At 41.0% G+C, this 288,358-nt stretch overlaps 6 protein-coding genes across 9 annotated transcripts in view; 3 read left to right on the forward strand and 3 right to left on the reverse strand.

Annotated features, from left to right (window-relative positions):
- Positions 1 to 3,772: 3,772 nt before the first annotated feature.
- Positions 3,773 to 18,314, reverse strand: si:ch73-252i11.1 (uncharacterized protein LOC553517 homolog). The gene is made up of 12 exons (XM_061030258.1): positions 17,954 to 18,314; positions 16,715 to 16,850; positions 15,175 to 15,856; positions 15,026 to 15,079; positions 14,807 to 14,933; positions 14,204 to 14,372; positions 11,209 to 11,329; positions 11,013 to 11,109; positions 10,810 to 10,888; positions 8,964 to 9,094; positions 8,687 to 8,832; positions 3,773 to 7,094 (listed from the first exon to the last, which is right to left on the reverse strand). The coding sequence occupies exons 1-12, from the start codon at positions 18,226 to 18,228 to the stop codon at positions 6,547 to 6,549; spliced, it is 2,565 nt and encodes an 854-aa protein (XP_060886241.1). The 5' UTR covers positions 18,229 to 18,314; the 3' UTR covers positions 3,773 to 6,546.
- Positions 18,315 to 19,319: 1,005 nt separating this feature from the next.
- On the reverse strand, positions 19,320 to 25,179 carry LOC132956684 (protein mono-ADP-ribosyltransferase PARP12). The gene is made up of 4 exons (XM_061030257.1): positions 24,786 to 25,179; positions 24,063 to 24,198; positions 21,236 to 22,852; positions 19,320 to 20,085 (listed from the first exon to the last, which is right to left on the reverse strand). Exons 1-3 carry the CDS (start codon positions 25,055 to 25,057, stop codon positions 22,352 to 22,354), a joined length of 909 nt encoding a protein of 302 aa, XP_060886240.1. The 5' UTR covers positions 25,058 to 25,179; the 3' UTR covers positions 19,320 to 20,085; positions 21,236 to 22,351.
- A 3,312-nt stretch (positions 25,180 to 28,491) lies between these two features.
- On the forward strand, positions 28,492 to 61,130 carry etv6 (ETS variant transcription factor 6). Of its 3 annotated transcripts, none has more exons than XM_061030508.1 (8): positions 28,492 to 28,886; positions 33,508 to 33,637; positions 50,669 to 50,833; positions 54,783 to 54,917; positions 58,074 to 58,679; positions 58,773 to 58,915; positions 60,406 to 60,506; positions 60,597 to 61,130. In XM_061030508.1, the coding sequence occupies exons 1-8, from the start codon at positions 28,854 to 28,856 to the stop codon at positions 60,838 to 60,840; spliced, it is 1,557 nt and encodes a 518-aa protein (XP_060886491.1). In that variant the 5' UTR covers positions 28,492 to 28,853; the 3' UTR covers positions 60,841 to 61,130. The 3 variants fall into 3 exon arrangements, with proteins under 3 accessions (XP_060886491.1, XP_060886492.1, XP_060886493.1); XM_061030509.1 differs by having other exon boundaries at positions 33,511 to 33,637; XM_061030510.1 differs by lacking the exon at positions 33,508 to 33,637 and having other exon boundaries at positions 28,493 to 28,886.
- Positions 61,131 to 63,610: 2,480 nt separating this feature from the next.
- Positions 63,611 to 140,636, forward strand: LOC132956590 (chemokine-like protein TAFA-2). Its single transcript, XM_061030115.1, has 6 exons — positions 63,611 to 64,149; positions 114,260 to 114,363; positions 127,656 to 127,811; positions 132,771 to 132,895; positions 133,489 to 133,545; positions 139,035 to 140,636. Exons 2-5 carry the CDS (start codon positions 114,261 to 114,263, stop codon positions 133,516 to 133,518), a joined length of 414 nt encoding a protein of 137 aa, XP_060886098.1. The 5' UTR covers positions 63,611 to 64,149; position 114,260; the 3' UTR covers positions 133,519 to 133,545; positions 139,035 to 140,636.
- Positions 140,637 to 220,989: 80,353 nt separating this feature from the next.
- On the reverse strand, positions 220,990 to 252,484 carry LOC132956132 (monocarboxylate transporter 2-like). Of its 2 annotated transcripts, XM_061029349.1 has the most exons (5): positions 252,054 to 252,484; positions 238,152 to 238,397; positions 228,998 to 229,141; positions 227,566 to 228,366; positions 220,990 to 226,909 (listed from the first exon to the last, which is right to left on the reverse strand). In XM_061029349.1, exons 2-5 carry the CDS (start codon positions 238,366 to 238,368, stop codon positions 226,629 to 226,631), a joined length of 1,443 nt encoding a protein of 480 aa, XP_060885332.1. In that variant the 5' UTR covers positions 238,369 to 238,397; positions 252,054 to 252,484; the 3' UTR covers positions 220,990 to 226,628. The 2 variants fall into 2 exon arrangements, with proteins under 2 accessions (XP_060885332.1, XP_060885333.1); XM_061029350.1 differs by lacking the exon at positions 252,054 to 252,484 and having other exon boundaries at positions 238,152 to 238,778.
- Positions 252,485 to 273,642: 21,158 nt separating this feature from the next.
- lrig3 (leucine-rich repeats and immunoglobulin-like domains 3) overlaps positions 273,643 to 288,358 on the forward strand; it is a 22,088-nt gene continuing 7,372 nt past the window's right edge. Inside the window, exons 1-7 of the mRNA XM_061029635.1 lie at positions 273,643 to 274,126; positions 278,446 to 278,517; positions 278,616 to 278,690; positions 285,918 to 286,052; positions 286,240 to 286,383; positions 286,889 to 287,032; positions 287,142 to 287,285. Coding sequence (XP_060885618.1) covers positions 273,930 to 274,126; positions 278,446 to 278,517; positions 278,616 to 278,690; positions 285,918 to 286,052; positions 286,240 to 286,383; positions 286,889 to 287,032; positions 287,142 to 287,285 — 911 coding nt within the window. The 5' untranslated portion in view covers positions 273,643 to 273,929. The remainder of the gene's footprint in view (positions 274,127 to 278,445; positions 278,518 to 278,615; positions 278,691 to 285,917; positions 286,053 to 286,239; positions 286,384 to 286,888; positions 287,033 to 287,141; positions 287,286 to 288,358) is intronic.

A 288,358-nucleotide genomic window follows, 5' to 3' on the forward strand; every position in this document is an offset into this window, starting at 1 on the left:
AAATAGGACATTTAAATGCAAAAGGAAACAATAGGAGGAGTTTTGGAACAACCAAAAAGACGATTGCTGTGAACAGTGATTCTGCATCGTAAACTGCAGGAGTTGTTCCCCTCTAGGGATCAATGAAGTATTATCTGATCTTACAGCCATGTAGCTGCTCTGTCTGGCTCCTCATAAAGGGCATGTCCAAAACATTTTGTTGGGGTTGGCCAAACTGCAGCACTGATTTATGCACGAAGGTACGTAAAAAAAGGAAAAGCTAATTCGTATTAATCCACTGCTAAAAATAGTCCCAGACAAATGACTGATTTTCTCCACTTCGGGAGGGATGGTACAGTGTGTTCCAGTGATGACTAATCAGACCTATTTCATTTATTGTACCAGGCTGTAAACATGTTAATTTATGCTTTTTGCCAGTTATTTGTATGTAATTCCGTTGTTCCTAGAGCCAGTCTCAATTGGACACTCGACAAACTGCAGGATTTTGCACTTCCATATTGGCGTCATTTTTCAAGACTGGAGGTTGCCGCTTGATACGACCCCTCTATTTCAGCCCTGCTCAGAACAGGCTGTTTCTGTGTCTGTACCTTTAAATATGTAAATGAGCTGTGTCTGACCACGCCCCCTCTCTGGAAGGTCTTGGGTGTCTCGGGCTTTCTCGCTCCATGTCCTATTGTTTCAGTGAGAAGGCAGACTCAGAGGGCAGAACAAACACCTAGCTGTGGGAGTGTCACCCACCTGGGGGAGGGGTTACTGCCCTTTGTGATGTCATGAAGGGAAAATCTCCAAATGACCTGTTTGAGCACACATTTTATGAAAAGTGGAGCAGGCGAAAGACAGAGAGGATGGACTTAATCTCATAATTTGGGGGTTTGTAGACAGACTAGGGACACATATTAATGCTTGAAAACAACAGTAAAGTGTATTTGGCATAATATGTGACCTTTAAAGTCATAATATTCTAGTTTTCTAGATACCATGAATGTCCATAGAAAAACATTGAGGCACCTTTAAGGATTGTAAATGTATGTATTGTAATGTATATATGTATTAAAAGGATACAGACTGCTAAAAACACACACCATAGACCTTGATGATTTGCAGATCGACAGGTGCTGTGTTGATCTCCAAAGCTCCAAACTGTTTATCTGCTGACTGCAGCTGTTTCTGAAATCACCTAAAAACATTTCAGAAACTCCATTTAAACTTCTCCCGCTATCAGCCAAATAAAGATCTGACTCACTTCCAGTCACCCTGGGGTTCTGCCACCAAAGCATTCTTTCCATCAGCTGGAACAAAACCACCATGACTCAGCAGAAGCATAAACACCTCAACACCAGTAGGGGATGCATGCAAACGAAACGAAGAAGAGTCATATTTAATTCATAAGCTCTTGCTATGCAGGAGAACCAGATTTTTTTCCCCGATGTGCTGCAGGCCTGGAAGCTCTTCGCAGGCTGCTCTGGTGGATCTGCAGGAAGCTAAAAACCAGGGCATGGCACAGCAGCCACCACGGGCACGCATCAGGAAGTAGCTGTTCAGGCTGGTTAATGTCAGTGGATATTTACTGTCACTGGGTGGGCTGTTGCATCCTGCAGTGCACAGCTGCATTTCCCATAGGACTGCTCCATCTTAATGGGCAGCAAGCGCATAATGAAGCTCAGATGGTGGAGAAATGGGTACAGCTGTAATGACCATTTTCCTCCCTGGGAATAGTCTCTTCCTGATCTGCTGTAGTATCTGAGCTGATGGTCTCCTCTACACATAAAAACAGGTATTTCTTTTGAGCCTAGGGGGAATCAAAGATTTCTATTAGTGCTCTTATCAAACATATGTACTTCCCATGGAGAAAACTTACATCATGGACTCTAGTGTAACGTCTATGAATCATCTCATAGTAGTTTGGCTACCATAATTACAGTTTATTCAAAGATATAATATTACAATTTTACCTCAGGATTATACAAATAAAGCAGCTGGAGTATGTTATTTTAAGGGTTGTAAAACTATAAAATGAAATAATGTTTAATCGCGATTAATCCCTGAATTTCAATAGTTAATAGCAATTAATTGCATTTCTTTATTGCAATTTAAGTATTTTGCATTAAAACTGTTTTTGTTAGGCTTTTATTTTGAAATGTTGTACTGTCTTAGACTACAGGTACTTTACTTCCTGCTTGACTTAATCATTGAAAAAAAGGAACTTGTTATGGATTGAAAACTAAATGGAAACAGGTAAATGTTTGAAGTCACTGTATCTACAGGGAGATGCTGCGGTGCTGCTTACCTACGGTGTTCCTCAAGGGACAAAATAGCATGAAATTAATGCAAATTATTATAGAAGGATGCATTCATTTCGGACATTAATCGCGATTACATTGTTTGATTTATTTATTTACTTTTTTCACCTCAGTGAATATCTAAATTCCATAGCCATGATTAATTTAAGTTTCTGGTAAAGATCAAATCAGTCAAATGATCTGTTGTCATGCCTACTTCATGTTTCCTGTATCTCAACACTTGACTGTGACACTGTCTGTAGACTCTCTATTCATGTTTGGAAAGGCTTTGTAGTGATGGGGACTGCTGTGTCTCTTTTATGTTTCGCTGTCCGTTAGTGATGGTGCTGAAATCTCAATCTATACATGTGAAGTGACAAGCGCTGTCCGTGGTGCTGAAACTTTTCAAAGTGATTGGCGAACTATTTCCTTTTTTCGTTGCCTTGAGTGATTGTTTAACACACAAGTTGCATCAAGATGGCTACACACTAACTTAGCTCCAGATAAAAACCCTAAAACTTTGTTAATTAGAACATTTTGATCCCACCTTCTCTCGGTTCTAATTGTGCATGCAGTTACTGTATAAGCTCTTATTCTCTAGACTGAAAGTGTCACAACTTTGTACTATGTCGAAGTCTTTTAAAAGTGCAACGAGTAGCCGTGCTGCTATACAACTCAGCTCACAGCCTGAGGGTAGCCTCACACTACCGGATCAGAGATATCAGGAACCTTTCATGGAGAATCTACCCACTGAGGTCAGCCGTACAACAACAACAACAATAAAAGACACGTCAACGGAGCTGAGAAACTGTGTTAAGTCTGACTGAAGCCGAGGGCAGCACCTCAAATGTAGAAGACGCGACCGAGCAGCTAGCAGATCCTAATGAGCAGAATGAAGAAATGGGCTGCTTCTAGGTCTGACAAGTGTTTGAAAACAGAGTCTCCTTTGATAAAAAAAAAAAAAAAGGAGCCAACTCCCTGGGTCGACGACTTTTATTGAGTTATGCCTCCAGTGAGAGAAACAAACCTTCCAGATAAAATATATCAAATTCAGATGTAGTGGAACTCCTGGGAGATGTTTGAGTGTAAATCAATGCATACTGTAGTATGTGAAAAGATTCAGTGAAAGTTAGTATATGTTACTTTAGTGAAAGGTCATTGAACATGGAAACATCCTCAAATTCAAGAAGAGGTTTTGTAAGGGAACACCACAGCAGGCGTCTGCTTGTGTGTTTGTGTGTGTGTGTGTGTTTTGAGGGAAGCGGGGGATGATTTGCAGGCCTAATGTCTGATGTCAAAGGAAAGCACCGGCAGCCATATTGATCATTTTTCATGCTCTGCCTCATTTCACTAAGAAACCCAACCCAACCGCTGGTGGCATTTTCAATTCACAGACGAGACAGACGGAGAAAAAGAGAGAGAAACACTTCTCCAGCAGGAACACAACGAGGCCATGTAATGCAATGGAAGAAAAACACTAAAACAAACAGTGCTCAACATGAACTTTTATTTATTTATTTTAATGAACAGAAATCAAGAGTTTGACAACAAAACAACCATTTTATGACAGCCTTTTTTTTTTAGTCACAATAAATGTGTAATGTTAAGAAAATTAAGTCCCCAAAGTATCACAGTTTTGTTATGATAAATGATTTGGAAGGAAAAAAATCATAATAAAAGCTTTGATTTATATATCGCCTTTCAAGAAACCAAAGGACGCTTTACACTAGTAAAAAAAAAAAAAAAAAAGGGGGGAGGCAGCATGGGAGACAACAAAAAAGAAATAAAACAGACAAAGAAAACCTCACTATTTGTTTTGTAATCGAAGCTGTCAATTTTATGGCCTTCATGGATTTTGTCTCCCCCTAGAGGTGCAGTAGTGCAAATGTAATATAACAAAGGCCTAGTCCACACTTAGGCGTGTATTTTTTTCTCGCCTTTATTGGATAGGAGAGCCGAAGAGAGACAGGAAACGATGGAAGGAGAGAGTGAGGGGACGACACGCAAGCAAAGGGCTGCGGCCGCTGCGGCGAGCACCACAGCATCAGCACGCGACAGTCGAGCCATCGGCGCCCCATGGAGGTTATTTTTGAAAACATCGCTTTTTCTGTGCGTTTTGGGTCACTGAAAACACACCTTTTGGAAAACTTGTTCAAGGTTTGAGATTTTTAGAAACTGGGGTACAGGTGGCACAGTGGTTAGCGGGTGGCCCAGGTTCAAATCCGACCTGTGGCTCCTTTCCCACATGTCACTCCCCACTCTCTCTCTCTCTCCCTGATTTCAGACTCTATCCACTGTCCTATCTCTACTATAAAGGCACAAAAAGCACAAAAATAAATCTTAAAAAAAAAATGTTTTAAAAACTCTGTTTCAGGAGTTTGTGTGTAAACGGGAAAACAGAGTTTTTGGGCTTGTTTCGTCACACTGTGCGCCGGTTTCTCCTCCGTTTAGAGTCATCGTGCGACGTTGTCACTTTTGTTTATACATGAGATTAGTGCTATGTGTTTTTTTTGTACGTGATCCGAGGAGCCCATCTTGCTCCACAATCGATGAATTGCACCTGAAGTAGCTCCTCCTACTCTTCATTTTCATGAATCGACTCCTAAGTTACAGATTTTCACAGAAGCGGTTCATAATTTGTTACAAATTGAAATTGAAATGTGGCTCTGTCTTTCTAGATCACTATTCAAAGTAGATCCATTTCTGCTTCATCTGTGGAACTCATTATTTGAGTGTTATTTGCGCTTGGCTTTAATGACTTCTTTCATTTACTTCTGTAAATTATATTGATCTTAGTCACTATCCTATGCCAGTTGAGCTCACACACTGGCTTTAGAGCTGATGTTTCACCAGTGAAAGCCTGTGTGTTCACTTTTTTTACCAAAAATGGTTCATGGTCCGGCCAGCAACGGCCATCCACCTCTGCTATGGTTACTTTGTGGTTTAACAACCTACCAGTACACACACTTAAATAGCCCTCATGTAATATTGCTACGTCCTGAAGTTTGAAAATTAACCTGACAAAGTTGATTTCCTCAGAACAATGCGTTAAAGCAAGGTCAAAGGTCTGAAGGCGTGTTGTGGGACACCCAAGTGCTCTAAGGCCTAAAGTTTACCTGCTTCATCTAACCATTTGTGTGCATCTGATGGCTGCCACACGTGCCCTGCAAACTGCTCTCAGCATCTGCTGTGCACATCCTCAAAAATGTGCGTCGCAAGATGCAGTATGCATATGACCAGTAGGGGCAGTGTAGAGGCAGAGGGATGTTGCAGGGACAACAATGGCAGAGTTTTCTGGGGAGAGAAGCTGATAGGCCGAGTCAGCGAGCACCCACATCTCTACGGTTTGTCATTGTCTCTGCACGGAGACAAACATGTCTGTCACAATATCTAGGACAAATAAGTTCCATAAACCTGCGAAACTAAATGCAGGCGAGTACGTTGTTTCAGTTTATCAGGTGAGCCTGTAAACTGGTGACTTTCAGCTGCATTTGTATTTAATTATTATTATTTTTTTAATCAAATACATCCACATCTGTGCCATGTCTGTTACAAACGCACAGTAACAAACAAACTGATCAAACAACTCCGTTTTAAAAAGTCGACGCGGAAACCTGCAAAACTAAAAAACGAAGTAGGTCTGGGCCGTTATCCAAGCACGGTGGCACCACTGTCGCTTAAGTCAGAATTGACACAACATTGACCTCCTCCGAGTGCTACATCTTTGCTTTGTAACTCACTGCACATCAGCCTGAGCCGTCTGGTGTGCCCTCTACAGGTCTCCTCCAGTAACACACGTTAGTGTTGAGAGAAGTACGGGAACATTTACGTTCCTCACACAGCAATCTGTGTACGCGCATGCAAGGTGAAGAAGCAAGTCAATCTCCGGCTTCACTCTGTTCACCCAACGATGTGGAAGCAAAAGGTAAGACGTAGCTCGTTTAGCCAGATCATCTTACACATCCTCGCTATATATTTTAGTCTTTGTCTGAAACTTTGCCTCACAGTTTGGATCTCCGTTGAAGAAAGGTCCGCCTGCAATGACTTCTTATCGCCACAGGTGTCGCCAGTGAGAACAAACAAGAGCTTCAGATTAGCTTCTGAAGCTGACACTCTCATGTGAGCCACTTCACTCTTCTTGAATTGCTTTTTACTATATTTATAAAACGATATCACTATATTTCATCTACTGCAACAAACAACAGCACACAGCATTACCTCCATCATGCTCCTTCAAACAGATACGATGCATAACTTTTATCTGTTTCTAAGCGATGACACAGGTATCCTTCTTTGGCGTTGGGGTTGGGGAGGCAGGCTGAGAATATCGTGGGGATGGGGGCGACGCTGTTCTGAACTGGTAGGTGTCTGTGCTGGGTCGGTATGACAATGTGGGTTGGCGTGTAGGAGCCGCTACTGGTTGTGGTGCAATAACTGGTCTTGGTGCAGGCACTGGTCTAGGTCTGTAAACTGGTGTCGGTGCAGCGACTGGTGTCGGTGCAGGGACTGGTTTTGGCGCTGGTGTCAACGCAGCACCATACAATGAAACGAGCGGGTGCGTGGTCCTGTACTGCAGCAGGTACTCGGGGTAGATCTGGTGCTTCTCAAACACGACAAAGATGGAGGGGGTCATGAGGTCGTTTACGCAGCTGTCATAGAAGTTAATGTCCCCGCCGTCCTTAGAAGGAGGTCTGACGTAGTCGGAGGACCCTTTGGTGTAGTCTCCGACCAGAACCCGAGCCACAAACATGGACCTGATATCAGAGTTACCCGTGTAGCTGTGGGAGTATTTGGCGTCCCGGGCAAAGTAACTACCTGGGTTTGGACACAGAGAGATGATCATTGTATTTGACATTTCACCGCATCTGTTACAACTGAAGAATTGTTCACATCATACACTTACCTGCTCATCCTTTTCTCAAATAAATAAAGCTTTTCAAACATTTCAAACAACAGTTGTAAGCAATTCACATCCCCTAACTTACATCCAAGAAATGCAGCATATCCTACAACTTAGGGGAGAGGGGGACAACAACAGCATGAAACAATATACCAACAATAAAGAAGATCTCCAGCTAAAGAAAACCTAAAAGACTCCTTTTGACATTTGATGCATCAGAGAGCAAAATGAGAGCCTTTGTCCATGGAGGGGGTTTCACTCTGAAGTCAGAACCAGAGTACTGTAGACCAGCAGTACAAGCCAAGCCTCTCAATGTCACATTTATTATTTTATTTCCAACAATAGCTTGAAGTTTAAAAAACAAAACAAAAATCTAGTCCTACCTATAGACTTTTAATAATAATGAACAAAGCCTGAGTGACGTCACCCATCAGTTACCGCAGGGGGGCCGCCATGCTGGAAATCTCAGGCTAACTTTCAGTCTACCTAACGACAGGCTGAGAGCTGGATCAGAGGCGGGTTTTAAGCCTCTTGACAAACCGTTACATTGCGCCTACCGGTCAATCAGGTAAAAAAAAAATCACCCCCCGCACAGTGTGTGCCCAGGAGGACAATAACTAATCAGACCAATATGTTTTTTTGTACCAGGCTGTAAACATGTTAATTTCTGCTGTCAGAAGGATGTTTTAAAATGTGGTGTGTATGTGACTTCTGGGAATCTTGGAGAGCCTCAAGTGGACACTCAATGAACTGCAGGATTTTGCACTTCTACATTGGCTTCATTTTTCAACACTGGAGGTTTCCGCTTGGTCCTACCCCTTTTACTGCAAAAATATTTATCAACTTAGCCCAGGTTGAAGCTTTCAAAACATCACCAAAGAATACAAATAACTAGAAGTGAAGCAAAATTGCAACATGAGATTTTTCGGTCCGATACAGATATCAATATTAGGGAGAGAAAAAATCTGATACAGATATATTTGCTGATATATTTCTTAGATCTATGTTATCAAACACTTGTGGAAAAGATGTAAAACGGAGAAAACATGGTCGCTCAACTGGAGAGTAACTGTGCATGTACGTGCATCACTGCTTGACACTCTGGAGAGTGATGATGCTCGTTGTAATCCATATAGCGCCCTCTGCTGGTGAAAGAGAACTGCTAGTGTAAAACAATGAAACTCAAATGAAACACTTTTTGATTGGTGAATAAATCTCGTAATATTGGCGCATATCTGTGATAAAAGTAGCCGAAACCGATAGTCACTAGTTCCTGCATATGCTAATATTGGCCGATATTATCGGCTGGCCGATAAATCGGTCGGGCTTTAGTAGATGGTTCACTTATTATTCCAGTTTAGCTCTCTGTCTCACCTTTCTGTATAACTATTTAAGGATTTAATAAATAGAATAATAAACTTGCGTAATAAATCAATTTATCCCAAATTTTCCTTTAAATTTTAGTTGGATTGTCAGATTCTCTCTCTTGGATTTTTATGAAACTCACCTTTGCCATACGCAGTGCCATTAACTCCACAGATCCTCCAGTCAAAGTTGGTGTGGCTGATGACGTCCACAAATTTGGAGTCGGTGCCATGAAAAAGCTTCTTTTCTCTCAGAGTACTTCCATTGTTCGTCATCTGATTTTTCTGCCTTCATTAAGGAAATATAATTCAAATCAAGATGTTAAAATTGAGGAAACGGCCAAACGTAAAATGAGACTTGAATTGGTGAATACTGGAAAATGATAAATTCTGTGTGAACACACAAAGAAACATACGTACCACTGAAAGACTTCCCAAAGAGCTTTGTTCTGAATTCTCTCGATTTTGACGATATCGAAACCTCGCAGTGTTTGACAGAAAAGAGCTTCAATCTCCTTAAATTCATCTGAGGTTCTGAGGAGGGAGACTCGCTGTAAAAAAAAAAAACACACAAAATAGAGAGGGAATAATTACATTTCCCAGGCAAACAAGTTTAAATCCTTGAAAAAGTAGATTTAGTGGTATTACATCACAAACAATAGCCTCTGAAGATTCATTGCAAAGTGAACACAACACCGACATACTGTATAGTAGGGCTGTCATGTTTTAATTGGAAGTTGGAACATTCACTCGAACCTGGGGGAGAAAAAGTTCACATTCGAACTGTAATGAGCCCCTCAAATTCAAAATATACAGTCTATCAGCGCACCAGGCCGTCTGAGGTAGTGTGCAGTTTGATCCAGCAGAGGGCACCCTCAGTGTAACTTGACCATGGACTCTTGACCTCAGTAAATGAAGACAGTGATGTGGCAAAAGCAAGATGTCGGGGAGCGATTCAGGGGATGCACACTTACATGAGGGAGACTCGTCTCTCTGCAGACAGCAGCACAGAAGGTGATATTGTGAATAAATGGAGAGAGAGCTGCACTCGATCCTGATCAAGTTAATATACTCGTGTTTCTGGTGAATAATATTAGAAAATAAATCAGTCCTTTTGGATTGTCAACAGGCTGTTGGTTTTAGGCTCATTGTTGAAACGGTTCAGTTAAGTTAAAGTGTTTTGTGGGTTTCGAATGTGATAAAATGTTTGAAGTTCTTTATTTTTTTAAAGTGACAGCACTACTTCATAGTCAAGTGACTTTGTAAGCAAACAGTTTATTAAACATCCAGCTGTCTAAGAGAAACAAGACAGAATAGTGTTGTGTCAGTAGAACTCTCTTTTAGCTTTGTTTTTGGTCACTACCAACTCCTCAGTTAAATATCTTACTCTTTACTGTGGATGCAAATGTTTTGGTTTGTTTACCAGTGAGCTCATTTGGCTTTCTGGCTGTATGGGTTCTTTTTGCGATTAGGTTGTTTGTTGTTATTTTGCATAGTCTATATTCTTGCTCATGTTTTTGCTCTTCTGTGTTTGGGATATTTTGCTGTATGTCAAAGCACTCTGTAAACCTGTGTTTTTAAAGGTGCTTAATAAATAAAGTTACCATTATGTAGTACGTAATGTTTTTTAAGAGCTATTGCTGCTAACTGAGCATTCTGGGAGATTTTGTGGTTTTGAAGATATTGATTACAGCAATCAACTCAAAGAAGCAAACTTTCCGTATTTTTTTAAGCTACTTTTGTAACATTGGTTTTCATTCCTTCTTGCTTGTAGGGACCAGATATAAGCATGTCTATATGTAAGATCCAATCAGGAACCTCCTGGGTTGAAAAATAAAGTGAAATGATTTCCAATACGGCGACTGCCATCGATGGGCTTCAGAAGTCCTCTTCAGTGACATCACTTTCACTACGTCCATTTTGATACATTCTATGGGGAGAACCGCTGCACTACACTGTTTTCAAGGACTGATTTCAGGTGCTTCACAACTTCCACATAATTACACTGTACATCTCCATTTCAACATAAAGTTCTGCATTTGGTCAAAAATCACAAGACAAACAATAAGTTGATGTGATTTTTATGACTAAGGCGCTGATTTGAGAACTTCCAGCAGTCACACAGGTTAGTCTGTAAACTATGATTAAGTTGCTTTTCTAAAATATTTAAAAAGCACTGAACTCTAAAGTCTGGGAGTGAATGTAAGTACGTAAGTTGAAATGAACAAATATCTCTTATTTTAAAGGCGTGGTGCTTTCACAGTACCTTGTATCCTGTTAGTGGGATCTGGCTCTTGTCCCAGTTGACTGGAACAGCAGTGAAACTTGGTTGACCAATAGGCTTTCTGTAGTCCGCAAAACAAACAAGGCATAGTATCATTTTATTCACCTTTTTTGCATTAAAACACTATTTTTTGAATCATGAATCATGAACAGCTGGATCCGCATAGAACACTTTGGTTGTCTTACCTCACTCTCTTTGATAGGACATCAGCCCCAGAGATGAACCGCGGCCGTCTTTTCACCAGCCTCTTGGTGGAATAACGCTTGTTAGTTTGTATCATGTCTGACAGGAGGAAAAAAAGAAGACGATGATTATCTGTTTACATCAAGGTCAAAATGTTCCATATTGTTAAAACAGAGGCAAATCTTTTTTTTTTTTGACCTTCAAAACTGAGTGAATACGAATGTGAACCGGCAGTGAACTCCACCACATCTTTTTCATTAAGCAGATACTTTTGCTCCAGTTTAAGGCTGTCCATGTCTGCAGCTGTGTGTCCACCATTCTGAAATAAAGACAGATATTGGCTGATTTTAATAATGGTCACATATTATGCATAATACACTTTACCATGTTTTCCTAACACTAATATGTCTCTAGTCTGTCTACAAACCCCCCAAGTATGAGAAAAGTCCATCCTCTCCATCTTTTGCCTGCTCCACTTTTCAGAAAATGAGAAAATGTGTTTGGAGATTTTCCCTTTGTGACATCACAAAGGTAACCCCTCCCCATCCGGTTGACACTCCCACAGCTAGGTGTTTGTTCTGCCCTCTGAGTCTGCCTTCTCACCGTAAACAATAGGACATGGAGCGAGAAAGCCAGAGACACCCAAGCCCTTCCAGAGAGGGGGCGTGGTCAGACACAGCTCATTTACATTTAAAGGTACAGACACAGAAACAGCCTGTTCTGAGCAGGGCTGAAATAGAGGGGTTTATAGGCATGATCAAATACAGGATTTGAGGTAACGTTTATGTCTACTTCAAATAAAGCTGACTTCAGCAGAAAGTTTAATTAGTAATTGTGATTGAATTTTTCCAATATGGACTTCCTAACTCTCTAACAAAAACTAAGTTGTGACATTTTACCCAATTCTTGTGTCTGTTGGCAACAAGGTCTAAAAGCGCTACTGGGACAGGTTAATGGTAATTTAATGACATCTCCCTGTCATAATCTCTATCCTCAAAGACGCTGCCACACAGCCTGAGTACACAGCTCTGCCTCTCATAATGTTTTTTTGTGTGAGTAGAGCAGCACAAAGATAAAAATAAATTAAATTATGTCCATGGGTATCAGCTTAAAGGATAGCAAGGGGAAGAAATGTCCAATGTAGACTTAGACTGAGTTACAGAGTTTTATAAACAGAACCTGTCAGCAAATGTTTAGTAGTTTATTAGTGGGATGGATGAATAGAGAAGTTAAATCATGGTGTGATTTTATATTTCTATCACTTTAAAAAAGCAGAAGCTGACAATGCTCTCCCAACCGTCAGAGTCCACAGGGACCTCACCTGGTGTGGTTTATAACAGAGTATTACATAAGAAGGCTAATATCACATAGTAAATTCCACTTGAGAGCAGAGGTTGGACTACCTCATTTCTTTTTCATCATGTACAAATACCATTAGAGCGAGTTTAGAGAGAGTTTGAACCCTTGCAAAATGTCACTGAAAGAAATAAAGGTACTGTCACCATATTTAGCCCAAATCAACTCCACTAGCTTTGCTTGCTGAGGCAGGTTGTCACTGTGTATATCTTCAATGAAAACTGTGTGCTGCTTCTGTTTTTCTTCTTCCTTTATGCTGCACCAATGTTTGCAACTCATAGTGTCTTAATGGAGCAGATTCAGTTTTTCAACATGCAATATTCAAGATTTAATACTGTTACTGAAGAGTAATGGCTTCACATTTTAATTAACCTTCAACTGTCTTTTGATCTTTGTATGTTTACGTTACTTACATCATTGTGTCTTTACATTACATTATTGTGTGTTTTTTTTTCTAACTTAGATCATGGTATGCAAGGGCGTAGGTTTGGATTCCACATTGGGGGAGACACATTTTCAGTGTGGGGTCTGGGGGATCCCCCCCCAGAGAATTTTGAGCCTCAAACACTTCATTTCCTGCATTCTGGTTAATTTTTATGCAATTTTGTGCCTTTTCTGAATTAATTCATGGTGGAAATTTCTTTACTATGTATAGGAAATTATAATTATTTTTGAATTACTATTAATTATTCAACTGTATTGTTCATAACTTTCTGCATATTCAAAACATTACAGGTGTTTTGGGATGTTTCTTTAGGAATCATGTACATCTCAAATCAAATATTTTAGAGAATGACACCTTGTTATAGCCTTAGTATCCAAAATTTAAAACGACATAAAAGCCGTTGTTATGGCTGACTAATCTTTCACTCACTATTTGGAAAAAATGCGGTCGGATATTGTCCGTGTTTATTGCATTTAAAATCAATTGATAGTTTTTATTTTTTTTATTAAAATGTTGGCAGGCAGAGGACAGAACAATTACACAATGAATAAAGCAATAACGTAACACTGCCAAACATCACAATGACAGCGGACATTAGGGACTTCTGTTCTGTGTTGTTTAACACTTAACTCTTAATCAACAGCCTAAATCATGGTTAAAAGTTAAATGAGTGATAACTTAAACGATGTTATTTAGTTATGCTGGTTCAGAAGCTCTTCTCTCCTCCACGTCGTCCATTCATTACTGATAATTGGACACCTCGTCGGGCATTAACTCGTATACTTTGTGGTGTCACCTCTATAGAGTTAATAGGACACTAATGCAAACACCAACCTGTTGCTCTTGCTTTGTCTTGTCACTGTCTGCGCCCGTGACCATAGACTGTATAAAGACCACGACTCCTAACCTGAGCGGACCTGATCCATTGACCAAGCGTGAGCGAGACTAACGTGCCTGCGCACGCGCGTGTGACTGTGCGGCAAGGTTAAAATGGTATGGTCCACTATAGGGGTGTCTGAAATGATTGGGAAACGTTACAGGTCAGAAGGATATATAAATGTTTTGAGCCCCCCGAAATGTTTTTCATCATTCGACCTTTTAAAAAATATATATATATTTTGAGGGGGACAAATTTACCTTTTCTAAATATTTGGGGGGGGACACATCCCCTGCGTCCCCCCCGAAATCTACGCCTATGATGGTATGTAGTGGTTCGTTTAAAAAAAAAAAAAAAATGGTAAGGTGGGCATGTCACTGCACAAAGCACAGAGCAACAGCTGTTCAGCGAAAGTCCCAAAAGTAGCCCTCATGAACCCATATCTGCAGTATCCCCAGTAAACCCAATTTTAAAAAAAGACTCTGAGTGTGTCTTCTTGCAGTGCAGTTACTCACAGCTGAAGCGTATATGTTCCACTTTCCAAACTCGTCCTCCCAGTACCAAAGCCACTCAGTGGTGTGGATGAAGTCCGGCTCAAGCAAAGAGTTGATGGTGGAGAGTCGTCGTACTTTGTTCTGTCCTTGGGTCATCGTGTCGAAGTGCACAGGTGGGCTGCTGCTGCTGCTAAAAACAGAAAAATTAGCAACTGTTAGTAGATATATTTATTCTAAAGCAAAGTAACCTTTTTGGTTATTCATTGTTTAATTTGTTTGATGAAACACAAGAACATATAAGTTGATACAATTAGTCAGTTAATTTCTGTTCAAGATTTTTGGCATAGTTAGTGATTTTAGTTATTTCTGGACAGAGGAGTGACAGTTGATAGCCAAGCTTCTTGTTGTTTTTATGCTAAGCTAATGCTAACGAGCTGCTAAATGTAGCTCTTTGTTAACCACATCCAGGCATTACGCCAACAACTGTGTATCTTGAGTTTAAAAAAACAGACAGATAGATGTAGATACATATTTCTGTATTTAAATACGGATCAGCGAAATAGATCTCCTTTAAGAGTGTCATCTTCCCACAAGTACATAAACAACAATTCCAGTAGAGAGCACCTGTTTCCGTTGTTTGGGTCACAGTAGTCCTTCTCAATCGCCTCATTACTGGGCATGACGGTCCATTTGTCATCCTTGTTGACCTCCCATCTGTACGGCATCTTGCTATGAGCTTTGTAACACCGCTCTGAGAACACGTCGGTCATTAAACACTCAACTACATCAAAACAAAGGTAGTTACAGCTGCTAAGTGTTGATGATCTATCACTGATTACTCACCGTCACCATGTTTGCAGTTTCCTTTGATGAAGTACATGCATATCTCAGTTTTATCTACAGGAAAGCAAAAATAGTGCAAGTTAATATTTCACACATATCTGACTTAAAACCCCTTTAATAAAAGAACCTTTGCAGCCGGCTGGGTTTACCTCTGACAGGTCTTCTGTTCGCTCCGTCATCCCCGTCTGCATTGGCTCTCACCGCAGCGAAGATGTCACTTGTTGAACGGGTCCGTTGCAGCTCCTGCCGGCTGTTCAAGGTGCTGCGGAAGCCACCTCTCCCTCTGTCAGCTGTTGAAGTTTTATTTAGATATTCTGTTCCGTTGTCATCTTCAGTTGATCCACCATCACCGTACAGATCTAACGCATCGAGGTCAGCGAGGGAGTCAGTACTGGAATGGGTACTTTGCTGCAGTGGACGGCTGTCCTGGTTCCTGCTGTTGCCCCTGTTGCCCCTGTTGCCTCTGTTGCCTCTATTTCCCCGGAAACCTCCTCTCCCCCTCCCTCTTCCTCTCCCTCTGTGACCATCACTGTTACACTCACCAGGGTAGTTTGTAGCCGCACGGTTACCCTTGTTGCTCCCATTCCCATTTCTGTCAGCATACCTTATGGCCTCTTTGTTTGCATAAGCAGACTTCAAGCTGGGAATAAGGCTGTCTGGAACACCTTTACTCCGCAGGATTTGTAATGGCTGTGGATCGTTGAAATCATGAGTCTTCTGGCAATTGCAGTCTATGTTCAGGTACCTCTCACAGATATGCAGTCTCTCGCAGCCATCACCACGCTCACATTTTCCATACTCTCCGGGACCATTGTTGTAATCATAACATATCTGTTATAGGGGATAAAACAGCAAGGGAGAGGGGGAAAAGGTTTTTGTTGTTACAAAAAACTGAAAATGGAACACCTTCTTTAAGATAATAAAAAAGGGGTTTATTCAGCTTAATTTGTAAAATCAACACAACAAAACTTTAGGTACTCTAGGGTCTCCTGCAATCTGTTAAACCCCCCTAGAGGAGTAAGCATTGTGACACTGGCAGACATTGGGTAATCAGTTGAGGGGCCCCAAATGAATGATAGGGTAAACCCATAAAATGAAGCAGTTTTATTATGTGCACAGAAATCACAACTTTACGCACTGGCCACAAACCACCTAAGACACCCCCCCCCCCCCCCCCCCCCCCCCCCCCCCCCCCCAAACTTGATCGCACTGACTTTTCCTGAATATTTTTATGCTGTTTTCACACATCAGGTCACTTCATGTGTAAAGATTTACAAGGGGGCTGATGGGAAAAATTCCAGGTAAAGTCAGAGTGCTGTTTGCGTTCATGTGTGCAGCTCATCGCAAGATTTTCAGGAAGTTTACAGGAGTTTTGTGCAAAGCAGAATCAGCCTTACTGGCCAGGTATGTTGACTTCAGGGAACTGGGCTCTCCATGTACAAAAGTACAGCATTAAATATTTTACAATAAACAAAGACTAATATGTACAAGACTAAAGAAGCCAACAGTGCAGTGACTAATAGTGCAAACGATGCTGAAATGAACATGATAATAAATGATGTAAATATATAACAGACGGATTGATTTGCATGAGCTAACATCACGGCAGTCTGCATACGGGGATGTCTAGCGAGGAGAATAACAATATTTGTGTGCATATTTGAAAATACCAGTGTGGTCAAAACTCACAGCAGGCAGGAGCAAGTTGTCGTTCTGCAGCAGCAGTGTACACAGCTCCGCCCTGCTCAGACTCTCCAGGTCATGCTCCTTCAGTATCACCTGATTGTGAAAAGAGTCCAGTGCATGAGAGAAGGTGCAGCCTCTCCTGTCATCAAAAAACAAAACACACAAAGTTCAATCACAATATATAGCCGAAAGACAAATATCCAGCACAATATTACTATAAAACACCAATAAGAATATGTGCGTTCATGCTATTACGTAATGGTTGGACAGTCTCATAACCACACATTATGTTGCTGGTTTAAAAAGGTAAAGATACCCAGTGGCACATTTCAACAAATAGCCAATAATTTATAGTAGCATCTTGAGAAATATTGAACATGTTTTTTTATTTTACACTGGACTTATCAGAGTTAAATACTGTAACTTGTTAGTGGGGCTAAATGCCACTATTACATCAGAACTGAAAACAACTAAAATTATAACCAATTTGCTTTTACAGCATGACAGGGGTAGAATTTCTTCTGAAAACTTTAAGCTTCTGTGTTGTATCAGAAATATGATTATTTTCTCCCTTAAGACAAACGAATACTGTCATAGTAAAACTAGAACAAGCAGCTATCAAGTTAGCTTAGCTTAGCACAGAGACTGAAAACTTAAGCCTTTTGAAATTATGCACCTGGCCAAGACATTGTCCAGCTTTAAACCAAACTTGTATTCGTTTTCAAAAGATGGTTTTACTTGGTTACTTTCAGACATGTTTCCTGTCTGTGTTATTATTATCCAAGCTGAACCTGCTAAACTGGTTGCTGGAGCTGCTTCACAAAACGCTAACAGAGGCTGGCATGAGTAACTTATTCAAGATGTTAAACGACAAAGCATTTTCCCAAGATGTCAGACTTTTCCATAACAGGAAATAGTTCATATTTCAGCTGTTAAATGAGCTCAATTAGCCTGAAGTACTTTGTTTTTGTGAGACAACCATAGAAAATCGTCAACTAGAAATTGAACGGTGGGCCTTGAACGCAACACTTGTGTCAAGGCCTTTACAATAAGTTGTTGACAATTTAACCCCATTAAATACCAGTGTGCCGACACCCGCCTGCTGTGAGTGTCGTTTTTCTCCATATAGATTTCATGACACACAGAAATGACGACAGCTTGAAATGTAACCTTTATCAGCAGACAGGCCAGTTTAAGGCTTTGACTCACCATAGGAACAAATGTCAATGTAAACATATTTACCTTGACTGAGTGAAATGACATGCCCCGCGGAAGAGGAAGTTTTTACACAGGTGCAGCCCCTTACATGATCCAGTACAGCCTCTGGCTCTGCACAGTTTCAGGCTGGTCCGAGCCACCACCTTAGGCTGGCCAAAAGGAGAACACCAAGTAAATTTCTCTCGGTTAGTGATGATCGCATTCGTGGAATCGCCGTAGCCGATGTTAGATATCAAATAATCGGTGTTGACAGCTCCTTGACTGGCCAGGATGATCTTTAAAACTTCGGTTTCCATCATTTTAACGCTCTTAGTCCTGTCTGTCCTTCCACCTCAAAGCAAAGCAAGACAGCGACTGGAGAGCAGCTGATGAGTTCACGGGAATAGGACAGTTCAGGATCATATACAGTGTTTCATTTCTGAAGAATGGAAAACGAAACTTAACTATTGCTGTTATGCTGCTCTCCTCCACTTGAGGGCGTCCTCGCATCATTTGACTTCATACAGCCCTGTACTGATAAAAGTACAGTAGAGCTGAACTCAGTGGGGTTATTTATAAAAGGCCAATAAACTACTGAAGCTTTTCCCATTACTTAAACTATACGCAGTCACATTAATTATGAGATAGCCTTTTTCTCATGAGCTACAGAGACATTGTTAGTACATGAAATAAAAACACCAGGTACTTTATCATCAGGTTTTATTTCTAAAATGTTACCTTTAAAGTTTTCCTTCAAGATGACAACTCCAGCTGACTTTTTGGAGCCGTGAGTCAACCATAAATCTTTGCCCCATTGGTTTTTCCAGACACGCTTGTGTTTACAGATAATATTAACTCCAAGATAACCTTTAAAAACATTACGTAAGAATGACAGATTCAATGAAAAACATGACTCATGTATCACATCAAAGTCTTATGAGCTAGTATAGGATTACACATGGTAGCCTAGACCGTCTGAGAATTCACCAAATTACATGACGTGCAGTGAGATTGCCTTGTGTGAGTGTGCCAAGCTTTGTTTTGGTGAAGATTTCAGCAAAGAGGCAAGAGCTCCTGTGGCTCATCACTTAAAAGGCTCATAAGGATGGAATCAAAACATAACTGCACTAAAGCTTATGTAAATGGAAAAGAAATCTACAGCTGAGTAGAGATCATATTTGAAGATCTAATCTATGTAACAAGTTAACTCAGTGTATGAGTGAATTAAAGATTTTAATTTTCTTCACTCAGTGAAGAGAATTAAAATCTAAGGGTGGGATTCTGTCAGTAAAAAAACATTTAAGTCCATCGTCCTGTCAATGAAGTTCAAATAAGGCTGATTGGGTTTGATCATTGTCTTATGATTTCAATATTTTATTGAAATTCAAAAACGAATCAAATAATTCAGAGATGGCTTCATATTTAATACTTATTTATAAGGCACCTTCATTTATATTGCACACTTCATGCAGAGGCAACTCAATGTGCTTCACACAGGGAAGACATAAGAAACAAATACAAGGCTAAAATGTTCAAATGAAGATATAATGCAGAGTACATAAAATCATAACATCATTGTTAAAAGTGCCATTAAAACAATTCAAAGTAATGAAATAATGTAATATTTATGTGAAATGCAATTAGAGCAAATGAAAACATGAAAAATAAAAGTGTAAAGCTCATTCAAAGAAAAGGAAAAAAGTAAATAATTTTTAACCTTCTTTTAAAAATGTTAATCTTTGGACCACGTAAAATCTCTGATTGCACTTTGTTTTAGTGACTCAAAGCTTCTCAACCATGTTTAGTCAGGACTCTGGACTGAACAAGGGGACCAGGGTCCACAGGTCTAAGGTTCCTGTTATGTCAGATGTATGTATTCTGAGTCTATACTGTTCAGTAAGATGTGAACTAGTAAAAACACTGAAAAAGAATTAACTGGGAGGCAGTGCAGAGATTTTAAAACGAGAGTAATGTGCTCCATTTATTTGGTCCTGGTCAGAATTCTAGTTGGTGTGTTTTGAATGAGCTGTAGCTGTTTCATCGTCATTTTCAGAAGTCCAGTTAAAAGCCCCGTTTTAACCAAAGGTCCCCAGAACTAAAAGGTTCAGGGACTTCTCTTCAAGGAACTAAATGGTTCCTGTGGCCCATAGTTGTCAGCATTTCCACCGCTGCATGCCCTATTGTCAAAAGTCCCTGGACCTTTAGAAACTACATAACCCCTAGCAGGGTGTTTTTTTAGGGGTAGATCTTCTACCCTAGAACTACATTTCTACCCTGGTGGATTTGGTGGTAACGCAAGTAGTTCTTCAAAAAGACCATAGTTCTGGGAGATAGTTCCTCCGGTGGAAACGGGGGTTCTTGAAGCCCATAACTAGAGTCAACCCTAATTAAAATAAAAGAATGGACGGGCCTCTTTTTGTTACCCAAACCCCCTGATTCTGGCTATATTTTTAAAATGATCAAATATTGTTATGAAGATTGCACTGATATGGCTAACAAAGGTGATCTGAGTCTATAAGTACTCATTGACTACAGACTTGGTCATAGGTCTTTAGAGTCCGAGACTCAATATGTTTACTGATAATGACCAAACAAAATGATCTTGGTTTTGTCTTATTTAACTAGAGGAAGTTTTGGCTCTTCCATTTGTTGATTTGCTCTAGACATTGACTTAGTGAGTCCATAGGACTGCAGTCATGAAGTGAGATAGCCACATATATATCTTTATGAGTATCGTCTGCATAACTGTGGTAACCAATATTGCTTCTCTGCAGGATTTGACGCAGAAGGAGCCTATAGAGTTTAAAGAGAAGGGGCATAAGAAATTATCCCTGGGGGATGCCGCATGTGATTGACATTCAGATTCATAATTACCAAGAGTAACAAAAAAATTACATTCTTCTAAATATGACTAGAACCAATTAAGAACTGTTCCTTTAAGTCCCATTCAGTTTCCCAACCTGTCACACTGTTCTATGATCTGCAGTGTCAAATGCAGCACTGAGATCCAATAAAACAAAAAACTGATACTTTCTCTTGTTGTAAGTCTGAGGACTTTCTGTTGACATGAGCAAGAAAAGCAATTAGCAACAATAATTAACTGAATCTATTTAATCAAGAAACTAGCCTTGCAGTCTCATAGGCTTCTCCTACGCAAAAGGCATCCACCTGTCATGGGGCCTGAGATTGAAACTTCAAATATACATACAGGGAAAGAGAATTGTGGAAGAAAAGAAAAACATGGACACAGAGACTTGCAAAGATACTGTGTACCATCTCGTAATGAACTTTGTGAACCCACTTTTTGCTCACACGTCTCATAGCCACACATAGCTTGTACATGTTCTCCGTTTCTTTTGTGTTTCAAGAATACACTTTCCTTTGAGACTACTGGGGAGGGGAGGGGGCGTTTACTGACCCCCTTCTTGTCTTCTCAAAGTTTAAATATCATCTTTTTCAAAAAACATCTTTTTGGGTCAATCGGGTGACCCTGATGAAGGCCACGAGCCGAAACGCGTTGGTCTAAATTGTTAAGAAAGTTGATCTTCTTACGACAAGTGTTGCTGGAGCATTTTGACCCCAAAAACATCTTGGAAATAAGTTATCATATATTCCTACAATGTAGTAAATCAAAATAGACAAACACACAAACACTCATTAGTATACCAATTCACTAAATGAAGGAGAAATAAACATCTGTCTTTCTAACCTTATTTCTCTGTGTTTGGTATATCACGGCTTGAAATTATTAAAAATAGGAGGTCTCCAGTACTAAAACAGTCGGAAGCCTGTTTGAAAATAGTCAAGATGGCAACTACAACTTAAGAAAGTGTTAAGTTAAAAACCATCAAGATGCTGAGGTCTTATTGCTGATTGGGCACTGCTAATGATTAATCTAAAATTTTCGATTTAAAAATAAAAAACAGGGCAAATGTTTTTCATTTCTGTATCTGCTGAAGAGTTGTTGTCAGCTTATCATCCACTGCAAATAGAGTGTGCCTATTGTTGATATCCGTGTTAATAAAATCAGAAGAATGTCAGCTTTGTGCCGTCGAGATGGTCTGTATTGTTTTTAGCAGAACACAGTTCACAGAATAAAGAGAATGCAGGTTGATCGCCATGTGCAGATGTCTGTTATTAGGTGACAGACAGAGACACATAGCACTGCTACTGTGTGTATTTTACAGTTTAAATGAAATTAAAACAGTCTTTGCTTTCCATTTTTTTAAATATTTTCTCTGATGTCACTTGTTGAACGAGTTGCAGCTCTTGCCGGCTGCTCCAGTTGCTGCGGTTGCCACCTCTCCCTCTGTCAGCTGTTGGAAGTTTGATTGCATTTATGTTAGTCTTGCATCGGTGTCATTTGCTCTCTGCGGTTCTAAGTTAGTTTCTGTTGATCCACCATCAGCGGACAAATCTAATGTATCACTGTCAGCGAGGGAGTCACCAATGGTATAGGTACATCGGCTGCGCTGGATAGTAGTCCTGGTTCCCGCTGACGCTCCAATGGCCCCTGATGCCTCTATTTCCCCGGAAACCTACTCTCCCTCTCCCTCTCCATCTCCCTCTGTGCCAATCGTGAGGTTGTACATGCAGATCATAGCTGGGAACCACACCAGGGTAGTTTGTAGCCGCAGAGAAGCCACTACCTGTAGAGTTAAGTTGCGGTCTTTGACGGTTACCCTTGTTGCTCTCATCCCTTTTTCTGTCAGCATACCTTATGGCCCCTTTGTTTGCATAAGTAGACTTCAAGCTGGGAATAAGGCTGTCTGGAACACCTTTACTCCGCAGGATTTGTAATGGCTGTGGAGCGCTGAAATCATGAATCTTGTGGCAATTGCAGTCTCGGTTCAGGTACCTCTCACAGATATGCAGTCTCTCGCAGCCATCACCACGCTGACATATTCCGTACTCTCCGGGACCATTGTTGTAATCATGACATATCTGTTATAGGGGATAAAACAGGAAGGGAGAGGGGGAAAAGGTTGTTACAGTCAAGCAAAGCAAAAACCTTCTTTAAGATAATAATCTAGGGCAGTGGTTCTTAGCTGGTCCAACCTCAGGACCTACCAAATACTCCTTCATGAAAAATCCTGACCCAAGTTTATTATATTTTTTAAACAATCCGATTAATTTAAAGAAAAATTGTGCAGTTTTTACCTCAGACGGTACAAAACATGATAGAACAAAGACACAGAAACAAACAAACTTGTAAAAATAAAAAAAAAGTGCTTAATAGATTTTTTAACAGCATTTTCCTTCCAGGCACACATTCACAACCCACTGAGACGGCTCCGTGACCCACTTTTGGGTCCCGACCCACCAGTTGAGAACCACTGCTCTAATTTCCAGTGGGTCGCGATTGTGTGCTTTGCAAAACAAATGGTGTCAAAAAAGTCTATGAGGCACTCTCTAAACGTGCTTGTTTTGCTAAGTCTCTTTGTTCTGTCAGATGTTTTGTACCATCTGAGGTCCAAGCTGCAAAACTTGTTATTAAATAAATCTGATTGGTTGAGAAATATCAGAAAATTGAGTCATGATTTCTCTTTAAGGAGTTGGTGATGCGGTCCTGAGGATAGACCAGCAGGGGCGATTCTAGAGTCTGTTGGGGCCCTAGGCAAAAGGTCACAGGGGGCCCCTCCAACCGGTGTTCATCACCATTATGTTAAATTGTGAAATGTGAAGTTTTTACAGATTTTATACATTAACATTATTTTTAAAACATAGATATTAAAGACAGTGAAGCCCTTCATTGTCCTCCGTCGACTTTCATAACACACTTCGGTTTTCACAGCAATAATGCATGCACTGCTTGACAGTATAACAAGAGTGAGGGCTGACAGATGGGACCACCTGAGGGGGTTTCCTACTGTCAATGAAAACTTTACACATTTGGAGCCACTGCAGTGGTTTACACTCTGTTAGACCTGCCCCCCCCCCCTCCCCCTCCCCGACTCTATCCACTGTCCTATCTCTCAATTAAAGGCTCAAAATGTTTTAAATCTTTAAAGAAAACTCCCACTGTATAAATTGTTAACTTGAGCTGTTTTCACATGCTCACACCTGAACATTTCTAGAAAACTTCAGGAAGGGTGCCCCTGAAAGCCTCTTGAATTTCATGTCAAACCAACAAACCAACTCTTATCAGACTCACAGCAGGCAGGAGCAAGTTGTCGCTCTGCAGCAGCAGTGTACACAGCTCCGCCCTGCTCAGACTCTCCAGCTCATGCTCCTTCAGTATCATCTGATTGTAATCAGAGTTCAGCTCATGAGAGGAGCTGCACCCTCTCCTGTCAGAGAACAAAACACACAAATATATATATATATATATATATATATATAACAATATATAGCCAACAGTTGGTCAGGAAAGGAAGAAAAAAAATCCAGCACAATACAATGTTACTATAAGACATTTCGCTATAGGACATATTATTCAAAGAACAAGTGAGTTCATGCTATTACGTAATGGTTGGACAGTCTCATAACCACACATACAGTCTATGAACCACACATTATGTTGCTGTTTGAAAAGGTAAAGATACCCAGTGGCACATTTCAACAAATATGAGTTATTGTAGCATCTTGAACCATAGACTGTAAATACTGAACATGTTTAAGTGTTTTAAACTGGACTTATCCAAGTACTGCAACTAAAAGTCACTATTACGTCAGAACTAGGAAACATAACGGTAGCCTATAACTAATTTGCTTTACTCCATACTTGCGTACAGATTTCCACTAGGCCTATCTCTATCCACCTCTGCTGAGATATTTCTGAAGGAGCCTGCCCAGAACCAGTACCCTCTTCCAGATAGGCCTGTTTAAAGCTTTGACTGATCACCATAGGAACAAATGTCAATGTTAACATATTTACCTTGACAGGAATTGACAAGATCCGCTGAAGAGGAAGTTTTTACACAGGTGCAGCCCCTTACATGATCCAGTACAGCCTCTGACTCTGCACAGTTTCAGGCTGGTCCGAGCCACCACCTTAGGCTGGCCAAAAGGAGAACACAAAGCAAATTTCTCTCGGTTAGTGATGATCGCATTCGTGGAATCGCCGTAGCCGATGTTAGACATCAAATAATCGGTGTCGACAGCTCCTTGACTGGCCAGGATGATCTTTAAAACTTCTGTCTCCATCATTTTAACGCTGTTGATCCTATTTGTCCTAACACTTCCGCGAAAGCAAGCAAGGCGTGTGGAGAGCAGCTGGTGAGTTCACGGGTATAGGAAAGTTCAGTATCATATAAAGTGTTTTCCCTTACGCAGAATGGAAAACGAAACTTAACTATTTATCAGGCGCATGCTGTTATGCTGCTCTCCTCCACTTGAGGGCGTCCTCGCGTCATTTGACTTCATACAGCCCTGTACTGATAAAAGTACAGTAGAGCTGAACTCAGTGGGGTTATTTATAAAAGGCCAATAAACTACTGAAGCTTTTCCCATTACTTAAACTATACGCAGTCACATTCATTATGAGATGCAATAAAGGCAGTTTTAATACATGAAATAAAAACAGGCTTTTCTCTCCTTTAAAAAAATGATACATTTTGCCACTAAAGAAGGATTTTTTGTTTATTCACCTGGTATCAATTGTTGACAGATGTTGTGTGTATGTGATAAATCCATTCGGTATCAGGGAAATATACATTTTACACAATTAAAGGATTACCATGTAATTCATGCAGCAGCAACTATAAACATGTCAGACGGTGTGTCGGGTTACATTTGCTACTTTTTGATCTCATCAACAGATTATTAATGTAATCTGTAGAAAGAAAAAACCCTCAGGCACATGTCTCGCCTGCAGTGACTTCAATTGTGAGAACACAACTTCCATACAACACCTTCAGGCTTGTTATATTCTCTAAATTGCCAAAATATGTACTCTTTTAGAAATCGTCTAATTTCAAATGACCCGCACTGGACAGAGGGAACATATTAAAGCTTACTTTATTTCCTTTATTTCCCAATTTCCAGCTTCAACATTCAACTGGGTATGAATTCTTTAGCATGTTTAATATAATAGGGTCTATAAAACAGGTGCTATTGTGATGTGTTCTTGAACTGATCATTTTCACACTGTTCTACATGTTAAGTAGCATTTGGACATTTAAAAAAAAAAGAATAAAGAGGGGACCTTACTGGTGAACTCCAAAACAGCTGTTCCGATTATTGATTTGCAAAATGTATTTATCAATTGGAAAGAACAAATTCCACTTGGGAGCTGATGCAGTCTGTCATTTCTTCTTCTTCTTCTGTTTTGGGAACACACTCAGTTTACATTTATCACGGAATAAATTAAATCAAACAACATAAAACATCCGAGTCAGTTTTTTTTTCTTCAGATCTCATTCTGCAGTATCAGGACTAATGTGCATCAGCTTTTGCATTGGTGGCTTGCAGCAGATTTCCCATCAGCCTCTTTGCTTCCTGCTCTCCTCCCACTCTGTGAAGGGAATATATACAGTGCATGTTGGAAGTGATTTTTCCATGATTTTTTTCCCCCCTTGTCTTTTCTTACACCATCTGCCGCCACCAGAAACTTTGCTTCACAAGAACAGAGCTTCCATTCTTCTCACCATATCTCATCTGAGCTTGAAACCTGTGCTGTTGTTTCACTCCTCCATCATCAAACAACCAAATGAGGAAATAGTCTTTAGAAGAGTACAGTTTCATAGAGCTGCAGAAACCAAAGAGCAGTGAAGCTGATCTGGAGGCTTCACACCTTTAGACATTTTAGGTGTTTTTCCCCTTAATCTGCAAGAAATGTGTTTGTTTTTTAAATTAGCTCTGTGCACCATCTGTGAAAAAATCCTTTAGCAAAAATCTGTTTCTAAGGAAAATACTTTGTCGTAAAGACCTGATTGTGCAGCGTGTACATCAATTAAAGGGGGATTCTCATATATTTGGCCACATGGGGGCAGCAGAACAAGCTGTAAATACAACATTTACATTAATCAAGTAAATTATTTTAAGTACATTTCGATGCGAGGCACGGACCAAGTCGGGAAATTGGCCTGGTGGATGGAGAGGTGCCAGTCCACCTGCTGAGCACTGCCGAGGTGCCCTTGAGCAAGGCACCCAACCCCCCACCTGGAGCACCCCACTGAGGGCAGCCCCCTCACTCTGAGACCTCTCCATTAGTGCATGTCCACAGGATCCTGTTTGTGCATGTGTGTGTATTTCGGCCTACGTTTGTGTAGCATGTTCATTAGACAGATTGTAAAAAACTAATTTCCCCTCGCAGGACAAATAAAGTATATCAATTATTATAATTATATAAGTGCTTAAAAAAGTTTTAAATCTGGTCCTTTAATTCTATTTCTTTTTTTGGGGGGGGGGGGGGCATATTGCAGGGTCACTATTCACAACACCACACATAGTTCAGGCAGTTATGTTAGCATGGTTAGCATTAGGTGACAGCCGGCCACAGGTAAGGCATTTCCTTCACTCTTTCACTAAGCTATCTGCCGTGCTACAACTATTCAAAAGAACATTGTAACAGTGGCCCACCAAATACAGCAACTCTCATTATGTAGTCCTGAGATTAGCTAGAAACAGACATTCACACATACATAAAAAAAAAGAATAGTGTGGAAGAGAGCAGTTAGAAGTCCCTTTCACGATGCACTGGTGGGGTGCATGTGTGAACACAAAAGGCTGAACATGTTTAAACAACTGTATGCTGCCTTTCTTCTGCCAGCCTGGACAGTCTGCATGGAGTCAGGGTAATGCCTGATTTTACTCATCAGCATCAAATCAATGCCATAGGTTTGTGTACTAACTATGCCCACTAACTATACATATGTACCGAGCCTATCTTGTCATCCAAAACCATCATTTGGATGAAGCCACATTTGAACTTATTACCCTTCTAGAAAACTCGACTTGTAACCTTCTGAGGGTGGTTTTATGAAGCCGATCAGTCCACTGGAAGAAAAGTCTTGACTGAAAAACATTCTGCAGATATAAATACATTTCTACAACTTGATGTAAACATGACAACGAATAGTTTCCCTTTGCCTTATATGCTTACCATACAACAAGTGATGTTCACTTCCTGCTCTTGTCATTTAGTCACCTATTGTTTTGTTTGTATTATGGTGTGTTTGTATCACATCTATGACTGACTTTAAAATGACTTTATCCGTATTTGATTTGAAATCGGCTCCAGTATGCGCAGGGTTAATTGGGCTTTATTACAGCACATGATGTTTTTAACTTCATGAAATAATTCGTTGAAGTTCCTTCACCTTAAAGGTTTATAAAGTGTTAATTGTCCTTACAGTTGTGTGATTGCTTTCTGCACGCTGTCTAATTAAATCACGGCGATTTAGCCTGTTGTGTAACCGCATTTGCATTAAGCTTTGATTAAAAAAAGGAATAAAGAAAGAATAAAAGAAAGAATAAGCAGTGTTTCAGACTGTTAAAGACGGTGGCTGTATCTCTGCCTCGCGATTTCCTGCTACGGGGTTCCCTTTAAAAGGGGGCAAGGCTCAATGCTGGGAATTCACGTCATTTCGCCGTTTTACACACATCCAGATCAATGAGAGAGAGAGAGAGAGAGAGAGAGAGAGAGAGAGAGAGAGAGAGTGAGTGAGTGAGTGAGTCTGACGGTCTCTCTCTCTCTCTTCAGTCTTGCTCTTCCAGGAAGGGATTATTAACCAGCACGCTGCCGACATATGAAGGGAAAACACTGGCAGACAAAGAAGTTTTCACTCCGTCAGCCGCGCCGTGAACCCGACCAGCAGCTGAAGAAGAGAAAGCTAACGCGGCTACATGAAAAAAATAACTTCTTCAACAACAAGCCGAGCAGTCGGACTGCCGCGTCTGCCGCTGCTGCGTGGGTTTCTATAGGGGGGAGAAAAAGCAGATAAAGAAGAAGAGGGGCACAGCGGAAAAGTGGAAGGACAAGGAGAGAAGTTGACGGGAGATAATGTCTGAATCCTCCTCCTCCGCTGCGAAAAAGGTAACAACAGTCTCCACAATTTCTCCTTTTTATTCCTCTCGGTAGACACTTTCCAGGGAATGGTTTGAGTCCCTCATAGTGATTATTCCTGCAGGGACTCGCAGTGCTGCATATCACCTCGCACAGACATTCAGTTTGTTTTGCTCGTCATCTGTTGCTCGCGGCTCCACGCTTTTTTAGTTCGCCTCTGATGGGAAGGAGTCGTGACTGTCTGTGACACGCAAAACGTTTGATTCACCGCCCACCCCCCCAAAAAAGTGTTATAGCCAGTGGGCGAACCTGTTGTTATTTACACATAAACACAGCAATACACGTGAGCAGTTTAAGGAGCATAGGGGGAAAAACATATAACATTCAAAGAGGGTCTCATTCATTCAGAAATCACTATTAAACTCACATCATGTTTGCAATTCAACAATTATTTTTTTAATGATAATTTGTAATATTTTACGCCTAAAAAAATCACTAAATAATATAAATAAATATCACCTTAGACTTTCAAATGCCATTTTAAGAAATATCTTTAGACATGATTTAGCCTTGAGCAACAACTTAATTATGGAGAAAGATGGAGAAAAAGAATCTCTTGATCAACGGATGAGGAAACATTTTTAACCTAAGTTTCAACTATTGGCTTTAACTTGAAATTGGGAAAGTCTTTTGCCTTTTTGGCTGACTCCGTCATAAAGACACTGTTTTGAAGACACATGTTGTAATCTTGAATGAACATTGAATATATTGAGTTTTCCCTCATTCCCCCAGACATGTCTCGGTTTATTTATCTGCTACATTGGGAGGTGTGGTTGTGTTCAGTCTGTAGCCAAATTCAACCCTGACAGGATATTCATTTTGTCTTATTTTATGAAGACAGCCTGACACTTAGGGGAGTGTTGATAACAATACATCTCTTGACAAAGTCACTGTTTCATGGGACTAAATCTGCTCGCTGTAGGTCAAATGAGGTGTATGAACATTACTGAAATTTCACCAGTTATTAGATGATGCTTCACACCATCTGCACTTATGAAATTTCCATGAATTTTCTAGAAAATTTCAGGAGGACTGCCCCTGAAATCCTCCTGACTTGCTTGTTCACACATGCACCTCTCAGCGGGAGACTGTCCTAAACGGATGGGAAGGGTGAGGGGGGGGTCTCAGGAGGCAAGGCATGGCGTTAAAAAGAGCGATGCGTAAGTAGTGGACTGGACGCAGATACAGAGTCCGCAATACGAGATTAGAACGAGATTGTTTGCCTTTAAATCAATGCTACTTGTAGTTCCACCAAAAGCAGAGAAGAACATACTGCCCAACAGAAAACAAAATGAAGCAGTGTCGTTACAGGCAAAGAGATGGCACTGGTTGCGTGCATACAGTCTGGTCGTGCACCGTTCACAGGAAAGTCATCACCCCCCTCAGGCAGTTTCCAGGAGTTTTGTGCAAGTGTGAAAGCGCTATGACACACACACAACTCCTGAACGTTTCCTGAATTTTATTCACACCGACTTTACCCAGAATTTCTCCGACCAGCAACCATTAAAATGTAAAATCATCTTGTGCGAGCATGCAGTGGAGATGACGTTTACATCACGCTACCGGTGAGCGACTGGTGTGAGCGTCCTGCATGTTGTGAAGCTGCTTCCTATTCTTTTCTGCTTGGAGGTACATTTCTGTACCACTTGTTTGTTGATGTGAATACATCAGATCACAGGTATAGCACCAAAGGGAGAAACTGTCAGTAAAGTTTAGGCCTCGGTTACTCTTCCGTCATCATTTTTACATCATGCGCTGCCTCCTGAGACCCCTTCCCCTCGCCCGCTGGGAGGTGCATATGTGAACAGGAAAGTCCGGAAGATTTCAAGCAGCCTGTCCGGAAATTTTCAGGAGATCATATGTGGGAAAAGGCTTTTGAAATATGAGACGGACACAAAAAAGATACATGCACATTGAAAACAGAAAATTAGAATCCTCAAATATTGAAACGTCTATTAGTAAGAAGATCTTCACAACACTTTGGCATATAGCTTCTCTCCACAGGGGGCGCCACAATTGGCACAAAATGAAAATTCCTCATAGCTGCTATGAAGTGAGAATGAATGTGCGGGGCTGCTCTGCTCTGATTAAAATACTAAAGTGTTAATAATCAGACATATCAGCAAACAATCACCGTTTCTAAAATGCGAGAATTCTTACCTTTTGCATGTTTTCTGTTTTTCTTTTGGATTAATCTTTGAGTTTGGGAGCTTTGGTCGGACAAAACAAGAATTTTGAAGACACCACTGTTGGGAAAAGATATTGTGACATTCTTTCTGTTGAAAAAAAATCTTGTTAAACATATTGTATTTGGCAGGTTTATCACTGATTTAGTCATTGGTTTTGCATATGTCGAGAAAGTTAGAGACATATGATATCAGATGTTGTGGTCGGTCATAAATAACTGAAAACAATGCCAGCTGCTCAGAGCCAGAAGGGGAAATATGGTGTTTTGTTTGTGAGGGATGTCTAGTCATCACTGAGTCTGATGTCACTGCTCGTTGCAGTCTGAAGAGCGAGCCGCTCTTCACTCTGAGAAGTTTCCCATCACAGCTGTCGGTGGACAGCACCGCAGCCGTGTGCTGTTTCAAATCACTCTGCGGTTTTCTGCAGCGTTCTTTTCACAAGCTTTGTCCCTTTAGCCCTTGATTGCACATTACCTTAAGTTTTCTCTGGACAGAGGCAATTCTAAAAAAAAGTGGATGTTAAGCAGTGGAAAGAGAGGCTTCTGCATTTGAGAAGAGGAAATAAAAGACTTAGAGATTATGGCTTGGCTTCCACGGGAAATTCCTGGTGCATACAGTTGGTGTGCAGGTCTCTAAGAGGCTGGGTGGTGACAGAACGCCAAAACTGGGGGGGGGGGGACAGCAAAAACGAAGCTTCATTTCCTCAAGAAACTGTAGTGGCTTCATGCTCTGCCCACATTTACAGGAAAGGAAACCAGTCGACAGAAAACGGCCACAATATGGAAAGCCTCTTACGTTCACCTAAACTCAATACGTGTGCTGCAGAGCTGAAAATCTTACCACTCAGGATCTCGGCACAGCTGCATCTAAAACTGTTTACACATTACAAACATTTTATGTATTCTTTTTCGGAATAACGGATCACTTTTTACGGCTCAGTGCAGTAAGAAATGCTCGTGTGATGTGTTTAAAATGCTTGTTTTTGTCCGACCAATAATCAAAAACCCAAAGATATCTAACTCAGAATTATACCACATGCATGAAATCTTCATAGGAAGGTTGAAACCAGTGAACGATTTTTTCTTTTTCTTATGAATGACAAAGTGAATGATCAGATTTAATGCAGAAAACATTTAGAAAGTGTGTTCTTGTTCCTCAATAACATCAAAATCCTCACTAACATCTTATGTAACAAATGTTTCTGTGCAAAAGAAAACTGGATTTAGCCTCTGGCCTGATCTGATTTATTACACAATAAATACACAGTTACAGTGCAAACGTACACATGATCAAGGTTGAAGGCTGACCTTACAGTAACTGTTATAATTTTCTAATACAGATCACAAACCTATGTTTTTAATTTTAGCGCTGCATCTTAAAATTATAAATCTTTTTGTATATAAAAATGCTTACCAGTAGAGCAAAGAGAGATATCTTGCAAAAACTTTTTTTTTCGTCTGAGAAACAATCTAGACACAAAAGATTTTCATATTTTTATAAAGTGTGGGGGAAGTGGTATGCATCAAGTGCTGAGATCTGATTCAAAACAAGTGGCTGCTGCGACGAGGACAACTGCCTACGTTCATTAGGCGCGCAACATAACCACTAGGCCGTCCTACGCCCCAGATGTAATTCTGAAAGAATAGTCTGGTTAATTCAGAAAAACTGAGCAGATTTTCATTGTCTCATGAGAATGCAGTGCCCTTCAGTACATTACAAACTAAATGCACATTATTATTAAGAAACGTAATCATTTTATTTCAAACTAATGGTTATGCTTCAGAGTAATGTGTCGTAGTTTGCCAAGTCTGTGTGGTAACCAAATGTTTTTCCTGCAGAGATAATGCCAGTCAATGCGGAAACAAATTCTGTTTTTTTTTCCATCAGTTCATTGCCAAGTCTTTAAAAAAAAATTATTTACATTTCTTCATTTGCTCGTTCAAGCTAAGAAAATGTTTTTTTTACTGTGTTTTGTTTTGTAGCTTGTCAATTTAAATGATATCTATTGAGCTGTTGGTCGTACAATTTTTAAAGGTGCCGTCTCAGATGGTTGGCATTGATTTATGTTGTGATGTCTTTGAGCCACTAATGCATCTTTATGGCTGAATTCCACCTTTGCAAACACAGTGTCGGTTAGTGACGAGGTTACCATTGCAAAGAAACACAAGCGCCAAAAGCATGCACGGCATTCTGGGTATTTGCATCTCCACAATGTGTCTTCCCTGCATGTCGGGCCTCTTTATTTGAGGCGCATACTGCTCTGTGTGCAAAGATGAGACCAAGGCTAGCTGATGCTGTGGGTGCACGGCGAGGTGAGGCGAGTTGGCGTGGGGCTGTTTGGGTTCAGGGCCGGTGCGTCGTGGAGCTTTGTGAGCCATGCTTTGTGTCTCTGTGTCTATTCATAGCAGGAGAGGAGCTCTTTCAGTCCTTCCGCGAACCCGCTGCCAAACTCTACTTCCTCCCCCGTCCATGCTCCCGCCGCGAGGCCAGCCAGTCGAATGGAGGACGAGCCTGCCAGGCTGCCTGCGCACCTGCGTGAGTCACACACACTCACACACAAACACACACACACACACCCAGATGAGCAGTGACTCTTACACACACTGAGAAGTCGGCCATTTGAGTTGGACGGCTTAATGTTTGGCTGTTTTTCTTAATGTCTAGCCTTCTACATGTTTTTATTTGGTTGAATTGGTAATCTGGGAAGTCAGATTTAATTAAAGTCTTCCCCAGAAATCACCTGTCAATCAAACAGAGTAGGCGGGACTGACATCTTCTGTGGATCTTCTGTAGATCCAGTTTAAGCTTCTGCAGGTGTCGATATCCGACAGATTGGAGCAGCAAACAAAAACTATAGAAAGTGTTTTCAGAAGAGCCAACATGAGTAAATAAAAAAAGTGTTCAGATATATCTTTAATACTTAAAACCCTTCACGTCCAGTTATGACGAGACACACAACATTATCACCGCATGAGTGCCGGCCCACTCATGCTGCACCTCTCAGCTGTGAGGCGTTGAGGCAGAGCCGGGGGTCAAGACACCTGAACCGTACACGCTTCCACTGGACCAGAACTGACAGACCTACTGCACTGGAATAACCAACAGTTGCACTGCAGGCAGGTACAGATGATATGCAGTTTGGAGAACACACAGGGGGCTGGAAATCATAGAGGAGGAGGACGAGGAGGAAGTGAAAACAAAACTCATGGGGATGTAATTTCAACCACTCTGTAGAACAAAAACCAGTCAAAGTTTAACAGCTCTTGTCACATTTTCAATCAGCTCAGTTCACAACATGTTTACTTACATGTCTTCTGACTATTCAGCGGAATTCTTGAAAGATTGAACTGATTGAATTCATGAGCTACATCCCTGCATTCAACTGCATCAGGAGTGATTGAATAGTATAAATAGGGTCGAAATTCTTTCCAAATCTCAGATTTTGCCATCGGTCTCTCAATGACTGCCAGTCTCCGGATGACAGACAGTTGAGCCAATCAGAGCATTGTAATCTGGATTAGGAATGGAGTCGTCTTCTGTCACCAAGTGTCGTATTCAGAGGCAGAGCTTTGAAACTTAACAAAGTGCAAAGTGATGACTTACGCTGCGTTCCATTTGACTTGGAAGTCGGAAATTCCGAGTTGCTGGTCTGATACGTCATCAGGAACGCCCCCTGAAGTCGGAATCCCAACTCGGGAACTTAGAGCATCTACAGTAGTATGAGATAAAATCCAACATGGCTGCTACATGCGTCAACAGTAACATTTAAGCTGCAACTATTGTGTTTATTAGCAGCATAGTCGTCTTTTAGTGTAATTAAATCAATTACACAGAAAGTGTTGTGCAAGTTCCGAGAACCGAGTTTCAAGGTAAATGAAACACACCCTTGTCCTTTCTCTTACTAAGGAAACGATCTAATTCATAACCAATGAATTGCATCCCTGCTCAAAATGATTTAGTGTGGGGTTTTTGCCCTTTATTGTATTTTATCACCATAAGCTAATGGTGGCTAATATGAGCTAGCGCTGGCAAACTTGAGATATTTGTTGCTTGCATACTGCCAATTCAACGCGGGATATTTATGCATGCAGAGTATTACACAAAATGAGAAAGGTGGGGCGAAGTCATCCTGCCCTTGATCTGCCTTTGGAGGTAGTGACAGAGGCAGAATGAGGGGGAGACAGGGACAATGTGTAACATCAAAACCTGAATGATGGAATGGCATTTTGTGTGTGTGTGTGTGTGTGTGTGTGTGTGTGTGTGTGTGTGTGTGTGTGTGTGTGTGTGTGTGTGTGTGTGTGTGTGTGTGTGTGTGTGTGTGTGTGTGTGTGTGTGTGTGTGCATGTCTAAGTGTATGTATGTGAAGCTCCCGCTGTGTGCTCACACACTGTGTCTCTTGTGCTTCTGTAACGGCGTAATGCAGTGTGAATTCACGCACTGGGACACGAGTGCCGCTCCTCGAGTGTCTATTGAGTCTGGCTGCAAAAGCCCAGGAATCCCCAAAAGGTCACCTCTTGAGAACCTAATACTATAATGTCCATGTTTTATACAGTCCATGCATGTAATTCTTTCAGCTTCTTTTTACACCCCAAAGACTGACAACGTGCATTTCTGTGAGTAGTCTGGAAGGTAAACACAACTCAGTGCACCTTTTATTATATGGCTTACACACTGGTAGGGTTAGCTGGTATAAACTGAAGAGAATAAAAAAAAAAACCAGACTGTTATGTTGTGATTAGCTGACTGGAGAAGTTGGATTCAGACTGTTTTTGTTTTTAAGTACACAAGCTAATGAGTAGTCATGTGGCTTTTGTTTATAAGAATTACGTTTCTATTAATTGGCTAATCAAAACAAACCACACAAATATCAGTTTTCCTCCTTTGTGCAGACCAGAGAAAACCAACTGCAGGTTCTATTTTCTACCTCGATTGGACGACCTGGAAGTGCAGGTGTTTGTTAAACCTGAGAGGGAAAGCAAAGTGGGAATCAAACAGTCTGCAGGTGAGGGGTGAAGGAGATACTTTTTGAAAAGGTGGAAGTCGGTGGAATGAAGCAACACTGTGACATTTACGGCCCCTCAGGGCTTTGGTTCGGTTGCATCGGCTCATAGTTGCTTAACCAATCACTGAACAGGCGGGGTTGGAGCGGTGCCAAACAGATATGCTTGATGTTCAAAGAGTAACCCTCGGCTGCTTTGTCCATGTGCGCGTCAATATTTAACCCGTTTATTTATTTTTCTAGCAAGTGTGAAGTTCAGGGCTTTTGTCTGGGCACTGGGCTGGGTGGCTGCGCAGGCCATGGCTGTTTGAGACGCACAGGAAACTCCTTCGGCCCACTTCCTCTTTTGCATTGTTGCAGAAAAAGGAAGAACGCTCAACAGGTCCGTGTGGAGTTTCCTGTCGAGTTAACTGATGGGTCAGTTCACATCCGTAGACATGTGGAAGTCCTTCTTTGTTTTAATCAGATTTCAAACACAGTTCCTCACACTGTCACACACCTGCAGGCCCCCACCTCTTTAGTTTATGGCTGCTGCAGCTCGGGATCCTCTCCTCCCTCCGACAGACAGCCACATGTCTTTGTCACATGCAGTCTAAACACCTCCACTCGTCCTTTCTCTTCTGCCTATATAAACACACGTGCTGGAAAACAAGACGTCCATTAACCCCCACACTCAGAGGGAGTTCTGGCCTGAGGGGGGGGGGAAGAGGGAAGGAAGAGAGCAGGAGGAGGGGGAGGAGGGAGGAGGAGAGGAGAGGAGAGGAGAGGGGGAAAAATAGACAGAAAGAAAAAGAATGAGGGAGGAAATTGCAGTGTGGGCAGAAATCCGCCTTCTCCATTTCCTGGAGAGGAAGTGGATTAGATCGGGGAGAGTTGCAGCCTGCTCCTCACACTAAAGAATGCTACCAGGCTGGATTTTAACCCTTTCAGACAGACTTCACTGTAACACACCAATAGCACAACCTGGAGAACAAAAATATTTGGAAATGTTTTTCCTAAAATGAAGAGAGACTCACTTCTTCCTCTTGCCACATCCTACCTGTGTGAGATATGTACAGTACCTACCTGTATGAGGACTAAATACAGATCAAAGCTGTCATTGAAAATGAACAAAGACAAGATCAGCAGCTCACACTAGTCATTGAAATGTTTGCAGGACTGAGAGTCTAAATCTTACAAGAAGATTTGCATCTTTTTCTTTTTCTTTTTATGTGTTTGTTGTCACGCTTAAGTTTCTATTCTGTCGATTTGTCAGATAATGTTTGACATAAATTCTTAAAATATAGGAATTTGTGAGCAAAGAGCGTAACTAACCGTGTGAATGCTGTATATAGATATATGTTGCCAAATGGAGGGCCGAGACAGAGAACATTTGGGAACCACTGGGTTAATGTAGGAGGAACAGCATGGGATGTCAAATTTTTTTTTTTTTACAAAACAGATCCTTGAATGACCCATCATGGTCATGCTTTATGATATTTCTATGGAAGACAAATCACCCATAGAGGTCTCATCCTCTCCAAAAATAAACCATGACGTTTTTAACAGTACATTCCCTGTTTAAAGCACTTTTACGTCAAAACCAAAAATGTCTCTTCTATGGGGCTTTTGAGGCTGCTGGACGACCTCTCACTTCCTAGCTGATTGAACCCCTTCATGGTTGAACCATTCAGGCTAGCAATGACAATAACGATGTGACCTGAAGCACTCAACACTAACAATCCCAACTTCCAGGAACATTGTTTTTCAAACGAGCATGAAAGCTAAGTGCTCTTTAATCAATTTAGTAAGTTGGGCTTTTTAAGAAGGAGATACCCTGATTAGTGTCTGACCATTTGAATCCTTCTTGATTTATTGATGGATTTGCAAAAAAACTGTTCAAACCCAGAGCACACAGTTATACTGAAACATCCCTTACAACCTGCACAGTATAGTTCAACCTTTTACACCATTATCACCCTCTTATTTAAGGTTATTATGTAATTTTCAGTTAGCTTAGCTTAGCACAAAGTCAGGAAGAAGGCCAAAACTGCTGGCTTGGCTCCATGCATCGATAGAAGAAAAAAAAAACCCTACTAGTGCTTTTAAAGCTTACAGATCTACATAAAATATCTTGATGTTTAAGCAACTTCCTGGCAGTAACATCACTGTGACCACAAGCCTCCAGGAAGTCCCTGCACCCAGCCAAGAAATGGTCCAGGTCATAAACCCATTTCAAACCGTAACTCTGTAAGATTGGCTGTCATCAAAGTAAGACAAAGAAGATTATTACCGAGCCATGCCTGCTGCTTTCTGCTAGTTTTATTCAGTATGCTAAGCTAAGATAAGCTAACTGACCTTTGCTTTATATTCCCCATACAGCTATGAGAAACACAATGAGCCTCTCTTCAACCCATTAAAAAACAGAAGGAATATATTTAATAGTTTTTTACATTTATGTTGGTGCTTTTATGCCTTTGTTTGATACGACAGTGGATAGAGTATATATCAGGAAGAGAGAGTGGGGAATGTCATGTGGGAAAGGAGCCGCAGGTTGGACTTCAACATGGGTCGCCCACTTGGCGGACTACAGCCCCTGTACTTGGGGCGTGAACTAACAGCCAGGCCATCGTCGCCCTTGGCAGTGTTGGTGTTTGAGCAAAGAAATGTACAGCTTTAAACCGTTAGCAGAGCAGTGTTGTCACACTATCATGTTTCTGTGTCCTCAAAGACCTCGGAGGTTTTGCGCGGGAACTGTCAGAATAATGCAGCTCTGCAGCCAGCCGCTGAACTGGATTTGTTAGGGGTTTGAATTCAGTCAAAATCCAGGCAACATTGCTCGACATGGAGCCCACGTACTAAAAAAGCATGACGCAACTGAGAGCTAGTCAGTAGGACGAAGACACTGAATTATTTAAAGGCCGAAAAAAAAAGACAAGACGTCCCAGGATTATTTTACAGTAAACAGACAGGAAATACAAAGGACAGTAGAAATATCTTAGCGGATGATTAAAAAAAAAAAAAAAAAATCTATGTCCATGGAAACAAGACTGGCTGGTTTCCTTGGTGCATGTGAGTGTGTTTGTGTGTGCGCGCTCACAGCTGGGTTTGCACTATGCATGCTTGTATGAGTGGGTGGATGAGTGAATCTTGAGTCTTTGTGCTAAGCTTGCCAGAGGTATCGTAGGTGTGTGTGTGTGTGTGTGTGTGTGTGTGAGAGAGAGTGTTTTAATGTACATGAATGCAACCCCCTTCACCACCTTCCTTTAGTCCCTCTTTCTTTCTTTGTTGTCTACAACCCTTTTTTATTATAGGGGGAATTGTTGTCAGAAGGTATGTGTGTCTGTGTGTGTGTGTGTGTGTGTGGTTTGGTGTGATGAGTGTGTGTGTGTGTGTGTGTGTGGTTTGGTATGACCAGTGTGTGTGTGTGTGTGTGTGTGTGTGTGTGTCTGTGTGTTTGGTCTTTCTGAGGGGAAATTTCCTGCCCCTGGAAGCAGCTCTTGTCCTCAGGAATTTCCTGAGTGGGCAGACGGCGCTTCCTGAATAAATGTTGTTGTTGTTATGTGTGTAACTGTGTGTGTGTGTAACTGTGTGTTTGTGTGTGTGTTGAAACTGGCCCTCTTTTCTATTCTGAAAGGGAAACTGTTCTCACATGCCAAGTGAGCTGAGCGCAGCCCCCTTCTCTTCCTGCTCGCGACACACTCCACATGGCGTTGCTAACAGAGGCGGGGGTGGGGGGGGTGCGCTACACTTAAAGTCACAATGAACACACACTCGTTTAGCTGACTTATAGTGTGTTTAATTGGTAGAGTCAAGAAAGCTAAAATCCTCTTTCTTTTGATAAAGGTCTGGTTTGGTTTGGGCTTTTTCCTGCCCCTCAGGAGGTGTTTTATATCTGTGGTATGTATGGAATGACAAAAAGAAGAAGGCATGCTGGGTATTTACCCAAAAGGATCTCATAAACATAAGCACAGGGACATGCATGAGACACACAAGGAAAAGAACTCTGCAAAATGTAACCAACCTTGATGATACAAATCTTTTAAAGTTAAGGTCTGACAGATTTCCATTTCGTCCTTAAAGTAAACTCATTAAGCCAGATATAGACTTGCTGCTTTCCTTGCGTACACATACGCAATTGGCTGTTTCTTTAACGTAATTGTACATGACAATAGGCTACACTTGTTATTAGGGGTGTCAAGGGGTCACATTTCGGCTTGTACCTCGGGTTCGGGGTCTCGGTTCGGTACACATTTAGTTCAACAGAGAAAAAAAGCAACAAAAAGTCCTGAGTGCATACTTCTAGGTTTCTCTAATTTACAAGAAAGTTACAACTTGTGTTGTTAAGAACTACCTGTGATAGTAGGTACATTAAACAAAAACAATGTTGAAAAAAAAACATATCTATGAAATTAATTACAACACAAAGCCTGATTTGATTTGCCTGATATGCAGCAAAATAAATTATTTAAAATTTTTATTTACATTCCCAGTATATAGTTGTGACCACAGTAACAACTAAACTTCCATACAAAGAACACAAGACAGAGAAAGACACATAAACAACGTCAATCAGATTCACAATATTTATGAAGTGTGCAGTCACATAGTCGTTATCGACACTTGTGTATGACAGTATGTGCTCACAGGCCGGGACATCATGACGAGGCTTGAACACCTTTAATACACACTTGAGACGGGGGGGGTCCTCTACTGAATAAACGCACATAGCCTCGAAAAAAAGTAGAAGCTTCGATAGTCCATGACCCTCTCTGATCGGCTCCTCCGGGTGATGCCGTCTTATATTTATTAAAACATTCAACATTTTTGTCCCTACTGCAAACTAACTAGAACTTCCCCCACATAACTATATGAAAGAAGCAAGCGGGTCTTGGAGCTCCACCGTCTTATGTTACTACTGTTTGTGGCTCGGTGGTAGAGTCGGTCGTCTCTCAACCCTCTGGGTTCAATCCCCGGCTCCTGCAGCCACATATTGATATGTCCTTTGGTAAGACATTTAACCCCAAGTTGCTCCCGCTGCTCGGCTGTGGTGTATGAATGTGTATGTATGGTGAATGTGTAGGTGTTACCTGTGGTGTAAAAGTGCTTTGAAAAGTCAGGATACTAGAAAAGCGCTTTACAAGCTCAAGTCCATTTACCATTCTTCTTTGTGTGTTGTTTAATAGCGTTATCAAACAGTTACGAGCAGATTACTGTCACCTGGATTGGGGTGTGAATACTGCTATGTTTGATTGCCTTTTTATCTCCACTTTGACATATTTGCTGTGTGACTGCATGCTCCTAACCCTTCGTCTGTAAAACGCTTTGCCATTTTTACCCCTGCTGCTGTCTTGACTCTGTCACATCCCCTTTGCCTCTATACTGCCCCTACTGGTCATGTGCATACTGGATCTTGTGTCCCCGCTGCTTTTACTTTTGAGGATTTTAAAATCAAGTTAATCTCCAGCCTTAAAGCTCCTGTGAGGAACTTGTGGTTTCTGCTGATGATTGCGCCCCCCTGTGGACAAATCTGTCCCGCTCATCTTTAATGCTGAGTTTGCGTTCATCCAGCTGTTTTTTAACAGAAGAATGTATCACTCAGTGAATCTTTGCCTGGGAAAATGTAAACGAAGGAAATTTCTGCAGCCTGCTGTTCCCTTCGACTGACACCTACCCCGCAGCAACAGTCTCAGACATCAAAATCATCCTTGAAGGAAAAATCCATCTTCATGCTGATGGTCTTGTTTGCTTTTGTAGTTCATAAAGAAGCATCCATATGAATTTCAGTGTGTTTCATAAACTGATACAAATTCCTCACAGGAGCTTTAAGTTCTGGAAAAATGTTGATCTAAACATGATACGGCAAATAACGATAACAAATTAGTTGATGGGCATGGAATCTAAATGAAACCAATTCAGCTACATGCTTCGATATACTCAAGATAACTATTCCGATGAAAATCGTTCTATGGTTGAACTTGCAGGTTGTCAAATTATGCAATCTGGGATGAGACTTCCCAAGTAGATGATCAAAACAAAACGGTTGTGAAACACTGCAAGAGGAGCTTTTCATCAGAAATTGATCACTCAAGTGTTACGCTGCACAAAATGCTGACGTCACTTTGTTCAAATGTAAAGAAAACAAAGGGTGCTCATAGGGTGTGTGTGTGTGTGTGTGTGTGTGTGTGTGTGTGTGTGTGTGTGTGTGTGTGTGTGTGTGTGTGTGTGTGTGTGTGTGTGTGTGTGTGTGTGTGTGTGTGTGTGTGTGTGTGTGTGTGTGTGTGTGTGTGTGTGTGTGTGTGTGTGTGTGTGTGTGTGTTAGCTAAATCAGAATGCCCCTGCTTGTCTGAAACACACAAATGTCTTTGAAGCTTCACCATTTCCAGAAAAAGAGAAGAAAAAAAAAGTTGGCTCCCAAACAAAAGGAAGAGTGGCAGTTGACGCTGGTTTCAGGAACTAACCTACAAGAGCCGGCTTGCTCCCGCACTCAACAACAAGCTATCAAAAACAGGTCGTGCTACTTCCTGGCCATAAAAGTTCCGTGTGATTGATGATCTGTCTGTGATGATGTTTGTTTTGACTGGATGGAGTCCAGATTTGCTGGACGGGGGACAGGCACATGCATGCCGGTGGAGGAAGCAGAGGATGAATATGAGAGAAGGGCGGGTGTGGGGGTTTGTTCTTTAGAAAAAAAAAAAAAAAGTAAAAGTTTGCATGCGCGGAGGTGGATTTTCCCCTGCCGCACCCACCTGACCATGTACAGAGACACACACAAAGCGAGGGGAGTGAATAGTGTGCGAGGATTAGCTGTGGAAATGTGTTGCTCTCATACCCACATGTCCCTGAGTCAGGGTGTCAGAAGGTCACAGTCAGCCCTCCTCCTCCTTCTCCACCTCCTTCCTCCTTCCTTCTTCCTCCTCCTCCGCCTCCTCTGTCTGGAGAAAGAAAAAACGTTTTCTTTATTGAGATAGCAAGTCCAATATCCGCCTACTTCTGCGTCGAGAGAAAAGACAAACATTTACTGAAGAACTGAGTGACTAAGGAGCTTTGAGTTTTGAGAGCAAAGTCCCATGCACACTAATGCAGCAATGCTTTTTTTTTGTTTACTTAGTTATAGTAAAGTCAGATCAGGCTAGGCTGAAATCAACAGTCTGAGATTTGAATGTGCATCGCTTGTGTCTTTGTGTAATTTTAGACTCCTGAGAGTCAGGAGTTTCTGACAGAAGACAATATCGAAGACTTTCAGATCCCACTATGACTCAAAATACAGTTTTGTTCCAGTCTTACGAAAGAAAATGTTCGTTAATGTTTGACGCACTTGAAAAGCTGAGCACATAAAAATCACATTACGTAAGGCTTAATAATGATTATCACCCATTCTTGAGAATTTGGACAAATACTTTTCCAGGCAAACAAGCTTGACAGTATCACTTAAGAACACACGTATTCCTCTTGTGTTTTAATGAGAATATCTTCTTCAAATAGTTTTATATATGAAACAAATTTGAAAAAACAAATTTTTGATTCTGGTTTCTACTTTTTAAATGTCTAAACCTGCCCTATGCTAGAAAACACCCTTGTCCCAGACAACAACATTAAACTTTAAACTATTTAAAAATGTGTCAAAAGCTTTTAAAATCTTCAAACTACAAAACCTATTTTAGTCATCTACATTTTAAAATGTATTTTTTATTTAGGTTTTGACAGGTTAAAGTTGTGTCCCAGATTTTTGTCAACTCCGTCAGACTTTTACAAAAACATGAAATAATCATGCTGTTCAAGCATTTGGTAAGATTTCTATTTTTTGAGAAATTCATTAAATGATATTGCCATCTAAATAAGGTTTATAAATCTGTGTTTTGGTCAGCATTGAGGGAACTCTAAGCAACTTTGAAAGCTGAAATGGCAACTTACCACAGATATGGCAGAAAAATGGCTAAAATTGAATAGCTAAATTGGCTGAATAATAACCTGTTGTGGGGTTGTGGGCCAATACAAATAGCTGCTAGTAAACCGAAATATGAATATGAAATACTGAAACATGTTGCGATGCTTCACTACATACCAATATTTTAAGTTAATTTTAACCGTTATATTACAGCTAACTGTGACGATAACGAGTGGAAACACTCATGTTGATGTTGCAATGTGATTTATGAAAGTGCATCTTCTAAGCCATAAGATTGTAACTGTAGCGTATCACACCCAACTAATGCCAATGTGACAATTCCACAGAAGCAAAACAGGTTTCATGTTTTTATCACTAACCTTTTTGGATGCTTACTGGAGCTGGCACGAGTGCAGAAATGACTAATCGGTTCAAATGTTTCCAACAAAGACAAATAACCTCAAACAGCAGCGATCAGCGACAAAACTATCAGATCCCAATCATATACAGACAGATGGAATTAACCCTGTCTGTTCACCTGTTGAAATCTGACACAGCTGTTAGCACAATGTTTGCTCTAAAACTGTGAGATAGGGTTTACAGTCCAACCCAGTTTTTAATCATGCTTCACGGGGCAGCCGTTTTCTGTTGTGTGAACGGCACATTTACATTGACAGTGGTGTGAGTGTTAGTCAGACATGAAGAGAGAAACTGCGAAACCGGACCGGACCTTTCAGCTTCCCAGCAGGACGGACCTCATTAACTCGTCTGGCTGCGAGGGGAAGTTGAGGGCTTCTGTACCGCAACAAGGAAACAAGATACCAGTGATCTCATCCTCCTCTTCTCTTCATTCATCCCAAGCGCTTATGAGTTGCCTTGGCAACTCGTGCGCTGTGTGTTGCATTTGTGTGTTGTCGTGCAGGAGCGGGGGCCTGAGAATCCACAGAGTGAAAATTATGTGTCATCAGAGCGGATTAGGAGCCCACGGTTTAGTTAAGGGCTCGGGATCCTGCTGCTGTCGTTCGTGAGGGTTTAAGTCAATGTAAATACTACTCAGAAAACACACACAAACACACACTCATGCAGATGGTGTGAACCAGATATGATTCAAGAAAGGCAGGGACTTATAAACTTACATTTCTTCCTGTAACCTGCTGGAATCTCTAGATGCTTTGATAGAAAAAACAACCAATAGGAACACACGTATTAGCTCAAGGAAGGATATGAGATACAACACATGAAACTAACTTGATTTTGGCTCCGATTTTTAAAACTGGAGTCTCAAATGATCAGCTGGGACAAGCTGCATATAAATCTCCAAGATTTAACTACAGCTGTCATGGTTTTGGCAGCTTTGAATAAACATCAATGCAGAGAGAGAGACTGGATTTCACTGTCGTAACCGCACGCTAGCGTTAGATATCGTGCATGATTGCACGCTGGCTGTCCACACTTACCGTTTAAGAAACAAACTGGAATTCCTATTGAAGTCCCCATGTTACCTACTAAAGCAAACAAGACCATCATGTTTGGAACAAGTGCCTCTGGGTAGGTGTCAGTGAGTTATGGCTCGCTGCCAAAATCAGTCTTTGTTTACATGTTCCACAGTAAAGATTTACAGCGAGTTACGAGTTGATAAAAGAAAGCAGACATCATTGCCGCTTTGAGCACACGAGGCGCCAAAATCAACGCAAACCAAACGTTTCTCGCAGGAGCTTTAAGTTTATGTTAGGGTGGAGGTGTACATGTGAAATGCTGTATGAATGGCTGCAGCTGTGGTTGACCTCAAGAAGTGACAACACAGGTCTGCAAAAGACTGAGCAGAGCCCTAAAATATCTCATCATATCAAAAGGTTGTGTTCCATATATTATGTTGGGGTTGCCTCATGAGTATAAGGGCTGATTTGAGTTGACAACATGAGGAAGCTTGCAGGCTGAACAAGTTTACATCTAAGAGGAAGCATGAAGAAGTCAAAAGAAGCAAATATGTGCAGGAAATCTGAGCTGAGCTGAATGTCCCATTTTGTGAATATTTTTTAGTACTTCCTTAATCTCCGTTTCCTTTTCTGTTTGCCTTTCTCTCTTCTTTGTTTAATCCTCTTCTTCCTGCTAATTCACCGTATCCTCCTTCCTTTTTCTCCCCAATGTAAAACACTTTCCTCTGCTGCTCTCTTCACTCCTTACTTTCTGTTTCCGCTCTTCCTTTTACTCATGCCTGCCTTGCATCTTTCTGTTAATAAACCGCCCGGCGTCACTCTCTAACCTTACCGCAGGAAGTTTCCTGTGCTGAAACGGAGCCCACGCTGGATTGCTTCCTGCCAAAGTGCGTTGTGGGACACGTTTGTTTAGGCCCCCTTCTTCCTCCTCCTCCTCCTCCACCCCTTCTGCTCCCCTTGTTGCTTCCTCCTTTGGGCTCTGTGCAGATGGCTGAGGCCGGCAGACCGGATCTCGGAGGGGTTTTGGCAGAGCAGCACCTCTCCCCGGCCCTGGAGAGAGCATACCGCAGCCATGACCCTGTGACCCAGGCTGCACTGCTGCCCGCCCCAGCCTCGCGGCTCTCACAAGTCCGCCACGAGAGACGATTGTACAGCTGGTGCAGGCAGTGCAGATGGCAGTTTGATTCAATATTGATAGAAAGTCAATGAAGGAGTCAGTTTGGAGTGCTGTAGCTCTATTTCTGCTATATAGTCCAGTTTAATAGAAGCACAAAAAACCTTCCATCCACTTGTTTACATTGGGGCAGTAGAGCGAGGAGAGCGGGACCGTTAGCAGGTGCAACAGTCCACCTAGTGGTGGTTGGCTGAGTTACAGCTTGGACACAACATTTACCAGCACTGAGGGCCGACATTGATAAATGCTAGTAATAAGTTATGGTGCAGACTAGCGAGGGTGACGACATGTAACCGTTAAGTCAACTCATCTCAGACATACCTAGTTGCCTTGTGTGTGTCTCCTTGTTTGCCTTCGTCTCTTTTAGTTTGTCTCCTTCCATCTCTCTATTTCTACCTCTCTCCCTATCCTACTTACTCTGTGCATCTTGTTGCAGCAGACGCTCAAGTCTGGTCCTGCCCGAGGTGTCTACCTGTTTGAAGAGAGCTTACTGTTGACACTGTGGCCAAATGCTTGCTTATGGTGGATATATGTTGTTCCCCTTTTAAAGACAATAACAAAGAGTACTGTCTAGACCTGCTCTATTTGTTTTGTGTTCTGAGATATATTATGTTTATGATGATTTGCTACAATAGATCATCTTGTAGAAGGGGACAGATTTCAAGTAGAAAAAAAGGTGCACCTCTCTGGTTTTCTTGACTATTTCAAAGTGCTCTCCAATGAGTGGTGTTTTGAAATGACCTATAACTCTTCAATTCTTCAACAATCTACAGGAATTCAAAATGAGAGCATTAAAGGCACAGGGTGTAGATTCTGCCACCAGGGGGCTCTTAATCAATACAATAACAAAAGATGATGTTGAGGCTGGCCGGGAATCATGGGAGCTCTCTCTGCTACTCCAACCCCCCACCCACCCATCCCCGATGAAAATGAACTCTGTGCGTTGACCATAGTGAAGACGAACGGGCGACACCGACCTGAGGAAGAGAACATGTTTACCGACGATTTATCCAAGTGTAAACTACATGACGTTTTTATCACAGCAGCACATACAGCTACAGTACGGCAGCTTTCAGTAGCAGTTCCTGTTTCCTTGGCAACAACCTATTAAAAGTTCCCGTTTCCTTGGCAACGATAAACATGTTGAGTCCGTCATGGTGGCTCTGTCATTACTTTGTAAATATTGGAAATATTTGAGGTATTGTAAGTATTGAAAGAAAAAAAATATGACATAGGTTTAGTCAATTTTGAATAAAATTCAACATATTGTACGTTGAACAGAGTATTAAACATACTAGAGGTATTATGGTAGAGATAATGTGTCCAAGCAATCGATTCTTCTGCGACACTTTGAAAAAAGTAGGAAGCAGGGAAAAAAAGGAAGAACAGATGGCTCCTTATCTTCCTGCTACGAGCTCCTGTTGGTTGTGAAACACCTGTATTCCCTGACACGTTCTCAGGATTCCTGTTGACAAGCTGAGGGTCAGAACTTGACAAGCTGTAAGCTGTGCTTCAGATAACCGAGGCCGTCCCGGGGCTTATCGACAGCACTCGTGCCACTATCTGAATACCGAGGTCTAGAAGGGGGAAGGAAGAAATGGGAATCCGACAAGCTAGACAGGGTTTCATTTTATATTGATTGCTCTCTCTGAAAACTTCCTCTGTTTGATGGATGGGGGGAAGCTGAAGGGGGGAGGGGGGAGGGGGGGGGGCTGAAAGCGAGCACAAGGTTCCTATTACTTGTGCGACAGTGACATTGGCGGCCAAAGATAACAGCTGTCCAACTCCCAGAGGAAGTGTTTGAGGGCAGGCGATAACTGAGATGTAAGGAAGGAATAGTTAGACTCCGTGTGGGTGTCGGGGACGTTGTGATCGGAGCTATACGCCGCTGCAAGTCTGTTGTTTTGTGTCTGTCTGTGTGTGTGTGTGTGTGTGTGTGTGTGTGTGTGTGTTTGCATGTGTAAGAGAGAAGGAGGTGAGTCTGAGTCATACTGAGAGACATCTGATAACACAGAGATGCACAACGATATGATGAGGTGGCAGTAACTGTTGACTAGGAGAGCAAAGACTAAAAAAATATACATGTTGTTTTATTTGTATTTAAAGAGACGATCACTCAGCTGTTAGCTAATCCAGGTCCTGCATTATTAAGCTAACACACAGTTTTTAGATAATAAGCAGCCTCTTTTAGAAATGTATTTCAATCAGGCAGCATATGGGTAAGAATCTGGCAACAATACACAACATGATACAGGAGTCATCATCAACCAGTCTTTATCAAAAAATGAAAACCTCATCATTAAACTTTGAATCAAACAATGGTCAAGTGTTTCTGATACAGGACGTGTTCTCTGGATAAACTTATAGTTCATCCTCAGAGGTCATAGATGAATGATAACATGTAATCACTCTAAGTGTTTTTTACGATGGAGTATTAGGGCCACATTAAGGGGGATCTCGAGATTAAAGTCATAAATTTAAGTGGATAAAATCCCAAGAGAAGAGAGTTGTAAATGTATGAGAATATAGTTGTTATTTTAGTCGACAGTTGGGCCCTATATCAGAAGAGCAGCAGCCGTCTGTACGAAAATGAAGAACGTGGAGCATCTTGTGAAGTTATACTTTAGTACAGCGTTCACAAATTCTGTAAAGAAATACTTCCTTGTGTCGTCTGTAACACAGATTGACTGAGTATGAACTCTTTACGTATGCAAATATGAAACTACACATCCTCATCACAGTGTCATAAAGTATCAGGACCTGCCAGTCTGTTTCCCATGGACTGTATAAAACATGGCTGTAGTCTCAGTGATGTCACCATTTGGTTTCTGAAGCACAACTTCTCGCCATGCTTGAAATGCTAGCTAACTTTCAGTGAACCTGGACGTAGAGCTGAGGCAGGCCTTTGGCCTACTGGCACAAAATTGCAACATCCTCGCCTGTGAGTCTATTATAATTATTCTCAACTCTTCTCAAAAAAAAAACAAAAAAACCTCACTGCCTCTACAGTGTACACCAATGGAGACGAGCTATTCAGATCAAAACCTATTTCTGAACCAGGCTGCTGTCATACTGGGCCTCTGTGGTCATACTGGTGTTGATGGGACCTCCGGGGCTTTTGCAGCCAGCCTTCAGTGGACACTTGAGGAACTGCAGTTTTCTTGCACGTGCATGTTGGCTGCATTTTCCAACACCAGGAGGCTGCCACCAGCTGTAACCTACCTACAGTAGCGTTAGTGTTTAGTTATGATAGTTGCTGCTTTTCACTCTCATGTTTTTTTTTTTACTAAAAAGAATCCTTGCAGCATTAACAGCTGATGTGAGTCATGATTTACAATGAAATCGTTTCTGCACATTTACACGTCTCCCTGTTGCTCACCAGTGCAGATGTTTTACACTCCTGTTCCCACGGCAATGAAAAAGACATTTCAGATTGCGAGGGAGGTGAAAAGAAAAAAAAAGAAAAAAAGATACTGTCATTGCTGTTTCCTCTGCTCTCGTTCCCTCCATGTGTCCTTGTCTGTTTCCATACAAACTAATAAAGCGTGGGTCCTCTGATACGCCTGCCTGGAGTTAAGGAGAGCAAAAGAAACAGCACACATCACCACAGATCAAATAAGATAACAGTCTGACCGTCTTTCTCATATACCCGCTTCTCATTTTATCCTGGTGATTTATTCTGTATTCTTCCCCTTAACCTATCATCTTTTCATCTTTTATTCTAACCTCCTTTCCCCATCTGACTCTGTCTCCTCCTTCATCTTTTTTTTCCTTTATCTCTGCTGCCGTTCCCGCAATCACCCCCTCCTTTTGGCTTTTATCTCCACTTCCTCAATATCCTTTTTACTGCCTCTGCCTCCTTCCTTCCTCCACCCCCCTTCCCCTACCCTCCCTCTCCCCCCTCTCCCCTCCTTCCTGCCTTTCCTTCCTTCATTTTCCTTCCTTCCTTACCCCCCAACCCCCCATCCTTCTTCACTGATCTCATTCTGCCTTTCTTCCCGTTCACCTCCACTTTGTTGCATTTTTCTCAAACAGTGCTTGTAACTCCCTTTCCTCTCTCCCCCCTCTCCCACATTCTTCCGACCTCTAGGTTTGCAGCCAGTGTTTTGGAGCAGGGAGGACGTGGCCCAGTGGCTGCGATGGGCAGAGAAGGAGTTCGCCCTGCGGCCGATCACCAGCGGCTCTTTCCAGATGAACGGCAAAGCCCTGCTGCTGCTCACCAAGGAGGACTTCCGCTACCGATCCCCACACTCCGGTACTCATCATTCTTACACCTTTTCATGAATTTTTTGGAGATACTACAGATGTGATCAAGGCTGGGGGAACTGGCCAAATCAGTGACGAGCATCTTTTTCAGTGAAAAGATGAAAATCCAAAAGTAATCCTCCATAACCACAATCTGTCTCACAGGAATTTCAATTAGCTATAACACTGTGACCCTTTACTGTCTGTTGCCCTTTGTGCTTTTAGCCAATACACAGTTTATTTGTACATGAAAAACATGGGCCAGTGAAGCTTTAAAATCAATGTGTTTATTCCAAAACGACACCCTTTAAAAATCAATAAAGTCAGCTGGAGCAGAGGAGGGGGTGGGGGTGGGGGGTGGTGGTGTCAGGCGACAGAGGAGGGAGGCAGCTGTCACAGCAAGCACGCCGGGGGGGTGGGGGGGAGGAAGTAGGAGACGGTTGATCAGGAAGTAGAAAGCAACCTCAACTGTTGCCTCGGCAGCCAGAAACATGAAAGCAAAGTTAGCTGCTCGCTGTTCACAGTTTAGGATCCACAGTTTTTCTCACACAAGTCTGTGAGGTGTGGTCTGGTCAGGATGAGAGTCATGAGTGGGTTGAAATGAGTGATCCGTGTTGTGGAATATAAAGACAAGACTTCAGGAAAAACCCTCATCAGCCCAGAGAAAAATGCAAGAAAGTCCAGAAACTGTGGGAGTTATATGGAGGAGTATTTCTCTCTCAGAGTATGAAGAAGACCAGAAATATGTTGAATAAAATAATTGAACAGATTATGCTGTAAGGAACACAGACAGAAAGAACAAACAAATGAAAGCTGAACATAAGGAAAAAAGGATTTTATGGAAAATAAATATTTTCACTGATCATCACAGATTTTACATTTACTTGTACAGTCGGTCGTCTCTCAACTAGTAGGTTGAGGGTTTGATCCCTAGCTGCTGCAGCAACATGTCCGATGTGTCCTTGGGCAAGAAACTTACCCCCAGGTTGCTCCCACTGCTTTGTCAGAGGTGTATAAATGTGTATGAATGGGATTAGTTACTTCTGATTGTCACTTTACACAGCAGCCTCTACCATCAGTGAGTGAAGGGGTTAGTGTGAGCTGCGGTGTAAAAGTGAATGACAATAAATCACAACACACCAAAAATACAACAACAACAACAAGAAGTGATGCAGGGAGACATTTAATGGTAAACCAACCAAAAAAACTGGCCATGATAAATAGATGTTATGAGATTAAGTGTAGAAGTAAAGGTTTGTCTGATAGGAAAAGATTGAGCCGCCTAGAAGTGAAGCTAAAATGTTAAGAGCTCCCCCTGCTGACTCCCGCCTTCTCCATGTTAACAGATGGCACATGGGGAAACATTTTATACTACACGTTAAATACATGTTTGTCCAGCCTGGATTCTGTTGTGATAGTACTTAGTCATCATGCTGTTTTATGTGTGAGTGTTAGTTTTTCTGAGTATTTTTGCTCGGGCCCGATTGATATGGGAATTCTGGGGCCGTTTTTATTTTTAAGAAGTTGTTTAAAAGAGTGGATGCAAAGTCATGATTGACAGCTCTGCAAAGACAAATGCAGCACCTTCAGCATTCTTCGGAGTAGAGGAGGAAACATTGCAGACACAACAATCTGTTGGGCTTTGGACTGTGCAAATTTAAAACTAACACATTCTCAAGGGGAGTTGTAAATTAAGTTGGGAATTTTTTTTTGATTGTATTCCCTTATAAGTGTTTGAATTTAATCCAGTCAGTGGGAGAGAAAGTCAAATTTGCTCCATTTGAGTACTTCCTTCAACCAGAGACCTTGTCGTTAATTTTTTTATTATTTTTATTACAAGTTTTCAGCAATAATCTTTGGAGACATGCAGCCCAGCTGACAGCTGTTGTCAAGCTTGTTTCTGGATGTTTCCATCTCAGCTTTGCAAAAAAAAAAAAAAAAAAAAAACGTTCACATCCTGTGGAGAACTCAAAGTCTGGGGGAAAAAAAGGAAAATCCGATTCATCTTTTCAGGTTTTTAAGAGTGAAGTGGAAGTCTTCCTTTGGGACATCAACTGAGATCATGCTGTGTAAAAATGTTGCAATGCAAATGAACTTGATGTATCACATTGAAGTGATACACATGTTGTTGTCCCTCTGTGAAAAAGTCATTTTTAGGGAACAGAGCGAACTCTTTGGCGTCTGATGTGTTTATTTCCTCCTTGAGGGGATTGCAAGTGCAGTTCCCATCACTCCCTGCATAGGCAATATTTTACTGGAAGCCCCAATGATAACCCCCCCCCCCCCCCACCCCCTCACCACCTGGATATCTTAACCCTTATTTCCATTTATCAGCCATGAAGTTTATAGAGTTGCAGCAAACCTACATGTTTTCACTTTATAAAGTTTAATGTGGAAAATGTTGAGTAGAAATATTTGTTTTATTGATTACTTTGAAGGAACTGTAAGACATTTCCTTCCTGTTTCTCAATATTACCATCAACCTTGATTCATAATAATTGGAATGCTATTTTGTATGATGTTTAAATATAAAGTTTAAAACACACGTTTTAAAATCCACGATCAAAAAAACTACTTTTAGGCATAGAGAGAGCATCTCAAGTCCACATGAGAGAATTGAAAGAGGTCGTTTGTGTGTGTGTGTGTGTGTGTGTGTGTTCAGCATTGACTTCCTTTACTAGAATCACTTCCTTATAATGGTAAACCTTTAAAGGAATATTAACGGTAATATGTGACGGCTATCTTCAGATTGTTAAAATCAAATCCGCTGTGTGTGTTTATGGTGAAGGTGCTTTGTCACACGGGGACAAGTTAAGGGCAAACAAACAGCTGTTAATCATTCAGTGAACTTCCTCCTCAGGCTTTGTGCCTAGTGTCACCACCACCGTATCACCACTTCAAGGAGAATACCACGATCATATAGAGCTACGGCCCATTTACTGTCAACACGTAGTCCATGTAGCCTGAAGTCAGCATTTTTTTTTTTTACCAGTTTGTTCTTAAATATGTCACTTTTTTTTCACATCAAAGCTGAACACAAACATTTTGTAGGAAGGAAATAGGAAGACATTGAAATACCAAAGGAGAAATGTTCATACAAACAAGCAGACTCACAGAAAAAGTTGTATTTACAATCTAACTCCATTTTGTCAGCAGCAGCTAAATCTGTGGGGACTTGTGTTGAACTGGAGGGTCGCTGACGTTCTGGTTCAAGTCCCGGTTGAAACCAAAGTATAGAAGTTAGTCTGGTTACTGGAGAGCTCAATGACAGAATGTAAAACCAGAATTTCCCCCTGTAATAAACAATTCTCAGCCCTTCTCCATACACCTTCAACCTTAAACGTTTTTTAAAAAGAAAACATAACATAACCGACTGCTAATTCACTCAATTATTTTTGTATCTTAATTAAAAATATAAACCTTTTGCTTAAAAATGTATCTCAATCAAACAAATATAAACTCACAAATTGCATATTTTTTAAAAGCTGAAATGTTTCTATGATTAAAAATTTGCATCCCAACTAATCGCGACAATTCATTCGTCAATCTCGCATTTTGAATCGCTTTTTTGTAATAGTAAGGCAAAGGTAAATTTGTACTGTTTTATAATCTGAGAGTACTGTACTTGCTGTTTAAATTCAACCCTGCTTTTATTTTGAAATAAATGAAGGAGCTTCTGGTAGATCGAAGGTTCTGGGACAAAATAGCATGCAATAATCACGATGAACTAGTTAATGCTGACTGTAGTAGTTTATAGTCCAAATAGGTCCTGCCTCCTCACTGACTTTTCCATTATTGCTCAAGCTCCCTGCTTTCTGGAAAGCAAAAAGGAGAAGGAGTAGGAGGGGTAAACATGATTCTGTGGATGACGCCATTGTTCATTTCCCATTTTTTTTTTATGCAGCTGTTGAATGCTACCAGTAGACGTGTGTTGACCTTTGACCGTTGTATCTGTGCAGGGGACGTCCTGTATGAGCTGCTGCAGCACATCCTGAAGCAGAGGAAGCCCCATGTGTTTTACCCCTCTGCATACTTCCCTGGGAACTCCTTCTACTCGCTGCCTGAGAATGCTGTGCAACACCTCAAGCTCGAAGGTCAGTCCAATAAACCGTGTGTTCTTCTTTATGTGACGCACATCGCATTCATTTTCTGCTCAGGAGTTAGATACAACCATAAAAAGGCTTCAGTTGATCCAATGGTGCTGTCTGCTCCATTCAGGAATAACAGAATTGTACTACTGTCTACTGGAACTCTCCTATAAGTTTGCTCCAAATTAAAACTTTTTGGGGGGGGGGGGTTAATTAATAAATACACGCTGTATTGACAGTTTCACACAAAATAATTAAATTCAACCAATCAGAATCGGCAGAATCAGCTTAATTGGCCATGTATGCTTACACACACAAGGAATTTGTTTTCGGTGAACTGCTCTCAGTGTACAAAAGTACAACATATAAACATAAATAAGGAAAGACTAATATTTACAAGGCTAAATAAGACGATAATAAGATATACACACTCTACATACCAGCCGAGCACCTACAGTATGGACCTACTGGCTGGGCCTAGGCCCAATGTACAGGCTCATATGCTCAAAAACATCCTGGAAATGACTCTCTTCCAATCCAAAGGATATTTAAACTTTAAACTGCATGTCTTGTGTTTGTCCTATCTTGCCACTGTCGCACGGGAAGTGACGATTCTCGTCGCTGAGTGAGTGCGAGTGTCTAGCTCCACCTTTTAGGGCCAGCTCGGTACGCTTGAGACCCCGATGGAAGGGTAGCAAGAAAGTAGGACAGTACGGAGCGGTTATTTTGGTACCAATACCAACTTTTGACAACCGAACTGAACAAGACCACTTGGTGGAAATGGCGTTCTAATGAACTGTGAACCTGCCAGAAAAAGCCCCACAAATGTCCTTAAAGTATGTGCTTTCCTTTTTGCAAGGTGAGGTTAATGAAATACTTGAACGAACAGGATGTCCAAACGCATTTTTTAAAGTATTAAAAAAATAATACTGTGACAAAAGCATCTGAATAATCTTGATCTTAATGAAAGTATGAGGCAGCAGTGGGTCTTCTTTCTTCAGAAACACAGATGTCTACACATTAAATCTGTGTTTGCTATACCAGGAAGTGATGATAACATTCAGAGAAAATACCCCAGGCTGTCTTCTGGCTCTGATCTGAGGAAACGTAACACTGTGACAGTCATCATAACTCTACATGTTCAGAGAAAAACCTGTTCTACAAGGAAAAGCTGCTTTTTATTTATACACACAAGCAGTCAAGTAAACCACAATCAGCACCAGCAGCGTGGTGCTGTAATCAGTTTGACGGTGTGTTTTTTTTCTGAATGTCTTCCTTGTTCAGAGTACAACTTTTTTGATGGAGCTGGAACAAAATGAAGCTGCATTTCAGCCAAACATTTACAGACATTCATCAAGAATAATGCAGACACAACTCTCAGCCAACTATAAGACATGAGTGACATCTTGTGGTCTCTCTGTGTGAAGCTAATTTTTTACAAGGAAGCCAGAAACTAAAGTGAAAAAGCCCCTTTTTTACTTCCTGGATAAATCCTGGCCTCAGTAATGTGAGAATGTGAAAAAGCTGCAACACAACAGTTCAAGCTTTTATGCTTTTGGTGCATTTTTTCTGCTACTTTGGACTTTAAGAAACATTTGTTACAACTTGAGAAACATGAAAAATGAGTGGAGAAAGACATCAGCACATACTAGATAAGGATTAGTAGTTGATCTCAGAATGTCTGAATAGTGCTGCGTACCGTCGTAGTGAAGAGGGAGCTGAGTCAGAAGGCAGAGCTCTCAGTTTATCAGGCCATCTACGTTCCAGCCCTCACCTATAGTCATGAGTTGTGGGTAGTGACTGAATGAATGAGATTGTGGATACATGCAGATTTCCTCCAAAGGGTGGCTTGGCTCAGCCTTAGAGATTAGGATGAGGAGCTCGGAGTAGAGCCGCTTCTACCTCACATTGAAAGGAGCGAGCTGAGTGAGTTATGGGGATCTGATCAGGGTGCCTCCTGGTTCCCTCCCTGGGGAAGTCTTCTGGTCAGATCCAACTGGGAGGAGCCCCAGGGATAGACCCAAAGCTCGCTGGAGGGATTATATATCCGTTCTGGCCTGGGAATGCCTCGGGATCCCCTCGAAAACGTTCATGGGGAGAGGGTTGCTGCGGCACCTTGCTGCCTCTGCCACCCGGCCCCGGATAAGGGAAAGATGGATGTCACAATTAACAAGATTATAAATAAGGTTTTATTTTAATTTACGAGGCAACAGTTGCTCAAAGGCTGGTAAAGTTCTCCTCACGTTGTCATTAATAGCCAGGATATCTAACTTATGGTACACCTGTATGAATGGCTGAAATTTAATGAATTACATTTACTCACAACGTTATTGTAATTGAGCAGCTTTTTGGTGAAGTTTTTTAAATCAATCAATCAATTAATCTTAGACACTGGAACAGGAACGAGCAGGTCTAAACCTTTGGCATTTGTCCCTCAGGGCCACCATCCAGTTGAAGTTTCAATAAAAAATTGAGGGTTTTTTTGCAAACAGCTCCTGTCTGGTGTAAATGTGGGCCTAAAGAAAAGGAAATAGTTGGTCTCAAAAGAACGGCAACATTTTCAAAAAGCTTTGAATGCAGCAGGAGAGACGTGAGACGTTTGGTATTTCTCAGCAGAATCTCCTGAGTGAAGCTGTTTTTTTTTTATGTTTCCGAGTCGTCTTGTAAATGTGTCTCTTTTATCAGCGAAGTGAAAATCGGATCTGTGAGACAGAAACAGGAAGTAAAAGAGAAGTTTGCCTTCAAAACACAAAAAGGAAACCAAACAAAAACCAAACCACTCAGCAGCTCTTTGACACCACAAGGCTCTAAGTGATTTCATTCAGTAGCTATTGTGGAAGTTTTGTCATTTTCTACCTTTTTAAGCATCTATGCAAAACAATACACTCAAAAGGACAATACATACAATAAAGAAGAATATTCTAACACTCTTTCCCTCCCTGCCTGTATGACACACACAGTCTGCTTCAAAAAGCTTCCAATACAAGTTTCCGAAAGGTTGCAGTGATGGGAGATGGACTCAATAAAAATCGAGAAATGGCAAAATTAGTTTACACTTATGAGTTCAAGATGGTTCCTAGACATCATTTAATGTAATCAAGAAAGTAAAAACCTCTAAAATCTCCCAATCTAAATGTATTGAATGTTTCATCTTTTCTTTAGAAACGGTACGTCGGGGACCACGTGGTACAGAGCCCCTCCCCCAGCATCCACCAACCATCGAGCTACGGCACCGCTCGCGCTCCCCCCACCACCACCCAAACCCCAGGCGATCCCCTCCGGAGCCGAACCACCCCCGCCCGGCCAACGAGGACCATCTGCAGACTTTCTCCCAGCTGCCCGACAGCAACCACCACATGCCGGAAGACATGTACCCCCTGTCAGTGTCCCCCGCCGCGCCCAACGGACGCTGCACACCCCGGGAACCCCAGTGCCCCGGCAGCCCCGGGGGCCAGGAGGCGGGCCCTCCTCGCGTCATCCAGCTCATGCCCAGCCCCATCATAAACCCTCTGCTGCTCAGCCCGAGCAGGGGCGCTGGGGGCGGGGCCATGGACTTCAGGCACAGCCGAAGTGGAGCCCAGTCTAAGGGGACGCTCGAAAATGGGCGGGAGGGGAAAGTCCACAGCCACCACTATCAGATACCTCTGGCCCAGCAGCAACAGCAACAGCATCTACTGCAGCAGGAGGAGGAGGCGCTCTACAGGAACCACGTCATCATGCCCGTGTCTCCTCCAGAGGAGCAACAGATGCCCATCGGACGGATAGCAGGTAAGATTTAACCCTTTAAACATGAAGGTTAAAGCTACACACGGTTAAATCTTTATTGATCTTTCTTTGTGTTTCTCCGGTTTGTCCTCGCAGACTGCAGGTTGCTGTGGGACTACGTCTACCAGCTCCTGTCAGACAGCAGGTACGAGAACTACATCCGATGGGAGGATCCAGAGAGCAAAGTCTTCCGCATCATGGACCCCAATGGCCTGGCCAGGCTGTGGGGAAACCACAAGGTAAACACGCAGACAGCTGTGTGTTGTGTTTGATCAAAAATGTTCATCAGTATTAACTAATCCCATTCCTACACATTCACAACGCCTCAGTAACCAATTTCACATGTGCACACACTTTCTCGAAAAAATTTCAGGCAGACTGCTCCTGAAATCTTCCCAGAGTTTCTTGTTTACACAGCCGGAGGCTATCCAGCTCTAGTTTGCTCCGAGTTCATAAATTCTGACTGTTTGCTGAGAGGAGATTTGTTCATGGTTGCAATTAGTTATCAGCTGCAAAGACTTCCCCCTTTTTTGTAAACAAGCTAGTCCCGACCCGACCACTTGTAACATTTATTGAGTGCTTTGTGTTGAACTTTCAGCGTGATCACTTATGATAAGCTGGATGTACACTGAACGATTTTAGCCTGATTCAGACCTGACATTTCAGTGAAACGATTAATTGTGAAGTTGAGCTGAATTATCAGCTCGATCAAGTGTCAATTCCGGCCTTGATTTCTGGCATGTATGAATTCTGGTTGACGACTGCACACACTCGCATCGTGAGAGCAGAGCCACGAGCCGATTCCCCGACTCTAGGACTTTTCTCCCCCTGATTTAACCTGCTTTAACTGACAGGCAACATCCAAAATCACCATGGCAACAGCAGGCATACCTGTTCAATCTGTCCTCCCCCTCCTATCATAAAAGAAACGTTGGCAGGAAATATCTGCTGACTTCCAGCTGACTATTTCTTATAAGTTAGCTTTAAGCTAGCTTGTGCTTGTGTGTGTGTGTGTGTGTGTGAGAGAGAGAGAGAGAAAGAGTGAGAGCATTTTTGCCAGTGTTTGTTTTAGAGACAACTTAAATATACACAGATCTGACTTCAACCCTCCATCTTTGCGAGCTTTCTATTGACAATTGTGAAAGCTTTGTCCTGATTTCACTGGTACAGTGTGAGCTCTCAGGTCGTGCCCGACATCAGGGTCGTTCAGTGTGAGCACATCAACGTGAACTTTGGTCGTCGATTCAGCTGTACAGTGTGAGCTGACATTACACCACCACCTTTCTACAATCATTCAGTGTACACCAGCCTTTAGGGTTGTGAACCCTTACTTATAGCTAAAAGATAACCAGGGTGTGTTCAACTCACTTGTCTCCTCAGTGAAAGTTGTGTAACTCAGTAGGCATACAGATCTGTACCATGCATAGACTTTGATGCACTTTAAACTATAGAACAAAATGATGATGCTCTTACTGAAGGACTTGATCACCCTCTGCAGGTTCCTTTAGCTCCTCAGAGTCTTTGAGCCCCTTTTAGCTTTATTTGTTTTGATTTGAGAGCCCTGAAAACTCCCCAATTATTTACAATCTATTCACCACAACAGCTGTAAGATGTTTTCAGCTTGTTGTGGAGTTCTTCAGCCCCCATGTGGCCAAACCAGTAACAAGTGCAGCTCAAAATACCAAAACAGCCCATTTAATGCAACTTTTGTTTTCTTTATTTTGTACAGAACCGGACCAATATGACATACGAGAAGATGTCGCGAGCACTGAGACACTACTACAAACTGAACATCATCAGGAAAGAACCGGGACAAAGACTTCTATTCAGGTAAATCGATTCAAAGGCGCCGTTTAAACTAACGAGGCGATTTATTGATGTCATCAAATATTCAAATAAGTCGTTGCCTTGTTCCATTAGGTTCATGAAAACGCCCGATGAGATAATGAACGGACAGACGGACCGGCTGGAGCACCTGGAGTCCGACTCTTACGAACAAACCTACATCAAAGAGGAATGCATAGGAACTCTGGGAAAGCGAGTCCATGAACTTCTTCCATCTACTACAGCCGCCGATGCCTTCCAGAAGCAGCCTGAACAATCGTCGTTAAAACCGGAGCCCGTGGACGTCTGCTCGTATCAGTCGGAGAGACACGACGTCTGATCTCTCTTGAGTTTGCCTTAGGATGATATCTTCCTGAAGTCGAAGCAGCATCAGTTTGTTTTTTTGATTCTCCTGATGGATGGAGCCGGGAGGACTTCTGTTCCCTTTTTATTTCTGAACTCAAAACTGCAAAAGCCAATCACTTTGTGCTTAAGTCACTTTTCTGATTTCTATCGTCCCCTCACATGCATTATACTGCGCAATGTTGCTGTTTGTAAAAAGAAAATTTGGGTGTGTGTGCGTGACAGGAATGTTTTCACAGTGGAATAAACATTTTTGATCAAACTGTATTCACTTTGTGTGGACTGTACTTTGATTATGATGCATTTAACCAAAAAGTAATCATTCATTTGAAGAGCCTGTGAGGAGTTTATGATGCGTCTTTGTGGCCATACAAAAGAAAACAAGACCATTCGCTTCAAGATCTACTTCTTTGATATTGTAAATTTAAATATCTGCAACCCAACCTCCCTGGGGGGGGGGGGGGGGGGGGGGGGGTGAGATGAGACAATTTACTGCATGCTGAAAAACAGCCTTCTTCTGATGACTTCTTTCACATCATAAACTCACAACAGGTGACACATTTGTCTTTTAAAAGAATACAAGATGATATTTTTTTGTAACAAACGCTACTGACATGCAATGGGGATGCTAGAGTCTGTTGGGGCCCTTGGCGAAAAACAATTGGGGGAGCCCTCCAACCAGCGTTCACCATCATGTCTGCCAGTGTCCCAATACTTACTCCTCTTCCTCTTTTTTCCAGTTTCTTTTTTCTCTCCTATAGACGGATGATTCCTCTTCTTTTTTCTTTGGTTTTCACTAAAATAATGCATGCAACTCTTAGCAGGGCAACGACAGTGAGTGCTGTCAGATGGGGCCCCTTAGGGAGGTTTCCTACTGTCGCTGCAAAATTTGCACATTTTGGGCCACTGCTTTGGTTGAAGTTTCTCAGCCCTCAGGGGCCCCCTACTGGTCTGGGGTTGCAGTTGCCTGCCTTGCCTGTTAACAAGCAGCGCATCTGACATGTTAGAGACAAGATCCACAAAGAGGTAGGACATACCGCTATGTCCACAAGAGGGTGCCAGAATCGACACAAACCAGAAGTTGTGCTTTTATTTCCAAGAACATGTGTAGTAGCGGGCTGCATTGTGGTGCAGTGGTTAGCTCTGTTGCCTCACAGTGAGACAGTTTCTGGTTCAAATCCCCATTGGACAGGAGCCTCTCTGTATGGAGCCTGCATGGTATCCCAGTGCATGAGTGGGCTCCCTCCAAGCACCCCAGCCTCGCTCCACAGTCCAAAGACATGCTTGTTAGATTAACTGGTGACTTAATTGGCCATGAGTGTGGCTGTCTGTCTCTCTATGTCAGCCCTCTGATTGTCTGGCGACCATTCCCCCAATGACAGCTGGGCTCAGCTCCAGCTCCCCCCCACCACAATCAGGGGACACCATAGCCACAACACATGGAAAATTGTATTGTATTATTTGGGTACAAAATGTATAATTCAGGAACATTTCATCCTTCATTGAGAATATGTATGAACCAGTGGCATGATAGAATTCTTTTTAGTTTCATTTAGGCTCTTTATATGCCATTATAAAGCACTTATTTATTCATCATTTAACAAATACTAGTCCAGTTACTGGGAGTTTTCCTAACAATCATCATAATCACAGTTGATAGAAAATTAGGAAAATTCACAGTGTGCAACAGTTTACCAAAGGATATAAAGTCTACAGATACAATAACTTTATGGTCTTCGCTTACTATCAATAAAAATATAAAATGAATATTTTTAATTCATGTTCAAGTAGAAAAAGGCTTCAAGATGAGCTTTTTTGCGCGTCTTATTTCAGTCTGTGGGGGATTTGGGGACGTTCATTAATGTCTGCCAGAGTCCCGACACTTGATGATTCCACCGTTGATCGTCATTGGGAAATTTGGTTTTCACAGCTAATCATACATGCAACGCTGAGGAGGGCAACAACCCTCAGGGGCCCCTACTGGTCTGGGGCCCCAAAGCAGTTGCCTCCTGTGCCTGTTGACAAGCAGCGCCTCTGCTTGTAAAAAAAAAAAAAAAAGCCACTTTGCTACTTACATGCATGATAATCATTTTTAATATAGAAATGACCCTTGTTCCTCTGCCTGAAAAACCTCAAATATCCACAAGAGGGCAGTACTGGACCACCTTTGAACAGCATTGCCCACAGTTCAACAGTTCATCAAACATGCACCTCTCATTATAAGGATCATTTATAGGATTAAGTATGGTTATCGATCATTAATTGGTTCACTTGATGTTGGATTGAAAAAAAAAAGTTTGTGTGTGGAATTGCGTCTCAGGGGGACTGTTCAGCTCCATTACTCGAATGCATCTCATTACGTATTAATTGCCACTTAAAGTGATTTAATTTGGTAATGCCTAATTTGCATAACTCTGCCTGAAATAGTGATTATGTCGTAATTAGTCTATTCTGACAAAGTCCAAATAATTCAGAATCGTCATTCTACAAATTTCCAAAATGAGTAATGTATTAACAACCATACAGTTTATTTATCAGCATAAGAATGTGACATCACCACGAATGAGTAAGGCAGTGATTAATGATCACATTGGGGTTCATTATAATGTGACAAATGCAACACGCGGATCAACCTTTATGACTTTCAAAATAAGACGTCAAATGACAATTTGACACAAATCCCTCACAGTAATCTGCGTAGTGTAACGCGTTACCGGCGGAGGAAGCGGCTGTGCGCTCCGGAGTCTCCAATAAAAGTTAGTGCGCACAAGCTGAGCTGTCAGACTGCGCTGGGACGCGGCGGAGTAAAGACTGGAGGCTGAAGTGATTGATCAGGATCGATCCCGCTCTGAGACAGTCAGTCAGTCTAGTGTTCGCGTGAGGTGTGCGGTCTGATCCTCTTTGTGAAAAGGCGCAGCAACAGGACGCAGTTACATGCCATTAAACACAGAGTCTGAACAGGCTCCTGGTTGTTTCTGGACTCTATCGGGATAATAACACGCAGCAGGTTTGGATGCAGGAGAGACTCGGCTGTGCGGCGGTGGAGGTGCCCACGCTATACCGCCTCAAAAAGAAGTAGGTGAAGAATCGTGCCTGATCCTTTTAAGGCTGTTTGATTTCACACCAGGGGTGGGGGGAAAGAAAGCCACCACTCCCGTTTGATCATCAGTCCAGGACGCAAATGTCTCCACATCACAGACACAACTCTGGATTGTAGCAGCAGCTGCAGCCCCACCGATGGTTTGAGAGGGCGTTAAGGTGCGGGAAGGGAGTGGGACAATTACAGGTAAGAGCCTTTTAAGCGTTTTTTTTTACCCCACTATAAACCTTCTCTTGAGAGCCGTTAAGAGTTTTCCCGCCAGTCAGTGCGCACAGATCCACTCTTTTATCCACTGTTTAATTTGGAGACCATCAGCACCGCATCAATAACTAATCAGGACTGAAACAATTACTTATGACGAGTCAACAAACATCCAAGCACACCGCTTTACACATCCTACATGGTCATTCCTATTTATTTCGCATCTACCTCTTGTGTGTTTCCTTTGACCCGGCTTTAAGTCTGTAATGTGATTTAAATGTCTCCTCATTCTAATAGGAAAGGAATACAAAAATATTTATCCGTAGCTTAACTGATTTATATTTCTGTGAAGACACAAAAAGCCTAAGTGAATTTATTTCCTTCCAATATCAAAGTCTGCAAAATAACCGCTTTCTGCAGCATATTGTTGTCCGTGCCAATAATAGTGAAGTCATACTTGTAACTGTAATCCTCATTATCAGAAAGTGGAGTTTGAGATTTAAAAAAAAACATTTTACATCATGTTATTGTAGGATTTTAAAAAAATGCATCCCCCCATGAGCTCTGTTTAAATATCAACCTGATAAACCAAACTCTCATGCAAAATCATCCATTTTCAAGCCTTTAATTGTATTTAGTGCAGCTTTCAGTCACTTTAATTTTGCACTCAGTATACTTCATTCATTAAGCCAATAGTCCTGAACACATATACAGCTCCAGAAAAAATAAAAAGACAAATCAAAATGTTCCCTAACTCAGTGTCTTTACTTTACATACATGTAATCCATCCTCTGCCAGTGTCTGTGGGATTTCCAGACAGGTGGGTCTACGCCTCGTTCTGCTTATCGAGGGAAGGCTACTGATTTGATGATCACCTTGCGAGCCATCGAACAAAGCCAAGCTGCTTACATTTTTTTTTTCTTGCGCCAAGAGTGGCATAACGTCACCCAACAGCAATGTGAACGACTGATGGAGAGCATGCCAAGATGCATTAAAAGCTGTCAGGTTTATTCCACCAAATCCCATTCCCCCCCCCCCCCCCGAAACTCATCCTATGTCGAAACATTTGTATTTTTCTGTTGTTTTAAAAATAACCGTAACCCTGGAAAAGTACTGTATCTTTTTGTTATCTTAGCCAGTTGTCATTCTCTGAAAAAATAAACCTAAATGAGAATATTTTATTTTGAAATTTGGAGAAATGTTGTACACAATTTAGCAAAAAAAATCATTTTACTCAACACACCAGCCTGTAAATGGTAGAAACAGAGGAAAAAATATTTTTGCAGTGGTCTCTTCATTTTTCAAGGTGCAGGTTATGTCGACAGAGAGCAGACTGTTGAACAAAGTTTACAGTCGGGTTGGAAAGATAGCCTACGTCTTGAATTTAGATCAGAGGAAGTGTTCTGTTTTAGTGTACGTACTGTGAGATCACCGTTTTGCTTCCAGTCCCCATAGAACTCACCAGTTTTCAGAGCTAATTGTGTATGCAGAAGGACATCTCAGTTTGGGGGAGTTGGTAGGTGTGGCATTCCCAGTGTAACCACCAAACTGCTGTCAACTGGGAGTCAACTGATTGAAATGTATTGATTTGACCTCCAGCGCCGAGACTAATGTCGGCTCACCTGAAGCAAATGGCGCGACTCCTCTGATGATGAAATACAGTGACACAGTGGCTGATCCGCACACTTCCATCTCCACCTGCAGCCACTTAAATAATGCTTTTAATTTGTCGACTCCAACAGGAAGAGGTAAACAGTCTATAGTCTGATGAGGGAACACACAAAGGATGGTGGCAGCACATATAGACTGTATGCAGAAATACAGTACTCACCAAGAAGGAGAGAGCAAGAAGATGACTGTTTATATGATTAAAATAATATCTTGTATTAGTATTTATTAGTAAGTATTTCACAAAGGCAGCAATATATTAAATAGCAAGACAGCAATATAATGTCTCAGTGCGACTACAGAATAATGCTTGAGGCAAAGCTCGAAAAAACATCACATGTTACAGCATGCTAATCTTTTCACAAGATTTCTCATTTGTCCAAATCATAAATGTAGTTGAAGTAATTTTGTCTGTTGCTGGTAGAGAGTCACAAAGTGTATTAGTTTTATTTTTGTATATCCTTTATTTTAGCAGGGAGGACCCATGCAGAACAAAGTTTTTTCCAGTGATGCCTTGCAGTAGTACAATAAAAGAAAGAACAAAATAGACATAAAGTTAAAGTAATGACAAATACATTCATAACTTCAAAGCCATTGCCTATTTAATATGTCACATTTTAAAAGTTGAAATAACTTTGTAGTGCAGTCACTAACTCTTTAAAAATATACATGATACATGAGGGGGCAGCTTAGCTATCATTTGAAAACTATTCCACATATTGGGTGCACTAATACTAAAAGTCGTCTTTTCCTATTCAGTCCGAAACCTTGATCCCAGGTTTGGGATCGGTTTATTTGACTTGAAATATTTTTAGATGAGAGAACAGAATACTGTTTTGCTCTCTTTGCTGACCCAACGATGGGCCAGCCTACACCGCTACATCGGTCACAATGGTCAGTCTGAAATCTGTGACCTGTGATAAAGCAAAGTGTGCTGTGATTTACTGCATCCAATGACTTCAATACAGAAGCAGCTGCATGTGTTTAGCTTGCACAATCTTTCTTCTATTTCTCAATCTTAGGCAGGACTTATTTCTATAAAGAAACACTAGTCAAGGCCCTAAGCTTTCCAGTTCAATTTTAAATGTGTGACTTTAAGTCCCAAACCCTTGTACTTAATTTGTTGAATACATCCACAGTTTACAGTATTTAAAGTGTGGACGAGGCAGCATCAATGCGGCTATGTATTCGCTTTTTTGTTGGGCTCAGCATTAGTTTGAGACCAACCTGAGTGTGTTGGAATACATCAAAGAGAGCTTTACTGTATGAGGGCACAGAAGAATATAAAATTGTATCATCAGCATAAAGAGACATTTTACAATTTTAGTAATTCTTCTGTAATGTCATTAATTTACAATTCAAATAGAAGTGGCCCCAGGGTAGATCCTGGGGTACTCCTGTGCTCAACACCATAAAGGGTTTCTTTACCTGCAATTACTGATTAAATCTTAAAGTCGTAAAATATATGTGAAACCAATTACACGCCATCTAATCAAGACCAGTTAATTCTAGTTGCTGTATTTGAGTGCTGATGCTTTATTTCAGACACTCCCTGCCATGCTCCTTTATAAATCTACTCCACCATATTTTACACAGAGGGAAATACGTTACGGTTGACAACTGTTGTTTATGAGATGTGCAGGAAACTATCATGAGGTCTTGAAGTACCACATTGGCTTGTTTGTCTCTTGTGACCTTCACAGAAACAAGTATCTGGTCATATCCTGTTACAGATGTCCTTGAGTTGTTCCCTGTTTACCATAAAGACGTGTCCTCCTAAAAGCTCAGAAAAGAGTTCAAATTATCCAGTATTCAATAAAAATAGAACGATTTACGCAATTATCTGGGAATGCCGTTTCATTTGTTAAGCGTACTTTTGTTATCTTCTGTTATATTACGAATCATTGCAGGACCCCTTATCTGTATTTTGTGGTCCTTTAGAGAGGCCTACCAGTAAGTAATTTGGTAAACATAAGAACCGTTTTTAAAACATTTAAATATAACCCAGGGCAGTTAAGGGCAAAATAAATATTTACAACTGATAAAGTAAGGCCGTGAACATAGGACTTGTAAAGAGCTATTTTTACATGTATGAGTCAGTATACTATACTTACTCACTTCAAGAAAGAATAACGCTGCCTCCGTCGCTGCTGGCTATAATGACGTCTCTGGCAACTTCCAGCAACTTTTTTTGCAGCCAACATCTCCTTCCCTAAGCAAAGCCCTGGCAGCCCCGACACTCCCCAGTTAGCTGAAAGCATTAGCAGCAGCTCCTCCGCCACCAACATTGAGGTTTAAAAACTGCCCGGCTCAGGTCAGACCGCTCCCCCTTCCAGCTGGGCGACCTGGTGCCGACCGTCTGGCCAACTCTGGCGGATTGTCCAATGTCACCTTCACTTGACCTCTTCTTTGCGCTGCCTCGCCATCGATCCAAAACAATGACACCGAGGCTTCATGGTCTGCTGCTTCGCTCCAACAAGGCCCACTCTGTCCTGCCTGTGAACAGCTGTGACATGCAACACGGCAGCAGTGGGGGGTCTTTGAATTTTTGTGTCTGTGTGGTTTTCCTAGCTCTTATTTATTGAGTAATAGTGCAGATTTGGGACCTACATTTATGAAAGACTGTTTTCTAAAAATACAGAAAGCCTACAGTGAAAGAAACATATCAAAGTAAGAATGGTGAAACATTAAAGAAATGGTCATATGGAGATATATCTTTTTTAGGTCCATCAATCTGATTAAATAGGACCTCCACCATTAAAGATACAATATGTAGATTCCGCCACCAGGGGACTCTCAATCAATACTACAATAACATAGATGACGTCGAGGCTGGCGGGGAATCATGGGAGTTCTTTCTGCTACCCCTTGGTTTTTAAACGCCATTTTTCATCCAAGCCAACTCACACTCAGAAAACAAAAGTGATACTAATAAAACGTATGATGGTTGAATTGAATTTGGTTGCATGAGTGTCAAAGCTCAGGTGTAGTGCACGTCAGCTCACTGTCACAGCTAACTGGAGCACTCAGGGATGCAGGAAGTAGAGTGCCTTAAATCAGGTACAATAAAATCTGTCAGCTTATAAAAACATTTCAATTTATGTTTACACCATTTTATGGAAAGTGTATAATACCAATTTGTGTGTACGTTGTATGTGCAGTCATGCAACTTGTAGCAAGCTGAACTCACACTGAGGTGTGTCAGAGCGAGAGCTCGACGGATTAATCGGCCGACCGATAATATCGGCCGATATTAGCATATCCAGTGACAAACCGTATCGGATAATTTAACGCAGATGTGGGCATATATTGCTAGATTTAATTACTAGTAAAGTAGCATTTCATTGCCAGAAACTTATTGGACCTGACTCCAGGTGGCCATTGCTCTGACAATCTCAACGTACATTTATTATTTTAAAAGGGACAGTGCATATTAATAAACAAATATGTAAATATGTATGTAAATATGCCAGAGTTAGCCAAAAGGCTCATTTTCATCTGTTGTCCCTGGCCATATTTTATAAAAGGCTCCCTAAAAAAAACCAAATTCAAACATTGCTAAAAGCTACAAATAGAAATATCATGATGGTAATTTACTCGAGAGACAGGCCTCAGTTTGATTGCAAAGCTGATTTGAGCTTTCAGTTTGAGTTTGTTGTAGTTGAGCAATATATAACTAAACTCATGGGGCTTTAAGTCACAAATTGATCCATTTTTCTAAACCACAGTAAGTAAGAAATATATATATATATATAAGGGTTCTGTTTGTATTCACTGGTGTGGTAATGGTGTGTCCATGACCATGCCAGTCCCTTCACGAGCGTCCATGATTGATTGGGATCGCCCCATTCACATCAACAAACTCCAGCTAATTGTTACATTATACACCAAATGTATTGACATAAACATAATGCTCACATACAAAAAACTGAATTTGATTTGTTGAATGATCACTTTAAAGAAGTATAACAGGCAGTCAAACTCTTTTCAATCTGTCATGGTTAAATTTAACAAACTAATCTTTGCATGGCAGGATCCATATGGTTATGGATCAACTACACGACTAATGTGTTGACAAGACGTCTCCGCTGGTGAAGCTTCTAAACCGTGAACAGATTGTACTTTGTTCAGTCTGTCTCTGCATTGTAGCCAATGCAAAATAGTTCATTCTCTGCTGAATGATAACAGGAAACACAAACAGCAGGAGGGGATGAATTTGTGCTTTTGTGAGGAAACAAATTATTAAAATGGAAGTCCATTTCCTGTACGGTACGACTTGAATTTACACAATGATGGCAACTTTGAAGTGGGGCCGTTCTTTTAATATTCTTACTTAACTTACTTGAACATGAATGATTAAACCATTTTCAGTCTTTCCACGTCTTTTGAATGGAGGCCTTAAGCTGGGTTATATCAACAAAACTACCCAACAACAAGTTATTCACTGAGAGAATAGCAATGGACACAAACACACAAAAAGTTTATGTTCACACACAGACACCGAGAGAAACCACAGGGAGAACCTCTCACTATTTCTGAAGGTGAGATAATGAGTCAGCACAGAGCGCTGGAGTCCAGGAGTAGATATAAGCTCCCCACACCTGGTTTTAATTAAGACCAATCAGCCACACACACACTCACACACACACACACACACACACACACACACACACACACACACACACACACACACACACACACACACACACACACAGATTTTCCTAACCAATAATATTAGGAGAAAAAAAAGAAAATATAGGTCTAATAACAAGGAAATAGCCAATGTTGGAAACTTCATTCATAGTAGGGATCTTGCTACTATATGTGTTTGAACTAGAGCATGGCTCGGGCCGAAAAGATCCAGACTGAACCAACCTGAGCACGTTCTCTCTGACCCCGTCTGGCCCGTGACTATAACTGTATTTATTGGCCCGAGCCCGATTAAAACCTGGCTTTTTAAAAAAATGAGCTGTTTGTTATAATTAAAGTTTTAAGTTGTTTGATTGACAGAAATCTGTTCAGATGCGACCTTAATGAGCTCAATACGGAAGCATGTAGGCTACTATATTAAAAAAACAACAATGTATGGATCCCTTTAAGATAAAAAAACGTTTGTCTCCCGGCTGTTTGGCATTTCCAAGCGGAGATCTATCAGTGTGAGTGTATCTGAACACTGAGCTGTGGTTCTGCGTCTCCGCCTGTGTTCTGTGTTGATGCGCCAACATCTCTCTGACCGACCCTCTGCCTGGTTCCCACCTGGCCTCCACCTTTCCCCTTCACCGACCACTTCTGATGCAAGCCTTTATTTAAAAAAAATAAGTAAAATAAAAACCTTCTCGGCCCAAGGTCGGGCTTCGGGTTCCTTAGGGCTCGGGTCGGGTTGCAGGCCTCTAGTTTGAACCATATTTTACCTTTAAAAAAAACATCATTTTTTAAAGACAATGCTTTTAACTGGTGAATCAGGCTTATTGTGACATCACCATAATCTCTATACAATTGGTAAAGGAGATGAGACTGGATATTTGATTTCAGTCATACATAAAAAGCTCTTATGTGAGATGAAGAGCCCCAGAAAACTGCCCCTGGATTTCTTCCTCGCCTCTTGGAATAAAAGACTTTTTGAAGAGGTCAGGTGTCTGCCTTTATAGACGAGTTTGTGCTTCTAAAACCAGTGGAATTTGTGTAAAATATTGGCGAGTGATTGGCACCCACTGTGCGAGTGTTTGATGTGAGTAGGAAGGAAGCGAGGGCTTTTTTTTCCCCCTCCTCTCTTTTCACATTCTATTTGATCTGCGGCTCGCTCTGCTCTCCCTCTGTTTCATTTCAAGTACAACAAATTCAGCCGCTGAATAAACAGGACTTCTGCGGAAATGATGAAACAATAGCAACTGGTTCTGGTACTGTTTTTTTCTTTTTTTTTTTTTACATTGACCTGTCTGCTTCTTTTGATTTGATTTTTTTATTTTTTTATCACTCGCCTGGTGACTGTTTTGTGGTTCCTTTCACCATTTCTCATATTGGCTGCTGCGGACTTGTGCCCACTATATGTCTGATAAATGTGACTGTAACTCCTGCCATTGATTTTTTGACTTTCTCTTGCTTTAACACCCTCTAACCACACTGCTGTGAACTCTGAAAACCCACACCGTGACCCAGAGATCCACACTTCCTCGGAGAGTTACAGCCTGTCTGGTTTAACAAAACAATCGCAAAGCTGTGTTTTCTTCTTCAGTTATTTTCATTTAAATCCCAAATTCTCTCCGTTTTGGACTTGTCATATTTGTTATACAAATCTGCAATTCTGTTGCACACACTTTTTAAACCCCCCCAAAAAAGCATTTTGAAACTACAATGAGTTAGAGTCTTTGATTCTGTTAACATGAGGATTAGTTTGAAACTTGTTTAGACATCTGACAGTTCAAGCTGAACAAATCAATAGTTTGCCTGGTGTTCCTTTTGTCTTAGCTGTTATATTCACTAAGTGTGTGTGTGTGCATGCGTGTTTGTGTGTGTGTGTTTGTGTGCAGCCTAAGAAGTCTTTGCTGCAGTTGTAGATTAAACTGTATTGGCGTATAGAGATTTTGAACCCAAACAATGGTGGTTGCCATATTGTCTCAAACTTACTTTCAGTCAAACTAGAAACAGTGAAGGAGAAGAGGTGGAGCTGAGGCCTTAAGCCTCCTGGCAAACAACTATACCACTTGCCTCTCAGTGAGATCAGCCATGCCTCTACTTTAGCATTAAACAACCCTGTACAGATATTCAATAACCACATGGGACAGTCAGACCAATTTCATTGTTATGTACCGGGCTGCTTATATGTTTATGTTTGCTGTCGAGATGGGTATTGTAACAGGGAAGTAAATGGGACGTCTGGGGCTTTTGAAACCAGCATCAAGTGGACACTGGAGGAACTGCAGTTTTTGTACACCTGTGCTGACTTCGATGTTAAACATCAGTGGTTGTCGCTTGGCGCACAATTGTTGATTACCCCTCTGTCTTGAGCAACACAACCATAATGCTTTTGCATGCTTTAGAAGGCTTATGTGCTTGATAAATATGTCCTCATTCTGCATGAATTATAAGTACACTTACTGTAGCATAGCTTATCAAGATTGTAATTGATGTGCTCTTTACTCATAATCTATTCATAATAAGGAGATAGTCATGCAGTATTGGAAATGAATAAGTGCTTCTTAATGGGTTGGAAAAAGCACACATGCATACCAGTGCTTTTTGGTATTGGTGAATGGGTTTACATTAAAGCTCCAGTGTGGAGTTTTTAGGTAATTAATTCGGAATTCAGAAACAGACTGAAATGAATACTGATGCCTCTATATGACATACTAAAGCAATCAAGACCATCAGTAACAAGAATTATTGTTTCTATATTGTTATAAAAAAGCCTGAAAATGACTGCTCTGGGTGTCAGCAAACAGCCAAAACAGCTTTCTGACATTTTCCAATGCAAAGATTCACTATGAGTTAAACATTTGACTGTTTTAAGAAAAGCAGGATGACATTTATTTGTCAGAAAAGACTACCAATGCAGGTAGTACAGGACAATCCGCAAAGACCAAAGATGGACCACTTTGTCCACAGGGGGGCGCCAAAATTGACACAAACTGAAAGTTCCTCACAGGGGTTTTAATTCAAAGTCCTAAACAATTGTTACATGAATGTACATTTGTTATTAAATCCTCTTAGTATTTCATGTTTAGATATCAGTCCCAGAGAATGTTTTAATAAAATATTGCAGTAACTGATAAAGAAAAATATTCCTTAAATGATGCTTCAGTGGACCTCTAAAGCAGCGATCTCCTCCGACGTGACAGTAAATGTGGACAATGAGGTCAGGATTACCCTGGCTGCAGAAACACAACCTTTTCTTCATGGACTATTGCGTTCTCTACACATGCTTCAACGGCTTCTAGATCTTCTCTTTCCATCCCCGAGTCTTTGGCATGTCCACCCCCTGGCCTTTCATGTTTCCATTCACACTTTCCTCCCCCTCTTCCAGCAGTCTTACTTCATGTTAGCTGTGATCCTGTTTCATGATGAGGGAGAAAAAGATGGTGAAGGAGAACAGGAGATGGAAGCAGAATGAGAAAAACTTAAAATGACGGGACGATAAGGACGGAGATCCGCTGGTCTGTGTCCAAGTTCCCCCCCCCCCCCCCCCCCCCCCCACGTGCCGGTTTTATCTCTCCAGCAGCGCCTTGGTAGCTGCTCAGTGTGCGGCCCAGTGGCTCCTAAACATGTGCCCGTCACGCAGGATAAACGCCAGCCTCCAAACAAACACGCCAACGCACAGTTTGGACAGGAGAAACATCTTTCTCTCACATTCTCCCCTCCCACCCGTCCCCTTCCCTCAGTTCGGTTTCTTTAGCTGATGGTTTACGCAGGGCTGCGGGCCTGCAGTACTTTCATGATGTGAGCCGAACCCATCTGGGACTCAATATCCTGTTTACCAGCTCTCAGCACTCCGAAAACCCACAACAACACTGAGCCGAGGCAGAAGTTCAGAACTAATTACAGTTTGTTCAGGTCACGGCCAAGGTCGACGTCTTCTCCTGCTCCGCTCCCTCTGCTGTGTCGTCTTCTGAAAACAAACTCTGCAACTGCTTTTTTCTCCTCTTCCAGTCTTAACGTGTTTTCATGTGAAGCTGTGAGAGCAGAGGTCCAAGCAACCTCTTCTGAAGCGGTTATGGTGGTCTTCTCGATAACCGACTGAGCGTACAAAAAATAGAGCTGTTAGCTAACCCCTGTAGACTGAAAATGTTTTTAGAAGAACATCTAATGTGGGCGTTTACTGTGACCCAGTAAAATTATATTTATCTCATCTGCTGCCATGCAGCCTGACATTTTGCTGAGTGTTTTTCTCCATTATGATTAATGTCTCTCAATACTCTGAACAGCTTCTGCTTATTTTATACAGGAGGCAAGTTTTTTAGTAGAAAATGGAAAAGCCTCGACTAAAGCAGACGTTGATGCAAGTGGCCGTTGGTGGTTATGGTTAGTAGGGCTGGGAATCTTTGGGTGTCTCATTATTCAATTTGATTTCTATTCTTGGGGCCATGATTCAATTGAGAATCTATTTTCGATTCAAGACGATTCTGGATTCATGATTCAAAGTCTATTTTTGAATGAGTACATACTTCAGGATCTACTCCAGTCATCTGCGAGACTGGCTGGATTTCTTGCTGCTCCGTTTGGCATTCTACTGAGTTAACGAGCTAGCATTAGCACTTAGCAGGGAGTGACTGATGAGCCCAAAAAAAGAACATCGATTTTTGGAAGTTATGAATCTATTTAAAATCTCAGAAGATAAGAATCTCAATTTTTACATAAATCCATTTTTTTCCCCCCACGTCTAATAGTCAGGGTAGTTAGACTGACTTCAGAGTCCAATGGCGGTCTGGCACTGAATGGCTCCGAGGTTATTAAGGAGATTATTACTGTCAAAAAGAGAGGGGTAAAAAAAAAGCTAGACCATATCTGAATTGAGAGTGTTGCATAACTCTCTGTTCCAATGAATACTTGAGTCAAACAGGCATGACAGAAGATTTTAGAGGAAGGCATATCTTTTTAGTAAATTATTATTCTGATTAAATCCCCATGATGTGTGTTGCATCCTAGTTAGCCGCACAGCCTTGTTGAAACAACTTACTCCTGTGCATTCTGACTGGAACTGGCTTGAGAATTAGGACAATGAAATGTACACATTGTAAGAAACTGCATGGTGAGGGTAAAGCAGGGTTCACACACTACAAGATATGATGACCACTCATGGACCTGATTCTCCTCCTCCAACAATCCTAAGGGTACTTCTCATATATTTGCCAGATTTTTCTGTGATGCGAGTTGTGCTAATAGTGATCCAATCTACTCGGATGGAATCGTACATTTTGAAAATGTTTAATATTTTATATATGTATATATATATATATATATATATATATATGTATATATATATATATATATATATATGTATGTATATATATATCGGGAACTCGAGAGCCTGAGCACTCAATCTGTGATTTGTCACGTGGAACGAAGTGCTAGCCAATTGAGAATTGAGCTGCAGCTGATTTTCACTCACCTTCAACCTGTGCTACATGTACAGCTGTCTCCATGACTTCATTCATATGTTTGACTTTTTTTCTTTTAAAACATTGTCTCCGCACTTCCCCTATACCCCATCTGTCTTGTTTCACTAGCAGGGTCCGGATTGGTAGAGAAAAACAAGATTCTACAAAAAATGTTGTTCATGATATGCATCTCCAATCCGGCTGTTATATCTTTGACTTTCAGGCAGTCACTTCTCTTATTTTGAATTCTTAGCTTCACATCATATTTACATTTGGCATATTTGATTTTGCAAACATAATTTTGCCTAAGAACTTTAAGTAAAAAGTAATCCAAAGCCCATCCTAAATTCCTCCTGCCAATCATCCGCCACATTTGTTTACTCTAAAGTTTCATTGGACCACTAGAGATTTAGTGAGATTTGTGACCGGAATCTGTAAGTATGTGGTTTGCTGTTTCGGTCATATCGTTGCTCTCCACACACTACATGAACTTAAACTCTTTAATCTATCATTATCATCGTCGTCGTGTTTGGGGTCTCTCACGTTTTGAACATCTGTGAAGATTTTCAAAATCTTTGAGCGTTGGCCTTGCGTAACTTCAGCTATAAAACTGAAATTTTGAGAACTACAATGAGGCAATGACAAGAATAAATGAATCTCTGTGAAGTTTTAATGTGATATTAAAGCGAGGTTCTCCTTTTTGGCACCTGTCTACCTCTTAGAAACCCACAGGAATATACAGACGTGAACTACTTCACAGAGAATTTGTTTTGCTCATTAGACATTGATAAAAAATATGAATTTTTTATATCTGCACACCGCTACATATGAACATCTTTTTGAACACATGACCATATTCATTCAATGTATCCCCCCATCTTTATTTATGCTCATAGTTAAATATTCATCTTCTTGGTGTATGTTGGTTGTGTGGAAAACATACAGAGAGCCCTGTGTGTGTTTCCCTCTGGCAGACTCTCAGCCCCTCCACACACTCGCAGCGAGCAGCACGCCTGCTTTGGCTCACTCTGCATCCCCGGGCTATTTAACCCGGGGGGCTGTAACCTAAAGACCTGATACTGGCAGCCTGCGGCTTTCAATCTGACCGCTCTCCCCCACTTATCTGGCAAATAAGCCGTTTTAATTGCTTACACACAGAGCCCTATCAGGCCATGTAGTGAGCATGGAGATAAGGGTTACACAGAGTCAGGCATTAGTAACAGGATGAGAGGGCCGCAGAAAAACAGAGCTGCGGGGTCCCAAGAGGAGGAAGAGTCAGGAAATAGCTACGGTCTTCCTATTAATTTCAAACTCTCAGAGCCGTTTTCGCAGCTAACTGTAGGGCTCAAGAGACGGCTGTTGTGCACCGAAATCAAAGCAAATTGGAGTGATCTCCTGTAGATGGTAGTGTGTGGTGTACTGACAGCAATGTGCAGACTAGGAGTGACTAATGTGTAAAATCCAGACAGTAGGGGTGCAAGTCTTTTACTATCTCACAACTCGATTCAAACCGATCCGCATTCACAATACATTCCCTATTTGTTACAGGCTGTGTGGCTCAGTTGGTCGAGTCGGTCGTCACTCAACCGCACGGTCGGGGGTTCGATCCCCAGCTCCTGAAGCCACATGTCCGATGTGTCCTTGGGCAAGACACTAAACCCCAAGTTGCTCCCGTTGTTTTGGCGGTGGTGTGTGATTGTGTATGGATGGGATAAGCTAATACTGATGGACTCTTTACACAGCAGCCTCTACCATCAGTGTGTGAATGTGTATGAATGGATTAGTTTCTTTACTCAGCAGCCTCTACCATCAGTGTGTGAATGTGTATGAATGGATTAGTTTCTTTACTCAGCAGCCTCTACCATCAGTGTGTGAATGTGCATGAATGGATTAGTTTCTTTACTCAGCAGCCTCTACCATCAGTGTGTGAACGTGTAGGTGTGACCTGCGGTGTAAAAGTGCTTTGAGTAGTCAGAAGACTAAAAAAAGCACTCTTTGCTAATGAAGCTGTATGTGTTGATCAGCATTTGCTGGATGATGTTCCAGTTGTTTCTAACCCGGGTGGTGGCACCTGCGGCTCAGTGGAAGAGTCGGTCGTCTCTCATTCTGGAGGGTTGGGGGTTCATTACCCAGCTCCCGCAGCTCCTGCTTTACATGTCGATATTTCCTTGGACTTGAGACACTTAACCCCAAATTGCTCCCTCTGCTTTGTCGGTGGCGCATGAATCTGTATGAAGGGTATTCATTAGTATATCAGCCTGTACCATCAATGTGAACTGCAGAGTAAAAGCACTTTGAGTAGTCAGAATACTAGAAAAGTGCTATACCAGCTGAAGTCCATTCATCACCTGATGTGAGCTCCGGCCTTCTGAATCGATCCTGAGGTGCTTCTCTATCATTTTGCAGACACAGGTCAGGCGTCCTCTTAGCCGGGGGGAATTTAAAGAGTCCAAAGTGAGCTCTTAGCACTTCCTTGCAGTGAAAACAGGAAGGGCTGAATGTCTTTCTGCTCCATAGACGGTACAGGCTGCACGTTAGTATGTTATACACAGGCATACATTACCACCAATGCGAGCTAGCTAACATTAGCAATGCAACTGCCGAGCTACATTCGTGTACTGAGGAAGATGGAAAGGGCGGTGCGAAAAAAAAAAAATGCCAGCAGCAGGTCTGCAGTGCTCAGCCTGGCTGCTGGTGAAAATGTACTTAGAACATAAGAAAGAAGGTTTTGAAAGATTGACTTTTGGACATTTTGATTGGATTCAGAATCTTAGAAATGAATAGATGCGATTCTGATGGGAATCGTCCCCCCCCCCACACACACACACCTCTACCGGAATGTGCAAAATGACCTTGACATGCATTTCTTCAGAGCAAAAGTGAAGAAACTTTGAACACTCGTGGTTGATTCTGAATATTTATAAGAAACCAGGAATCTGTTACGGTGACTCTGGTGCAACAACTCTTAACAGTACACAATCCGGCAAGGACGGAGAACAATACAAATGGTGAAGTTTCAAATTGTGCCCTTACTTTGTATCAGACCACAAGGGTCATTTATGAATGTGCATGAATGTATTTACATTTCAAAGCTTTTATTTCTGGCATTTTACTGTCTGTTAGTCATTCCACAGGCTCCAGCGACCTTCCTTTCCAGAGAGATTTGGTTTGTTGAATTTTCCCTGTGTATTGTTTTGACCCATGTGGCCCGCATGAAGAGCTAGTCAACACAGCGGCAGGGTAAATGTCAGCTACACTAGGCCTCTAATGAGACCAGAGACTAAGGAGAGGGCTGACACCATCATAGGCTCGGCGCTGAGAGGCTCATTTACATTCCACCAGGCGACAGCTGGAGATATGAGAGCGAGAGAGGCAGAGCGGAAGAGAGAGAGAGAGAGAGAGAGAGAGAGAGTGTGTGTGCTGGAGATGCAGCAAGAAAAAAAAAAACATGGTCCCAGTTTGCAAACATTTCTCAGAAGAAGAAATTATCTCACTGGTTGAAGAAAACTTCAGCAGGTGAAGTCAACATTAGTTTTTTTTGTAGTTAAAGCTGCACAAATCAGGACTTTTGTCTGAAACATTGTAAAGAACATGATCAACATCAATGAAAGGAAAGTTGCTTATACGTGTAATTGCAATCCTTAAGGAAGTAATGACACAACTCTGTAGATTCCTCCCCACTAAGAGCTTTTCTGTTTCTTTCAGCTTATTGTTTTTGTCTTACCTCCATAGCTTTATTGTTTTTAAGCCCATTGTACACATGCACTTCTGAAAAATGTTAAAAACATTCAGCATTGTCGCTCCCTCCCCATTCTCCTGCTGGTCTGCACACACACACTGCTCCAGGACTAACCGGGCCTCAGCACGGTTACCTCTTGTGCATAATGTCGTTATACAACATATGCTAATTTATTTCAGGTGCAAAGGACTAACGTTTCGACACACTGCGTCTTCCTCAGAGTCAAACACTACAGGTACAGATTTGAAAAAAGCTCCTGCTCACAAAGTCATCTCTCATTGGTTAATAAAAGTGGGAGGTAAGGAAGGGAGGCTTACTTCTTCATTTAGTCCATGAGTGTGCATATCCAAAAGGTCTCTCTTCTCAGCAGTTTGTCAACAATGTCTCCCCCTCTCTGGGAGGGACAGTTTCTCTCAATTCCCCCAAAAACCGGACAGATGCAGCAGAACCATGATTTGCTTGTATGTAGTGTCTTGCTATTGCATAGTCCATGTTGCATTATGTGTTCAAAGACAAAATGTGTTGCTAAGCAGTTGCAAGATATAAATGTCGTCACCCACTCCCGCTCGCTCACAGTGGATTTCCTGAATTTTCCATGCTGTGTTCACACATTGTGAACGGGGGACTTGCGGGAAAGGTCCGGGTAAAGACTGGGAGTACTTCGGCTGGTTGGGTTCCCGCACAAACATTTTAGGAACATTGAAGGAGTTTTGATGCCTGTGTGAAAAGCTTACATGGAGTGAGTTAGTTATTCTTACACGTTCACCATAATGACATTATGAGGGAAGGGAAAGCATCACATATTTTTCACAAACGTTGTCATGACCACCAAAAGAAAACTCAAAAAAAAAAAAAAAAAAAAAAAAAAAAAGCTACAGCCAGCAGCTGATTAGCTTAACTTGATTTAGTATAGCATAAATAATTGACACTTTTTACATTTTATCTTAAGAAAACAGAAGAGTCAATTTGTGTTTTACAGGTTTTTTTATTGACTTTTTGTTTGTCTATTTCTTAAGTTCTTGTTTTCGTCGTTAGCTTAGGCAGACTGTCGGACATGAATCCATTTGGCAAAGAATTAAGACTGTAACGCTAACTGGTGGCTACATGAGGGGGGTTTCAAATTAAAGGCACAGTGTTTATATTCCGCCACCAGGGGGCTCTAAATCAATACGATAACAAAAACATGACGTTGAGGCTGGCGGGGGATCATGGGAGTTCTCTCTGCTACTTTGACCCCCCCCCCCACCCCAGATGAAAACAAACTCTGCGTTGACCGTAGTGAAGATAAGTGTTTCCACGGCAACCATAAACATGTCGTGTCTGTCTTCTATTCCTTCTTCTATTAATGTGGAAAACAATGGATGCCCCTGGTTGAATCATCCATCGGAGCAAATAAGCGTGTCTTCGGTTTGTTGGTGTATAACCGTGGTTGCACATATCATAAGAATTGAAGTGTGCAATAAGGAGCTCAGTATTGATAATATGATACTTAAGCTGTCGATCATCCAACCTTAGACCAAACCTGGAGATGAGGCATGACACGGGGGAACAGAGAGCTAATATTATGAAGCCTGGAGATCAGCTGCTAAATAAAGCAGACCTTTCAAGTTCCGGCCAGCCACATTAGCCCTCAGCGATCCACATAATCGTGTTCTCTGCTTTGTGACCTTTAACAACATGATCGCTAATGAATAATAGGATAACGTTTTTTTTTTATTTTTTATGTTAACTATGCTTCGCTCTCTTAAGCATCTTTATTATGATTTTAACATGTTATGTTAGTTTTGCATTTCTTCCTCTGAATTCTTCCTCAGGTTTGATGTCTTTAATCACATGTCATGCAGATTGTCTAATGTACTTAGGGGGTTATCTCGGGGTCTTACATCAGCTGCCATTCTTGCCGGTTGACAGAAAAAGACACAATTTGTTAAGGAGAATAAGGAGCAGCGGAGGCGGTGATGAATACACTCTACACCACGTCCCTGCCTCTGTAGCTACATATCCTCTCTGGCTCAACGTCAGGATACCATGCACTCCCGAGAGAGAGAGCGAGGGGGAGAAAAGGGAAATGCATTCACGTTGGCTGGCAAGTACAGCGACACACCAGACATGAGTAACAGCAAGCCTGCAGACTTCAGAACCCACTGAGCGCCAGTCTCAAGGCTCCAGGTTCTGTTGATTTGTTGACGTGCGTGCCAGATGTTCCAGGTGCCACCTGAGATCCCCTAACAATCTGTCATCCAGGAGTTGGCAGACAGATTCATGTTCAGATTATTTAATTAGCAATAGGTTCTTGATCGTAAGACCCAGAACCTCAGGTCAAAGTCTTTGCGACCTGGCTTTCTTGCTCATGGACATTTCAAAAGATCAATCAGGGAACAGACCAAACAAAGGGTTAAAGTGAACTTTCTTTTAGATACATCAATTGGTTATTCCCTGCTGTGGAATAGTTGACAGGAATTAAAGGCTTTGCTTCCTGCCTTTCACTGCACCAACAAGCACATAACTCCAGAGTTTTCAGCTTTTTATTTATTTAAATGGAATGATGTAATCATGATAAAAGAACTTGGCTTGTGACCAGACGAAGAGGCCTCAGATCCCAGTGAAAATGACATAGGAAAGTTGTGGTGGCATTTCTGTACCTATGTATTGAGATTTAAGTGTGAGATCATTATGTTTATTCACTGTTCTCTGATGTCAGTCAGACCTGATAGAGGTCAGCTGTGACTAGAAACCAAGGACAGCTTGGCTGTGTCAAGGGTCTTCCCCTTTATATCTGCATGTTTGGAAGACTTAGTGTCTGTTCCAAATCGACATCACAGATTAGTTTAGGTCAGTAAGTATCTTTTCTATATATGCAAACGCCTGTGGACGAGTCTGGGAGAATTGGCACAGCAGGGACACATTTTCAGACGTGTGCTTGCTACTCCATCTCTGCTCATTCTCGTATGTATAAACTTTCTTCAACTTAAGCCATATGAGTCTCCTGAATCATTGTGTGTGTGTGTGTGTGAAGTCAATTTCCTCAACAAAGTCAGCTGTCTGGTTTTTAGACTGCCGGATCGCCCCTGTGACGTTTCGCCTTCAATCTGAATATAGAGGGGCGTAATTGGGAGGACGACGTGATCAGTGGAGCCAGCAAGGGGAGCGCAGCACTGTGTGTGTGTGTGTGTGTGTGTGTGTGTGTGTGTGTGTGTGTGTGTGTGTGTGTGTGTGCATGTCTGACTGTGTGTATGTGGAGCGCCCGCTGTGCTGTGCAATGCAAAAATGGAATGTGAATTTACAGACTGGGACTTGAATGTTACTCCATAACGTTAGTTTATTTACACTGATGTGATGTGCAGGGCATAGTTTTGCCATTCAGTGTGATATTAAGGACCGGTCTGTTTTTTTTTTTTAAAATGTACAATAGTTTTAAGTAAAATACGATAATTTTAAAGCTGCAGTAAGATATTGCTGTATTTTCCATCTGGAAGGGTGTCACATTGTCAGCGATGGATGAAAAGCAATGCCACACGATGCCCTGCGACCATCATATTCATGTGCACACCTACGGAGGATTGGTTAGCTGCTGCTGGTTGACCAGAATCTGTAGTTTTCAGTCACTTCGATGCAGAGTTCTCAAATAGTGAATTTTAATGAGTTTTAAAAGCAGCATAGGAGCCAATTATATCATCAAGCTCAAGGTGCTGACAGCTAATTATGAAACCCAGAGGGAGGAAACACTTGCAGGGAGATGTCTCTCTTTCTAAGACAGCTCACCTGACATGCTGAGAGGGATCACTTTAAGGCAGCGTTTCATGAAAAATATCAGGAAGAGGTGAGACGGTCCGATATCTTAAATATAAATATATAAATGAGAGCTGATGAAGATCCAACTTAGAAGCAATGCAAATTCTGCTCATGGAGGCTGTCCGTTAGCTTCTCTTGACTACAGGGAGGAATAAATGTAACTTTAAAGGTCGTGTGTGTCTCATCTGCCTTGTTGCTAACTCTTTCCGTAAATCGATGTGAGCATCAACACTGCACAAATACAGCCACTCTTAGCAAGTACACAGCTGATAATAAAGGCTAACTAGCCTGGTTGATCTTTTACTGCTAGAAGTCCTGAGTGTGTATTTGCAAGTAAAAAACCTTACGTTAGCCGGCTAAGTAAGAAAACTAGACACTAACGAGGGAAAGTGTTTCACCAATCAAAAAGTTATCTTACGAAATATGTCAAAGGAGAAATATGTAAGATAGCTACTGAATTCAATCATAAAAATAACTTACTATATGATCAGACATTAAGGAAACATGCTATGTTGAAGTGCAGGCTTCTCTGTCAACAATGCAGCAGCCAGTATGAACTCTCAAAATGGTCGGTTTTTGTTTTGCAATTCAGGGATTGGACACAAATCAAGCCGGCGAGTATGACAGACGTGGGAGTGGTCGTCCAGCTTTCTGTGAAACAGGCAGATGCTAAACACCGTTGGTTAGCTTGTGCTAGTGTGCGGTTCGTTTGAATATTGTGTGTACAAGCTGCAGTGAACATTTCTACTGACTCTACCTTTAAATTATTAAAGGTTGTAATGTGAATTGTAAGACCACTCCATTTTGAAACTTGTCCCATACTAAGACATTCAAAGTCAGGCGATGTCAGAAGTAGCAGTGGGGGTGATATATTCAAATCATGGCAATGTTTCACTTTACTTACAGATCAGGTTTAGATTTAAAAACTAAAAACTTGGTATTAAAGTCTCCTTTATTCATCCTTAGCATTTCCACCTAACATGATAATTATGTTCTTGTTCTGTTTGTACCATAAAGAGACTACAGACTTAATTTGTGGTGTGAAACTCTGGATTATAAGAAAAAAATCAACCGGGAAATTTATAATATCTCCTTTTTATGTGCACGTCATGAAGACACATCATTATACTCCAGAAGTTTGCAGCTGCTTCCTAAGGTGTTGCTTTTTCCTTTAACAGCCTTATTTTAAAAAGGTGTAAGAGCTGTCCTTATTTGTAGTGTGACAGGTATGTGTCTGAGAATGTGCATAAATGAATCAGTGCTCGGTTAATTAGAAGACCATACATCTAAATTAAACTCATCACATATTCAAAGAACAGTATGTAGAACTATCTACAAATATCTTCTGATAATTCGATTTTTCTTTGAAAGTAAAAATATTTGTTACAGTGTTATACGAACCATTTGAAAAATACAACATCTATTCTGACTGTTTAAACTTTATGTTAACACTTCCTCTTTTCAAAGTAAAAGACCAAGCTGGTATTTCTTTGGAGGGACCAAGCAGTACTGAAATACAAAAAAAAAAACTGCAGGTCACAAAAGCAAAACAATCCCCATTATGCTCCATGTTAAAATGTGGAATGTTTTTTTTTGCCCCTAAAGCTCCCACTATTGCAAATTTAATTCCTCTTCATTCGTTTTCTGATTAGGTCATATACAGTAAAGGCTGATATCTTTTTTATACGGGGCCTGGCTGAGTTGACTTACAGGTGGATTTTTAACAAGTTGTTTTGGGGGGGGGGGCTTAATGCCTAGTTAGACAGGACAGTGGATAGAGTTGGAAATCAGGGAAAGAGAACGGGGAAAGACTAATGGAAACTAATTTGAAATGGACTTGAAGCATTGTATAGTGTATCACTGCTTCACAGCTGTGAAAACACTGACTGTAGGAGCAGCAGTCTATCTGTCATGCACCGCACCCAGTCGTTACACTCCCTCACTTGACTTTTAAAAGGATTCACCATGACCATGATCCAAACGTTTTCCAACTTCGTGCCACCCCTACATCATGCTGTGTTTAGAGGTCATGGTCAGTTCATGGGATTCTGCGAGACCAGGTCGTTCTCTTCCAAAAGGCACAACAACTTTTGATTTTTTTTTTTTTTTTGTTGATACATTGCTTAGTAATTACCTCCCCTGGTTACCTTAAGAAATTGAAAAGCAAGCAATTCTGCATCGCTAGCCGTGCCTCTGGGATTTTAAAGTTTGGTCCGCAGGCATCTGTGACAAATTGACTGCTCACTTGGATGTTTTTAGTTGTCCCCTCCAGACTTTGGCATATTTCTACTGGGAGAATATTCACAAACAAAGAGATGGTTGACTTTACGTGTGTAGGACTGTTATCTGATCATGGGCTCTGTGTTTATTCCAAAGCTTAATGATGCCTCCAGGTCACAGTGTTGTGAACAAAATTCAAATAATTTACTAGAGATAATATGACTCAATAGCATGACATGATTCTAAGAGTTGTTTCTGGGGTTTTAAGTAATTATCACTTTTATTGACTTCAGCAGGAGCTGCAATAACATCCTTTAAGTTTATCTCTTCCAACTAAATTCTCTGGAACAAAAAAACACTAAAACAATCTTCTTACAGTCTCTTGGGCTGGGTTGGCTAGACTAAAAAGTCTATTTTAATCCCACTTTGACAAACTGGAGGAATTAAAAATGTTTTTTTGTTCTATTTGAATGTTTTTTCATATTATTATAACAGCTTGCACCATCCTTTTCTGAGCCCCCGAAGGCCGTACGTTCCTTCAAACATGGAAGAATATTCCAGAACTCCTGAATTAAAGAACAACAGCGTCGGGCAGCTCGACTTGCAGACTTGTGGGTCTGTAAGGCAAGGCAAGTTTATTCATAGGGCACATTTCAACAACAAGGCAATTCAAAGTGCTTCACACAAGACATCAAAAGCATCATGACAGAGGAAAAATTAAACATTAAAATAGAACATTTAAAAAGCACTGAAATGATTCAATCTGAAAATGTGTTGAAATAAAAATAATTGAAATGAAATTAGTTGAAATAAATAAAGTAAAAATATAAAAAGAGCGGAGCGTTTCAGCAGACCTGCAGTTTTCTGGGAGTTTGTTCCAGATATGAGGAGCATAGAAACTGAACTGTACTCCACAACTTTAACCTGCAGGCTGAGAGCTCAACTACCGTTCTGTAGCTAGTAGGAGTGCAAACACCACAAAGTGAAAACACTTTTTACTGAAAGAGCGACACAGCTGTACAGAAACTGAATGTTGTGGACTTCGCTGAACTCGATAGAAATCGTCTTGCAGGTAGACAGTTTAAACCTTTCTCTTGTCTGGGAAAACCCCCGAAACAGACTGCGACTTACATTCTGCATTTTAAGGTACTAATCCACTCCTGTCCAAACCGTCATTATCGAAGGCATGGACAACATTGACTCTCAGTTTAGTTTAGTTTATTTGCACATTTTTGAAAGAAGAGTCAAACAGGAAAATAGACAAATAGAAAATAAAACACATGTGCAGGTGAGGTAGAAACCTCACCTTAAGAGATTAAACAAAGTTAAAATAAAATACAGTAAAAATAACAGAGTAAAAATATTTACTATCACAAATCAAATTTACCCGATTGAAAATGACATACAAACACTGAAAACATAAAATAGAGCAAAACCGGACTTACAGTTTGTAGACAATATAACAAAATCAAGACTTTTCACTACAAATCTCTCCTTTCTATTCATCCTTATTGTTTCCGTCTGCTTTTAACAATCGGAGGCAAAAATCCTGTCACTATATTCTAAACAAGCGAAAGTGTCACTGCGTATTGAGTTTTGAGCAGAAGCTGCACATCGTTACATATTGTTGGGCACAGCGAGGAGGAAAAACAAACGAGGCAGAGTCCTCCTTTAAAGCCGCCAGCTTATACACAGTCGATAAACACTAGTTTTAGAAAGGGATTGACTGCACCTCACCGTACGTGTGTATTTGCATGGAGTTTAACCTGCGTGTCCGCCCTCGTGCTTTCCAAGCTCGCCACACGCTGAGCGCAATCATTTAGCCGTCCAAACAGCACGTCAAGCGCTCGCAGAGTGACAGGCCCTTTAATCTCAGCGCTTCAACAGATTTCAGTCGTCACTTTACCAAATGCGAGGAGTCATGTGGCTGTGGAGGTTTTTAAGGAGAACTTCTGAGTGATAGTAATGAGCTCGAGGAGACAGCAGCGCCGCGGTGGTAGTCGGCACGGCGCCCAATTATCTGCTCGCACCTGTCGAAGTCGGTCGTGGCTGTACGGAGCGACGCTTTCCGGCGGCATGAATGCAAAACCCACCTCTCTGCTTTCTACTCCGTGTTGTCTTCTCTCATAATGAGGGGAGGTGTTGCTATGGCACGAGCGCTATAAATTATATATTTTAAAAGAGGATCTATGAAAGGACCTCGCTTCTCACTGGATGGTCTGAAAGTCTTTCTAACAGTCGCACACGGGAAGTTGGAGAGATTCAAATTCCGCAGGATTTCAATATGTGAGTTAGAAGAGCTGCCGTCAACTTTCACCAAATGATCAGCAAACACACATGCAAATGATATGACATGGTGCTGAACTTTTTTTTTACTCAGTCATAATATGATGCAATGTTTTCAGAAGTTCTTAAGATTACAGCCAGCTTTGTGCACTTACATTTTACCACTCGACCAGATAATAATGGAAGCAGACTTCCTTATTATTGCAAGTTGAAGCAAATGTTTCCATCTTTTCGCTTCAAAGAATGTCTTGGTTCATTACGTCATGATGTTGTGTGCAAATCGTGGCGTAAACGTGGCGTTTTGCCATGATGGAAATACTGTCTCATTTCTTAATGTCTTAATTTAAGTCAACTAGCATGTTGCTTAGCTTTTTGAGGAAGCACCCGCATGTGCAGGTCGTGCTACGGTCCTTGTCCGCAATCCTCTACCCTTGACCGTTGCCTCATGTCATCCTGCACTCCCTTCTCCCAAAACGTCCTCTCACTCTTCACTGTCCTATCCCAATAAAGGCACAAATAGCCTACAAATATAGCTCAATAATAAACTACAGAGTTTGGAATTGTTGTGGGTCAACATATTTGGTCTCCAATGAAAATATATCAAACATTATTATTTTTTTAATTTTGGAATTAACTAATATTTTGTTACTAAATTGTGATGATTATGACATGCATATGTTTTTATCTTAGGTTGTAGGGTTGGGGCTGTAAAATACCTAAAGTTATGTTCTAATCACTTACTTCATAAGGAGCACTTCAAAGGGTTAAACATCATAATGATGATTCTGGTGTCCAGTTTTTTACATCTCACATGTCTACATTTCTTTACATGTACTTTACGTGTGAAGTACTTAAATGATAGAACAGCAACATTGTGCTAATCCTGTGCTATAACAGAAAAGTTGAGTTTTATCAGTCTGTAAGATGCTCCACTGCAGACACAAGACAGTGGCTGTTTGCTAATGTCAGACTCAGAGTAGTTAGATGTTCTTAAAGTTCAACACAAAGTCAGTGGGAGGAGGTCAGGTCAGATCAATGGACCAAAGAACAACATTCTCGAGTCTGATGCTGGAGACTTGTTTTCAGATCATGAAGGTGAAACTTTCCTAACAATTATTAAGTAGCCATAGTTTTGGTTCTACAACTTCTTTTGGACAACTACAAATGTTGAAATGTCTAGGAAAATAATGACCCATTTTTTAAGATGATTTTTTTGGTCTTTTTGTGCCTTTATTGGAGAGACAGGACAGTGGATATTTAGAATTCAGGGAGAGAGAGAGAGAGAGTGGGAAGATGGAGATGAAAAGAGATCAGATCGATAGATAAATAGACATGAGATGACAGATTACAGGTGGTCTGTAGTTAGTTATTTAGCATAGCAAGCTAATTGTAAAAGGCATTGCAGTGAGGAGTTCAGATTCATGACGGCAGAATGGGCAGGGAACGAGTAGTTTTCTTGCACTTGATCTGGTGTGATGGGCATGTACTTTTTATTATTGGTTTAAAAATTGATTTTGTAATCCATCTCAGAGCTAGTCCCGCCCGGGGACGGCGCCAGGTTTTAGTTTCTCCCCTAGCTGAGGGGGAGCTTAAGTAAAATGTTGGGGTGCTATGAACAGTCGATTTTCATCATGAGATCATAGTTACCTCTCTTTTTTTTCAAATAAAAGCAAACATACGTGAGGGGGCTTAGACAGATTTGTGTTGGGGCTATAGCGCCCCCCAGCCCCGGTTTAGCGCTTTGCTTGGCCCCGCCCACTTCCTGTCCAATGTGAGAAGATTTTAGACTTAAATTACAACATTTAAAAAATGGTTGGATATGATTCCTGTTATTATAACTTGTCACATTTAATGCAGCATTATTATTGTATGTATGGCTAGAAATATGCTAAACATTCACTTAATTAGCTCTGAATGTCAATATGTCTTCCTTCCAAATGTTGGAATCAATCTTGACAGTCTTTTTGAGCTAAAAATGTCTTAAAACATATTAAACAAGGGCGTTAAATGATTCAAATTTCTTAGGAATAATTTCACTGATTCTATAAAAGTTTGTCTCTTCCTGGAAACTTTTCTTGTGGAAAAACAGGGAAAACTTAAATCTCGACTTTAATTGGACTCCGTACATATTAACAGATTTTTGCACATTTGCTGTCACTTCCAGCATGATCTGCATTCAAACAGCATGCATTCATTTTTTCTTTACTAATCTCATGTTTGAATTGCACCCGGAATTCTTTGCGAAAGCAATGGGATTTTTTAAATGGCAATTTTTTTCCCCCTATTTCAGGATTCATTGTCATAAATTACATTTTCTCTGACAAAAGCAGAACTGGGGCCACCATGTTCTTAATCACTTAAATCCACATGCAATCTGGCTCAGCCATCTTAGCCAGGGCTGTGGATCCATTAGTGCCTTCTCGTTTCAGCGAGGGGAGTGGGGGAGTGCGGGGGTGGGGGGGGAGCTGCCAAGCCATTAGTTCTGCCATGCTCTGCTACGTTTCTATATCCTTCCATTTCTACATTTTCTGCAAAGAAAATGGGAAAAGTTGAGGATTAATTTGAACTAATCCTCCCATTTTTATATTGCCTTTAATTACTTGTTCCAGCCTCTGACACTATGAATGGTCATCAGCAATGAATTAACTTAGCAGAGGTCTCATCTTATTGTGAAAAACCTGCCACCTTGTGTAGCCAACATCTGGAGCTTCTTGCCAGTTTTAACACCCCCCAAAACAAAAACACACAAACTTCGATTTTCTCTTGGTGAGATCCCGCCCCCCCTTTGAGTCACATCTTGTCCTGTTTGATGGATTTATTCCTGCAGAAAACCTATTTTCTAAATGGATAGACCTTTAGTTAAATTTACCTCTAATCACTTATCATGAATGAATTCACTGAACAGTCGACTGATCTTAGCGCCCTCCTTCCTACCTCGTTCCCTTTCTGTGGAGAAAAGATTGAACAGGACTGAGGAAATATGGCCTCGGAGAGCTCCTGAAACCACCCCCCCCACCCCCCCGCCACTTCCACCCCTTGAAAGTCACACAGCATACAAGTCAATGTGACCGCTGAGGCAGAGCAACCTTTTCATAGCACTAACTATTCAAAGCAGGGCCCAAACGACCCGATGAAAGCAATCTAATACCACAAATTAGCCTGTCACTTAGCCTGGATTATAAGCCTCACGAGGGCCGCGGCGAAAATAACTTGAGCCTCGTTGTTCTGTGATGTAAAACAGCGGCGTGTAACGGTGGGGGGGAAAAAACAGGTGCAATTTAATTTTAAAGCCTGTGTGCTGAAACGCAAGTGTAATTAAATTGATTTTTTTTTTTTTTTGTCCCCGGCATCTTGCTCTGACCTCTCTGTCCCAGGAGCTGGGACCAGGTGCATTCTGGGCCCTCGCTGTGCATTCGCTCTAACATGCGATAGGGGTTGACATGACAGAGATTAAATGATATTATGTGACTTTTGGCTCATGTTGGTGCAGCTTGCCATTCTCAGTGACCGTTGTGGTTTGGTAAAATAAAAACAGTGGCAATGTAAATGATTATGGGTGATTCGTCATTAATTATTATGCTAAACTTGCAGGGTGGTCGTCACTCTGCAGGCTCTTTTTCTCCCTGAATGACAGAATTTTCCTCACTCATAAACTTGTCCAACTCATTTGTCAAATATATTCTGTCATTTCGACTTAAGCATGGGGTAAATATGACCTGGGGACCTCTGGTAATTTGTAATACTATAATAATGGAGGCTGTGCTGGACATTGCAAATGAAGGTTTGGACAGTACAGCATTTAAGACAAGTTTAGACAATCAGCTGGCTCATCTCTCTACACAGTTTGGAGACTGATTGAAAAAAGGAGCTCACTCAAATCTATCAGAAGAACCAGATGTCGAAAAGTGAATAATCTTTCATGTGTTTATATTTCTCCAGCGGCATAGCAAGAGGGATGGGTGGCCATCCCTCTGGCCGTCTGATTGGTCACCCCAGTTGCCACCCCAAAATCCTTGACTATTATTGGCTATTTGCATTGCCAGATTTGGGACTGACTGTATATTGAAATGCATTATTCAGACTGTGTTGCAACAGGCAGTTTTCATTGTGCAGATGGTTGTTTTCAAATTTTCAAATACTTTAAATTGTGATTTTGGACCAACATATTGTTTTGAGTCCTTGAAGAGTTATGCTGAGAAGATTTTTATGTTGCTATTATCTTGTGTTACTGAAAAGTGAATGTGATTATAGTGCAGACAGAAAGGGTGAATAAATGCTCCTAAAGGCCACCCCTGCACAAGTCAGTTCCCAAGTTGGGCCAGCCCAGTCCGAAAAGTCTGGACATGCCCCTGTTGTGTTTATTTGTAGAAGTGTAAGTGTACCAAATGTGGATGTCTTCTTCTAATGTATTCCCAGGAAGCCCCATCAAAGCAACAACCTCCATTGTTGAAAAATGAAGCCAGTGTTGAAGTGCTAAACCTTGTGGTTTGTCAAGCGTCGACTTGAAGCTGGCTGCAGAAGCACCAGAACTCACAAACACCTCCATCAAAAGAAATATTCAGGGAACATAGGGCTGTGGGAACATGGGGCCTAATTTGGGGGAAAATCCTTGAGGGATCATCAGGGCTTGGGGGGAACATGGGGCCTAACTTTGATGGTGCGGAAAATGTCATAAAAATGAGGGAACATAGGGATGACCCCACCGTCTTCCACTGCAGTTCATTTTGGTCAATCTTATTAAACCGCATCTTCAACTTCAATAAGTGTTCAAATGTATCACCTGCAAATTTGAGAAGAAGTCCGTCCAGGAACGAGTTGGCCGTTTCTATTAATGCATTTGTCGTTGAAAGAAAATTTATCTGGCATTATAATTTATTTTGTTGTTGTAATTCAGTGCAGGGTTTCCCCAATAGTAGTAGAAGTGTTTAGAGAATTTCCAACTTGCTATGACTTAAAACCTTTTGTTCTTCTTGCTGTATTTTCTTGCTGACCTTTTTCTTCTTCTGTGGTTCTTTAAATTGGCCTCTATGGTTCAAAGGATTCCTCCCTGTAGTCTTACTCTGGGCAAAATACCACGTGTTTCTTTTATTCCTTCTCTCTTTGACATAAAAAAAACTGGGATGGAGATATCAGTTGTGGCATTCATTGATGGTAATTGGCTATCAGAAAAGCAGAGCAAAGGAGCTTATTAAAGAATAACACTACCACTGTGTCAAATTCCTGTCTGTCCTTCCTCGCGCTGCACTGAAGAGTTTCATTAGACGACTTAAAATAGATGTTTCTCAATGCTCCGACACTTCACTCCCCACACCTCACCAAAGTGTGCAAGATCCGTTCCATCCACGTTTCCCATCATGATTAATGGCTGTCACTAATCAAAGGTGAGAATTTGGGGGTTTCTGATCATACTGATAGAAGAAAGTGCACCGAGGTGAAATTCCCTGAGCTTGTTGCCAAAGAAAACATTGTGACAGGTTGCGATTGTTGCTCTAAATTATTGCAAGTTAACTTTAGAACCTCTCCTATTTAGACTTGTCTTGTTCTTGTCTGTTCCTCATAGTGTTTATGTTCATGTCTGAATTTAGGTTCAGTTTCTCCCGTTGCTCACTTTATCACCCGATTGAACTTTAGAAAGTGAGTTCGCTGCAGCTCTTTGGCGAGGACACAGATATTTGGGGAAACGGTTTTTTGTTCTTTCGCTTCTCTGCCATGTGCAAATTTAGCTCCATAATGAACCTGAAACATTCTTTAATATGGTTTCTATGTAAAACCAAGGAACTATTTGAGGCCAATTATAAAACTAACTGCTGAGTAGAAACTAGGCCTGCACCCTGGAAGAAAAGTCGGGGAAAAACTGAAATTGGCTCACAATATCTCAGTGTGATCCAATATGTGAATGTATTTGTTTAAGGCTTTATCGTTGCACACAGAGCAGAATTAACAACATGGCAGGCTTTCATCTTTAAGGAGTCTTAAAATGACCCTCTAGTGTTCATCGTTCATTGGAGTTGATTTTTACCGTTAGCCGAATTAGCTTCAGATGTCTCTTATTCTTCAGAACAAACTTACAAACTTAATCTGTTGTTAGAGATTAAAACATGTAAAACACTGAATGAAGCAAACTCGTCTTGGACACAGGGAGTCTGGAGAATTTGCGAGCAGAGCTGCCGCTACCCTGTTTTGAGGCACTCTTTTTGTTTTAAGGCTGAGATTCTGTAAGCGTTCATTGTCGGCATGAGGGTTTTACCAGGAGCTGAATTTCTGCAGATAACTCTACCCAACCAGAACAGATTATGTCCTAACAACCAGTAAGACCAGTGACAAAGCACTTTTCCTTTGCAGCTTTTAGAAGAAGCTCTTACTTGGGAGCTAAGCTAATGCTAGTTAACCAACTAGATAAATAAAATCCTTCTTTAAGTCAAATCACATGATCTGAACAGACACTTAAATGAAATGATGAATTTTCAACCAATTTGTTGAAGCTAATGATCCAGTCAAATGTATACCAACATCATGTCCTTACTTCTAACTTATGATTGGTTCTATACCATTTAAATTGAAAATATGTCACAACCAAGCGGCAACATCCTGTGTTGGAAAATGAAGCCAATGTGGAAGTGCAAAATCCTGCAGTTTGTCAGTTGTCCACTTGAGGCTGACTTCTGATGCACCAAAGTCACATTCACACCCCATTAAAAAACTAACACGTTTACAACCTGGTTTGGAAAAATAAAATTGGTGTAATTAGCTCATGTCTCTATCGGCACACGCTGGACAGGGGGTTAATTTTTTTCATAAATCGATTTTGATTTTATGAAAGACAAGTGTTATTCAAAACAAGGTCAGTAGCTGAGATGATTGACAGGAGGCGGGGCCAGTTGTAGCTGTTTGTCAGGAGGCTTAAAACCCGCCTCAGCTCCAGCTCTCAGCCTGTCATTAGGTTGACTGAAAGTTAATTGAGACAGCATTGCGAACGCCATCGACGGGCTTCAAAAGCCCCCTGCAGTAACAGATTTCACGCAGACTTTGTCCATTCACATTTACAGTCTATGGTCACAACATGCCAGTTTGATACTCTTGTCTGTTTCATCAGGACTTAAAGAGGACATGTTATCTCCCTTCTCCACCTTTTCAAACAGTCCCCCTGTCTAAATGAAACATCTGTGCTGTGCTTTGGTCAAAATATAACATGAATCAAGCACCAGAGGAGCTTTGTGACCCTGTAAAAACCAGCTCTCTCAGAACGCGCCGTTTTGGTGTGTGTGTCTCTTTAAATGCAATGAGCGCCCCCTGAGTTTTCCCGGTAAACATCACTCCTCTGTAGAGAGAATAAAAATGGCGGACCTGCTCAAAAGTTTAGCTCTAGGCTGAGGGTGGAGTCCATGGGTGGAGATATCAGGGGAGGGGAGGAGATTTCTTTTTACTAGAATCCCACTGTGACATCACAAGGAGAGCACATTTGAAACGGAGCATTTTCCTCTGTGTTGTAAGACTTATGCAGACCACATTTTTTCACATTTTGTGGGTCAGTAGACACTCATGTTACCCACATATATGTACACACTTGTTGAGACTGATGCATTTTAAGTATCGCTGTGAATTGAAAAAAATATTTTTTTAAAAGAGCGAATAGTCAAAGCTTAGAAACAGCATTACTAGAAAGAAACCATTTTTTAAATTCATTATGTTGTCCCATTATTATTCCACAAAGTAAAGAAGCTTTTCTTTGTGTTTTAACTAAGGCACAAAATGTAAGAAGGGGCAAGAGGATGAGAACGTACCCAGGGAACATTATGTTTGACACATGTGTGTACTGGCTGATTGTGTAATAATGATGATAAATGCCGGGCTATCATAGTGTGTGATGTATTCTTATTCTCCTTTGTAATGTCTTTAAAAGCCTATCTTTAGAACTCCCTGCTTTGAATATAAAATGAATAGAAGTCGTGTTGTAATAACGGTGACCCGTTCTCCCACACTGCAGTCAAGACTTCACTGTAGAAATGTGTAGAAATAACACAAGCCACATGTCAAGGTTTCCTCTTTCTAAAACTAGAGGAAATCTTTGAGCGAAGAGGATGTGTGTGAAGAGGCCATTAGTGACATATCAAACATTTAGACTGACTTAGAGCCCACACAGTTATCATATAACAACGGACAGTTTGCTTCCTTAATAGGGACAATGTTAATGTCTGTTTCATTACAAATCCTTTTGACAGGAAGCATATATCATTGTTTTATTATTGTGTGATTTTACCTTGAATTTTAACATTTTAACCTCCTGTGTTTCCTCATGAAGAATCAGTCCTGTTTTACCATAGTTTTTGGATTGTGGGGGAGGGTTAGGGGTGGGGGAGGGAGTCATGTTGTTGCTGTTTGATTTATTTTTATGTAAAGCGCTTTGTGGTACATCGTTGTATGAAAAGTGTTATAAAAAATAAAGTTAGATTGATTAATTGATGATTATGGGCCATGGAAGATCTGCAGCACCATTTGTAAATACCCAAACATGAGGCAAGAACTACAAACTTTAGGGAATGCATTTTTTTTTTTTTTAATGATTTGCAAGTAACATAACTGTATGGATATAAGTGAGGGACATTATAGTAAATGGTAAATGGACTTCAGCTTGTATACCTCTTTTCTAGTCTTCTGACTACTCAAAGCGCTTTCACACTGCAGGTCACACCTACACATTCACACACTGATGGTGGAGGCTGCTGTGTAAAGAGTCCATCAGAGGTAATTAATCCCATACATACACATTCATATGCCTCAGACAAAGCAGTCGGAGCAATTTGGGGTTAAGGGTCGTGACCAAGGACACATCAGACATGTGGCTGCAGGAGCTGGGGATCTAATAACTGAGCCACAGCCGGCCCATTATGTGTGATGTTGTAACAGTCAATTCCTGCAGAAATGGCAAGGTTTTTTTAAATTTATTTCACTCTATTGTTGATATTTAAATTAGGTGGAGGTTGAGAGATATGTTAATACAGAGTTGTTGTTTTTTTTGGAGTGAGTTAAATATGATTTTTTTATTTAGTATTTCTGTTTTTTTTTTTTTTCTATTGATTTGTTAAGTGATATTGTTAATATTAGGAAATAAAAATAATAACACAAGCAGTAAAAGTAATAATAAAAATAAATTGACTCCAATAAAGAAAGACACAGCTGTAAGAAAACGAGTTGTGTAATTTTACAAGTTAATTTACCAATTTAACAGAAGTGTTTCAAAACAGATTAACATGCTAATTACAGGGGTATAAATATCTTTTTTTAAACAAATTTTATAATAATAATTTTCAAAGACTACACTGACTGTCGTTACCAGGAACCTTTCAGACATGTTGATTTTTTATTTTTTTAAAGATAGATTTTTGTAGGTTTTTTAAGCCTAAATATTTGATAGCATAGCACAGTGAACAGATAAGAAACCAGGGAGAGTGAGCAGGAAAGGAGCTTCAGGTCAGATTTGAACCGGGGCCGCCCACTTGGAGAACAATAGCCTCCGTACATGGGTCACCATTAGGCCATCTGCACCCCATTTAAAAAAATACTTTCACTGTTATTGAGAGGCTTCACACACACACACACACACACACACACACACACACACACACACACACACACACACACACACACACACACACACACACACACACACACACACACACTCACTTTGAGCATTCAGTGCCTTGCTCAAGGGCATTTTGTTGGTACTCTGTAAAGTGACCTGGCATCTCTCCAGCTACCAGACCCAATTCCAAAGTTGGTCCGCACCGGGACCCTCTGGTCAGGAACACAAGTCCCTACAGACTGAGCTAAGAAACACAAAAATACTTATGCCACCTCAAAAGTCATGAATGTGAAAACCACGGCTCTTTTATCTGCTCACTGATATAAAACACATTTATCGCTTTTGTTTTGAAATTGGCATTTCCTATTCTGCTCCATGTCACGGTCAAAAAAAAAGCTTGGGATCCATTCAACCTTATCACATAGCTGACAGTGGAGCCGCGGGACAGCAAAGGAAGCCTCAAACTCAGGTTGCCGCGTCCTGTTATCCCATTTCTTTTTTTTACCAATTGAGGATCACAAATGTAGTAGTACTACATTTGCTTTGAGGTGTAACCGTGTGACGGCACAAAGACAACAAGCCAGAGACTCCAGCCAATGGATTTAATCAAATTAAACATGACGCATTGGAAACTGTGATAGCGTGAAATTGGGACCCACAAAGCTGAAATTAAATCAGACTGAAAGCTTCCTGCCGACTTCCCAACACCTGACAAGCTGTCAGGGATAAATATAATTTTTCATACATCATTTATTTATTATGCCGCGTGTTGTTCTGCAGTCATTGAACTGACACCCTCATCCACAGCCGAGCAGCGAGCGGAGGGATTCAGCATTTCTCGCACAAGGACGCAGAGGCTGTCACAGGGATCAAACCGCCGTCCTTCCACTTACAGGAAGGACTCCATAACCACGGCAACATGCAGACATCACAATGTGACATTGACGCATTTTTTTAAGGAGCTGACAAATATGGCACTTTGTGATTTAACCTTCTTTGGACCTTGATGAAGTTTTGACAGTTTGACATAATTCCCTGCATGTCCTTCCTAACACTGATGGGTTTTGGACACTTTTGTGACTGCTCTGCTCGGAGCCAATACACTTTTTTTTTTCTTTACAACACCCCATGGTATTTTTCTCTCTTGATACCACTATAAAGGATGTGTTTAGTTTGTTTGGGAGCAGACAAAACGGAGGGACTCCTTCCAAGTGTAAGTTGGAAAGAAAGCCACAGAAACACATTCAGACCATATTTAGACTTTGACTTTTTTTAGTGAATATTTGTATTTATACTACAAGCTATCATTGGCTAATTTCAAATCATTTTTATTTGAATGGTTTGTAGGCCTTTCAGCTGTAGAGAAAATGGAAATTCAATGATGTAAGAATTTTGTTTTTGTATTTTTACACGACACTGGCAATGTGATGAGTACCAAAACAAACCAACAATGTACCAATACAACTGTAGTAAATTTGATTTTAGCAGTAAATAAGATGTATAACTACACAATATTCTTATAGTTTTAGATTTTGACACTTTACTATTTTGTCTGTGACAAAGACCTCAGCATGGTTGACTGCCTTTTGTTGCATTTGGACCCAGCGGTGGCCACCATTGGTTGAAAAATTCTGCTAATCTTAAAGTGCAAAAAACTGCAGTTCCCAGAGTGTCCACTTGAGGACAGCTGTAAAAAAAAAACAGGAATCCCCATTAAGTCCAATATTAACATGTCCATTTTAACAGCAGGTTAATCATGTTCACAGCCAGGTTAAGAAAATATTCAAGCATTAATAGCGAATTCCTTTAGTAGTACACACTTAAAATATTTTTTCCATTCTGATTTTATTAAGCCTTTTTTTATAGTATAATAATATAGTATTATTCATAAATTTGAATATTTAGGGGCACGGTTGAGTTGACAGGTGGAAGCGTTGTTGTAGCTCTTTGCCAGGAGGCTTAGCGCTTCCTCTTTGTCTGTTTAGCCTATTGATTGAAAGTTAGGTTAAGATAGTATTTACAATATGGCAAACACCATCGGTAGACTTCATAACGCCTCTTTAGAAACCAGTGGGTGGGGTTTATTACAGTGTATGGTGAGTACTTAACCAAACCAGCTTGTTTTTAACATGTTGTTTAATATGGCTGGCTTTTGTCATTAGCTTCAATTCATATTTACCTCACAGATTTATATTTATAAGCCTATTTCACAAACACTGTAAACCCATTCGTTTATCTTCAGTACAAACAATTTTCAGCCAAATGTAGTACACAAAAGAAAGTCAAACTCTGAATGAATTCAACCGTGATGGAATATTATAAAGCAGATTTGACCATTATATGTGGCCCCTTAGATCAGAGGGTTCCCAAACTTTTCATCCTGCGACCCCCGAAACAACAATGAGAGAGACTGGGGACCCCCCCCCTCCCCCGTCCTTTGAAATGGTTAAAGAATTTAACATGGTGCACAGCAGCAGGAACTAAACGGCCTATCCAAACACTGCCATTAGAACAACACTAAAGAACACCGCAGCCTTAGGATAATAACATTATGTCAGTGTGTCTGTGTGACAAAGAGCACAACACATACTTACATTGTTACAGTCAAATGTTTTACTTTCATTTCAGCTCAAATCTCACTGAAGAACTCCTCAAAAAACGTTAAAAAGCCTGATTAGTCACCTTTACAACGAGCTATAACTCGTAAGGATCGTGCATTCATGAAATTAGCAACACAGCTAAACGTGTGGGTAGCGCCCAAACAAAATGTGCCAAAATCCCCTGCAATATAACTGGATAATATAATAATTGACTGAAATAACGTTTCCAAACTTCTTTGGAGGAGTTTATATCACAATAATGAGTAAAATAAGCAATTTAAGTCATTTCAAATTTGTATTTGTTTTTGGAAGGCACCTGAGGACCGCCCTCACACTTTGGGAACCACTGCCTTAGATGGAGCATTTCATTTCATTTTTTAACTAACGGGGGTCGATATCACTTACTAAATTATATAAAGCTAAATTTGTTTTCAGTTGAGCTTTACAGAATATATTCCTCTCTGTGGATGGATTGAAGAACACGATAGTAGAAACACTACAACAGATCTAGGCAGTGCAAAATATAGCAAGTTTCAAATCATTTTTATTTGAATGGTCAAAATATAGCAAAGGAAGTGTTTTTCCACACCGATCGCATCGGTCCAATCATTTTGTAAATTCCAAGTTTCTGCTTTCTAATGTACAACAAATATGCCAATCTATACCGACACGTTTCAGCCAAAGGAACAGTTACAGTGAGGTGAACAATAGATGTAACGGGAGCTAAAGTAAAAAAAAAAGTAATATAAGAGTGGTTTTATAAGTACGCTGTGATCTGTATGAATGCTGCTTCTTGCAGATGTTGCCAGGCAATACTGAAGGTGGGCTCAGACTGAAATAGCACTCTGGATCATGAGACGGTGATGCATGGACACTTTGATCAAAGGAAAACTAAGGTTGAGACCATTTGGCTGCTGCGGTTTTGATGAGCGCGGCCCTCTCGGATAGCATCCCAACGTGTCGTTACGGAAGGTCGTTATGGTGGTTAACTCTCTGAAAGGGCACTCAGCGTCAGTGTCGGATGACAGCGGTGATATTTGCTCCTCCTCAGCTTCTTTCTCTGTGAAATCTGAAATCAGCGCCTCGCTTTGGCTACGGCTCCGTTTTCTTTGCAGCAGCGGCTGGAGGTGGCCCAATCACTTTTTCCGTCCTCGTTTGTGACTCAGAGATTTCTTTTGTGATCAGTGTGACAAGGAGAAAGCTGAGTGCTGTCACTTTTTCAAGTTTTTTTTGTGCTGAAATCCGGATGAGAAGTCGTTATTTCTGCAATTAAAAGCAACAGCAAAAAGCTTGATTTGTGTTTTTTTTTTTTGTGAGATTCAGGCCAATTCTTAAAAAAAGCTCAGATAAAATCAGATAGAAACAAGTTAAACATGAGAAAAACAAGATGTACTTATTGCATGTGGATATTTCAAAAAGCTGTCAAGTCCTTTGCTTCATGATAAGAATTACCAACTAGGATTGATACGAGCTAGTCTTCCAAAAATAATCAGATGTGAGCAGCAAAATCAGGAGTGAGCGTGAAGGCCCGAGGACTGAGCAGAGCCACTTAGAGTCTCATGACAGGACTTGGATCGAGAATCACACAGCGGAGTGTCTCGGTCCCCGCTGCGGGCTGGTTTATAATGATTTGATTAGCAAGTCGTCAGGACAATGTGCTAAAGCAGAAGCTCCTTTCACAGGCCCGAGTTTATACATCAACTTCAACAGCGGCCCTGACAGCTGTCTTGTCGCGTTTATGAAGTGAACTGAGCGGGATTCGCTGGCAGATGCTTCACAGGGCGCGTGACAAAGAGTGGGCAAACTCCCTTGTTTGGCGTGTCAGGGTTGAAAGCTTCACTCCTCAACTGTCAGAAGGGAACATCTGTGTTTTGGCGAGTGAGCGATGTTTGTTCTGCGGCGGAGCAATCGGCTCCCAGCAGCCGTCTGAGGTGACAGAGTCTGTCACGGTCCAAGTATAGAGTTAGATAGAGATGGAGACGGGGTGGGGGGGGGGGGGGGGGGGGGGGGGTAATCCCTGTATCGAATCCAGCTGCAGAAACAGAGCAGGAAAGTCCAGCTTTTTATGGTTCAGTAACGCTCCCCTCAGCCCGCCCTGCAATCTCTCAAAGACTTCCTGTGGATTACACACTTGCCTTGTGCATTTCAAGGATGCATCTTTTCTACAATTGAGGGAAAACTGAAAATTGAATCTTACACTTTTAAAGTGATTAACGGCCACAGAAGTCAAACATATTATGGTTTACCACTAAAGCTGCTTTACAGGCGAGGTATTTATGGAAAACACGCCTGTCTTATTAGCTTTAAAAATGTGCAAAACAAGGAAAGAATTTCCAATTCCTGCCAAATATGACACTTAAAGTCCCTCCTCACCCAGAAGTATGTTTGTGTCTTTGCTTCTGGATTTTGAGTTTCTCTTCTTGTGTCATTAGAACTCAAACCCCAATAACACTAATAAACTTTTATGTGAAATTGTGATCTTTTCTACGGCAGATAAAGGTGCTAAATGTTATATTATTTCAAGTAAAATACTTCTCATATTAATTTTAATTGCCTTGTTTAATTTTTGTGTGAATGACTCATAAAACCTGAATTATTACACCTTCCTCGTCTTTGTCAGTTTCTGTTATACACCCACGGACTGAACTCTTCATAGAGGTCTATCCTCGGTTTGTCCTTGAAAATTAAAAGGATTTCAGCACTTTTTTTAATTTTTCTAATTTTACATACTTTGTTTGTCCCTGAGGGAAATTCAATCAGGACACACTTGACAAAGATTTTACGATTAATTAATTGACAGTTTAAGAAAGAAAAAGAAGATAAGTCTTTGATGATTAGACGCTGTCATGATGACATCATGCACTGACAGCATGTGTATGTATATCTAACAATGCTGGTCTAACACAATCTTTCAACTATGGACATGAGGAACAAGCAAGAGGATACTGACTTCACATTTTGGCACTTGACTCACAACAGACTGAACGAGTCGAACGAGTTGCATAAATGTAACATCACTCTGAGTTTAGTAGTCCACAGAAAGTTGTGCAGCACTTGCTGAACTTTCTTCACCACATCCACCCACCACTGAGGGGATGTCACTCAGGTCAGATGTTATTGAATTGTTTCTGGCAGATGAAGTTCCCTGTACACGGTAGTGAAAAGAACATTAACTCTTGGGCTCAGGCATTCAAACAAAAAGTAATATAAAAAATCTGAATTATATATAAATGTCAACACTTTGAATTAATACAAGACATCCCTTAATTTTCAAAGTAAGACATGTTTTCAGTGTTAACCTTTTTTCCAAACAACCTGACACAAAACACCCTAACACTTTAAAGTTTCTCGGGTTTGTATCAATGACCACATTTCTAAAAAAGAAAAAAAAAATCTACAAATGTTTGCCAATAAGCTAGAAGTGTTTGTTGTATTTTACACATGAGAACATGGCATTAAAAGCAACAGCGGTGCCAACCTAGGTGGCAAGATGGAAATTCACAGGGCCATTTTGACACCACTAAGGGCAGCCATGAATCGCATCCAAAACTATAGTAGAGAGCAAGTACATCTCGGGCCTTAGAGAAAGGCATTAATACCTTTGCCATGAAGGTTTTATCAGGATAACAAAAAAACTGCTGGCCCAATTTTGATGAACTTGGTGGATGGAGAAAACATTGGCACAAGAATATCATATTCAATTTTTGAGTAGAATACCTATCTTCTCTCACTCTCTCCCTTTGTATCTCTTGATCGGTCCATAGAGTCTATGGCTGTACACCAATGAGTCTGGTTCGTCTCGAGATTTATACCACTGTTGCCAAGTGCAAGCATATGCTACATTTATGTTGGGTATCTTCATTTAACATAACAAATGGTTTCTAGACCTGCTGTGTTAATAAAAAAAAAATGTTTGCCATGATTTGGCCTTGTATGCAGAACAAACTCTGTAGAGATTGAATGAATAATTGATAGTTTAAATGACCTTCCACATTCAAACATGTATCCTTCAGGGTTTGCACAGTCCAGAAAACATTTCCATTTTTATTTGCAATCACCTTGATAAACTCGTCCTCAGCTTGCAGAGAGCAGGTGTAGGATGAATCCCCTCGTTTTATTCTCCTTTGCTAACAACATTTACTATTTATAGGGCAAGGACGAAGGTGTCCTTTACTTGCTAATGAAAGTATTGTGGCTTTGACTGAGCCCATCAAGTGGGAAAATAAGTGACACAAATGGGACAACAATTAGGAAAGAGGTCAGATTCAGGAACTATTTTTAGTCCTTGATTTAACTCAAATGTTCTGCATTGTTCTGTATATGAGACGACACCGGCTTATCTTCGCCTTGAAGGATGTCCGACATGTTTGTCCTTGTTCCAGGCTGAATTTCATGGAGTACTGTTAGGTATTAGGTTGGGAAATATATGTTAATGTTCTGTCTGTAGTGTTTGGGCTTCAGCTCTTCATTAACTAAATACAGTAAACGGTCTAATGGTGCCTTCCATTGGATCTCGGAAGTTGGACGCATCTCCGAGTTACCAGTCTGATACGTCTTCAGGAAGTGAAAATTCCAACTCGGAAACTCAGAGTAATTTCAGTAGCATGAGCTAAAAATCTAACATGGCTGCTACGTTCATCGACAGTAAAGTTTAAGCTGTACATTATTGTTTATTAACGACTTAGTTTTGTTAATTAAATTCATCAATACAATGGTATCCTACAGGTTCTTTCTGTGGACAAGTTGTCATGTATCTTTCGGATGCAAATTATCACTTAGTGTGTTGTTATCACCTGGAAGCTAACAAAACAAAAGGTATTCCTGGAGTAACTACTCGTTACTGGAACGAGGTCAACTCGGGTGTCGCGTCATTCCAGGCTCAAGTTTGTAATTGATACCAATCTACAAAGAGCCATGTCTGTCTGACAGTGAAGTCACTCCTAAAGAGCCTTTAATTTGAGGGAATCAAGTTAGCGTGATAATCTGATCAAACGGTTAGCTACCCAACAAACTGGGTAATTTAGACTTGAGACACATGCTTTACATGCTTTGGTAAACTCTGAATATTAATTCAGTTAAGTATCAATCACCGGACATGTGCGGATAAATCCATTAATAACACCAAATGATGGCCTAAATCAAATCAAATATTGTCATATTGTGTTCAGTGTGATGCTAATGCTACAATCTTATGGCCATGGGGACGAAAGAGTTTTTAAGTCTGTCTGTGGAGCAGGAAGGTGACAGCAGTCTGCCACTGAACTCACTCCTCTGTCTGATGAAGGTGCTGTACAAAGGGTGGTGGGTGTTGTTCAGGACGGACTAGCGTTGGTGTGAGATTTTGATAATGGTGCAGAGATTCGTTTGCTGGTATGCTAATGAGCTTTTAAGAGGATAGAGTTTAACTGAATGTGGCTGCCAGCAGCTGAAAGGGGAAGGACAAATAACCTGAAACTTTTTGATTCATTGTTCATTCTCACTGTCAGTGCGGAAGGCAAAATAAAAAAAAGGGCAATGAGTCAAGCTCGGGGGTTGTTCACCGTGCCTCTAGGCAACAGTAAACCAAATGTTATTATTTCTCCATCGACGGCAGTAAAAGGAAAGTAGACTCTGGGCAGTGCTGCATTTGCGCTGTCAAAACTTTTCCATTAATTTTTTTTCAGCACCTTTATGGAAAACTGGAGCTGCCTTAAAAATGTTAATGTATGCTGTTATTTAAATGAACATGAATTTATACTGTTTTCTAATTGAAGACAGCAAAAGGAAATGAATGCATTTGCATTATTCATAGTATAATTTATGTGCAATTATTGTACAATGTATTGCGATGTGTGTAGAGCTGAGCTGCAGAATATCAGAGGTTAAGATTCCAGCATTATTGCTGCATTCAAATTCTACTATTTCTTTTGATTTAGTTGAGGTGGGAGTTTTCTGTGGTTATTGCAATAAAATGTTTTCATTAGTGCGTGAAGACGTCTTTTAAGAAGCGACTGCTCCTCAGGGAATGTGTGTGCCTCATCAAGAGAAAACCTTAAGTGGATTATTTTGAAGTAGGACTTATTGGTCTGCTGCAAGGACTGTATAGAAAGATGGACAGTAAACCACAAACCCATCCAGTACAAAAATGAAGCCAAAGTACCCCGTGACAAACACTGACCATATTGCACATTTAGAGCCAGAGATCGACAGAAAGAGCCGCTGTTACCTGTGTCAGCTCCTTAATCACTATAACCGTAGTACAGGACAGCTGTTTGGCTCGGTTAATGACGCTCACTAAAGCAGTCCGGGAAAATTTGGCATTCAAAGCAGAAGGAGAAACATAATCACCAGAACAGTGTCACAGGGTACCCATGTACACACACGTACCTCAGGGGGAGCATCAACCCTAAGATTCACACAGCATACATTACCCATCAGCCACCTGCTTAAAGGGACAGGCTTAGGCTGGTAATGACATCATGCCTCTTACACGAACAAAAGCACACATTTAACTGACCTATAAAATAATATCCCCTAGGTTAACACCAACTAAAGCATAACAGATTCTTGTGTCTGGTACTCTGCTCATCTGGTGCACATAGCGATGCAGGAGCCGCATTCATCAAAGCAGCTGTCAATCATGACATTTTAGAACTATTAATGGCATCAAAAAACTAACTTCACATTTCTTTTCGCAAACTAGAATTATGATAAATAACTATCACAATAAAAACATGTTTCAAAAATGTTATTTTCATGTGTATTTTGATTTTTTAGTTTGACTCATGTCCCATTTGTTACCATGGAGGAGGTTGGTTTTATGACCTATACCCGGCCAGTCAGTACTCTAGATATTTTGGCTTCTCTTGAGGCGAGGTGTTGCACTGTCCGTTTATTATACAGTCTGGTTTGCCGTCTTTCAACTTGTATAATAAGTATAATATAAGGAAGAGAGTAGAAGGGCTGGACGAAACAGAGTGAGCTTATCAGAGTTTGGGGGGTTTCTTGCTTCATTCACTTTTCATCAGATTCACTTTGTACTCTTGAAAGGAAATCTGATGATCTACAGTACACTGCAGGCTGATAAACGTCACAGCAGAGCCGCCTCATAACAAAGAGATAAAAGTCCAATCTCTAGATTGACAAATCCAGGAGAACTACTGAGGTGTCACCAGTGAAAAGAATATTCATTGTGCCAAAATAAAGGTGTTCATTTGCATTTGAAAGTGTCCTCAAGTGCAGCGAACAATATACAGTTGATATGAAACTGTTCTGTCTCTGCTGGCAGGGGAATAAATAAATCTCTGCAGACAATCAAAGGATAATTAAACATTCCATTGAAACTTCTGTTCGTCTTTCATGCATATGACGATCATTTGCATACATTATGAGTTACCCTTCAGGGCATATTCTGTGAGGTAAACCCATTATACATGAAGTATTGTCTTCAAGTACAATTAAAACTTTCGACCACATGAAGTCCCCAGTGACAAAAAAAGCCCCAGGATTCAAACTTGTATGAAGGAAATTAATCCACCACTATCCATACTGCTTTTTTTGTGATGTCATAAAGGGAAAATCTCCAAATGGCCCGTTTGAGCACACATTTACTGAAAAGTGGAGCAGGCAAAAGATGGAGAGGATGGACTTTTCTCAAGAGTTCGGGGTTTGTAGACAGACTCGGGACACATTAGAGTTAGAAAAACATGGTGAAGTGTATTTTGCATAATATGTGACCTTTAATGTTTGAAATGTATTGATTATTCGGTGTAGAAATTTGCAGACCGTTGAATGAGGGGTTGGCAGCATGCCTCCCGTGGGCTGCTAGTTGCCGATCCCTGCTCCAAATATTATTTTTGTTTTTATTAAAACTAAGCTTTTTTAATCACCCTCATTTATAAATGTTCTGTGATTTCAGTGGGAGTTAAGTGTTGGAGCTACGCAGCCTTGCAGCTGATGTTTTTTCTTTCTGAAGACAATTAAGCCATTGTGTCAGCCGAGATTCAATTAATTTTCACATTAATTAACATGGTTTTAATTAATTACATTTTTTACAACACTTACATTTTATCATGTATAAAGTCATCATGCCGCTCATGTTAGCAAATAATTACCTAATTACACATCCAGCTGACAAAGAGCAAATTAGCATTCATTCAGAGTTGATGAATGAAAGTCCAATATTTACACTCCTTTGAGCTTTGGCTTTTGCATTGCCATCTCCTGAGGGAAATATCTACCAATTTACATGCTAAATGTTAAACTATGTGCACCGTTTAATTGCTAACTAACATGCCTGCTGCGGTCCAATTAGTAACATGATAACAAAAGCAGGCTACCTGAAGCGTCTCAAAACAAGACTGTTGAGAACCGTCGGACAAAGCCAAGTAACTAAAGATGAAGATGGAAAAAAAACGTTTTTTATGAAATTTGAATAAAGTCCCAAGAAGAACAGCGAGGATTCTGTTTGGATCACTGTTTTGAGTTTGGTCCAGGAGGCCTCTGGAGTAGAGAGCGCTCCCCTTCAGCGCGGTAATCGGGCACTACTACCACCCAACGTCCCTGACGGTCATCCACCACCATCGGACTGTGTCGCCCCACAACCACCGCCATCCTTCTTGCATCTTATCCCATCCCCCCTATCCCATTTTTCTTTTGTAACATAGCAATGAGTAAGGTCTTTTACCTGCTTCTTCTAAAGCGCCTCGAGATAACACTTGTTATGAATTGGGGGCCTTACAAATAATGGTTGATTGATTGATAAAACAAACCTGAAACTGACCCCCATTACAAAAAGTGCTACTTTCAATTATTGGGAAAGAGTTTTATCTTCCAGACATGGTCTACTTTAGTGTGTTTCTAACAGCACATAAGGCGTCCTAATCTTAAGTTTTTGTTCTTAAACCTGACCAAGGCATAACCATTGTTATTATCAATTGGTTGGATATACAGTATGTATTGCATGAGGACATGCAATTTAACAAATAACATGTAGTTCTTCTACAGAGCATGAACCTGATGATGATGCTGCGGATTTATAGATTTTTATAAAGTTTCAACTCTTCTCTTAATTGGGACTTTACATATACAGTGTAATATACAATAAGACACATAAACCATGACATACCTTTACATTATTAATTCTACATTAAGTTAAAACAGACGTCTTTTGCATATTTTTCTCTATTCCTGCGTGATGATGTGGGGCGCCTGGCGCTCATTGGTAGAGTTGGTCGTTTTTTAATTGGAAGGTCCTGGGATTGATCCCCAGCTCCTTCAGCCACATGTCCAAGAGTATGTCCTTGGGCAAGACGAACCGAAATTGCTCCTGATGCCACTGACCTATAGCGTCTGAATGAGTATGAATGGGGTTATTACTGATGAACAATTTGCATAGCAGCCTCTGCTATCAGTGTGTCAATGTTGTGTGATGTGACCTGCGGTGTAGTAAGTGCGTTGAGTAGTCAGAAGACTTGAAAAAAGTTGTACAAGCTCAAGTCCATTTACATTCCTAGTTTATATTGAATAATGGAAAACACTTTAGGGAGTCTGTATGTTTTATTGAAATAGACCGGACGTTCTGTGCGTTTCCTTGTCTGACTCGATGTATTCTGTTCAGTATGAAGCGTGCTTGCAGCGGACTCTGGCTCTGGAGCACATGGAGTATGTGGCCAGCAATATGTTACAATATAAACCATAAACCTTCACAATATGACATCATGTTCAGCAAAAAAAGAGCAATACAACAGTCTAATATGAACTTGAATTAACCTCGGTTTGTATCACCAACAAAGTAGCAGCTGACAGACATTTATTATTTTAGATGTTGTGAAACAGCAGGCAGTTTGGGTTCACACAGCAGTATTTTTGTATTTATCCAAAGTCACTATAGACCTCCATTACAAGGTCAGTCTGTAAAATGGCCTCAAACTGTAACAAATCTTCAGCGACTCGCTCTGCCGGGCACACGGCCGCACCAATGACAACACAGCACATTCAGGGACAATGAGATGTCATTTATAGAATTGCACCCTCGGACAGCCGCAAACAAATGATGCAGTAGTTCTTTGCCCTGCACTCTGTTACCAATGACCCTTTTTTTCTCTCACACACAGACTAAATTGAACAACAACCTCGTTTGCCACCTTTTCGACTCAGCCTCCATTTCATCGTTTAACCAGCGGCTATAAATCTGTCGCCATGAAGGTGAACATTAGCTCTTTTTGCTGATGTGCAAACACCTTGCAGATCAATTTTAGGTCCATTTGAGCCAATATAGAACTCGCCCTTATGTTGCTCTCACACTTCACATTTGAGGGAATTTCCTTCAACCTGTCACACCAGCTGCCTTGAATTCCATGCAAACTATTATAAAGCTAGCAATCATGGCCTCAGTGGAGGTTTACTTTCAGAAGGTGATCGAAAAATCCCCCTGGAGAAAGAAATCCATTTGGTTGTTTCGTGTTTTTCTTCATCTGGGGGACAAGTGTCTATTTGACATGGACTTGAGCTTGTATAGCGCCTTTCTGGTCCTGTGGCTACTCAACATAGTGTTCCAATGTTTCTTTTGTGCCCAGCTAGCATACAGGGAAACAAATACATTTCACTAAAAACTGACAAGTGTCTGATAAAGTGAGGATGTCTTACTGATGACACTTGTGTTGCTTAGCCGCTAATTTTATACATTAGCTTAAATCAGACAAAAGGGTCAAAAGTTAGCCTTTCGCTCAAACAAAGGTATAAAAATCCCCAAATTAAAACTATAAAAAAAATTAACAGAATTAATGTAATTCAAGTATACCTGAGTGAATTGGCAAGTGACAGTCCTTCATTGGCTGGTAAAATCAATGGTTGCTAGCTTACTTCTACACCTACTTCTTGTTAAATAGCCAAATTCTAATCAAGGAATATTTGCAGTTATTTTTGTAAGCTCTTTCAAATTGTGAAAAGAAAAACTGCAGTTACCTCAAGTGTCCACGTGAGGCCAGCTTCAAAAACCCCGGAAGTCACATTCAACCTCTTTTTACAACGGAAATAAGCATCTTAACAGCCTGGTTTGAAAAACGATTTGGGGCGGGACAAGAGTTGTTATGTCTAATCTGTTAGCTCATAATGTGTTGATTATAGCAGGGGGATAAATCTAGAACAATGCCTCATATGAAGAAAAAGAAACGTGTTGGAGTAGAAGTGTACAATAACAGAAAGTTAATACTCCAGTGAAATACAATTACCACAAAATAATACTTAGTGAGGTACTAAGGTTCTTTAAAAATGATTGATATTATCCAAACACATCCGCCTAAATGTTATAACTATACAATGCTGACAAGAATGAGTGACTGTGTGTGAGACAGGCGGCCATGTGGCTCCTTTGCCGCATGTCATTCCCCATTCTATCCCTAATTCCTGACTCTCTCTACTTTCTTGTCTCTCTTAAAAAGGCATAATAACCCCACCCCACCCCTGGCCAAAATAATAATATCATTGTTGCAGCATGCCTCAAATAAAAAAATCAGTCAAGCATGAAAAAATCTGATGGGTCGACAGGTATCAAGTTTGCATAAGAAACCATCCCCCTTTGTTCATGTCATCCTTGCATGTCCTGATGTCGTCTTTTATAATCTCACACACATGTAGCTCCTGCCTGTGATATTCTGACATCTCACACTTTTAATTCCTGCAGTCAGCGGTATAGAAATAAAATCTGCACGAAAGGTCATGTTCGCTCGCCAAAATAAACGTAATTACACCGATAATCCGAGAAGCCCGATGAGGTTTAGCCAATCTATATGTCAATGAGGCAGGCAGATGAGAGGCGGGAGGCGGCAAATAAGGCGTAAACGCAGCTTGTAACATTGGACGCTCACGCCATATGACACCTGGCCTCTTCCAGTAATTACCGTACCGCTCCTGCATCCCTGTTTGAAATTTGATCATTGTCAGTCAATGATAAAACACTCTGCCAGATGGTTTATGCAGTGTGGCCTCCGCTTCCGCACACTTCATTAGGGGAGAGAGAGTGCAGAGGAGTATGCACCGCTGTGTGCAGGGATGGATTAGCCGCTGCGGCCGGCTCGCTCTCCTCCACTCTCCCGAGGAGCACAGAGAGGCTTACGGTATTCCTGTTGGGCTAGCACGGGGTCTTCACCTTCTGTTCACGATCCCTCTGTAAGAGCCTTCTGTTGGGAGAAGAGAGTGGAAGGAGGTGCAGGGGGGGGCGGGAAAGGAGAGGATTTAGAGACAGTGATCTAGTGCACATTCACAGCTGTAGTTTGTTTTTGGAAAGCAAGAAGGATAACAGACTGTCTCTCTGCTTGATAAGAGCAAATATGCATTCAGACAAGCTAAGCTATTGTCAAGTTAAACTATGAGCTGTAGTGGAGCAGCACCCTATCTCTGTTCTCTGCGTTTCACTAGCTATTTCCCTCTGATGACACTCTCTGGGTGGGATTCTCAAACGCTGTTATCAAAGGGATCATTTCTTTCTGCTGTGAAATTGTAGAAAACTAGGGGACCTGAAAAAAAAAAAAAAAACTTTGCTTTTTAACACTTCCCATCCGTGGTTTAGTGGTGCCTGAAGAAGTGGGTTTACTCTTAATTGGGCGGCTGTGGCTCAGTTGGTAGAGTCGGTCGTCTCTCAACTGGAAGGTCGGGGGGTTTGATCCCCAGCTCCTGCAGCCACATGTCTGATGTGTCCTTGGGCAAGACACTTAACCCCGAATTGCTCCTGCTGCTTAGTCGGCGACGTATGAATGGGATTAGTTACTTCTGATCTTCACTTTAAATAGCAACCACTGCCATCAGTGTGTGAATGGGTGTGGATTGGTTGGTGTGACATGCGGTGTAAAAGTGTAGTTAGAAGACTAGAAAAGTGAGATACAAGCTCAAGTCCATTTACCTTTAGTTTTATCCCAAATGTTTTTTTAAGTGGACTGTCCAGCAGAGGATGAACTGCCTCTGTTATGAACAGTGACATTTAGTCAGTGCATACTCGCTAATTAGAGACAGAGTAGGGAGGGTCAACTCTTCACTATCTTTGGAAAAAATTGCAGCATACTACTGAATATAGTTAATCAATCATAGTGTGAATCAGAGGGGGATTTATAAATGGGTATACCCTATGAGGACTGGAAAATAAGCTGGTAAACTCTGTATGCACTGCACTACACCACTGTTTCCCATTGTGAAGAAAGAAAAATCTTGCAAATCGGGACACAGTTTGAAATAAAACAACATACTGTATATTACCCTATAAAAGACCCTCCAGCTAAGACTCTAGGGAGGAGGGGGCTGAGGTAGACATGTCAGCTCTCTCCAGTGTTTTGAATTGGGCTGCAGTACCCATTCTAAACACGAGGTGTCAGAGTTACATATTGCTCCTTTAAAATAAATACAACACATAACTGTGGTTGCCACCAAGCCAACAGATATGAACACAGACTGTCCAGTGTCCATCCTGCACGCATTAGAGAATAAAGCCGAGGGTTCTAGCAGAGAAAATATATAGATAAATGTTTATGGTCTGACTTTATTTGATGTTGATCACTCCCTTGGGCATTACTTAGCACCCACATTGAGCGCCACTTAACAAGCGAAATGTAGTTGGACACACCCCAAATCACTATGTGCCATATGTTTAAGCCAACGGACTGTACACTATTAAAATAGGGCCCATGGTTTTACCCAGTTTTTGGCTTGAGGTTTGTCCAAATCTTCACTCCCTGTTATTTTTTCAGATGCTGATCGACACAGATGCTGTAAAATGATTTTTTTTTTTTTAAATGGCCAGATCCTTTATGTTTATGTTTTGCAACCCGGGACACAGTTGTTCAAAATTAACATTTACAAAATTTTAGCTCTTACTCTTGATTGAATGTTGGAGGAAAGTAGCATCTGTTTTATTAGGATGAATTAAAATCCATATTCAGTGTAAGGGCTCTAACATGGCAGAGTGGAGCACAATAGAGATGTTTGAAAGATGGTGTTATTTGGAAGGTGTTAACGTTGTCTTGAGTTAGAATACTGAATCTGTCTGTTTTGTAACATGCTTTGAGAGATGAGAAAGTTGACCTGAAACAGGTAAAAACTATTGTTGTAATAAATGATGTATAATGACAACATTCCTCTGTTTCCTTTCCAGGATGAGTGAGCGATACACACTAATCGGAAGTAAAGGGGCTCTACTTGTAATGGTGCTGATTATTAGTGTATGGGAGATGACCGTACCAACGGAAGGCGCTACGGGTGAGTGTGAAACAAAACATTTCATCATCTTGCTCTTTGAGTGTATTATCATATGTCCATTGCTTTGGCAATTTAAAAGCTTGCACTTGATTGAACACTTCTTTAGTTCGGTATTAATGTCTAAGGTTAACCCTGTCACTTCCTGCTTCTGACTGTATAATTTGGGCACATCGTCTCATGGAATCAGGAGCTAAATATAGTTTCAGGAAATGTTGTAGTTACTTGTTTTTGTGATGCATTATGACTATATCCATGGTGAGATTCCCTTGACCCTTCTCCATTACCAACCATAACAACATCAGCGTGTGAGGCTGAAACGCTGTTATCATAAGGGATGAATTAAACTGCTTTTTTTTGCTTTTTTTTCCCTTTTTAGATACATTTTGGGGCTTTTTGTGCCCTTAGTGGAGAGATAGGACAGTGGACAGAGTCGGAAATCAGGGAGAGAGAGAGAGTAGGGAATGTGGGAAAGGAGCCACAGGTGGGACTCGAACCCGGACCGCCCGCCTGGAGGACCACAGTCTCCATACATGGGTTGCGCGCACTAACCACTGCACCACCAGCACCCCGGATTGAACTGCTTTGACTGAGGTCTTTTTTGTGACAAATTGTTAACTGCAGGATAAAAAAATTGAAATATTTAAGGCAGAGTCAATAGCCTTTTCTGAAAAATTGAAAACAGACTTATACAAAAGTAATGTCGCTCTATCATCACATATGGGCCTCCATGCATAACACGTTTGTGTTGGTCGACTCGAGAAGTTTCCGGACAGGGAGTTGGTGTTTTCCCCCAGCTAGTGACAGCGCGCATGTGAGTTTAGGAGTGGATACAATTCAGCGACTGGACGTGAGTGTGTTAGTCAGGTGTGGACATAACTACGGCAAGGAAGAGAAAATATAATCATAGTGAGGCGAAACGCCAAGTGGCTAAAGCTCATTCCAAAACGTGGGCAAACCTTGTGTTAGCTTTCACCTTCACCTTTCACGCGGCGTTGGCCTGCTGGTGGTTAGCTTGTGCTAGCATCCCGTAGCTTACACTGTAGCTTCAAGCCGTAAATGTACACACTGCGTCCTGCAGTGGGTGTGTGCTTCTAGGGGCAAAGAGCCCATGAGGAGGGGCACAGTTTGAATGTTGTGTTCACAAGCTGCAAAGAAGCCTGCTGAGGTAGGCTAACATCCTGTGATCAACAACTGTGAATACATCTATTGATGTGCAATCTTTCCCGTTTCAAAGGAATCTACTCTCGTCTCTGTTTCCAAAGCTTGTAAAGAGATCAAATTCTGTTCAGAGGAACGTTCCTTTTTCGATCATTTCGTTTAATCATTGACAAGAAGCATCCTTCACAGCTCAAGGACACGGAAAACTGTTTCACTGTGTGAAAAAAAAAAAACTTTTGAGAGTAAAAAAACATTGATGAAGAGAGAGACAAACTGAAAGAGGGGCGAGGCAAGGTCCTGTTAAAGGTCCATATATAACCACAGCTTTAAAAAGCACGAGGACGAACAGCTGCTGATAGCGAGAATACACTCGTTTTGAATCTGCCTCGCATAAATGAACGTCGTGACGGGGAATCTGTGACGGCAGCAGCTTCTGTTTGTCTACATTAGACATGCAGGCGACACACATTTCTGTGACCACTGAAGGTGACATCAGACAGAGTTTTAGTGTAATTAGTCGTTTGTTTGCATCAAACAACAGAAGAGTGTCAGCAAGATGTGCTTCATGTAGTGTTGAAGAACTCGAAGTCGTGTCTTGGTCTCGAGACCATTTTTTTGAAGGGCACGGTCTCAAAATCAAAAGCATTCTTACTCGGCCTTGTCTCGGCCTCAGACTGGGTGAACTCAGGATTTTAAATCAAGACCGGTTAAGACAACCACTGACATGCTATTTTTACATGTCATTACAGACATTAGAAGGAAAACACCTCATTCTAAAACAACAAATAACTTCAATTCATTCACAATTAGATTTTTATCCCCTGGTTACGGCCGCAACCTTCCCGGAGTTACGGTCTTAATAAGTGACATGCCCCCTGCACACAAGATGATGATTATTCATTGACATTTATGCTCTTGGTCTTCACTCAGTCTCAACCCCTAAATGTCTCGGTCTTGGAGCCCTCTGGTCTCGGGTATGTCTCGGTCTTGGTTAGTGTGGTCTTGACTACAACACTATCTTCATGTCCGTCTTTAAATATGACTCTTGCACATGCCCACCCCAGCTTTAATGTGAAATGAATTGAATCATTTTAATCACTATAGGGCCAGCTGAGTGTGATTTAGGGATGGATACAAGCACATTGTAAAGTATAAAGTCTTAATCACTGCTTTTAAAATTTACAAATGAAGACTAATACAGATGTTTTTGACTCTGTGAAAAGCAGCTTTTCTTTTCTCTATTCTCTTCTTTTTTTACCATCGGCTTTCTATTATATTAAAAATGAAGGGCCATCTTGAGATATGACCTCATCAAGTGTTCTTTTCTTAGACTCTACAAAGCTCCTCCAGAGCCCAAAGACGTGTTTTCACAGGCTGAGTCACACTCCTCACAAGTAGTACACTGACACTGATGTGTAAACTCGGAGTTCCCTTTTAAGGATGTTAAAAGAAAAGATGGGGAAAAGAAAAGCTTTGAACACAAATAGGAATATATGTACCTAAATGTATCTTTTAAAGTGTTTGCAAAGTGAGACCAAAGCTCCAGTTGTCCCGGGACCTTCATGTGCTCAATGGGATCATTCGGGCGGCGGTCCCAACGGGGATCCAAATCAGGTCAAAGCTCTCCTCCATGTCTAGACGAACAACTTTTCTCTGCCTACAAGCGTGCGGAGTCGCCATCTATCTGTTCACTCAGGACTAATCCAGTCATAAAGGATTAATGTGCAACTTTTTGATCCTGTAGATGTCACCCTTGATTATCAGCCTGAAACCAAAACAACTTGAGCTGCATTGTTGTGTTAGCATGCTAATGGTAGCTCTCTTTAATTTGCTCCTAGCTTCGCATTGCAAGTAAATTTATACAATATGGCCATGACCTAAAAACGCTTATGTGACAAATAAGCAGTGAGTACAGTATGTTATTCTTCTTTTCTTTTGTCCCTCACTTAATCAACTTGTATATGCAAGGGTACGAGCCGGTCGGCCGATGAAACATGCAAAAGTTCCCTTTGGCATGTGTCAAACAAATGGGGGAATTTTTTTTTTCTTTTCCAGTTTGAAACGAATATTCAAAGATGCATCTTTTCAGAAGTTGACGACCTTACGTAAGCCAGTAAAACACATCTATGTTATGTAACATACTGTAATAAACACAAACATCATTTCCCTAAACTAGCCAAGTGGTTTGAACGCCTTAACATAGTCATATTTGTAATTCTGGTTCACACACTGTTATTGAGAGGCATGCTTCCCACACACATAGATAGGTCAGAATTACACTGCTGGAGAGTCGATGTGCCCAGGGGCCCAATATCTCATAATCCGTCTATGAGCGCACCAGAGCTGTTTGGGGTTCATTGCCTTTGTCCAAGGGCACCTCAGCAGTACTTGTGGACTGACTTGGTACCTCTCTAACGACTCTCTGGTTCCCAACCTAAGTCACTACAGACTGTATTCAGTAAGAGCCACCGTAGATGTTGATCAGCTCAGCTCCTCTATTGAGCGAACAGCAGCAGTGCATGCATGGAAGCTAGGTTATACATTGTAGCATTGTAATGGGTCACGTTTTGCAAATTTTAAGAAAAAACGAGCAAACAATATCAGGGTAAATGTTAGCTTTATTGAAAAAAAAAAATCACAGCGCTTTACTTTTTCCGCTAGCAACCCCCTTTGTTGTCGCAGCTTGTGTAGCAATACTAGCAATACAACCCCACTTCAAAAATACCAAACTAAGTCTTTAAACTGATCAAGTCCCGCAATTGGCCTTAGGGTTTGGGGGCTGCCGTTGTTGGGCCAGACCAGAAAGATTTCCCATCAAGCTCCTTCGCTCCTCCTTACTCCTAACCCTCCTATCACCAGCATTGTAGCCATGTCTGGAACACTGTAGCCCCCAAACACTCAACCTAAGAAGCAACTTATTTTTTAACCTCTAACCTGACTGTGGAGCCCTGCATGTGTCAACTTGTTGTCAGAGTGGTCGCTAGATCCTCTTATTTTGAAGCATAAGACCACAGTATGTGCTGCTATATTTGTACGGTTGGGTTAGTCACCTATTTGACTTGTTCTATTTGCTCATAGTGTCAATCTCTCCATCCAAATCAAGAGTGTCCCCTGCGCACAAATGCAAGGAAAGACGCGAGACAAACATACCGAGGATTACTGTCACAGTGGCTGCCACTTCTAATAAGTTTTTTGAAAGGATTTTCTCTCTATGTAAGCTCACAAATAAATATGTCACCGTCGTCAATGGGGGAGTAATTGGATTGAAACAGCTATTTTGGAGGTATGACTCAAACTCATCTCCCCTTGCCTCATTAAAAGTGTTGTCGAGTCGTCACTGGTAAACCCGGGGAGATCAATTATGACAACTCAGCAACATTACAAGCAGCGGCCAACCCACATGTTTCATCTTTGGGAGTCCCACTGACAATACACGGCAGCAGGTAATTGGTGGTGCACGGGCGATGCTGCTGCCTGATAGGATGTCCATTTGTGAGCTTGATGGAAACTCTGCATACCTCTCCTCTCTTTGTCGACCAATTAGATTGGAGCGCAGCACTTTGATGCGCTTGGCTTTGATTGGCAGCGATCCCCACTCAAGGCGCTCATCATTCCAGCAGGAAGTGGATCAGAATAATCACGCACGCATTCAATTTCTCTCTGATATAGCCACTGCAGCCCCCCCTGATTTCCCCAGAGCGTTATTTCTGTTGCTGTAAACCTGTTATCATTCAAGGGATGAAATGAACCCCCGAATTTGTCCAAAATAGAGAAAATGTATTTCTGCTAGAGAACACAGGGAAGAAGAGAACGAAGCTTACTGTCTGACAAGCAGGCCAAATTTAGTTCATCTAAGCAGGCAGACAAGTTACGAACGAACACACATTTGAGCTTTCACTTCTTCAAATAACTAGTTTGTGTCAAAAAAGCAGAGATCACATTTGCACCATCAGACATGCTTTTCTACTCTGACAGCTATGTAAATTCACTTTTTTCCCCTCTCTGATATCTGGAAAAAGGTTCGCCTTTACGCCTGCCAGGCAAAGATAGAGCAAAGAGAAGCACACAGGAGCACGATCCCAGGCTGAGTCTGCTCACATATTATTGGAACAACAGATGCGTTTTCATCAGCGTCTATTGTCATCAATCCTTTATGTTACCTGCTCCCTTGGGTTTGCACACGCCCCCCTTCTGAACTCAACTTGTTCTGCCTTCCCCGGGAACATTTTTCAATTGAAAGAAGTTCAAAAAAGAAAATGTCTGATCCCCATTTAAAGGACTTTCAAAACTGTTTGAAAAGGGACACATTTTTCACAAACTATTTGAAGTCGATGATTAAACGCCAACTGGAGATCTGCTACAGTCAGATTCACAACACACTCGCTCACGATGCAACATGTCACTTTTCAGGATGCATCCCATATTTATAATGATTGAATAAGTGAGCAGTGCATCACAGTCAGGGATGTGCCGGGACAGAATTAAGCCCGGGACTTTGAGATGGAGAGGCCATAATATAAGGTTGTTTGCTTTGCCCCTGACGCCAAATATTCCACTATTTCATTAAAATCACCATATGGGAACTTGGTGAGTACTTTGATTACCTCAAACATTTCCAACAGTTATCAAAGCCAGAGAAATTGGTGATTTCATGGTAGTAACGGGACGTGTCTTTTCATGACGGCCACCATTACAGACAGAATGTTTATCATTGCCGTGGAAACACCGGATGTCATGTCAAAGACTGCTACACAAGGAAGCAGGAATTGCTACTGAAAGCTGCCGTACTGTTGCTGTATGCGCTTCTGTGATTGAGAGAGCTTGACTTATTGGAAGAAAAGAAGGGATAAATCTTTGCATGTCTTTAACAACATCAGCATGTTTCTAAAATTAAAGGAGCAATATATAACTCTGACACAGTGTTTAAAATCGGTACTGCAGTCCAAATTCTAAATATTGGTTAGAGCTGTTGCCATCCGTTCCCTCCTTCCTAAAGTAGATGCACACGTGGGTTGCCATGTCGCGGACACGGAAGCTTCAGTGTTTAGCCATCTCTGCATACATTTTAAAGCCTTCCTGCAGTCCTAACCTCTCTCCAATTTTCAAAAGCATCGTAAATATTTATCTTTGTTTTACCAGGATTCTGGTCGTGGAGCTTAAAATGTCGGATAGAATCAGTAATACCTGAAACAGATCGCTTGCCTGCTTCCATCGCTGCACCACCTGTTGGTTTGACCTGATAACTTGGTCTCATATCTGGCAAACTGAGGGGCGTCCAAAACGGCCGTGTAGGGGCGCCTTAAAACCGCCTTCCTTCTCTGGTCCAAACAAATCCAGACTGGAATGAAAACTTAGAAGGAGGACATACTGGCTGCTGCATTGTTGTCAGAGAAGCCAGCACCTCAACATAGCATGTTTCCTTAATGTCTGATCATATAGTAAGGTCACTTTACGAATTCAGTAGATATCTTACATATTGCTCCTTTAATATGTTGTGGCTTCCCAAATTGGTGCAAAAAGCTAAAATTCAGACCTTTAAATCCTGCCATCATGACCCTTTCAGACATGTTACAGCCTTGAATCATCTACAATAGAAAACCACTTAGAGAAAATCAAAGGGCACAAGTTGCTGAAGGGGAACTTGAACCTGAGTGGAATGAAATATGTGTGTGGATTCATCCTCAGAATTTTTACACTCAGGGGTTATGAGTGTTGTGACTGCAAACTGTATCTACTGTGTCTCCTCTTGAAAATGTTGCACTGACGTATGACCTCGGTGTCTGCTTGCTCTGCACCTTCGACTTTCTGCACTCTAATAAAAATGACTTATATGATGCATAAGAAGCATCTTTGCCAAGAAAGGAAAGCACTGCTTGCACCCTTGAGGGAACAGCAACTAACAGTAATACTCCAGGATCCCAGGAAAATATGAATGAATGCACATTTGCAGTGTTTTACAGTAGCATTGACTTTCCCTGAATTGGATTTGTTTCCTGAGAAGCAACTCCTCATCTGCCATTTTTCTAAACAGCTACTGAAAATCTCAGCAGCAGTTAGAGGGGAGAAGAACCCCTCATACTGAAGGTTTGTAGGGAGGGGGATCTATTTCTGTAAAACTGTTCAATAGAAGAGCTGGTATTTATGGCACCCACAAAAAGCAATAATTATAATATCATTCCCAACGGTTTCATGAATGGTACAAAATATGCATCATTTGCAGTTTCTCATTTGTCTCTGGAGACACGATGAATGAAAGAGAAATGGCCCATTACTTCATGCTGCAGCACGTTTGGTTCAAAGGATTCATTGAATGAACAAATGGTAAAAACACAATATTATCTGACAGGTAGTGTCAAGTGCGGACAGTTCAGGTTTAGAACAAGTCTTCAAGATGTGATTGAAACCTCACATTAAGTCAATCAGCATGATTTGCTTTAAAAGTACAACATGTTGGATTATCCTTGCTTGTTGTCTGGTAACTTCCCAGTGCTGCATTGCTTTTATTAAATAGTATACAGATTGAATAATGTGTTAATTACTGAGCCTTAAAGGTGCTAATAGACTGAATTTGTCACAATCATATAGAAGCACACAGGCCATTTCACCTTGTTTTCATTCTTAATGCTAAGCTAAGCTAATTGACTTCATATTTAGCGTACAGAGATCAGGGGGGATATCATTCTTCTCATTTAAGTATCTTGTAGAAATATATTAAATATATATCCTAAAACTTTCCCCATCTCTTTATTAAAACTCCTCCCCTTTCCAAAAACCAATTACTTCCTTTAGGTTGCAGAGGGACTAAAAGGCTGTTTATAGTCTTGTTAATTTTTGCAGCTCATAAAGAGACATCAGTATTTATTTCAGTCTGTTACATAAACAGCCAAAAACTGTTCACACGAGCTTTAACATTATAAGATGTTTTAGGCTTTCTCAACAAAATAACCTTCATGAAGCTTCTGAATCTGTTAGTTGTATGTGAACACAGGTGTACCTTAACAAATTGTACATTTTCTCCATCAACATAGATCGTTATTTGTCGTTCTCAGAAATACAGTGAACTGCGTAAAGCAACCAATTGTCATCTGAACGCCGGGTAGTCTATGAAAACAGCGGTTTAAAATGAAATTATATGTTAAAAATAAGTTTGATCTTGATTTCCAAAACAAACATGCAGTAGTCAGTTGATGCGCTTTACCATGCAGTACTTATTTTGTCCACAGGGGGCGCCAAAATCAATGGAAAAATAAATTCCTGAAATTACTTTGACGAAAACAAAAAGTCATGTTGGACATTTATGAAAAGCAGTTTATGCATTATGAAGCAAGCTCGTACTGCAACCACACTCCATCACTCTTGAGTCATTTTCCCTGAAAAACATCAGGTCAATATTTCCAACAGTTCAACTACAACATGATTCATCCTTGTTGTTATGTTGAAGCACTGCAGTCTGCTCTGTTTAGCAATGAAAGGCTGGTGTCGTATTTTCAAACAGGTTTCTTTTCTTGGCGAGGTGACTGATGCTTTGGCTCACTGGGTGTTGCTTTTGAAAGCTCACACATCTGATGCAAACAGTGTCTTCATTTTTCAAACACAATCTGTTGATGAGTGTCATCAAAAACGGGAACATCAGACCTGACTGCTCAGGGGATCTTTTAGAAAAAGGATTAGTTAGGGCTGCAGCAGGGCAGTATTGAGAGGGTCTGGGGATGTTGTGTGAACCTGACAGCTCGCTCTGTGAAAGATTTGAACTCGTGGTCAGGTGTCTGGTTGTTTGCCAAACTTTTTTTTTTTTTTAAGTTTTCAGCCCGGATGCGGACCATTAAACAGTTTTTATACCCTGTGATATCTTATTTTTAGTGCTTGTATTGGCTAAGGATTTGAGGACTCTCAGAAATTCTACAAAAACAAGTCTGATGTGAGCAAATAGCGCTTAAAGCTATTGGAACATGCATGCAAGGTTTCTAACAGGAAACATAATTAAAAGAGAAACACAAGCTTATTTTCTTAAAGAACATTTTTACTGTCCATGACTTCCTCCCCTCGACCTGCAGGCATATCAGTGAAACATGCCTTAAGGCTTTCATTTGTAGTCATTAAAGGCAGGGTTGGTAATTTTCTCTAGAAACACTTTTTAAGATTTTGGCTGAAATTGTGTTTAGGTCGTAGACGGAGCACTGAGAGAATACTACTTTCAAATTCATGTCAGTTTTTCGTAAATTACCAAACATGCCTTTAAATTCTCTGCAAGACTTAAAATACAAATTACCTAAATAGAATAATTGATTGGACTCAGACCTGTTTTTTTTGTTGTTGAATATTTTATTTTCCAATTTTAAATCACACAAAACAAATAAGCAACTTACAAAAACTGGCAAACACATAGTCCAGCCTATCCCACCCCCATACACGCTGAAAGGGGAAAAACACTTCTTAAATGGAGTAGGTTCTTGTAACACAATTAAACAATAAAAACACATACAATACGAATATTGTAGTCTGTGTTGTTAAATATATTAATTACATTCACTGCGGAATAACAAGGTTATTAGTACATTTTGTGTTAGCTAACTAACTAGCTAGCTCGCTCGCAAAACTATCTTTCGGCATACGGCGCAGAAGGGCAGGAAACAAGCTGCTGAAGTGGAGAGATGTCATGACATTCTCAAATAGGCGCTTCAGAGCAAAAACAAATGAAACAATGAGAAGAATCCTGTAAAGGAAACTTAGGGTCTGATTTCCAAAAGCATTATGTGGCTTTTTCAACCGGTAAAGAGTGTTTCTGTGTGGCTACGTTGTGCGCTTATTTAAATGAGACATTAGGCTTTCTACGCAGATAGGTCACGATGTAGAAAGTGTCCAATTCTCAAACAACGACGCAAACAGCCAAGCACGGTTGGTTTGAAAAAGGAGTTGAGACCAGGTGGTGACTGCGCTGCAGTATTGGTGCTGCCAAAGGCCTGACACTTCATCCACCTGTGCAGAAACAGTCCAGAGGTGTTACACACTAATGAGGACGCAAGTTTGTTTTCTTCTTCGAGTATTTCTTGCTTGCTCCTTCTGGAAGGATGCTGTTTTCTAAACATTAAAACTCATATCACATTTCTTGAGTCCGGCCTTGAAAAAGTTTCCCGTCCCCTCTGAGCTAATCATCTTTATGTGGACGGAGAGCGCAGCGCCATGCAGAATAAAAATGCAGATGGGGTGGCTCAGTGGTAATATCTGTAGTCGTCTCTCAGGTTCGGGGTTCAATCCCCAGCTCCTGCAGCCACATGATCGATGTGTCATATGGGCAAGACACTTACACCCAAGTTGCTCCTGCTGCTTTATTGTTGGGATTAGTTGTGTGTTTTGATGGATGATAAAATAGTTTTTAACCTTGGTGTCGTTAAATGGGACATTTCAGTTGAAAGTACAGTAACACTAACTGTCTTTAACGGAAGTACCAATCATTTCTGGTTGTCTGGCCTTCTCTGAAAACATTCCCCTTATTGTCCATTCAGGGGTGCTTTCATTTATTCATGGCGGTTTTGGCGTTTTGGATATGGCCTCGGATGAACAGTAGACAGGAAACATGGGTAAAGCAAAAAGGTTAACTGGGGATTCTACGAGCATATGGTGTGTTTCTTTTACACTATGCCAACAGGACACCCTCATGGCATCATGCTTGTCTTATACAACTTTGAAACAAAATCTACAAAACAACCACAGCAGCAGCAGCAGCGTGTCCAGTGCTGGGGGGATCTTCTCTGTCACAGCAGCCGTGCAGCAGATTCAAAGCTGGACTATGGGATTCCCACATGAAATGCTTTTCTCTCCGTATATGCTGGCAGGAGAAGCAGAGCCAGGCTTCCAATAACAACTCCAAATCCAGTCAGAGAAACCACAGCGTCTCGGTGTGAAGTGTGTCCTTCAGAGAGCTACTGGCAGCGCTTCTCTTACATCTAAAGCAGCTCGGCTTGCTGTGTCTTTGTCTCTAACATCTTCTCTTGTTTTGGGTATGTGTGAGCATCACATCAATGTTTTACCATCCACCTGCATTATAATTGATGTACAAGTAAGTGAGGGGAGATGGGTATTGTAGAAAACAAGCCATCTTATTTATGTCTACCTGCTGTTAGTTTACATTCTTGCAGCAGCCGTTCGCTTCTGAAGTAGCTAGTTGGATTGTAAAGATCGAGTGCACCAAAGTCTTGGCTGGAAATTGTTCATGGATTCCAGTTGCCAATATATAAAGTCCTACTATAGCTGATTCAGTCAATTATTTATCTGTAATTGAAAATGTAAAAAATCCAAATATACATTTTTAATGTGCTAAGCTTTAAAAGGCTGCCCTCCTATTTAAATGATTGTGTATGAAGATATTTAATTTCTCTCTCAGAACGCTCAGTTGTGGTGTGTGTGTCTCTTTTAATGCAGTGACCCCTGCACTGCATGACCAATTTTCAGAGGACTTCCAGGTAAACACAAGGCTGACCTCATCAGACACATTGGAGGTTTCATCACTTTTAATTGCTCCCTCTTTAAAAGTGGCTTCTCAGTTTTGTTCAGTATGTCACATCCTCAACTGCTATTGGTTCCTTTCTGCAGTGTTTGACATTCATTCTAAAAATGATGGTCATATGTTAGCAGAGAGCGTGACTGACAGTGTATTTAATGTTTGTCGATATATGTCGATGAGGGAAAGGGGGCTTTAAAAGATTTTCATCTGCCAAAGCCTAGCAAAAAAAAGTTTGGACCATCACTTAAGCAGTGGCTGTTGCTACTGGTAAGTTGGACGGTGTGCGGAGTTTGTCTTTGAGTTTTTGATGGACACATTGCTCACCTGTCTTGTGAGATGGATGCATGAAGGTTTCTTCTATATGTCTTATAAGTTCTTAAAAAAACAAAAATCTATTTTCCATCTGGAAACCACGGAAAACCATCATCTGCAAACAAACAAAAACATTTTGGCCTGATGATATCAGCCAACATATGAGTCAGGCAACCTTTTTCGTGTGTGTCAAGTTTAGTGTGTATATATTGTAAAAGGAAAAGTCAGATACCAGGGGAATTGTGATGCCAAACAGTTGTTGCACATCTTTGTCAGATTTGATATCTTTCAGTTTCAGCGGCCGATTTCTTCATTGTTATAGTCTCAGTCTCAGCAAGCTGAAAAGTCTTGCCGTCCACCGATGTTACACACTGAAGTGAAAGCATAATTATCTAGGTTTGGTTGAGCTGCCACAGTACAGACAGTGAGGCTGGATTTTACACCGTCATTTCAGATTTACTGTTTACCGCAGCAGCAGCAGCAGCAGTGAGAGTCTCAGCAGAAGGACACCTCAAGAAAATGTCACATGCAATTAAGAGAGAATGGAGCAGCTCAGGCTCTAAATAATTCAGACAATGGAGCATGATCTGGAAATTGGCTCCAAATTCTGCAGCACGGTGCTTTTCCTGTCACATATCGGATTTTTTTTTTAAGGGGCTGAATGCTTGTTGTGGGAAATCTGGAGCAGGATCGGTTCCAATCATTACATCTTATACCTGAGCTATTATTTATTCAAAAGGTTCTTTTTCTATCATATCTTCTTTATTTCAATGTTAACAATGCCAGATTGCGATGGCCTACCTCAACTTAACTGCTTCAAACTGCAGCTAGCACTTAGTGGTCTTAAAGGGACACTGCACCAATTTCACCAATAAAGTCTATGTCACAAGTCGTGCTGTTTGGCATGTGACAACATTTGGTCAATGTCTTTTTGTTCCTTTTAAAGCGTGTTCTCTGAAGCCATGTGGAGTGTCCTTACATGTCAGGGTTAGATTTACATTTACAGTTTATAACCACAATGACATGTGTGAACGAGAGTGCCTAATGCATTTTCTTCTCACTGAAACATCAACATTTAGAAGGCCATTATAAATTTTTTAAATATGTTTAAAGTTAAAGTGAATCTTGTGAGCTTAATTCTTTAACTTTTGCTGTACTTTTTTTCTTTCTGAGAGTACAGAGCAGACAGACCAGAGGGAAAAATCCAAGGCCAGCACAGTGCTTGTGTATTCAGTCTGAGAGTAATAACATTTGTAACACCTTTAAATTGAATCCTTTCTGATAATTCCATCTCTCATGTTTTTTTTTTTTTTTTTTACAGCAGCGCACCAAGTTCGGACGGGAACCTGCGAGGTGGTGGCATTGCATCGCTGCTGCAACAAGAACAAAATCGAGGAGCGGTCACAAACTGTGAAGTGCTCCTGCTTCCCCGGGCAAGTGGCCGGCACCACCAGAGCCGCCCCGTCGTGTGTAGACGGTACGCTCCACCTCTGGCTGAATATTTCATGGGCCATCTTCTTCTTCTTCTTCTTCTTTTTTGCTGATGCTCTTTTACACAAATCTCTAGGATACGTTTTTGCTGAGATCAACAATAAGTGTTCAGCATTAACTCACCTGAGTGTAATTTCTTCTAGAAGATGCTGTCGGGAGGCAACTTATAGGAGGGGAAAAGAAAGCCTAAGTTTTAGCAGGATACAACTCATCCTGCAGGGGAACATTAAGTGTTTACTGAGAGCTCCTGTGAGTAGGTTTTAACTAGTCATTTAACAGATGAACCCCAAAAGCCTACAAGACCATCAGCATAAAGATCAACTACTTAAATATAGTTATTTTTTTATGTGTGGGTAGGTGTTAGACAGGTTACTGTTGCCTAGCAACCTCAACAGCTGCACTGGAACTAGTTAACAAAACCATTGTCTCTTAACTTAACCTATGAATTTAGAGATGATATGATGTGTCAAGGCCTCTTTTTTAAACATTAGTATTGGGAGCTATTACTCACATTCAAAGTGTTTTACTCTCAAGCTTCAGAGTCAGCCAGCACTTTTAATTTGGCGCAATGAATCTTGGGATATGTTGGACAAAGAAGGATGCATTGGTTATTTTCATTAAATACATATTAATAGTTTAAAAAAAAATGTTTTTGGGATTTGTAATTAAGGAGATGATGTTGGGTCCTGAGGCTAGACCAGTAGAGGAAAACAACTTCACAGTTGAAATGGTACCAGCCGTAACTGTATGTAACTGGGACACCTAGTGTTTAAAATGTGTACTGCAGTCCAAATTCAAAACATTAGAGAGAGCTGGAGCTTATTAGAAAAAAGGATTTTTAGGTCGAGTAGAATCAGTTATATCTGATCCAGTTTGCTTGCCCGCTTCCACCTGTTGGTTTGCCGTTTGCCTTGCAAAGCGAGGGGCGTCCAAAACAGCCGTGTGGGGGTGCCATGCTCCCAATTTCCACATACTTCTGTGCACGCTGCGGTCCATCAGCGATGCTCACTACACTGTCGTTCACTGCCAATCTAGTCAATGATTGTGTTTCCACAGCGAGCATATAAATAATAAGCAATAAAGCATTATTTGGGTATTTTTACATTAAATAATTGTATCGTCTCTTCCTGTAAAATCTTTCAAATGTCGAATATGATCCACCTTGCATTCAAGGGCATTTACTCATTTTTCGACCAATAAAAAAGTTTAGTTTTTTGATGAAAAATGCGTCACACCATGGCAGGTAGATAATCTCGAAGTTCGGTTTCATTGGGGAAAAAATCAACATCAGTCATAATATTTATGATGTAGTACTGTGTACTTAAGAAATGATCTACTAGTGAAAAGCATTCATAGCAGGAGTCCTTTTCTTTTAAATGTATCCGGTCTAATTGTACCACATAGGGCTGATGAAGCCCTGTCATATTTGACTTTTAGTTTTCACTGAATCCAGGAGCCGCACAAAGACTCTCCTGAAGGGTTTTTAATCACCTCTGAATAAAGGTGAAGCTGTTCACTTCACACTGTAAAGTCAGCGACTTACAGGGTCTTTAGCATGCTAATATTTCTGACCCCCGACTCGCCTGAAGTGTCTGCCTCACTTTAGTCTGCACAGCGCAGGTTTCTGGCTAAACTCCGGACCCAATCGTGTTTGACCTATTCCTTGACATTTTACTATTGACATTTTCTGCAAATTAAAGCTGTGAGCCAGTGGCCTCAGTTTAAAGCTCCACGGGTGATCTCAGTAAAAAATGATCAGCACTTAACCTTTTAATTATTCTATTTTCTACGTCTGAGGGATTACCTTTAGCTTCACTCTGTGTGAGACATTCTCCTCATTGTATGAAGATAAATGAGCCTGAAGACACCTGAATTATAGATTTGAATAGATTTGAGGGGGAAAATTATAGAGGAAGCGAAAGAAAAACACAAGCAAACTTTGGTAAATGAACCTTCTCAGAAAGAGTCTTGATCGCACGTGTGTTCCCTCCAGTTACTCCGGCTTCCTCCCACAGTCCAAAGACATGCTTGTCAGGTCAAACGCTGACTCTAAATTGGCCCTAGTTGTGAATGTGGCTAGTTGTGTGTCTCTGTATGTCAGCCCTATGATTGACTGGCAGCTAGTCCAGGGTGCACACCATCTCTCTCCCAATGCCAGCTGGGATCGACCAACCATCAGGACTACTTCTTAACTCGGGAGTCACTGGAAACTTTTGTGTGACCAATCCCATGTACCATTCGCTTGGTATTCTTCTATATTTACAGTACTAGATGTAATGCCTAAATGTCTCATGTTTACTGTCCAAACAAGGAGAACTCGAAATACAATTACATACATTACCAATAATGAAGGATACAATAGGGGGTACAAAACTGGGCAGCTGTCGCTAAGTTGGTAGAGTCGGTCGTCTCTCAACAGGAAGTACATGAAATGAACTTGCATCATATTTATGTCTTCTGGGCCAGCAACTCAGGAAGGAAGGAATTTCAGAGGTAGCATGCATTACATTACATGTCACAGTGGTTCTGTTGCCTCAAACTGAGGAGACAGACGTTACACCCAGTACTGTTCCTGGTTCATAACCCTGTTGGACAGGTACCTCTCTGTGTGGAGTCTGCATGTTCTCCCCGTGCTCGGTTCTCTCCTGGCACTCCTGCTTCATCCCACAGTCCAAAGACATGCTCATTAGGTTAACTGGTGACTCTAAATTGACCGTAGGTGTGAATGTGAGTGTGGTTGGTTGTCTGTCTCTATATGTCAGCACTGTGATTGACTGGCAAACGGCCCAGGGTGTACCCCGCCTCTCGCCCAATGACAGCAGGGATTGGCTCCAGAGCGTCTATGTTTGGATTACAATGTTGCAATCATCGCAAAATTTAAAACTCTGGAACTGCTTTACTGTTAGTGTTAGACGCTGTCACATTCCTGCCAGAAGTATATGCTTTGGCCAAACTCCAAAGACACTCAGCCTCAACACTCACATAGTAATCTTCTGTAGCGCTACATGAGTATGAACACAATACAACTCATGATTACAAATAAAGGCCTTAAATTACCAAAGATTTTTCTGTTATACAATTTTCTTTGATGCCAGATGTTTTCAGTCAGAGCAGCCTCTGTGTTTTAAAGCATCATTAACTGTTAAGTGAAACAGATCCCAAGCACTTTCTGCATGCTTGGTTATCAATTTTCCCATTTCATTTCACGAGAAACCTTTGTGGCTTTTAAGTAGCTGCTTTTACGCAACCACCATCTGTCAGCCGTTGACCTGATGCCTTGTTTTTCACACCACACTGCTGCTATAACCATGGCAGTGTGATACACATTAATTCCCTCATGTCATAAAGTATCCATTCTGTGGATTCTACCCAACGCTCTGATATTTTGTGTGGTTTATATAAACTGTCCTATTCATTAGGAAGAGCACTAATGGTGGTTGAGCGTAGATAATGACTTTGAATTTGAATAATGTCTTCAACAATAGAATAACTGCAGCTCATCGAGGTGTTCAAGACTACAGCTGAAGGTTTCCCCCCTCAAATAACTTGAGACTCAAACCTTTCCACTTCCTACTTTGAAGATATTTATGACAATACTCTCAACATCTTTTGTGTTTTATACTGAAAATAGATTTAGTGAGCGTTGCTATTCGAAGAAGTAAATCTTATATCAGAGACCTGAGACAGCTGTCAAAATGTGACGACTTGATGAGACAAAGTGTGTTTCAGACTCGTGATGTTGTGAAAGTGTGAATGAAATACAGATTATCAGAACAAAATAATAAAAAAAAAAGGCCCATTGATAATAAGGCAGCTATGTTCATTGTGTTTATGTTGATTCATTTTCATTTGGATTTAGTCTTAGCCCTTCAGGCGAGGCCAAAAATAAGAGATCATGTAGGCAGGCAGAGCAAGAAAGACAAAAAGCTAAGCTAACGCAACACTGTAATGAAAAATGTTGGATAACATTATCAGAACTATTCAACCTCAAACATCTTAACTCAATATTTGTATAATTTAATGGTAGTATTCAGCCTACACATGTCTGTCATTTCCTTCTTTGGAACCGTTACGTTAGCTTGATTGCTATAAAGAAAGCCATTTCATGTTATTTAAATGTTCTTGAAAAATTTCAAAATGAAAGAAATAGGTCATATTGATGTCTGGTTGATCATCCGTCTTGTAAATAAGGAAATTTGCATCACATTCTTTTTTTGATGACTCATCTGTTTTGATTTTATGAAAGATAAGAGTTATTTATAATACAGTTGTGATCTAACTGACTGAGATACAATGATTGGGCTGAACAGTTTAGCGTATGAACATGCTCACTCAGAATTCAGACATCACTACACAATGTTGCCTTCACTCTACACAGCACTATAAAGTGGTAAGGAGTGATCAGACACAGGTGAGACTAATATGACACAGGTGAAGACAATCAGAGCAATCAGAATGGAGGGAAACCAGACCAAAGGAGGAAGTAAGAACAGACCAGAAACACTGGGGACTACAAAAAAGAACTACAAAATAAAACAGGAAACCACAGAACTCAAGAATGTAACAGTGACGACAAAACACAAGAACTACAAAATAAAACAGGAAACGCATAGAGAACTCAAGAAGTAACAATACACGCAGGGCATAGAGAAACACGAGAAATCGAAAATTACAAAATAAAACAGGAAATAAATATATAAATAAATAAATAAAGACTAGACTTGGAAATAAAGCAACAGAAAAAAATACACACAAGTGAAACAATCAAAATTAGACAGGAAATGACATAAGCAACAAAACAAGGAATACACTAACTAAACTAAAGTAAACCATGACCCGCAGCCCACTTTTTAGAAGAAATAAAAGGTATTAAGTGAGTCTTATACACCTAATGTTACACTAATTGTCACTTTAATTTGTTTGCATCTATATCTCTCTATTACAGCCTCAATAGTGGAGCAGAAGTGGTGGTGTCAGATGCATCCGTGCCTTGACGGAGAGGAATGCAAAGTTCTTCCTGATCTGAAGGGCTGGAGCTGTGCCACAGGGAACAAGATCAAAACTACAAAGGTAGGTTTAAGAAACAAAAACGATTTTTACTCTCAAGATATCCATATTCTGACCTGTTGAATCTCACCCCAAACACTTCAACTCCCAAGGTCAACAGGCTGCGGCTTCTACAACAATCCTCTGGTCTGCCTTTACCTTTACACAGCTAATGTTTGCAGCCAGTGCTTGGACCCCCCTAGGGGCCTATAATCAATGGGCTGCCATGTCTCCTTAGCACTTCCAGGCCCACTTTGAGCACCCAAACCGGCCAATTACTCACTCCAATTACCTGCTTTTAACATTGTAACATGATGCCTGTATCCTTCAGTGTGATATGACAACCCATAGACTTCGCTTCTCCCTCTCTCTCTCCATGTACTTAATTATTTAAACCGCCCGCAACACCTGCCTGGAGCCGGGAGCCTGGAGCCTGGGGTTATTGATTCACAGAATTGTCGGGACCTCACATTATTTTTTTCCCCCTTTTAGTGCATTGTCCAGGATCCCGGGACAAATGTCTTGTGATGTCTTGAAATATTTTCCGATTAATACGAGACCAAAAAGTTAAACTTCTCTTTCTGTTGTTGTCTCCTTTAACATGTGTGACTGGAAAGATTTCTGCAGACAAAGACCAGCTTTGGTAACGGCAGATGCTTCACGGAGGAGTCCAGGTAATTAATCGATTTGTTTTTGTTTTTCCACTCGTCTTAACTCAAATTCATCTACTCATTATGGTCCCAATTTCAATTTACAAAGTAAATACATTTCTCAGTAGGGGCCAATAATTCGTCTCATTACTTCATTGTACAAATATTTGACATAAAAAATATTAACTGTAAAGTATCACTTCGTATTTTGATTATAAACCACATTTCTCAGAAGTGTTGCTATTCCTGAGAAAGAGGCTAGAGTGAGAAGACGTGTGCGATCCAAGAGACAACAACAACCTGTTCAAAGCAACACCCAGCGGATTTATCTCGCACACCTTTGAACTAGAGCTCGAGCGAAGAAGCAAGTTTGTTAACTTTCAGATCTTTCAGTATGCTGCTTGAAGCAGCGGGGGGGGGGGGGGGGTCGAGCTTTCCTCTTCATCTCAGCTGCTCTAATGGGTAAACAGCACAACATCAACTTGGAACCTCGAGCGATACTGACTCGTATCAATCAGTATAAATACATTCACAAAGGCTCGAATCACCTTTAGTATTCAAAGCAAACAATGTTACCACAGGGCCCATGACTCAGCAAGGAATGCAGTCTGGAGCAAATCTCTGAGCGATGCCGGAAGTTATTGTATAATTTCATTTCCAAAATGGCAGCAACAGGTAAACAGTTTCATTTGTGTCTTGAGGACGTTGGGTACACAGAGCAATCATTTCTGTTAACAACATTGTTTGTATTCTTTTTTAATTTCGAATTTGTCAATCCATGTTTGTGAAATACACACAAGATATCATAATCAAATTCAGGCAGACAAGGGAGTCTGCAGCATCTCACTTCCAGAGTTAATTTAAGGCTTTGACATCAAGTAGTTTTCTCTTTTTACTCTTTCCATTTACAAAGATTTTAAAGCACTCCACAGAATTATGTGATGATAGTTCCTTTCATGTGATTTAGATGTCATTTTTGGCTCGCCAAAACAGAATCAGAATACAGTAAATAACTGTAGTTTAACATAAATGGGATCTTTTAGCTGTAACATTGAGGAGGAAATTTACTGCCAACAGGCTCGTCATCAAACAGTTTTGACGTCTTCTGTAAATTACCCCATTTTTGAGTCCTTAAGTATCGTATAAACAAATGACTAACAGGCTTCGCCCTGACCAGAAGCAGATTTTCAACTGTGTGTGAGAGACATTACTCAAGCTGAATAATATTAAAGTTGTAGGTAAGTAGAAAAGAAGCTCTATTCTTCCATGGGGATTGAACCCCGAGCCTTCCAGTTGAGAGACGACTGACTCTACCAACTGAGCCACAGCTTGGGGTTGCAATAAGTTCTATAAGCCTCCACAATAAAGCTGTAAATCAAAAAAACTTTATTTTTGGCTTCCAACGGCTGAGCCTGCAGGTACTGATTGGTTTGAAAAAAAGACCATTAGCTAGAAACAATGTAATGAGCAGCAGAGGGTTTCACAGTTGTATGTTAGCTAAAAGTCTAACTGAATGATGGAAGCAGCTTAGAGGAAGCTTAGCAAAGTTCAGCATCCAAATAGCAGTCAACCGGTTTAACTAGACAACAGAAAAAAGCTTCATTTTAGATGATTAAAATATTTAGCGTGAGCTGTTTTTTCCCGCCTCTTTTGTGGTTAATGGTTTGCATTAATTAAGCTACATGAAAAGAAATAATGTAAATTAGGAGAGGATGGAAGGTGAACAAATGGAAGGTGGAAGGTGAACAAATATGTATAATTTGCAGATCACAGCAGATGGCTGTCCACCAATGAATCAGGCTTTCCTCAAGGTTTCTGCCTCTAAAAGGAAGTTTTTTTCTTTGAAACTGTAGCCAAGAGCTTGTTCATTGGTGGATACATGTAGGGACTTCTTGATTAAAATTAAACAGAGTAAAACATTCAATTGATAGGTTGGTTGTACCCAAAAACCAAAGTTAAAATGGACCCCAACATCAAACTGTCCAAACTACATAGTTTCTACAAATTCATGAAACTTTCCAGACAGAAAAAAAGGGTCATCTTTTATTGGTACTCTGGACATTATCATGCTTAATTTTGAGCTTAACTTCATTGTAAGTTTTCTGTTCCGACATAACCAATAATGAAAATACTGATGCCTGTTCGTTCAGAGGCAGAAATCTTGTCCTAGGAAGAGGAATTCCTGACAGATGAATCCTACATGTTTTACCCTCCTATTGTTCTACACTCTCCTAGATTCTATTCTCAATTCCTTTGCTACCATTCAAATGAATGCAGAGCCACATATCTCCGACAAAATTCCCCTCAACAGCAGCCTGAAGGTGTTGATTAATGATGCTACGTTCCCATTAATCCTGACAGTAGAACTTCATTTGGACAAGATGAATCTGCAGAGTCCTTTCTGTTTTTGCTGATTTTACTCGCTGATTCTCGTATAAAAATTTTGCCTGGTGCAGCTTTTAAATGGCCCTGCTACAAAAATGCCAGCCTCTGTAGTTACACTACAAAACATATTGCTGAGGAGTGCACTGCTGTGTGCCAATTATACGGCTGAATTACACAAAACACGAGCCCATGCACCTGCTGTGTTGAGTCCTTCAGCCAAACCTCACTTGAGGCGTTAAATGGAAAGGAATCCTTCCCCAGTTAAATTATCACCTGTCAGCCACCAATTAAAATAGCGCAGCATCCACTGAAGAGTTAACTTTCGTCCTTATTTTTAGCATATAGTTCCAGAGAGTTACTCAAATACTGTTAATGATTTACGCCCATCAGTGGTGAGACGCAGTGTAGATCAATCTCTGAAGGCATTTTCTCTTCTGACAAGCAGCAGCTCTGCTTCTTGTCTTTTCAGCGTGGAATTATTCTCAAATTAGTACCACATTAATCACAGTGACAGCTCTGAATGTAAATTAACCTGTAAAGGGAAGAATTTATTGCAGCCTGTTGAAAGACCAAAGTGCTACGAGAAACTAAACTGATGGAAACTCTTTACCCTGAATGCGATATGATTATGCAGGTTTTCTTGCCAAGTGAGGGCCTGATGGTTTCTGGATTGTTTTTGCCTCCCTGCATAATTGAGGATGATTTATACGACCGTTCGCAGTTTGCCTCTTCTGTGTCAAACGACCCATTTGTGAATTCCTCTAACCGGGCTGTCTCAGCTGTCTGTTTCCTGTCAAAAGTTCAGCGTCAATAATGGAGCCCTACAAGTTAGCTGACGGCTTCCCATGGTTCATTCAAGCCTTCACGGGCGGCTGACAGGCGGTTTGAATCGATAGTGGACGTCGTCATAAAGGTTGTTATGTTACATTCACAGAGAGTCTTATCCAGATTGTACTTTTGGAGGAGCCGAGAAGATGCCTGTCAGACGCGGAGCTTCATGACAGGCAATTTGATCTCAAGGAGAAAGGACGTCGTTAGAGTATCAGACAGCATCGAACGAGGAGAGAGAAACCCCAACTCACAGGCATTCTTTATTCTGAATACTGTATAACACTCTGATGGATGGATGTGATGATACATGTAGCCAATATAAGTCTGATATCCTACAACAATATTAAATCTCTAGAATTGGAAAGCTTGAACTTCACACTGAAATGTCTCCTCTTTATCAGCCTGTCAGAAAGAGACACTGAATTGCATGAAATTTGACTCAGGATATATGGTGCACAAAGGACTAATTTGTGCTCGATTTTGAAGGAGCTGTATAAATTGGTCCTTTTTTGATAATGATGTTGCTTTTTGGTCTTCTTCCAGACTTGGAAGGTGTTGTTTTTTTTCCCTCTTTCCATCATTCTGACCTAACAACTGGAAATATTGGTCAGATATTTTCGGAAAAATTATCAAGTTTCATCCAAACTTCTGTGGGCATTCAAAGCACCCAAAAGATGAACCTTTGAAAATTGTCCATTAAGTCACTGTGTTTTAGATAAGGGTTTGTCAAGATTGTCGGAAAACAAGGACAGGTGGACCCAAGTGTAGAATAACAAGAGACTATTTAATTAAAACAAAAATGCAACCAAAACTTACAATGACAATTTCCAAACTGGAAAAATCCCAAAAAGGGTCAAAACAGGACGCTGCAAGGAATCAATAGGGAGCACGAGAAAAACTAACATCTAACACTAACATACACATACGACAATGAACTGACTCAGAGGCGAAGAAACACAGAGACTAAATAGACATGGGGTAATCAGACACAGGTGAGACTAACAAGACACAGGTGAGGACAATCAGTGCAACTAAACTGGGAAACACACAGAGGCAGGAATAAACACAAGAAACACTGAGGAGAACTACAAACTAAGTCATGAAACACTGAAGACAAACAGAACTCAAGAAAGTAACAAAAACACACTAGAACATAAAGAAATACTAGGGTACGAAGTTACAAAATAACACACGAAACACTAAAGACTAAACTATGAAACATGAGGACAAAAACACCCAGACATTTAGGGATCGAGACCGGGACAAGACCAAGACCATAAATATTACTGTAAAATCATCATCTTGCGTAACACTGGGAAGGTTGACCCAACATAAAGTCTTGGAGAATTCTCCTTCAATGTCAGTATTTTAATGGAATTGATCCATTTACTTCAAAGAATATGTGAGTAAAAGAAGATAATATGTACATTTTGCATTTTAAACTTTTGTTCTGCCTTAAAATGTGCAAAAAGATATGTTTATTTACAATTGTTTCATGCCATAGACCTTTCCTAAGCACCACCAGCATGTTGAAATGTACACATCCTACAGCTATATCACACAATAAGACTGACATTCAATACATTGATGCTCCCAAGAATATAATTTTTATTTCACACAAGATATCTCCATACCAAGTTTTACATCGTTAAATGTACATAGTAAGATATTTAATAAGTTGATTGTTATTGTTTTTTCGGAGCCAATTGGTGCTCCCAATGGTATGAACCATTATGGATAAAGTTACCCAATGGTTTATACCAATCCTGTCAGACTACTTATAACAAAACAAACCTCTCCAAAATGCCAACTCTGGACATGCTTTTTTAAAATCATCCAACTCTTCTAAAATATATAGTCTCAAAGCAACGCTAGCAGGAGTTTCAGACCATTAGAACTTATTGTTTCTCTGAAGATAATGAGTTTGCTCTCAGTAGCAAACATAAAAAGTGAACCGCTTGCTGAATTATGCATCTGAACATGTAGCGTCTTTGCCAACATCTCTGTCATGTCAATCAGTGTGGGCGAGAATCTACTGCTATGTTGGATTTTCTGTTGATACAGTTAAGTTTTAATACTCAAGTTCACACTCTTTCCTTTTATGTGATCTCATGTTTTTATCTACACTTGAGTCAAGTGCTAAGACCTGCTGACTTTTCTTTGTTATACAACTCACAGATAAGCTGACATTTAATACATATGGTAATTCTGTGAGTTATTTAAAAATCTATACAATATATTCAGTGTTTCTTGTGGTTTTGCCTTGACTTCATTGTAACCATTTTTTTCTGTCACAGGTGAACCAACAGCTCTGCTTTTTTTTGTTGGATCATCACAGAAGAAGAAAGGAATGAAAATGACCTTTCTGTAAATAAAGACTTCCCTTCTTTCTGGACACAGTTAATCTTTGGACAAATCTGAATGCATCTTGAACTCTTGAACTCTATGGACATGAAAAAGAGGATTACATTCTATTGACAGTACTGAAACATTCAGCACTACTTTTGGAAGGACTCCATATGATAAGCCTTACAGGAAAACAGGATTTATTCCGGACATTGTACTGCAACGATGAACTTTATCTATATGTGTATTTAAAGAGTATAGAAGCCCTCTGTAGGGGACTTGGTATCACAAATTGACCAGGGAGAACAGCAGATCAATTTGTTGTAAGCATCGCAACTTCGGTTTGGTTTTTATCTGTCAGTCGTGGCTTTCTTCTATAACAAAGTGTATTTCCAGATGTCCAGATCTAGACAGACATGTGGCTGAGCAGCAGATATTCAGGCTGATTTTCAAAGAAATAAATACACACATTCGTCTTTTTGTCATTCAATCTTGGTTGTTACAGAGAAGGGAACCTAATTCATTTTTAGACTCTACGTAAAAGTACTAAACCAGACATCAGTCAGTGCTTCTAATGGACAGTTCAGTCGAATCAGCCGGATTAGGAAATTCAATTGGACTGCTGTGCTTGTCCCATTATACAAGCACCGAGGAACAATCCATTTATTGATGGAAGTATGTCCGACTCAGCTACGATAGTGGCGATATGCCCCCTTTCAGCTAGTTACTGTTGGACCTTCTTGCGTTTGACATTGCTAACAAGTAAGCTAGGTGACAAGTTAGCAAACTGGTTAAAAGTCCAACAGTGGTGGTGCAGTGGTTGGTACGCGCCCCCCATGTGTGGAGGCTGTGGTCCTCCAGGCGGACAGCCCAGGTTCGAATCACACCTGTGGTTCCTACCTTGACTGTCTTACCCCACTCTGTCCCTCCCTGATTTCCGGCTCTGTCCACTGTCCTGTCTCTCCAAAACATGGGGAAATGTAGCGCTGTACTGCAATGCAGCTATAATGTTCAATTTCTGGGTCAAAGCCCGTAGCGGGAACTGGTTTTCCAATCCTCCTCCTGGCTATAGGCTAGCTTGGGTCCGATTGATGCATTTACTGTACGTGCAACCCCAACCTCGTATTCTAAGCGCGTTAGTCCAGCTTCGAGAAATTAAACTTCAGATGGACAATCATGTTAACACACATTCTAAAAGATCCAGTTTTTCGCGGACTACCACAACAAATGGATTAAATCTGATAGAACAGCTGTGAGCAGAAAAAATAGAATCCAGCTGTGGTTTGTTTCATTCTTTGAGAATCACCCTGTCATTCCCTTTTACTGCTGCCAGATTTTGTTTTTTGTACCACATCTCTGGAGTTCTTGACAGTGGCGGTGTAAATTAAACACTTAGAGCATCTGGCTTGCCGGCTGGGTAATGACAATGTTCCCAAAACGGTTTCAGACTAGTTACTCAAGTAAGATTTGCTGATCACCTTCCGGTATCGCTGACACTTCCTCTGTCTGTGTAAGTGATGACATCAGTAATAAACTATGGTTGTATATCTAAAGCCTTGTGTCTTTTAAGCATCTTCATATTCATTTTTTTAACCACCATAGCAGCAATACAGCAAAACAATGGACTATTATCTGACTGGGAAAAAAATGATTTGCAGAGCTTTTGGCATGGATTAGTGTTATTTTCAGTATCATTAGGCATCTTACATTGACAACAAAATAATGCTAATTTTGAAAAAGACCCATATATATTTACACCCTATGTTTTTTCAAACATTTTGAATGGTTGACGTTTGTACGCACTGGCCTTGTTAATTAGACACATTTTAGAACATCTATAGACAGCTTCTCCATAAAGATAGTGTCAGATTGTCGGGAATGGAAATGCAACTGGGTAGAAATAAAACATCAATATCTTTCAGAATCAGACAGCTGCACTAAACATGTATCCTCTTGTCTGATGTCTCAATGTGAGTTCAGGCAAGTCCAATCAGCTGCTGCCTGTCATTTCAAACTTTGCAGTGACATCAAGTTATGCTGCAGTTATTCATCCAATGCTGCAGAATTCAGAAAAAGCAAACCAAAATAAAACAGTTATAATGTAATGTAAATCAGATGTAAAATGGTCACTTTATTTAAAAAAAACATACAAAAAAAAACCAGTCCTGCTTTGTAGTTTTTGTTAAATTGTTTCTGATGGTTGCCTTGTTCCTCTCACCTGGCCCTCCACAGCATTAGCACCATCTGTTACCTTCATGTGGAGATATTCTGAGTCCAATTTCTTTTGTAGACAAAAGACTGAGACAGCCAAAACCAATAATGTGAATAATAACTCAATATTTTGTGTTCGTCGTTTGAGGGGAATTGGCGCTTCTCTTGAGAGTCATCCAAAATAACAGAAAAACAACTCAAGTGCATTTTGGCTAGCTAGCTAGGACACAAAATCTGCTTTGTGTTTTTTTACCTGCAGCAGACACACAATTTAGATTCTAATCTTAAACTGCTGTATTTAAAATATTATTTTTACAAAGGATTAAATAACAATTAACCTGAAATGTTTGCAGCAAGAAATTATCTCCAGCATTTTAGCATCTTTTAGCTGATTGTTTTGATTTAAATTTCATACTTACTCATACTTGATACATTCATACTTGTTTACTTTATAGTCTGATGTTTTCAGCGGCTGTGTTTTCAATTTAAAAGTTCTGAATTGTTAAACTTATACAATTCATTCCATCTGCCTGACGCCAAACAAAACATCTAAGCCACAATACGATTAACACTTGGAATCATGAACTAGCCAGATCTCTATCTGAAGTTGAAAGGGACTTAAAAGTAAATATGCAACTATTGCACATTCACAATATTGTAAGTTGATATTGTGTCAGTTTTGTATTGAAAGCAGGGTGGCATTGCCACTGGGAAAGAAATAATGCTAATTTAAGAATAATGCAAGGCGCAGATCTGGGCCACATGATGCACATTGGCCCAGAAAACTATTTTTTATTTTTTAAATCAGAAATGGAGCAAATGCAAAAAATATATTTTTTTGCCCCTGCATCGCTCTTTGTATTATCACATTGGTTCCCAACCTTTGGTCTGGGCCCCACTATGGAGCCATGAGGTTGTTAGTCAGCCCCACTTTATTTTAGGTTATAATCAAATCAACTAACGAGTACATTTTTGACAGTAATGCATCACTTTTTTTATGTGTGGGTCTAATGGGGCTGAGCTATTTTTAGATAAAAAGTTGGGGGGCCTCCAAGGAAAAAGTGTTGGCTACCACTGCATTCTCTGAGTTGGATCCACTCGAAGATCATTAAGTGTAGAAGAGTTGAACAATTAAAATTAGTCAACAGGCTGTCATCTTGTCAGTCTGGGAAAGTCTGTTGACGTGCGTTCGTCATGCCGAGAGCTGCTCGGCGCTGGACAAGGACTCCATGGACCAAACATGCAGAAGTGTGAAGAAAGCCGCTGAGGGTTTTCTTTGGAGAATGGGCACCCTGTTCAAATATACAAGCGCTGCAATAGGCTGCAAGATCTGAGTTCTTTCTGTGATGCACACAATGAATGCATTTAGAACCAAAAACATGTTCTTAGTTCCAGTGTGACTCTCATTTCCTCACTATTTTCATCAGAAATAAATGTCCATAGTTTACCGGTAAGAAAAACATTTCTTATTCCTCAAGGAACATGCCTTTGCATCATGTTGTTTTTTAAGTTCCCCTCAATCAACATCCTGTTATTTGTGTCTGTACATGCACCATAGGTTGACTGAAGACAGGAAGTTCTGGTGACTAATTCAGTACACTTTTAGAGGTACCAATTAGCCAAAGGTACAAAATGTGAGGCTAAATAGTAGCACACAATTTAGGAGCTTTGCAATGTTTTGAAATAAGATCTCTAGAAATACTGCCCTGTGATAGGCTGGTACCAATTAGCTCAAAGTCTCCCTCCGGGGCTTTTTTATTCAACATCACCGGCACTGCACTCTCCTGGCTCAAATCATACCTCTCTGACAGATACCAGTTCATCAGCATCAACCACTGCAAATCCCCCACTGCTCCTCTCTTCCAAGGTGTTCCCCAAGGTTCTGTACTAGGTCCCCTCCTCTTCATCATGTACATGCTCCCCCTTGGTCACATCATCCGCCGCCATGGACTCCAGTTTCACTGCTTTGCCGACGACATCCAGCTTCACATCGCCACCAAAGTCATCACTCCTGCCACTCACTCAATCCTCACTGACTGCATCACAGAAATAAAATCCTGGCTTCAAACCAACTTTCTCCAAACTCAACTGCGACAAATCAGAGGTCATTATCATTGGCCCAAAATCCCTCATCAAATCCACCAACAACTTCTCCCTAACCATCGATGGCTCCACAGTGCTCCCTTCCCCCCACATCCGTAACCTTGGTGTCATCTTCGACCAAACCCTCTCCTACGACAAACACATTAAACAAATCACCAAAACAGCGTTTTTCCACCTCAGAAACATCGCCCGCCTCTGCCCATCCCTCTCATTCTCAGCTGCAGAGACCCTCACCCACGCATTCATCACCTCCAGATTAGACTATTGCAACAGTCTCCTCTATGGTTCACCATCCAAAACACTCAAGTAACTGCAATACATTCAGAACTCCGCTGCTCGACTTCTCACACACTCCCGCACCCGAGATCACATCACCCCTGTCCTTCATGACCTCCACTGGCTCCCCATCCCCCAGCGTATCCACTTCAAACTCTTCATCCTCACCTACAAAGCCCTCCACAGCCTGGCTCCCCCTACCTGTCTGAGCTCCTCCACCGACACACTCCCACCCGCACTCTCAGGTCTGCATATGCAAACCTCCTGTCCCCCCTCTGCAGGACCAACCTTCAGTCCTGGGGGGACAGGGCCTTCTCCATTGCAGCTCCCACCCTCTGGAACTCTCTCCCTAAAAACATTAGAGACTCCCCCACACTCACTTCCTACAAGAAATCCCTAAAAACTCATCTTTTCATCACCGCCTACAACCACTGACTCTCATCCTCTTCCCTTGACACTATTTCTATTTTGTATTGTTCTCTTAGTTTTTGCTTAGTTTTTTTTTTTGTTGTTGTTTCCTGTCAAAGTGTCTTTGAGTATTTAGAAAAGCGCTATATAAATCTAATTTATTATTATTATTATTGTTATTATTAGTATTATTATAGGAATCTTACTACTGATTAGAGAGGTGTTTGTGCATTTGCTTCCCTTCAGTAAAAGAGATTTTAAAAAATTCAGTGCATCAAAATGCATCCATGCAGCACCCAAAAGTAGGCATGGAGGGATGCGTCCAAAGGCATGCAGTGTCCCTTGAGCATAGACTGTTTATTAAGGTAAATCACAGAAGCAGAGCAGACTAACATGAGTCAGCAGTTTAAGGAGTTTGTCTCTACAGAGAACCAGGACTTTATTCCTGTGAACAAAACTATTGCAATGCTAATCCTGTTAGCCAGTACATAGCATTTTTTTTTGAGTATTTGTTTGCATCACGCTCACAGGGGGGCGCCAAATCCTAATCTCGCCTAAGGCACCAAAATGGCTGGATCCTGCCCTGGTCCCTGCTATCAGTATTGACGATTCCCATTCATACACATCCACACACCGCTGGCTATTCCACACGTTCTTGTCCAAGGATACCTTGACACATTACTGCAGGAACTGGGGATCAAACCCCGACCTTCAGGTTGAGAGAGGACCAACTCTACAAATGAGCCACAGCTAACACGTCCTGTAGATAAGATGCTGTACATACAGTCAGTGTACTTCACAAATGAGAAGATGGTTCAAGACAGTCTTTTCTATAAACTTCCCACATACACTCATAATTCTGAGGTTTAAATGAGAGCTTCTTTCATGCTGAGGATCCCATTGAGAGATTAGCTTTGCTTGCATTGGTAAACAGGGTTGTTAAAACATTTCATATCCTTGTCATAAAGGGAGTAAAGTGAATTTTGGAGCTCTAGCCAACGTTAAAAAAGACAATAATTCCAAATTACAGTTGAATAGTTTCAATGGGTTTTTGTTGCATTGCTGACACGTCTCAATTCTTGAATGCTTCTCTTTTGGGAAATCACCAAAAGCTGCAGACATTTGACAGACACTAAAATGAAGGAATGTAAAAAGGTATATGTCTCTTGATTCTTATGGTTTACAAATGGACCTTGGTTTCCTTTTTTTGGAATGTACCCTGTGTGCTTTCTGTAGACACTGTAGCCGTTCTGTGCCTGTCAAATACAGTTACACTGAACGCCTGTGTTTCCAGTCTACTATCCTTTTCCAAACAGCAATTCTATGAAATATTCCTCAATGAAAAGAGAAGACGATCTCCGCCGGGAGCCATTTTCTCACGTTTTTTTTTTTTTTACAAGCAGTGAGCCTTCAAACATCAAGATTCATTCTTCTACCGAAGGCGTCCTTTGGCGAAACGACAAACGTTCTCCGAGAATCAAAAGGCCGCGGCCTTGGCGTGTCGAAAGAGTTTGACATTTCCAGGGTCAGTGCCAGACTCCCGGTTGGTGTGTGAGTCACTTTAAGAGGAGGAGAGTCTGTGGGTGCCGGAGCTGCAAAACACAGAAAAAAAAAAACCCTCGCTTTGATTTCTTTCAAGGGATTCGAATAAAGTAAAACAGGCGTTTCTCTCCTTTTCTCTCTCTCTCGCTGCATGCTGCAGTCATTACAAGAGCACATCAAAGGAAACTCCTCCTCTCACCATATGCCGTACAGTTTCATAATCTAATGAGGGTTTTGTAATTACGCAGTCCACCATGGGGAATGCAGCTCATCGATTCTCTGGGAAAAGAAATTTCATTACATACACAGACCTACTGTAAACCATCGATGCAGCCACAGCTTAGCAAGCTTTGATTTAGTTTAATCATTTTACACGAGAAGTCGTCAGAGTTACACGATGTAGACATACTTACAGAGATGAATCTACATCAGGATGCCATGTTTGTTCAAGGCAAGATGATACGCTGTCAAAGGTACAACATGGGTGACATTTTTCAACTCATTATATTTTGTTTTCCCTGCATTGCAGTAGTCTATATGACACTACATTACATGCCTCATATGAAAATTACAAAGTGTTTTTTTATACAACGTGCATCCAGCAGTAAGAAATCCTTCGATGAATTCATCAAGCCATCACATGACAAATGAGACACTGGCTGCGGTGGAATTATTTATACATTTCTGCTGGTGTAATAACAAGGATAGAGCTGTTAGAAGTGTTGATTCGCAGTAGCCCTCTCACTCCTCTGTGTTGAAATCCTTTTAAGTCGTGCCTGGGAACTCCAGGCTGAAACTTTGCTTTGTCTCAGCTGTGAGAGCTCCATCTTCTCCAGCCGTGAGCAGAATGCCAACAAACAACTTATGGGAAACTTTTGTGACATCTTTATTGATTCTTTTTGTTTCAGCCTGTCCGTCTAGATCACAGTTAAAGTTACAAACAGTAAGTGGGCAATATAGTTTAATGCAGGTCTGTTACATTCTGTCACATTTGTAGATATCAAGGATTAACAGTGATGAGGCTTATTCAACTATTTGTGCAGGACTTCATCTCTTGGGATCACATTTGGTCGTTTACTGTAAAGCATTCCACTGTTTGTGTCTTTTGTTCTCAGTTCAGTAGCACACAAAAATCCAATACCAAAAGAAGTGGAGATATCACATAATCGACCATATTCCCATGTTGCTGTGATGTCATGCCTAGATGCCATCAGGTCTTACTCCTAATTCCCACATGTGTGCTGCGGTCTGTCTGCCGCGCACTACGCCACAGTTTGCTGCCACTAGTCAATGATTGTGTAGAAAGTACCCACATTATGAGTCAAAAACATATTTATTAACCCACTAGCTACCGCTAATGTTAGCATTCTACCATTTCCTTGATAAGTTTTACATTTAAAAATGTGAATGATTTATTTGTTTTTTGTTATAAGCAGTTTGCTTCTGCCTATGTCTTTTCAGTCACTACATAATACATGACTGTTGAATATGTTTGAACTGTCTGTATTGTTTCAAAATTATTGTGTATGGCCTCCATGGATTCTCGTTAAAGTTGCACATGCGCGTTTGCTCAGTTTCAAAGCAACAGATAGGAGCTGCAATGGGCGCAAGAAATACGCGTCCATTAAAGCATTACACAGCACCATCCAAAAGGAGGCAGCAGAGGGATTACGTCCCATGGACTCAGACATAAAGGGGCGAGTCATGCAGTGTCGAGGGATCCGAGCATTGACTGTTTATCACGGTAGAAGGGCAACCTCCAGTCTTGAAAAATTAAGCCAATGCGGAAGTGCAAAATCCTGCAGTTCATCGAGAGTCCACTTGCAAGCTGACTCCAGGAACACCAGAAGTCACATACACACCACAGCAAAAAAAGTTGGTTTATACAGCAGAAATGAACATGTTTACAACTAAACTTCACAGAGAAGTGAACATATATATGTATAACAAGAACTGACTTTAATGACCATGTGCATGAGAAAAGTGCATTGGATCTGGATTTTTATTTTGACCAATGTGCCATCTGTTAACATAGAAAAGGATGACTTTATGACTATACTACAGCCAGTCAGAAGGTGGTGCTCCAAAGGTTTTGGCTTCTATTTCGGGGAACTGTCATGTCGTCCATTTTTCATCCATAATTTGAAACCAGGATCCTTCTTGCTGTGACGAATCAATGTCTAATTCTTGGTGTAGCTGCACATAGTCTTATTTTATCTGTGAAAAGCTTGAATGCAACATAAAATGCTCGGAATAAATATGAGGCCTGACTCCATTTAATCAACAGGTACTGTAGTTTCATCCAAGCAATATACTAACCAAAGACGTGCTCACATTACTAATGATCTCCAGGCATAACATGGTGAAGAAAACTTTTCATTCAGACCACATACATCTGTGAATGCTGCATGAAAGCTAGACCCCCTGAGGATCTTCTTTTCTGTTATTATAGATGCTAAAGTGATGCATCACAGTTGTGCCCATTCATGTCATTAAGACCGTCCTCAGGGGTGTTACCGCTATATTTAGATATCGGAAATGTGATGAGGAATGGATCCCTGAACACGCACGCCGGCTAGCGCTGATGTTATGAGCAGCATCCGGTCCTTCACACGCCAATAAAACGGGAGATGTCGCTAATTAGCACCAAGATGGATCAGGCCTGTTTGCTGCTACGTTCCCCTGAGCCCGGTGAAACATCCCTCACTGTGCAGGGTTGGATTACATGTGGATAAGACGCAGAAGGGATTCATCCTGGTTATACATATTACACTGGCTTCCTGTGCCTCTGGGTCAAACGTAAGTACACCAGCCAAACGGCTCAGATCTGGAGGTGCTACATCATTGCTATAGCAACAAGGTCAACGGGGGAAAGAGTATGGTCACAATGAAAAAAGAGTATCTTTTACCAAGCAAAAAAGTTTGCTCCTCTGATGGCTTTTTTTATACTTTCTATTCCATCAGCCAATTAAAATGTGTATTTCAATAGCTGGAATTATATGACACCTTTTCATGCGTGCAAAGTAATGAATTAAAATAATTGGGCAAGTCTAACTTTGGCCAATTTAGTTTGTGTTTATTCTCAAACACTTACGATATTAATCATATCAAACTGCCAACTTTTAAAGCTACGACCCTTCTGAACTCTTTATATAACGAGATGCCTCAAGTCTCATTAAACCAGAAACCTGTACTCTTTAACTATATTAAAGGCTGAGACGAATTCCAGCTGTTAAACACGTGTGTTTGAAAGCTCATTAGAGCTGGAATCCTTAAGAGTTTCATCATTTTGAGCCTATTTTCAGGCTGACAGAGAGATGTCTGAGTGTAGGGGGCCGCTCACGGGGAGGGGGGGGGGGTGTCCAGTGCCTTGCTCAATGGCACGTCGGCAGTACATTGGAAGTCTGGAACCTCTAAAGCAACAAGACCGAATTTGGTTTGTTTAAGGACTTGGAACAGACAAGCCACAGGTTTTGAAATGTACTCTTTGTCATGATGCTTTTGATGTCTTCTGTGAAGCACTTTGAATTACCTTGATGCTGAATTGTGCTCTTTCACTTGCATTCATTTTGTGTTATTTGTGTTACTACATGAACCAAAACTAAAACAGTAATGATTTTTACTTGAATGGCTCTGACCCCAAATTTCCACATACATGTGCGTCACATCACAGGAGAACTACAAGATCACGTGAGAATAAAGAGAAAAACATGCATACAGCATGCGACTTTGTCTTTCTGAGGATGCTTAGTTGTTCATTTGGGGCCTTTCTTGACATAATGTTGATAAAGTGATGAAAATACGATGGTGAGTCCGTATATTGTGTTTTATTATGAAATTGACCGGACGCTCCGTGTGTTTCCTTGTCTGACTTCCTGTCTGGGTTGATCTATTCTGTCCAGCTTGACGTGTGCCTGCAGCGTACTCCATCGAAAATAGCCATGGAAACACAATCATTGACTTGAGTTGCATTGAACAGCGGCGTTGTGCGCGGCGCTGACAGACCGCGACACACACGGAGTATGTGGAAATTGGGGGTCAGTCACACATGGCCTCTGAACTCAAACTTATAATTTATCAATCATTATAGTAAATTTGAAAGTCATTTTTGAGGCTCGAAGTCTTTCAAATGCAGGTGTCTTGTCATTTTTTTTGTGTCTTTTAATGGAAAAAAAGAAAACAAAATTAAGTTTTTACATGTCACTGTTAAATCGGGCTTCATCTTTGGTTTATTACAACTGCTAAGGAGTTTTCAGTTGGTTATGAAACAGACTATAATGAATCATGATGTCTCTTTGTGACCTAAAGCAAAAGACCATCAGCCACAAAATGGATTAAACTGATATTCACCTACGACTAAAGGGTTCATATGACTTAAATAACTGATTGATTGATGTTGGAGTGGCAATCAAATGACATAACTTAGAGCCAAATCAACAGATTTGAAGGACTAAGAGCATGTTGCACCATTAACGCCCAATTTATACCACACTGATTGGAACTGTCTCCAGCTTTCACAGAAAGAGAAACTGTCAAAACTGCCTTTTCAGAGAAGTGAGCAGCTTCAGCGCGATTTTGCCACCAAATTAACGAGACACAGATACAATGAACAGCACAGCATTTGGTGCCGCATAATGCCTGTAAGAAATGATTTCTTTCCTCAAAGGCTTTTCTTCATTGTCTGCAAAATGACACATATTTCTCAGTCTATTGTTAGGCTGAAAACTGGTAAAAAATAATAATAAAAAAATGGTAAAAGCAGAAGCAAAATGAGATGTTTTCATTGTACATGTACAACAACAAAGCAGCAGAGTGGATTGAAATGATTCAAGCGAGCCGCCACATGTACCTGTGCACAGAACAGGAAGGCAGGGCTCCTTTTGGATAAAGCGCCTGGCTCTGATAGTCATTTGCGTTGCCATTGTGTGAACCACCACAGCTACAAATTGTATTCTGCACGCAGCCCGGGGATGAATTTGCGATCATAAAAACCAGGTCTGCGACGACAAAAAAGTGCGAGGAGAACAGACAATAACTAAATAACAGGCAAGTGAGAAAACACAGCCTTGTTCAGGAAAGCCAGTCATTTCAATAACTGTCAGATTTCTGGTGGCACATCAGAACCAAACGACTGTGTCTTTTGTCAGTTTTGTCAGGGTCTTTGTTCCCTGACAGCGTCTTTATCTGGCTGATCCAAACATGTCGTCTAGGTATGCCTCCGTATTCATCAAGGCTCCGGCTGAGATATTTTCTCCTCGCATGCCTAGCCCCTGTGTATGCCAAGCTACAGAACCCTAATAGAGTTTCTCCCCCTATTCCCTTGTGGTGGCTTTTCCTATTTTACTCATTCAATTATGAAGAATAAAATGTGGGATTAGATATTTTCAGGGCTCTTTTTTCCCCCTTCTCTGCGCGATCCATTTTTATTCCTTACAATTTCACGGTTTGCGGAATTTTCCAGTCACAAGTTAATTAATCAGGTAGAGACGGTGGGGTTACTGCGTCTCAAGACTAAATGACCCATATTTAGCACAAAGACAAACTAAAGGAAAAGAAGAAAGAGCAGCACCAGCAGCCGGGCTCGGCAGCGTGGGTCGCCGTTTCATCTCGGGGCCGCTTTAAATGAGATAAACCCTCCACTGACAGTGACCTGAGATGAAAGTAAGAGACGCAAAGCCGACTAGAGTTCAGGGAAAGTTCTCCGGCGCCCCACCTACCCACCCACTCACCCCGCCTAAACCCCTCTCAACCCAAGCCCTGGTTCTTCTGAGTGATGGGAGGGAAGTGCGTCGGACTACAAAAGTTCCTTCGCCTCCATTACAACTTTGTGGTTGATCCCACAAGGAGGCCCCGCTAGGTGCTAAAGACGCAGGGATTGACGGCTCTAATCTCGCCGACTCTCTCCGTCTCAATTGAACTTGGCCTCTTCTTTTGTTCTTTAAGCCCCGGATTCTCTTGTTTGAACAACTCTATTTGGACGCAGGGCTGGTTTCAGCACAAGGGGGGAGGGGAGCGGATGATGCTGCACGAACCACAGAGGCAGAACTGAGGTTTGTGCAGCGGACAAAACTGGTGCGAGTCGAACTGATGATCCAAGTGAGTGACTGGGATGTTGATCAGTTGTTTTCACCTGGAATTCAAATGAGTATGAAATAAAACAAGTGAGATAAATGCAAACGCTTTCCCATCTAATTAAGTGATTCCATGCAGGTTGCCATGTCGTGGACACTGAAGCTTCAGTGTTTATCCAGCTCTGCATCGGTCTGTAAACCTTTCTGTGTTCTAACCTCTCTCCATTTTTCAAAAGCATCTCCAATATTGATCCTAGTTTGAGCACGTTTCTGGTCGGGAAATGCTGCTGTGTTTTAGGTCGGGTAGAACGTTTTATCTGAACCAGCTTGCTTGCTAGCTGCAACACCTGTTGGTTAATGGGGCGTCCGAATAGGCCGTGTGGGGTTGCCTTAAAACCTGCCTACCTTCTCTGGTCAAAAAGAAAAACAAACCATTCTGCACCAGAATCTAAAGTTAGAAGGAGGACATACTGGCTGCTGCATTGTTGTCAGAGAAGCCAGCACTTCAACATAGCATGTTTCCTTAATGTCTGATCATATAGTAAGCTCACTTTATCATTTCATTTAGTAGATATCTTACATATTGGGCCTTTAAGTTCTTCATTTTACTGAATGTCTTTATTTATTTTCCATCTTATATTTTAATATGTTTTAAATTGTTATATTTTGCTCAACGTGATATGTCTTTTAATGTTATAGATGTTCCATTTTTAACCCTTTACAACACTTTGAATAGTTAATGGTCTTTAAATAATCGTAACCTCGCCTTGCCTGAGCTGGTGAGCCAAGATGTGAGCAAGCTAGCTGGTCTGCTGAACTTCCCATTAGAAACACCGTGATCATTAATGAACAAACAAAAAAAAAACATGTCATATTTGACCTGGTTTCCAACTTTCCCATTACGTTCTCTTTGGATTTTCCTGTACTTTCTAAAGCACTTGGAGTTTTCTTTTTCCTCTAAAGTTGATAAAAACATCATCCGGCTGCCCTGAAACACGGTGAGTGTGGGATTCTGCTCATTACCTAAACATTACATTCTAGATGATTTCACATTTGAAAGTTTAAATCTCCGTCTGCCACATGTATTCACACCATTTTGGCCAAAGACCATGCAAGAAACTGACATATTTGTCTTGAATTAGAAGGAATTCGTTTGAATAGCTGCACTGATGTCAGCATGGATTTCCCGTTCAGTGAAACCATGTTTGCTTTAGTTATACTGTGTAGCGTGGCAGCACCTCATTAACAGTGTTTGAGGGGTTGTATAACAAGAGTTGCTAATGAATATGTCCCCCGCTGCTCCAATCAACATATGGGGGAATGACAGTAAATCCCGACCCCCTCATCCCAACCCTTTGTTCGCCGTCTATTCATGAGCGTGTGAAGTCGTGGGATTTATTAACAGCTCTCCACCACTGATCCCCCTCTCTCCAGCAGACAGCCCTGTTTGTTTTTGCAGATAGAACGAACAGCGGCGCTCAAGTGGACGCCGGGCTTCTGCTGTGATACATTAATGACCGCTCATTTCCACATCTCCCCGGCTCGCGGTAAGCACCTGTAAGCGTCAGCCAAATGACAGGAAATCCCCTCAAACCCACAAATGCCAACACGCAGCAGTGGCAGCTCGGCTGAAGACGGACGACCCGGCTGCTGAAAAAGCCTCTCATGGCTTACCCTCCTTGAATTACCAAAGACAAGCTCACCAAGATATGTCCAACATATCAAAAATAATGACCCAGCACATGCAAAAGAGAAGACATTCACATCTATTCCTCATTTTTTGGCTGAACTCAGCTGAATGAAGACTACAGTACGTAATGACTTCTTATATTTCTGTGAACCATAAAGGTGACACAGTTCACCTTGACGTGCCAGATGGAGGAAGGTTATTGGGTTTTTGATGCAGCAGGGAATTATAAAATACTTCTCCTAAACGACTGGTTACTAAGAGTAATTGATGAATATATCAGATTTCTTGGTACAATATACATAATTGTTGACAATAAGAAGGGCTCAACATTAACTTTTTTGCACACCAGCCACTGTGGCCAATAGTTTTACAAAGCTACTAGCCACTCAGCATTCTCACTAGCCACAAAGTTGTTGCTGGAAAATGATGCTTTAAATGATTAAAGGTGACTATGGCAGGGGTGGTAGCATAGTGGCCCGCGGCGTGTAAAGGCCATAGTCCTCAATCTGACATCTCTCCATTATAGTGCACATCCATAGGATCCTGTTTGTGCACGTGTTTGTGTATGTATGTGTGTATTTCAGCCTATGTGTGTGTAGCATGTTCAACAACAGAGTGTAACATTTTTTAATAAAGTATATCTTCTTCTAAACCTACAAAGCTAATCAATGTTCAAGTTTCCAAGATGAAAATACAGACTTTACACGTTGAAATTCATGCTATTCATCAATCCTGGTTTATCCAGAACAATAAAATCAGAGGATTACTTTCCTGGCTTTCATGCTGAGGCCGGTGATGCTGTCTGAACAAACAGATGCCTCTGTAAAATGAAAGTCTCTCTCAGCTCAGCAGCACACTCTGTTAAAAGTGAGAGGCATGCTCGGTCTTCTCTTCCCTCAGTTATTTGGAGGGAGGAAGAAACAGAGAGCTCCGTGTTGGCTGGAGATGACTGTCGGATCTGGACTGGAAGTGTCGGTGCAGCGGTGGCTGAGTGTGTGATCTGTGTGATTGCACCCGGCAACAGGAACTGTCTGGCCAAAGTCGCAGATGGTGTTTGGAGCCGGTGGCGCTTTGCAGTCGCAGAGGCTCAAGAAGCTCTCAGCTCTAACGCTGTCTTTATTGTGGTGAGACGCGGCAGTCTGACACGCAGTAATACACAACAATGGTCAGGGACTTCAAAGCAGCCTTGAATGCTGACTTTTTCTCTTTTAACTTTTAATGCTGCTGTCTTGGCAAGGTCTAATTCAATAAAAGTTCAATTGAAAGTACATAAAAGAAAGTGTTCTTTGTTTGTTTGTCGTCTTTTTGACTGGCAAGAGGATTGTATTTGTTTGTCCCTTAACTTTTCTAACTTGAAGCTGAAGTTTTTATTACTGCGATTGAAAAATGCCCAAAATCTATATAGCAACTTGCCCACAAAATAGTGCGATTGAACAAAGCCCACAGACTGAGGATTATGTTCCTCATTGAAAGCATCAGGCACTAGGCAGTCACATTAAGATAATATCTGTTGCTGTACCAGTAATGGTGCACCAATTGACATGCTGGTTAGCAGAATTGGCTGATTTTCAGCCAGCTTGGAAGCGATCCCCCCAGACGCTACAGAATTGTCTTCCAGCCCTACTTACCTTCGAAACCTAATTTGTAGATCTGTATTTTACCACTCTGCTCCCATTGGACAAGACTCTTCTTTTTCAATATAAAGTTACTCTTACTGAATCGATGGGCTTCTTTACTCTTCTTGTTTTATTAAAGAAGCAATATGTAACTCTGACACCTAGCGGTTAAAGCGGGTACTGCAGTCTAAATTCAAAACATTGGAGAGAGCTGTCTCCCCCCGCCCCCTCCTCTCTAGAGTCGATGTGATGTGCACGCTGGGTTGCCAAGTCATGGACACTGAAGCTTCAGTGTTTGGCCTTTCCATGCTAGTTTGAGCACGTTTCTTCTCCTGGAGCTCATTAGAAAAATGACAAGGCTTTTTTAGTTTGGGCAAAATAAGTTATATCTGATCCAGTTTGCTTGCTAGCTTCCATCACTGCAACACCTGTTGGTTGACTGTTTACCTTTGCGAACGGGGCATCCTAAAAAGCCATTTGTGGGGGGGGGGGGGGGGGGGCAAGAAAATGCCTATCTTCTCTGGTAAAAAAAATGGCTGCTGCATTGTTGTCAGAGAAGCCAGCACTTCAACATAGCATGTTTCCTTATTGTCTGATAATAAAGTAAGGTCATGTTATGATTTAGTTCAGTGGATATCTAATACATAGCTCCTCTAAATAAATATTCTCTCCAGGTTTACAATTATTCGTGCTTTAAGTTTGACTTTTTCTATTTACAGGTCTAGAAAATATAACTAAAGTGGGTCAAAAGGCTCCCATTGGATTTTCATCCGAGCCCCTTCTGATTCCAGCATCTGCTTTGGTGTATAAAAAGGAAGCCATGTGAATGCATGTTCCTTAAACAGATGAAAAGGACCCAAGCAAAGCAAAAGCTTGTAATTTTATGAAATGTTCTGAAGGCGCTAAGGCTTCTCCGTCCACTCTCAGTCCTCATGATCTCCGTGTCTCAGGGGGATTTTCTTGTCTCTTTATCACACACTGCCACTGCTAGGGACAGGAAGTCAAGAAGGTTCAATAGGGATGGTGGCACCTCACAGAAACCAATTATACACGCGCTCCCAAGCCTTCATTTCTCTGCATGGCGCTTTGAATGGTTTTGATATTCCATGATGAATTACCACGACCAAATGAGAGGGAGAGAGAGAGAGAGAGATAGACGGAGATGGAGAGTGGGGAGGAAGAAAGACTGAGAGAGAAAATCCAGGAGGAATACGCTGCCTTAACTCCCCCGGGGCGAGCAGTGTGTTGGTGGAGTACTGTACGTTTCTCTGGCAAGCGTAGCTCGTCTCTTCCGCCCACGCGAGTCTCTCAAACCGAATGAAGTCCCGGTGGAGGAGTTCCTTCATCCGGCCTGAGCGCGCGTGCTCTAGTGAAGCACACCTCCTCTTAATTAAACAATGACGAGCACTGAGAACGTTGTTTTACCGAGACTGTGGAAATTAACTGTGTGCAAAGGAAAATATAAAGAAGTTGACGCTACTCTCACAGGATGTGAGTTCATTAAGCTGAGAGAGTCAGGCTGAGTGAGCGCCAGACACAATTTTCATTTCTACTCTGTAATTCTGCTTTAGCTTCAGTGTATCCCAGAATCCTTTTGGTCTTTGCACACTCTAGTTTAAATTGAGCTACACACACTCAAACAATGCAAACACAGCAGTACACAAAGTCCTCCAGAGACGCCATCCATCCAAACCGGAGCCTGTAAGAAATAATCTTATCAGAATAGTCGGCTGGGATTTAAAAAGTCAGGTCATATTTCTTTGAGTACATTAACATGCAGACATAATGTTGATCATAAGCAATAAAATGCTTCAGGGTATTTTTTGTTTACGGTGTTTGAAGGCAGCACACTTCAAAGTAATGTAATGTTCTTAATGAGAGACTTTCTTCACTCTTTATTGAAATGATGTAATAGATGGTCCAGCTCTTCAACAGCTCAGTGCTTTGTGATTAACGTTGTTATATATCCAGATTCCTTCTATTGTGCACAGAGAGTTTGGAAAAGAGAGCCAAATGATACACTGTACTAAACTTAGAACGTTTTAACATTAGCAGTGTTTCCCCTAGGTTTACAGCGACAAGCCGACATGACGACACAAACACTTGAAGGAATCTTGGTGTTCATGTGTTACTTTTAATGACAGATGTCCTTTTCTATCGGAAAGGTATCCTTAAATGATTTCTTTCCCTGATTTCTGACTCTATCCACTATCATATCCCTACAATAAAGGCACAAAAAGCCCAAAAATATATATTTCTTTCTATTTTTTTTTTTACTTGACCTTCGGGGGGGGGGGGGGTCGGAACAACAACTTAGAAACTCGGAAAATAATTAGGTGCCCGACTTGCTGACTAACGTCATAATCGTCATCACATGGGGGGCAAAATATGTGTTGTTAATGTTAACATACTTTTCATCAATTATTGTATTGCAAATCGACTTTTTGCTCAAATTGTAACAGTTACATTCCACAGATCTTCTTCGTAGCATCAACCATGTTTTCTGCTGTTGCTACAACGTTCTGACTTTCTGAACTGAAAGTATGTGAACACACTGAGGTCGGAAGAACGACTTCACAAACTCAGAAACTTGGACAATCCGAGGAGCACATGAATTCAGCAATAGACTGGCCATTGAGAGCAGTGGGAAAATTATCTGATGTCCTGAGCTTGCTGATTGGACAGAATCCAAAATGAAGAAAAAACACATACACACATACAGGGGAGCTTCAGCCACTCAGCTCTGACTCAGACTCCTACCACATAAATGGCCAGTGCCCTTGGCCCACCATTGGCCTGTCATCACATGCCACTGTTCGCAATCAGGCCAGTGGGCAGAGTTTAGTCAGTACATGAAGTCCAGCTCTGAGCAGAAAAAAAGAACATTACTTAAAAAAACAGAACTAGGGCCCATGTCCATTTACGTCTTCTTTTTTTCACTGGCGGTGCCCACAACTTCAGTTTCAGAGCACTTCTCACCAACATTTACTGACGCGAGGTTACAAAATGTAACATCTGCTTCCCTCAGTGGTGACCGTGAGGTCAGTTTTAAATAGCTATGTGTGCTAAACATGAAAATAACATAAAGGAATCATGTCCCGGCATTAGCAGCAGCTCTGGACCTGGAAATTGTTCCCTTGAAAAGACAAATAAGATGAATTTCTGCTTCACCATCACAGTCGAACAATGATAATATCAGAAGTCCTGCCCCTTCTTGAATTTGATTGGTCGATGAGAGAGAAGTGGCATTAATGAGTGTTCCAAAAGTTTAACCATTTCCAATCGAGCGCTGTCAAGCCCATGCAACAATAAAAAGCTGACGCCAAAGGGTTTTATTGTTCTTAGGACACTGGAAAATAAAAACACTTTTGGATTGAAAATGGCCGCTGCCAATGCAAAAAATGGCCGTCAATGGACACAGGCCCTTAGAAGACTTGGAGCTGAAAAACAGCACATTAAAAAGCTGAAAAATTTAGCTAATTGCTTCAAAATACATTTACAAACTAATTTAAGAAGTCTAGTTTGAAAATATGCATGACTGTTTGTTATGTCTGTTATTGTGATTATATATTTTTTAATTCCTTAATTAATTCAATAATGACTGCATACACTTTCAGAGAGGGATCTCAATTGTTCTGCAGGTAGAAAACAACAGCAGCTGTAAGACTTGTTGGCTTGTGGAAACGTCTTTGTGATAAAGGTTAAAGTTCAAACCCAGTTAAGACTCACAGAGTTTGCCAGTAACAAGGTGAAGTGCTTCACAGATTTTGGGCGACATCTTTGCAAATGTGATTTATGCTCACGGCGCAGCGAGGGGCTCAAATCTTTAATTACCGTGCAAATTACTGGCTGCAGTAATTCATCAGTACACAACTACCAGAACCTCATTTCCACACTAATTTAATGAATAATTGCCTCCTTGGAAAACCTGCCTCTTCTACTATAATGGCAAAGGCCTTGGAGGATACAGACGCTAATGTGGAGCCAGGTTTAAGCGTTCAAGGAGAGCAGCTACTTTTACCTGTTTTTAATGAAACTCATGACGGCGCCGTGAGGACGAACTGGCTTTAATTGCATTGACGTTCACATCTTTATGCTGTGGGGAATCAGTTATTGTAAAACCAGTTGTTTGAGATCTTCTTCTTTTTTTCTGTAGGAAGAAGGAGGCTCATTAACCGTCTGCTGTAATTTGTTCCCAGCCAGAGAGAAGCCATTGACCACCAACTCCCACCAGTACTTGAAGTATAAAGCCCTGGACAAGAATTATTACAGCTCATAAGGCTGAATCCTATCAGAGCAGGAGGTTTATTACAGAACCCTGGAGTGTAGCTCCCAGAAAAATATTTGGCTGTCACATATTGTATTGGGATCTTTTAGAGCTGCATAACTCTTCTTCATTTATTCATCTGCTTTATGGTTAACAAGAAGTTTTCCTTTCACTCCTAATGCCTCAATGTCTGTATTAACACCAATGAAATCAAATAGAAACTGAATACATATTTTATTCAATGGTTAACCTCTTTTCCAGTCCAAATTGTGTTCCCAAATTTTGCTCTGTTCTTAATTTTCTTTGCAGATGACTGCCTTTTATAAACACAAAATCAAAGAGGGCGGCTGTGTCTCAGTTGGTAGAGTCGGGTATTTCGATCCCCAGTGCACATGTCTGATGTTTCCTTGGGCGTGACACGTAACCCTAAATTACTCCAGCTGCTTCGTCAGCGGCGTATGAATTGGATTAGCTAATATGGCCACTTTACATAGCAGCCTCTGCCATCAGTGTATGAATGGGTAGGTGTGTCCTGCGATTTAAGAGTGATTTGAGTAGTCAAAAGACTAGAAAAGCACTACACAAGTTTAAGTTAATTTATATTATTATAAATTAGTATTCCAATCATACAGCCTTTTTATATTTGTTTATTCAAAATTCATTATTTTCCCTTTTATCTCGGCTCAAATTCACAGGGGTGACACAGGATTTCAAAGAAACTTCTGTGATCATTTGTGACTTCCACAAATTGTCCTAGTCAGCCCTTTGGGGGATTGTAGATACCAAACATGTTTGTTATTTGATCGGGACTAAAATTGTGTTGTGTGTAGTCATCTTAATAAGCAAGTGTGAGTCAAGAAGGTTGCACACCTGTCTTTCCTCAAATTAAATATAGAACTTAAACCTATTTGAAATGTAAATTGAAGAGCCTTGAATACTGTGTCCTGTGATCATAATGACGTCAAACATACAGTATAGTCGTATCTTAAAATTTTGGAGCTTCTGCATAGAAAGGCGAGTCTCAGACTCACAGTCAGAAAACTAACAGAGATCTTAATCAGACTGTGCAGAGATTTTCTGTATCAGTGAAAGTTGGACTACCGATTACAACCTCACAATCTATTCCTTTATCCGCACAGAGACCCCAAAACATAAATCCAATCCCTTTTCTATTGATTTTACAGCACATGTTAACTGTACTTCTTTCGGCAGAGAGAGAGAAATTTGAAGCAAAGCTGGTACAAACGCGTTGACCTTCACTCCCTTCAAAAAAAAAAACAAGATCCTGGAACCACATACTCGTATCCAATCAGTTACTCGCTGGCTTAATTGATTTGCAAAGGTAATCACTGGGCATACATCCACCAGGGCCGACTATTTGATGTTTTAATAAATGGTTTAACAGCAGAACTCTGCGACCGGATCGATTCAGCCTCTGCAAGCTTGATTATAAAGCACAAGTTGGGAGAAAAACAGCAATGTAACAGCTGTAGGAGCCAAACCATTTGATTGGTCGGGCTTCATTGTTTACACTAGGGTGTTGTACAGCCGCGCGGTAAAGATCAAAGCTGACCACATTTCTCAATTTCATCTTACAGGAAGGAAACTGAGACCAGAGGCTTACTGTAGATATCAGAACACTGTAGATAATACGGTAAAATGTTACAAACAAATATGAATCAAAATAACTCCTTTATGAGGAACCTATACCGATGACATAATGGATGCACAACACTTTCTTACAGCAAATCCTGCCTACTCTTACTGTCACTGCTTTTTTGCCGTTGAATGGCATATAATGCATGAAAAGCCCTTTAAAACCTCATAAATAGTTTTATAGTGTGGTTTAAACTTATCAGAGATCCTGTGACTGTCAGACTTTAAACATTGTAATAGAAATCCATGTTCCATTTATTTGACAAATAGCGACTAGATAGATTTGGTGTATTTATAATAAAAGGGCTTCACAAGAATTTTTTTTGCAAACGTGCCCCATTGTTCAATATTTTGCATTTATAAATGATGGCAGGTGCACAATATTCTTGGTATAAAAGGAAGTAATATGAAGAATTACAATTAAACCAGTGTTTGATTTATGATTTCACAATATCGTAACTGAAGCACTTCTTGATTGTTTTACTTATGTCCTACAGTTGTAGGCTTGGCAAAAATTCAGGTTTAAAATGTCTCCTCCAGACCTCACCTTTCTCCTCTGCAGTCACCTGGTGCTGGAATGAGTTACCAAACTCTGGTGGCGGTGGTTTCGTGGTAGAGTCGGTCGTCTCTCAACTGGAAGGTTTGGGTTTCTATCCCCAGCTCCTGAAGTCACATGTTGGCCTTGGGCAAGACACTGAACAAATTGAGCCCATTTCTCATGCCAATGCGGGAATGAATGAATGTGAATAAATGGGATTAGTTAATACCATAGACTGTCAATAAACATTGAAGAAGCCTGAGTGACATCACCCATTGGTTACCGAAGGGGGCTTTGGAAGCCCGTCAGTGGCTGTTGCCATGCTGGCAGAGGTGCTGCTTGCCCACAGGCAAGGCAGGCAACTGCTTAGGGACTCCCTAAGGGGAATTTCTGTCTATAGGAAGTAAAACATTTACAGGAGTAAGCGTCGTGACACCGACAGAATAATGGTGAAGAACGCTGGTTGGAGGGCTCCCCCAATTGATTTTTGACAAGGGCCCCAACAGACTCTAGAATTGACACTGCATGCTGGACGTGCTGTCTCAAACTAACTTTCATTCCTGTCTAATGTGAAAACCTCCATGATGTCAAGTCTAGTGTTTTATCTACAGGATTTATACTTCACTGGATTTGTTTTTTTAGCTGTGATATGAAATCGTCCAGTTTCAACACATTTGGTAAATACATGGAAAAGGTTATAATGAATGATGTTGGCAGTACTGACAGCTGAAAGGTTGATCACACAAGGCAAAAAGAATGATATAACAGCATGTTGCAAGCAACCCTCAGTGAAAGTGTACATCCTGCCATGTGGTTATGTGTCAACCTTTACTTCTTGATTCAACATGACACCGCTTGAAAAAGTGCAGCGAGTCACTGAAAATTGGAGGTTTCACCTGAGGGCTTTTCAACTGATGATTCAATTATTAGCGCTAACTGAGCAGCCCTACTGCCCACCAAACAACCTTATCTGACTCTGGGATTATTTAACAGTCAAAAATTAAGTAGTCTGACCAAGCTGTAGAAATTTAACTTCCCAAAAAGATGATTAATTTAAAAAGTGCAGTTCCATCCTCACCAAACTGTATATCTTTTCTTATCCAGTAGTTGTTATACCATGCACTTTGGAGTCAAGCCAGCTACCTTGTAGGGCTCCTATAACACAAAGAGAAAAGATCATTTGGTCCCACTAAGTCACTATGAAACTTTTCCCCCCATGGGTATTTTACAAAAGTCTCTCTCAGATCTGTCTTTGGCTAACTTGAATAAAAAACTATGATAACAAATAATCTGGAGTTAAACTTTACGTCTTCACGGCTCATCAGAGGATCCTCCAGCCTCTTCTTACTCAGCCCCCCCCATTTTCTGCTACAGAGTGGAGGAAACGGCACCTCTGGGAAACATTTCTGAAGTTTAACATTTCCGTGGGTTTACTGGTTTAAAGGCCGCCCTGCAGCCAGTTTTTATTGCCTTGGGGGGACATTAGGGCGGGTAATCGCTCACTGCATTTCAAGGCTGGATCTGCATGACTCCCAGTGGGATCAAAGAGTGTGATCTAAACCCACAGCCCGGTCAGACCACCACTTCTCTCCAACAGGATGAAGATAAGGGAGTGACAAACATGGATATCCTGTTTTAATTAACATCCAATTACTGTACTCATAACCATACATGTACACCCTAATGAATCTGATTACAGGCCAGGATCCTTTAAAGGGATACTTCACCCGTTGAAACATGAATCTGTATTAAAATTGGGTCATATATGTAGTAGAAATGTGAAATACATTTTGAAGTTGGTGCAATCTTGACCAAGAAAAGGCAGAAAGTGTCTTTTTGGCTCATGAGGATGAAAGATAACAACTCCCAGAATGCACAGCAGGTCTTGTGCCTCGGCTGCAGCAGCCGCCTCCTGTTCCTCCATCAGCCTCAACTGCTTGTCGCTATATTGCCACTCGTAGAGATATATAGCCACGAACATCTGATTCGAGCACAAGACCGTCAAAATCCCCTTGAAGTTGCTTTCCGCCACTGTCGGTTCTTCTCAGCTTTCTCCACAGAGCCTGTTAGCATAGCTTCCAAGCAAGATGGCGGACGTTGCTTTTAGATTCTGGGAGTGAGGTGCCACCCACTGATCTGTAATAGGTCTGTAGCTTCTAACCAAAGCAGTCTGCGATGACGCAAAATGACGATTTTCAGACAAGAAATACGGAGCTTTCCTGTGTCAAGGGAAAATGAGGGCGGGATGCACGACCATTCAAAAATACTACCAGTTTTCTAACGATATAAAGCTTAATGCAAATGGGTGAAGTACCGCTCTAAGTCCAGCATACACTGTACGATTTCAGGCCGATTTTAAAGCAACATATAGAGATTTTTGAGTCGTACAACATATTTTGGAGTCGGGCCAAATATTAGTCGTGCAGCATGCATTGAGGCACGGCAGCCGGTAACTGATACTTTTTTGCCTTTATTGGATAAGACAGCTGAAGAATGAAATGAAATGTTGGGAGTAGAGAGTGGGGGGATAACATGCACCAAAGGGCCAAGGCAGGATTCGAACCCACAGCCACTGCGACAAGGACCACAGCCTCTGCACATGGGGCGCACAACATAACTGCTGGGCCATCGGCTTCCAGGCCCGACCTTTTCCATGTTACATGAAATAAATAGATCCATCAGTTCTTCTTAATACATTTTCCCAATGGTTTCATATCTAATAATACAATTGTTCAGAGACACCTTGGCATCAAGAGTGAAGCTGAAATCTGTCCTTGCACTCACAAAGGTCAGAGATTGAGATGCAAGAAAAATGGGAATAACCTAATGAGAAGAGAGCAAACATGGAATAAGGCGAAAAAACAAATACAAACATAAAGAGCAAAACTGTGATGGAGCTAATGAGAGCTGACTGAAGGTAAAAAAAAAAAGTCATTTCTAAGGGGGGAAAGTGATGTATTGTTGCATGGCTCTGCTTGCCGCTGTGCCCATGGCTGCGGTGGGCCCTTAGAGAGCCGCAGTCCACCCTCACCTGATTATTTTTCACCTTGTTTACGTCTGCACTCCTTCATGGCACTGCCTCCATCTCCCTCCCTGCATGGACCTGTCTCATTACGTCCATCTCAACGATTCACTCAGCCGAGAGAGAGAGATGGAGGGAGGTAGGGAGGGCGGGAGAGAGGGGGGAAAACGGGGGGAGGGATGGGCTGGGGGCAGGTAATACAAAGACAGGTAGGGAAAGACGATTAGAAAGAAATGAATTTATAGAGGAACATTGTCCAAATCCATCCTGACAAGAGACGAGAAAGTGTTTAGTGTGGAAATCACTCTGAGCGTGTAAATTCATCCGAGGCAGGACACCCAGGGAAGGACAAAGTAGCACCTTACATAAAGTGTGGCTCAGGTTTATAGCAGGAATTACATCACGGAGTAAACAGTCGTTACAGGGCACGTTCACAAGGAGAGAGCCGCTCAGCGCTCTCTGCATCTTATTAGACTTTCCCCCACACCCTGTCAGTCACCCATAAGGTATCAGCCGACATGTTATATTGGGAAAATGAATGTATGTCACACTTATTTTCTCAGAAAATGTTCATGTTTTGACTTCTAAACAGGCTAAGGATAAACAGGACCAGCCTACACTGGTGTGCACTTCTTCTAGGAAATTCATTTTTTTTTATTTTTGGATATCTAGGATTCTCCTTTGTTGACAATCAGCACTGAATCCTGAACTTTCAGAGACGCATCATTGACTTTCTAGTTGAGCCGATGGGCCTTGTGTTCTTGCCCCGTTTGTGGTGTTGGGGCAGGTTTCATTGAAGAGTTTCAGTGTGATGTGCTGCAGGTGTGGAACCCCTCTGGATGTTGCAGACTTACCATCATGTTGTTGAACACTACAGCTATGTCTGGATCTGCTGCTGTATTCTTGTTTGGCTCTTGCAACATATTGTCAAGGGGGTGTTGAACTTCTCTGGGCCACTGGTGAAATGTGACTTGGCAAGCTGGTACCTTGGGAATATGCTTTGGGAAGCTGTAGACACAGATAAACACATTATAATAATAGACTTTATTTGGCATGGACATCACAGATACACTGGACGAACCAGATGCATTGTTTAAGTGTTTTAGCAAGCATGCTAGTTCTCAACACCTGTCCACAGGAGGCTTTAGAAAGGAAAACAATTCAGATAGGGAGAAAAGCAATAAAACAGAGAAAACAACAAGGAGAGAATAAATAAATAGATATAAACTGTAGAGCTAAGGCAGCATGATCAAACAATAAACCAGTCAGAAGGTATTCATGTGAGCACTGTTGTCTTGATTTTAAACATTGTTTGAGTCCTCTGTTAGAAGCATTACTGTTGCTCTCTAATTCAGGACACGTTGTTTCCACTTGGTTTCACTTTGGGGCCTGTTTTGACGTAATGTTGATAAATTCTATGATAAATGGGACATATGATGATGAGTATGTACAATATTGTGTTTTTATTTTGAAATTGACCGGACAGCGGCGCGGAAGGACTTTGTGGAAATTGGCAGTAAGGCAAGGTGATGTCATAGGCTGTGATAAACATGGATGACATATCAGCAGGGTTGGGAAGTGACGGATTACATGTAACGGCGTTACGCATTTAAAATACAAACTAAGAGTAACTGTATTCCGTTATAGTTACAGTTTAAATTGGTGTATTCTGAATACAGTTACTTTCTCAAAAAAAAGGATTACTTGTAGGGATTACTTTACGGCACTACACGCAGGTTGCACTGTGCGGATGCAGAAGCAGGTGGCATTATGTGCGCAGGTACGCTGCAAGTCAATGCGCGAGAGCACTTTCCACACCGCCGGCTGAGAGTGCTCACATGCGGGGAAAGAAAGGAGGGTTAATGTCCGCCGGCTCGCATGTTGCTAAATTGTGTATTTTTACAAGGGCTTTGTGCATAAACGTTAGAGGCTCAGTGGCTGTAGTTTGGACATGCAGAGCAGAGAAAGCTGCTCTACTTTAATATACTGTAACGTTCTGCTTAGTGAAGTTACGAGACGTTATTCAGTTTCCATGGGTTTTATTTCCCAAACTTAACACAGGCTACTGTGGGCCGTAGCCAACGGCAAAATAACAAACCTACAGTCTCTCTATGAATAACGGTACTCCCCAGCTTAGCTACCGCACACACACACACTCACACACAGCGCGCAGTCCCACCTTTCCCTCAAGCTCTCGACCAATCACACACTTGATAACCTGCATAGACACCGTCATAGGCACTTGAAATAACTGACAGGCTTACAACCTCTCATCACACTGTTGTCAATCTAACACATTCACTGACATTAGGTAAAACTCAGGAACTGCCATAACAGTCGTTATCTTAACTAGCAAAACAGTTAACAACATGAAATCTGATCCGTTACAATAATAATTTTATGTGCTTGATGATTTTTTAAAATCATTTAAATATTGCTGGGTGATCAATAACATTTTTTTTCTGTGGTGTGACAAACACATATTTATTAATGCCTTACAGACTTTAAAGGAGCCACTGTACTCTTAGAGTATAACAAGTGGCAAAATGAATGATGTGTTACAGATAAACACGTTCAGCTGGACGATTTTGAAGTAAGCTAAAAGTAATCCAAAAGTATTTAGAATACATTACTTTACTTGAGTAATCCAAGGGAATACATTACAGATTACATTTTAGCACATGTAATCAGTAATCTATAGGGGAATACATTTTAAAAGTAACCCTCCCAACACTGCATATCAGTGATGTCATCAATTGGTTTCGAAATAAGTGTTTTGAAGCCCTACATTGGCAGTCTCCATACACAAAATGCATGAAATGATATCTCAACCAAACTTTTTTTCAATCTAAAGAAGAGAAGGGGGGGGGGGGACGTTTATCTGAAGCTTTTTAGCACATAGTTACAACACGTCCACCTGACAGCCAACTCAGCCATGCCCCTGATTCTAAAAGTATATGAATAACTTTTATGAATAAAATCAAATAGGATGCGTTTTAAATAAACTTCACACCTCCATACAGTGTGTAGCAATATACAAAGTTTGACCAATTAATACATTATTAGTTTGTTTTTTGAACCAGACATTAAACATTTATTTCTGCCGTAAGAGTGGGTATATGGGACTTTTGCAGCCAGCCTAAAGTAGGCATACTAGTTTTTTGCATGTTTTGCACTTGGCTTAATATTTCAACCCCGGAGGTTGCTGCTTGAACCTAAACATCCTGAAAATTGCAGTTGGGAGCCAAAAAGATGCAAAGCACCTGCAGTTGGAGCGGCCTCTCCATTAGATTGAAAAAAGCCAGTCACATAATCTGCATGCCTTGGTGACAGAATAAACACTATACTAAGTTCAGTAGCTGATTTGTCCAGTCTTTTAGATGGAAAAGCTGCACCGAAACAATTTAATGCCTTAAATAGCAACGCTATTCGTGTATGCACTTTAGAAGAAGACAATTAGATGCTATAGTGCTCAGTTTGACCCAGACCTATGTCATCACTCTGAGCAATTTAATGTGCTTGATAAACTTCAATTTGGAATATCCCAGAGTTGCCATGACGATAGGTAAATCTTGTGCAATAGATTGAGACGGGGGGCAGCAGCAGAGCAGATATGGCGAGAACTACAACCTTTGCCAGTTTTTCTTACTTTCTGTGCTGATCCAGTCAAAAAAATACACAGAGAGCAGAAGCCGACAGCAGGGCAGTGTTAGGATTTCAGTCAAGCTTGAGTGTTAGAGGAGAAAATGTTTTCTCTTTTCTGCATCAGAATTCATCATTCTGGTATGTATTTGTACTTTTGTCAGCTGTTTGTCTTCCAATCTTCTGCAATACAAATTCCAAGGACTTAAAAGTACAGAAAAAGTTCCCGTCACTTTCTATGCATCTCTTTAATGAGGACAGATCCAATCCCCAATCATGCCCAGGTCATTTGAGTGCAAGCATGAACAGCAGATTTATTTTCACAATGGATAAAGTCCGACGCCCGAGGTCATGTTGACTGAGATAGAAATTAGTTCCTGACAAGCGTAACGCTTTTTCGATGAACTGTCCAGGATTTGTTATTGAGACCATATTCACACTTCTGGGATAGAAAGCCTCCCCATTCCATCAGTTATTTAGATTTAAGCCTCCTCTGTGCTTTCTCTCCACTATACGCATGGCTGGCCGAGGCATCAGCAAAAAAGCACATTTTATCAGTAGCAGGGCTTTGCCAGGAAATCATTCACCTATATAATTACGAATCGACAAAAGGCAATTTGTACAGTATCTGATTGCAGGTGAAAGACGCATTGAAATCAATATCCTCTATCCGTCTTTTCTTGTGGAATTAAGGTCTTTGTCCCTGCTCAGACTCACGCACTTCTCTATCTCCTTACCTATCACACATTTTTAGTTTGTATATTGTACCATTTTCTCCTGTTTTCTTTTCATTCTGCTTGTTCATCTGAGTCTGACTCTGCCTGAAGATGTTATTTAATTAGCCCACACGTGAGGTCAAGGGCTCTGCCAACCTGTAAATGGTAAATTGAATTGATTTGTCTTTCCTAGCGCTTTTCTAGCCTTCTGACTACTCAAAGCGCTTTTACAGCAAAGGTTGAACACAGGTAATCCAAAAATACAAAGCAGAAAAACAGGCAACGGTCACTAATGAGGAAACCAGGCTTGAACGAGGCGACACTCGGGAAAACTCAACAAACCGGCCAAAAGAGGCCACACAGGGCTTTAATACACAGACAGTCAGTAGATTAGACTTTGTGACATCACAAAGGGCAGTAACCCCTCCCCCAGGTGGGTGACACTCCCACAGCTAGGTGTTTGTTCTGCCCTCTGAGTCTGCCTTCTCACCGTAAACAATAAGACATGGAGCGAGAAAGCCCGAGCAATCCAAGGCCTTCCAAAGAGGGGGCGTGGTCAGACACAGCTCATTTACATATTTAAAGGTACAGACACAGAAACAGCCTGTTCTGAGCAGGGCTGAAATAGAGGGGTTTATAGGCATGATCAAATACAGGATCAGAGTGGATTTAGAACAAGAAACTTCACAGACATGTTTTGTGGAGCTCTGAGACTTATTTAAACTGGTTGAAAAGGAGGAGAATGTGACCTTACGACGAGTAAAAAGTGGACACTAACCCCTTTGGTCTTAAAAAGAGATATGTGACATAAATGGTGTGGGTGAATTAGCTGAAGATACAGATGACTTTTCTTTATAAGCAATGAACAGAAGACAGTTTATTGTCTAGTTATTTTTTTATGAGAAAAAATGTCTAAACGTTGATATGATGAACGTCAGACATCGTTTGAAATAAACCTGTGCAAGTTTTGATACGAGCAAAACAGTAGTGTGTAAAATGGGACACTGCTGTCATTGTTGTCACCTGCTGACAGTGAATCTCACTTTACGGAGCAGAGACATGGCATTTTGATGAAGTGCATGTCTGAAATTGTTTGTACATCATGTAACCTCGTACTAGGTGTGTGTTCAATCCCACAGGCCGGAGCAGAATATTGCTGCTACTGAACTCTGTAACCCTTGTATGTGTGATTTTGTCTTTGTGTTTGCTGCACAGCCTTTGTGCAAACTTTGTGACCGAAACAGCTCTTAAAGATGAGAGAAACACAACAAGTTTGCTTCTATATGACAGAATAATTACATTTTTATCTTTTAGATGCTGGCGTTTCATCCCATTTATAATAACTTTTCATTCATGTTAGACTTTTAAAGTACAACAGAGTGCAGAGTGGTGCAGGAGGCTTTGCATAAACAAATTATAAGAAATTAACTACTCCTGTCTTTGTATAGTTTACATTCCCCTGAGCTGTGTGCACTATATGTAATTAGATTTCAAACCTTGCTTGAAATTACCTGCTGCTTTATATGTGGGTATCATCTGATTGATGCTAAGCAGTGAGCAACAATATGCTGCAGTGATATGAAAATATGAATAAAACAAAGTTTTCTTCTCGTTTAGCGTGACGGATTATCTCATTCTTTTGAAGCTTTTTTCTATTTTTCTTTTGTTTTTTTTACAGTGAACGACAATTGGTTTCTTCTATAAAAGAAAAACAAGCAGTTATAACTCTTGAAATCAATTTTTTGCTGAAAAGTTTTTCTTTATATACGGTATCTCCATCTATCCATCCATCCATTTTCATCCGTTCATCCAGGGACAGCAGGCTGAACAACTTGACCCAGACATCCCTTAAAGAGACAGCAGCTAAAATCAACCGTTTCAGGATGAGGCTGAAATGAGTGATTTTACTGCAGCAGTACAAGATAAATGAGGAGGTTTGTGAGCTGCACATCTCTCAGCGCTACTCAATAGGTGTCCCAGACTGACATAAATAATGGTGAAAGTGAGTATAATGGATCTCCTTTAAGATGTGTGTTTTTATGCACAGTAGTCAGCTAGGTCAGGACCTCCTAATCATTGTGCTCAGACGGTGTCTGCTGTTATTGAGTCTGATAAAGAATAAATTAGCTGCCTTGTACCTCATTCTCCCATCTGAAAGAAAGCTGATCCACTGAGCGTCTCTGCAGCCATGAAGCACCTCCACTGTGATGTCTGGATTTGAAGTTTTCTGTTGCATGCATTTAAATGCACGTTAAAGTTGTTGCAACCTCTGGACTTTTGCATTGTGTTTTAAAACGTGCAGCTTCTTACGATGCAGGCTTTTTTTCTTTTTATAGAAATACTTTAGGCTGTTGCGGTGTGTTTGCCCGTCTTTTAGCCACCACAGCTTCGATCCCCAACACTAAAGATCTTAGTATTTCTGCCAGACAACTAAGTGACATCATCTTCCACACATTACTATGTATAAACCCTCTTGATTATTTACTTTAAAGTTTTCCCATGTTTTTCTTCCTCACTTTGCAAGCGATATACATAAGAGTGCTGCTTAGCTAATTTGCTGACAGATATAATCGGTCTACAGCTGCCGCTAATCACTCACTTATTTATCATGTTGATTCAGAACACAACTAAACAGTGTCAGCTTATTGTCTGCTGCTGATTTGTTTGAAATAACTCAGCTCAAAACAAATTACACTAAACAGTAAAGAGAAATTATACCACAGGAGGAAAAAACAGTCACCAAACAAGTTTTATTATAATCAAGCGCTGGATGTACAGATAACCCAAAGTTCAGTAGTGCTGGCACTTTCAAGGTCCAAGAAGTTAAACATTGGACCAAGGTCTTTGATCCTTACCTGAGTAGGCTACGGATCTTCACAGTATCCCACAACATGTAGTCTTATCTTCCTAATATTCAGCTAAATCTAAAACCACCCAAGTTAACATCTTGTTTCTTGACTAACATATCCATGAAGTTTCCTGACTTATTAAATGGATCGTGCAGATATCATCCATCTAGCGTTATGTCGTTGTTTATTCGTCGGTCAAACTGTAAGGGATGCATTCTACAAAGTTGTAAAAAATCATTTAGCCTATCTACAAAGACCCAACATCAATCCATCATGAGCACTATTGATTTCAACCAGAGTCTTTCTGTGCTCTTACAGAAAGGGAAATGGGACTCTTCATCCAAAGCACTTGAAGAGGAAAGGAGCCCAAAGAAACGATGCCGCTCCACCCCTCACCAACACCGGGTGGAGTCGAAAGGCCAAGCAGAAAATGAGGAAAAAGAGCTGGAGGAAGACAAAAAGAACATCCAAGCACTCGTCAAAGAGAAGGTGAAAGAGGCAGCAAACAACATCTGCAACAAGCCTCTCAGACACGAGCAGGTTAAGTGTCTTGGGTAAGAACAGCTATATAGACATACAATTAATCCATCCAATCAAAGTGAGCTTCATGGACAAAATGAGGTTTTACAAATATCTGGATATTGAGGATATTGATTGGTTGGATGTGTGTTGTTTGTGTGTCAGGTTCCCAAACATAGGAGAAACCTGCTACATGAACTCCTGCCTCCAGAGCCTCCTGATGCTGGAGGACTGTCAGCGCCATCAGCTGTCAGTCTGAACGTGTCTAATCCCTGATGCAGAAATTGTCAGGTACAGCACCCATCAGAGGCTATTTCCCCCTCCTGTTCTACAATAAATTCACAAGACTATAACGGAAAACACAAAGCCTCAAAGCTTTTATCCCCCTTTTCAGATCTTTAATGGCAATAAAGAACGCACACTCATCAGCGGACTGGCATCAAAAAATCCACCTCCTTAAGGACTTCAAGAAGGCAGTCTCTGCCTGGGCTCCGGTGTTTGAAGGTAACAGCCAGAAAGTAAGTAAACTGGACTGGTTTCATGCTTTGTTTTTTTACCTCCTGCTGTTAGTTTCTTCTCTGTGTGCAGATCATCGACTGTTTCAATAATGGATGTAGCCCGTGTAAAACCACTGAAAGCTTTGTGGACATCTTTTTGGAAGCTTCAAGTTCAGTGCATTAATTGCCAAGTTATCAAAGCTACACAGTCGATGCACAAGGCTAATTTATAAGCTGGCCAATGAGCCTCAAGTGGCCACTTGCGGAACTGCACGTTTTTTGGCACTTCAAAGTTCGCTTCCTTTCTCAGCTCTGGATGTTACTACTTGGTACAACCTCCTCCAATTGTGTGTGTGTGTGTTGTTGTTTTTTTTTTGCAGGATGCACATGAGTTCCTCTCCTCCGTCCTGGAGTAAATCAGAGGTTTGGGTCTACAGCTGCAGGTGCCGGCAGACAGCATGGACCAAACGTACACGTGCCCAGTTGAAAAACACATGGTGGTCAAAATGGAGAACACCATTGACCTGCAAAAGGTACAACTACACAGTTGCACACATAACACACATATTCATAAATCTGACATCATGTGAGCCTTGGGTAAATATTCAATCAGGGACCACTGCTTGAAATGTAATCTTTTAAGGAGTCGATTTACCAAATTAAACTAAATTTAAAAAACACTCTCAAACCAGTCACGAATATAAGGCCGTAGAGATGCTAAGAAAATGCTATTTTGGTGATCTGATTTTTAAAATTCTGAGTCATCAACAGTAGGTGTGTGACCATGGTTTGTTTTCATCTGCAGCTGTATTTGATCTGTTCTGTTTTTTGATTGTGCAGCTGCGGTGCAGGATCAACAAGACAGGAGGAGTACACAAACCTGTCTCTAGACTTGGCACCTGGAGGGGGAACAACAGAAGAGATGCTCCAGAATTATCTCAAGGTAACATAGACCTCTCCTCATTCATTCACATGAGAACTGACTGATGCAGACAAATGGAACAGTACATCGCACAACACAACATGTAACTCGCTTGGCTTGTGTTAGTAGGCTGTTGTGATTGTTAATCCTGTAAAGCATGTTGACATTTTGCTGTTCTGCAGGAGTATCGCTGTGAAGGCGGAGCAGACATGTCAGGCCAGCGTGCATCGTTTGCAACTTGGTGAGCAACAAGGTGAGCGACAACACAGCCATCACATACGACCAAACTCCTGACCTACAGTGCTCACTGACCCCAAAAAATGTGATATGTCAAGACAGAACCAGTAGAATGGTCAACATAATATGTGTTGCAGAAAGGGATAATAATAATGTTTTAACCCCCCCCCCCCCTCAAAAAAAACCACACACCACACCAAGTAAAATATCTGAAATCAAATTTAACTAATAGCTGAAATTTGCACCTTAAGCACTTTTAACTCTGATGGTCACTTTACTGGTTTGTTCTGAACAAAATCAAACAGCCACTATTTATATACAGTATATGCGTGTCTGTTAACTAATGTACAGTACATGTTGTTGTCTTGTCATTACTTGATGTTTTGGTTGGTTTTATGTAACTTTGTTTACCTGTTTACCACCAACCTGCCAACGGACTACAGATGGAAATTAGCCTATGGCTGTAATCTGGCAAATTGACATGTTTATGTTCATTAATTTGCACTGTCCCAATTTTAAATAAATAAATAAAGCACACTCGTCAGGGCCTTAGAGGCCACAACGACCAATTAGCCACATTTAGAAAACAAATTTCAACCTGTCAAGTGATATTAAAGAAACTTCTGTGCTCCCTGACCAGCCACAAAACATGAGAAAACACAAACAAATCATTTCAAGGTTCCATATTCTTCTTTTTCTGGTTTTATATGCCCTTTAGTGTGTTCTGTGCATGTTTAGGCACATCTATGTGCAAAAATTCAAAGTCCACGGAAACGCGGCTTCTCCTACGTCCTCCTGTTAGCTGTAGCATTAGCTACATGTAACGCTCGGTTCTAGCCCCCCTCGAAAAAAAATGTGTCAGTGTGACGTCTTGTCAGTGTGATATCACTGATCTAAGCCCATTGGCTCGTTGTGGCAAGCCCTGCAGCTCATGTTGTATGCCCGTTAACTTCTGTGGCACCCCCACGATATGCCGTAGCCTGCGGTAGCACAGTAGTGCTAAGGTGCTAATGTTTATGCTCCCCGGCCCTCGGAGCCAGAGTGGTTGAGCGACTGACCAATTACGGCAGAGCCGACAGGCCGACCAATCAGATCAGACTTGGCCCACGTGGGGACTCTGAACGTGGTGCACTTCAGAGCCTTAGAGAGAGAGTAAGAAGTGAGCCGGTGCATGGAGCGGCAGTACATGAAAACAGACACTTTTTTCAAACTTTAGCTATTGTGAACATACTTTAGTAGGTACATAGATTAAATATATGAACCCCAAAAAGGGCAATAATATGACCTCTTTAAAGCTTCCCATTAAGCTTTTTTTTTTTAAATAATTCTAGTAGCTAAAGTCAGAAACATTTGCCAAAGGTGACGGAAACACAGGACAGCTAAGCAGGCATTTAACCCAAATGAGAAAAGCACCAATCCGTATATAGACATAACACAGACATAGAATGTGGCAACTGTCCACCAAAAGGAGAATTCACAGAAAATCTCTGGACATTACAACGTTATTCTCAAATATTTCCGATCTTTCTCTCTGCAGAGTGCTGGTCCTGCACCTGAAGCGCATCTGGTATACTTCCTCCTAACAACTGGAGAAGGTCCAGGACCCAGTAGACCTCTCCTTCCAATGAAGTAAAGAAAAACTAAAAACTACGATCTGATTGCAAAACAATATCATCAGAATATTTCTGCACTAACTATGAATAACCTTCTCAGGGTGGCCGCCGCTACAGCCTGGTCAGCGCCATCACTCAGGACGGACATTTCCCCCAGAGAGCCTGGCTCCTCCCGAGGTTTCTTCCTCTTAGACGGAGTTTTTCCTTGCCACAGTCGCCCCAAAATCAAAGTCACAGACGGTATGAGCAGTGACTATTTTAGCTGGTCCAGAAATCCAGCAACAATTTCCACAAGCACGCTGTCCAGATGATTTGTCGGTCAGCATGTGGCGTGCTCTCTGGGGAAGACAGTAAACTGAAATTTGAGAATTATTCAGTTACCTGTTTACTCAAGAAGTTTAAAAAAAAAACTTCTATATTTGTGAAAAGATATTTCCATTTTAAATGAATACTTCTGAATTTGAGATTTGATTGTATTTCGGCTTGTACTGAAAAATAACTTCAAATAGATTCTTCTAAATTTGAGATGTTTTTGTGTCTGACTGTTTTTACATAAAAATAAATTCAAATAAATATTTTCAAATTCTGAGATTTTTGTGTTCTGTTTTTTTTTTTTCAACATATGCAAGTGTGGGCCGGTAGTTGAATCATTACAAGCTGCCAAAGAATCTGCAAATATGAGTTTAAGTTGTCATTTCGTTATATGGTCTAGACATTTAAAGAATACTATTTTCAGTTTTTCAAGTGTTGGTACAAGAAACAGTTCGTTTCCCAACTATATGTTGTTTTGTTATTTCAATGAGTGCCATTTCAATCAAGGGGGCTGTTTTTGTAACCGCCTACTTGAAAAATAGAACTTGATGATTTGTCCATAATGCAGTATGCAAACAAATGTGAGATCCGCCTTATGCCAAAACACCTGGATGGCACCAGTCCTCCTCACAATCTGTTTCAAACAATTCAAAGCTCCAGGTCAGAGATCGAAATGACGGACAGCCAAGGCCGTCGTAACAGGATATAACAATTAGACCAAGCCACACAGAGATACCACCACCTATCTGTTCTCAGTCCCAATATCATGAAAATCTAAATGGATCACTGGTCAGTTTTTGTCAGACCTTCAGTGGACGCTACACCGTAGTGCCATTGTCGTCAGCTGGGATGTTGTTTATAGTCAGGAGGCTTATTCAAATAAAGGTAAAGGCTTAGGACCAGATCTGGGAAGTATGGGGACACGCTGGACAAAAGCACCACATTTTTTCCACATAGTCTCCATCATCATAGCTTTGAATTTTGGGGGGGAGCCACTTCATGTCCTTACTTCAATTAATTCATGTCCAACCGCCTAGGAACCAAGGAAAATTATGTAATACATTGCCCAAATTAACATATGTATTTGATCTTGGCACAAATAATCATCTGGTGATATTTTAAAACATTTAACTTTCTAAGTAGCTTGGAAGACATAGTGGCACCTACAGACTTTACATGTGGTGCTTTTGTCCAGCGTGTCCCCATACTTTTGCTAAGCTGCCTGACTATTACGTCTTCCAAGACCCAAAACCAGCTCAGGTTGCTTAGGTCTGGCATGCTGCAAAATAACCCCAAACTACTACACACTACTGTCCAACGTAGCATTCAGTATGCAGAACATATTGCAGACTACGTTTGATAGGAGTATGTAGTATGACTAAATAGATTGGTAAGGTGATAAGATAATCGAGGCGCAGGTGAAAACAAAAAGGTCAGGGCACTCAAATCACATGAGAGGGGACAAATCACAAAGGTAGGAAGTAAAGCTCTAATCCTGACATTTGGTTAAACTTTGCAAATTAAACGATGTTTGAGAGCATAAATGTTTTGGTATTTTCATGTTCTGCACAGTGAGGGAGCACACCAAGCCCAAGGCTCGCCCTGCGGTGGACGGCGCATGTTGGAAACTCAATGAGTGTGTCTGCGTGTGTGTGTGTGTGTGAGAGAGAGGCTGTAATGAAAGGTGTAAAAATACCATACCGCTCCAAGATAAACCCCCTCTCCCACGGTCTAGCTACCCTAGCTTCAGTCTGCTCACTGACGTCATTGAGGAAGGCGTGTTTCCCTGCTCCCATCCCTGGTTTTTTCAACAGGCACGCGTTTGGGTGATTTTCACCTGATGTTAGTGATTGAGAGTAAAATATTTCCCACAGTTGTCAGTAATAGAGGGAGACTGTGCCTTCACCGGACAGGGCTCACATCTCCCCAAAACATGTCTGTGAAGTTTCTTGTTACACTGATCCTGTATTTGATCATGCCTATAAACCCCTCTATTTCAGCCCTGCTCAGAACAGGCTGTTTCTGTGTCTGTACCTTTAAATATGTAAATGAGCTGTGTTTGACCACGCCCCCTCTCTGGAAGGGCTTGAGTGTCTCTGTCTTTCTCGCTCCATGCCCTATTGTTTATGGTGAGAAGGCAGACTCAGAGGGCAGAACAAACACCTAGCTGTGGGAGTGTCACCCACCTAGGGGAGGGGTTACTGCCCTTTGTGATGTCATGAAGGGAAAATCTCCAAACGGCCTGTTTGAGCACACATTTTCTGAAAAGTGGAGCAGGCAAAAGACGGGGAGGATGGACTTTTGTCATAATTGGGAGGTTTTTTAGACAGACTAGGGACACATATTAGTGTTAGAGAAACATGACAAAGTGTATTTTGCATAATATATTTGACCTTTAAATATAATTTTACTTTAAACTACCTGTATATTGAGGGAGGAAGGCAGATTTGAATAGCATTAATAAAGGGAGAATGTGTTGATTTGTACATTACTCTTTAAATCACATTGACATTTGTTTCACCTTATATCTGGAAAATAAAACTGGCATGTTAATCTATCAACCCATTTCTTTGCAAAAAAAAAGGTAATTTTAGTCGCTGCATGGACTCGTACTGAATGTACTTTTTCTTTAAAGTGGGAGCGTTACTATCCACACATTCCCATTCCTGTGCAAAGACATCATTCACATTGTGTGTGACCTGCATGATTGCGATTTCACCGGGTATATCCTTGATTTAAATATATGGAAGGAATATGTGATTTTTTTTTTTTTTTTTAAAGGAGGGGCGGGATGTCTCTGGCTTGTTGATAAGGGCCGCAGCTCTACCTGTGGCATCCTGTCATGGCTCGGCGCTGATATCGGCCCGGATGAAGGTGACTGAGGATGACAGGCAGGCAAATGACTTTTCACCTGCAGCTGATTTCTGAATGCAGACGCCTCGGTTAGACAAATGGGAACGGGACGCAGCAATTACATCGAGGCTGACCTTCAGCGTGTGCATGCGATGGAGCTCTGTGATGGAGCTGTCACACGCTTCACGCTTGGCCTCTTTTCGCCTTATCATACTCGCACGTTTCCCAGGTTCATAACTAAAAAAGAGTCCAAAGACTGTTGGATGTTTGGTTTAGTTTTGAGTAAAATGATACGGTTCTGAAGCTTCCTCATTAGCTTATTTTCCAGGGAAATGGTGACTTTAGGACCCCCTTTCTTTATAATTTTTCAGTTGTGCTCAACATGCAGACAGATTTTTCATCACTTCCAGCTTCCTGAAAAAAAAATGACTGGGAACATTTCCTAGACAGACAAAAGGGAAAATGCAACTGATAAATTCTGCATGTTATGATTAAATTTAAATACAGAGGTCAAGAGCTCTCATTATTTGCACTTAAATATTAAAATACTGTTAATATTTTATGCGGCCACATACGCTGCACTGAATTAATTTCAAAAGGGAAAATGTTTGCGTAGAATGAAGCACTTTTTGGGGCCAAGCATGTGAAAGAGAAAGCTGCATTTTTAATTTGTGCCTGCAGAGACTCAATGAAATCGCCTGGATGTGAGAGAGTGTAACTCGGTGAGTCAGATCAGGTTATTGTGTACTTAATATGCAGTGTTTCCATTTATATGTATGAAAAAAAGTACTGGGACATTCAACAAATCTTCAACATTCCGACTTTGTGAACTGAAAGCACATGAACGCACTGAAGTCAGAAGGACGATGTCCAATTTGGAAACGGCGACCGAGGAGCACATGAATGCAGCATATGGGTCAGGCTAATCCCACAATGCATCATAAAAAGAAGTATAAAACCAATGGTTGCCAACCGAACACTGTAGATACCATCATGCATTGTGCAAAAAAAACCCTCCAAGCTCAGATGTATTTGGCGCCACAGAGAGAATAGCCTGAGTCGTGTTTATTTTTTCTTTAACACAACATTTGTGATGGAAGTCACATGATATTATCTGTTTTTTAAGTGTGCACACATAGATCGACAGATGACGTCTTTTTGTAGGCCAACCCGGAAGTAGCGTCGCCATGGTGTCTATCGAGAATTTCCCTTTGGGATTTTTGCATTGGATTTTGGATCATTGCAGAAAATAAACTCGGTGGCAAACACGTTTCTGAAGCGTAGGCGTTTTGTTCAGCAGGATAATCTTCACATATGAACGCCATTTTTAGGCTGTTTGAAGCGTTAATGCGGCCGACAGAAGTCAAAAGCTAACATTATGCTATAGCAAACTACACCGAGGTCGGGTGATTTTGACGTCATGCTTCAGACGATCTCTGATAAACTAATCAGCGTAGCTTCAAGTGTTTATTACCCTAATATTCACCTAAACCCAAAGATTAAACCTACAGGAGACATCTCAGACTAGTGAGAGAGTTCCCGGCATTTGTGTCCGGCGTGATGACGCTAATGTCCCAGACAACCACTGTAGACTCATTTAGCCACTCGTTAGCAACCGCCTTTTTAAGGACGCATAAAAACCTCAAAATTCACAAGTGGGGGTATTACCTAACGTAGTTTATGTGGTCTAACAAAACGCCAACATATCTTAAGATTGTGTTAACCACAGACCATATTTCAGGCGTCTAACCACAAACCCATTCAAAATCCACAATGAGAGGACAGACCCCATGGCGCTACAATGCTAACTTACTTCCGGGTTTTAGGACTCATTCCTGTGGCGCCCTATTAATTGGATAGACATTGTCAGATGGCGCAATAATTCAGTGTGCAAGGAGAACACTGTTGTGAAAGTCATTGTTTTAGCATTTTTATAGCATGAAAATCTAAATTCTACATCTTGTTTTTTTGGTAAAAGAAACTTGAGAGTCAGCATCTAACACCTTTAATTGGTCTAAATGTGTTAATTACTAATTTATTACTTGTTGATACACTCAATCACTCTTTTTGATCAATTACCCATACGACTGATGAACAGTAGGTGCAACAAGAACGACTTCCCATCAGCACCTGGAGAGGTTCAGGAAATAAAATCCAATCCTGCTTGTGCTTGTGTTCTCTCCTTGCATACATTGGTAAGACAAGTCACGCACGGATAGCACTGGGACAAGTCTCTTCTCCAGCCCTGATTAGTTCTGCTCCAGAAATGTGGAAAGTGACAAGCTAATCACAGGCATGGCGGCGCTGAGCGGAGGCCTCTGAAGGGCTGGAGGGACAGATCGTTGATCGGCAGGCTCAGCGACAGCAGAGAGATGCACGGCTTCATACAATATGTTGTCGACATGAAGCATCCAAGACACAAAACACTGGGGAAAGGTTGTCAGTTTAACCTGCTTATTCCCCAATAAAAGGATGAAGATGAAGCAGTTTGATAACTTTACAGGCACACACTTGTGATTTTTATGAAGTGACTTTTTGTTTTGATTCTTTATAAATACAAAACTGAAACAAGAAAGTTAATATTTTGTGCAAAAGTAGCCCCATATATTTGGGGAAAGAAGGGGAATACAGAACATTTAAATAAAAACATTAGTGTAAAGTCAACCATGTCCCCTGGGTTCATCAGCCAGGAAACACTGGTTAAATATTTGCAGTTTACATCTGAATCCAGACTCCCAACTGGCTCTACTTAAATAATGCCTGAGCTATCAAAATAAATACATTCCCTTATTAGGCCATTTCATCCAGGGGAGATGCATGCAAGGAGGCTTCCTCCCACAGTCCAAACACATGCTCGCTAGGTTAACTGGTGACTCTGATTGTCTGTACAGGTGTGAATGTGAGTGTGGCTGGTTGTCTGTCTATATGTCAGCCCTGTGACTGACTGGCAACCAGTCCAGAGCAGTGATACTCAACCTGCGGCTCTCGAGCCACATGTGGCTCATTTGGGACTAGTTGAAGAAAAAAATCCAAAAGTAATTATTTTAAAAAAGGAAAACATTGTCAGCAGAAATTGATCTTTGCAAATCGTGTCACTGTGTTTCCCATGTTTATTTTAGGAAAGAAATACGTTTTTTGATTGTGGCTCTTGCAGAAATATGTTTTGGTCAATGTGGCTCTTAAGTCTAACAAAGCTGAGTACCACTGGTCCAGAGTGTAATCCGGCCTCTTATCCAAAGACAGCTGGGATCGGCTCCAGCCCCCCGAACAGGAGAGGTGGTTTTAGATAATTGATGGAAGTATTCTTACACCACAATAAACAGTCTCTTTATTTGGTTGAAGATTCCATGATGGACGGACCTTATTGGAAAGCTTACTTCTACCTGAATGTAGAGTCATTTAAAAAGTGAATCTTGGAGGTTGTCTTCAGGTACATCACAGTTCCAGTAAAGTTTTTGGCACGCCTGTTTGAGCTAATTGCACTTGTTTTTCTAACGGCTTCATCTAAGAAATGTGACCCAGTATTCACTCATTACAGTAATGAGTTTGATGAGTACAATACAAAAGGAATCCTCATAAGATCCGTTTTGATTTTGCTTAGCCTAAAAATAATTGAAACATTTGCATTTTTAGGGGCGAGGCTAGGACGACTGACAGGCTGATGTGTTGTAAATGCTAACTTGAGCTTGTATATAATTTGACAACATCACAACATATAAAATGTTTTACTGTACAGTTAGGCTCCTTTTATTTGTATGCTGGCTGGCGAGTTCATTCATTGTAGAAAGCAGCTATATTGCTTAGGGCAGTTTGGTGTCGAGCTTAATCCTGGCCAATCTAGTTTACATCCGGGCATTTCTCGCATACAGAAAATTGCATACTATGATTTCGGAACATCGTATTCACTCGATATGACGTCATATTTAGCATGAAAAGTATGAAAGTATGCAGTTTCAGAAACAGCCTGAAAGTTGGACTAGAGTCCGCACTTCCAGTCTGGGGACCACCATCGTTGGGCTTCAAACCTCTCCAGCAACCAGTGAATGACGTCACTGAGATGACACCTATGTTTCAGTCTATGGAACAACAGTATTTGAGAAATAATGGTGGCACAAACCTGTGAAATGAAACCCAAGGCTCTAACAAGCCAGAAGTGTCAGTTGGAAAGTTTAAAAATGTTACAGTGATTTTTGTTCCAAACTTTCACTCAAAGATCAGCGTGAACTGGAGCACTGGTTTCCTCCCAGACTACATGTGAGCATTTTGAATGAAGGTTTAGACAGAGCAGCTTCAGCTCCTAAAAAAAAAAAAAAACCCTTGCTTGGCTTTCCTCTCACCGTCCCACCCAAGAGCTTTGACAGAAACATGTGCAAATTTTAGGAAGCAGTCTGGATTTCCGGATGGGCAATTTCATTCATCTCTGTGTGAGCGGAAGAGAGACTGAGAGAGACTGAGAGACTGAGAGAGAGAGAGAGAGAGAGACTGAGAGAGTGAGAGAAAGAGAAAGAGAGAGAGAGAGAGAGAATGTACCTTCCCTGCAGCCAAAATATTTTTAAAAAACCCAGTGGGGGGTTTGGAAGTCAAGACGTTTTACATGCAAATTACCTCATTCTTTCAGGAGCATATTGTAGTATTGTAAATTGAAAAAGCAGAATGGAGAAATATATTTTATAAACTGGACTGCTTGATGGTTTGGTGCACAATTTCAAGCACTACTCTTGTGTGTTTGCTTCCATTCAGTGTTCTTCAGTTTCATTTTCCGAGGGTGAAATCAGGCAGGTGATAAAATTGCGAGATGAAAATTGTGTCTTTGCTGTCTCCCACTGCAGTGAGAGTGACCCCCAGCTTTGCAACAGCAAGACACATCTTCAGATATTAAAAGATTATGATGGTCACAGGTTACAAAGACTGTGACAAGTAACTGAGACATGAACAACAATCTGAGCGCCGATATATCTCATATTAGTTCCCTGCTGCGAGGCCTTTATCTCGTTCCTGCGGGAGAACATTGTTCGCACGCCACAGTCAGGGTTCAGCAGGGTTTGATCTGGAGTGTGATCTGGTCTTCCTTATGTTGCATTCTCAGCCAGGATGTTTCCTGAACTCTGCAGTGTTTTCTACTTTTTGTAGGTCCGGCTGAGGATGGAGTAATTTCCTGGAAATCAAGAGCCTTGGAGGTATCATAGGAGCGGGGGATGAAAACAGATTTGTTGTCACCTTACAGATGAGAAAAACTTTGTTAGGTAGATATTTTTAAACAGATTAGCTGCACATTTTTTACAAGCTGTATTTGTGCGGTTGGGAAAAATCCACAGCTGTTGTAGCCTACTCCTCACCCAGACTGAAATAGCAGCCTGTGATCAAAATAAACATGTACTTATGATTTTTTTTATGAATGAATAAATCATTATTTGTGATGTTATCTGGAGACGCTTTACAAAACAGCAGGTAAAAGACCTTACTCATTGTTATGTTACAAAAGAAAATGAGATAGTTGGAGATGGGATAATATGCAGGAAGGATTTCCTCCTTTGTATTCCTCGCGTTCCTGTCGTCCACTCTTCCTTGCCTCTGAGGTGGAGGTCTTAGCCATGCATGAATGAGGACGGCGGTGGTTGTGGGGGCGACACAGTCCAGTGGTGGTGGCTGGGCGTCAGGGACGTCTGGTGGTAGTAGTGCTCGATCACCTCGCTGTAGGTTGTGGGGAGCTCCGTTGGCTTCTGGGACAAGGCCTCCTGGGGCAGCAGGCCGTCTCCACCAACAAGACGTGAGAGCTCAGGAGCTCCCAGGAAAACATGTGGTTAGTAACTAAGATTAACAGATAGCGACATGCAGTAGCGTGATGTGAAAGCATCTTTACAAAGATTCAATCTTTAATTTATTTTCTTTCTAAAAGAAGACCCTTATCTGTTTGTCTGTGTTCAATTGTAAATGGACTTGAGCTTGTATATTCTTTTCTTGTCCTCTGACTACTCAAAGCGCTTTTACACCGCAGGTCACACCTACACATTCACACACTGATGGTAGAGGCTGCTGTGTAAAGAGGTAACTAATCCCAATCATACACATTCATACACCACCGACAAAGCAGCAGGAGCAACTTGGGGTCAAGTGTCTTGCCCAAGGACACATTGTCGCAATGCTACTAGTCTGTGTGTGTTTGAATTCCCCGCAGGGACAAATAAAGTTTTTTTAAATTTGAATTTGAACAGCGGACATGTGGCTGGAGGAGCTGGGGGTCGAACCTTCTGGTTGAGAGACGACCGACTCTACCAACTAATGTGAAAGCTTTGGTCATGGTGATTAAACCCACAAATACCTTACAATCCAATTCTTCGTCCAGCTTAGCATCTTTTAGCTCATTATTTTTACAGCAAACAACTTTACAGATTGTGTTTTCATGCATTGTTTCAAACCACCAGCCATTTTTCCTGCCAACTGGGGGAAAGCTGATCTCAGCAAAAAAAGAATCTCTGAAAAACTTGTTTTCACACAAGAAAATATACAACATATTGTTACATGCTGGTTCACCCCATTGGAATAAGGATTTACTCAGGGATGAGCCATCATTGAAAAACTGGAACTATTCTTCACTCTTCATCGTTACCTATCAACCTAAAAAACACACAACAATACTTCACAATTCTCTCTTTTTGTTCCGCCTCACATCATGAAGTGTTGGGTTCTTAAAGCAACCCAAGGTTTTTCTACCCCAAAGTTTTGGAAACAAACAACGCAGTGCATCATATAATGGCAAATGTGTACAACCAGTGCTTTCCTTAGTTCTCGTTACAATAAGGAAGAGGGGAAAGAAGAAACAAAGTGTTACTAGTAGAGCAGACAGACTGACAATCCTCCTGAGCTACCAGGGAAACCACAATGTAGAGACACAATAGTTGAACAAGTGCCTGCCAAAAATGCAAACAAAATACTAAGTGGAATGATTCCAAAAAGAAGTGGAAACATTGAATCTTGCATCAGTATGTATTGCTCTGATTATGTGCTGCTGAGTAAATGAGTGTTTGGCACAGAAAAACAGCATTTGCATTTTTAATTTGCCACAGATTCATCAATCTGCTGCGCCCAGAGACACAACTGTGTTTAAGAGGCTTCACTCTGGGGAAACACAGAAGCCTCCGAGCGTGCGATTCTATTCGGAGGAGATCCTGCAGCACAGAAAAAATAAGTGCATTAAAAGAGCAAAAACAGTATTCCATAGGGCGAGAAGTGACGGTGACTAATGGTTTTAAATTGAACAAGAGAGAAAAAGACATCTGAATAAAACAGTAAATTGAATAAATAAATGAATTAATGAACGAAAAGGGAAATAAAAAACACCACCCACAGTTACATGTCCAAAAAACAACACCACCAACAACCCAAAAAAAACTTAATCAAAGTACAGGAAACCATAAATGTGTCAAAGTTTACCTTCACTGTAAGAGTTAATGAGCTCTTCTTCAGTCAGGATTTGTGTCTTGGCAGCGCATCATCACTTTGCGGTGTCCAAAAAAAAAAAGCGAAATAATATCCAAATCAGAAATCTGATTAGTCTCCTTCTCAACATCTTCATACTTAAATTGCACAATATGCAAATCAAAGACTATATTTCAAGTTTATTCATTCCAAACACAGCCCATCTGTGACTAAAACTGTCCAACAAATTAGTTGGAGTCGTGTTGTTATTGAGCTTTTTTTTTTTTTTTTTGGCCTGTAATCTTTCATAGTCAAAACTTTTTTTTAAGGAAAAAACATGAAACCACTAAAGTGAATTTCTATGTCTTGTCTGGACTGAAGTAAAAGGCACCGCAGGTGTGCCTGCATCCTCGTCGCACAAGACGGGAAACGCCTCCCGGTGTGTTGCATCCGGCTCTGTTTCGGTTCTCATGGCAACGAGACCCTCCAACCCCGAGAGGTCGGCCACACAGGAATCACGGGAGGCTGGGCTGTCAGATCTGGCAGACACTCAGGCAGAGTGTATGGAGAAGCAGGGGAAAAGAGCAACACACACACACACAAAGACACACACACACACACACACACACACAGACACACACACGCTCACTCAAGTTCCCAAAATCCATCAGCGCTTCTCCCCATCCTGCATTACTGTCACACAACTCTGTGCTCGATTCCACAGCTCTCTTCCTCCTCCCTGGCAGCCGTCTCGGTGTTTTACCCGGGTTAAACCGATACTCTCAGGGGCCGGATGGGTGGCGAGGGCCCAAGCTGCCGGGGGTTTCAAGGGATGCAATTAATCTCGATCAAAATTCTCCCTTTAGGTGTGATTAGAAACGAGCCGGGCCGTTGAGGGAGGCAGAGCGTTGCAGCAGCGAGATGCAGGGTGAGCTGAACCTCTGAGACCAGGGATAATTTGTCCCGCTAATGAGGATGTAATATTGATCAGGATGCAGACTGAGATCATACAGCACCTCTGGAACATTTCCCCCTTCATATTGATTTCAAATATTCGACCAGGTCACAGCATCAAATACTATCTGATGTGGTTTAGGACACTTTTAGCTTTAGCTGTATGGAGGCCCAAAGTGGCCAATATATAAAATACTTTTTATTTGATGAAATGGAAAAACATATATATTTGGTAAAACATAAATCAACAAATTAAAAATATACATCAACTCAATTCGTCATTTTGTTAGTCTTTTATCTGTTATCTGTTAACATTAGGGCTGGGCACGTTACCGCGTTATTTTCGCGTTAACTCATTAATTAATTATCGTCGACAATTATTTTATCTCGCATTAACACAGTTTTTATTATTTATTTTCTTATTGTAAAAGTCTGTTGCTCACTGGCTTTTATTTTGTTAAATTCCACCGTGAGCGAGCCTAGTATGTTGCTTACTGCTGCGCATGGCTGCTGCGGCGCTCACAGGAAAGAGGAGACACAGTATTGCCAACTTGGCGACTTTCTCGCTAAATCTGGTGACTTTCCAAACCCCCTTGGCGACTTTTTTTGTCAACAGCTACTAGCGACAAATCTAGCGACTTTTTCTGGTGTTATTGGAGACTTTTTTGGTGTAAGAAACTGACGTGAAAGCACGTATTGCTCTGCAGTTACTGTCCTCAACGAGCAGCGGGTGCTGCCGTGAGCCCCTCCCCCTTCCAAAAGCACTCACAGGCTGTCAGTCAGAGAGCAGAGAGGAGACCCACACCACTCTGTGTCCAAACTGCAACGAATGCAATAAGCTTTAGTTTTGTATTTATTTGCTTTGATTACATTGTTGAGAAGTACATTTACAATAAAAGTGCACTATACACTACTTTTTAATTCATTATTGGATTTTGCGCATAACAATGCGATTAATCGCGATTAATCACAGGAACTCATGCAATTAACATGATTAAAACTTTTAATCGTTGCCCAGCCCTAGTTAATATTAACTTTTTTTTTTACCCGTAACTATTTAATTGGAAATTTGACTTTAATGCTTTATGTACATGTTATTGGTCATTGGTCATAAGTCACCACCCCTTCACCTTTCAGCCAATCACATGCCCCCTACCAAATAGCAGGATTGCTAGCTGCCAGCCAGCTAGCTTAATCCTGTTCTCCACTGCAATAACAGATAGTTTAAAAAAATGTCTTCTAAATGAACCAGACCAAATTCAGTGTTTGAATTAAAGTTTTCATTTATGGATGAAGTCCTTCTCGTTTTTGAGTCCAAACAGACTCTGGTTTGTGCCACTTTCGGGCCTGTGCTGAACTCCTCTTCTGATATGAACTTATTACGTTACTTTAAATTAGGGATCTATCATAAAAAGTAATTTGCATCAGATGCTTGTGTAGTGATTTTATATATCTAATCTAAGTGTATATGTAATATAAATCTTTTTTTTTTTAAATGTAATCTTCATCTTACTTTATTTTGATTGTGGTTGGTTTTGATTTGTTGTTTAACTCTTCTCCTCTGTCGCCCCCCGGTGGAGGAACGAACTTCCGAATTCCATTCCATCTGCAGAGTCCCTTTGCACCTTTAAGGAAAAGCTAAAGACACATCTCTTTTGTGAATAACGACCTTAATGATGATGATAACGATGGTTTTGATATTATTGATGGTGATGAGGCCAATGACGATGATCTTATGATGGTTTTTATACTGATTAGAGCTCTCAAGAACAGCCGTAGATGTTGTGCTTTACCTCTATGCGATGTCCAATCCGACTTAAAGCTGATCGTTTGCTCTTACTGACGTTTCCTTTTTTCTAGATCCTTGCTTGTGTTGTACTTACTCTCTGATGTACGTTGCGTATTATTTCATGTATCTTGTGTTATGTTTGGATGTATTTATGATCACTGTTTGTCATGACCCTTTTTGAACTCTGCTGTTGCTGTCCATCTTGGACAGAACACTCTTGGAAAAGAGATATTTAATCCCAATAAGTTTTCTTCTGCATATCCAGAGTGGTCAGGACGTCTAACTGGCCAGCCCTGGTTAGCTACTGCCGCCCCATATTTACTAATCCCATTGCTCAAAGTTAAACTATATTACATTGCTATATTGTTTTATAGCATATATTGCCCTTTTAGTCACCATTTTGTTCATTTTGGGGGGCACAGACAGCATGTCAGAAAACATTTAAGAACCACTGCTTTAGCCTAAGTTGCTCATAATATAGAATCCTTATAGTGAAAATATACTATTATTACTGTATGTATAACCGTATGATTCAACTGCTGCTTTTGTTCTGTTTCACTGCTTATGGCTGGCAGGTACAAAAGTGTGTTTTCTTTTTGTCTGTGATCTCGTAGTCTTTTTTGTTCCACGCTGAATACCATCACTCGCGCCGCTGCAGCAGCTCAATTCCCCCACAGAGATCAATACATTTTTATAGGATCTCATGTTGTGTTTGGATATTTGATTCAGGGCCAAACACTGAGCAGAACCAGAGAAAAAGATGTGGCGCATTCATCGTTTTGTGGATTCAGCTGCTTCCTCTGCATTTAAAAACCCTTGATCCTTCGGTATAGAATCGCACTGAAGTCGTAACATCAGTGCTCGCCTTTGATCACACCTTGTCAACACATATATCTTGCGCTCGGAATAGACAAAGGTGGGAAGGAAGAGCGACACGGGGATCAGAAGCCAACATTTCCAACAATTAATAGGGCGTTCGACATTATTAGTCTGGGCGAGCGTTAATAAAGCGGAGTGTTGGAGTGGGCCGCGCGAGGTTATCTAAATGCAAAAGAGCCCAGGAGCCCTCACCGATCCATCTCATAAGTCTGACTGTGGACTAAATGTTTGATTCATAATCTCCTCGTAATGACTTTGCTGTCAGAAGAGGTGTCGGAGTCAGATTTCATCCTAACCTTGTTTGCATAATGCTGCAGGGGCCTGTAAGGTGAAATGCAATGACAAAAACCCATAAAGAGTCATTGTGCTTCTTACAGCAATACTCACTCCAAAATCACATTATAAAGTAATGACTCATGGTGGATCATAAGCAGAAGGTTTTTGAAAGAGGCGGTTTCCTCGTTTAATTGTGTTTGTGGGGACAACACTGTTGACATTCAAAGTCGAGTGGCAGTCGACAGTCCTTGCAAGAGCGGAAATGATTGGCTCAAGCGTGCACAGAGCCAAAGTCATCTCATACAGAAGCTTGGTCAGTGGCGGCTGTGGCCCAGTTGGTAGTCAGTAGTCTCTCAGCTAGAAGGTCGGAGGTTTGATCCCACCAAGTGTTTTTTAAGAGGTTTTAATGGAACATTCAGACAAATCACTTATTTCCGACGGCATTTTCCAGAACATTTCCACTTCCTTGTGTTTGAAGATCTTGCCCGACTTGAAAGGCAAGATCTGGCAGCTGTGGCTCAGTGGTAGAGTCGGCCGTCTCTCAACAGGAAGGTTGGGGGTTCGATCCCCAGCATGATTGCCCACTAGCCCTGACGTCATCATTTGTTATTGTACCATTAATTGATTGTATCTTTAACTAATCACATTCATAAGCCACAGACAAAGCAGTGGGGGAAACTTGAGATTAGGTGTCTAGCCCAAGGACACATGTGGACATGTGGACATGTGGCTGCAGGAGCTGGGGATCGAACCCCTGACCTTTTTGTTGAGAGACGACCGTCGCCAGGTCAGGCAAGATCTTCAAACACTAAGTCGTGAAAATGGCGTCAGAAATAATTGATTTGTCTGAATGTTCCATTAAAACCTCTTAAAACCCAGGGGTGCAGGTGGCCTAGTGGATAGTTTGCACCCTCCCATGTACAGAGGCTGTACTCCTCGGAGCGGACGGCTCAGGTTCGGTCCTCTCTCCCTACTCCCTGATTTCTTACTCTATCCACTGTGATCTCTCTACAATGAAGGCATAAAAAGCCCAAAAATAAAAATAAAAATAAAAACCTTCAAAAACCAAAAAACAACAAATAAAGATGTGACCAGATAGACATGGGTGGCAAACATGCACCTAAGGTAATTTAATTTCTTCACTGCTCTTTTAAGTCATACAAACACCTCTGTATTCTCAGCGACTGAGTGAGAACAATTAACACTTTGGACGTTTTTTTCCATTATTGCACCATGAAATGTTGTGAGACATTCGAGTTACCCAGCTGAGAGTGTGAGCTGACGATATGATTTTAGGAGGGGGGGGGGGATAATAAGCTACAATGCTTCACTCACACATGCCTTACAGCTTCTAGTCTTTTGGGGTTTAGCAGGACAGGAACAGTAGACGTATGGTGTTGGATCAATACTGTGACAAGAGCAATTAGAGGTAAAGACATTACTGCACAGTTTTGCAGTGTTAAAATATCTAATGAAAGGAAGAGGAGGTTTTAGGAGCGGCCTGTTTCATTGGTTTAGAAACTCTTTAATTATGTATGTTAAAGTCCTACAAACATTGGATTGGGAAAGGGGTGCTTCATTTGCAGTAAAAAAATAAAAATAAAAAAAGATTCATGGTTATGCCGTCACAATAACAGTGCTGTCGTTTTATGAGGTTTTTTGCAGGTGCTGTAAACCGTGACAAAGTTTGTTGGTGCAGAAAAACAGACGAGCAAAATGTCCCTGCTGCTGACTGATTTGCATTGATGCAGAAAGCCAAAATGACAACCCACGGAGATGTTTTCCTTCCTTTATGACACAGCACATCATCTGAGGGCAGGAAGTATGAAGCGCCTAATGTCGTTAGCTGCTACATTCATATTCTAAAATGCCCCACAGCCGAGCAATTACTGCCGAGCTTGACAAAAGGCAGCAGGAAAAACAGTAAGAGATGTCCACTAAATTAGTTGGCGGGAAAAAAAAACAAAACAGCTCTCTGCTCAATTATTTAAAAAATAAACAAATAAACACATGATCTCCTTCAACTTCATGGTTTTCAGGCTCCATCCGAAGCCGCCAGCATGGTGCGAGACTATCCGGTGCAGGTGGAGATCAAATGGCCTGCCAGCCAGCCGAGGCGACCTGTGGCAGCCAGCGCCACCCCCCCAGCCGCCTCTTGAAAGGAGACACAATCCCAATAAATGTATTCCTGTCAACATTGCTGCGATGCCTTTTTAATACAGCCCCCGGAGGCTTCAGGGCAAGAACAGCCCGAGTCAAACTCCATTTCTGTCTGCTGAAAGAGAGATGTGACAAGAGCCCCATGCGGGTCAGGGACAGTCTGGGACCGTCTGGACCAGCCAAGGAGAGTTTTTACGTTGTATTTCCTAAATGGCTGAGTAAATCCAAATCAGCCTGAATTGAGTGGAGTGACGCCTTTCAAGCCCAAACTGCTTCAGTTCTTACCGTTTTGATTGTTGAGGAGAGGAAGAGTAAACTGGGCCAGTGGCTTCAGTAACAGGCCAGCACAAGTGTGGAAAGAGCAATTTAAGGGTGCAGTCACACTTCCAGCGCAGTAGGGGAACTAAAGCCTGAGTCAGAGTGGAAAAGTTGGATTTGTAACTTTCTTGGTAGGTTTGCAAATGACATGGACATATCTGGGAAAGTCCAATGAAATGTTCTCTGGCTCTCTGTCTCGAGCATTGATCCTGAAAAATGTTGCGTCAATTAATCTTAATTCATCATAGATAACTTCACATCCCAGCACCAGAAATGTTTTGATATGATAATCCTTCACCATTAATCAAAGGATCTACCGTGGTCACAGCTTTGTTTCTCTTTTAAAACAATTCAACCCGTAATAAAATGTACGCTCACGGCTGGCAGCGCCACTGTACTTGGATGTAAATTTGCAAATAAAGCATGTTAAGGGTTTCAGGCTTCTTGATTCCCAACTGCAAAAAGCACCAATGTTTAGTGTGCATTCAAACCTGAGTGGTTTGGACTGTTTGAAAGGAACTCTGGTTTCTCTTGGTGGGATATTTGTTTTTGGTTTGGGGTCTTTGTTCGTTTCCAAGCGCACCAGAGTTCAGTTTGCCGTCGGTGAGAAAACGATGATCAAACAAGTGAAGTGAACCAAAAGAGCTGTGAATTCTTGGCTCACACTTCAGAATAAACGACAAATGTCAAATAGGTTTGCTGAGTGTGGCTAACGTCAGCACTGCCAGCAACACCAGTCTTCAGTCTAACTTTATCTCCTTTTTATAGATCAAAAAACTGCACCCTGTTACGGCATGCCATTCTTCCACTGTACTGTTTGCTTTCTGGTCGTAGTGTAACATTAGGCTGGATGGCAGCAATCTAGTGATGCAGTGTATGTTTATGAAAATGTACCATTCTAAATGATGGATATGTTTAACTGTAATACTAGAAACACCTTTTTTGCTCACACTTTTACTTAAAACAGAGTATTTTTACATTCAAAAGTAGCTCATTTAACTTTGTTTATCTGACATTTATTGTATCCTTCTGCTTGCCACAGACTCATGGCTCTAGCTTTAACATTTTTTGAAATTGTAAAGGGGATAGTTTTATCAAATTTAAGGTGTTAAATTCTCCCACAAATAAACCTCTTAGGTCATGCTGACAGTAGATACAATGACACTGCATGCTCCTTTCTTTGAACTGCTTTCCCATCCCATCATGCTTCAGTATTAAAATGCCTTCGTCCCTCGGGGAGCCTTCTGAAGGGCCTTCACCTGGTGGCCAATAATCGAATGTTCTCGATATCATGACCCGACATTACAGTGGCTTTCATGATGGGCCATCCATCGATTACATGTCAGGCAGGGAAACAATAAGGAATTGATCATGAAAGCCCCCATAGACCTTTTTAGATTCAGGTAATCGTTGCTTTATGGGGTCACAGGCTGGTTTGTTGCGACCGCTCGGCTGCAGGAAAAGGTTCGTTACTTTTTGTGAGGGTTAAAGGAGCAGCGGCTGACAGCACACGAGGTACTTCACAACTTTAAGGTCAAGTAGAGGTCACTTCCTATATCTCTCTCTGCTCTTTGTCCTCTCCTGGTTGAGCACACTCTCAAACACTTAATGACATCCTAAAGGTTAACATTTGAGGGTTGAACCTTCAGACACAGCGAAACGTGCAACAAAGTTACAAGGAGGGAAGGAAGCAAGCAAGCTTTGTGGGAACGACATATAAAGAACTGACACAGAAAGGGAATTACCACAGAGCCGAGACACAGGGTCATCAAAACCAGGTGTGACAAAGAAGACAGGTGAAAGTGATGAGGGCAATCAAACTGGAGGGAAAAACAACCAAGGGCAGGAAGTCAAATTATGACACACTCGGGAAAGAACTACAAAATAAAACAGGAAACACTGAAGACCTCAGGGATATAACAGCAACCACAAACACAAGGGAAGGAAAAGAAAGTGGAAGGAAGCGTCAGCCTTTTGTGCTCTATTCACAAAACTGGGGGGGGGGGCAGCTGGGGTCATCTAGATCAGCCCCTGCTGGTGATGTCAAGAGGTTTTATTTTGTGTGAAAATCAGTACAACGTGTACACGATGGCACACATTTTGTAGTGCAATGTCTTTATCAGCCGCTAAGAACACATTAGCCGTACTCTGAACTTCTGCATTAGGGGCTCTGCAGAGTGTTTGCTGAGGGCTGCAGGAGTCCCAGGTCTGGGTCTCTGCCAGCGGACTACTTTTGAACAGCTGAGGACTGGAGGTTTGCTATTAAGAGTCCTTTTCTTTATGGTTTTTCACTGACAGTCCTTATCAATAATCAAACCCATCAGACTTTTGGGCCTTGAATTTTTCTGCACATTTTGCCACTGCAGTAAGGCCCGCTGTGAAGGCCAAAGACCGTAAAACCAGGACAAACTTTCATCTAAAAAGTGAGCTGCATGTTATACACCGGTGCGACCAATATACCAGTGTAAAATAGAGACATACGCCCTCTTTTAGAGCAGTGGTTCTCAACTGGTGGGTCGGGACCCAAAAGTGGGTCGTGTAGCTGTTTTCAGTGCCTGGAAAAAACCTGGTCTCAAACCGTCTGTCAAGCGCTTTTTTTAAACCTAGTTTTCTGTTCAGTTTCTTGCTTCTGTCAGACGTTTCGCAGGTACAAAACAGTTGACGGAAGCAAGAAACTGAAAACACTGCACAACTTTTTGGTTGAAATATCGCACCTCCTGTACATGGGGTTGATCTACTCAAAATAAAAATAAAAAATATATACAATATATGGTGTTTCTGGAACTCTCTGAAGACAGAAACACAAGTGTTAACTAGAGACGACAAGTTTTATTTTTGAGCAAAGCAATAGTCTTAAGGATGCACATTTTATTAAAGATATTTTTAACACTGCTTTATGAACTTTCAATGGATCAGTTGAATGGATCAAATATTCTGCATTGAACAGGTGACAGCTTTTAATTATTAATTCCAGATGTACACCACACGTAGTCTCAACTGTCTTTTAATGAAATGTATCTCCGAGACGTTAAGAGAATTCCATAACTGCAATATTAACAGAAGAGCTAATTTGTCGATTAAGAGGAACAGAGGACATCATCATTCTCAGTGTGTACTTGTGCTCAATCAGAAGTTACATTTCAGAGGGAGTGAGAGATAACTCAGGCTTCATCGTGGGTGGTTATTTGAATTTAATAACTCAATAAGTCTCGATGAAGACACATTTGCTCACGACCTTTGGTTGTTTTTCCCATTATTGAGCTGTAGCAGCTATGACAGCTTTGTTTTCTTTGTTTTGAGATTTTAAGCCCACATCGACAGATTTCTAAAGAGTGCACTTTCTCTTGGAAAATCCTTAATTACAGCATCAGGGCTGTCACTGTAATCATAGTCTTTAGGGATTGTTAATGTTTCAAACCAGGAATAGTGCCACACAAAGTAGTTTAATAAGATTTATGATTGATCATTCAGGCTGTAGACAACAAATCTTTCCTGTCCTCTAAACTAAGGTATTTTCTGTTCCGCACTAAAATATTAATGGAGAGGCTCATCAGCAGCAGCCGCCATGCTGGAAATCCTGTCTCAGGCTAACTTTCAGTCAACATAAAGACAGGCTGAGAGCTGGAGCTGAGGCGGGTTTTAAGCCTCTTGATGAACCATTACTCTGCGCCCACCTGTCAATCATGTCAGCTACGAGGCTAACTAAGGATAACATGTATTGTTTTCAAACTAAAAAAATCCATCCCCCGTACAGTGTGTGCCAGTGATGACAATAACTAATCAGACCTATTTTGTTTTTTGTACCAGGTTGTAAACATGTTTATTTATGCTGTAAAAATTGCTTTTTTGTGAGTGACTTCTGGGGTTCCTGGAGCCAGCCTCAAGTGGACACTTGTGGAACTGCAGGATTTTGCACTTCAACATTGGCTTCATTTTTCTTGTTTTGAACTGTGAGACAAAAATACAAACCCATTCTGTTACAGCTAGACATGAAACAAGGGAATACATCTTCCATTTTATTACATCAAAAATCTTCCCCAAGTTAAAGATATTGGAGTAATTCTCTGGAGTCCAACTATTCGACTTTACAATCAACATGCCTCCAAACCAAACATCCCACATCTTATTTAAACAGACGATGTGCTAACAAAATAATACAGGAGGTACAAATGCATTTACATATAAATTAAACTCCAAACTCCGGGATGGCTGCGCAGAAATGTGGGGTTATGAGTCAATAATTTAGACTAATGACTGCAATAATAGTAGCGTTAGTGTAAAACAATGTAAGTGGGATATCATCAGCCTTTAGCACGTGTTCTCACCATCCTGACAGACAGCAGCATCTGTCTTGTTTATCCATGTTCTGATGTGTGAGATGCTGAGGGCCCACAGCTCTCCTAAAATGTGAGGCGTGTAATGTATCCCACCTTGAAGAAAGGCTTAATGACACGTCTTTATTTTTAATAGAAACTTGGCCCTGTTGACACTTGTGTTCACACATTCCCAAAAGGCTCATTTAACACACAGTCACAGCTATAAATGTCTTAAACCTGTGCAGTTCTTATTAATTTAAGGATTTAATCATAACACTGTGACATTTTTAGATCACAACGCTTCATATTTTCATGCCTAAATATCAAGTGACACGTTGACAAGAGAGGTGTTAATGAGCTCAAAACTAAAAAAGATTCTACTTAAGACTTCCCTTTTGTGACACGCATTGTTTAAAGGGAATTAAATCCCATTTACAACATTGTCTCTAATTACCCTGATAAGGTTTTATGGACATATTCCCAGTCTCAACAACAAAGTGGAGAAGAGCTTACTGGCAAACAGAAGACATGATGAAGCAATTATGTGCACTGGACACACATACAGTCTATGTCCCGAGCCCATTGCAAGATATAAACACCATCACCCCCCTTTCATTCGCTCCCAGTGAATCATCCTGAATATTTCCTGCTGTGTTCTCACATCAGCTCAACCTGACTACACATGGAGAATTTACTTGGAGTCTGGCAGGTGGGTGTCTCCGTTTCACATAATCAAGTAAAATACTTAAAGGGTCAAATTGTTTGTTATGCTTTGAATGCTGGACTGCACTTTGACCGAACTGTACTTAAAGCTCAGCCCTAAAAGTGAGAGGGCCAAAGTATGTTTTGTCAGCTAAACAGGAGATAATTTAGTGTTGAGAGATTCACAGTCCACCAGGTCACCGTGAAGCTTTTCTGCTGCTCCTCTAATGAAACTGTAAACTGACCCGTGGGGATCTCCTGCCGTGTCGATTGATTGCAATTTTACCTCCACTCCAATTGTAGGCTGCTCTGTATTACCCCCACTGTGAATGAGCTTGTGTATTGGGTTTACTGTGATGAAAAAAACATTAAAAACAGCACAAGGCCTTCTGGAGTCATGTCTGCAGAGGACTGAGGTGCAACACTGCAAATCTGAATGCACCTCCACCGCTGCCTCTTTGCCCTCACAGCTGTGCCTTCACTTACTTTCAGCTCTGCCAAAAGGTTAATGTGTTGTCCAAAAGCAGGCGTATGCCGGGATGTTTTTTTTTTTTTTTTTACGTTTTACTCCGAGTTGAACTGTCTTATGGAAAATCAGATCCTGATCTCCTCTTCCAACCATATGCTGCGACATATGTTTCCGGGCTTCTTCACAACACTAATGAGTTGTGTTTTGTTTTGTAGCTGTCATGTTATTAGCTGCTCCTTTGAGAAAGTGTCTCTGACAAGTGTGCTGCTTTGAGCAAAATTGTTCCTGCCACTAAATCAAAGAGCTGGGAGCTTGAAACAAATTGAGCAGTTATATGCACCTTATATATAAGAATGTACTTTTTTCTTTAACTCAGAAACATCTTCACTTTCTACACTTCCATTTTCAAATCTCTCCTTTTTCACTTTCAAATTAAAGCTCCTATGAGGAACTTTCAGTTTGTGTTGATTATGGCGCCCCCTGTGGTCATATTGGTGCCTCTTATTTATTTATTTACTGATTTTGTACTGTACATGTGTAAGTAGTTTTCTGATGACATAATGCACCCTGATTTTTTTAAGTGTCAAATGTTTCACTGATCCTAATGGAACATGTAAAAACATTTTTTTTTCAATTTATCCTAAGGCATGCTCGTATGCCACCAACCCCGCAGCAACATTCACATGCCATGGAAATAATCACTCTTTATACCGATGGCCTTGTTTGCTGTAGTTTGTCAAATAGGGACATCAGGATTAATTTAAGTCAGTTTCAAAACACCTCACAGAAGCTTTAACAAAAATGTTTCTTATTTTTTTTATTTTGAGGCTTTTTTTAACAAGCATCTGTGAATCAAATATATTGGAAAACACAGCATCACAAGTCCATTTGAAACCTTGGTCACGGCTGTTGCCCTGGAAATATATATATATCATGCTCTTTGTGTCCATAGGGGTTAGAATGTCAGATCATATTGCTTATTAAAACACAATGCAGCAGTGATTTGAGTCAGTGGTGCTCGAACTACCACCACTTGTTAGAAACTCAACCCGACATGATGGAGCACAGGGTGCTTGAGACATGGCTGGAGGTCATTTACCAGCAGGAGGGATGAGTAAACATGAAGCCTTGGCTCTGATACTTAAGACTAAAAGTTGTTTTTTTCAACAACTTTATTTTAAGTGTTTACCGTATGTTTAAAACCATACCTTTATATTGTTAATGGGTCAAATGGCTTCAAAGTTTTATTATTGTAGTGTGAACCAATATTTTAGTCTGCAGTCCCCCTTCGGCACATTTTTTAGCTGTTTATTTTGGTTTGACCCTGCTCTTAAGATTTATTTTTCTACTGTTCACCTTGGTTTAATACCAAACAAAAGGTTAAAAGACTCAAATAAACCAATTATAAGATTTCAGCCTACACCAAAAAGAAGACAGATTAATGCTGTTTTCACACATTCACTCCTGAAAATTTCTAGAAAATCTCAGGCAGATTGCTCTTGAAAATGTCTTGAGTTGGTTGTTCATACATGCACCACACAACAGCAGACCATTCCTATTGGTCAAAAGGGGTTTGGGGGGTTCTCAGAAGGGAAGACATTATGTTAAAATAATAACCTGGAAGTGGTGCATGAAGCAACAGAGTTTCTATATGCTAAAATGACCATTTTTGCTTTTACATCAATGATTTCTGTAGTTTGACACATTCACTATATCAACAAAATAGAGGAGGAGAACATGCTGGTGAACACAGAAGATAATGAAGCAGTTTCCTAATGTGCATGGAGATCAAAAGCATGCATACAGTCTATGGTCATAGGATAACATGTCAGTACTCCCGCCTGTTCGCTCGAGGTGAATAAGCTCAATGCAGAAAACTTACCCGGGGGGCTGGCAGGAAAAATTCTGGTTAAAGTCTCAATGAAAATTGGACCGTTTGTGTTCAGTAATGGGGCTCAACCTGAAAACATCTGGACGTTTTTAGGAGTTTTGTGCAAGTGTGAAAACAACAAAAGTTAGCATCTTCCTGGTTAACATGAAGGAGCATTTTAAAACTAAAGGAGTAGATATATCACTTTGCGGTGTTTGTGGAGAGCAAAAACAGAGCTAAAATGAGAACAGTTATTGAAGTATAATAAGTGACCAGAAAAGCAGGTCAAATTCTCAAATGGAATGGCAGAAAATCAACACAATTTTGAACATTAGCATTCATTGATTCTAATTAATTCTCTTTATTTATAAGGCAGCCATTTTCCTCTGAAGTCAAGCTAATGTCAGGAAGCTCGGGTGCTTATAATGTCCTTCTGTTGTGTATCATATTCTGACCAGGAGCCATATCTGATTTTATGCTAATTTATGGAGTCTGAAATATGTATTCTGTTCTGAGTAAAAAAATCCAGAAATTATCATCATCAGTCAACACTTCCAAAACGAGTAGCAACTCAAAAAAGATTACTAAAGAAGAAAAACTGGAGAAACATTCGGCCATTTTTCAAGTGGCCTACAAATAACAACTTGTAAAATTATCTCTCTTTCATGCTAATACTCCAGCTAACTAGCTAGTGTCTGTTCACATTTGATCGTGTTATACGGCAGGATAAGATAGGAGTAACTTATAGCTAACAGTGGTTTAAGCTAGGACTGTGTTGAATGCTAATGTCAATCGTTTGACAGATGCTAACGACTTACAACACGTGTTGTTTTAGCTTAAAATGAGGCCTGTTTTTTACTTCATATTTTAATTATCAGTTGTCTTCTCTGATCTTTATGGAGAAGCTATGAAATGCCTACTCTGATCCATTTAAAACCTGGAACAAGTTAGCCAACATTATGACAGGATTTGAGCTTCCCTGGGTCCTGAAACTGGTGTATGCTCATACCACTAGTAGCTAGCTTACTGATTAACCGTTTTTTCACCTACTGTGTTCTCATCAAGCAAAAAAAGAACACAAACTAAAACCATTCCCTTCAAAGTACCACATTAGTGTCTATATCAGATGGATTTTTTTTATTTTTTTGGGAAGAAAGATGCTGCTTCAGGAAATCATTTGTTTCCTTTTGCAATCCACCCCTCTGTGGGACCTTCACATGCCCAGCAAAGGCAATCGTTAAGAGCCTCTTTTTTTCTGCTGCCATTAAGGTCTAATATATCAGTTGTGCAGTCAATTGTACTTGACAGGCAGCTTCTTGAACTTGAACTGGGTCATCTGGTGACAGATAACATGGCCTGTTTGTTCAATTTCCTCCTCTGCAATGGCATCGCTCTGGAGTGAGTTATTATAAATCACTGTGGATGCGTTCATCATGTATCTTGTCAGTGCCAGGGAGAGTGCTGCAGTGCTTGTGTGTGTGTGTGTGTCTATGTGTTTGTGTAAGAGAGAGGACGAGAGAGAGAGGAAGAGCGATGGTACAGTGTGGGAAAAGGAAAAATGAGAGGACAAATAGGGCAGGTAGCAACTGGAGCATGTGTGCAGTTTGTCAGGTTTTGTGTTTTTTTTTTTTGTGTTTGTTCTTCTGCAGTGTTTCTGACTTAATTTCTGACTTGTATTTATAGATGTGAATTTTGACAGTTTTTTAGATGTTTACTCAGCCCCTCCAGGATTTCGTTGCCTTTTTTGGGGATTGCTGCAGCGTTAAATGTCTGATTTCACAGCACGGTTTTTAAAAAGTTGCAGTGTTTTTGGAGGCAGTTTTGCAATGAAATAGCTGGAGAATGTGGATGCTGGATAAATACATTAGTTGCACTCTAAATTGAGGTGTTTGTGGCTTGGAGGTCAAGCAGGTCATTGTCAAAATTGTAAGGTCGATGTTTTGATCCCCAGCTCCTCCTGTATAAAAAGCCTCCCTGGCTAAGATACACCTCATAGAACCACATTACATGTGAAAGGCTTGATATTACATTTAGTGTAAACTTGTCATAAGTGTTCAGACGACTAGAAACATTCTATATAATGCAGTCCATTTTCCATTGAGTAGTGACCGTAACAAGACATGACAACATGGTTGAATTGTTGATTATATCTGTGTGAATACACTTACTTCCTGGTTGAGGTCGTCTAAATAGAAGTCCTTCAACTTTTGCCAGTCAGTCTACCTGAAGCTTCACTCTTCATGGTTTGTCTCCCACTTTCATTAGCACGGAATTGGTATTGCTGTAAAGAATTTTCCTCTGATGTGACTGAACAACCGTCAGAGACACTATGAGACAAATGTGTCAGAGACACTAAAGCTCTGAACCCACTCTGCCCCGCCCAGAGAGGTCATCATCTGAAGTAGACGGTACATACTGCTGGTGGACGGCAGATAACTTGGCAACGCTTCCTCTCTAATATTACAGGTTATATCACAGTGAGCGTGTGCTGCTGTTATCTAAGAGTAATAATCACTGACATTTTGATATCAATACATCTGTTTTCCTGCTGTTGAAATACAGTGATCCAGGCTTTATCGAACAGCTCTTCTTTTTTGTCCGTGATGTGGATAACAAATATTAAAAAGGAGCTGAGATGAATTGTAATGTAACAACATTATCAAGAACAATAACCGCATGTGTCTGCTGTTGTTTTTGTTTTTGCTCCGGACTGCAACACTTTTCTCTGCACAAAAGACTCTCCAGCTATGCTGATTGCAAAAAAAAAAAAAAAACTTTTTCAAATGATGTTTTCATTTTGTAAATGAATCAGTTTCAAAGTCCTTTTTCACAGCACAGCAGACGCTTTGACTCGTTATTAAAGGAAAAGCAGTGTTAGGATGTCGTCTGTAGAATCTAAAAAGATGTTAAAAACATGAGAGACCACACACTACACTGTAGATCAGAAGTAGTGTCAGTCGTCCCTCCAACCCGAAGGTCGGAGGTTCGATCCCCCAGCTAGATGTTTTCTTTGGGCAAGACGCTTAACCCCAAGTTACTCCTGCTACTTTGTGGATGTATGGGATTAGATAATACTGAAGGCCACTTTACATAGCATCCACTGCCATCAGTATGAGAATGGGAAGGGTGTGACCTGTGGTGTAAAAAGTAGTCAGAAGACTAGGAAAGCGCTAAATGAGCTCAAGTCCATTTGCCATTAACCATTAGAAGATGACACCATCTGCAAGCAGTTTGGCTGTTTTATTCTTATGCCAGGAAATGCCTCGTAATCCATTTGAAATGTGGATATCTTTTTCTACAGACAACTAAGCACACATAACTTACAAAGAAATATATCTATAAATATATCTCTGATGTAGTGTAGACTTGCTTCTTGGAATGACATAACCTCGGAGCGGTAAATGTAACATGGACATCGGTGTGTTGTTTCTTTTCCTCGCCTTCAGAATATGGTATCTAGAGATACATAATTCAGGCAAGCTTTCAGCCACTGCCAAGGACACAAGTGGGCTGCAAACTGTCCACCGTGTTTGATGTTATTGAAATGGTCACACTTGCCGAGCTTCCTCCGAGGCCGACAGTGGGTGAGGGATGTGGCTCAGACCTTCTGGGGGAATAAAAAGGAATTCTTCAGGAAAACATCTCATAACACCACCTCGGTCAAAAACAAGAAATACTACACAATTATCTCATTACATGTGGAATTAAGAAAGACATGAACTCAGACTTCAATCTTCAACGCACTAGTCGTGGTTTTGTGTTATTTTTTAAAAGTAAAAGCAGAAAATAATATGTCATGTACCTCACATTTTGACCCCTTGATAACAGTTGCCTACCATGCTAGGTGACAGCCTTAGCATTGTTAGCATTTTGGGCCCAAGGACACCCCAAGTGCATCTTTCCTTAGGGTGCAACACCCACACTTTTACTGATACGTAATTTAATCCCCAACGCTTTATACCAAGGGAGTCATTGATGAAAACCTATTGGTCAAGTCAGATTTATTGAATGGCAATTTAGCCAATCATAGCTGTTCGTCCAGCCCACCAGGCCAAAGAGGAGTTTACAGTTGAAGCATGGCGAAGTTACGTTCCTGCATTGAGAAAAGACTCCTGCCTCTCATCACTGGCTGAGGCAACAAAAGGATGTAGCATCCTCCTGAAAGACAGTCAGTCACTTCACATGTCAGGGTTTTTGAAGTTCTCAAAGAACCCATTGAAGCTGAATGTTGCTTTTTATCAACCACTAAGAATGGTAAGGTCTCCTCATAACAGCCCGATGCCTCAATGTTGTTTTGCTGATGTGGAGCGAAGAAACAAATTGAGCCATCAAAGCTGCCATCTTTCCCTTGAAAGCATTTCTGAGACGGACAAGAAAGTGGGACTGTTTTGAGAAAAACAAACTAACAGAGTGTGTGAGGAAAATTCTATTGACGGGAACAACTAAAACGTCTTACTTCAGAAGACACAGAACCATAGAAATGAAACAGGATTTTTAAAGAGAAGCATGTAACTACAAACCGGGCGTCTTAGGAAATCAAAGCCTCCCTCACTTCTCCTCATTAGCTTCTCAGATTCCTGCGACAGAGCTACCTGTACATCACAGAGAGCTCAGCAGCTCCACAATGACTGCGACGCCAATTTGTCTTGACATGTTAAGTTGTTACTCGATCAGATTACGAAACGCTGCGCCGTTAATGGACGAGCTGAGCATCTGTCATTCAGCGCTGAAGGCTGCACCAGATTAGGTTCCTCACACAGGACCGTGACCTTGCCAGTGTCAATCATTCAGTCGCTTATTGACAAGATCATTGCCAGGTTTCAGTCAAACATCAGTTGACGATTTGCTGAAGAATCACATCATCTTACTCTCTCTGTTTTTTTGTCTGTGGTTACAATGAACTGCTGTCGTGACCCAATGCCTTTATGACTGCAAAAATGCTGAAGAATTTAAGTGTCTATATTTTCAAAACATTCTTTGTCTTAACTTAGGAAAATTGTCTGCGGGTAAAATGTATTTTCTCTTGTAAGTAGGCCTGAGCGATATGACTAAAAATGTTATCACAATAAAAAATGTCATGTCAGTTGATATAGATAATTACGATTATGATCATATTTTTGCCACACAGGCTCCATACCTGATGTCTGCCTCTGCCTCAGAGGAACTCATCATCACACTGACAGAGTGTTTATGCATGTGAAGCTACAGTAGGAGAGAGGACTGAGGAGAGAGCATCACCCGGGTCTGCATCACAACCTGATATTCATCAAGGTGGGAGATTTTTAAATCCAAAAAAGGGCGCTGTCTCGACTAAGGTGCTCAAGACGATTTTTTATAGACTTTTTTATAGACTCTCATTAAAGTGAAACTAACTTCTGTAAGGAGAAATGGCATATTCTCCTTACAGTTTTCTGCAGAAAAAAAGAACCTCTAATGGATAGATAAAGATCAAATTAAATGTAACAAGTTTTGACTTTCTATCCCGAATTGCTGCTCTGGTTGACATACCCATCTGGCTAATAGGTTCATTTAGTGTGTAAACCACAGCTGTCCTTTTTGACTTCAGGGGTCCAGCCTTCCCGTGACCACGCCGCCCTCAGTGACCCCGTCCAGTTGTGAGTAAAACCTGTCGCTTAAAGCTCGTCAAGGGCATCACTGCTGCACAGATCCACATTCACACCTTCAATACAAACTTCACCTGCAGCATCAAGGTGACTGTGCTTCACACGGAGCAATCAGAGCTGCCACTGTGGAAGAAACTCAATCTGAAGTCCTCAAATTGCATAAAAGCAACTCCTGCGTGGGATGACATCTTTCCCATCATGAGGTCAAATTTTTATTACAAACGCTTGAAACAAAAGTAATTACCGTGATTGCATGAACGTGTCACCTTGTTTATCTGATTGTTTTGCAGACCCTTCATTAAAATCTGTTTTAATGGTTTAGACTGAATCCTCTAATTAAGAGAAGTTCTCTCCTTGTTTCAGCCCCTGCGCTGATTGATGTCTGATTTAGCGACCACCGCAGGAAAAACGGCGATGAAGCTAATATTGTATGAAACATGGAGACAGGAGCAGACAAAGCGGAACGTGAAATGAAGTCCTGCCAGTGGGTTGTGTTATCAAACCATGTCTCTCTGTGTTAGGCTGCACACACATGCATATCTGCTCCTCTGTGTGATTGTGTTTGTGCAAACCTACGCTGTCTGACACCTTCACTTATAATGATCATGCTGGTGCTTTTACAGTACGGTATTAATACAGAGGCACCAGAAGCCCTGCAGCAACATCAGAACAAAAACAAAAGTAAATGGAAACATAGATCTGCAGCTACATGGAGACTAAATGTGGAGCTGAAGATATCCTCGGGGCAAAAATTAACCAGGCAACAAAGTGGAATTCTCCCCATAGGGTAGGATGATTAAAAACATTTTACTCACCTGTTAATTGGTTGTTACATGTAGTTACTGTGTTTAGAAGGAAAGCGCTCTTTTCTAAAAGAACAAATAACTTCAATTCTTTCATAATTTAATTTTTATGCCGGGTTACGGACACAACCTTCATGATGTTACGGTCTCAGTGAGGGACACGCCCGCTGAACATGAGATGATGACTTTTCATTGATATTTATGGTCTTGGTCTTTATGGTCCCCTGCCTTGGTCTTGGAGCACTCTGGTATCGGGTATGTCTTGGTCTTGGTTAGTGTGGCTACAGTAAGTCCAGAGCTATGAAAATAATATCAAGTCATAAAAGCATTCCTTTTTTTTTTTTTTTTTTATAAGTATTGGTTAGCGCTAATAGATTATGTAATCGTCTAAATGACTATTTGACCATCTGCAGGTTAACAGTGGTGACACCCGACAGCACTATAATGACAGGAATTATGTTGAATATCTTCACTTTATTTCTATACAAAAACTGCTATATTAGTCGACCGCCTGTGTGAAGTAAAATAAGTCAATTGAACTAAAGTGCAGCACATTTCCTGTTGATGTTTTTAGATTCTGCAGAACCGGTTACAGTTTTCTTCAGCAGTAATGTCAACTAACTTAAACCCCAATGCCTTCTTGTGCAGCCCTTGTCTCCACTTCTTCCCCCTGCATTTTTCTCCTCGTCTAATTGTATTCAAATTGAATGTACTTCCTGTTTAATCGGGATGATGCAATTCAACATTTTAAGTTTGAATACAGAACTTGAGACTGATATACTGCACAGAGAGCTTCTTTATATGTAACAAAAAGTGGAAAACGGGACCAGCTGAATGTTTTACTCTCCGTAGACAGCCCAGACAATAGTGTGTCGGATCAAGGCATACATAACGGCACGGCTGACCCCCTGCTGCATCCATGTACTGTAGGCTATCATTAAAAGTGCTCAACCTAGCTACTGTTGAGAATTTACTCATTTGGGCACATTTTGAAAAATCGACTTTTGGACGTTTTGAATCAACTCAGATATGAATAATTGTGATTCTGACTTTAATCTAATTTTTTCAAACACCTCTACTTAGGATTCTTGTATCCACTCGTTAACCCTGTGTATAACCTTCACGTTAATGAAAAATATGAAACCGAATATATAACATCTGATGCTTGTTGGATAAAGTAATCCATCAGATCAGACTTACAAAAGTGTGGTCGCCTCTTTAGTTTGTCCAGACACTAATCTCGACTAAACAACAGCAGCATAACATTAGCATGAATCAAGTCTGAAAGATGATTTATTGCACAGCTGCAAAACAACAGTTGTGTGTTGGTAACAACCCCCCCCCCCCCCCCCCCTCTAAATTATTCATGAGTCATAATAAGAGGATAGTTGCTATACAGACTGTGTGTAGATGAGGAAGGGACTTGGATGATAGAGCTGAGAAGAGGGAACTTTATTGGGTGGAGGGAACATTTTTCACTAAGATGGAAATTGGCAGTTAAAGAGGAAGGGAAGGACGTGTCCATGTTGCACACTGAGCTAAAGCCTTTCAGAGCGGAGGAAGATTTTCCGAGACCTCTGCTTTGGCTCGCTTCGGGGAACCTGTTTGTAGTGTAATGTTATTCTGGCCCGTGGACACGTCGAGCTCTGGCACAACAAAAGGACACTCATTCAAGAGGAGGATGGAGAGAGAGCCTTCAAACAGCATATATTAAATGTCTTCTTTTGCTTCTTTCACCTTCTGTGTTTCCTGTCCTTTGAGTTTGTCTCTTGTCTGCAGGCGACGGGACTAACAAGGCTCCCTGCTATGGTCTCTGGTCACACTGTATTTAGCCACACTGTCACTGAGGCTCAACAGTCGGCACAGAGTGTAAATACAACTGTTACCATGGCAGCACATTGTAGTTCCTGCCTACATTTTAAACTATTCAATCAATCAAACTTTGGAAAACACTATAAATGACTTCAAAAGAAGGATGTTCTATCAAAAGAGAACTGGATCAAATATAAATGCTAAATGGAGCTAGCGCTCTTCTAGTCTTCTGAGTACTCAAAGTACTTTTGCACCACATGTCACACCGACCCATTCACACACTGATGGCAGTCGTTGCTATAGTGACCATCAGATGGTTTATATGAAATATTCCTTCTTTTCGATCACAGTCTCGCCCAAGGACACATTGGATGTTGCTGCAGGAGCTGGGGATCGATCCCTCGACCTTGAAAGGTTGAAAGACGACCGACTCTACCAACTGAACCACAGCCAGTGACTCAGGAATTCTTTGTAAGCGATTCTGTCCCAACCATGTTTGCAACACTCGTATGTTTGTGTGTCAATCAATGTCATTACCAATATTGCTGCTGTTTTAACCAATAGAAAGACATCACCAATGCACCGAAAGTCAAAGTTCAATTCTGATTGGTCTGAGTGGTACGCTGCGAGGCAAGGCAACATGCAGCAACATCAGTGGCTGAGGATGCCATTTTGGGATGCCGATGATGCAAAGAGAGCTTTACAAAAGTAATGTTATTGTTAGCAGGCGCTTTACATACAGCTCTGGCACCTGCTGATTAGTGCGTTGTATCATACTGCATTTCTATTGGTTGGTATTTGACGTTTATTGTAGAAGAATTCACAATTTAGGATCATGGTTCTAAATATCTGACAGTCAGTAGACTCTTTGGTCACAAGACTGGGAGATGGGTCATCTTTAATCCTTCAATTTCCCAGTGCGTCATAGGACCACCACTTTGAAGCGACGACCATAGATATAATCACAATTGTTCATCTTTCGTCTGGGACGGCCCAAAATCCTACTGTCTCTCTACCATTACTAATTGAAGTCACGCTGTCTTTACACCTTTGCTTGCTTCTTTTTGTTTCCACACACACACTGCTGGTACTCGAGGTGAATGTGAAGTTTCACACTTTCCCCATTAAGTACTGAACTCCAGCGGCAGAGAGGCCACGTTACCATCAGGGAAGCTGCACATAAGATCTATTAAAAGACAAAAAAAAGGTTCAAGGAAAGATTTGGTCCTCTTCCCAGGGAGTAAACCTGAGGAGTGGGAGTCATTGATGCCACCTGACCTTCCAGAAACAGCACTTCACTTTACTGTTTGGAACCATGTAGCTACAGAAGCTGGATGATTCAGTGCTTTAAAAAGTGGGGGAGTGTTGTTAACACATATAAAGTTATTTATTTGAAACTCCATTATGTTGTGCTTTATTTAATGAGCAGAGAGTTGTTGGTTGGAGTTAAGTGGCTTCTTCTCCTGCCAGTTGGGGGTAGATTAGTAAAAAAAAAGATATCTGTGGAAAAAAAATCCAATTGCAAATCCAATTTGAAAGAAAGGAAGTAATGATGATGGTACTACCTTCTTTACTGAAAATGACGGTGCCAACATTTCTCTTTGATGTCATTTTTCCCAGAGGCTCAGCTAATTTCCCCTGAAGTTTTAGACATGTTGTGCCATCGTGTGTCATTGCAGAAGGTCAACGTATGAGATCGTAAGAAAGCTTTTGTTGGTCCATGTGGGAGAACAAAGCTCACATGGCCAAAGTGCAACCTTAACTTTGTTTTCTTTGAACAATGACCGTTCTCTCACCCCGGTGTTTCTCAAATGGGGGTATGTGTACCCCTAGGGGTACGAGGGAGTACTGCAAGGGGTACGTTACAAATGTCTTTTGAGAGAAAAAAGCTGCATCACAACAAGCCAAATGAATGATTTAAAGGAACATCCATACACTGATTTAATTTAACTTCAGTCACCGCTTGGTGAGTGGTGCTAACCTGAGTTTTTGCTTATGCACTTACTACTCTGGGCCCTCTACAGATCTCGGGACCCTGGGAATTGGCCCAGTTGCCCTAATGGTTAATCAAGCCTTGGTTAAAGGTAACATAATAATATCTGAATTTCAGGTGCTTTAAGTATATAGTTCCTATGCAGTTCCTGGCTAAGTGTATATGTACCTTTAGCTTCTATGAAAACACACACACAAGCGCACACACACACAAACAATATGAGGCGTGGGATGAATTACAACCTCGGAGGTCTGTTAGTTTTTCCTGTAGTTTCACTTCACAGAGAGAGAGAGAGAGAGAGAGAGAGAGAGAGAGATTTGGTTCATCCACACTCCGACACGGTGCCCAGACTGCTGACCTTTTTACCTCACGTCATGGCATGAAAGATGCAACCTGCTGCTCTATGAATTCTGGGTAACCTTCCTCACCCCCTTGGGCAGGACATGCCTAAGTATAGCCCCCCCTGCCATGTGATAGGTCGGCGGCGGCCAGCTCGTATGAAAAACCTCTCTCTGTGATTAAAGCATCCCCGTGTCCTGCTCGTACCTGTGTTTGCATTTCTAAAAAGGCACCAACAGCTTCGGCATCCTGGCTTCATGCAAAGAGTTCACGCTCAGGAATCACTGTATGATGATGTGATGTGACGTTAAGTGAGGCTTGATGGGATTTTAGTGAGCTGAGAGGTGGAAAGAAGCGGCATGGCACCTGAGCCTGAAGTGAACTTCTCCTGCGGATTCAAACTTCACGTTGAGACACTCCTGCAGGGCGGACTTCTATAATTATATCAGATCAGAAATGCAGCTCAGACCTTTGCATGCTTCAGTTGCTGCATTGATGTATACACCTAATTGATTAATACGCCAAACAATGGCATTATATTTCACATGCACAAGACATTTTCTGGGTCAAGCTTATGCAAGATGTTGGACTCATATAGTGTCTTTTTTATGTTTACGTAAAACTGTTGAGTAATAAATCAGAATCAAACATTGTAAAGAGGTGGTTTCTGCAGGTTGGAGACATGAGAAGTGTCAGAGAAACTGCTGTGACCTGCAGCATATTCGTTTGGATGACAGCAGTTTGATTGCAATTAAACACCAAACCGCTGCCCTACTTTTGCCGAACTTTGTCAGCCGGGCACATTATCTTTGCACAGTCTTGATTAATGACATCGATGTTTGAATCAGAGAGAAAAAGTCTGTGTCTTACATTGTTTTTCTTTGTTTGTCGACTTCCTGAGTGTGAGGGCTTTTAATTTAACATCCTCCTTCTCAGATTTGAATTCATGCATCACCGAAGCTGTTTCTTTGAATAGATAAGGGATGCATTCTTTTTTTTAAACGAGAGCTGAAAATAATGTAATTACAAGAACTGCTAAATGGGGATTTCAAGGATTTTTGTTTTCAGATTTCACATCCTATTTCCACATTTACTTTCCAACACAAAGAGCAACTAAGCTTGAATAAAGTCAAATGCATATTTGTGAGTACTACATTTCCACTCCTAAATCTGCAGGTCATACTTGTGTTCCCTGCAGATACTCCAGCATTATGCTTATGTTTGTGGCGTCCTTGTTGTTCCAGCTCGTTTTTGTTATGCTGTTTGAGTCTACAGTTTTTTGGTCCCAATAGCTTCCGCCTGTCCTACTTTATTGTCTCTTTCAATTCTCCTTTTTTTTTTTCTTATTATATTGTCAGGGCGTCATCTTGTCTCCCTGTGGATCTGTTTTTTTTTTTTGTTTTTTTTTTAAAGGCATTGTTCCCATGGCGATTCCCTGACTGTAACGAGAACAAATTTAGAGAGTCAACATAATGAGCCCTCTTTTAGACAGTTCCAATTTACTCTGCATTTCCTTCCTGCTTATTTCCTCTGAAGAAACACATAAATGAATGATAAAGAATTCAGATCATTTACTTAAAGCGGGTGCAATCAATATTTTCACATCAACAATTCATATTGAAATTTAAGTGAACATTTTTCATAGTTAAATTATGTAGGCCTATGCACAGGGGCGTGTCCAGACTTAAATTGGGGTGGCCCACCTGGGGCACTTACTCATGCAGGAGTGGCATGACGTTTGGGCCCCCTTTCTATCCTCAATAACGATATTTAGAAACGCAATTTGGCCACATAAATCTTCTTCGCTTGGTTCTTAATGTGCAAAGGAAGTACTTGGAAAATTGCATACTAAGGCTTGTACGCTGTCTAACTTACAAAAATTTATTTATTGGCATAAAGTCAATTTCAAATTAGACATTGAGCACTAGTTTTTCCTTGGAAATATTTTAGATTTTTAAGAGCAAAGAATTGATTTACAACTGAAAGTACTACCATTAGCCAGAAGAGTTGACTTGTTCTTAAGTCCTGCCCGGGCCCGGATGTAGAATGTAGTGACTTGGGGTGCATCTGAGATTAAAGGGGGGTGCAGCGGCGTGCTACAACAATGAATAATCGCATCAATGTTTTGGGTCCCGCATGTGGTCCAAGAACCTTGAACCTGTCATCAGATCATTTATGTAACTGTGGTTGTTTGATTGCTTTTCGCGTCCATTTAATTGAGGTGTGCAGAACTTTAAAATGAGGTTGCAATGCAACCTATTGTAGAACCTTGTAGAAGCGGGCCTGGTCCTGCCTCTGATTAGGCAAATAGCCAATCATAGATTTTGAGGTGGCCAATCAGATTTCAAGGGGGGCCCATGCTGCCCCTGGACACCCATCTGGACACGCCCCTGCCTATTCACATCCCACAATTAAAGAAAAAAACATGCTGCAAATATTTAATGATTCAATCTTAGATGATTTCTGTATGTAGTTAAGCAGGAATATAAAGTTGCATAATATAATTGAAACACTCAGCAAGTGACTTCTAATACACACCAACCTGAGATAAGCACTTTGGTAAATGTGTGGTTCCTTTCAATGACTGGCTTCATTAAATAAAAATGTGTATAAAACAGCTCATTAAGTCCCAGAAGAAAAACATGACAAACACGTTTTCATCCGACAACACAGAAATGAGAGCAACGTTTGTGCATAATTAAGAGATCAAACTCATTTGTAATCTTAACTTCTCACGACACGAGAGACAGATGACTGTACGAGAAACACGGCAAACTCTGGTGTACAGTCCGCTTGTTGCTTATTAAGGTCTGTCATTTCTGTGTGGAGAAAAAAAACAACAACACGCTGAGGACAAAACAAGGACAACACGCCAAGGAGAGTTTTTGGGGAGACATAAATTTTGGCGTTTCATCAGTGGAAGCAGCCATTTTTTTTTTTGCCCACGGCCTTGTTTGTTTTCGTTTTTGCTATTATTTATTGATGTAGAATTTCATCAGGACCCAAGGACAGCTGATGCTCTGTAATTGATAACCTGATCAGGTTTCTGAATATTATATTAAATGATTGAAAAACCTGCTTCAGACTGCAAAGCTGACGCTGAAGATGAATGATTTAAGACGGTTTATTCACATATTTCTTGAAATTTTAACACTTCAGAATTAGCTCCTACTTCAGCCGGATATTTTTACTGCACAAAATTTGCACATGAACCTCAAGAATTCTCCCACCGCAGAGACTGGAGTCCACACATTTGGCCTCCCACTCAGTGTCAATAAAGCCAGAGAAAGTGTGTGTGCCTGTGACGGCACATTTTGCAGTCTTTTCATCCTGCAGCGAACTGTCCAAAATCAAACAAAAAAATCCTCCTTCAGGGTGGACTTTTTTCTGCTTTAAAAACCACCGCTGTCACTGCAACGCAGTCATTTCAGTCCGCAGCATTGTGTAATTTTCTCCTGCTAAATGATAGAGATTAGGGGAATGTGTAGGCAGTCTGTAAAGTTGGAAGACAAAAGACACAGAGCTGTCCTTTCTGTCACACAAAAGCGGAATCACCTCAATAAAAACTTGCTCTCTCTCTCTCTCTCTCTCTCCTCCTTTGAAGCCGGCCTCTATAAATAACTTCCCTGTGGTATTACACGCAGAGAAAACCGAGCTAAGAGTGCCCTCTATGTGCAGGAGGAAGCTTTGTGCATGCAAATGTGCATACAGTCATGCAAAAAAATACCCAAAGACAGACACTAAATGCACAGAATCAAGCATGTCTGACAGGTATTGAGCTGCAGCTGGAAACGTTGGCACGAGCCTGAAACATTTTCCCTTTCACCTTCCCCCTAAAGCTGCAGCACTTTTCCACACGGGCTCAATATTAAGAGCATCCGAGGTGAAACTCAGAGGGAGAGCATCACGTCACTGCTGCCCTCTCTTAAGTGCAGTGTCATCACAAGTTAAGTGGGAAGGCAGGCGAGATCAAAGCAGCAAAGCAGATCTTCACTGTCTGACTCCATCGCTGCTAAAGCCAGAGAACCCCCCTCCCACCCCCCCATCACAACCCTCAGAAGCGTTTCCCCTTCTGGACTCATTATTCCCTCCAGCGTTGGATGATGCCTTGCACAGCAGTCACGCTTGTGTAACCCGAATCAAAGCGCTCCGTTTGAAGACGTGTTTGGTTATTAAGTCCATTACAGAGCTATAAAAACCCCAATTAGACGGAAAATCTGGAGACAGACTCCAAAAAATCCCCGGCCGATTTATTACAGACAGATTATGTAAAGGCTGGGTTTGTCACCTGCAGCGACTCACACTGAGACACTGAATGCATTAATAGTCGTGACATTTGAATTATAGATATCATTGGAAAGAGCTATGTCAACACACGCTCAGATACGTAGTTAAATAAACATGAACATGTGTACAGTGAAAAGGATTTAACAGGCTCTGCAGATCATGTTCAAGAGCTTGTTTTGTTATCATAAAATCATGCATATTCATTTTTGTAAATTTGAAAGACAATAATGGTGTCATAAAAAAGTGTTATATGCATTAAACAGGACAGACATGACAGAGTGTGGAAACAAAATGGCCAGAGAAAATATTGAATCAAATGTTAGAGGGAAGAAAGGCCAAACACTTTGGAAGCCATAAAGCAGGAAATTATCTTGCTCAAGTTTCTTGGGAGTCGGTTTCAATAGAAAAGTGAGGGCATTTCTAAAGCTGTTAATTAAAGAAGCTTCGCTGACGTTTCTCAGCCTGACATGTCGGTCGGTGGCCGACAGCTGACCTAAATGTAGAAGTCAAAATAAAGTCTCATCAAGCTGTGTGGAGCTGAAGCTTCATAAAGGTCTGGAAAACTTGTTTTTTTCTTCCCTCAGTAACATTAACTATTCATTATGACTGAATAAGCAACAGCGTTCTAATTAAACCAAACATTGTCATAAGGAATCATTGATCAAGAGTTGAAGAATACTCATCAGGTCAATGTGAGTTTAATTACAGAATTGGACCGGCGGTGGGCCAGGAACAGCAGAAGAGGCACACAACCTGGCTCTGCCTTGTTCTCTTATCATGCGGTGGTTTGTGGGTGCTAGAATGGGGTGGTGGGTGGTGGCTCTGGGATGCAGCAGCTCACTGTCAGGCCTTACTGAGGTGTTGTGGGTCTGACTGGATGACACCAATGAACGGGGGTTCCTGCTTGGCGTGTCCTGGCTCTTGCTGCCTGGTGGTCTGCATAGTTCGGTTGGGGCTGGCTGATGGTGGCCGTGTGATGTAACTCATCAGTGGGGCATGGAGGCATGGTTGGGATGGGGGAACGGGTTTTGTCACTGGGCGCTGGTCCTGGGGCAAAGGTATCTTGTCTTTATTTATGTTTATTTGTCTTATTATTTGTGTTTGTTTGTTTATATCAATAAATAAATTCACCAGCAGAAAGTATATAATCAGTCAGGCAGATTTTTTGGAGGCGCCCAACCGATTTATCGGCCAGCCGATAGTAACGGCTGATATTAGCATATCCAGTGACTATCGGTATCGGCTAATATTATAATAGACTTGTGCTGATAATACTAAATTTATTCACCAGTCAAATAACATTTTATTTGAGTTTCATAGTTTAATACAATGCAGAGTGTGCTATATGGATAACACCCAGCATTATCACCCTCCAGAGTGTCAAGCGGTGATGCAGTTAAATAGGCAGTTACTTTATGTGTGTTTGAAAGCTGCTTTTGAGGCATCAACCTAATGAATGTGTTTATCTATATCATTTATAGTTATCTCTACAGATTGAACAAATATCTAAGAAAGATATCGGCGGATATATCGGTATTGAATTTAGTTATCGGCATCGGCCCGAAAAATCCTAAATCGGTCAGGCTGTTAATTTTTTGTAGGAAATCAATTAATTAACAACATTATTATAATGCTGAAACGTGGTTGGTATCTCTAAACTAACAATTAACACCTGGGGATATATTTCTGTCAACTTTGAACCAGGTCTCAGCATCAATGATTATAATAAGAACCAACTTTATTTGCCAGGTATAAGGACAGTGCAATTAACCGCAGTTTTATCCTCTGTCCTTGTGTATCTAGTGTGTAACCAGCTTATTGCACTATTTCAGACTAATATGGACACAAACTAAAATTCAAATAATTTACCTGCAGTTTTCTACTCAGACTCATTGCTGCTTCCAGATTTGGATAATGTCTTTTTAAGTGTCTCCCTGACACTGAGCTTCACTGAGATCCAGTCAGTGAATGGCAGAACACTCACAGGAGAACAAACAGCCAGCTCTATCCTCCACAACCTGGCACTGCAGCAGACAGATGTGCTGATATGCCATCTATAGCCGCGGGCCGTTTCTGACTTCTAAAGGCTTCCGCTGTCAAAGTGGGGCGCCTGGGAGCACATGACACAAAAGTTAAATGAAGGTTAAATGGAGGCACTTCAAAGTGGGAGATCTCCACAGAAAAATAACGGAGGAAAGGTTAATGTGTGTCTTGTTGAGACACCAGAGCAGCTTGTAGCTTTTGGGCATGACGGTTTGAGGTCCAGTTCGGGTCAGAACGCCTGTGGGCCGCCGTTTATTGGTTTCATTCATGCAATCAATGTGTACAGCACGACTAAAGGGTATTATTCTGATGCTTGGAGAGCAGTTTATTCAAGGTAGGTTTCCTCTGTTAACTTCAGCACATATTCTGTAATACTGCAGGCAGACAATATTGGCATAGATGTTGGATATCAGTTGAACCTTCCACCTCTGATTTAATGACTGATGGATGTAAACAGATGAAAAAGTTGAAACTATGCCACTGAAGCTATTTTTCTTACCTTTTTAGTTCTCATTTAGCTACCCAAGTCAAGCTGTGAATACAGTCAATGTAAGGACTGATTTGCAGGTTCAAGGAGAAGCGAGAACATCATTTAATAAGTAAAAAATACATAGCCTAAGGAAAGAGGGTTTCAGGCGCTTTTTGTTTTTCATGAAGTGCAACTTTGGTCCTATATCTTCTGTATTTTGGCAGGCTGAAGGACGTGCAGCAGCTCGCTAAAAAACAAGCAGACATCTCCAGAGTGAAAAGTGAAGCCAATGCGGGAGTTCAAAAACCTGCAGTTCCTCGAGTATCCACTTGAGGCTGACTGAAAAGTCACATACACACCCATTCAATTTTTTACAGCAGAAAAAAAACATGTTGCAAGCTGGTTCAAAGAACAAAGTTGGTATAAATAGTTAACGTCTTTAAGGCGGATTAATTTTGTATAACTCATATTTTTATGAAGGATAAGCGTTATTCATAATAATGGGCGTGGCTGATATGACTGCAAGTAGGCATGTTGTAGCTGCTTGTCAGGAGACATAAGGCCTGCCTCAGCTCCAGCTTTTCGTTTGTTTCTACCAAAATTTAGTCAAAGTCAGCATTTTTAATATGGCTACCATTAACGATTGGCTTCAAAAGTCTGCTTAAGAAGTTAACTGGTGACATCACTGACCCTACGTCCATGTTTACTGTAACTAAAAGTTCTCAGTATGTAACCAAGAGTTCACATTGGAGCATGGAAGCTTACATTTTATTTTTTAAGTTATTTTTGGGCTATTTTTTCTGTTATTCAATAGGACAGCTGTTACGTTTCCCCACTGAACAAATTTGAATGACAGAGGTCACAACTTGGGGAACTTACAAAACCCTGCACCTTTCACAAAAATATTCCACAAGATTGGGCCTTGGGTTTCTTTAAGATGGAAAAAGGTCTTCAAAACCACCCACTAATTCTATCAAAATATTAGACAACAATAAAATTGGAGTCCAAAACTAAAGATACGCAGGAGTCAAAGAACAGAAAGTTAATGGCAGGAGTCAAACAGTGGCATAAAGACAAATGTATTTTCAAATCACACACACACAGACAACTGAGATTTACATTCAAAAACAAAAGCGCAGAAAGCCAACTGATGTGGTCGACTCTCTGGACACGCACAGAAACTTCCACCTCCCTATATAGCCTCCCAACCCAGCTGATTGTCATCAGCCATCAGCTGAGGAAGAACACCACAGGTGCAGTCAATAGCTTTTGATGAGGAAGGAAACCTGTGACCTAGGGGCCCTTTCCAAATAGTCACAGTTCAGTAGGCAGTGCGTACTATTCAGTATGGAGTTTCAGTATACTGAACTTTTGTGGTCATTCAGTATGCATTTTTTGGGTACTGAACATTTCAGCATAGTTACTAACTTCCGGGCTTCATGCAGTATGGATCGGATGCATCTTTTCAGGAAATTAATTGTATATTACCACCCACAATGCTGTGCGAAATTAAACGTAAATCGTCACTTCACATGCGCCTCCAAATCAAAACAAACGAGCGTGGATTAATTGAATCAATTTTTAATCTAGAGTTAAAGTCCCGACTGAAATCGCTACTTTTAATTAACAACAGAAAATGTCTGCATTATTATAAAACCTTTCTCCCTCTATTTAAATAATGATTTCACTATTTAAATGCATTTTTATTGGTTTATTTTACTTTATATTCTGTATATTACTGTCTTTCATTTGTACTTTCCTTTATGTACTGTATGTTATTTAGTTATTTAATCTGTTTTTTACTTGATTTACATTGTGATATATATTTTTTTTTTACCTGACTGTATATGTGCATTACTCCTCTTGAATAAAGCTAAACAAAAAATAAAAAAAATAAAAATAGGTGGATGCGGCCGGTTCGGGAAACTCAATTGACGCCACTTCCATACTGAATGAATCAGATGAAGTAGGAACAAATATCTGCCTACTGTGCGCATACTGAATAGTAGGTACTAAACTGTAGGCAGCACAGATAGTAGGTACTGCCTACTGCCTACTGACAGATTGAGTAGGTACTTGGAAATTCGGATGCACCCCCTAGTTTCCTTGGGAGTCTATCCATAACACAGCTGAAGAGCGACAGGAAATGTTTGGAGGAGAGAAGTGGGGATGACATGCTGCAAATGGTCTTGCTCGGATTCAAACCCACGGCTGCTGCATAGAGGACAAAATAATCCCATTTTTGAGCTCATGCAGCCAATTTAGAAGAACAATACTACCAAATGGAAACAATGGAAATAAATGCTTTAATAAGCTCAACACAGCATGAAAAGCATGCTAACATCTCCACTGGGCCGCCTGCCTCCCCTTCAGTAGTCAACCTATTATCTCAACATCGTTAGTGAAGCGTAATTGGCCTGTATGCTAACGTGACGACTAATTGCCAACCTGCAGGACTCAAAGGCAGCCGACCTGAAACTCCCCAGCGTCACCGGGAATACAGTTTGACTCTGTTTTGAAGGTCAACTTCCTCTACATTCACGACCCCCCTGGGGTCCTCGGTCTCCCTGAAACGCCTATCACAGGAAACCGGGGAGGCCTATTGTTCTCTCCTCTGCTGCTGACCCTCACCGCCCCATTAAAACATAGCCTGAAACTCTGCCTGAGGGTCTCCAGCCATCATCGGCACGTGCTGCCATGTTAAAGCTCTGCATACTAATGCAGAGTAGGAGGGGGTTTGGGAGGTGGTGCGTCCCTGTTTGCATCTTCAAAATGTGGTGATTGGTTGCTAGGCAGAATTAGACTTGTTCTTGGTTGATGGTGGGTTTGATGCAGGAGGAGCAACACCAAAGGTGATTTGATGTCCTGAATGTTGATCATATAAACACAGAGAGTTTCATTTATGTTCTTATTGAACTGAAATGCAAAGATTATTACCTTAACCACAGGGTTCAGTTGTCTCATTTCTCTTTTCAAGGCTGAATCATTTTTCCATGTCTTTGTAATAATAACATGAATATTAACTAAACTGCTAGACTAGACTTTTCTTCTATTCAGCTGATTAACTTTTTTAATTATGAACTGAATGTGGAGAAGGTTTGAAAGATGTTTTTCCATTCAAGGACATTAAGACATGTCATAATAGAAGAGTGATTCTAGAATTAGATTTTAAATTTAAGTCCAGAATTGTCTCAATTTAGTAACACGTTCCATTGCACTGTTACATTACAGAGTGGATTTTGAACAAGAAACTTCACAGACTTGTTTAGGGGGGAACTCTGAGACTTATTTAAACTTGTTAAAAATGAGAATAATATGTTGACCTTTAAGAAAGCAAAACAGCATTTTAGCTGAAAGGTTATGACTGCAATATGAATAAATGATGAATAACAGTGGCCCTTGCTGTCACACCAAAGCTCTAATCAAAAATAACTTACTGACCGCAGCCGCCGCACACGGGGCACCAGAACCAACCACACCGCTACCAGCGCCTGATCAGTAAGTTATTTTTGATCCGACCTTTGGTATCCAACCTGTATTGTTCCCCACTTTCTCTCTCCATTGTCCTATCTCTCATATAAAGGCATAAAGTGTGTGTGGGGGGGGGGGGGGGGTAAATAAAAAATATAAAAATAACTTGCTGATCAAATGTGTCCACATAAAAGTTATTTCTAATCCGACACAGAAAACAAAAAATATGTTTAATTGTATGTTCTTTGGGCATTTTACATTTTCATTTTTCTCTTCTCAATCACTCATATAATTGTTTTTTTCCATCTGAGAAAACTGGTTTCATATATAAAATGATAAGTCAGAGTCATGCTGAGTACTTGGATATATATACTTTATTTATGTCACTACTGTGATAGGTGATAACACTCTATTAGAATTACAAAAACATAAATCAGGTTTTCATACCCGTGTGGTACTGTCGCTCGCTCTAACATGACGGCTGCAGAGGTAGTGGAAGGACTGACACAATCTGAAAAAAATATATATAATGCCATAGAGAACAGATCTGCCCTGATGAGAGAGCACACAGCGCGTCTGCTACTGGAAGGACCTAACGGAGTGAGTTCACTTCTGAGAACAAACGTGTGAACACAGCTGTCCTCAAATCAGATATCTGCATCCTTCACTTTAAGTACAAATCCTATTAACAGATCAAATATATTCAGAGTATATATCTGGTGTAAGAGCTTCTTGTTCATACATGTTGACAGTGTTAAGACAACAGGATTGCATTTGAAATGATTAGCAATAAGTTGATTATTTACACAGAAATAAAAGCCTACAATAATTTGTAAACATACAAACAGATGGGCAAAGATAGAAATTTGTGGTTCTCCCTGTGTGTGTTAAAAAAAAAAAGCTGTTTAAAATGGTCAGTATAGCACATAAGGCACAGTTAGCAGAACAGCCAGAGTCCTTCAGCCTCCCAGTAGCAAACCACCTTGTATACAATCCACACCGACACATGCTGAGAGGTTTCGTTTTACCACATCAACATGAAAATAAAAAAACTTCAAAATAAAAGTTTGTTGAAGAAGATTTTGAACTATTAGGCTTTTTCGGACCACAGGAACTTTTTGACCCCTCCCCCTTTTTTAATTGATTCTTCACCGCAGGAACTAAGAACTATTTTCGTTCCTAGAACCGCGTTGAGAGGAACCGTTTTAGATCCTGCTTCTAGTAGAGTAGTTACCATGGCGGTGTGAATGCAGACAGAGGAATAGTCCTCATGGTGTAGGGAACTCCCTAGTAGATAGTTCCTCTTCAAAAAGTCCCCAGAACTGTTTGGTCGGAAAACACCTTTTGATTAGAAGATATAAGGATACATATGCTTATTTAGGCGTTTCAACTTTTTTAAGATCAGGGTTTGAAGGTGAAAATTCAAATTTCTAAATAAACGTGAGAATAAATTTCCCAAAAAGCTGGTACATTCAAATAAAACTGAATTTCACCAAAGTAAATTCATCTCCAGGGCAGGAAAACCAAACTCAAACCCAAAATTGAAATTCACAACTCATTCTGAAATTTAATTCCTCCATGATACCACACTATTACATTTTCGCTGCGCACCACAATTTTAACAACTTTTTTTTTTTGACTCAACCTGCTAAAGTTGAACTCACCCAATTTCTTACCGATAATTCAAAGCATGAATTTTGAATCTGCAGTCATGTCTACAAGCTAAACACAGTGTAAGCTGCTAGGTGCTTTGAAATACAAGCCAAAAAAAAAAGTTTGACACTTTTACTTAAAAAAAAAAAAGGAAACTAAAAGTCATCCCACCCAGACTCTCTTCAACTGTAAAGCCTTAACGTTCTGCCTATTTATAACACACATTAAGAAAAAATAATATTCAGCCAAATTCTAAAGTGAACATTCAAACTTCTCCTTTGCTTCTGAGCAGCGGTAACTTGCATTTACAAAAATAAAACAAGAGCGGTGAAAATATTTCTTGTTCATTCTAGTTCATCATCTCTTCTAAACTTGGTCTTCAGCTAATCTCAAAATAAACCTCTGTGTCTAAAAATATACCACACAAAAAAAAGCAACACAAAACTAAGAAGTTGGATTTGTAAGGCTAATTGGTGCAAATCAAATTCAAAACATTTTCTTTCATTTTTTCCTGTTAAATTAAAAAAGAAGAACATGTTTCCTTTTGTTCTTACAATACACATTTGAACTGAGAATACAGAAAAATAAGTATTGCTTAAAGTAGGACAAATACCATTTTGAAACAGGCAGGAGAATACATAAGTTCAAACATCAGCCATAGGGGTTTGGGGGACTCATTTTGTTGCAGCAATTTTCTGCAACAGAGTAATGATGATGATCTATAAATAATAAATAAACCCATAATCAAAAGTCAAAGAAAAAAAAGACAATTTTGAGATGCAAATTATGTTTTTGATTCCTTCACCACCATCAGGGACAGACACCCATAGTCGAGAAACGTCGCTCTAAAAGCTAAGTTACTGCCTCTGTGATGTCTGTTCCTCGATCGGCGCAACCTGCTCTCTTTACTGATTATAGAGAGAAAAGGTATTTAAACATAAACAAGGTTTACATGAATAAATGTTGAAAGTTTACATTCAACAGTATTCCTCTTAATCCAATCAAACCCTTCAATCCATTGCACTTTGAAATTTGTTCTAGGTCTTTGCTTTAACATTTGCATATAAAGAAAGTATATTGATACTGAGCATACCATCCCCCCTCCCCCATCCCCCCTCATTGATGCAAATGCATCACCCATGATACTGAAATCATGTTGGTCATTTAAAAAAAGAAATTTGACAAAGCGAGAGTGTGTGTTCTCCTGCTGAAAGTGAAGCATGACTTTTTTTAATTTTTTTTATACCTTTTGGTCTAAGTGTTTCTGAACCAGCAGGGGGCAGTGTTATTTGGCAGAAAGTGATTGTACAGCAGTCTGTATGCCTCATTGAGAGCCACCATGTACAATAAGCACAGTGACATCAGATCTTAGTCGATGGGTTGAATCCATCTTTTCATTTTTTTTTTTTAAGTTTAAAGAGTCACACTTTCATACCCATTCATTAAAAGGTATCGTTGTTGTCCAATATTCAAAGACATGATGAAGTTACAGACGTGATGCCATAAAAATACTGTGATGTTTGCATGAAATGCTGGTGGGCCATGCTGAATCAGAAAAGCGATGTGACACAGACTTATGACAGATAACCTGGAGACACAAGCAGCGTTTAGGGGAATACTGTTGCAGTCCGAATGAGCCTATAGCACATCACTGAATGGAAATATTGGGGCCAAGTCTAGGTCACTGAATCGAGCTCAAAGAGGTCAAGTGCTTTGATCAACTATGCACAGAGGCTTGCAAATATTTCTAATAAATCTTATTTACAATAAAACGGTATCACAGATATCCTCAACAATGCTCCACTGATACCCTGAGATTTCATCCAGCCAAACACGACTACAGCTAATTGCTCTGATTACATCACAGAACCAGAGATGATTTCACATTGACGTAGCGTTTGGTTGTAATGAGTCTTAGGCGATGGGCAGTACATGGTGGCGAGCCACTGCTACACAGCGGGACATCCATTTTCATGAATGTGAATGGACATTCAACTATTCAAAGCACACAAGCCAGAACAATGGGAAGGTTTTTTTTTTTTCTGTTCATGATTGCTTTGAAGAACAAAATTTGTTATTAAAATGCATTTGGCTTTGTTCGAACATCTGAGACAGGACGACATGTGGTTAGAGTTTGAGACCAATACTGCAGATTTTTGTGGTGAAAACCAGTTAACAGCACAGTAGGATGACAATTTACAAAAACTAACACATGGAATGGATTCAATACCGAACAAGAAAGACAATTATAGCAACAGTAAAATTGCTACGTGATGGCTTAGCCAAGTACATTTGTTAGCACGCAATAAAACTGAGAATACAGGTAGACTTGATAAGCATTCATTGATTTGGTAGCATCAGTAGCATGTTGTTAGTGGATTAGTTAACAGTGACACTATACAACAATACTTAATCTCATAGCTTTAACATTTGAATTTGCATTCAGACATGTGAGGTGACGCACATGAAGCTGATTACACTCTATGAGTTTGAAAGGATCTCACACATTTAACACAGCGGTTTATGAGCTTCTTATAATACTATCAAGTATTCTCTGTACAACTCCCCTGCACTTGTTACATTACATTTAAGGCAATGTATCATAGAATAGACTGTCCCACCGGTTCAAGAAATACATTTCCCTGTACGTCTGCATTATAATCTGAGCGGTAATATTGCTCATGGGCTCTATATGCAGAAAAAAATAACCATATTCTGCAGTTGGTTTTGATCATTAATACCTTGTTAAGGCCCACAGAGGAAATTACATTCAACCGTAATTAAATTCATTTAATTGCAGCAATTTTAGAAAGATGTTAGGGGTGATGTATGGTCATTTTCCTTCAGTGCAGCAGCTAGATAAGTTACTGGAAGCCTTTTATGGCTGGATCGAAAGTATTAAAGTGGGACTTTTGTGCAGGTTTTACTACACGGCATTAGAGCACTCAGGTGGCAGCATAATGCACAAGCACCAGCATCACCAGCTGTGAGCACATCTGTTTTTTATTTCTAGATGTGGGAATTTCAGGGCACCCAATTGCCATATTACACACAGTGCAATTAGGATTTTGTGCTCCTGCTTGACACTTAGAAACTCCAGGCCACCGGAAATGGTCTATCCATCTGTTGCATTCACATTGCGAGCAACACAGTCAACAAGTCATTACAGTTGTTGGAGTTTTTACTTCTCACTGAGTCGACCAACCAGGGAGAACAAGCCAAACTTTAAAGGCTCAACAGCTGCCGCCATCAAGCCAGATTTTAGTTTCTTTGTTCCCTGCAGATATGATTTTTAAATATTCGCATTACCATAGAAACTTGCTTCCATTGTTTCCGGCTAATGATAATTTCTGAGATTGTTCTTTTTTCCGCTTGATTGTACAAGATTTGATCAGACAAGATTGAGTTCAGAGCCACCAACTTACCACAATCACAAAATTCAACAGATAGACCAAGTTGCTCACGATGTGAATGTATAGTGTGGGGACAGTGTTGCACAAAAACTTTGCTAAGAATGGACACTGACTGTTATCAGCTTTAAACAAGTGACCTTTCACTCAAAGGTAGATCAAAGTTAAACCCTGTCATTGCTTCTTGCTTTTAATTCAAGAAGATATTTCAAATTCAGTATGCTGGTGCTATTGGAACAGTGGTGACACACATATGCTGCATTCACTTCATATCGGAAAACACAGTAGGAAAAGAGGAATGGCTACAGTTTGGAATATTTAGACATGAAATGACATTTGAAATGAACAGAGATAAGGTCAGACATGACCAACTGCAGCAGAAGTTACATTTCATCTGACAAATTTTCAAATTGTATGCTAACATCTGTGAATTTGTTGCTATGCTAGCTGAGCGATGACGCCACTTAGGAATTTGTACATACTTCCCGCTTTATAATCCCACATTCTTGCTATAATTGCCACTAGGGGTCGTGAATGTAATTGTCCTCCAGTTGCAGTCTTGTTTTAACAGTTAATCCGATATGAGGGGAACGTGGCAAAAAAGAAACCTTGGTTAGTACTACACTCCATTACATTTTCTGACCTATAGCCTCCTCACATGCATACATTATGTTACACTTTTCCTTCTGCTTAATAATTTTCTGTTTTAGTTAAAGCTGATGCTCTTCGACAAACAGATATAACACCTCACAGCTTCCAACAACATTATTGTCGCTTTGGCAGTTAGTTTTAGAGAAGTGCAGAGGACCCCAAATAGAGCCTTGTGGAACGTCAAGAGGCACCCCTTGGCTTGGAGCTCAGTTTATTTGCAGTGAAAGGAGATGTGAGCTTGCCACTGAGGTGAGCATGAGCTGTTGGCAGAGAAGAAGGATCTAGATGTTGGTTTCCCGCTGCATAGGTTCCTCCTCTTTTTGATTTTTTTCAACCAGCTCTTCTGACGCCTGTGCTTCCCCATCAGCCTCTTTTTGATTCTTAAGCTGGTCTGGATCTTCTGTCTCAGTCCGTTTGTACATCTCTGCCCTCTTGCGCTCCTGATCCAAGAGTCTGTAGTTAATGAAGTTCCCAATAAAGAGCCAAATACTTGCAAAAATTACGACAGCTCCGCAGCAAAAATACATGTACTTGTAGTTCTTCGAGATATCAACCAATTTCCCTGTAAGACAACACAAGGGTTTAAGAGTCAGCAAAATGTCTAAAAACTTGCACATACAACTGAGTGATTATCTTCCAAAAGTATTTCTAAATATACGCTTATTTTATATTTTTCCTATTCCTACATTCTATAGATGGGGTTCCACCTAAATCCATGTTTTGCAACAGCCTTAAAGCAGCAACGTCAAAACAAAGACACTGATAGTTTTTTAAAATCTGTGCAGTACTTCACTTATATTTATCCATTTCTGACGGAGTAGAACTATTCCACATGGAAACATTGTTGTCAGACATTTCTGAAAAAAAAGTAAGTACTACAAAAAAGTTTCTTGAATCAATTGTTTGAAAAATACTGTCCTGTCAGCGCAGGTATGCTCATCATCCCGCTGGCATCCGGAGGCTAGGCTTTACATTGCTGCAGACTGGGATGTTTGTACTACATAATTGAGCTAATTTACAGAAAAATCAATGACAATTTACTTTTTTTGAGAAACTGCGACCGGAAGGGGCCAAGCTTACTGGCATCTCCTGTGGCTAATACACGTACTATTTACAAGTACCTCATACAATCCCATTTCAAAAATGACTGAACTATAATTTTAGGTGCAAAAATCTGACATTTTAGGTCAAATGTACCCTCAGACAGTCAAAACATACCTGCTAGAGGTGGACCAAGGAGGACGGGGCAACACTCCACAATAGTGGTGAGTCCAACAGCACTGGAAAATCTCTGAGGCCCAACCAGATCCATCAGTGTTTCAAACAACACTGAGCTGACCATGCCAAAGGCAAAGCCGAAGAACATGGCATATACCACCAGACCGGTGTAGCTTTCCACTAGTGGGCAGAGGATGTGGCACACTCCATTGTACAGCACAGCAAAGCTGAAGAAGTATTGGATTCTGGGCCGGACCCAGCGTGAGTTGGCAAGTAACCCCATGGAGGGCCTCGCAAACATGTCGACAAAAGCAAGAATAGAGAGCAGGAAGGCAGCAGAGTATTCATCCACGCCCATGTCCTTAGCGTAGGCCGCAAGGAAGACTATAGGAGCAAAGAAGCCAAGGAACATGATGACATTGCCTGACAGATAAATGAGGAAACCACGATGCTGGAAGAGTGTCAAGTCCAAGTACTTGTTGACTGTTTTCCATGCACTGAACTTTTCTTTTGTTGTGGTTATTGCAGCTAACTCTTCATCTTTCTTGATCTTGCCGGGTGGTGGTCCAAGAGGTCTCATTAGAGATCCAGCCACACAGCAGTTCAGTAGCAGGCCGCCCAGAATGAGGAAGCTACCTCTCCAGCCAAAGTTGTTAAAGAGGTACTGATTGAGCGGGGCAAGAGTACTGAGGAACACCGGACTGCCTGCCATCGCTAGCCCATTTGCAATGGGACGCTTCTTCAAGAAGTATTTTCCTATCATAGTCAGTGCTGGCTGCAGGTTGAAGGCTAGGCCAAGTCCTGTAAAGAAAGATATTAGACCATAGTTAGTAATACTACAGTTGTAACACAGATCAATTGAACCTCTCACCTAAAAATAAATACAAGCAAAACCTTTAATTATGTCATAAGTAACTGTTGACCTCTGAAATACTTAAATTTAAACAAGCTGGCAACCTTGACTGCTTGCTCAGTCGTATTCTCTTTCTAGACATGCTAGTGACAGTTTTAGCAATCGAGCTAGAACTTGTATTTCTAAGAGATGTTAAAGTATAATAATAGTTCTACATAACCCATTTGAAGTAAATACTTTAAAAGCAATAAGTGTATACTATGATTGAATAAATTCTTGTTGTGCCATGGCCTTTTAAAGATCTTAAGTGTAGTACAAGATTCAGTTGTGGGCTAGCACTCTTTATGTGGGTATTGATTTTTCAATTAATGGTATGGTATGGTTTACAAGGAATATAAATAGACAGTCATATTGCATTACAACAGTTAAACAAATGGAGTCCAATAAGGTAAAACTGAAGCTTCACTTAGATGCGAATGTTTTTCCTAATACTACAGTCTTATTTTTAACCTGCTACTTAGAGGTAGAAGCTAATTGAATTAACTCAAATCGTACTTAAGAGGACTTAGATGGACTTACCACCGATAACGCCTATGCAGAGGTAGAGCTGGACCACACTGGTGCAGAAGGAAGCTAAGATCATACCAGTGGAACAGAGGCAGCCCCCCATCATGACGATTGGTCTGCAGCCATATGTGTTGACCAGTATGCTGCTGATGGGACCTGAAACAAATGGGACAACATTAAATCAAGCCACACATGTCAGATGTTTGTAGTAGTCATGGTCACTGAAAGTGAAGGGGTAATGATTTAATCCTGTTAGTGCTGCACACCCAACAGGAGCCCAGCTTCTATAAATAGAAGCACTGGACTGTTTCCATTTTTAAACATTGCACTCCCAACGTCTTGTGTCAAATCAAATTAAGATAAGTAACAGACAGTGTGAAGAATGAGAGGAGACTTATGAGAGTGTCAACTGCTGTTTTATACACTTTTTTCTATTTTGTTAAAAAAATTAAAGAGTGACAGGCATCAAGTCCTTCTGCCTGTGTTTGAACTGCAACAATGTGCAATGTGTAATTAGAAAGAAAAACAAGGGTCTACTTCAATATCACCACCAACACTGCATGTATCCTTGAGTTCTAATATTTAGTGATTGATTGTGGGTAAGCTGTGGATCAGTGGTAGAGTCGTTCATCTCTCGATCCCCAGCTCCTGCAGCCACATGTCCGATGGGTCCTTGGGCAAAAAACTTAACCCCAAGTTGCTCCCAAAGAATCACCCTCTCAACTATAATTCATTTCTAGGGCCCGACCGATATGGAATTTTTGGGGCCGATACTGATATCAATATTGAGGAGAAAGAAAATCTGATATCGATAAAGCGGCTGATATCTTTCTTGGATCTATGTTCGATCTGTAGATTAAAGGATATAGACATTTTTTTCGTTTATTCCTCAAATGCAGTTATCAAATACTTGTGAAAAAATATACAAGACAATATGGTTTCTCAACTGGAAAGTAAGTGCGCATGTACGTGCGTGATGCATCACCGCTCAACAATCTGGAGAGTGTAGAGCGCCCTCTGCTGGTGACAGAGAACTGCTTGTGTAATACAGTGAAACTCAAATTAAATGCTAGTTGACTGGTGAATAAATCCAGTAATATCGGCACATATATGCGATAAAATGAGAAAATATCAAAATCGGTCGGGCTCTATTTATTTCTGAAAATGTTTTTCAGTCTTTTATTAAAGTGCATGTTATGTTTTATTCCTTAGACATAGACTATATGTTTTGAAGTTTTCTTTTTTTAATCTGATCTATTCAACTAGATATTTCGACTAGATGTTATGGCTGTGGTGTTAGTTTCTATTGTTAAAAATTGTCTTCACCAGTCAAAGGAAAGATTTGATCAGATTTAAACATCTTGGTGCATTACATTCTATGAATATTGCAGCTGATTAACTCACTTTTTGGAAGTCTTTGCACCTCATAATTGACACCGTCTCCTTTCCCTTTGCTGATTTTTTTAGTACAGGAGGTGTCACTCGAACAGGGAGGAAAGAAAGGTAATGAAAGATGTGTTTTTTCTTTGAAATAAAGCTCTCATTACCAGCCAGAAGATGTACCATATTTCTGCTAGGCCCTGTCCAATTTAAAAAGCCACATCAGGCGAGGAGTCATCCGATGTAATTTGCACTGCATGAATCCTTTTTCGACCTTGAGGAAAGCTCCTCTCATTTGCATCCATAGTCCATCGGTAGTCGCAGGGGCCCCGCAGGACAAGAATCGTCCGAGATGAGGGAGCCCCTGAGCCCGCACATTACCCTCCTTTAAAAAGGCTTATCATCTCCTGGCCAGATGCAGCCTGGACTTCATTACACACTGGACAAAAGTCCAAACTAAATATAACAACCTAAATCCCAAAAGAGAACGACACATATAGAAATGTCTTACAGTTTCTTCCAGACTTTATAATTCGAAGTGCGCCAAAGAGGCTAATGCAGGTCAGAGTGTGAGGAGACTGGCTATCCATCACATTTCAAAAAGGGATGGACAGAGATGAAAAGAAACAGGTTTCAAAATCTGCTGCAAGACGACGAAGTCATGGTTTTCTTCTGTGACTCTGTTGGGCTGCTGACCCACTATATAGATATTTAAAGAGACATATTGGAGGGTCAACCAGCGTGGCAGCGAGTGTATCAATGCTTTCAGGTTGCCATGATTTTTTGTGATACATTTTTTAAGCAACACATTTAATGACTATGCCATGGTGGCCTGGAGGTACGGCAAATTGGCTTCTGACAGGCAGGAAGGTTTCCAGGTCTGTGCTGCAGACCTCAGAGATTAATCTAAATGCTACCACTGAGGGCTGCCAACACGTGAGGCTAGGGTTGTACTTGGCACTATCCAAGTTTGAATGAGATACTGATCCTATTAAATTGAGTTAAAAGGAAGGAAGGATTAGAAAAGTTTTAACTTCCTCCTACTCCTTTTTGGGGCATGTAAGAGCAAATGAAGGACATTTTATTTTCTTTCTTAGCATCAGCATTTCTTTGTTTGTTTGTTTTTCTTACATGTTGGAGATAAAGAAATCAATCAATCAAAACGCTCCAGAAACGGACTCAGAGGGGGCAGGTCCAACGCTGTCGGACAGAGCAAAGCTGCGGCGCTGAGAGAATGAAACACACAAGGACTACGTGGAAATTGTCGGCCTGTTCGGCGTTGTCTTTTATGTCGTTCCTCGTTCTCAGGAGTAATATTGGAATATTCCATCTTGTCGCAGATAGTCTCGTTTGTTTATGCACTTAATTAAGACACATCACTTTCAATTTGAGTCTGTTTCATAAGCAGTTAAAAACTCCTTACAGGAGCTTTAAATCAAGGGAACTGCAGAACTTAGCCTTGTAATATTTCTCTGTTTTTGTCACTACAGTTGGCAGCTTCCACTTTCTATGTCGTCGATCTGTTAATGTTTTTAAAACTAGACTCGAGAGCAGCTTCAATTATCCTCCATGAGGACATCACTCCATCACTCTGAACAACCCACAGAACTAACCAACACTGTTTTTTTTTTTTTTGAATTACTTTATTTAGGAAGTAGTCCTTGTAAAAACGCTTCTGCTGTATGAATTATTCAATCCCACATGCACACTGAACAGGCTGCGGAGACTAAGAGCTCCATCAGTACTACATTCAGGAACCCCAGGGAACCTTAAGGTGCTCTTAATGTGGATAAACACTTCTCCCTTTTAAGAAACTGGTCTTCTGGGACACATCTGATCTATTAAAAGGCCTGGATTTACAAGGTCTTTAGAGCAGAAATATAAACAAACATTACCTGGCACTCTATTAAAACACAGATTGTTTTCCTTGTAAACAAATTCCCACAACTGAAATAGAAATTGCCAATTTCTCCATTGCCTCATGATAAAAACACTATGGCTCTTCTGTTTATTTATTATCTACTTGGCTGTGCAGTGCATGACACTCCGGTGTGTACTATATGTCCACGCCCCAAGGTCAAGTCCCTCTCTTGCTCTCTCTTTGTATCTGGATTAGCAACACTGATCCGCCGCAGACACACACAAACAGCCTGGAGCTTAATGACATCATCAGAGCGCGACGCTGACTGTGCTGAGGAGGATGAGGGATGTGTCTCGTCAGAGCTGCCTGATGTAATGCTATCAAGGATTGCACTGTATGGGCGACATGAAACAAGCCCATCCTGTGATTCACTCACATCGCAGGTGTTCAGGCTTTGATCTATGAATATCTAACATCTGAAAAAAAGATCAGTTGTGCATTAATTGAAATGTGCCAGATGATTGGCCAAGGAAGAGTTTGCATTTGTTTAAATATTTATTGAAGAAGCAGAACACAGTTTGTGTTTGCCGTCTAGGCTCCGACCTGATCACGCCTTGTAGTTTTTTATTTTACATGCAGAATTTTGACAAGTGATGGGATGGTATCTTAAACCCCTCAGATAGTGGGAGCCTACAGGTGGATGCTTGGGGCTGGTGAGGGGGCTGAGCGAGAGTGCAGCACTGGTGCAGATCAGAGCAGGCAATGAAAGAGATTGAAAATCTTGTGGATTTAAAAGGGCGCCAACTGGAAAGGAGGTGTTGTCAGGTGATCACGGATAATGACGCACGTCAAGTGTGAAACTAGTGACGCTCGAGTTGTCTGCCTGAACCTGCTCGGAGGCGTCACCTCATTTATGCAAATCTTCAGGGTGAGGTTTCCAGTTCACATCGATGGATAATTATGGCTTATAAGGATGATGCAACTAACTGAATGACTTCTCATGGACGATCTTGTACGGACAGGTTTGTCACATTAAAACTAGGTTAAAGCAGTTGGCTCTTGAAAATCTGAATTCTGAATCCTTGTCCACTTCTCCACCTTTAACCTGCTGTTTGGGTGTGTAAGGCTAGGACTAATGATTTTAGAGGTTTTTTAAAGCAAGGTCATTCCACGTCAATTTAGATGTAATGTGACGCTACTAGCTTACTAAAATGTGCGAGCCTGCTAACACAACAATGCAGGCCACAGGCAAATGTTGGTGTGTTCTATTTGATATCTCCTTCCTGGAATCGTGAGTGGAGAGGGGTTGGAGGTGTGTCGCTGGAGGAGAGCAGAGGCTTCAGTATGGAGGAGGCGTGGCCAAACAGCAGCTTGTTTTGGTTAAATGCTGATGCTCAAGGGCGACACACTACTGGATCAAAAAGTCACACTCTTACTTTGAATTTGGACGTTTGGTGAACGTTTTTTTTTTTTTTTACCCATAATGCATACAAAAAAAAGTGTAGTTATTTTCATTGTTCGCAGATTGTGCTCTCAAGATCTGCACAGAAGTAATTTATAAATTTGACTGTTCAGATTCGTATTAATTCAAGTCTGTTTTTCATTTCCAGGCAGGCAGCCTCACAGTAACACACGAGCTGTGTAAACACACACACACACACACACACACACACACACACACACACACACACACACACACACACACACACACACACACACACACACACACACACACACACACACACACACACACACACACACACACACACACACACACACACACACACACACACACACACACACGCACACGCAGAGAGTCACAGCAGAGCGGGGAATTGAAAAGGTGTTAAACATGCAAACAGTGATTGCTTCATCAGCGTAAGAGGCAGAACAAGAGAGCAGATGTTTAATGAATAGATGCTGAGAGTGCGCTCAATATGAATGAATGAGAAACAAGAGCGGCTCTCTTTGTAACTGCTCATGGAGGGCGTCTCCACGTGATAATGACATACAGTCACTGCTGAGGTATCAGTTGGTAATTCGAAACATTCTGTGATGTGGCCGACGTGTGTTCAACCTCAATGTGCTCTCAATCACAACAATGTCTCAGAGGGCGGTCGAAACACTTTCTCCAGCTCCTAAAGCAGAAGACTTAGAAGATGCAACAGCAAGATCTTCTACAGTTGTATCCTCTTTGTTTTGCTTGTTTTCAACATTACCAAAGTGGTAGTCAGACGCCCTATTCAGACCGCCGTCTCAGGCCGCGATCTTTACGCCCCCGTGATGTTTCGCCTACAATCTGAATGTTGTAATGGTTGGACAAAGCCATCCTACCTCTGTACCGTCTTTAACTGAGGGGAGACAGAGGCGAGACTGTTTCAGCAGAGCCAGCGGAGGAGCGCAGCGCTGTGTGTGTGTGTGTGTGTGTGTGTGTGTGTGTGTGTGCATGTCTGACTGTATGTGTATGTGGAGCACTTTGAATTCATGTTGCCTTTCAGCACTGGGGCAAAGACTGAGACACCAATACAATGCCAAGGCTCCGAGCACGGTTACATCTTGTACACACCTCTTCCAACCAAGCCAGGGCCAAAGAAGTGGCTGGGTGGTCGTGTCCTGTTTTCATGTCTACACTACAAAAATGTAGGGGGTAAAAATACAACTGTCTGACATATTCAGGCTAATATGTTGATTATGCACGCTTCAGATTTTATAAGAAGGTACTTAGTTTGGTTGCACGTCAAACACGCCCAGCGGAGCCGCACCCATCTCTGGTAAGTTCAGAATTAACCACAAAAATATCAAACCAGTGAAGACGCCTCAAAGCCCATTTCACAACAAAGGAAAACTGCAAGGAGTAGGTGGTTCACTTCTAATCATTTTAGTTTGTCCTTTTGCAAAAGCCCTCGAGTGCAGCTGTGAAGTCTGAGGGTAATAACATCAGGACTTACCCGTCTTTTGTGATTTTGTACATTAGGTAGTGACTTGTATTCAACTGTACTCACCCATGACTTTCATGACTAATGCCACCAGTTCATTAGACGTCCTTAAGACCACATTATTTATGCTAACCATGACCTTAAATTGCCGTATATGATTCAAATGTTCTATCCCTGAAGTTTCCTTCATAGAGAGAGCATGAAACAGGAAGTAGACTAAAGCTGTTCCTGCTGACAGTTACAGCTCAGGCAGGAAAACAAACTCTGTGGTGTCAGCAGTTAAAAGGAAGCTTTAGAAAACCACAACAGGATACAGTCAGAGAGACTCAGCATGGCAGCATCTAATCAATTCATTCACTAGAGGTTTTTAGGAAAACATTTTTTTACAGTGTACCCAGTAAATGATTAGAGCCGGGCTTAAGATTAAGAACATGTGATGTGTTTGATTTTTATATTTGAAATTTTCAGAATAATGTAAAATAATTGATACTTAAGTAAAAGATTCAGCATTTGTGCCAGGTATTTAAAGAAAAAGTATGTGTATAGTGTACACTTTAAGGAAAAAAGTTAAAATGTTGATAATAAAGTTTAACTTTGCGTATATGTTAGGACTGTCTGCATTAATTGTTGTTGCCACGTTACTTTACCTCAATTTGACTAACAAGCAGTTATATAAAATCCATGTTTTACAGAATTAATTAAAGGTCTGAAATTAATACATTTGGGTTTTTTTTTTTATTAAATTAATCTCATGCTATTTTGTCCAATCAGGCGCACCGTGGAAAAGCCTCCGCAGTGTCTTTAAATGTCTCATTTCCTTCAAAAAAGAAATTTCAGGACAGCTCAGGTGATGAGTCAAAAGAAATATCCATCTTGTGTCAAACATTTAAGTTTTTTACCGTCCTTTTAGCCGTTTTCATTTAGATTGAAGCCCTGGTATAATTGTATGGTAAATGAGAAAAGGACCATTTTCAGCATTTTTAGAATTTTGACTTTGATCTGAATTCAGTTTTAAAACTTAATCATGGACATTTCAGCATTGGCAGTAGCTCAGTCTGCACGGACTTGGGTTGGCAACTGAGGGTCTCCAGTTCCAGGCCCGGTGCAGACCACAGCATGCATGTTGGTCTGGCAGCTGGAGAGGTGCCAGAATTTCCCCTCAGGTTTAATAAAGTACGATAAGAATATTAAGCAGCTTCACAAAGATTGCAAACGCTTGCACAGTAGTTGCATGATTTTAACTGTATCGTCCCCGCCCGCTCACTCCTGGTGAATTTCTTTGAATGTAACACTACTACAGACATTGGTGGAAGCTTCACTATGTAATATAGTGAATGAGCTTTTCAGGCCTGCTGTTGGCCGGTACAGATGGTGACTGCAGCAGTAGATCGAGTGACAGGAGGATTACAGCTTGGACAGATGGCAGCAGTGGCAGTGCCAAGCAGAAGGCTACGGGGCTGAAGCCAGAGCAGGAAATACAGCAGGTGATCAGATAAATAGGGAGAAAACGACCTGCTGGTTTACGCTGACCCTTAAAGGTTAAGAAAAACATTGAAATATTGCCAGTATTTCAAAGAATGAAGGATGTTTGCTCCTCTTCAATTCTACTTATTTATCTTGCCCTGGTTCCAAAAGCTCTTGGTCAACTGTTTCCCCGTCTTTGGGAAATTATTTATTTACTAAATCAACATTCAGATTATATGCTTGTGTTTGATACTCCGATTACTTTCCTTTGTTTGTTTTATCATCCTGGGAGATTACGGGGGGGGGGGGGGGGGGGGGGTTCTGGTTGTCTGAAGCCCAGCATTTGATTCCTGCATCCTGTGATGATGTGGTTTCTAAATCCAGGTCATGATCTGATGACACAGCCTGCCTCAGTCTCTACCCGACTATATCTCAAACTGAAATAAACACAGGCGACCTATGAGCTTCAACGGACCAAAGATTAGAAAAAAAAAATTGAAAGAAGTATATTTCTTTCTAAGGAATCCCTCCGTATATATCATTGGTGTTTGTTGGGAGGATAGGAAGCATGGAATTCCAGCTTCCAGTTTGAAGTACAAACTTACCGAGCCTCTCAAGGCTCAGGTAAGAAATAAATAAAAAGCCATTTGTAAATCTTTTCACATGGTTAACAAATCTGTGCCCACAGATTGGGGTCACAGTATTGCAAACTGTGCGCATGGTTTAATAAACTGTGCGCACGGATTTGAATCACAAATCCAGACCCACAAATTGCACATCTGTGCGCACAGTTTTCAAATCCGTGGGCACGGATTGCAACATTTGGATCCAGATTTGCAATGCAAACCTGTGCGCACATATTAGAGATGTGACTTGTAAACTGTGGCATAAACTATGGGAATAAATTTGCAAATGTCATGTTTGTGTTGGAGGAGATTTCTATGTCGTTTTCTGTAAAATAACTTGCTTAGCTTTGTTATTAAAATGCCTGTCTTCAAACCAATTGGTGACATCACAGTTGCGTATCCACTATCAATACAAAAGAAGACTTAACCCTTTTTTTTAGAACACATATTCTGCCCAGGACTGAAAATAAGCTCTGTAGTTACACCCCCTTTATACTTTCATGCATACACATTGGTGTCATGGTTTTGTATCCATGGAAGAATTAAACAGTTCAAGCTTCACTTACATTTCTCTTCCTTACCTTCTACCCAGACTGCCAGGCATAACAGAGGTTTAACATCCCCATCTTGAACAGACTAGTGATTCGACAGCTGACAATAAGTGGACTTGTTAGATAAGGAAAAAGTCGTCCTTTATGCACTTCGATAAAAAGTTAGAATTGTCCTCGTCAGAAGTGCACAATATGATTCTACAGCACCTGTACCTTAAAGTAATGTATAGCTGCTGGCCACTGTTACGCACAACACTTCTGTTTAGTTACAATGAAGGTTTTCTGTGAGAGATGTAAAAATATCTCAAGTTTCAGTGTGACTCCAAAAGGTAAAGAGCAACCACTCACCTGCAGCATACATAACCGCAAGCATGATGGAGGAGATCCATGCGATCTCGCTGTAGGAGGCTCCAAAGATGACCTGGATGTCCTTGAAGAAGACCGTGATGGCCTTGGGGAAGGCGTACGAGAAGCCTATGGAGATGAAAGACGCTAACACCACAGGCCAACCCCAACCGCCGTCTGGTGGGGCCACGGGGGCGGGACCTGTGGCAGGGGGCGGCATCGCTGGCCCACCTCAAGACTGACTTTTCACTGCAACGACAGAAAAGAAGGGAGAGAATAAATAATTGATTTAGGCTTTAGACTCTTAAAGCGCTACAGAGGTACATTAACCAGAGCCTGGGCAGGTTTGTTTATAGGAAAATGTCACAGATCATTACTGGCAATATGAATCAGATCCTCATCAGCAGCTCCTATTGACAGTACACTGCAGCTTTGGGATTATAAAAGAGGTCAAAAGCTTCGTCCTTTCAGTCATTTACATGAACGCCTGCCAGCAGTCACCTGACATGTTAGAGAGAAGGACATACAAGAGGTCTGTATCCTGGAGAAGACGTGCAAACTCAGACACACACACACACACACACACACACACACACACACACACACACACACACAGATTCAATTAGCCATATCCGCTACCTGATAGAGCAGAACAGCCCCGCCCACTATTCACCTTGAGCCCCCCCTCCCCGCCCTCATACAGCAATGGAAAAGGGAAGAGGCTGTCAACTGGTGAAAAAGTAGACACAGTTTATAACCAGGCGCTGCTGTGTACAAAGCAAACATGCCCTTATTACATGTAGAAAACCAAGAGCAGCAATTGCCAGCACTCCACTCTGTTGATTACAAGCTAACCGAATTGGAGAAACACACACGGCGTGCGCACACACACACACACACACACACACACACACACACACACACACACACACACACACTTTATTTTTTGTATACGCATCAAAGGGCAGTCATTGTGTGTTAGCTCTGGCTAACCTCATTAGCAATCAACTTTCTAATCAGCCTGGAATAATTTGTGTTTGTTTTATAAGCTCAGAATTGTTTTTTCTACACGTATGAAGAACCAGCGGAAGAATCATAATCACTGTTTACAATCAACAAGTGTGTAATTATCTCAGATTAGCGACGCTATATGGTTGGGAAATTGTCGCTAACAGTGATTGCAAAAGCTAGTCGATATATGAAAGGCACTCCCACATGGTTATGTAAATATATGGGGGGGAAGAAGAAGACATCTTTTCTGGATTTTTTTCCACCATTCTGTACCTTCATGTATAATCAAAGTCTGGCCACTACAATTATGAATTGGCACATTTACAGACGAAGTATGTGTAGCTGTCTCAGCTTTAGCCTAGGCCTACCAGTCCCTATGTTAACATGACGGCCGCCACATTTCTCTGATGTCACATTCAGGATGGGAAGCTCAAATGCAGCTATAATGTTTACCTGCTGGAATCTTGTTTAACCAAAGTACAGACCAAGAATCTGGGAGAAAACTCCATCCTCTCTGTCTTCTGCGTGCTCCACTTTTCAGAAAATGTGTGCTCAAACAGGCCGTTTGGATATTTTCCCTTTGTGACATCACAAAGGGCAGTAACCCCTCCCCCAGGTGGGTGACAGGAGGTTTGAAAATGCAGCTTGTAGAGGGAGTAGCAAAGAGTAGCACAGCTGAAATCAGGCGGCATAAGTACTATTAGCCAATAGGATGTTTTGAAGCAAATCAGCTGGCCATCAGCTGATGAGGATTTCATGGGATCAGCTGTCATTATAGTAGAGTGTGACTCCATGGCCTGCCTGAACTAACACTACACTCAGTTTTTTTCAAACTTGAGCTTGCCTCTTGGTTGGATGGGGAAAAATGCTAACTTTATCTTGTGTCTAATGGAACACTAACATCTTTCCAAATGTTTTTTAAGCCATGGAGGTAACTGTCTGCAGTCTTAAAATTCCCTTTACGAGGTGGACTTTGATGGACATTTGAGAGAAACTTTTTCCTGATCCTTACTAGGGTGTGAAAAAGAAGAAGTTCCTGTCCATGCAAATGCAGCATCTATTTTTCCATTCACTGTAACACTGTGGTTTACAGCTTCAACGTGTATATATGTATATCGGTTCAAATCATCTCCTCCTGCAATCAAACACATGAAGAGAAAAAGAGCCACATACAAGATGAATCTGAGGTTCCAACAAGTTAGCTGAACTCATGCAGTGAATGGTCAGCTGGGCAGGCAGAAACCTGCACTCTGTTACAGCTGTACAGTATATTATGCAAATCGACTAACTCTTCTGCCAGAGTAGCACTCCCACAGATAACATCTTGCCCACGGCAGTACACGAGTCATGCTAAACAATTTACCTCGGCAGTATTACCTGCAGCCATACATATTTTCCCCATGTGATTTATCTCTTTAAACTATTCTCTGGACAGTTCTTGTCTGCAACAAAACATTTAACTTACTTGCGTGGAAGATACTACACATTTCTCTCCTTCCTCAGTCCTCATGAAAAAAATAAAAGATGTCGTGGTGGATGTAGTGTTATAAGTGCACAAGTATTATTATTTAATGATTATAATTGCCATGGAAACACCGGATGTTGCGTCAAAGACCGATACACAAGGATGCGGGAATTGCTAAATTATACTTAACATATTCTCTTCCTCAGGTCTGTTTCGCCCGTTCGTCTCCACTACGGTCAACGTGGAGTTTGATTTCAACAGGGATAGGGGGTGGAGTAGCAGAGAGAACTCCCATGATTCCCCGCTGGCCTTAATGTCATCTTTTGTTATTGTATTGATTGAGAGCCCCTTGGTGGCGGAATCTACATATTGTGCCTTTAAAGTATCCGCTTGCACTAAAGGAGACTTCTTGTAAAACAAACAAACAAATTACAAACCATGTTTTTTAATTGTCTAGAGATGAAGTTCATGTTATTATATTTGTTTAGTTTTTTATTAATCAATATTGGACACTAGTTTGAAATATAACGTTACATGCATTGAACTCTGGGAGCACAAGCCTCGTAAATCTGGTCTAAAACCAAACCTGTGTCTCACGTTCCATCGTGTAATGATTTCCTTTGCATTCAAGGTTGTGACTTCATGTCCTAAATGGTGCAAAGAAATCTTCTCTAAAATCTTGGGAAAATATTTTTTTTATATGCATGTCCAGGCAATTTGCTGCTTCAACTAGTCATTTGACATGAAGGCTCAATGATATATTTGCATCTGTGATTCAACATTGCATTTCGCATCAACCTGAGAGCATCTCTGTGGCAGCAATGACATCATGTGGAGAATCTTGTTTGCAAAAAGATGGTGCTACAGAGATGTTTTAATTCTGTTGCTGATCAATAGGAAAAAAACATGTTCATGTTAGCAGAAGGCTACGGTGGCTGGGAAGTTCAAACCAAAATGATAAAGTGTGAAAGACTTTTACAAAGCTTGAGACAAATTTACATTTTGGAAAACATTTTTACATTTTATAAAACAAAATTACAAAAGTAAAACATTCAACAGAGGACAGAAGAGATTTACATTTTAGAAAAGAAATTTACAAGCTGTGAAACACTTTCACGAGCGCTGAGACAAATTTACATTCAACAGAAAACTTTTACCAGTCCCGAAACTAATTTACAAACGACAGAATCTTGCCGGAACGGGAATGTACCAAATGCCAGAATTGATCTGGAAGTGAGTGGTCAAATAGTTGGCTTTGACGAGAGACTGCGCCTTAACTCGGGTGGGTTCCACAACACATCATTCAATCACCATATACTCCGTGTAACACACATAACGCAGACAGATGGCCAAAACCAACTATTCAACCACTCACTCAGTCACTTCCTGCATTGTGTACATTACCTTACCTGCATGATTCTGCCTTTTGTACATTTGTTTGGGGACTGGTAAAAGTTTTTTTGGTTCATGTAAATTTGTTGTCCAAAATGTAAATTTGTCTCAAGCTTTGCAAAAAAAAAGTCACACTTTGTAATTTTGATTTGCACTTCCCAGCCACCGTAGGAGTCTATATTGTAAAGCAGCAAGCTTCATTAATGAGCATCAAAGCGTCAGGAGGGAAATGGGCACTCTAGTCTTCAGAGTGTCTGTAAATGACCCGTGAACATCAGCTACCGACATCAATAAATAACATCCCTCTGGTCCCTTGTTGTGGCTCTCGCCTGATCGGGTTGCGGTGTTGACGAGGTTCACACACAGCGAGTTCTACTATAAGTGTCAACAGGAAGCAGTAAGTTGGATGACTCACTGCAGTGCCAAAAAGGACAAGCTGCTGGCCTTATAAACATGAATGTGTATTTCTATTTGCATATGGATAGTACTCAATCTGATAGTTGTGGTTGCAGCCTCTACTGCATATTCAAGACATTTGTTGCTTGTTTAACAACTATACTAAAGAGGGTTGCACAGACTGTGAAAATAGTGGCAATACTGATTCTTAAAAGAAGTTAACCGATTGCTGATACCAAAAACTTTTTTTTTATACATCCATAATTCCTTGTGCTTGTTTTTTTTAATTGAGATTTGATTTGATGTACAGTATTTAAATTGTGGCTAGAAGTCTCCTTCTTGTAATATTAACGGAACATGTCTTACAGAACAAACTGTCGATCTTTCCCTGAGACGGTGTAAGACTCCCACATTGACTCCTTCTGCCCAACCAAAAATATTTCTCTGAATCAGCAGTAAGGTATACTAGCTTGTCAGCATTAAATTGATCCAACACAACACAGACACAATGGCTACTGACATCAGTGCCTGCCAGGTTAGTTGCCGATGGGCCGATGTTTGTCATAGTGGCTGATAACAGCTGATACATCAGTGCATCAGAACTTAATTGTAACATACATTCATTAGCAAACACTTACTCTTCCAACTATTATCATAGCTAGAGAGTTTCGTAATTTTATAGTTGTAACGGGATGTGTCTTGTCGTGGCGGCTGCAATAACACAGCCGCCATGACAGACATGACATTTTTCGTTGCCGTGGAAACACCGGATGTTACATCAAAGAGCTCTACCTATGGAAGTGGGAACTGCTACTGAAAGTTGTCGTGCTGTTGCTCTATGTGCTGCTGTGATAAAAATGTTATGTAAATTATAATTGGTGACATTAGCTCTTAGCTCGTTGGTAAACACATTTTCTTCCTTGGGTCTGTTTCGTCATACGGTCAACTCGAAAGTTCGTTTTCATCAGAGGTGGGGGATGGAGTAGCAGAGAGAATCACTCCCATGATTCCCCACCAGCCTTGTCAATATATTGAGAGCCCCCTAGTGGTGGGATTTTGTTACTTCCTGTGTGATGGTGGTTACCCTTACATTAAAGGCGTTTTGGCATTGGAACATTGGTTTCGGTCATTCATCTGGCTTTAAGTGTTGAACTTAAAACTTAGAAAATATCTATAACACAGAACCAGCTTGGTGAATGGAAAAATAATATTCATTTTTATCCCTCATATTGACTCTCAAATCAAAGTTGGAGATTATGCCTTTTTTTTTACAGAGTTCCATACAGGGAGTCTAATCCATGCTAATCAGATTAGCGGCTGTCCGCAACAGCACTCAATGTAGATCCTGGTTTTGATTGATTGAACGTGATGACAAAGCACGATCGCGCTTCAGGACTCATAAGCGGCTTAAATTGATGCGCTTGAATGTGAATCTCCAAACTGAGGAAACAAAAAATGCAGCAAAAGAGACGGAAAGAGCAGAAAATGTAGTCAAGCTTGGTGGATTTGCTTTATGATCATCCATTTAAACACAGGAAGTCAAACAAACCAATGTCTCTGTTTAGTTATGACAATGTCAACACTTCCTAGTACTCTAGAGAGCCAGATACCCATCATGTGCGTTCTCTGCGTCGTCCTTCAACCTGACACCACTAACTGAAAGAGCAGCTGACAGACTGCGTTCACAGCCAGCTCTGAAAATATCAATGTGGTTTTTTAACAATAACCATTTGGTTTGTTGGGAGCCACATCATACCGATTAAATGGTGTACTTTCACTTTAAAATATTTGGTTCAAATCATCACCGAACAGCAAAAAAGTGGTTGAGGTATCCAGTAATAAGAAACTTAATTTACCATTTCTTCTACTCCAAAAGAAAAGGGGTCAATGTCTTGCAGAAAATCAGCATGCCAGCACCCCCTTGTTTCACCCCTAAACAGGGCTGGTGGGTATTTGGTGCATCACTTTCATACCTGATTAAGATCTTAAGTTTGACTCTGATTTCCTATCTTAAATAGTGTCTATACAGCCTGCTTCCTGCTGAAAACCTGCACATTTAGCAAAGCAGCAGCAGCAGCAGCTTCAGAACCCTGTGTTTGCAACACAGCATGTGGACAGGCACTGTACACTGAGTGTAGGTTACCAGTATATTGACTGAGCTGAATGCCCAACACTAATCACTTTAGGTGCATTGAAAACAGATTATTAAATAGTTTGTTAAATATGATCCAGTACACTACATGTGTAAACTCGCTGTATTGATTTAAGAGATAGCACATCTGTTGCTTCAGATGCGTTTCAGAAACACCTTCAATCCCAATTGAACTAGAAATGCACTAGAAGAAGGCATATCTTTTTGAGGTGTGTTTGGGGCCAAAAAGAAGAGGGGAAAGGGAGTGCAGGTCAGGCTGTATGAGAAAAGCAGAAAAAAGAAGCGACAATATGAAGTGTAACCAAAGTCTGTTTCCACTTCAGGTAGTGCTTGTTCCCTCCACAGTCTAGTTTAGAATCTTCACTTACATGATCATACTGTATGTCCCTGGTGGTAGAAAACAAGATTTCAAAACATACAACCTGGGGCTCCAACCAATCAGGTAAGAGGACCAAGGGGTTCAGCAGTCAATGACCCAATTAAACAGTCAATAAAACAGTATTGCAGTGACCGTAAATCATTTTTGCATACAGGTTTAAAAGTGCGCTAAACATATTAGGCTAATGGGTCCGTCTGAATTAGTCATTGGCTGCCGTTTCAAGATACAAAGAATAATGCACTTAAACCAATCACCGTGAGCGTGATCCCCTCCAGATGCATGCCAGCTACAGATGGTAACCTTACTTAAAGTATGCAGCAGGTCAGCTCTGTGCTACTACGGTTTAACAAGAGAAGTACTTTGAGCTTGATGCTAACATGCTGCTCACACTGACAATGCTAACATGCTAATCTTATTTCAGATTCCCCTGGTAGTATAGTAATTAATTAATCAACCGTAACCCTCAAATGTCCAACACACACTGAAGCAGCTAGAATACAAGTCATGTGCTCAAAAGCTTTTCAGGCCAGAGTAGTTCCCTGAACAAAGAACAGCATCAAATCAAAGCTTTTCAGAAGGCAGGCAGACTCATTGGTTAAAAAGAGCCACAGTTTTAAAAAAAAGGCTTGAACCATGGAGACAAATACACAGTAACATTATCCTTGTGTATTGTTTGGTCCAGTGTTCCCTGTGTGTACTTGAGATGTCCATTTTGCCTTCACCTTGGTGAGCTCACTGAAACAACAAGGCTGAGCACCATGGAGAAGGCGGGAGTCCACGAACCAAAATAGTGTTTCTCTAATCAAATCATCCAACTGGACAGAGTTCATCAGATTGGGTTACATAGTACTGGAAAGCAAGAGCGCAACTGTGTGTAGATGTGTGTGTGGATGGGAGTGCGCGTCTTTATGTCCTCCAAGGACATTACTTAGTACCCTGGCAGAAAGCCTAAAAAGACTGCATTCTTTGGACAGGCTAGGCATCTCAGGTTGAATTCACAATTAATTAATAACAGCCAAGCTGAGACCCCAGTGTTGCATTTCAGGGGAGGGAGGAGTAGTTTTATCAAGATTCCAAAATTTGGACTTCGATACTGGTAACGAGTTTAGGGGGGATACTGTCATGCTAATGTTATTACATAACATAATTTAGCAGTTCATCACCATCCTACTAGCCTGCTAGCTTACATGCTAGCCTGTGGTGTTTTGTACCTTAATGAGAGGTCTGAGTGTCTGTCACTGAGCTGCTTGGTGAGGTTTGAAGTGTTGCTAGTTGCTACGACACTGTTGTGTAGCATCTTTAGTATACAGGTCCGATAAGTCACAAGGTTCACCATAAGCTCTTCAGGCAAAGTAGTCCAGACAGGAGACTTCAACAAGATGCGTAGGTGTTTTCCCACAGAAGATGACTCGCTGTTGTGTTGTTGTCGGTAGTGGACATGTTGAGGCTTGATCGTGGCTGAGGCTCGTGCTGCATAAACATAAATGAGTAACTGCAGCATGTCTACTTGACCATTGACAGTCTATCTTGACTGCCTTTCCTTTACTGCCAACTAGTGGAGATACAGATAATTGATGATTTGGAATTCTCTCAGTCTGGTTCATCCTATCGCTGTTACTTACACACTTAACAGAGCTCCATTTGAAAAGGTACCAAACGTCTGGACATTCTAGTACCAAACCGTTTTGGATAAAAAGTACCGGAATTACAGTATGCAACACTAGTGTGTGTATCGTGGCAAGAGGATGGAGATAACTAGAATTCTACTCACACAGAGAGTTACAAGTCATTTGTAATCTACATTTTGGTTTAATGTTTGCAACTATGTTTCTTTTTCTGGAGACTCAATCCAACTTTGACATCTGAGCTGGAAACAGCCAGGGGCCTGACAAAGGAGATCACACTAAGTGGTCACGAGAAGCTGGTCATTAACCTGTTAGGCTAAGTTAACCCTATGAGCATGTTTACATACAAGCTGTAAAGCTCTGGTCTTGAAAAACGAAGCCAATGCAGAAGTGCAAAATCCTGCTGTTTGTTGGGTGTCAGCTTGAGGCTGGCTCCAGGAGCCCCAGAAGTCACATCCACTCCACAGCCAAAACAAGCCAGTTTTTACAGCAGAATTTAACATGTTTACAGCCTGGTACAAAATCAAAATAGGTCTGAGTAGTTATTGTCATCATTGGCACAAACTGTATGGGGGGGGGGGGCTCTTTTTTTTTTTATCCATAGTTAGGCATGTAGCTGACATGATTGACAGGTGGGCGCGATGTAATGGTTCGTCATAAGGCCTAAAACCCGCCTCAGCTCCAGCTCTCAGCCTGTCGTTAGGTTGACTGAAAGTTAGACTGAGACAGGATTTCCAGCATGGCGGCTGCTGCCAATGAGCCTCCGGCAGGAACAGATGGCTGACGCCACTCTGGCTTCGTCCATTAATATTTACAGTCTGTGTTCACATAACGATGGCCTGAGTTAGCTTCATATAACCTATCACCATCATGACTGAGTCTGGCTAATCTAGACCTAGCAGCCACAAATGCAGGAAGGGAAAAAAATAGCAGTCTGTGTAAAAGTGTAAGTTACTGTAATATCACTTTATCATCATTAGAGTGCATTAGATCTACATATAATATCTGTTCATTCCTTTGACTAAGGGACACTAACTAAGAACAGATAATTGAAAGTAAGCTTACTTTAAATCTTCTGAGGCTTCAGTGCTTTATTTAGTCTCTGTTGTAGGATGATAACTGTAAATCTTTTGTAACATCTTTCATGATCATATATTATAAATAAAAAATGTGACATAATAGATTAAGTTTTTGTCCACCCCCCTCCCTCCCTCCTCCCTGTTTTATTACATTTAGTCTAGCAGATAAAACTTAATTCAAACTTGAGTTTAATCGACTTAGAAATGAGTCGCCTAGGAATGTCACTAAAACCAAATACAGTTAGACTTTCTGGATCCTGTCTTTAGAGGCCATTAAAGCAGAACATAAAGACGGACAAAAGAACCATTGGATGACCAGGGACGAATAATTTGTCCCTTCCTTTTGCCTCACTAATTCAAGCTTTCTTTTCACTTCTCATTTGCCAAGGTACCTTGGTCCTTTTCCTTGTTTCACGAGAAGTCAAAAGGTTGTGCAGTGATCACTTCTGAATGGTTTCTTAATGTGGGCTTTTGTGTAGCCATGACCCGACGTGACCATTAATGAAGGACAGAGGAAGGTAAGCTGATTGACAGGTGCTTGGATGAAAACACGACTCAATCAGAGTTAGAGGGCAAGCAGACATTCCTATTTAACCTGTGTAAGATAAAAAAATATATATCTTTGCAAATACAGGATCCGGTTCTAAAATGTAATATGTGTTGAGACCTTGAACAGCATACGGATTCAATAGCTCCAGTTTAATGTATTTCTGATAAAAAGAGGCTTTAAGTCCTGTCACACTCTTCAAAGGGAAACATGACCTCTACAGTCAGTGACTGCCAGCATGAACCTGACTACCCCTTGCCCTCCCCCCACCACTCATGCCCCCACCCAACACTACAGGTCTCGTGGGACTTAAAGTTATGGCAACCTGAGATTAGCTCTAAGGTAACCTTCTACTACACTACTCACTTTGTCTTGTGAGTGGTTTATCATTAACCCATTAAGCAACTCTCAAAATGGTAACCGAACAATACATTCCAGTTATCAACTTGACATCTAATCACACTGCTGTGATCCAGTAAACACACCTTCCTTTGGTCTCCAGTACCAACAAACAGGAGAAATACCACAGAAACAATGGGTCCCTCTGAGAGCATGGTCTCTGTTCAGAAAGGCCACCGGGCAGGGGGTCTTCCCATAAAATATACTAAGACTATAATACCCTTTCTACTCAATTGTAAGCCCCTCTACTTTGAAGGCCTTCCCTGCAAATTCCTGGGGACAAACGTTGATTAAAAAACTTTCAAGTAGTCTGTTAAACATCCATTAAAAACTTTTAACGACTTAAACTGGATTTGAAACTTCTGCTGACGCAACCTGCAGAGATGCAGAATCGATGTGTTTACAATGCGATGTGGTACTGTAGGATTGGTACGAGACTATGGGATACAATAGGAAACAATACTTAACAGTACCATTATAGAATGTGAAACACTACGATACAATACACTTCAATGTCCCTGAAGGGGAACTGGTCTTCAGTTCTGCTGCACACAGAAAAAGCTAATGTATCCTTGGCAGCTTAGGATCATGACCTACCAAATGTTCAAAGGAAAATTACAGTCCCTTACAGATCATGAATCATCACCTACGTGGACACAACAGCATGCTTGGAAGTCATTCTATTTCCCTGTTTCCATGTGGGCTGCCAACACCCACATTCAACATCCAATCCAGAGCTCCCTCTGCTCCACTCCTCTAAATGCTTTGCGAAGGTCAGAGGCACTGATCTCTGTTCCATCTTTGTTCCAGCTTTTGATTGGACATCTTCAGATGCATTTGATCGGCAGGGGTTCGCTGCTCAATCAAAACCCTGTCAATCACCAATCAGCCACTCCTGACTGCTTTTGAAGAAGAGCTCACAGCTTTGACTTCTCAATGTCCAAATATATCTAAATGTATTGATGGGTAGTTCCATTTTACAGTTGAATGATCAACTCCTTAGCTCTTACTGCTGGTAAAACTATACAACAATGACGGTACTTCTAAATCACGTCTTACCTGCTTTGCTGTTCTGTTCTAATATTCCTTGTTACTAATCAGTTGACATGCGGAGCTTCTTGTTTCTGTCTACATTGTCACTTTAAACTGTCAAAGAAAGGTTAAAAATTGAGAATATTTCATCGACCCCCTCCATTACAAATGTAGTGAGTTTTGGAGGGAAATCTATTTGAATATATCTTCACACAACAGGAAGAGGGCGCTGTTCTTCTAGAGCAAACATCTAAGTATCACACAGTTTGTAGTGCATTATGTAACTTTTAAAAATGAACTGGACCATGTCTTTTTTAATTCTTTACAGGCAATTGTTAGGTTATACTCTTAGTTTGGAGTACAATACCTTGCTCTGTATCAGCTCATGTTGTTCGCAAGCAGCACATTTGTATCCATAACAAACTTCCCCCAGCGAACATGGAAAGCGGTCCTGATCTTGAAACCTGAGCCATACCTACAAAAAACTGTTCCTCCCCACATGATCCGAGAGGTCACTGCTTTTGAGGGAAACAAACTGTGTGGACTACCAAAGCATGTTCAGCTTACCTACAAACTGGATGTGCATGCAGGACAACAGGCTACTAAAATAAAAACAACAAGAGACTCTAAATTAAAAAGCAAACAAAACAAACCAACCAGGAAGAGATCTGATCCATATCGACTTTTGGCCAAGGGGCAGGATAAGAGAAGTGTAGGTCATCAAGAGAAACTTAAACCCAACTTTTAGCCAGAAAGCAGGAAAAAAGAAGTATCAGGAAAGTCTAATGCATCCTCATATTTCAATAGTCATAAATGTTCAAATCATACTCTTCAAGAAAACTGGATGACCCGTTTTAAAGGAGGACACTTTAGGATTTATTTTTATTAATCCATGGCATGAGTTTGATGTGAAGATTGATACCACTCCTATGTTGACACAGTAAACATGAGTTACTGCCAGCAGCAGGTTAGCTTAGATCCAGGAAGTGACTGCGCCTAGCAAAGAACAAATTGTCTGGTACATCCTCCTTTAGCCATAAATTAGCCAATCATTTTGACTCTTTAGTGTGTGTACACATTAAACAATGGAGACACAATGTGTGATCAGCTGAGCTATGTAGCAAGGAAGTTTTTTTATATATATACAGTAGGCCTACAGTTTTTGCTGCCCCTGGAACCAGGATAGCCTTTTCTTCTCCTTTCAGAAGAATGCTAAGCTAGGTTTCTCCTGTCAGCCCCCTAGTATTTTTTCCGCTGCAAGTCCGAGTGGGCTGATGTGAGAACGCAGCAGGATATTCTCCGGAGAATTCACCTCGAGCCAATCGAGGAGTGGGGAGTGACGTTTATATACTGTGACTGCTGCACGGTGCATATAGAGTGTATGTATGCGACCACCACGATCCCCATGCACGTAATTAAACGGCTGCATTACGTCATCTGTTTGTCAGTGGCATTGATATAAAGGCAAATACTCTCATTATCACATCGTATAGCAGACTTTTTTGCTTCGTCTGCTACTTCCGCATTTTGGTTTTTTTACATCACGTCTTACCTCACCTATTTGCTGACTCTTACTCTAAAATGTTAACTGTTGGCCATAGTGGCTGCTGTTAAGGTTAAATGCTCTTGAATAGCAACTAGTTGCAAGACAGGTGAATAAAAGCTGATCCCCCCTACCCCCCTATATAGAGAAAATCTGGCATGAAAATTCTGGTTTTCATTCTGGTTCAAGGCCTCGACAATGAACTGTCCAACCTGCATTATGATGCACGTTCCAAATGAAGCAGCACAATGTGATATGTGAAGTTATTTTTACAGCTCACCAGCTGACCAGGAGTGAAAAGCCCTTATCTGGTGCCAAACCTGCGTGTGGAAAAACTCATCTTCATAGTCTGGATGAAAATAGACCAACGGTGTGTGGGGAAAAAAATGCAAGTTGGACTTCCATCAGGGAAAAACTCGAGCTGACGAAGTGATGGGACAGCAGAGTGATTCCTCAGCACTGCAGGCTTATCATATGATGCTGCTGATGTAAGGATAGGGACCGGATGAAGCCAGTTTAAAAGCCCATGGCCTACATCGACTAAACCGGGCGCTCAGCGTGCAGACACAATGTTCACATTCCTGGTCTGTTTGTAAGTAAGATTCTTTCCCCTAAACAATTTCCTGTCATGCATTTTACGCATGCCAAGGATTTCCATCTCTCTCCAAAAGCCCCTGAACGCATCACAAAATGTACTGAAGCATCCAAAAAACGGGACACGCTCGCTTGCCTACGCCTTTCTCTCTCTATATTTCTCATTCATTGCAGCACATGCTCATCTCTGCATACCGCGAAAGCCCCCGTTAATCCTCCTGATCACCGGCAGCGGAGGCTCGTCTTTCAGCGCCGTCAGCGAGAAAACAGGCATTAAAAATGTTACTTTACCTTCGGAGGGAACGGAGATGTGTGTTGTGCGTGGGTTCCTGTAACACGCTTGCCCGCCTCGGTGACCTTGGCTCGGGGAAGATGCGTGTGTCTGTGTTGTGGAAGGCTCGATGTTTGAATTTCCTGAGTGAGCCGCTGCTTGACGTGGAGCTGCTCGGAGCTGCAGAGGGCGGCGCTGCCTCTGTGGCTATTTTAAAACCCGAGCAGCCTCCGAAGGATTGAAGGATAGACTCAGTCGTTCAACGCGCGTTGCTCGTTACCTCCACAGTTCCTTGTCCCTCCTCCTGGGCGCTGTAGTATTTGCATGAGGTCGGATGAGGCCCATGCATGAGATAAGCGCGCAGCCAGAGGCAGTTAGGCCTGTCTGATTGTCTGATATACCGTAGCGCTGTCAGAGCAGGAAGAAACACTCTGGTTTTCATCCAAAAGTCTGCTCTCAAAATGATACAAATAAGGAAATCCTCCCAGGTTTCACAGACTCTGAAGTTCACTATGTCTATGACACAATTTTAAGCCTTTAATAAAGGAGCTGATTACAGTATTGGAACGAGAGACACTGACAAACTCACTGTGGAAAGACCATGGGCGGTTCTAGGCAGGGGCCAACAGGGGCCAGTGCCCCTGTAACTCTGAGCTTGGTCCCCCCCTGTGGCCACCCCTCCAAAAGGAAGAGCCCCCCTCACACATACACAGTATTTGACTCAACAACCGGACTCAGAATTTAGTATTAAATACTGTTACTGAAACAAATATAAATCATGGTATTTAATGATGTGTGCTATTATTTGGCATAATATATATATTTTTAAAGCGACCATCTCTTTGTCTATTTTTCACCTGGGTTTAATGTTCCCCTCTGACAAAACAACTGGCCCCAGTTTGGCCCCCTCGTTAAAAATGGTCTAGAACCGCCACTGGTTAAAGCCATAGACTGTGTGGTTAAAGAACTAAAAGAACAGGAAATGACTGCTTTTAACATGTTTATTTCTGATGTCAAGATGTGCATTTGAATATGGATGCTAATGGGACTTCCTGGACTTGTGCAGTCAGCCTCAACTGCAGTTTTTGCTTCTTCTTTTTTTTTTTTGCACTTCGGCATTAGCAAATGATGTTCGATAAAGAGTTTTGAGTTGCAGAATAATATTACATTCAATTCATGGATTTATTAATTGTTTTAAATTTCAACTACCAAATATGATTAGAAAGAGAAACATATCAAGTGTCTTAGATAAATAATATAAGCTCTAGAGGAAGTTCAGACTTTTTTAAATAAATTGAAGTGGCAGTTCAAATGAAAGGACTGAATATAAACTGAATTCTGGGTTAAATTGTTAACAAAGAATAAACTTTGATGACTGAAAGACGTCATTGAAAGCGGTGGCGGTGTAAGTTTGAAAAGAGGGAGATGAACAGAGTCGGTGGAAATAGATTGATGTTTACATCTTCATCATTGTATGAGATGTATTCATTATCCTAAATGTTCTTTGCGTGAGTAAATCTGCTTGCATCACCGACGCCAAACTCAATCTGGGTCATCTGAGCTCAATCTGTGGGATTAATGTGAGAGTCACAGGGAAGCCTGTGCATATGGGGAGAGTGAAGATGAAGTTTACGAACCAACACAAAGGAAGTAAGATGTGAGACCAACATTGAAAAATAACATTCTGATAAACTGCAGTGATTTAATGAGGAATAAGCTATAGGAAGAAACCTGAAACTATTTGGAATTTTTTTGGTGTTTTAGCAAAAATGAAGGCATGAACAGAAACTAAAGGCATACAGCGTTTGGTGTAAAGATAACAGTTTTAAAGGCTTACATTGGTGCAGGCATCATTTGACTTGAACAATGCATTGAAGAGGATTGCATGATGCAATATGTCTTCATTAATAGGATAGATTTGTTCATAATCCATCTGCTAGACGTTACCAGATAAGGAGTTTGGAAAGCTCTTCCCACGAGGGACGCCCTGCTTTCAGCCTCATCTGGCTCCAGCATTGAAGCTGCTTTTTTGAAGCATGATTCCCTCAGGTTAATCAAGACAACGTTGATGTCTTCTCCGGATGAACTGCAAGCTAATTCCCCGAACAGTCGCTGAGTCACTTCTTCTTCACCCTGTGTGAGTCATTTTCAAAGTGTACAGTGTGTGTAAGCCTGGATTAGGAACAACAACAGACATACAGCAGAATGAAGCCCACATTTAGGGTGTTTATTTCCAGATAAGGGCACGTCAATAAAAATAGATGAATTTAGGCTTCAGTCCAAACACTTCTGTTTGGCTGCTAGCCTCTAACTCCCTTTTCTTTTCTTTTTTTACCCATGATACCTTGTGTTTTTGGGGTTTCGATTTTCAGTCATCTCTGTGCTGCCGGTGATTTTCATCATTTTCTTGTTAACGCATGGACCGAATGTATTTATGTTCTGTTTTGGCTTAGACTTTGCCAGCTGACAGCTTGCCCTAGAAATCCATCATTAAATTTTAATTTCTAACTGCATCAGTTGGCAAGGTTGTTAAATATAACCGACATGTGATGCTCTCACTTTTTGGGTTCGGTAAGGAGAAAATGGCATGTTGCATTTTTGATATATAGCCTTTTTGAAATATAACAAAAGTTCACGTATGTGCAGTTAATACTAGCGTACAGCATATGTTACTTAAAGAGGACATATTATCCTCCTTCTCCACCTTTTCAAACAGTCCCCCTGTGGTCTAAATGAAACATCTGTGCTGTGCTTTGGTCAAAATATAACATGAATCAAGCACCAGAGGAGGTTTGTGACCCTGTATAAACCAGCTCTCTCAGAACGCTCCGTTTTGGTGTGTGTGTCTCTTTAAATGCAATGACCCCCCCCCCCTTGTAGACATCACTCCTCTGTAGCAAGACTAAAAATGGCGGACCTGTGAAAAAGTTTTATTTCAGGCTGGGGTTGGAGTCCATGTCCAGATACCAGGGGAGGGGAGGGGATTTTTTTTTTAACCAGAATCCCACTGTGACATCACAAGGAGAGCAAATTTGAAACCGAGCATTTTTCTCTGTGTTGTAAGACTTATGCAGACCACAAACAAAGGACTGGATGGGTTTATTTCACATTTTGTAGGTCAGTAGACACTCAGGTTACTCAAATATATGTTCAAAAACTCTGTGAAAGTGGATTTTTCACAATATGTCCCCTTTAATGATTTGTTCATCCAGCTTTCATCATTGTGAGTGAACAATGCTTGAACAGCTGGGCGAAGCTGAGGAAGCTACAGGTGAATCACGTTGTTCGCTCACAATAAAGTTACAGTCAAGTAATTTTCAGTTTGCCACAGATTATTGATTTATTTTTCATTGTATGATCCTGCAACTGAGCAGCACCTGAAAACATAGGTATAGGCTGTGCACAGGTTATTGGACAGGTAGTGTGGCCGTGTGGTCCAAGGTGCTGGATTTAGGCTCCAGTCTCTCAGGAGGTGTGGGCTCAAATCCCACCACTGCCATTTGACGAGGACAGCCTTCTCTTCATTTGATGACCTGTTTACATGTTGGGAATTCTGAGTAACCACCCCGTTGATCTTTTAGATTCAAAACAAGATTATCTCTGTTAATTGAGGTTCCAGACATACTACAGAACCTACGGACATTTGAAAGGGTGATTTTTCCCCTAGTGGGATTTTCTGGCACAACTTCCCCAGCTACCAAGGTGAATGAAGAGAGAGAGGCTAGAGGAGAATAAAAAGCTTCATCAACACTTGTACTGTGAAGATCAACTTTAACAACTAATTAGACCGACGCGTTTCAGCTTGTGGTGTTCATCAGGTTCTGATGTTGAAAACTTGTTTCTCTGAATCAATGCAATGAACTATCAAACTCCCTCTCTGCCCAAACACTGCTGTTTGCACAATAAAATAGTTTTGTCAGGCTTGTTTCAGTCAACATTTTTGGAGAGCCCAAAGCCAGTCTAAGTGTCGTTTGAAGACTCACCCCACACTGAGACAAATTAAATATAAATGAGAAACCCATTTCATCAAAACATAAATGATTTACACGTTCTCTGGACAAATGCACCTGCAGTTTGGTCATAAATGATTTCACAGTTTCATTTTATAACCCATCAGAAAAAGGATCCTCATTACCATTCAACCAGATAAGCTCGACTTCTCTAGTATTATTTATGAATGTAAATAAATGACCTAGACACTTAAAAATCTTTTCTCGTAATTGTTATTTGACATATCGTTTCTCATTTTCTGGCTGTAACAGTATAAGGAGAGACTTGCATGTTTTTTTTCACCATTTAGTGTGATTAATAAAAATGCCAAATGTTTGTTACAGTGAGTAACAAATGTGTCAGTTCGAATGGAAAATCTTTTTTTATATATAATACAATATTTGGCTTTTCCCTTTTTAACCCCAACAACTATCAAGTGGCAGTGAAGCTAAATAATAACAGAATAAATAAATGTGTGAGTCCGATACTGAAGTGAAATATAATGTTATCAAATCTAAAATTTTCATCAAGAATTTCAAAATAAAATCCAAGATAGCTCTTGCCTCTGAACTTTAATGTTGCTAGCTAGTTAGAAACCAGTGTTTCTTTTGATTACATAAACAATATAAATGTATTATAATTTGTTCTTGTCTGACTTACCCAGTTTCAGTATGTGTTTGTAGCCCTCGTGTGACAGGCTAATGTTTTTGTATGCTAATCTAAGATGGGCACAGTAAAAGAAAAGAGGCCTATTCGTAAAAAAAAAAAAAAAAAAAAAAAAAGTTAATACAAAAGTGCAAAAACCTGCAGTTCCGCGATTGTCCACTTGAGGCTGGCTGCAAAAGCCTCCGAGGTCACACACACACCCATTCTGAAATGCCACCTTTTACAGCAGAAACAAACATGTTTACAGCCGAGTTCAAGGAACTGTTTCAGTCTGAAAAGCTACTGTCTTCATTGGCACACACTGTACGGGGTATTTGTTTTTGCTGTATGTCTGTTATTGTTCCTAATCCAGGTTTACACTTACTGTACACTTAAGCTTTAGATTGAAAATGACTCACACTGGGTAATTATCTAACAATTTCTCCAGAGAAGAGATCATCGTTATTTGAATTACCATGAGAGAGTCATGCGGAAAAAAGCAGCTTTAAAAAACAAAAAACTCAGCTGTTTAGATAATATTATGGTTAAGAGTTATTTATATTAAGGGGCGTGGCTTATCTGACTACTTGCCTAGGCAATTAGGTTGCCAGAAAGTTAGTTTGAGACAGCATTTCCAATATCACAACAGCCACCCATGAGCCATAAATGTCAGCTTCAGAACCACTGGATGACGTCACTGAGACTATGTCCATGTTTATATACAGCCTATGGTTATAAGGCAGATGGTAATAGGGTCTTACATATTTTTCAAAATACACTAAAACATGTGTTTCTCTTCTGTCTCCTCCATATTTGTTTGAAAAGCGATCATGACTTTCACTCCAGACCTCTTTATGAGCAAAAAGGCAGCGCTATTCAAAGCCAATAGGAGTACATGACCGTTTTCCAGCTTGTACTTTCATCCCAACAAAACCTTGTGCTGTGAGAATTCACAGGATCCTCACTGTTTGAAACTGTAAACAATACGATTCCAGATTGTAGATAAAACACCAAATAAGAGCTCAGATTGTGGAAGCATGGCACTCCCACAATCCAAACAGAAACTTCAGACATGCTCACACTGTTGAGGTAGAGGTGTGGCCCACAGGGGAAGCCAAGAAAAATGTGTTTCTTGTCTCACAAAAGAGTAAGTTGAGACCAGTGGGAGGGAGTGCTGAGGGGGAACATGATCCATTAGGGGAAAAAAACAGATAAGAACCTACGCACGTCTTTAGTTTGACCAACATTAGTGAAAACCTTCCCAATTCTTCTCAAGGAGACCGTTAAAAATCAGTTTCTAATTTTTATTAAATGAATTCATAAATATTTGATGGAAATTTTGTGGCATTTCGACTTGATATTTCGCTAGTCTTCAATCTATAAACAAAATATAACCAAACTTGCACTGTGCCACAGCTTTAAAAAAAAAAAAGAGGTTTGATTCCCTTTGGGTGCCAGATTTCTGTATAATCACAGGTTTTAAAAACACTTTAGAAGTGTAGAAAATGAACAGCTTAAGCAGCGGCTACTGCGTCAGTCGTAGAGCTGTTCTTTATGGAGACACTGTCCCACCCCGTCTAAACTAAGCAAGACACTCTCTAATCACATATCAGCTATCACGCAGCTGTTCACACTTAAAAGCGTTTGTGATTGTGTAACATCTATTATACCTTTGTTTGTTATGAGGGCAGGGTGGAGGCATGTCTGAGCGTTTTAATGCTCTGTGTTGAAATATCTCACAGGTATTGAATATTAGGCCTCCTGTGTAATTCAGTTGTTCCTATAGATGTAATCTTAAACGCATTTTAAAGAAGAACTATGTAAGATATTTAATTAAATAAAAAAAAGACCTTACTATATGATCAGACATTAAGGAAACATGCTCTGTTGAAGTGCTGGCTTCTCTGACAACAATGCAGCAGCCAGTATGTCCTCCTTCTAACTTTAGATTCTGCTCCTGAATGCTCTGGATTTGTTTGGACCAGAGAAGGTAGGCGGTTTTAAGGCGACCCCCACACAGTCGGTTTGGACGCCCCTCGGTTTGCCAGATATGAGAGCAGTTATCAGGTCAACAGGTGTTGCAGCGATGGAAGCGGGCAAGAGAAGTGGTTCAGATAGAGGTGATTGTACCCGACCTAAAAAGCCTCTGCATGTTTCTAATAAGCTCCACGAGCAGAAACGTGCTCAAACTAGGATCAATATTGGAGATGTTTTTGAAAAATGGAGAGAGGTTAGAACACAGAAAGGTTTACAGACCGATGCAGAGCTGGATAAACACTGAAGCTTCAGTGTCCACCACATGGCAACCTGAGTGAGCATCGACTCTAGAGAGGAGGGGGCTCTACAATGTTTTGAATTTGAACTACAGTACCCATTTTTTTAGCTCTAAGTGTCGGAGTTACTAATTGCTCCTTTCAAAACATTTTTGGAATTCATTTAAACTTGCACACTGTCTACTTTTTCTATGGTTTGATCCAAATTTAGGACCACAGAAACCATTACACACAACAACAAAATTGTGATCTGTGCTGTGAAATACTAACAATGATGATGATATAGGAGTGATTTAGATTATGGAAAATGAAAGAAAATGGTTTACAGTTATACAGTTATACAGTTTTACTTTATTGTTTTTTTCAATGTTCACACTTATTAAAACATTACAAATAATAACAATGAGCTTCTGATTCCGTTTTGAAAGGACAACTCATGGATGATGAACCATAATTAGACTTGATTTACCCTACCAGCAGGGGGCAGTGTGGTCAATAAATCTATAAGTGCACAAGTGAGCTTAGACTGTTCTTGTATCAAATAACAGTGGGAAATGAGTTTATAACCATTATTTTAATTTGGTAGCATTAAATCATTACTTTTAAAACTGTTTGAAGCTACATCAACATTTGTCAATGTGTAATTCAATGTTAATGTTAATTCACCCCAGTGTTTCATTTCGTTAATATATTAATTACCAAAGATACATACATCAAAATAACAACTGATGGTGTCTGAAATAAATAAAATCTAAAAAAGCAGCAGCAAGAAACAGGAAGTTCAAGAAAACTGTAATTAGATATGATTTGATGAATCAAATGTTCACAATAACAAACTGGTCAGGAGGGTCAGTTCTGTCTTGGACTCTAGAGAGGAGGAGGGTGAGAGGAGGATGTTATTGGTTGATGTTAACCAAGCTGACATCCATCATGGACAACAACAACTATGAAGTTATGGCTTCAAGCTTCCCGGTGTTACGGTCTAAGTGAGTAAAACTGCACACAAGATGATGATTTCAGTGATATTTATATTTATGGTCTTCATCTTGGTTCTTTCTCGTCCTGCCTTGGTCTTGGTCTTGACTCAGTCTCGGAGCATTCTGGTCTCGGGTATGTCTTGGTCTCGGTTAGTGTGGTGTTGACTACAGCACTACTCTGTCTTTCCACAAGTGAAAATGTACATAGTGTATTGTCCTGGTATTATTTTATTTGACTACTACCATATCTTCCTTTTATTATTTAAAGACTGTAAATGTGTTTGTTTTGAACTCTTTGCTGATTCTATTCTTCTTTTTTTGAGCTGTTGTAACAACCAAATAGAATAAAGTGTGTCTTATCTTATTTAATATACAGTATAGATACAAACTGCACATGGAACAGCAGAACATTTAATGCACTACTGTAGATGACCCCGAGTCTGGACATGTGAATGTTTCACACTGCATGACTGTAAATATAAATGTTTATCCAGCAGTGGAGTTTTGTTTAGTTCCACTGACACAGCGGCCATGAATAATCGCACAAGACATTTAGGTTCACCGTGCCAATGAACTGTAGATGATGTTCAAACATATAACGAGGTGTGCTGCAAATTCCAGAGGAGACTCTCAGGATGCAATGGTTAACCCATTAACACACATGTTTTGTGGATTACAATATTACTAAAAGTGGAAAGATTACTACAATAAAATGGTAAAACATGCAAGAACAAAACAAAATTAGATGCTGTCAAGCAGTGTGGGGAAATGCAGTTTGTAGGAAAAACTGAATACTGCGGTTTAATTTGTTTGAAATGTTGGCATCTTCATCGAAGTCTGAACTTTTGTAACATCTGTGAAGCATCTACATCCACACCCTCCGGTTTATTACTTGTATTACTGGATGTCAGTCACTTTCTGTTATTCTTCATGTAGGCTACCATTCAAGTTCCTAACCACATATCTTGGTTATCTTGGTTCTGGAGATCCTTAGTTCACTTGTCTCCTATAGGTTCCTCTGGGTCGTTGGTGTGGACGCCCTGCTGTCAAATGGTAAATGGACTTGAGCTTGTAGAGCGCTTTTCTTGTCTTCTGCCTACTCCAAGCTCTTTTACACCGCAGGTCACACCTACACATTCACACACTGATGGTAGAGGCTGCTGTGTAAAGAGTCCATTAGAAGTAATCCCATTCATACACATTTATACGCCACTGGCGAAGCAGAGGGAGCAACTTGGGGTTAAGAGTCTTGCCCAAGAACACATCAGACATGTGGCTGCAGGAACTGGGGATCGAACCCCCGAGACGACCGTCTGTACCACTGAGCTTTTGAATTTTTCCCATTAAACCTGTTACACAACCGTAATCTCTACCTGGTTTTGCTTGGCCTCTTACCTGGGCGGCTGTGGCTTTGATCCCCAGCTCCAGCAGCAACATGTCCGATGTGTCCTTGGGCAAGACCAAGTTGCCCCATGCTGCTCCGCCAGAGGCGTGTGTGTATGAATGGGATAAGCTAATACTGATGGACTCTTTACACAGCAGCCTCTACCATCAGTGTGTGAATGTGTAGGTGTGACCTGCGGTGTAAAAGAGCTTTGAGTAGAGAGAGGACTTTGAGTAGGAAAGAACTATACAAGCTCAAGTCCATTTACCATTGCCTAAAAGATGCAAGGAAAGAATTATGAAGATAAAGAAGAGAAGCCAAAATAAATTGCCTACAAAATATAGGGAAATGTAGGACAGAGTAGATCATTTGTTACTTTATTTATTTGTTCTTATAGATCATATTATAAAACAGAAAAGAATCAAACCTAGAGGCTTCGTTAAGAGCGGTCAGTAAGACAACTTTGATCGCGATGAGCCATTTATTGAGAGCAGAAAATGCATTCCTTAACTTTGACTTCCAACAAAAAGAAACTGTGCGTAAAGTTCATAGCGGTGCAGTGCGGTTGAAAAATGGTTTGCCCTTCCACTCTCACATCCCCGTCTCCACACCTGAGCTAAATGAAAAGGCTCTGCCACACCTTCAGATTACACTCACTCATTAGGATGTCAGACAATCATGTTAATCACCAGAGAATAATAAACAATTTCATGCGCACCTATATAATCAGGATTCATAACCGAAAAATGCTAAATATATCAACATGACAATTAATGTGAAACATACAAAATGGCTTCAACACTCCGGCCTCTAATTGGCCATTATGTGACAATCAGCTGCATATATTCATTAAGAAGCCATTTACTTCAAGTTCTTGATGACAGTGTTCAAAATTGTCAAAAGGTCCATTTTTTTTCTTCTTTAGGCAAAAAAGGAAAAAGAGGAAGAAAAAGAAAGTTCTTCAAAAGGTCGAATAGTTCATCTTTATTTAAAACGTTTAGTATTTACTTTGGTTGTCCTCTCTGTCGATGGACCTCATAAGTCATGATGAAACCCCTGACTCTTGTCTAACCCTCTGTAATACATAAGACACGGTTTAGATAAAGAACGGACAAAAAAATCCACAGACAGGTGACTCTAAATCTGTAAGTCATAAGAGACCGGGTCTGAAACACAAAGCGAGGTCAGAGTGAACAAACTCTCCACCTCTAGAGGTCACTGTGCACCAGAGATCTCCTCCACGCGAGCAGAGGAGCACAACCCGTTCTCTCAAAATCATCACCTCTCCTCCCCACATCGTAATTCTCCATCCCCGCTCGGCTGATGTTTAAGTTCACAAGCCCGTGCGTCCCTGATTTAAAGGTGTATATAAACCACGCAGGGACTTGTGTGACTGATGAGACCACCGAAGGAAGGGAATCTTTCCACACCTTGATGTTTACCTTTCCTGTCAGCTTGTTTCCACAAAGGCAGCGAGGACCCCGGCTGTTTGGGTCAGAGGCGCTGCAGCTGGGGAGGGCGGCATTCTCACCTCAACACCTCCCTCCTGAGCGGGGGGGGGGGGGGGGGGGAGGGGGGGGGGGGGGGTAAGGAGACATTCCACAGCTGTATCCATATAGACGCCCTCCACCTGTCTCATGATGCTTTCATGTACACACTGACTGTACATGACTCAAAAGACTTAAGTTGAAGTTCATTCACTTGAAATAAGAATTCACTTAACAGACGTACCACAAGGTTAAATAATGAGGTTTTAAGAGAGGGTTTCTATAATGGAGTCAATTTATCAAGTAATGAACTTGTGTACTTTGTCGACCTCTGTATATCTGTCATCTGCTTCCATTCAATCACACTTTTATTTGACCTTTTAAGACCCAGAGGCGTCCTTCACTTCCTACATACAAGGCGATGAGTTATCCAGATGACATTGGATTTTGGATGTTCAAATTTCAAAATCTCTTGAATAAGATGGGACAGAACTTTTCCCCAAGGTAACATGATTCTTGTCAGATGATCATAACAGAGCATAAGCGAATTTATGGGAACAGCTCGGCCGTGATCGACTGGACGTTTCAGCTGAAAAGCTGAAAGACATGTGAAGTGCATAGTTTCCTCAAGTCCCTCCTCTAATGTAAGAGTGCGTACGTGAAAACGGCCGTAGGTTTTTTTTTCCCCCTCCCTTCTCCTACAGAGGATTTTTTTTCGGGTGATCGACCAGGTATCTGGAAACAAAAAAAAAAGCTCCAGCCGGGCCAGAATGCCATGCATCGTCTGTCACCAAACAATGGGTCAGGATGGAGAAACAGAGGAGGTGAGGGGAGGAGGGGGCGCATTCCGGAGACAGCCAGCAGGAGATCTTTTGGGTGGGGGGGGCTGGGTTGAGTCATCTGAGTTCCTGGGGTGCTGTGAAGGTGCTCTACCCTCCTTGTTTTTGTCACAATGCTGAGCACACAGCAGAGATAATGAGACTGATTTGACCTGCCCTGACAATTGGAGGGGTGTCACCCAATCTAACTGATAATCTCCTCCAGGTGCAGCTGGCTGAGTTGTGTGTTTTCAAGTGAAACTGTTAAAACGATAGATCTATTTAAAGGCAACACCAAACATGCTGTAATTATATATATGGGCTAAATCTGAAAACAGACTTTACAAACAAGAACGTGTGAGATGAAGTACATACCTATAAGAAGTGTGATGTCTTTGCTTTCACTTTCACTTTAGGGTTGTAAACATGTTTCCGATGAAGCCCTTTTTGAATCTGAATTTGACTGCTCCATTTGAGGCCACATTACCCTGCAGGCTTTCTGCCCGTTATCTCCCAACCATGTCCACTTCCCCTTTTCTATTCAAAAATGAGTCACCCATTAACAATGCATTGTTTTCAGCAACGGTCCCGTTAACCTACAGCCGACCTGACAGCGAAGTGGTTTTTACTTTGAAATGAAAATGGAAACCACTCCATCACATGCACTTTTATCACAATGAGCGCAAACATACCTTTAACAACCAGCAGGTGAGCTGGATCAGACTTTGAAAGTGTGTTGACTTATGCTAACGTGGCTCGTTTAACTGTTTTGTACTTAAGACTACAACGTAGGGGGTTAGCTTTCACACACTACTGAACATTTGTAGGCAGTTTCAGGACTTTAAGGTCTTGACATTTATCAAAACCGCTTTTGTTTTTAACACATTCACCTCACAGCAGGAAGCACTCATAGTGCTTTCACACATGCACAAAACTCCTGAAAACTTCAGAGCTGCATGTGTGAATGCAAACCACCAATTTTTTTCCATTCTGACTTTACAGGGTCTTTGTCCTGCCTGCCCCCTAGTGAATATTCTGTGTTACATCAGGATCAGCTGATGGGGGACACTCCAAGGAAAATCCACTTTTAATACCTATATTTTCATCTAAAAAGTGGGCTGCGTCCTGTATACCGATGCGACCATTAAACCAGTAAGATATCCTGTCATTACCGCAAGTGCAGCCACGGGCATCACACGTTGCAGGTGACCCGAGGTGATTGAAAATTTGCCCCCATTCATTATGTTTTTCAAGCAATGCTTGGGTACATAGGGACGCCGTCTTTTCTCCCTCATTAGGTCATCATCTTGCATTCAAAGAAAATGGTGGTGTTAATGTTCAGTAGATAATGATTGTGGATAGAACCCTCAATTAAAGTCAACCGGTGACCAGTAGAAGAGGGCAGTGCGACTCGCGGAGTTATAGTTGCACAGAAACTGTCTGTTAGGAACTTTGCTGAACACAATGGAAATCAACACGCATGCAGACAGTTTAAACCTTTTTTCAGTCTAGGAGGCCCCCAAAGACAATCTGCATCTTAAATACTGGTGTGATTTATGTCGCAGATTTTACGTTACTGAGAAATATTACAGAGTCGGGAGGGGGGTGAAGACGTTTATATCGTGCAACCGGTGCACAACTATAGACAACCTGTGAGATCTCTGTACACATAATGAGAGTGCTTCATTATGTTGAAATTGTGAACGTGTGGAACTACAGGAAGCATCGATAAAAAGGCAAATATTTTCACAGTGAGTCTTTTTATCTGGTCGTAATGCTTAAAAATAAATAACATCATGTAACTACTCACTTCATATGCATTGTGAGAGTATGGGGAGTAAGTTTTCATACTCAATTATTTTCAGACTTCAGGGGAAGTTTATCTTGATGGACCGTTATCTCCTATCCAATAATGCTCCCAGTACAGAATCACAGAATCAAAACACCACAGCTGGTTGTATCTGCACTCAAAGGTAACCAGAAGCATGTTTTGATGCTATTTCTGTTTCACTTATGTTTGACTTGGCGGGATGAGTTAGTGAAATATACGAGCCAAAACATTCATGATTTCCAGACGAGCATGTGAGTCCGAATAATGGACTGCATCTTGTCGGGTGTCCAGTGGCGATTCTAGAGTCAGTTGGGGCCCAAGGCTAAAATCAGCTGGGGGACCCTCCAACCAACTTTCAGCAGGGCAATGAGAGTAAAAGCTGTCAGATGGGGCCATCTAAGGGAGGTTTCCTACTGTCATTGAAAAATTTGCACATTATGGGTCGCTGCTTTAGTTTAAATTTTGTCAGCCCTCTGGGGCCACCTACTGGTCTGGGGCCCCAAGCAGTTGCCTGCCTTGCCATGCTCCTTGCACTACAGTTCCAAGAAAAGTATGAATCAAGGAAATGACACGATGGAGGATTGTTTCTAATCAATACCCCACACAACTGATTCAAAAACCTCTTAGTATGTTTGATTTTTTTATCCTATTTATGATGAGATTAATGTTATATTTTCTTTTAAATGCAGAAATGTAGTTTGAGGAACTGTTTCTTTTGGGGAATGCTTTTATATTCAGCAATTTGACAGATTTGAACTATACTCTTGTCTCAGTAGAAATTGGCAAAAAAATATATTTTTAGAAACAATATTTCAGGTAATGATTATCAGATGTCAAAAGGCAGTTTTATCATTGTTATTAGAGCCTGAAGATATCTCTCTGTTTTTGAGACTTTCTGAAGGCTAACTAGCTGCAAACACAAATTAAATTCCACCTGTCTAGTGTCATGGCAGAGTTTTAGTGACTAAGTTTTCATTTCAGCGGCCGTTTGCTCTTTCCTCTGGCCATTAGGTGGTCTGTTGATGCACATGGAGTTTGATTTCTATAAACTTAATATGCTGATGAATCCCTCCAGCCTCCCCCCGCCGTGTTCCTTCCCACTGTTTGAACAGCTGGGCTTTCTTTATCACTGCAGCGGACCCACCGCTGATTCCTCCTGGTGGGAGGGGTAAGTGAGGTGAGCGTGTGAAGGTGGGGGGTCCCGGAGGTTGGAGGCTCCCAGCAGGGAGGAGGTCTGCTGTGACTACTGCCTTGTTCAGCGGAAAACAAGCCAGAGTCAAGAAAGAGAGACATCATCTCCGACAGACCTCCAACACTGCAAGAGTCTGATTCAAGAAGCAACAAGTCTCAAGTGATTATTATTTGAAGGGGGATTGCGATCTAATAAAGACACACACACACAAATGTCCAGAATTCTTTTTTTAATTAGATTCTGGGGACATAAGCTTCTCCTCTTCAACCAGATAATCTCCTGAAGTGTCCTTGAGCAAGACAATGAGTCATTTTCAACGTATGAGGGCCGCTGAAGCTTTCAGGCCAGAGACAGGGGGAGACACAAAAGAAACACGAGTAGCACCATAGATATCAACACCATGAAGTTTCATTGAAAGCTCAGAGTCAGTGTCCAAATGCTTATACAGCCAGGCAACTGTAGATATGTTTGTGTTTGTTCATTTACTTTGGGACATATGGGCCCCTGCTTGCTTTTTTTTTTTTTTTTTTTTTTTAAATAAAAAAAATGAAGTCGACACCATTTCCTGGTCTTCTATTACGCTTCCCCTGGCCTGTTTAGGTTGTGAAGTTCATGTCAGTGGTGGAAAGTGCAAGAGGTTGATTGGGAATGTCAAATTGGATATTGAACTGGTTTGTCTGCCTTTTCGGTCATGTGTGTCTGCGTGCAGCAGTGTGAAGCGTGCCGGTCTAATAAGCGCAAACAAATACAGAAAAATGGGTTACAAATGAGCAGCAATTACACCTCAGGGTGAAAGATAATCACAATCAATACCAGCCTCAGGCTAAAGGCCTATATACGCCTATATAGTAACCTTGAACCCAAGGTGATTACTTCTCTGCTGTGTTTACTGAAGTCTTTGGCTTTTAGACATCAGTGATGATTTCCATATTAGGGGAGGATTTTGTATTTACACTGGTGTCAAGAGTAAGATAGTTAGGGATTAGGAATCTGCACTGAGAGAGGGAAAATGTCTGCATCCTCTGCTTGGTTTTCAGGCCGTGTGTGTGTGTGTGTGTGTGCCTGTGTGGGTTTTTGGGGGGTATGAAATTGTGGGGTGAAAGGACTCATGTTGACAAATCATATGGCCATCAGTCTGGGCCGCCACACTCCGTGCCAAAGTCAGTCGTCCCATTAATTATGAGAGGCAGGCATCCTAACCGAGCTCCACACACTGCCTCATTTATCCCTGCTGACCTGTTCACACACAGCAGACATTTTGTTTTTGGGGCAGGAGACTTGTAATTGGCGGCGGCCACACAACGCAGACCTTAACAGGGGCCACTTTGGAGCCTCTCAGCCACCCGTCAACTTCAACCTCACACAGGCTTAGCCTTGACAACACACACACTGTTCTGACGTTGAAATGTTCCTGTGTTTGGAGGGCGGGAGCGCGAATGTGGCCCCCGACACCTGGAATGAGCCTGAATGCAACACGGTGCAAAGATCCTCTCCTCAGACATGATCCACACGCAATTAAAAGTAATTATCTAAAATGTTCTCATGTGAATGAATGACACAATGACTGCTGTGTTGTAACATTCGTCTCCAGAATTTTCTAATTAATGAACGCTATATTTCATGTCCTTGTGCAATTTTACTGATGTGTTTTATGTTACTAGTTTGATTCACATTAATTACCAGAGCTCGACACATTAAACTCATCGAGCTTGGGAGGAATTCCAATTCAACAGTCAGCTCTAAAAAAAGCTGAGAGACAGCAGACTGTAGCAGTAAAAAAAAAAAAAAAAAAATTATGTAACCAAAGTTTTGTAACCAACCCAAAAACCAACCAACGGTGGTATTTTTCAAACTTGCTGACAATAAATTGGCCACCTCTGAAAACCCAAAGGTCTCATTAAACAAATTCTCTGACACTTTTCCCCTGGACCTCCTCTGAGATCTTGGCATGGCAGCAGAACTTGTGAGATTAGTGCATTTCTGGCTATTTTAGTGAGTACTAACAATCTGTAAAAAAAAAAAAAAAACACCCACACATTGTCACTTTATAATGTTGATAAGTTAAATGTGTCAGCAAACAGGTGCATATTTACTCATTACACACGGAAACTTAGCAATATTAGCATGATTTTTTTTGTTGTGAAACTGGTCAACTGGTAAACCAACCAACCTTTTCTATTTAGTTGCTTCATGGTTAAAATTGTTCATCAGCCTGGTACTTGACTTTGTCCATCCATTGTTTGACACTATAGCCCCGTTTCCACCAAGCGGTCCGCTTCGGTTCGGTACGGTACCTATTTATTTTGCGTTTCCACCGTCAAAAGTTGGGAATGGTACCAAAATAAGGGCTTCATACTGTCCTACTTTTTTGGTACCCTTCTATTGGGGTACAAAGGGTACCGACCCGACCCTAAAGGGTCCCTTTTGTTTACTGTGTCCCTGTTCTTCTTCTTGAACGTTGAACTTAATTAATAGCTGGCTACACTGTGTTGGGCTGCTATGATGTCACACCATAGCTGAGGCGGCTATCTCCATCTGGCTTACACTGCGCTTACCAAATAAGGGTATGAATGGCTGTGGAAACGCAAGCCAGTTCAGGGTTTACCATACCGAACTGAACCAAACTGTACTGAACCAAACTGTACTGAACCAAACCGGACTTCTTAAGCAGCTAGAATACAGTTGATTTAAAAATCAATCGAAAAAAAGTACGAAATCAAACAAGAGTTTTCTCTAGACACTTTCAACAAAGAGCAGGTCCAGATCATCGGTCGTTAGTCCTTTGAGCACACAGAGTGAGCTTCACATACACACACACTCAGGCATGTACACACACACACACACACACACACACACACACACACACACACACAGCGCTGTTCCACCTCGTCGATGGCCATCTCATTCCCCCCATTACGCATCTCTCACCATCTCTGTAAGTCTGTAAGCGCCATGGCACACCTAGTAAGGTTTTTACGTCATATTCAGCATTCATAAAAAAAAACCTGCTCAAATCTGAAAGCAATGATAGCTGTCATTGGATGCATATTTTTTATATATATTTAAGGTAACTTTTTATATAAAATATATCATTTGAAACACATATGCTCATGCAGACATACCTTTCCTACCATTAACTGTATGTTGTTACTGGCAGAGTGAAACCTGGAGCGAGGCAAGCTGGGTAGGCATTTTTCAGCACCCTTACTATTCCGAGTATATTCTCTGGCAGGCTGCCATGCACAGCATTAGCAGCTTGGCAAGCTCACTGCCAACATCTGTACGTGCTTCTCTCAGACTGCAGAGGTTCTGGCACCGATACTCAACTGACGAACCAACTAACAGCTCCACATACCTCCACACTATCCGAGGGCGGAGGGGCTGGGGGCGCACTGACGGGTACGGGAGGCGTTTCACTGCCAGAAAAACATCTATCATGCAGGCGCCGCTGTGACCAAACAAATCAGTGGCGGCTAGAAAATATGATTTCACTAAGAGAGGAATGTGAGAGCTGAGGCACGCTGCAAGGCTGCTGTGCAGAGAGAAGGCCAGGAAGAGACTCGAGGCCTACAGCTTATATTGAAAGTCTTTATTCAATCAGTCAATTTTAATTCATTTTTTACATGACACTTACTATAAATCGCAGGTCTCCCCCTACTCTTACTACTCCTTATCCACCAATCTGCAAGCACTTGGCATCAGGGGGACAGCAAAACTGGCTTCAAGAGGTAAAAACCTTGGGCAGTCCAAAATAATCTGCCGCAACCTGTTTGGCCCAGAAAGTGACATTTGAGTAAGCGTCAGAAAGAACGAGATGGAAAGAGGCAAAAGCTGCTTTCACACATGCACACTTGAAAATGTATACAACATTTTGGAGTTGCTTGTACACAAGTGTCCGTCCCAGCATGACATTTTCCCCCATTTCCCTGTGAGAGGGAAGTTTCTGGAGACAAGACATGACGTGAAAATGACACTGTGGAAATCCGTAATGGCAGACGACGCAACAGAGTCTGACATTATGACAGTTTTTTTGCCTTTCTATCGCTGCTCATTAACAGTCGAAAAGAACATGAAACAAAAGATAATAAACAAATTATGACCTCTCAAAGTGGCCTTTGACAATTTTTGATTGTTGAACTCGGATTGAAAAATGTGGTTGTTTGAGTTCACACCTGCATCTCACCCTGAAAGCTTCAGGGTTTTTTTTTCCAGGAGCGTTTGTGCAAGTGTGAGCAGAGAAAATAAGATAGAACCTGATAAGTCTTCAAGGACAAGTCTGGCGTCACAATGATCTGTAATACAAAAAATGTAAGTACCACAAAAGTTAAGTATAAAATATAAAGAATACAGGAATTTTGGGCCAAAGAAACAAGACTAACATAGTTACAATATCAGTACACTGAGAGAAAGTGAAATAATCGTGAACTGCTTTCTGAAAAAGTAAGGTTTTCTCCCTCTCCTAATGGATTAAACAACTTGTCAAGCTGCAGGGAGGTGTTGTTGCTTTTCCAACGAGAGGCCTCAGCAGAGGAGACCACGAGGAAGCAATCAGCCCATCGATGTGTGGGCCTGCGGGGATAGTGTGACCCCACCCCCCCCCCCCCCCCCCCCCCCCCACCCACCCACCCACCTCCCCCTGCTCTTCCAAAATCCTGCAGGAGTCTGCCGGGGTCTAATCAATCACTACAAGCCGGTAAAACACTCCAACATGCCATGCCTGCCCCAGATTCCTGCTAAGTTTTGTGTTTGTGTTTGTTTTTTCCCCTGCTGAGAAGTGAGCACACATGGGGCTCTGAAAAAAAAAGAAAATCTAGATTCCTTAAGGAGAAGTGAGTTATTATCTGTGCTGATGTGCTGCCTCAGAGGAACATTTTCTGTGTGGTTAGTTATTCGGCTGCGGAGGAGAATTTGATTTCATTAAGTTTTATGGTACATAAGCCCATTAAAAATCCTGCCACTCAGCTCTTTGAAAATACATTATTTTTCAAATTAAAAAGAAACAATCCCCTGTGATAATAACTTTATATTGATGAGAAGTATTCATTATTTTCAGGAGGATAACACTGAATCGTCATATTGTGCGTCCTTCCTCATAAGTATAAAATCAATGCACTACTTAACAGCCCAGTTTCATTCTGGCACAATCCATTTTATCGACAAGATTTAATTAAAAGGAATGGTTTGTAGGACCAAATGGAGCAGCAGGGGAACGTTGCATCCAGTGTTTTGCTATTAAGAATCTTTAACTGCTGTTTGAACAGACATAAGGACTATCAAAGCAAACATCTATAATGAAATCTTTGATTATATCTGAAACAAAAACCGTTTTGCCTGTGCACTAAGCAGTATGATATTGCTACTTCTATGTGGCTACACCATTTGCCCCCTTTTTTGCATACAAAGGTGTTGGCTACCTGACCGCAGGAAGAGTCTCAGATCTTTGAGCAGCAGTTACGGAGACCAATAAAGCATTCACAGGAGAACTTTACGAAAACAATAGAAGTCTTTATCACCAATCACCTGCATTGTTCCAGCGAAACACAGCCAGAACAATTCAGTCTTCTGATGTGTATTGGATCAAAGTGATAGCCTGCCTGACGATGCTGGATGTTGCAGGGAGATGTTTATTGTCCGGTCAGAATCGAAATAATTAATAATTTACAAAATAAAATGCTTACTGGAATAAACTAAATTCCCTCCAATGGGGGAGCAATAGAGGCTGTTTTTCAGTATTAGAATCATGCAGACTTTTACTTCTTATACAGTTTATCACAATCAGTCTGACTTCCGTCTCCTCGTCAACAGATTAATGAGTTTGTGTCCTGACTGACAAAAGGAACCTACAGAGAGCAGTGAGAGTATGACCTTGGTCAACAGGAAACGGTTGCAAACTTTGCCTGAGGGGTACCTGACACATCTGCCCGGGCATGAATATCCCATGAAGGCCCTTTAATGTGGAAATGAAAAAAGGAGCACACCTCTTTTAAATTGCAAATGAGAAAATATCAGTCGGCTTTCAAGTGTAGAAAGTCAATTAAAGCCTCTGTTAGTGACTTTACCTTGAAGATAAATAACGTTGATTTGTGACTTTCAACAAGGTGATATTTCGTAATAAGCACTCTTATGTATCATGCATGTGCACATCTTAGAATTGGTGTGAGCTATCATCACTTACATTACTTAAAAAAACAACTTTTCATATACAAAACATTATCAAAAAGAAAACCAGTGATGCTAGAAGTTCAGATGCATTACTTAACCAAATGCCGAATTGCTACAGCTCCTTAATTTTTAGTTTAAAATGTATTTAATTGTTACTGGTATATCCATCGTGTTGTGTTAAGTTTGAAATGTGCAAAAGTACAATTCTACAACTGGTAAAAATTGAGGTGAGTACATTATGTGAGGGAGTTTGAATAAGTCTAAATCAACATATTTCTACAAAGGCAAAGTTTGAACACCTCAGCTTTGAAAGATTTGGAGGAATCCTGTCAAGTATAAAACTTTGATTTTCATATCTTTATTCTGACGTACACATTTTTTGGCCAAGAAAAACCCCAGTATGAATGTAAGCTACTTATTAAAAATGTTGACTTCACCAACGTTTCCTATTATTAAATGTCCTATTCAATTCAAGTAGCCAAACTGAAATAATAAAATATTTTAAGACACAGTTTGTATCACCTCCACATCTGAAAAAAAAACCCAGACATGTAGGCTATGGAAAAATTGTGGTCTCATTTGAATGTGTGTTTGTTTTCTGGAATATTGCGTAACACAAAAAAAAGAGTAGACCTTCATATTCAGTTTGCATAAATGCAAAAAGCCTACTTCACTTTGGAATATAACCTCATTTTACCTGAAGTTGGTTGTTAAACTTGCGGGATTCAGTGCGGTTCAGTGGCAGCAGCATGGACTCATAGCATGGACTACATGTCCCACGCACCCCTGTGGCCCCTCCCCCTGCATACCTCTGGTGTGTGCTCACGCTGCGCTGTGTGGGGATCTTGCACAGCACAAGTTGCCCCAACAGCAGCAGAAGCAGCGAGGCGCACGGCAACCAAAAAAAAAAAAAAAAAAAAGTTTCTCCACAGTTATGGGCAAGTTTGAGAAGAACGTTTTCCTTTTATATCTCACATCTGCGATCCTCAGAACAAAACGGGGTTGGATTTAAGGACATATTCTGTTTTTACATCGCACCAGATTTTTTGGATTTTCTTGGAGATTTCTCACTCTTTGGATTGGTTCATCTGAAGACACAGCGAAACGCGGGGCTGTTCTCTTGTGTGGTCAGAGAAAATGTGCGCCTTTACGCAGCCTCGCAGTTTTGCATGGTTTGCCGTGGTCTTTCTGCTCGTTTTGAGGCTCCTTCGTGGATGCGGGGCGAACACACGGACGTGTCCCCCTCCCTGCGTGTGTTCTGGGGAGCTGGTGGACTGCAGTCGGCTCAAGAGGGGCCAAATTCCAAACACGATCCCGGAATGGACAGTTCAACTGTGAGTCCAGTAGAAAACAAACAAACCATAATGTGCCTGTGAAGTTATGCATTTCATTTTCACTTGTTGCTTAATTAATTTCGATAGTTTTTAAACCCCCAGCTGCACTTTGACGAGCTCCTAGGTTTGGTTTAGTGTTTTCCTCCAACACCATGGGACGACCCACATTCCTGCCGTAGTGAAAACGGAATGTGTTGTAAACCACATTGAACAGCATTTGCCTGAATTTTACTACAGATCTGGTTCAACCTCATCTGAAATTACAGAACAGCCTAATTTAGAGATATCAGAATATTGGAAATCTTTCACATTTTAGGCTACAACCAGGCATTACACTATCTATGGTTTAAATAAGATGAATTGATTACATTAGTCCTTGCAGCATCATGCTGATTCTTTGAAACCAGCAGGGAAGCAAAGACAGACTTTCAATGTGTTTTTACACATGAATGTGGGCTACCATTGTCAGTCACCCAAAGCCCCTGAATCAAAGTGTAAATGATAATGAATAAGTCCTCCTATTGCCTGCAGGTAGTGCTTTAAAACCCAGGCTTTCACTGCAGGGTTGAAGACGTTGTAGAATAGTATTAATGCATGTACTAGCACTTTGAGAAGTAATAGCACTACAGTATATTTAATTGCGACCTGAGGACTTCCACAATGTTTATTATGGGCTGACAGTGTGGTTACATCCACATTTTCTTTGCAGGCATTGGTGTTGGTTGTGTTGATGTTTCACTGTTGTTTCAGTCTTCAGATTTCAGCTTCACAGACCCTGAGGCCTTCAAAGCCATAAAAGCATAAATCAGATGCAGTGTGTGTGTGTGTAGCCTTGGACTGTTTCCTAAAGTAATATCTCCATTACTCTCCTGTTTGTCCACTGGCTCCATAAGTTGAGACGAGGCTGACGTCTGTTGGAGCTCAAATACCAAACCCTAACTTTAGTGGCATGTTCCTCTGTGTGTTCTTCTACTTTACAGATAATTATTTTGACTCGATTTTTATTACCCGGCGTTGAGCTCCAACACTTGATTTTTTTATTGTCCTGTGTTAGGCTGCAGGGCTTGATTTGCTGCCTGCTGGAGGCTGAGTGCCCTGCTGTTGAATTTAGTTTTTCTCCTTCTAAAATGTGCTGCTTTGGAAACTTGACGTTGCCAGAGAAAACAGACCCAGCCTGAGCCTCATAACCAAGGCCGGCCTCCCAACGAATATGAAAAAAAAAAAAGTTCCACATGGGGGGAAAAAAATCTTTTCACTCTGGCATGCTAATTTACGAGTGGCTCTCCAGCACATCTTAAACCCCTTAAACCGACCGACCCTTTGTTTTCCAGCACCCCATTATTTCTGCTGAATTAGCAAACTCCAGAGCCAGCGATGGTACTGATTAAGGAGGAGCGTGTAGGATTAGTTCGGAACAAACTCTCAGCAAGGAAAGGGGGAAGGAGAAAGTGAGAGGGAGAAGAAGGAAAAGAGTGTAAAGGAGAAGCATTGAGCCATGAATATCAGAAGAGCTTGTTGGGGGGAAATGTTACACAGTTATGACCAAACGTTTAGGAGTGAGGCACAACTTCTAGTAACAGAAAGGACACACGTTCCCATTTTTATATTTGAGTTAAAGAGCCACATTTAGCCTACTTGTTTAAGTTAGGCTAATGACCAGAAAAAAGACAAGTAAGGCAGGCGGTACACAGCAGTAACAAAGAACTGATGCTAATTTTTGTTAGCAACTACTACTTATGTAGCAGTCTTAAAAAAAGCTATTCTAGCTAATATTTAAGAGGTATCAATTTCACCATGTAGGCTACCACTAACCTTGGTGAATAAGATAAGAAGTACAAGTAGAGGTAGATATCTCTGGAGTTTGTGGCAAAGCTAATGCTACATTTAAAGAAGTTTGCTACCTAGCATACTTAGCATGCCTGATTTTAACTAGCTAGGAATTGCAATGAATTAGAAGTCCTGTACAGTTTCAAATGTTTACGTTAGAATCTATGCTAATTCTTGTTAGCTACTTGTTATAGCTGCTTTGAATAGCTTTCGTAGCTAATATTAAAGAGGTGAATATGTACCACTAGGCCTATAAGCTTGGTTAATAACACAAGAAGCATCAAGGGTAGGTAGACATTTCTGGAGTTTGCTGCATAGCTAATGCTGAATTTAAAGAAGTTAGCTTCTTACCTAGCATGCCTGATTTAAACTAGCTAGAAATGTCAGTGAATTAGGAATCATAGTGCTCTGTGTTAGGACCAAATGCTAAGAGTACACAAACCCCTTCAAGAAAGTCGCCTTTTCTGTACTTATTTTGGGAATTTGATTGATTTCCACTCAGATAACCATTTTTTATGGTAAGAATAAGGAAAGGTTCAGTGGTTTCACATCAAAGTTATGTGAGCCACTCAGCCAACCGTGTAGGCTACTCTGGCTAAAAGCTAAAAGCTAGTAGGCTAGAGATTATCATACTGACCTTGATAATCACAAATGTCATGGTCCTTTTAAAAAACATGAATGCTACTTACATGAAGGCTTTCTTTCTTTTAACAAAAGTTTGCTCTTTGTGATTCAAACATGCTATTTGGCTAGCATGTTGCATTTTCAAAGTTGTCTTTGGTTTAAATCCACACAGGTGTTACTGCCAGCCAAATTAGAACTTAGTTGAAGTCTGCTGCTAGGGCTCATTCTCATAATCTAAGAAGTTACTGACAGCTCTTGTAAAGTAAAGAGTGGCTCATTTATTCACCTTTCAGTCTTTGATAAGGAAGTCGGTCTGTACATTTCCAGCAGAGCGGCAGACACAGGCTGCAGCCTGTACGCAGCACTGTGTTATCTTGCTCCGCTCAGAGCCTGCTTTGTGAGGGAAGTGGAAGTGTCAGAGCTACTTAGGTTTTATCTAGGGAGTATGATAGGACACCTTTTCCCATATGGCCCCTAGCGCTGGAACCACAACAACAACAACGCACAGTCCCATGCTTGGAAACCAAAGGAGGAGGACGGGGCGGGGGTTAGCTGTAGCGAGGCGAGTAAAACTCTGGTTGAGTGGTTTCATGAAAGTTTCCACCAAAGAACAAAAAAAAAAAAAAACAGGCCCCAGAAAATTCAGCAGGGGTGTTTTAGACCTATGGAAGGCGTCCCTCTCGCTTTTCCCGGCATTGTGAATACATTACCAGTTGATAGGTTCGTCCCCTCCTCCCAGAGCTCCTTGATGGATTCCAGATGAGGGAGGTAAGGAGGGGGGAGGGGTAGAGGGTGAGGGGGTGCAAAAAAAAAAAGTGTCTGGCACCACAGCGTTGATCGTGCGCAGCAGCGTCAATAACTCCACCACTTTATGGCGCATGAGGCTCTTCTTGCCAGACTCCTTGAGCTGGTTTTCAGGCCCCTTTTTCAAAACAGGCAACAAAAACAAGAATCTCACTCTTGAGCGAGCTGCAGCCAGGCCTGCTTCCAAGACCAGACTCAGGCCCAGATCCAAGGAAGCTTCAGACCAAATGAAGACATATACCAGGACTAATAATAATCTGCTACTTAAAGACAAGAACAAGCAGTAAATAACCTACCCACACGTCCTTCTTCATGTGCGAACATTGATTAAGAAGTCACCAAAACTGGCACGTTTGGAAACAAACTGTGACCAATCAACATAAATTAGTAGAGGATTCAGATATTAACACTGTTGCTTAAAAGAGGAAAGCATATAGCGATGTAAGTAGATGTTTTCAGTCTGTATAATATGAATTCAAGGTGTGTAAATATAAACTTAAAATAGGAATATATGAGTCCAGAGTACACACCAGAAAAAAGGTCTGGACAAGGCCCCATCAAGCAGTAAAACCTTGACTCTCCTCAGCAGGTTTTGGCCTCCTTTAAGCCCAAAAGAATCTGGCTCCTTCATCTGTCTGTTTTGTATCTGCTTCTCAGCAGCAGCATTGATATGAAATTAGACGTCTTGGCAGTTGTTGTGTTGTCCTTAAAAAGGGATGAAAATGCCACAAATGCCTTTAGCTAGCTTGCCTTTTTGGGGGGTTGTATTTGACAATTTTCAGTTGTGTTAAGATGCCACTCACAAAACCATTGGATACCTCCTGCTCATGACAGGGTGTCAGCAATCATTCTTATTCTTGTGTATTCTCCTAGTCATTATGGTTCATTTCATAACTGTACGTTTTCACCATTTCAAGCTTTAATTGCAGTGATTTTCCTTTGATCCCTCTACTCCATTCACAGCTTTTAGACACAATAACACTGAAAATTTGTATATAATTATGTTTGAGACTCAAATGGAAACACACTTTTCCCTTCATCTGCGGCTTTCTTTTTCTTCACAGGGACCTGAGCCATAACAGATTGCAGGTGCTTGACAGCTCTTTGTTTTCCAACCTACAACATCTAAGTGAAGTGTAAGTTTGAATTTGTTTTTCTCGAAAACTTTCATTTTGGTTCCGCTTGCAACGAACTGTTCTTTTGATTCCATCGTTATTTTTCCTGCTGTGCACAGAAAACTGAACAACAATGAACTGGATGCAATTCCTGATTTGGGCCCGTACGCTTCAAACATCACAGCGCTCATTCTGTAAGTGAAACTTTTCTGAAATTCTATGATTTCATCTCTGGACCGTGGCCTGGTTTGAAGTGTTTTCCTGTGCCAGGGTTGTCGTTGCTGGTTTTAAGTAGGGAGCAAAGTGGTTCCTCCCCCCCACCCTTCCTTCCCTCTGGAGAGCAGCCCCATTTGGTTGAGCTGGTTCCCAGACGGGGCAGTCGGAGACATGGCAGCCAGCCCCAGACGGGTCACGTGGTTCCAAGACAAATGCCATCAACAGAAATGGAAATGTTTTGTCTGGTGGCTGTCGCTGCTTTTTGGTGTATTTTTAACGCGGGGTGCAGTGACGTGCCGCTGGAAAGAAAGACAAATGATCGAGTACAAATGAGAGAAATCCAAATTTGGTGATTTTTATGTTGAATCTTCAGTGGGTGGATCACAAGTTACTGTGTGGCCCTTTTATGGGACTTTGAAACAAATGGCAGTTTGTCTGAAACATTGCAACGTCGAGTTCTTTTGCTCTAAAAAAAGACAGTACATCCAGATTTGTGTTCAGCATAAAGATAACCAACAGTGTCTTAAGGTGCATGGCTCACACTATGGGAATAAGTTTACTTTAGTTTTAACTTGTCAGATCTCATCCCGGTCAGACTTTAACCAGAGGGTTCTGTTGGGATATTGTTGTGCAATACGTGCTCCAAGAAGAGAAACAGATATTAGTGTGTGAAACCTCAACAATTTATTTGCTTTCAGTGGCATGCCAAAACCAACCGACGTGAAGTTATAGTGGAAAAATGTGTCCGTCTCCCCAGCTTGATGAGGCGTATTCCTCATCAAGCCCTGACAAGACGCTCTGCAGCAGCCGCAGGGCGTGCAGGCGTCCGCCATCGACAATTTGTTTGCACATTTAGCAAAGAACTGTTGCCTTTAGCTATGTGTCTCAGCATAGGTAGAAGGGTGGGGTGGTTCTAACACCTTAGGTGTTGCATTTCGCTGCAGTCTTTGAAAGGGAGCGTATTTCAAATGCACCTGGTGACTATGATTTGGATTTAAATGTGGATTTGATACTCTGGCCCAAGAGGAAAAACATGATTTTTTTTGTTTGTACCAATGGTAACACCTGATGTGCTGCATTGTTTCTTTTGTGGTTAGACTGAGGTCACAGGACCATCAGCCATAATTGCTACGTTTTCTGTCCAGATTAAGAGACGTCGGATTTAAGTGCAGAGTTCCTGCACAGATTCACTTCAAGAATTTCAGATTCTCTCCAAACCATAATTTCTTTATTGAATTTGAGGATGTTGTTCAGTTTAGTTTACCCCAAACTGTGTCATGTAAACTCTGCCTAGAAATTATCCAGAAAATACCACAGTTTATCTTTTTCATTTAAAGAACTCTGAGATACAGAATAACATGCACAAACACTTATTTCTTTCTATTCTTTTTCTAAAGAAAATATTATAATATAACTTTAGTGAAACATACAAAACTGTGAACATTAGACACAGTCCTGTAGCTTTAAAACTAAATTAAGTAATATTAACTGAAGTGTTAATAAATGGAAGTATAAGGAGTATATGTGAGGATCCCCTTTGTTTTTTTGTCATAGCTAATGCTAATTGATTATCTTCTTCATGTTTCTGAATTTAAGCTAGCAATTCTAAAAATGACAACCCTGACCTATGCTTCCTCAAACCATATCAAAAGAAAAAATATGATTCACTATTAAGATAAGCACCTTATGAACACATTTTCTTCATTTTAAGACTTTGTTATTACAAAAGAACCAAGAACAATGTGCTAACAGTAGCTAGCATGTGCAAAAACTAGCTATTTGTTGTACCATAAGAGACAAACCAGCAGCAAGTGCTAGGGTGTGTTTTGTTGCTAAACATTTTTTTGTCAATGTTTTTGACTAATTCTGTACTTTATTGTGAGAATGAGAACCACATTAAGTTAGCCATGGTAACAGTAATGTTCAGTGAACTAGACAGGAAGTTCAAGAGGTAGCCTAATGCTAGGACTTCTGTTAGCTTGCTAGTATTCATGCCTGTGAAGCGTTAGCCATGAAATGAAGCATTTAAAGCAAATGCTAAGGCTTCAACAAGTTAGCTAGTCTTTTGCTTATCCTCAAAAAACTGCCAAGGAAATGTTATATTTCTTACAAAAAAATATATGCACACTAATGTTTTCAGATATTTTTATTTTTTTAGTAATTTCCCTCCAGTCACTCCGGTCAGTGAGTTTTCATCTGTGCTTCTTTAACACACTCCAGATCGAGACTATTCTAGCATCTAATGTCAAAGAAAAGAGACACAACGAAAGCATATATGTTAAGAGATTTAGTCATTATAAAAACATAGTATGCATGGTCTGGAAATGTATTTCCATGTAGAATAAAATGTAGTTAAACAGAAACATTGCTATTAGCCACTTTGGTTTTGAACCAACAAGTTTGTCTTTAAAATCTCCCAAGTCAAACCCAAAAGAGATTACATATTATAAATCTGACTGTAGTCACCTGGGGAAGTCAGCAGCATAATTGATTTTTAGTGACTCACAAGAGTTATGAAGAAAGAGAGCACACAGAAAAAGACATTCACACTTGCTCTCAATCTCACACAGTCTGTCTCGGCTGCCGCCCTCCTTCTTCAGCTGAGGTGATGCTGTGTGATTTTTTTTTTCTTCTCCAGAATTTCTTTCCCTTCTTCAGTTTCTGCGAGCTGGGAGAGTAGTAAAGAGAAGAGAAAAAAAAAGACCTCGGGGTATCGAATACCACTTATTCAAACAGCCAGTCAGACATAGCGGCAGCTCTCGTCGACTTCTTTGACCTCGCAGCTCCGAGTAAAAACAAACGGCAATAACCCTGCAGCTGGTAGTAATTGAGCGGTGATCATCTTAATTAATTGAACAATTTCCCTGGAATTTATGGAGGGGGTAAGCCCCACCGCCTGTGTTCTAGGGGGGTCAACAAATGACCTGGAGATTCCAGGTCTGATTAGTTGTATTAAGTGAACCTCTTAATTTGTCTACGGAAATGGGGAACCTTGTTAAAAATTAGAATAACTAACCAAAACTGTTGCAATTATTGAAATAATTTGCGATTTTTTCTAAACATGAATGAGAAATGAGAAATCAGGATACATACAATTTTAGATAATTTTGAAAAAAAAAGTGCTGAAAATCCTCACATTCTCCAAATTTGACTTAAAGTGACAAAAGCCAAATCTAAAGTTTTCATCTGAGCTGTTTCAAGCTTATGACAGAGTTTATACTTTTTTTTTTTTTAGTTTTGCAGGCTTAACAGTAATATGCTGATGCATCAACGATTTGAACAGCTCCCCTGTCTTTTTATGTGAAGGTCCCTCAGTCCCACATGTTAATACAATCCCCGGGTCTCTGCACTCCAACTGGGCGCAGACGTGTTAAGATGATCAGCCATGTGAGTGAGATATGTGCACTGTTTAATAATGGCGTCTCAAAAGCAAACGCAGCCCTGGTTTTCATTACAGGCGCCACTGAAGAGAGAGGGAGTCATCAGATGGCTTTTCAAAAACTCTGTTCTTTTTCCAATAGGAAATACCACACACACACACACACACACACACACACACACACACAACCCGTCTCAAACAGTTTGAGAGAAACTGCCAGAGAAAAGAGATACGTTACATTTAAAGAGCTTCCACTATTAAAAGCATTAGTGGACAGAGTTAAGCTAACAACAAAAAAAACTTCATCAGGCATCTTTAGAGCATAACAGCAGCGTGTGAATGTGGTTAGTTTGATGGTTGTGGAAGGCTGAAAATATTGTGGAGTTTAGTCAAGAATGCAAATGGTTTTACTCACATTTCAAACACTTTTTGAATTTCTAGAAATATTTGAGTTTTCAACAGCCCGGGAAGGCAGAGATATTAAAAATGAGGAACTTTATACTGACTTTAAAGCTCCGGTGTTGAGATTGCTGTTTCAGCAGCGTCTGACACCTGCCCCCTCACAGCGGTTTTAGGCATTAAAAAAACGACATAGAATCAATTAGTCTTGTCGAAAACGCTCTCATATGCTTTTCTAGGTTATAAATAGCCATCAATATTCATTTCAGCCTATTTCATAACCAGCTAAAATCTCACCACAGATGCTTTAAAAGTGGTAAACACACACACACACACACACTGTGGTAGCCATGACTACAGCACTGATTTAAAGTATCTGCTGCTTGCCTCAGTCAAATAATAAGTACATATTTTATCTTTGCCCAAGATACCTCGGGCTGTTATTGACACATTGCTTGGCCTTCCATTGGCTTCCACTAACAGCAGCAAAAGCCTCTAAACCACAGATGTAATGGCTCCATAATCACGTTATCTGATAGCAAAGTGGATAAACAAATTCCAAGTGTGAAGAGTCCAATGTTCTGCTTGTTTTTGTGGAGGAGAAGAAGACCGAGTGACTCATGAGTGGCAGTGCAGAGAGAAAAAGTAGGGTTAGCTTTATGTTGTCCCAGGTTTTGCAATTGCCTGTCCACTAAGACAACCATGCAGAGTTTGTGGTTTAAAGGTGGATTACAGCAGAATGTCTTGTTGTGAATTAATATGACCAATCTGACATGGTTTATTAGATAATGGAATATTTAGTTGGCCTGATTTTGGACTCCAGGGTCTACTTTCCTGTCCTCAACCAGCCCCTCTATCTGGCTCTACTTTCCCCCTGAGAGAAACTGGAAAGACTGGTTCTTTCTCACCAGGCGACCTGCCTTCTCTCAGCGACCAGTCAAGGGAAACATGAAAACTGAGATACAGGTGGTGTGCAGCCCTTTTGTTTGGGACTCGGGGGCTGTGGTGCATGGAAAGCCCTCTGCAAATCTGCAGACAAAAGAGCTGCCTGTGCACTTTTTTTATTGCAGAGAATGATCTGTATTTTACAGTACATACTGCACACCGCAACGTTCTTTCCGTTTTGATGTTTTCAGCTGCTTCCAACAAGTTCAATCACATCAATATTATATCTGTAGCCCAATATCACAAATAATAACTTTGCCTCAAGGGGCTTAACATTTATATCAATGGAACCTCATTCACTGTAAGATCATTTAAAACCTCCTAAAAACTATTCAGCAGTTAAAAGAAGAGAGGAAAGGGAATGCTCAAAGTGTTTTACCTTAGCTTGCCTTTAAGCACACACCAAACTCCTGCTAAAAATATCACAATTTTTAGCCATCAGTGATTTCATTTTCAAATTTCCAGCAGTTTCAGTTCTTCATAAAATGTGTTATTTTAGTTATTTGGACAAGCTTACCAGCTTTCCCCTTAGCCTAGTGTCTTTTCATGCCACTGAACCAATGTTGACTCAAGCGCTAAGCTCAGGAACAAGCTCTGGTGGGTTTTTTATCCGCCAGTGCCCCAAAGTCCTGCCAAGCTCTCCAGGCTGCAATCCATCTCAGATATTTGTTTACTCGGGGAGTCTTCCCTTCTGTGCATTCGAATCTGGAGATTTCCAAAAGGTGTTGAACTTTCCGAATGGGGTTACTTGTTGCCATGGAAACTTGTGCTCCGATAGCTTTAAACACAAGTGGAAAATGGGTCAGAGTTAGTTACCACAGTGTGGGTTTTTTTTTTTTACCAGGTGAGACATCTGAGTTGCACAGCAGTGTGGTGCCATGATGCCATTCCGCCTGAAGGACCAAAGACTTCAATCTGAGATACAGATTAGATTAACCAGCAGAGTCGGGGAGAGTGAAGAGATGAAACCAGACACCTTCTTTAAATTCAGATGTTTTTCTTTTCAAATATTGGTTTCAAGAGAGACGTTCTTCGACTTTTATTGTGCCGTGATTATAAGGTTGTTTGGCAATGAAAGTTCTCCTTTATGCTGATGATTTTTGCCTTTATTTGTGTGTCCAAACTCTTTACCTTTCCAATCTGAAATCACCTTTCACATAAAACAATATAACAAACCATTACTGTAAATTCAAAATAACCTCCAGACTATTTTCTCAATTGATTTAATAAGTCATGGTCCTTAAACTGAGAGAAATTGAGAAAAATGCAGATTACAATTCACTTCAAACCAAATGTGTGTCTCAGCGTTAAGTAGTGTTGAAGTCAAGACCACAGTAACCAAGACCAAGACATACCCGAGACCAGAGAGCTCCAAGACCGATATTAAGACTGAGACATTTAGGGATCAAGACCAAGTCAAGACCAAGACCAAGGCAGGGCGAGACCGAGACAAGACCAAGACCATAAATATCAATGAAAAATCATCATCTTGTGTTTCACTCACTCAGACCGAATGACCCTTTTATTATTACACAAGCCTCATTAAAACTCAACAGAGAATCTGAAAGTTGGTCATTTATTGGCATTTTTACCAGAAAAAATGTATGAAACAATCGAGCATATTCTGAAAGATCCACTTAACCCTTCAGCCGTGGACTGATCAGGTCACTCGACAGAAGCCGTCTGCACTGTGGGTCCGTTGACTGACAGCTTCGTATAATAACATTTTAAAGACACCGCATTCCAAATGAAACTTTCCTCAGGTTGTTATATTATAGACGTGTTGGAAAGTGAATGAGAAAAGCTAACAGCCCTCTGGTCAGTAAGGTGTAGCTGGAGTGGGGGGGGGGGGGGGGGGGTCTTCAGCCATCCCAATGAATACTGAAAACGAGGCCTGTAGTCTGGTGTATTGGAGGGAATTCCTGCTCCCCCCCACCTCTTCACTCTCTCTCTCTATAGCCGAGTCCCATACACAAAGAGGGCACTGTACAGGCTCTGTTTATAACTAAGCAGTCCCTGCACTGCAATTTAGGAGGCGTGCAGCTCAGGAAATTGCTGTCCTCTGCCGAGGCATGCTTTCACTGAGGGAATGGTATTCATCAGCCAAGTAATTGGCAGGTTACTTTTTTTAAATACCTTGTTGGTAATTACCTTATAAACCAAATAACACATCAATAAACGGAAAGGTTGTTGGGAGTCGGTGTGGGGAGCAGCAACATTGATCCAACTGAGCAATTTGTAAGCATCGTTGGTACATGCATGCAACATCAGCAAAAAAAAGAAAAGGCACGTCATGTACTCATGTTGGGTGGTAAGTTTTTCTAGAATTGCGTGAGAGTTGATCTTTTTTTTTTTTTTTACACCAGCGACTAATTGAGGACTCAACAGTTTGTGTGTATGGAAACTTGAAACTGATGCGCGCCACTAGTCAAATACACAGTATTTTTGTCATTTATTGGAGTGATGGTGTCTGTGTTTTCAGAGCAAACAACAGGATCAGCAGGATCTCAGAGGAGCAGCTCAGGCCCTTCCTCGCCCTGGAAACGCTCGACCTCAGCAACAACAACATCGTGGATATAAAGGCCAGCTCGTTCCCCGCTCTGCCACTCAAGAACCTGTGAGTATCCCCAGTGTGTGTGTGTATTGTATGCAGCCGAAGGAGAACATATGAGCCAATCACACATTATATCTCCACTCTGTATTTTGTTAGGTCAGCACTTATTGTTTCTTGGGAGTATTTCTTTGACTTCCTCCCCGTGTCTCCACATTTGAAGCCAACATTGTTCAATCTTTTCTTTCGTCAGCTTCCTGAACAATAATCGCATTTCCTCCATGGAGACGGGCTGCTTCACCAACCTGTCCAGCAGTCTGCAGGTTCTCCGGCTCAACCGCAACCGCCTCTCCACCATCCCGGCCAAGATCTTCCAGCTGCCCAACCTCCAGCACCTGTAAGCTTTATTTTGTGCCTTTTTAATTCCAGAAATATCACAATCACACCTTTTGAATTCGTCATGTGACTTCTAAACATCTTGACTCTTTTGAAAACAGCTCTGATGTTGACATTTTATTCAGAATCACCCTCTCGAAGATTACAATAAATTACTCGATGTCTCTGTCCCTCTCTCTCTTTCTCTACCTTTGCTCGGCTTCCTTGATTGGCAGACAGCTTAACAATAAATCTGCATGCCAGTGTATGATTTTACAGATCTAGTTTGCTGACAGGGTAGTAACGTTTAAGGGGAAAAAAGTCCATGTGCCAGGGTTATGTCATCATCAATGAGCTGACCAGAATGGCTTTGAGTTTCTCTGACAGCTGCTTCTGAAGCCTCCACCATGAAATCAGTGCAGCTAGTGGGGATATGTGAAATGAATTTACATAGAATGGTTGAATGCATGCAGTCAAACCGTACAGTGGACCTCACCCTCTTCGCTCGTGCTCCTTGTGCGTTTCAGGGAGCTGAGCAGGAACCGTGTCCGCAGGGTGGAGGGTCTGACGTTCCACGGCCTGCACGCTCTCCGCTCCTTAAAGATGCAGAGAAACGGACTCAGCCGCCTGATGGACGGAGCCTTCTGGGGCCTCAGCAACATGGAAGTCCTGTAAGAAAAGAGTTACAAGAGATGTGCATGAAGTTTTTAGTGTCCCATTTTGGTACAAAAAGTCTGATTGTGTGTGTGTGTGTGTGTGTGTGTGTGTGTGGGCCTGCAGGCAGCTGGACTACAACAACCTGACGGAGGTGAGCAAAGGCTGGCTGTACGGCCTGCTGACTCTGCAGCAGCTCCACCTCGGCCACAACGCCATCAGCAGGATCCGACCTGACGCCTGGGAGTTCTGCCAGAAACTCAGCGAGCTGTGAGTTCCCTCTTCTTTTTTTTCCCCCCCTCTTCGCCCTCTTTCTCTCTCTCTCTCTCTCTCATTTTTTTTAGTCCCCCTCCCTCTCGTTATTCCCTGCTCACTTTCCATTCACACTCTGAACTCCCAACACGTCTCTGTGTCGCCCTCTCATCCTCTCTGGCACTCCCTCCTGCCCTTCCTCACACTCCAGTTCCTCTCGTCGCCAATCTCCCGACACACACAAACTCCCAGCGACGAACACACACACACACACACACACACACACACACACACACACACACACACACACACACACACACACACACACACACAGACAAAGCAGCGTCTCTTATGCTCTGCCAGTCAGTGTCTACATTAAAGCATTGCCAGCATATTACACACCCCTTTGCCTCTTCTCTGTTCTGTTTTCTCTTGAGCCAAATCATGTCCCATGTTTTTTTTTTCTTTCTTTTTTGAAATTCCATTATTAATTGCAGTTTCTTGTGAAATACTACTTTACCCACAAGCTTAAGCGTTTCCCACCCATCAAGTCGCATTCCTGCAGGCAGATTGGATTCCTTTGTTGTGGCTGTTGTTTACAGCGGCGGTCAGTTTAAGTGATTTCCAGTGTCTGGAGCGTTTTTTGTTTTTTTTATTTTCTCACAGAAAGGTTGTTGTTCTTTCCCCTCCTGGCTCCTCTCTCTCTCTCTCTCTCTTTCTCTCTCTCTCTTATCACATGAACCTGAGAGTAAACAAGCCGCCTGTCGGCTGGAAGCGTGCCAAGCTATCTGATTTATTTCCAATCTGAGTTTACTTAAAAACAGGCCTCTCACAATAATTTGCTTCTTAGACATTCATAACCATTTTTCAAGGGAGAAGCTATAGAGCAGTAAAAGTCATGTAAGGCTTTTTGACCTGCATCGTAAGGAAGTGAAGCTGTATGTTTAACATATTGGGCTTTCACACTTGCAGAAAACTCATGAAACTGCATGAGTGAACGCAAACAGCCACATTTTTCACTCAGATTTCAACCGGAGTTTCTCCTGTCAGACCCCTAGGATTTTTTCAACAGATATTCTGAGTGAGATGAT

This window comes from Labrus mixtus, chromosome 22, assembly GCF_963584025.1.
Source record: "Labrus mixtus chromosome 22, fLabMix1.1, whole genome shotgun sequence".
Lineage (NCBI taxonomy): Eukaryota > Metazoa > Chordata > Actinopteri > Labriformes > Labridae > Labrus > Labrus mixtus.

Excerpts from the sequence above, each read along its gene's own strand:
- si:ch73-252i11.1 (XM_061030258.1), bottom strand. The coding sequence starts at position 18,228 with ATGATGGAAACCGAAGTTTTAAAGATCATCCTGGCCAGTCAAGGAGCT. Across the intron at positions 11,110-11,208 it reads GTATTCACTCAGTTTTGAAG|ACATGATACAAACTAACAAG; the intron begins GTCAAAAAAAAA and ends TCCTCCTGTCAG. Across the intron at positions 7,095-8,686 it reads TGGCACTGCGTATGGCAAAG|GTAGTTACTTTGCCCGGGAC; the intron begins GTGAGTTTCATA and ends GTCCAAACCCAG.
- LOC132956590 (XM_061030115.1), top strand. The coding sequence starts at position 114,261 with ATGAGTGAGCGATACACACTAATCGGAAGTAAAGGGGCTCTACTTGTA. Across the intron at positions 114,364-127,655 it reads ACCAACGGAAGGCGCTACGG|CAGCGCACCAAGTTCGGACG; the intron begins GTGAGTGTGAAA and ends TTTTTTTTACAG. Across the intron at positions 127,812-132,770 it reads CGCCCCGTCGTGTGTAGACG|CCTCAATAGTGGAGCAGAAG; the intron begins GTACGCTCCACC and ends TCTCTATTACAG.
- LOC132956132 (XM_061029349.1), bottom strand. The coding sequence starts at position 238,368 with ATGCCGCCCCCTGCCACAGGTCCCGCCCCCGTGGCCCCACCAGACGGC. Across the intron at positions 229,142-238,151 it reads TGCGGTTATGTATGCTGCAG|GTCCCATCAGCAGCATACTG; the intron begins GTGAGTGGTTGC and ends CATTTGTTTCAG. Across the intron at positions 226,910-227,565 it reads CCTTGGTCCACCTCTAGCAG|GGAAATTGGTTGATATCTCG; the intron begins GTATGTTTTGAC and ends GTTGTCTTACAG.
- LOC132956684 (XM_061030257.1), bottom strand. The coding sequence starts at position 25,057 with ATGATGGAGACAGAAGTTTTAAAGATCATCCTGGCCAGTCAAGGAGCT. Across the intron at positions 24,199-24,785 it reads TCTTGTCAATTCCTGTCAAG|GAGAGGGTGCAGCTCCTCTC; the intron begins GTAAATATGTTA and ends GTTCTCTGACAG. Across the intron at positions 22,853-24,062 it reads ACAACTTGCTCCTGCCTGCT|ATATGTCATGATTACAACAA; the intron begins GTGAGTCTGATA and ends CCCCTATAACAG.
- etv6 (XM_061030508.1), top strand. The coding sequence starts at position 28,854 with ATGTCTGAATCCTCCTCCTCCGCTGCGAAAAAG. Across the intron at positions 28,887-33,507 it reads CCTCCTCCGCTGCGAAAAAG|CAGGAGAGGAGCTCTTTCAG; the intron begins GTAACAACAGTC and ends GTCTATTCATAG. Across the intron at positions 60,507-60,596 it reads GGACAAAGACTTCTATTCAG|GTTCATGAAAACGCCCGATG; the intron begins GTAAATCGATTC and ends TTGTTCCATTAG.